This window comes from Martes martes, assembly GCF_963455335.1.
Source record: "Martes martes genome assembly, chromosome: 5".
Classification (NCBI taxonomy): domain Eukaryota; kingdom Metazoa; phylum Chordata; class Mammalia; order Carnivora; family Mustelidae; genus Martes; species Martes martes.
Window position 1 is genome coordinate 127,533,171 of NC_137892.1, and position 246,839 is coordinate 127,780,009.

The 246,839-nt window shown below is 38.5% G+C and overlaps 2 protein-coding genes across 2 annotated transcripts; one reads left to right on the forward strand and one right to left on the reverse strand.

Annotated features, from left to right (window-relative positions):
* Window positions 1-110,598: 110,598 nt before the first annotated feature.
* On the forward strand, window positions 110,599-119,544 carry MOCS2 (molybdenum cofactor synthesis 2). The gene is made up of 7 exons (XM_080803705.1): window positions 110,599-110,661; window positions 111,584-111,705; window positions 112,743-112,887; window positions 115,504-115,631; window positions 116,386-116,536; window positions 117,402-117,525; window positions 119,420-119,544. The coding sequence occupies exons 3-7, from the start codon at window positions 112,790-112,792 to the stop codon at window positions 119,486-119,488; spliced, it is 570 nt and encodes a 189-aa protein (XP_080659831.1). The 5' UTR covers window positions 110,599-110,661; window positions 111,584-111,705; window positions 112,743-112,789; the 3' UTR covers window positions 119,489-119,544.
* A 3,621-nt stretch (window positions 119,545-123,165) lies between these two features.
* On the reverse strand, window positions 123,166-233,984 carry ITGA2 (integrin subunit alpha 2). The gene is made up of 30 exons (XM_080803706.1): window positions 233,773-233,984; window positions 206,606-206,726; window positions 192,061-192,170; window positions 190,188-190,279; window positions 186,970-187,084; window positions 186,679-186,806; window positions 183,667-183,815; window positions 179,085-179,235; window positions 178,637-178,802; window positions 176,573-176,649; window positions 174,521-174,659; window positions 172,716-172,861; window positions 170,316-170,459; window positions 154,127-154,330; window positions 153,275-153,411; window positions 150,687-150,826; window positions 147,167-147,318; window positions 145,328-145,438; window positions 144,683-144,765; window positions 144,147-144,288; window positions 142,949-143,041; window positions 142,259-142,335; window positions 142,088-142,171; window positions 138,208-138,310; window positions 135,986-136,096; window positions 134,399-134,503; window positions 132,116-132,229; window positions 128,994-129,083; window positions 126,354-126,470; window positions 123,166-125,825 (listed from the first exon to the last, which is right to left on the reverse strand). Exons 1-30 carry the CDS (start codon window positions 233,828-233,830, stop codon window positions 125,745-125,747), a joined length of 3,540 nt encoding a protein of 1,179 aa, XP_080659832.1. The 5' UTR covers window positions 233,831-233,984; the 3' UTR covers window positions 123,166-125,744.
* Window positions 233,985-246,839: the final 12,855 nt, after the last annotated feature.

Sequence of the window (246,839 nt, forward strand, 5' to 3'; positions counted from 1 at the left end):
TCCCAGCTAGACTGTTTCTCACAAATGTGACCAAGAAAATATCACTCAAGAAGATTGCAGTGGCAGGCTATCCATTTAGATTGCAGGACTACTCAGCACAGACCCTGTCTTTGGAGCCATCCAGTATGGGTTGGAGATTTGGAACCTGAACAGGATCTGATCTAGGCAAGTGATAAGATGACATCAAAAAATTTGGTGCTCAGGTCTTTGGAAGCACCTGAGATGGATGTTTCTCTAAATCCAGAATACTCTCAAGTCAGCAAATCTGGACTGGAAATCTTAGATGATTTCCTATGAAATTTCTAGTACTTTATTTTCCCCATCAGGTCATAAATGTCACGAGACCAGCTTTTCTTATCATATTTAAGTTTGTCCAATGCCAGTTTATGTCTTGGCCCAAAGTAAAAAACTCAGAATGGGGACATATTAAAAGAAAATAAAAATAATTGACCATTTTGGAAAAGCCTAGAAAGTTCTGTGTGGATTCTGATCTAGAAGATGCTGTGTGGGGTAGGGAGAGAGATGGTTTTTATTTTTGTAAGCTTGTTCTCTCATCCAGGTGGTGGCTTTGATGGGCATCTGGGCTGAAGGTCTCTACCTGAGTCATCCCTTTGCTGAGAAGCAACTGTTTCAAGTGAACAATGTTGTACAATGTTATTCTAATCGAGAATCTCGACTGGTACATCACATAGGTTAGACTTGCAAATCTTAAGTCATGTATACATAACTAGCCAAAAAATTCCAGCTGAAGAGTTAAGTTCTCTTTTGGAATGTGAGAAACCACTGGGCTTATAGTATGGAACATAGAGGAATAAATAGATAGGACAAGAAAGTGAAGGTGGAATATTATACTGTGAAGTGTACATATAGATGGGGCCACAACCTTTGAATGGGAAGGTTGTGGTGATAAGAAGGGGACCAAATGAGGAAAGAAGTACATCCTTGCTCTCAGCCTTCCAATTTCCTAATAACATATCAGAATCTAGTCTCTTGGATATTGGCATCTTGGTTATTGGCAGCCATTGACATCACAGATGTCAATGTCTGGAGGAGACACAGCTGGGTTGGTGGCTGTGACTTTGTTACTTCCATCATCACCATTAGGCAACAAGGACACAGTACATTTTGGGGTGTTGAGCCCCACAAGTGTAATCCAAATATCAACTGCCTAATTATTTCCAACTCTCCCAGATTACTGAGATCACAAGCCCAGCCTCAGTGCCAACTGGGAAATTACCATCCTCAACTGCGTTCCTTATCTCCCCAATCTCTAAGGATTCCTGGGTTGCTATTTATTATTATTCCTAGTCTCTGCTCTGAAATCTTACCTTATGTGACTGCTTCTCTCTTCTTCATAGCTCTTTGGCCCATATTGGACACTGCCCTGCTTATTTCAGTTCTCCAAACTGCCAGTAACACAAGGCTGAGCATGTGGCAGACTTTTACTTTGAGCGTATTTGCTGTGGACTGAGTATTTGTATTCTACCCAGCTTCACATTTTGAAACCTTAACCCCTAATGTTATGTTATGGTGTTTAGAGATGGGACCTTAAGGAGGTAATGAGGGTGGAGCTCTCATAATGAGATTAGTGCCCTTTTAAGAAGAAACAAAAGGGAGTTTGCTTTCTCTTTGCATATGCACACCAAGGGTAAGCCTCTTATAGACATAACCAGGAAGAGGAGCTTCACCAAGAACCCAATTATACTGGCTTCCTGATTTTGGACTTTCAGCCTCCAGAACCATAAAAAATAACTGTTTGTTATTTAAGCCACCCAGTCTATGGTAATTTGTTATAGCATCCCAAACTAGATAGTAATAGAGTGATACATGGTATAACTATGGAGACAAAAAAGAAATGGAATATTAACCATCATTGTTCTAACATTCATTACCAATTTCCTACCTTCACATAATTTTTGCTATACATATGACCTCCTTAAGTTTTGGCTGCCTCCACTTTTTTTGTCTCTGGTCCTCTCTATCTGCTAGCCTCCAGCCCCCCAAATTCCTATTAATTTTTAGGCAATCTGCTTTAGTTTTTGGCCTGCTACTCTAAACTAGACAATGTAATTGACTATGTTTTAACACAAAAGACTTTCTATTGTGGGTAACTACCATTTCACAGCATACATTTAAGAAGCTCTCCTAACCTAAAAGCCTTTCTACCACAGGTGTCTAAAATTTAACGGTAGAGGGAAAAAACCTAGCAGAAGCTCTGTAATTTTTTTATATTAAAATATAATGTGTTATTTGTCCCAGAGGTCCAGGTCTGTGAATCATCAGGCTTACACATTTCACAGCACTCACCATAGCATATATCCTCCCCAATGTCCATAACCCAGTCACCCTATCCCAGCAACCCTTAGTTTGTTTCCTGAGATTAAGAGTCTCTTATGGTATGTCTCCCTCCCGATCCCATTTTGCTTAATTTTTTCCTTCCCTATGCCACACAACCCACAACCCCCTACCCTTCCTCTCAAATTCCTCATATCAGTGAGATAATATGATAAATCTCTTTCTCTGATTGACTTTTTATTTAGCATAATATCCTCCAGTTCCATCCACGTCATTGCAAATGGCAAGATTTCATTTTTTTTGATGGCTGCATAGTATTCTGTTGTGTATATATACACACCACATCTTCATTATCCATTCATTTGTTGATGGACATCTAAGTTCTTTCTGTAATTTGGCTATTGTGGACATTGCTGGTTGCATGTGCCCCTTTGATCCCTGCATTTGTATCTTTAGGGCAAATACCCTGTAGTATGATTGCTGGGTAGTAGGGTAGCACTATTTTTAACTTTTGGAGGAAACTCCATACTGTTTTCCAGAGTGGCTGCGCCAGCATGCATTCCCAGCAACAGGGTAGGAGAATTGCCTTTTCTCTGCATCCTCGCCAACGTCTGTCATTTCCTGACTTGTTAATTTTAGCCATTCTGATGTGTGAGGTGATGTCTCACCGTAGTTTTGATTTGTACTTCCCTGATGGTGAGTGATGCTGAGCACTTTTTCATGTGTCTTTTGGCCATTTGGATGTCTTCTTTGCAGAAATGTCTGTTCATGTCTTCTGCCCTTTTCTTTACTGGATTCTGTGTTCTTTGGATGTTGAGTTTGATAAGTTCTTTATAGATTTTGGATACTAGCCCTTTATCTGATATGTCATTTGCAAATATATTCTCTCATTCTGTGGTTGTCTTTTGGGTTTTTGATTGTTTCCTTTGCTGTGCAAAAGCTTTTGATCTGGATGATGTCTCAAGAGTTCATTTTTGCCCTTGTGTCCCTTGCCTTTGGCAATATTTCTAGGAAGAAGTCAGTGCAGCTGAGGTCGAAGAGGTTGCTGCCTGTGTTCTCCTCAAGGATTTTGGCGGATTCCTGTCTCACATTGAGGTCTTTCATCCGTTTTGAGGCTATTTTTGTGTGTGGTGTAAGGAAATGGTCCAGTTTCATTCTTGTGCATGTGGCTGTCCAATTTTCCCAACACCATTTGTTGAAGAGACTGTCTTTTTTCCATTGCACATTCTTTCCTGCTGTATTGACCATATACTTGAGGATCTATTTCTGGGCTTTCTTATCTGTTCTGTTGATCTACATGTATGTTTTTGTGCTGTATGTTCTGTACTGTCTTGATGATTTCAGCTTTGTAATAGAACTTAAGGTCTGGAATTGTGATTCCACCAACTTTGGCTTTCTTTTTCAACATTCCTCTGGCTATTTGGGGTCTTTTCTGGTTCCATATAAATTTTAGGATTATTTGTTCCATATCTTTGAAAAAAAATTGATGGTATTTTGATAGGGATTGTGTTAAATATGTAGATTGCTTTAGGTAGCATAGACATTTTCACAATATTTGTTGATTTTTGGTATATTCTGGCCTCTTAGAAGAAGCTACCTCCCAAAATTTTAAAGAAAGAAAAACTTATATATATACACAAAAATAAGGGTAAACACAATGAAGGGATGGAATATCAGTAAAGATGAAAATTAAAAAATATTCTAAAAGGAATTGATAAGTTGGTTGGAAAAAGAAAAAAAAAGAGGAAAGAATATAATCAGGCTGGAGACTAGAAAAAGCCATGTGCTAGAATTAGGGTATATTTTGATGTATTAGAAGAAATTGTATCCCAAAATTTAAATTTAAAAAACCGTATAGGTATACAAAAGGTTAAATACAATGAAGGGCTAAAATATGACTGTAACAATGAAAATTTAAAAAGATTTTTTAAAAAAGGTATTGATAAGTTAAAATAGTTAAAAAGCATTAAAATAGGAAAGAGGAAAAATTTTTAAAAATAGAATAAGAAAAAATTTTAAAAAAATTTAACTTTGAAAGACTAAAGGATCATGGGAAAAAAAGCCATGAATTCTATGTTTATTTCCCCTAGTTCTCAGTTCCACAGTTCTCATTTATTAATGAACTAGTTCTTTTTTTTTTTTTTTTTTAATATTTTATTTATTTATTTGACAGAGATCACAGGTAGAGAGGCAGGCAGAGAGAGAGGAGAAAGCAGGCTCCCCGCGGAGCAGAGAGCCCAATGTGGGGCTCGATCCCAGGACCCTGGGATCATGACCCGAGCCGAATGCAGAGGCTTCAACCCACCGAGCCACTCAGGCGCCCCAATGAACTAGTTCTTAGTGGGATGTTCTTGCTGATCTTTTGGGGGAGGGACCTGTTGCATGATTCTCAAATGTCTTTGCTAGAGGCAGAATTGCACCACCCTTGCCAGGGGCCAGGCTAAGTAATCTCCAGTTGGCTCTCTGTAACTTTTGTTCCCTGAACACTTTCCATAGAGCTTTGGAAGAGGGGAGTGAGGATGGTAGCCTCCAAATCTCTGGCCGGTAGGAGCCAAGAGCTGGCGGCCCCATTCCTCAGTGCGACCTCAGAGAAAAGCAGTCAATCCTTCCCATCTCCCTGGTCTCTGGCTGCACTCTCAGCTCACCCAGCCTTTGATCAAGTGTCCCTATCTCTGGTGCATGGTCCCATTTGGAGTCTCCAAATCCAGCAGATTCCTGCTGTGTGCTCCCGTGCCGCTCTTCCCGGAAGAGGAAGGAGGGGTTCTTCCCGGATCTGCCACTTGTGGAGTCCCTGCTCAAAGAGTAGTGGTCTGACTGTTCCTTGGGTCATGGTTTAAGGTAAGCCTGAGCTGAGAGTCCATTTATCGGCTCCGTCTCTGCAGCCAGCTACCCCACTCCACTACCTGGGAGCTCTGCCACAATCAGACAGCCCTGGTCTTTCTGTGACCCCTTGGGTCCTGAGACCACACTGTGCCCATGAGGGCTTCATCCCCTGTTTAACCTCTAGAGCAATGTCCCTCAGTAGAGCAGACTTCTAAAAGTTCTGATTTCATGCTCTGCTGCTCTCTCATTTGCCAGGAGCCAGCCCCTACCCCCATGATCTATCTTCCTGTCACTTCAGATTCACGTCCTACCTTCTGGAAAGTGGTCGCTTTTCTGTTCCTAGAATTGCTGCTCTTCTTCTCTTCTATCTTCTGTTGAGTCTGTAGGTGTTCAGAATGGTTTGATAATTATCTAGCTGAATTCCTGGGACCTGATGATATTTCAGTCTCCTATTACTCCACCATCATGTTTCCTCCCCCTCCGAGGTTCTGTAATTTTTTAACATAATCAGAACTTTAGAGAAGATTTCCTTTCCCTGGTTAGAGCACAACACATGGAGTATTTTTTTTTCTCCTTCCTTTAGAAACACAAATTAAACACAATGATCCTTATATTTTAATGATAACAAACTGAAACAATTCATTGTAAAGGGATAAATAGAAAAATGTATTCATACAAAAAACTTCAAGTGACTTTATGAGTCAGAATTCGTGCTCAAGACTTTTTTAAAAATTTTCATTTATTTATTTGACAGAAAGAGACACAGTGAGAGAGGGAATACAAGCAGGGAGAGTGGGAGAGGGAGAAGCAGGCCTCCCGCAGAGCAGGGAGCCATATGTGAGGCTCGACCCCAGGACCCTGGGACCAATACCTGAGCCAAAGGTAGACACTTAATGACTGAGCCATGCAGGTGCCCCTGTGCTCAAGACTTTCACATACCCAGTCTCTTTAATTTTTATAAGCATCTGATGGGCAGTTTTTAGTCATTTAATTTCACATATTGCTAAGGTATTGAGTGCCATTCAGATAGAGATGTTGACTAATGGGCCACTATATTGCAAGTTGTGTTCTCAGTTTGACATGTTAATAATCTATTCAATTTCACATACTCTGAAATGATCCAGATTTCAGTAACAGATTCACACTATCCTGATCCAAAAAAAGCTGATATATGATCCAGAATGCCAAAATTCTAATTTATAATAGGACACATCCCTCCTCAATAACCATAACTTTTTGTGTACTGTATCCTTGGGGGCTACTTCCTTCCTCCTGAATCAGTGTATTTGGGGGTCAAACTAGTAATCAGATATATATCATTGGAAAATAGGAAGAAGAGTTGCTTAGAGATATTTTACCTAAATTCAGAAAACCGTGATCAACTATGTATATTGCAAAGTCTCCTACAAGGAGACATTTTCAGTGCAGGCTACCCTCTTCCTTGACACATATTTTCTTAAGATCAGTTAATATTACCAGTTTATATATAACCTAGCCATTAATTCACAGAACTAAGAGTCCAATCCTCAAAGTGTTGGATTGGCCCAAATCATAGTTTATATACACTGCAGAGAAAATGGAAGGCTAAGATTAAGTGATTTATTCAGTGTCCCAAGGGGAGCAGGTATTCATGTTTTTTGCTTCTATACCACAGAGGGAAAGCCACTGTTTAAACTGAGAGGCATCAAGAGCTATTCTAGGGGAAAAATGAAATCAATATGAGTGAATAGGCCCTTGATTTTATAACAGAAATAAAATTATTAATGTAATTGGGACACAAAACATTGCTAAATGTATATTTATAGTCTGTTCCCTCCTTTCACTCTCATCAGAGGAAAAGATTCTTGCCCTCTGCGTCAGATTCTGGGCTTTCCTTTGGGGTAGAGAACCTTAGTAATGGGCAAAGGAGAGAAAAAAATTTAAAGAGAAAGCCAAGAGGCTGAGTTGATTTACCTAAGATCTGGGAATGGGGATGGTGGAGAGTAGAGCAAAAGCCCTTATGGCCTTTTTTTTTTTTTTTTTAAGATTTTATATATTTATTTGAGAGAGAGAGTGAGAGAGAGCACAAGCAGGGGGAGAGGCAGAAGAAGAGGGTGAATCAGGACCCTGGGATCATGACCTGACCCGAAGGCAGAAGCTTAACGAACTGAGCCACCCAGGCACCCTGCTTTCTGTGCTTTTTATCAGGGAGAACATATTTTGCTACAAAATGGCAAGTGAGAAGCAAAGAATAAAAGATTCTAGAGCAGGTCTCATAAGGGAGGATCAGAGAATAGGAACCAGGAGTTTAAACATTATAACTTTCATTATGAATTAGATCCTCTTTATTGGTCTTTGCATACTGCAAGCAAAGAGTAGGATTATTCTTAATTACATTTGGCTACTTTATTGGCTTGTGTTTCTTTGAGTGAGATACCCTGGCAAGTCTAGGTCACTTGAAGTCCTGGGATTTATTTGGACAACAGTTGGAGGAAAGACACATTGTCCCTGAAAATTCATTTATTTGAAGTAGGGTTGGGGCTAGCTTCACGGGTATGTGGCCAACGCAGTGGCACAGGCCCCTGTACTCATAGGACCCCATCTTGCCAACTGTAGTCTGAAATTCTTGATAATTCTACCTCAGAATTTGTGTTTTGTAAGTGAGTTCTGATGGGACAGTGGAATATGGGCATAAAGGTGGGCTAGCTGGAGTCAGGCCATGTCTGGCATAGTGGGTCATTGTGGCAGCCATCCTAATGCCAATGATATGGAGCATTAAATGGCATAACAGAGTACAGCTTCCTGCCCACTCTGATGTAGGGGTTTTAAGATCCTTGGAGTCATTCATCTGCCCAGAGTTGGGCTACTGGGAAGGGGGAAATGCTTGGCTGACTTTCTCTAGGGTGGTTGGTGGGAGGAGAAGCCTCATGCTTGGGACCTGATACAGTGCCTGCACATGATCCACTTCCCAAGGCCAGACCTTAGGGCCTGAGGGTATGGAGTGGGAATGGTCTGGGAAGGTCTTCTCTCTCCCGCCACCAGTATTTTTGTGGCCTGGAGTGCTCCTTTGACTGACTTTTCATTTGTGGGCTTTTCTTACTTCCTACCTCCTATGTTTGACTTGTGTTTGTCTCTTTTGGTCAGTTCAGAAGGCCTATGGGAATGAACCACTAAATACAAACTGAGTAATTATGATGATTCCCCACATCAATTAAATATTTAAATGTTTCCATTTAGAACTGGCACTGCATAGTATAAATATGGATGGTAACATTCAAGCTAATAATTTAAAATTTTAGTTTTTCTTTACTTAGGATGATATTAAGTAGCAAATATAAAACAACATGATAAGTAGAGAGAGATTATTGGGAAAATGACAAAACTTTGTATTTTAGTTCATGTAATGGCATTTCCCCCCACCTCTATTTTTGAACATAGGGCTTTTTTGTTTGTTTGTTTGCTTTGTTTTGTTTTGTTTTGTTTTGCACTGGGACTCCCAAATTATGTAGCTAGCTTCCATGAGGGAAATTTGAAAGACATCATTGCTAGAAGAAGGGAGAGGGCTGGCAGAAACTGATTCAAGCTTGAGATGGAAATGCAGTCAAGATGCTTTACCACTGGAAATGATGAAATTACTTTGAGTGGATAACGTGCTGCAGAACACAGGATCCCACTAGGATTCTCTGGTAGAGCACAAGATGAAGGAAACCTCAGTTCCCTAATTGACACATGGAAGAAAGTTACCTGGAATGTGCTTATTGAACTTGGTCATGTGATGACCAGTAAATAAACTTCTCTTGTGCTAAGCCTCTAAATTTGGGAGATTTTGTTATTATATAGCTAGCCTACTCTAACAGCTTTCACCAAAATCTGTAACAGACTGCCTGTGACCTTTAAAAAAATTCAATCTACACTCTGATTTTACAGATGAGGAAATCAAAGTCTTGGTACTTAAATTACTCTTTCATATAAATGTAAATAGCTGCTAGCAGAATCAGAGACAGATACTAGAGCTCCAGTCTTCTAGTCCAGCTCACTTTCCACTTTTTGGTGATCAATTCTAAGCTTAGTAAATATTTACCTATGGTATGATTTTGGAAGCATAATTTGGTAGAGAACTGCAATAGCATTTCTTACTTAAAAATCAAAATAGCACTAAACTAGTCAATATATATTTTTTCATGTTATATTGAGTATTATTCAATTTTGTTAGTCATAAAATCAGTTTTTCCTTTAAACATAATTTTAAATGTTTCATAAATTTTAATCTTTTGCTATGCATGTTTTATTTTAAATGAAAATCGGGAGAGAACTTGATTCATTTATGAACAATTTTCTTTATAGCAAACTTTGTTAGAATGTTCATTAAACTCTTCTAAATGAAAAAAAGAAATGCCAGTTATGAATGCTATGGTTTAAAATTGAATGGCATTTTTGGAGACTGCCAAGAGATTGCTATGAACTCCATCACCATCAAACAAAGGAATCTGATCAAGAAAGAAAAAAAGCACAAGAGAAAGAATGTAGACGTTGTCTCTGTTTGAATATTGAATAGGGAAGGGTGAAAATAGTCTTGTGCTTATGAGTTTTGGGTAAAAATCTTGGTCAAAGAATACTTTTGTAGGAAGAATGTAATGATAGATGCTAGCATAAGTATAAAAAAATATTTGGGTGGAAAATAGTGATATGAAGTGTATGTTGAGAGTGGTTCTCCTGTGGGAGGATTAGGAAATTTTCATCCTCTGTGTGAAGTATTTCTGTAATAATAGAATTTTGAGAATTCATAACTGTTTCTATAAATAACAAGCCTTAATTTAGGCTCAGAGACTTGAATCAGACTATGCACTGTGTCAGTTCTGCAAGATATTGAGCAAAGTGTTCTAAAAATCTGTTATAGTTAAGGAAATAGTTAAGGAAAGTGTCAAAGGTGAAGTTTTAAGACATAAAGTCCATTTGAGAGAATTTAGAAGTGGCAACTGCAGGCTTCTAGATAGATAGATAGATAGATAGAAAGGTAGGATTTTGTTTGTGACGTGGACATATCATTATGCCCTTTACTTGAATCTCCTTTCCTGATCATTCAAACTCTCTCATAACTATTTTCATACTTAACACTGGTTTTCCTACATCCTTGGAATGGAGGTGGAGATGGAGACAGGAAGGAGGAGTATTAACTGAGAGAGAAAGCATTCTTCAAGGCAGGCCATGATCTGCAGAAATATCTCGGAGGTATCTCTCTAAGGCACTTCTGTTCTTAATTTTTGTTGAAACCATGAACACCTCTTTGATGTACTGGGTGTAGTAATACACACCTTCTTCCTTTCCAGTCAGCCATATGAATTTATTTACATCACAAGCTTCTGCCAGAGGCCAGGAAAGAGATCTGTGTAGTAATTCCAAACACAGTAAACAAAGGAAGTGCGCAGGAGTTTTCATGAAAATCAATGACACCTATCAAATGGCATTAGAAATATTTAGGAAGGACTATTCACAATTGCCTCAAACTGACATGATAGTACCTGTCTCAAATAAAATTGCACATCACTGGATGGTCTTTTAAAGATTCATCTAAAGTCGTGCAGTCAGCAAGACAGTTTCAGCTGCCCAGAAAAACAAATGTTAAGTGGTGATTTTGCTTTGAAACAGAAGTGAAGTCAAGGGTCTTCTATTGCTTTTGAGTATCTAAAAAGCAAAACAATTAAAATGAAAACATTCTTTTATATTGCAGTTTTTTATGCATAACTCACCTTGTATTGTCTGTGTGTACAGTTTTATCTATTTTTATAATTAGGAGAAATCTCTAAAAGCAGTTTCTACATAAGAATTGCTAGTAAAATCAGTTATAGACCTCTACTCACCTTACTGTATTAGAAGTAAGCTGTTAATTATAAAAACATCTGTATGCTGGGTAGGCAAGCATTAGATGATCAGCTCTTCAATTTTTAGATTAAATAGCAATAAATGTGCCATAATCCATCATACATTGATAGCTCCATTTTTTAAAAACGAAGTCTTCTTTTTTAATCTAAATTTTTTTTTATTCTCAATGTAACACTCTCCTTTGTAATTTCATCACTAATTCTTATGTACTGAATTCAGACATGCTCAGTAATACCAGGAAGCATTTATTTTTGCTCAGTTGCATTCTTTTAGAAAGTCTTACGGTATAAGCCTTTAAAAAGAAATTTGTTCTCATAATCTGTGCCTCTGCAATATTTCAATCCAGCAACTCGGAGAGTCTTCCAGTCATTCTTTCTTGTGTGAATCACCCTCAGGCCTTCCTAAATGAGAACAGAAGGCTCACTCAGCATTCTTTCCCCACTTTCGGGTAACACTGACCTTTCCTCATTGCTTGAGGGCAGCCTAAACTCATGATTAAGATGAGATGCACTAAGGATGTAGGACTGATGTCTTGTTCAAGCACTGGGTATTCAAGGGAGTTTGGCCAACTCGTGTGTGTATGTGGACGTTTGTATGCATGCATATCATATATATGTATTGTATCTTTAGAAGAGCAATATATATTTATATAACACACTGATTTTAAAGGACCAATTAATCTTTAGATAGTAATGAACATATATCCTTGAGTATACAAATTTCTGAGGTACAATTTAGTCTAGTATTGTTTTGGCATACAAAATGCTGACAGTTAAAATCGTGTTTATCAAATCTTAGGCTGCTGTTCCCATGTTTCAAACAATATTCCATATTTTTAAAAAATGTATGAGGACTATATTAATAAGATTTTCTAAAATTTGAAAACCAAAAATTTAAAATAATCAGCTGAATATATCCAAATACCCATATTTTTTGCATTTGCATTATATATTAAAACACCTTGATATTTTTGTAGAGAACTCTTATCCTAATGTTTGAAGTCCAGTAGTTATGATCTATATCAACTATGAAAATAAGCATTCATCCCCAAATTGTCTTGACTTTGACCAAAACTGCCCAGCATATGCTTAAAGGAATTGGGCAGTGCAATTAATGAAAATCAGGTGTTATGCCTTAAACACATAAAGTAGATTCTTCATTACCTAAGCATGGGATTTTTGTTTGAAAGAGACACAAACTACTATTGTTACCAATAGATACTAGTATTTTCTTGGTCTAAGTTCCATTAAGTGGTAAATATATGATGACTTGTCTTACTTTTTTTCTTTTTTAACAACTCACTCTTTTTATTACACTTGCCTTCCTCCCTTTGTATCTCCCCTTAATCAAGTTTCATTGGATATATCTGCTTTTTTCTATCATCCAGACTTAGAGAACCAATCATGATTTATTTTCTCAGGTCCCAAATCTAGGCTCTTAAAGAACCTAAACTGGTACATACAGATGGCTAACAGACACATGAAAAGATGCTCAGCATCACTCATCATCAGGGAAATACAAATTAAAACTATGAGATATCACTTCACACCAGTCAAAATGGCTAAAATGAACAACAGGAAAAAACAAATGGATGCAGAGAAAGAGGAACCCTCTTACACTGTTTTTGGGATTGCAAACTGGTGAAGAAACTCTAGAAAACAGTATGGAGGTTCCTCAAAAAATTAAAAATAGAGCTACCCTACAATCCAGCAATTATACTACTAGATACTTATCCAAAGGATACAAAAGTACTGATTCAGAGGGTTACATACACACCAGTGTTTATAGCAGCATTATCAACAATAACCAAATTATGAAAAGAGCCCAAATGTCCACTGATTGATTAATGGATAAGGAAGAGGTGGTATATATACAATGGAATATTACTCAGCCATCAAAAAGAATGAAATCTTTCCATTTGCAATGATATGAATGGAACTATAGAGTATTATGCTAAGTGAAATAAGTCAGTCAGAGAAAGACAAATACCCTATGATTTCATTCATAATAGAATTTCAGAAATTTAACAGATGAACATAGGGGAAAAAAAAAGAGAGGCAAACCATAAAACAGACTCTTAACCATGGAGAATGAACTGAGGGTTGTTGGAGGGGAGGTTGGTGGGGGAATGGATTAAATGGGTGATGGGTATTAAGGAGAGCCCTTGTGATGTGCACTAGGTGTTGTATGTAAGTGATGAATCACTCAGTTCTACACCTGAGACTAATACTACACTGTATGTTAACTAACTGTGATTTAAATAAAAACTTGGGGGAAAAAAAAGAACTTAAGCTGATTATGCACATTAATCAACATGAGTATATTGATATGTTACCCTTTCCAGTTAAGCTCTTTGCAAAATTTTATTTTATTTTTAAAGATTTTATTTATTTGTCAGAGAGAGAGAGAGAGAGAGTGCACAAGCAGGGGGAAAGAGAGAGAGTGCACAAGCAGGCAGAGGAAGAAGCAGGCTCCCCGCTGAGCAAGGAGCCTGATGTGGGACTCGATCCCAGGATCCTGGGGTTGTGACCTGAGCCGAAGGCAGGCATTTAACAGACTGAGCCACCCAGGCGTCCCAGCTCTTTGAAAAATTTTAATAGAGAGGATCATCATTTCCAGACTGGTTATGTAATAGAACTGAAAGGAATATAGAATTTGTAGTGAAAATATTTGGGTCAAATTCTGATTTTTCTACTTTAGGCAGTGAACCTTCCAGAACTTTGGTTTTTCTCCTATAAAATAGAAACATGAGAAAATCCTGGAATACGTCACAACATGGATGAGCCTGGAGGGCATTATGTTAGGTGAGATAAACCAGTAACAGGACAAATACCAAATGGTTCCACTTATATGAGGTACCTAAAATATTCAGACTCATAGAGTGGAGAGTGGAGTGATAGTTGCCAGAGGCTAAGAGAGAATGAAATGGGAGGTTGCTAAAAACAGGTATAAAGTTTCACTTATGCAAAATGAATAAGTTCTAGAGATCTGTTTTACAAAATAGTGCCTGTAGATAACAATACTGTATAGTACACTTAAAAACCTGTTAAGAGAATAGATCTCATGGTAAGTGTTCCTAGCACAATAAAATAAAAATTGAATTTTGAAAAAGCCAGTACACTTCTACCTGCCTCAGACATAATGGATATATTTTGGGGTTATCTGTTTAACTTACTGCAAACCAGTTGCTCTGAAATTTCCTATTGCCCACAGGCGGGCCATGGCAGCCATGTTTATAGTACCTGGCCCCAGTCTACTGTCCAAAGAATATTGGACCAAGAAAGGATATCTTTTAAACTAGACTGATTAGAGCTATACTCTCCTGGGAACTTGGAATTGATACTGAGTAATTATAACTCAGCTGGGCTGGTCACTTGATCAGAGGAGGAATAAACTGGGAGTCTTGATGGTCAAGTTGGATATAATGTATAGAGAGAAACAGAGCCAGAGATGTAGACTGCAACTCTCAGGTTCTCCTGGGCTTCCCAGGTCCTGGTTCCAGCCATTTGTGAGGCTGGTTGCCCTTTGGGTTTTGTGAAACAATGATGATAAAGATGATGATGATGATGATGATGACGGTGATTTTTAAATTTTTTTTCTTAATGTTTGACATTTGTTTCTTTTATTTGCTACAAAAAGGCTTGACTAAGCCATCATAGATGTGCTATGAGGATCAAATCATAATATTTGGGAGACTTCGTAAAACCATGTTGATCTATATAAATATATTTTTTAAAGATTATTTATTTATTTAGAAAGCAATCAGGGGGAGGGGCAGAGTCAAAGGGAGAGAGAGAATCTCAAGCAGACTCCATGCTGAGCACAGATCCTAATTCAGGGCTCCATTTCATGACCCTGAGATCATGACCTGAGCCAAAAATCAAGAGTTGGTGGCTCAACCAGCTGAGCCACCCAGGTGCCCTGAACTATATAAATATTATCTATGATTATTATTAGAAAATATCCTAATATTTAGGGTAGTGAATATTAGGACAGTGTGGGAGGTACTCACGGGCAGATAGGATCCTTAGTTAGAACCTTTTCAATGAGTAGATAGCTATTACTCTACTACTTCCTGTCAATTTTGTTTTTAGTCTAGTGATAAAGTGAGATGTAAGAACAAATCTGGGCTAGAATTGGAGAAAAGTAGCCCTGAAAAATTTTGGAATTGCCTAATTTAACATATTTTAAAGATTTTATTTATTTATTTGAGAGAGAGAGAGCATAAGCAGGGTGAGGGACAGAGGGAGAAGTAGACTCCCTGCTGAACAGGGAGCCTTACTTGGGGCTCAGTCCCAGAATTCCAGTCCCAGAATTCCATGACCTGAGCTGAAGGCAGAGCTTAACTTTCTGAGCCACTCAGACACCTCAATTTAACCTTTTCAAGCCAAATAATTTTTGTCATCTAAATATTTTTGAAAGTTATTGGGAAAACTTTAGTAATATAATAATCTGAGAAAATTATTGGAGATTCCAAATTTTCATATATAAAAATAGATAAACCAATGGAACTGAAATTAGTGATTGAGAAATGGAAGCATAATAGCAGTTGTTAACAAATACACTTTTTTCTTATGCTTTTCCTTATTTTTGTTTGTGACTTATAAATATAAATTTTGTGTTTGTTGTTTCCAACCTGAGGGCCAAGGATGCCTGGCCTGAAGACATGGGAGTTCAGAGTAGATTTAGAGAAAATGACCTTTGAATTCTTATATCCACCAGGCATTATCCGTAAATGTGATAAATACTTTACTTTGTATTAAAAATGGCTAACATTTATTAAATAATTACCTAATGATTATATAATTTAATTCTCACAACAACCTAGATTTTAGCCCCATGTTATAAATGAGGTATATGAGACCTAAAGTGATTTGGTCAGTGTCAAACAGTGAGTGGGTAGAACTGATTTGCACCCAGTCAGCATGACTGCTCTTAACTACCATAATCCATTACTTCCAGTATAAACATTATTAGGTTGAACCATATTAAATTGACATTTGTATAGGCTGAGAACATGCAAATATTAGCAATTTCATGATTCAACATTATTATTTTCTACTGGCTTATGTAAAGCACTAATTCATTTGGAAACATAATTGAATCTAATGCAGTTTAGCAACATATATTTTCCCATAATGCAGAAATTGAAAATACAGCTAATGTCTTATGAACATTAATGTCTTTGGTTTAATTGGGAGGTGACTTCTTGGAATAACAAGAGTAAGGGAAAAAAGAGAAGTGAAGCAGGGAAGAAAGGAAAGCAAATACTAGATTGTAATTCTGAGCTGGCTACAGTTTATTAACACATGCACAGATGCATGCGTGTGCACACGCATGTACGCAGAGCTAGTTACTCAGGTACACGGGGCTTCTTTTTGTGCACACTGTACCCAGAAGAGTTTGTGAGGGACATAAAGACAAAGGTGTTCATCTGCTGGTCACTTCTTATTTCCCACCTCTCGCTGAGGTACCCAAAACTCAAAGTTCAACCTTTCCAGGTTAAGTTATCTGGTCTGTTTGGGCAGATCTCTTTCTCATCTCAGTCTGGAAATTGCGAAAAGCCAGAACCCATCAAGAATTTGGTCTGACAGCCCTGTATCTGCTATTGGTTCTGACACAGTAGGTTGACTGAAGGTGGTGCTGACACCCAGTTCTCACTTGGGGGAACCCTGAGACAGCATTAGATTATAAGGCCAGGACAGCAGCTGCTGAGGCACTCCATTTAGCAAGCACTTGAGGCCCAGAGGACTGGGGTGAGCCAAACAATTCTGGGCAAGCTCAAAAACTAGATCTAGTATAAGAGAACCTCAATTTTATTTGAAGCTTTGAAGAATTCCTGGTAATCTAAAAGGCTGAAAATCACAGAAAAATGTAGCATTTTTCCTCTGTTAATAGGCTGATTATTTTCTATTTTTTCCCCTTGGATTGCCCTATAATCAGTTATTCCTAATGAAACCACAAAGTTTTAATATCATGCTTTTAGAAATAATATAAGGTGACCCCTCACCCCCCAAAATGATATCAAACAAACAAATAAACTAGTGTGCAATTTAGGATTGATTAAGACCACTTATCTGGTACAAAAAAAGAATTACATCATTCATAAATATTTAGCTCTCATCTCTATTTGAGAAAAGATGTTTGCAATTAAAGCCCTCCAGTGACCATGACTTTGCCTTTTTTTTTTTCAGTGACTACAAAATAAGTTTTATTGGAATTTAGTCATGCTTATTTGCTTACATGCCATTTTTGCTTTTGTGCCACAAAGAAGAATTAAGTACTTGCAACAGAAACCATATAACCTACAAGGTCTAAAATATTTCCTATCTGTCCCTTTACAAGAAAAGTTTGCCAACTTGTGCTTTAGGTTGCTATCTGTATTCTGAGATTCCCCAAAGGTTCCTCTGGACACAATTTTATATAAATATGGCTTGCCGTCAGTTGCCCAAAATAATTTTAGAGTTTAGCTAAGATGCAAGAACATTACTAATTACCTGTTCTTAAAACTCAGACATATTTGATTTTCTGAAAAGGAACTGGGATATGCAGACAAAATACACACGTGTATTGTTCTATCTGAAACAACTTAAAACTAGTTGGAGAATTTGGACATGTGTTTCTTCCCACAGATAATTTAGAGCAGTTCAGAGTGAATCCTCTCAATTGGACATGAAGTCCTGAACACCCTCAGAATAAAGACAGTGTGTACTATTGGCCAGTTGAGAAGAGTTATTTTTTTTTGCCCTGACAAGTTGTCCCACCTCTGGCTTCGAAGGCTTGTCTGAGTCAGCCACCTTTTCTCTAATTTCTTTTCCTAGACTCTTCCTGCCCCTCAAGACCAAACCTGTTTCTCAGATAATTTCACAAGCTAAGCAACAGTCACTGTACATAAGGGTGGGAAGGAAAGCAAGCAATTAAAACATGACTTTGCCTTTTATTCTCATTGGAAAGACAGCACCCTTCATGACACAGTGCCCCCAAACACTGCTATATGAAATGGATCCTGAGAAGTATTTAATTCCTCCAGACAGTACTTGATCACATTTCTATTGTTGTTGGATAAGTCCCATTTCAGTATTGGCCAGAACTGACCTTTCATACAACTATCCATTCTGAACAGCCCTTAGCTTGAGGAGTTAAGATGTCAGCCAAATTGAAAGAAATATAATCCGAGAATAATGTATATTGATATTTTTTTCTCTTTGGATAGGTTTTCAAGAAGAACCTAGGGAGGGGAAAGTTGAGGGGGAAGGAAGAGACAAGAGAAGAGAGTGAAAGGCATTTTGCATAATCCTGTGTTATGAATGTCGCCATTATAGTAGCAGTTATATGATGGCTGTCACTAGCTTTGTCCCTACTGCCCTGCTCAATGATATTACAGCAATCCTTTCTGGTGAACAAATGACAAGATGATGTGCTTGCCTGCCAGAGTATGGAGCCTTCATGTGAACACAGTAGAGTTTCTCACTTTTACAAAAGTCTTGGTGGTTCTTTTCTTTCATGAACAAAAATGTTTTCCCTACCTAAGACCTGCTACAGAGGACAGATATGATAGAAAATGTTCCCACATGGGGGACTTTGGGTATCTGGAAACCTCATTTACTTGGCATATACTTTTTAAAACTACCATGTTTTCTAGTTTTAAGACTATTTATTAACTTTAATTACAATTCATTGTGAAGCTGGCTAAAATTCAATAGCTAAAAGGCCTAAAATTCAATAACTGAAAGGTCAAAATACAATTACATAAGGAGTGCGCAAACTAGACCAGTTTGGAATTGGCTCAGGTTTTCATCTTATTCTTTCATGGTCTCAGATTTGAGTATTTCTTAAAGTTTAGAGCAGAATATTTAAAAACTATATACATAGGAGGAAAATAAGATTAATTCCCAGTATTGTGTGGTGATATGACAAGTGACGGCATGATTTTTAAAAGTTCATAGTAAGAACTTGAGCAATATATTATTTCATATGCAATTTTTTCCCCATCCCCCAGAATTACACCATTTTTGAGGCTATTTTTGTTCCTCTATATCAATTCGTTTTTGAAATATTAGGATGTGAAAATGGTCACACAGGAAATAATGGAGGCAGGTTGAAAGAAAAGATTGAAATATGAACATCTGGCTATGGTTTATTGATTAGCCTATGACACAAATTAAGTCCTAGAAATAGCTTGGATCAGAGTACTGGAGGTTTAAAATAAAATGCCAAATGCTTGGCATCAGTTAACTCAATTCAACATGATTTTCATTTTTTTAAACACTTAATGCCTGGCCAGTGATTTGGAAGAGAAGAGAAGGTATCCAACTCTGTCATTGCCCTTGAATAAAGTAAGACACAGGAGATAATTAGGGACACTTACAAGGCAAAATGGGATGTTGTACATTTCCAAAGCAGTTCATACTTTTCCAAGACTCTCATTTCACAACAAGTAAGATATAGATGGGTCACGTGTTATTTTTAAAATTTTACAGATAGGAAAACTAAAATTCCAAGGGAATATTTGATTTGCCCAAGATTATGCAAGAATAAGTGGTGTATTGTGAGTTAAATAAAGTAACATATTTTTCAGTGTGGGATTTCAGTGGTAATAGACACAAATATTATGAGTCAAAGGGGAAGACATGACCACTTAGACAAAGCTATGCATAAAAAAAGAGGTTAATGGCAGCTATTTATGAATTATCTTCAGTGAGTTGTTCCCTCTCCTGAAGCTAGAACTACTCAGCTGGTGCTCCAAAGTTCTGTCATGTCTGCTGCTAAAAAGAAGCATGAAAATAGGAACAGATCATTCATGTATTTTGTGTGTGTGTGTATATACACGTGTGTGTGTGTATATATATGTGTATATATATATATATATTTGTATATATTCAATAAACCCATACATACATTTTTGTACCTTATTAATGATCTGCTTTGTGCCAGACATTGTTCTTGGTGCCAGGAGTACAGCACTAAACAGTAATACAATAATAATAATAATAATAATAATAATAACAAACACAATAAAATACATATTAAATTCATAATAGGATACAATTATTTTTTGTTTCTGATTGGCAAAAGAAGTTTGAGGTTATAATTTTTTCAAAGATTTATTTATTTATTTGTCAGAGAGAGAGAGAGAGAAAGAGAAAGTGAGAGAGTGAGAGCAGAAGCAGGGGGAGTAGCAGGCATAGGGAGAAGCAGGCTCTCCACTGAGCAGGGAGTCTGATGTGGTACTCAATCCCAGGACCCAGGATTGTGACCTGAGCTGAAGGCAGATGATTAACTGACTGAGCCACCCAGACAGCCCCATATTATTTACAAAATCATAATAAACACTCATATACCATTCATGAAAACAAAGTACCAATTTTTAGAAAGAATTTTGGTAATATATCTCTAAAGCATTCAAATGATAGCTTTAGAATGGGCAGTTCAATTTCTAGGAATTCATCCTAAGTACATAAGGATGTACCCAAATACTGTATATTTGGAAGTTGGTTTAGGTGAATAGATTTTAAAAGTTATTTTCACAAGAAAAAAAAAATCGGTAACTGTCTGTAGTTTATTAACTAACTTATTGTGTTGGTCATTTCACAATATATATACATATATCAAATCATTATGTTGTACACCTGAAATGAATACAATTATAACTCAGTAAAATTTAAAAAATGTCTGTGGACCAGATCAAGAATTGCATATTGGTGGCCTAAGGGGTACTTGAAGCCCACAGATGTGTTTTGTTTAGACTGCATGTTGGTTTTGGTTTAGTTTTTTGGGGCAGTGGGTTGTATTAAATTTGAATTTCTTTAAGGTGGCCACTTTAGACACTGGCCCAGTGACTCCTTATTGTCTTAAACAAGTCTGAATCACAAAATTATGACCTTGCTTAGTCCCTTGTAGGCTTTTGAGATTGCAAATTGGTGATTAGGTTGTCTCTGAGACCAAAGTCAATTGTGTTTATTTTTTCCTGGAATCTCTGAGGGAAAAAAAAAGTGCTCACAACTTAACTTCTTGGAAGTTTATTATAACATTGGTGTACAAGAGAGATACACTGGGGCACCTGGGTGGCTCAGTGGGTTAAGCCTCTGCCTTCAGCTCGGGTCACGATCTCAGGGTTCTGGGATCAAGCCCCGCATTGGGCTCTCTTCAGCCGGGAACTTGCTTCCTCCTCTTTCTTTGCCTGCCTCTCTGCCTCTCTGCCTACTTGTGATCTCTCTCTCTCTTTGTCAAATAAATAAATAAAATCTTAAAAAAAACAACAACAAGAGAGGAACACTATAAATGTGTATGTCTAACAATAATAGTAATAATAAAGGTAATGAGAATTACCATATCATACTTATGTGTTAACACTGTTTTAAGTACTTTAAATATGTTAATGCACTTAATTCTTACTATTCCAACACCCTCAAATAAAACAATAAAAAGAGGAAAATTTGGGTGCATCCTGAGGGAATTTGAGCAGAGCTGATTTGAGCTATATGCTACTTCCTATACCTAACCACCTGTAAGACTAGATCCTGTGCCAGACAGCTCAAAGCATGGTCATGCCACTCTCCAGTGGTGACATAGAGTGTTACTCTCTGTATCACCAATGGAGAGTGACAATCTTCTATTGTTCTTGAAACCCAAACAGCCAAGTATGACCTTTCCCTGAACTTCTGTATTTGTTGTATTCCCAAACTATTGTTTGGAAGATCACAGCAATGGTCAGTGTGTCAATGCAGAGTTTGATGATTCCCAAGGCAATTGGTGCTTGCTGGAGAACCACTTACTGAGTTTGACAGCTTTGGTTTTGCTTGCACTGGGTTCGTCTGTGCTTAAGCAGAAATATCCTGAGAAGTTTCACTTGGTTTACTGGAATACCAAATATATGGGAATTTTGGCAAAGCTGTAAAACATCTTGATACACTGGCTATTGTTGATAATTTGAGAAGGCTCAATGTTCAACCAAACCTTCAGAAAATTAGTATTGCTCTGGAGTCTGTTAGACAAATGGCAAGTTCCCTGAATTTACTAATTTGGAGGGTCATGACCTTGTTTTCTGAAATCTTTGGGTGTTGGATATACTCAGGCCCATTTTTCCAGAAACATGTGACCTATATTATGTCCAATGAACCCATCGGTGTTAGCAGCAAATGGATGTCCAAAACCAACTTCAGTAAGGAAGATGAATTGAAGGGACTAACAGAAAGCAATTTTTATCCCGCTTAGTTACTGAAAACCACATAAATTAAAGTGACCATTAAATAAGATCATCTCAAAGCTGGTGTGCATATATTAATACCCCAGGGGAGTTCTGTTCTAGCTAAGCACAAATCAGCCTTGGAAATCTGGCACTGGCAGTGTTTCATCTTGCTTTCTATTTCCTTTATCTCTAAATCTGAGATAGTTACTAGTGAAGTGTGAAAGGCTCTAGACAAAGTGCAGTGTTCTTACATAGAGGGACCATTGTAATCTATGTGTCATGCTTGATAAAATTGTGATGATTACTGCTTTGACTATGGTTGTACTTTTCCTGTAGCAGATATTATAATCAAAAGATAAAGGAATATGAGTAGTGGCATTTCCTTCTCAGGATGTAGGGCTCATGAATACCTTTAGTTATTCACTTAAATGCTATTTTGAAAACAGAAAAGCAGAATGGTTGAGAACAAATTACATTAGTTAGGTAAATTGCATTATGCAAGGAGAATTAGGTAAAATGATTAGTCCCAAGATGAGGGAAACTGAAGTATCAACTTGAAATTTAAAAAAAAATTAATTAAACCTAAGAATTTTGCTATAATTCATTCACTTTTGAATTTCAGAGATATAAATGAAGTATTTGCTGTAAAGAGTATTGCAATTGGATACAGGAAATATTTACTTTTAGATAATATATCACAATAATAACAATCTAAGTGTTCACTGAATGAATGAATCCATCCATTCACTGAATGATGAATGGATAAGAAATGTATAATATATAAATATATAGACAGTGAAATATTATTCAGTCATAAAAAGAATAAAATACTGCCTTCTGTGACAATGTGGATGGACCTTGAAAGACTTATGCTAATTGAAATAAATCAGAGAAAAACAAATACTATAATACCTCATTTATATGTGGAATCTAAAAAAAGCCAAACTCATATAAATAGTAGAATGGTGGCTGTCAGGGACTGGAGAGGGTGGGAGAATGGAGAGATGTTGGTCAAAGGGTATAAACATCTAGTTATAAGACAAATAGGTTCTGGGGATCTAATGTACAACATGATAACTATACTGTATTAAATAGTTGAAAGTTACTAAAATGATAGATATTGAATGTTCTTACCACAAAAACGAAAGGTAATTGTGTGAGGTGATGGAAGTATTAATTAACCTTATTGTGGTAGTTATTTTATGATATATACTTGTGTCAGACCATCACATTATACACCTAAACTTACACAGTTATTTGTCAACTATATCTTAATAAAGCCAGAGAAACAATAGCAAATATTGTATCTTAGACAGTTAATAAGAAAACAATCATTAAAATGGAGAGAATTATATCCAAAAGAGGCAGAACTTGATAAATCACATATAAAGCTTTTATATTGAGAAATAGATATTAAAAATTGGAAATTAAAATATGTGTTTTGGATTAATTGACTCAGTTACTTTGAAATGCTCAAAAGTTAGCAAAGCAGAAAATGATACATAAAATGCAAACATTTTATAGACATTGGAAACTACTTTAATGGCAACAAGTATTTTTTAAACTATGAATTTGGCATAAGCATTTATAACTGACATGATCTGAGTCACAAACTCGGGTACCACTAGGTGGTACAATAGTTATTTGTCCTTTGAACAGGAAGCCCAGTCTTTTCTGCTTCCAAATGCCAGGTGAATAAGTTTATGCCTGCCATTGCTGCTTAACTCCATGTGCTGCCACTGTTTCTTCAAAGATTGCCAGAGGCTTGTTATCTTACAATGATGTCTCAAGCATAAAGCACCTTACAACTAGAAGTGTCTCAGCCTAGTGGGAGCATCACTGCAATATGACAAAAAATTTTTTTTTCCTGCTATCCTGGTGGATTGTTAATAGTACTCCTTTCCCATTTAAAAGCATCATGGTTTAAAAAGGAATTACATGGCCTCTTTAGTTTTAAGGTTAGGGTACTATCTGTTACACTGTACCTATTTCTCCTCAAATTATACTCACTTAACTAGAGTTGTTCTTTCCAGAGGGCTGCCAGCATCAACTACATTACTTCTGAAACTTAGACATTTGCTTGATCCTGTATCACAAGCTTAGACTCCTCCCTTCCTAAGGATAATATTATTTCAGAGATCTCCTTGCTCCTCTTGTCTCTTCTGGCCCTGAGGTCTTGATCTACCCCAGTTGGTCTCTTGAGCTTTAAAACCAGGTTTGGAGCCTCACCCTAAAAACCTCTGGACTCACTATGGAAATGGATCTATCACAACCTCTGCAGCTAACTTCTAACACCAGCTCTCCTACATGATGTAACAGGTTTGACAAAGCCCCAAAAAATTTTGTAATAGCTAATCCTGGAGCAGTAAATCTCTTGTTCTCAAGAACAATAAGCAAGAGGGCCATCCACTCATGTGACCCTTCATAGGACAATAAAATATCAGCTTTTTTCATTTAAAATAATACACTACTTAACAATGAAAAGATAAATAACCCAATTTAAAAATTGGCAAAGAATTTGAGTAAACATTTCTCCAAAGATGTATGAATGGCCAATAAGCATTATGAAAAGATGCTCGACATCATTAGTCATTATGTACATAAAATCAAAACCACAGCAAAATACTACTCATACCCATTAGGATGGCAATAATAATAATAATAATAATATCCAGACAAGTGTTGTAAGGATGTGAGGAAATTGGAACCCTTATACATTGATGGTGGGATGTAAAATGGTGTAGCCAGTTTGGAGAAAATTTGACAGTTTCCCAAAAAGTTCAACTTAGAATTACTATATGGCCTAGTAATACCCAAGAAAAATATCAATTCATGCCCACACAAAAACATGTATACAAATGTTCATAGAAGATTATTAGTAATAGCCAAATATAGAAATAACCCAAATAGCCATCATCTTATGAGTGGATAAATAAAATGTAGAATACCTATATAATGGAATATTATCCAGTTATAAATAAGAATGATATACTGATATATGCTACAACATGGATGAACCTTGAAAACATTGTGCTAAGTGAAAGAAGCCAGACAGGAATGGACAAATATTGTTATGATTTCATTTATATGAAATGTGCAGAATAAGCAAATATATAGAGATGGAAAGTAATTTAGTTATTTCCAGGGGCTGGGAGGAGAGGAAATGGGGAGTGACTGCTAATAAGCATGTTTTTTTTTTGGGAAGTGATGAAATGTTCTGGAATTAGATAGTGGTGATGGTTGCACAAGTTTATGAATATACAAAAACCACTGAACTGTACACTTTTACAGGGTGAATTTTATTATATGTGAATTATATCTCAATTTTAAAAAATATGTTGCTTTGAGTCATTGGATAATTTGGTTTTTGATCAAGGCTGATGAGTTACTGTTAATGAGTTCTTAGAGATGACGTTAAACCTAAAACTAGAGAGTGAGAGAAATGTTCTGTATAAGGCAAACTTCATTTGTTAAATATCCCTTTTCTCTCCTCCATATACCTATGCAGATTTTGTATGGTATTTCCATTACATGTAATGTAATTCTTTTCAGATTGGTCTATCCAACTAATCCCATTATAACATAAATACTTTTTCTTTGAAAAAAAAAAGATTGTTAAAATAGGTAAACCTTTACGATTACTTATCGTTATTCATTTTTCACAGGGTTCCCATTAAATAGCGAGATTCTTATACTTTAACATATGATATTCACAAAAATTGACTTGGATATACCTTAAGAGATATATGAGAAAAAGGTCATCACTATATTAAAATCAGTCTTCTGAAAGGAGTTGCAAACTGGCAGCTCCAGATCAACATCTGGCCTACAAAGATGTCATACGTTCATTTCAACTCCCTGATTCTGTAGGCATTCGAGTTTGTTTATTTATTTATTTATTTATTTATTTATTATTGACATATAATAATGTATTATTTGTTTCAGGGGTACAGGTCTATGATTCATCAGTCTTACACAATTCACTGAACTCACATGAGTTCTTTTGAAAATTTGAGTTTATCAGAATTATTGGTACTGTTTTTTTTCCCCTTCCATTTGTCTTTCATTCCTTTATTCCCTCCCTCCTTTTCATTCTTCACTTTTTCTTTCCTTTCATTTTCTTTGTGCTTGCAGACTTGTGTCTGTCACATAATTAGCTCAAATTCAGAAACTGGATTAAAGCTCATTAATCCCTTTATTTTTAGGTCAGCGTAGCCCAACTTGGGTAAGTTCATACATACAGAAATTCCCAGTATAGCTTTCCATACAGATCATGGAGATTCATCCCTTTCTGTATTATATCAAAATACTTAAAACTCTTATTATGGTGGTAGTGACAGAGGTATCTCCATTTCCTCTTCCACTTTAAGTCGATTATGGTAATGACTTTTTCTGTTATATTAGTCAAGCAGAAGCACAAAATAGAGGCATTGGGAGCTTGGAGTGGCTGATGAGTTTAAGAATATTACATAATTTTCATAGAAAAGATGGTCGGTCCTTAAGAGGTACATTTTTCACATTCTCTGGTTGAGTTATACAAAGGGCACTTAAATGTGAATCTAACATGGTCACACATTCAGTTTTTCTGGAAGGAGACTCTGAGACTGAGTTTAGTGTGTGGCATATTTATTGAGGTGTGGCCTGAGGGATGAACACCTGGGGAAGTCAAACTGTGATACAGGCCTAAGGACAGCCATGGCTGACTGCACAGGAGTTCTGCAACTAGAATGGTCCTTCAGAGTTGTTGCCCATTAGGCCAAGATGGCCAATCCTTTATAGTCCCACATCAATAAATGATTAGATGTCAGTTGTCCCAGTTAACCTTGGGTAAGGAGATTTTCTGTAGCTGAGATAGTCCCTGAAGAGACTGACAGCTATAGGCATCTGCTGATGGAACTCCCAGCAGCAGGAGCCATAGGTCCTTCAATGAAAGGCTATCTGGATAGTACATTACAGTCACCATCACAAATCACATGTAGATTATTGCTAGCAGTGTCAGGCAATTAATGAATCAATTAGTAACTGGTTTATGCACAAAATAGATATTTAAAGAAATGAACTTCATTTTGTTTTTAGTCTTTTGATGATTGAATTTTAAATCGTTTTCTCTCTCTACTTTTTGTTTTTAAGCTGGGAAATCAGTGTGAACTGCAATGCTGACAATATACACTTCAACTCTTTAGAAATCGTAATTATCTTGTCCAGGAATCCTCTCACTTAAATATCAATACCCTTTTTAGTAAGAAAAGTAAAATGAAGCCAATAAAAGCTGTTCTGGGAATATTCCTGATCCCAGGAAGTATGAGCTCTTCAGAATGTGTCTCAGTCATGATATATCTTCTTGAGGTGTTCAGTAACTGAGCCCTTCTGAATTTGAGTGAAACTGTGACAGGCAACAGCTCTTCTGGGTCTGGCCTAGACTCACTGATACACAAAAGGCTTGATGAGTTGGCTGGGAGAGGAACACTTTTTTGCTCTTTTTGTCTTTTTCTCTCTCTTCTCATTTTCTTCAGCCTTCCCAACAGTATGTTGTATTTGAAAAACTAAAACAATAACTCACAAATTCTGATTTGTGTCGTCTCCACAATATTTTAAAAAAAAAATCCTTGGGCAGTGCCAAACTAAATACATTTTTTCCCTTTCTGTGCTTCATTTGAAATGATTTATGCAGAATCTCCTTCAATAGTAATCTTTATGTTTCAAAGACTGAAATATTTGCTTTGGTTTTGAAATAGTTTCACAATCTTTGTCTTCAGAACTATACTTAATGTCTTTGTAAATGTCAAATCTTTTATATGACTTTCCCTTATTTTATTAAACATTAAATATGTATGCATGAGTAAAAATTTCATACTACACTTTGAAGTTCTTAGGCTTCCTAAAATTTATTTTAAACATACTCTGGGGGTGCCTGGGTGGCTCATTGGGTTAAGCCTCTGCCTTTGGCTTAGGTCATGATATCTGGGTCATGGGATTGAGACCTGCACCAGGCTCTCTGCTCAGCGGGGAGCCTGCCTCCCCTCTCTCTGTCTGTCTTTGTATTTCTATTACCTCTGCAATCCAGGCTACTTATAAACTTTTATCAACCAGCAGTCTTAAGTTAATATTACGTTAAAATATTCCAAAAGTTAGAAATAATGAATCAGTTTGGAGTATACATTCCTCTCTCTGCTTGGGTTGACAAAGTATACTTAACAGATAGTTATCCTCTATAAACTTAGTTCTGTTCATCTAGTTATAATACATATAGTTGTTATAGTCATTAATCCTTATCAAGACAAAGAGAATGAAAATGTTATATTGATTAAATACAGAACAAAACTGTAGATTAAATGCCAAATCAAAAATCAAAATCTTGGGATGCCTGGGTGGCTCAGTTGGTTAAGCATCTGCCTTCAGGGGCGCCTGGGTGGCTCAGTGGGTTAAGCCTCTGCCTTCGGCTCAGGTCACGGTCTCAGGGTCCTGGGATCAAGCCCCCCATCGGGCTCTCTGCTCAGCAAGGAGTCTGCTTCCCCCTTCTCTCTGCCTGCCTCTCTGCCTACTTGTGATCTCCCTCTGTCTGTCAAATAAATAAATAAAATCTTAAAAAAAAAAAAAAAGCATCTGCCTTCAGCTAAGGTCATGGTCCCAGAGTTCTGAGATCACGCCCCACAACAGGCTTCTTGCTCAGCAGGGAGCCTACTTCTCCCTCTGCCCACTGCTCCCCCCACTTGTCTTCTCTCTCTCTCCCTCACCCTGACAAATAAATAAAATCTTTTTTAAAAATCAAAAGCTTACATGCCATAAGGCATTGGGAGATGACATTTATTTAAGTATTTGACAATACTTAAAGTACTTGACATAAGTATTTAAGTATTTGTCATTAGTTTCAATTGTAATGGGACTATAGGGGGGGCAGGGAAACATTGTTAGAGAATAGTTTCAGAATAGAGAAAATGAATGACAAATAGAAATCACTTGCCTATTAAGTTTTATCAGTTGCAAGGGCAACATTTAAAATCATATAACTTTTTTACATCTGCTAAGTTAGAATAATTTATTTCTTTACGGGATGTTGCAGTACCATATCTGTGTCATTCCCCACTCCCCCACCTTTTTTTTTTGCATGCAGGGAAATGCCAGATAAGTTGGAAGAAGTGAGCCTCCTAACCTTCATAATCAGTGTCTGTTGGGGGAAAGAGGAAAAAAAGATTTACTGATGAGCATAATTTCACTACCAAATCACTAAGAAAATATTTCATTTCCAAGAACACTAGCATAAAAAGAGAGCAAATTCATATATTGTGGATGATTCAGTGTTGGCAAGGAAGACTACAAAGGCTTTTTCTAATAATGAATCATATGGTAATGTCATATCAGGTGGCAATAACTTAATTACCCTTAATAATTTATAATTCTATGGGTCAGGTTTTATGTTGCAGATGTGAGATACATTAAAAACACATTTCATATTATCGCACATTTTGGTTTGCTTTTTCCATAAAACCTGAATACGTTTCTCTGTCTTCTGTGCATTGGAGTTGAGTAAAAATGTCCACTACTTCTCTAATACTCTGTCTTCAGTCCCTGTCTTAGTCTGCTTGGGCTGCTACAGCAAAAATACCACAAACTGGAGGGGCTTAACCAACGAACATTTATTTCTCATAGTTCTGGAGGCTGGGAAGTCCGAGGTCAGGGTGTAGAAGATTCCATGTCTGATGAGTCCTCTTCCTGGTGGTTCCCTTCTTGCTGTGTCCTCACAAGGGAGTTCTCTATGGTCTCTTTTATAAGGTCACTAATCCTACTCATGAGAGCTCCAACCTAATCACCTCCCAATGGTCTTATCTCCAAATAACATCGCGTTGGGGATTAGGTTTCAACATGTGAATTTGGAGGAACACAAATATTTAGTCAATAGTAGTTTCTTTTATTATATCCACTTTTTCTTCACTCTTTACCAGAAAATATTTCAAACAATAAATTAAGATTGGTTTTTTTTTTGAGGCACTCTCTGTAGATACCCTCCTCTTCCAGTTTGTGTTTGCAAATCTGTTAGACACTGAGAAAATATAGTAGAATTAAAACACATGTTTCCTATTGGGTTTGCCTGTAGCTTATAAAGATTCTTTGTGCAAATTTGAAAAAGATGCCCTTTCCCCTGGCAGCAACAGCACTGCACCAGGGCCCAAGGCTGGAGGGCCGAACATAGGCCAGATTGCAGCCCCTGTTCTGCCTTCAGCTGGGTGCCTGTTTGGCATGACCTGAACAGCAATATACAGGGCCTTGTTTCTACTTCCTTTCAGGAGTGTTCACTGAAGTTGGGGAGAGTAATAGGTGGACAATAGGTAGAACACTATGTTACTATGTACATTTAGTAAGTGTGGGATAATGTGATATGAACTTGGGGTTCATATGAACTTGGGGTAGGAATCCAGAGAAGATGAAAAACACAGTAGAGGGGAAGACTGAGTTACTACTCTAAGTAAGAACCTTTGATTTTATTTCAAAACATGTAAGTCCACTTGGGTCTTGCTAAGCATGGTTCAAGATACCCTGCCTACCATTTGTTGAGAAGCAGAGGCTTCTTTCTAAAGTCTAATAGCTCCTGAGTTTCATCTCCAAGAGAGAAGGAGGGGACTTTCCAAATGACTGTTATCAGACTTTCCACCACATGTTGGCAGATGGAGGTTAAGCCAGTTCTAATTAAGTCTGAGAAAATCAAGAAATGCCAGACATTATGCTAAGAATTTAACATGCACTTGCTCAAACGATCCTCAAAACACCCTGTTGAAGGGGGCACCTGGGTGGCTTAGTTGTTAAGCGTCTGCCTTCGGCTCAGGTTATGATCCCAGGGTCTTGGGATCTCCTGGGATCGAGCCCTGCATTGGGCTCTCAGCTCAGCAGGAAGCCTGCTTCTCCCTCTCCCACTCCACCTGCTTGTGTTCCCTCTCTTACTTGTCTCTCTGTGTCAAATAAGTAAATAAATAGCCTTTAAAAACAAACAAACACCCTGTGAGGAAATTGCTTTTCATGTTATCCTCATTTTACAGATGGGGAAACTGAAATTTGAAAGAGCAGTAATATGCTCAAGGTCACCAGCTGGTAAATGGTATAGCCTAAATTTAAACTGAGGCAGTGATCATAGGTATCACCACCTGGCCACACTGCCTGAATTTATCAGGTCTGATTCCACGAGTCTTAGACTTTATAGTAGGCATACAGGCTTGGCAAGCAACTCCATGACCCAGCAGTTCTAGCACAGATCAGAAGGACTTACATTAAAATACGGGTATTATGAACAGAGTAAAAATAGCAATATGTCAATATCAATCATGTGCTTGTTATTTCTTGAGGTGGACAGATACTAAACTGGGTTTATTTATGGTATATGATGCAAGGTAAGCTATGCATACATGGCAGATGTGTAGGATATCATCAACACATCTATAAAAACAGCTCAAATGTTTTTCAAAGCTCTTAAGGGCTTCCCTGATCCTATTTGTTAATTGGTGACCTTTTGAGTTAACATGTATTTTATGCCTTTTTCACAGGTACTTGCCATTCATGCCTAATAGCGACACCTTCCTTCTTCTCTAAGCAGGAAGAAGGCATGGGTGTAGGGGTCTGGGTAAGAATTAGGTATTAAGTTTGAAGCCTAGGCAACCTGCACAAGAGCCAATAGGAGGCGATACTCAGCCTGGTTGAAGTATCTTGCTGGTGTAGGTAGAGAGCATTAGGTGAGAGCTCTTAGACTTAAACCCATGGAGTTCTAGAAGTGTACAGGCAGGGGAAGGAGGCTTCTCAAATGATTGCTATTGGACTCCACACCAATTTCTGACAGATTTAGTTTCAAGTTGGTTTTAATTATATCAGAGAAGGAAAATGAAGGAATGTGAAATACCTCCATCCTGAATATCATAGGAAGGGAGACCACAAAATTTATAATCCAAGCTGAGATCCTTTTGAAGATAAAAGGGCATTCTATTACTATCGGCATGAACTCTATGTGTCCCAAGCAAATTAGGAGTCCCAAGCACATCTGCCATATACATAGTTGTTTATCTTTGTGCAGTATTTTAGAGTTTGGTAGCATATCCATTACCATATATAGAATATAAAACCCACTTCACTATATGCACTTGTAACAATTTATAAAAATAATTCCCTGAACATAACCACCAAAGGGTCATTTGAACAGCCATCTCCTTCTTGCTGGGTCATCGTTAAAAATATTTCTATTTGAAGTTTATCAAGAGTCCCTCAATCTCAGCAATATGTGCACTGTCTGTTTTATAAATTGGGTTATCCAAAAATCTGGGTCAGAAAGTTAAAAATGAAAGGAAAAGCTGATCAGTGAAGTCAAGTATAATACAAAGCTCTCCCAAATGAACTCCTTAAATGCACACTACTCAGCTGGGTCTTCAAAGCCCCTGATAATGTATCCATCTAGCCAGTATTCCTCTTGCTTCTCTGTTCTCTTGACTCCTCTTTATTCAAAGTGATTTATTTGAATTAACATTTTACTGTATCATCCTGAAATCACTGAAAACAGTGGCTTACACAGAACCTAATTAGAATATCCAGAAATTTCTCTACAACTTTGTCCGAGACCCTGAACTTTGCGGCAACACTGGCACCATCTCTACCACCATGCTAAGCACATTCTGTCAGTGCTCAGAATGCAATGCGAATCATTAGCAAAATCAAAAAGAAAAATGTGAAGAACATTATAAATGAACTTCACACTGTAAGGTCTTTGAAATAGTTTTCTTTACACATGGTTTATAAAAGCAGCAAACACTGAAAAAGTGCCATCAGAAGATTGTATTATCTATCGTGCGGTGAAGCAGAGCATTTTCCATGGTGAATGAAGGCTGTAACCAGACTCTTAGCAATGCTTATCACTGCATTCTCTGTTACCGGTTCCGCTGGCTGCAAACTGTGTATCTACCAGAGTAAGACAAGTATTTGGAAAACTTATAAATAAATCTAGGTAATAAATCATCAATGTAGTTTTAACTATGCCTTTACCACATTTACCTTAATCTGCCTACTAACCTCCAAAATATCCTATTCACTTCTACATAGACCTTTGATCAGACTAAGAGGTACTGAATTGCCCTTTACTCCAAACCTCATCTGCCTAATACCTGCCTATCAGAACACTGTAAGTCCCAGTTCAAATAATCAAATTCTTCTAGTAGGATTATCTTCTCCTTCCCCAGTGCCATGTTTCTATGTTCTCCTATACTATTTATCATAGACTATTTTCTCTCTAGTCTATGTCCAGATCAGGATACTTTCGAAAGTGAAATGATGTGCTGAAAAAATTAATGGGTGTTAATTGACGTGTAATAGGCAAGAAACAAGTGAGATGTCTCATCAACAAATTGAAGATTTTTAGATGTGTGCCTATCTGCTCCCACTAGAATGTGAACTCCAAAAGGCAAGTATATTGGTCAGGATTGGTCAAGTTTATACTTCAGTAACAAACAACTCCAAAATTTCAGTGGCTTAATAAAAAAAAAAAAATCAATTAAAAAAAATCACACCTTATGTCCAGCATGAGGCAGTGGGAAGAACTAGTTCATACAGTTACTCAGAATTCCAGCTGGTAGAAGCTCTATCACTGTGGCACTATCGCATCGCAAAATAGCTTTCTTGATTGTCAAGGAAGGAGAAGAGCAACCAGGAAAGTAATGAGTCAACTCTTCCTGTGCTTTGGCCTTTCTTTTACTCACAGATAATTGGTAGAACAAGCCCCATGGTCTTGTCTAATTCCAGGAGGGCTGAGAAATGCAGGAAAGCAGATCAAATGTTTCGTGGGCACCATTACCTCTCTCAAAGAAAAGATCCTAAGGGCTATATTTTTATATATTTATATCCCTATAGTGCCAAGCATAGTGCTCTATATGTAGAAAACACCCAGTAAAGTCTGTCATGTTGACTTTGTTGAGTGTTTTGACTTGACCCATTTTACTTTCCTTTTGTATATTGTTTGCCTACTTTAAGAGGAAACCTGAATTTTTGAAAGTGAGGTTTATGTCTGGAAAACTTACCTCTGTAAGATGAGGAAAGGTTGGGAACTGGTTCTTACCATGAGACATTGCCAATCATAAGCATAAGGAGGCTCTTCTCTTTGCCAAAACATCTGTTTGCTATTTTGTAGGCATGGCCTCCCCAATGTGATCTATATTTAAAAGTATGTTATTACATATTGATCTATGGCTAAAGGTCACATGTAGAATCTTGTGAAATTTACTATGGCTTTATCACTGTGAAGGTGAGGTAGAACATAAAATTCATTGGGGTAACTCTCAAGCTGAATTTTGAGATTGTGTGCAAAGAGCCAGAGACAGAAACACATATTTGTTCTATACACATAGGCAGAAGAATTTCATGTGACCTGCAGGACTTTTGGAGCATCTAACTGTGAGAGGACTTTCTCTATGCCCACTCTGTATGGGACTGACATGGGAAGTGGAAGGGAATTAGGGAAGAAACAATCTTTGATACTGTTGATAGCTCTTAACCCCTTGGTCTTTGAATTTATTACCGTTTTTTCTTCTGTGACTCTCCTCCCCTCTTCTCCTCTTACCTCGCTAACTACTTTTCCTCCTTTTTTTTTTTTTAAGATTTTATTTACATGAGAGAGAGAGAGAGAGCACAAGTTGGGGAGAAGGGTAAAGGGAGAGGGAGAAGTAGCTGGACATCGGGCTTGATCCCAGGACACTGGGACTATGACCAGAGCCAAGGGAAGCCGCTTAATTGACTGAGCCACCCAGGCGCCCCATTTTTCCTCTTTCTTTTCCTAGCTCCTCTTCCTTCAACTTCCCATTTAATATAGTCCCCAAGGGAAGTTTATCAACTTACGTGGTTTTGTGTGTTGCCTTTCTGCAACAGATCAAATATATATTTACAAGTGATAAGTGAAGAATTCCAGTTTCCTAGTGCTCAGTGCTTAGGAGATATCAGCATAAATTTCAGAAGGCATAAGTCTGGTTCTGGCCTTATAATTATCTCCCAACATGGACTTGGGACAAATTATTTATCATCTCCATGTTGTTTCTTTTTATGTAAACTGGAAATAAAATTTTCTATCCTTACTTTTGCAGAACTGTAGTGCATGTAAAACACAAAAATGATGATAAAGTACTTTGTTTAATGTACAGAACTATTAAAAAATCACTCTAAATATTAATAAGAAAAATAAATATAAAACTATAACCCTGACTACTTTCCTAGCACCAACTCTGAATTTGCACCTGTGTGCTGAACATTTATCTCCACATGCTTGTCTTCCAGGCACCTCCAACTCAACATTTTCAGAAACAAATTTTTTATTTTCTTCCCATGGGATTTTCCTTCCCCTTGTTCTCTGCCTCCTGCATTTCCTATTAGTTCGGGCATCACCATCTTCCCATTTTTCTCAACTGCAAGCCTCAAGGACATCTCTAATTCATCTCTCTACTGAACCTTCGTACTTGCTTCTCCAATCACTTTGTATATCTTGTGGATTCCTCCTCTAAAATGCCTCTTGAATACACTCACCATTTCCTTCAGACTACTGCCAGTCTTTCGCCCTATTCAGATTCTGATTTTTCCTTCTGCCTTTGTTCAATCTATCAGCAGTATATTACCTCTAGACCAATTACAGCTTGTTATGGGAGAAGACCAGTGCTTCCTTTTGGTAGTGCCTGTGGAGACAATCTGTGCAATATAAGATAGACCTGCAATTTCAGTTCTTTCTGATGTACCTCAGAGTCTGCAGTCATGATGTATTTCAGCCAACTAAAATATATTCTCTCAAATAATTACAGAGGCATCCTTGATGCCCTGGTCCAGGGAATTTGATGTATGGTGAATCTTCTGAGAGAAGAAAGGGGCTGATACATTCCCTTAGTGCAACTAAAATCTTACCTGCAAACAAGGACAAACAGTTGTGGGATAGCAGAACTCTACTGGTGTCACTTATTTCCAATACTAATGTCCATGAGTTACAATGAGACATTTGGTTACTTAAGTTCAGGCAATGGTCCCTACATCTTATATATCAAGCTGTGCATCTTTGTACCCTGAAATATGTATTCATGACAAAAAAAAATCTTGTGTTTACTTTGTGAGACCAGAAACAGATGAAGATAAAACAAAACCAGCCTCAAAACTTTTACTGTGTTTATTTTTCATCTGTATGTCTCCTAAAGCCCTCATTTTTCACTTAATATATAAAAACTTGTGAATCAATTAAAAACATCAAGTCTCACATGCAAACAGAAGAGTTGCTCTTTCTTCTCCACGTGTTTCAGATTAGTTCGATTTGTTCATCAGCGAGAAATAAAACAGTAGACTGAGTTTGTGGCAGATGTTAATCTAGATATATCAAAGTATTGAAAGATTAACACAACATTAAGACTCAGAATACAACATTAAGACCCAGAGTTCGTAAGTTTCTTTTCCTGGAATTCATTTGAGATCTTCCACAGTGGTGCATCTTATTTCTGAAATGCTGTTTCTTCTACTTTCTGTTCAAGTGAAAGATTATACTGAAGGAAGGCACTGACCTTTCCAGTTTTAAATTACTGAGGATATTGAGCTAAGAATTCATCTCAAAGTTAAATTCATAATCTTGAGATTGGTTTTGTTTTCTACCAAATCACAAAATTATAAAAATTAGTTATAGCTTTAAAAGTTAGACCATTTGTTCATTTACTTTCAAAAAAACTTCCCATTTAAAAGAGTATACTTTAACATAGCTCTGACTCTGTGACAATCATTGTTCTAAGCCCTTTACATATGTTAACTCATTTAATAGTCACACCAACTGTATAAAGTAGACACCATTATTTTACCCAATTAGTTATGAGGAAACTGAGGTAGCATAAAGAAATGGAAAAATGAATCCCTATCTTCCATCTCATCTTGTTCCAACACGAAACTCCAAAGACCCTCAGACTTACTTACTATGCTTATTTACTCCTGTGTTTCCTTAGGAGTTGTGACATCATTCATTCATCCCACAAATATTTTTAAGCACAGACTGTGAGCCAGATGCCAAATAGACCTGGAGAACAAAGGTAATGGCATGGACCCTGCCATAGAATAGCTCAGAGTCCAGTGAGAAGAAAGACAAGGTAAAGGATGACTGCATGAGTGAAACCAGAGTGAAAGTATAATGGGACCCTCAAACCAGGGGTGGGGGTCAGGAAAAACAGTAGAGTGACCTGTGTCCTTGAGATCAAGTATGGGAGGACATCTGGTCCAAGGAGCAGACTGCACACAGCATGGAGATGGGAAAAGGCATTTGAGTAGATCTGTGTGGCTGGAGTATAGGGCATGAGAAAAGACCTTGAGCTTTGGAATTCAACTGAACTTAACTCTTCTACCACTTATTTGACAGCTAACTTAGGAGACTTATTCTGACCCTCAATTTCCTTATCTATAAAATAGGGGTAATTGCTATCTCAAAAAGTCCTGGGGATTTAAAGAGATAACACATGTATACTTATTTCCTATGGCTGTTGTAAAATGTTACCACAAATTTAATGGCGTAGAAAAACAGGTATTTATTCCTTCATGGTTCTTGGAGGCCAGTAGTTGGAAATCAGTATCACTGGACTAAAATCTAGGGGTCATAAGGTCTGTACTTCTTCCAGAGGCTCTAGAACAGAATCCATTCCTTGTCTCTTCTAGCTCTTGGAGCTGCTGACATTTATTGGCCTTTGGCCACGTCACTTTAATCCCTACTTCCATGGCCATATTTTTTTCTCATTGTCTGTATTATTTCCCTCTGCCTCTGTCTTATGAGGACACTTATGATTGCATTTAAGGCTCTTCTGGATCATCCAGGATAATCTCCCCATCTCAAGATCATTAATGTAATTTCATCTGAAAACACTCTTATTTAATGTAAGGTAACATTTACATGTTTCAGGTATTAGAATCTGATATCTTTAGATGGTCATTATTCAGACTACTACAATATGTAAAAGATACTGGCACATCAGAGGCCGTCAATGCATACTAATTCCTACCATCCCTATATTATGCTTTAGCTGGGTCCATGGTGGGTCCTAGCCTATTGTACCTGCTGGCCTTTCTATTTCTAAGCGATGGTTAGGCAACTTTGATATCCCAGACAAGCCTGTCACTATAAAGATAAAAGGAACACAAAGATTAATAGCTTTGTGTTAATGCAGGAAATAATTCTTATTTTGCTAATGCAATCCAAACCATTAAGATTATTATGTTGAGGACCCAGTGGTACATTTCAGAGAGGACTTTTCTTCCATGTTTCATTTGCCAGGCATGGCAATGGGCTTTGTATATGATTAGAGTGGATATATATTGATCTTTTTTTCTCTAAGCATTACTCATTCTTCTTTGCCCATCAGTGTATGGGAAGAATAATCACTGCAGAGGTCAGTTAGCACTTAGGAACAATTTAAGAGTCAAAGTACTAGGCTATGAACTTTGGGTAATGCTCAACTTTACACAGACTCATCAATTCTTACATTTATTTTGACAAAGACAAATATTTTCAGAACTCACCAACCCTAAGTCAGGAGGGCAAACCACAAGGATTTGAGATAAATATTTATTGCCCTGAAAAAGTAGAAGTTTGAATTCACTTACAAAATTACTGATAATGGAATAATGAAGCAATTGGGTATCTGAAACAAAAAATGACTAAAAGGATATATAGTGTCAGGGATGTGACCCACTTATGGTTCCAAAGTTTGACTAACTTGTAATTCTTTTACTTTGACCACTGGACCTAACTTTCCACATTAGCACTTTAAGAGTCGTATCTTTACTCAAAACTGTGCCCTCAAATAAATTTACTGCCAGTATATTTGTTCAATATTGGTAGTCATCTTCATCAGTCTTTTTTTTTTTTTAACTCAGATTATATCAATAAATATGTCTTGGGCAACTTCATGTGTTAGAGACATTAAGCTTGCCTCCAAGGAACTTTTAGTCTTAACCTGAGTTTCCCCTAAAGAGCAGAAGCTAGGGTAAAGACTTGAGAACAACTAGTTTATTTGAACAATTGATCCCAAGGAATAGGAGTGTTGTATTGAGAGGTAGAGTAGGAATTGAGGAAAAGCCAGTCCAAGAATTGTGATCAAGCTAGTTATTGCTGTGGGCAGTTGAGGCTGAATTTCCTTGGGACTCACTGAGAATTCATGTAAAATGTGCCTTGAAAATTTTGGCTCAGGAGACGGCAAAAGGGAATATTTATTCATTGGTTCCTGTCCCCCATTGGTCAAGGGTTCCTTGTACTTCCATGTTTGTTCATGCTTCAGAATGCCCGAGTGGCTCTCTGCAGCAGGGATCCCAAGTGATGGTGGTACAAGGGCACTGGGACAAAAAATGAGAGAGTTAGTCCTTTTAGCTGAGATGGATGAGGTACCTGCATGTTACACTGGCCATAGGTGATGGCTGGACCAGTGTCTGGACTGAAAAGATAGGCCATGAAAATATGAGGCTGGGCATTATGCTCAGTACCTACATAGAAAGCTACGAGTGCAAAGTTTAAACAGTAGTTTATGATAGGTAGGTACACAATATTACAGGCTATACAGAAGTCATTACCAAAGGAGTAATAGAGACAGAAAGTATATTTGGGGGTTTATTGTACAGTTTTTCAGGACTGGATGTTCAAAGAAGTTTAACCGAAAAGGGTGGGTTTCAATCTAGGACTTGAAGGAGGAGTAATGTAGTGGACCTCAGTTGTGTTTTCCACTCAGTGTCCACTTGTCCTTCTTTTGATAACCAAATGAAATTCTCTTTAAAGAATGACTCTTCCTTTTCCCTTAGCCCATGTGCTCTGACTTCCTCCAGCCCAGAGGTAGAAAAGACAGGAGCCTGTGCAAATCAGAGCATGGTGCTCCTTGGCCACTAGGATTGAATATGAGAACAGTTACAATGAAATGAGACTTTCCCTAAAATTTCTGGGCAAAAGATTTGCCCTTATTTGCTGGATTTAAATCCAAGATGATGCAAGGTGTAGATTTGCTATAATTAGCCTATTCCTTTGAGTTTGAAGCTGCCTGAGGAGGTGGATTTGAGAAACAGAAAGGGAAACTAAGACCCAGATACGATGTTTGAGTCCCTCACGTAGTACTTGAAGCCAGAATTTCCTCTGGATTCTTCGTCTATGAACCAGTAATCTCCCTTTTATGTTTAAGTCAGGTTTAGATGGATTTTCAGTTGCCTCCAACCACAAAAACAGCAAAAATCTTATAACTCAGGTAACTTTTAGGCACTTTTTTCTTCTCTGTAATTTATCCAATTTTTTAAACTTTAATTACAGTGAGTCCAGTGTTTTCTTCTTCAACCTTTTCACTTGAGAATGAAAAAAGAGAGGAGAATGACTATTTTCAAAACACAAAGAATCAAAATAGGGTAGAGGTAGGTAAAGTGTGACTGGGAATTTTGTTTATATAATGTGGCAGATAGATCTGTGTGCATGTCATATTTATAAGATATCTTGTAGTTCTGTCATGTGGAAGAAAAGTACACAAAATTTTAGTATCTTTCTCCATATGCCTGCACTGACCCTATAAATTTGTTATTTTGTTATTGGCTTTATAGGAAAACTGTGAAGGTTGCAATATCAATCAAGAGTCTAAACCAGACTTTCTCTGAGTGACCTACAGTTTCAAGCAGGACACAAGAAAAGTGAAGATGAATTTGCAGAAAAAAAAAATTTTACCCTAATGCCTGAAAAATCTCTAGAAAATGAGGTGGTTACTTACTTATTATATTTATTGGATTTTTCCCATCACTTACTAGCTTCTAACACATTTGTGCATTAAAAATCTATAAGGTTGAACGGTAATTTCTGACATTATAACTCAGCCTATAGTAAACATAAAAAGTAAGCTTGAGATGCAAATAGCATTTAAAATAAAACCAAGTAGAAACTCTAGGAAGGAAATTTGCCATGGCCTTGCTGATATAGGATGCTCAGTGGAAGGCAGCCCCATCAAGCTCACTATAATTTCAGATTCTTAATATGAACTGGAAATGCAGCTACCTTTGTATTCAGACATTATTTTTTTCTTCAGGTTGTCTAAACAGCTAGCAAACCATGACCAGTCTACACAATCCTGGCCTTTGTTCTCTATAATAGACTTTACTCTTAATATGTTAGGAATGATTGAAATCACATGAGTAGCCATTTGTGCTGATCACATTTAAAGCTTTATCTTATGGAAAACCCATTCTGGATGGTCATTATTCTTGCCAGAAGTCATCTTAGAAGCAGGACTATTACATTTATATATCTATAGAATGAAATTTAAATTAGAAGGTTGAAGTTATATTATCTTGGACCCACAGCCTTGGAACAATCTGGTTTAAAGTTCTCCACTGTCCAAATCAATCTCTATCCATCTTTAAAAAAAAAAAAACCATATTAGGTCTTTGTACACACTTAGAACTTAATACACATATCTGAGCTAAATTAATGTTACAAAATGTGAACTTTCTTTCAGTAGCAGAATTTGATATTGTGTCTGGGGCTTGAGTAACATACTTAACATTTAATTTCTGTTATGTTTTAAAATTAGATGACAAGCTATTTTAGAGATATTATCTTTAAACCTCAAATCTCATATACAGTCATCTAATAAATCTCCAGTTATACCAATATGAGCAAGAAATGATTCTGAAACAGAGTAGAATTTTATTTTTAAAAAAGGAATGCTATGCAATATTTGGCGTAAAAATGGAAGAAATTCATGTAATCAAATAGCATGCCTCCCTCTAAGAGAACAAAGAATCATTGCTTTGAACTAATGAGGAGGTGGCTTGGTTAAACAAAAATATTTATTTTGGCTTGGTTTAGTTCTCAGAAATACCATATTAACATAGGGAATCATTTTGAAGATGATTTGGGTATTTCAACATTGCTCACTGAATAACTGGAATCTCTTCTGGTGGGACATTTCACTAATCTGAGATAACACTTGATTTTGTTAAACTCCTGAGTCCCATGTTTGGCCACATTAACCTGAGAGCATGATTAGAGTTAGAAAAGCAACTCTGTAAAAGCTGTCACCTTCCTAATGAACCATATCTGCAATTCCCCATGTGTCTCTGGATCACATCTGTTTATTGACAGAGGTCCAACCAATGTCCTCATTCACTCACACGGAACATCAGTGAGGGTTGCGTGTATGTTCTGACAATACATGTTGGCCCCAAAAACAAGATGTACTACTGTTAGCCCTGAAGTCCATACAAAAGGGACCTGAATTTTATCTACTCAACTCTGTACATCAAAATAATTCCAACCAAGTTCCTACCCTTGCAGCTTCATGGTGGTAAAACAAAAAGAAAAACAAAACCAAAAACACCCCAAATACTGTGTTACAATTTGATTTTCAGATCTCAGATAGGGCCGTTTTAAGCTCACTGAAATATTAAAGTTTGTATTTCTAGCAAAGTAAGCTGCTTTGGTAGAGAAGTTAAAATTTACTGGGAAAAATTAAAGTTGCTTTCTCTGAAGTGTATAAAGGTACATTTCTCCATATTTCTCCCCTACCAACCCTTAAGACCACAAATAGAGTTATTTTTTTTTTTAAAGAGTAGCTTATGGAGTTAAAAAAAATAAGTGTGAGATATTGCCTCAGATAATTTCAGGATATTTTATAGGGAAGGAATATAGAGTGCTTGATGATAAATACAGAATCCTACCCTTATTTTCAAACAAAACATTTAATTTAATGTGCTTTTCTTTATGATAGCTAAGAATAAGATTATGCCTTTTCCTTTTAAGACTGGCATAGATTTTCTCTGCTTTGGTAGCTTTTTATAGTTTTAAGAAAGAATATCAACATGTAACTATGTAACTTTACTTTTACCTAAAGCATATTCCTATAGAACAGCAGTGGATACATAATGATCAACATTATGGTGACCTAGTTTGAGCCAAATTCTTTCTGCTTATGAGGAAGAGAGAGGTATGCAAATCACCAGACCCAGGGGGAGGAAATGTAAGTAGAAGTCAAATGACAGCTTGTGATTGCACCCAGGACACCGTCACACACCAGTCTTTGCAAACACATTTATTTATATGGGAAATAAAATAGAAGCATCTATTTTAAACATAGTATTTCTAAGCTAGAAATGATGTGCTACACAACTGGTAAGTAAATGGAAGAGTAAACTCAGGAATTTTGTTAGATGATGGAGCAATTTTACTTTTCTTTGATTATATACTGGTTTCTCAAAGAAAATGTGACTTCTTAAGGCTACATACTATGTTGACTCATCATCTGGTGTGCAGATTGCTATTTAAGAAATTATAACCCATGCATTCATTCGATGTATTTATTGAGAATCTATTATGTACTAGGCAATATGTTAAGTGATGGATATAGGGTAGTGAATGAGGGAGATGAAGAAGAAGAGATCCCTACCCTAGGCAATAAGGTTGTAATCTGTTTTGTAAATTTAGAAGAAAGAATCAGGCATAGCCAACTGAATGCTTCCTTCTATTTGGATTCATCCTCCTGACGGAGAGCACGTTTTATGATCAGCCTTTTGCCATGAGCTAATAGGGGCCTTTACCTGTAGAAGGAGGTCTGAAGTTTCCCACCTAATCACTAGATGAGTAAAATTCCTGATTTTGGAATGACGTATCAGCATGCCTCTTTGATCTTCTGCCCAAGATATTTTTCTCCCAAATATTCTCATCATTCAAAAAGTTAATACTTTTTCTGCCTGACTTCTATCTCTTTCTAACTGGGTTCTGAATTTGAGTGGATAATGGAAGGGTAGTAATATTGACTTCTTAAAACACCAAGATAGACATATCTCTGTCACTAAATAGCAGGATGACCCATATCAAATTACTTAACTTCTGAGTTTCTTTATCTGAAAATAAGACTAGGAAGTGATTTCTAAATTCCATGCCTCCTCACATAATCTGTGATTCTATGATTATTTAGTAAAAATTGTTTTAAAGTGTAATTGATTATAACTGTTTTTTATTATTGAGAGTTTAGAAGATTTTTAGCTTTAAAACTTGTTATTGGTTGTACAGTGCAAGTACTTAAGACTATGGTCAAATTTGAGAAAATACCTGTCACAGTTCCTTTTACATATGAACTGTTCCAAATATACTTGCTTTTTCATTGCTATAAGTTGTGCCTTATAAACATAGGAATTCTGGGAAATTTTATTTTACATGATTTCTGTCAAAAATTTTTTAAGTATGACACATATATCACTGTATCTACTCTATTATTTAATGTATTCCTAAAAAAAAAAGAACTTCCCTTTTGTTAAGGCAGTCATAAGAACCAAATCCTCTTTTTTATATATACAATGATTAGAAAAATTTTCCACAGGCTAGCTTCTTGATCCTTCTCCATTATCCATATATTTCAACTGCTATTGGAAGTATATGAAATTGACCTAGCTGTGAATAGAGGAGGATAAACATGTAAGATGAGAGGCTTAAATTTATTTGTTCAATATAAATATTTTTACCCTAAAAGAATACTCACATGAAAAACTCATATTATCATAGTCTTTGTTGTGGACCTTCCTACTATGATGTCAAGTGGTTGGAATATTCCTGGAAGCCCTTCCTATACTAAAATAAGGAGAAATAATTTAACTACATACAAGTAATTATTTTTTAATTTTTATTTTTTACAAAATCTTTTTACATACTTTGTATTTTTTTTTAATTTAAATTTAACTAATTAACACATAGTATATTACTGGTTTCAGAGATAGAGTTCAGTGATTTATCAGTCTTATTTAATAACCAGTACTCATTACTTCATGTGCCTTCCTTAATGTTCATCACCTAGTTAATCCATCCCGCAGCCCCCCTCCAGCAACTTTAATAGGCAGTAAACCCTAGTTTGTTTCCTATAATTAAGAGTCTTATGGTTTGTCTCCCTCTCTGATTTTGTCTTGTTTTATTTTTCCCTACCTTCCCTTATGATCCTCTCATACAAGTAATTATTAACTACATAAATATATACCACTAAACCCAAACTAAGTATATCTTCAAGTTGGGTTCCCCTTAATTAGATCTCAAGTATGCCCAGAACCACTGCACCTCCATGCAACAGAAGGGCAAGTGTGACAGAAGATGTCATGGACTGAATTGTGTCTCTTCAAAATTTGTATATTGAAGCCATAACCTCCAATGTGATGACTGTACTTGAAGATAAGGTTTATTAAGAGGTAATTAAGATTAAATAAGGCCATAAGGGTAGGGTCCCAATCCATTAGGACTGATGTCCTTTTAAGAAGAGGAAGAGACACCAGGGATACTTGTGTTACATAAAAGAAAGGCCCTGTAGAACATAAGAAAGTCATCATCAACAAGCCAGGGAGAGAGGAGTTAGGAGGAACCAAACCTGCCAACACCTTGATCTTGGATTTCCAGGCTCTAGAATTGGAGAAAATAAATTCCTATCATTTAAGCCACCCAGTCAGTAATATTTTGTTATAGTAGCCCTAGCGGACCAAGACAGAGGGGTAAGTTAAGTGGAAAGAGTCCATGATCTTAATTGATTTTGATTAAAATATCTTAATTCTGAAAGTTTTGCAAAAATATATGACTCAAGTTCTGTTTCCACTCAGGATGTAGCAAGATACAAGAGAACATTGACCCCACCCTAACAACAAGAACAATCTGTACTGTCTGTAAACTCATAACTTTTCTTGAGCCTATCAGAGAGTGAGACTGCAAGGCAACTAGGTGGATTGAATTCCAAAGGATGACAAGCCCCCCTGTGAAAGATGGAGATAGGAAATATTTCACCTTTGACAGAACACTGGAGGAAGAGACAGCCACCATAAAAGAGGGTCAGAAGAAAACAGCTGAAAATTCAACAAATTCCCAATGGCAGACTCCAAGTTAACTTGACAGTTTAGAGCAGGGGTCAACAAACCTTAGCCCATGAGCCAAATCCAGCTTTCTGCTTACTTTCCATATTTTTAAATCACTGGGAAACACTCAAAAGAGTAATGTTTTGTGATACGTGAAAATTTTATGAAATTCAAATTTTAGTATTTATAAATAATTTTTGGGAGCACAGCCACCTCATTGTTTACTTATTGTCTATGTCTTCTCTTTCTACTACAATGACAGAGTTCATTAGTTGCAACTGACTGTATGTTCTGCAAGCCTGACCTCAATGTTTTTTAACTCCTGATTTAGAGCCCTGTGAGCCTAGGACACAAAGTTGCACTTACCTGACAGCTCTTTTCTGTGCCAGGTCTCCACCTTGTTCTTATAAGAAAGACTGGGGCAGGGCAATAGAACAGAAAAGTCCCCTGGTGATACATAGACATAAAACTACTTCCTCCTCCCCAGAACTTTCTCTCATATGAGGCAAAAGCTGCAAGTGCCAGGGGAGTGACAGGAAATCCTTCCACTCTCTAGGCCAGGAAAAGAATGAGTCCTCTGAGGGAAGGGTGGAAGTAAAAGCTTCTGACACCAGGGGAGTTATGGGAAACTCTTCTACTCTCCCAGTCTCTGGTCCTCACTGAGGAAGAGGTAGAGGCAAAAGGCCTCTGTTGCTGTTGGAGAGTAAGGAAACACTCTAATGCCCTGGATTCTGTGTTTAAACAAAATAGAGATCTAGTACCATTGGGTAAAGACTAATAAATTCCTCTTGCATAATACCTCTCAGCTATATAAGAACTGTTAGACTGCAATAGGGGGAAGGGGCAGAAATGCTGAGAAAGTCCCTCTTCTAAGATCCAGATGTACAGAGCCTGCCTAGACTGAGGCTTGACTAGAACAATAGAGAACTATGCCTACCCACCGTAAGCCTTGTACTAAGTAACCATCAGTAGTAATCTACTAGTTGGGGAAAGACAACTACCTACAAAGAAGCACTCTGTGTAATGTAGGTGTATAGGACTTGCTGAAAGGCATTGGTTGATCAGAAACATGGAAAAAGAAAAATCCTCCAACACTGCAGGCCATGAATTAGGTATAATATAGCATTTGACCACTAATGGAGAAATTTGAAGTCTGTGGTACATTGAAAGTAACTCAATTAATGGCAAACCCAAGCTCAGTTCAAGTATTGAGTAAATTAACTTAACTTCCTATACTAATAGTGATTCAGAAGAGATGTGTCCTGTTCCAACTATAAGTACCACTTACCTTTGTCTCTGCTGGTTTTTGTTTTTGTTTTTTGTTTGTTTTTACACAAAATATTCAAAGAACTACAGAAAATTATGAGACATATTTAAATAACAAGAAAAAGGAAACTTGACCACTTGTCAAGAGAAAAAATAGTCATTAGGATCAGATGAACAGATGACTTACATGTTAGAACTACCAAAAACTTTAAAGTAATTGTAATCACATGTTAAAGGCCTTATGGAAAAGATGAATAAAATGAAATACAACATATAAGAAGTTGTAGCAGAGAGATGAAAACTTTAAGAAAATTAAATGGAAGTCCTATTACTAATTCAAATATTAAAGTTGAGTAAGTCCTTTGGCAGGTTAGTTAGCAGACCAGACACAGCAGGAAAAAAAAATCAAGCAGAGCCAATAGAAATTATCCGAATTGAAACATAAAGAGGAAAAAAGAAAAAGTAGAACAGTTCATCAAAGAGCTCTTGCTCACCGTCAAATGGGCTAACTTGTGTAAATGGAATCCCAGAAGAAGATTTGAGAGAGAGTGAGGAGGAAGAAATATTAGAAGAGTTAATGGCAAGAATTTCCTCGGATTAATGAAGACAACAAACCACAGATCCATGAAACTCAAAAAAACCCACAGAGAATACATACAAAGAAAAACACAACCAAGCACATCTTAGTCAAACTGCTGTGAACCAAAAATAAAAGAGAACATCTTAAAGGTAATTCAGTGAATGAAAGAATTCACTGCATATAGACAACAAGATAAGAATAATAGTAAACTTCTTTTCAGTAATTATGCATATCAGAAGACAATAGAGTATTGTCTTTTAAATACTGAAAGGGGGGAATGCTCAAGCTACAGAAGACACAAATTATAAATTATGAAGATGAAGAATGAAAGAGAAGTCATTGGCATAGATATTACACACATTAAAAGGATAATAAGAGACTATTTTTTATCTTCTCCATTTCTACTTCATGTACATAGATTTGAAACTTTTGATGAAAAGGACAAATTCCCAAGCCCTTGCAAGAAAAAATATAGATAATTTGAATAGCCCTGTACCTCTTAAATACATTGAATTCATATTTTAAAAACTTCGTTATTGGTGTATTTTGCTAAACATTTAAGGAAGAAATAACACCAACTTTGTAAAAAATCCTTTAGAACATAAAAGAGGGAACCCTTCCTATCACATTTTGTGAGGTCAGCATTACTCTGACACCAAAACCACAGAGCAATATTCCTCATGCACACAGAAACAAAAATCTTCAAAATATTAGTGAACCAAATTGTACTGTATATATAAAAATGAGATGAGTTTATCCCAGGTTTATAAAGTTGGTTCTAATTAAATGATCAATCAGTGTAATTTACTGTCTCCATATATTCATAAGAAAAACCATATGTTCATCTCCATAGATGCAGGAAAACATTTGACTAAGTTGAACAACCAGCAGTGATAGAGTCACTGGAATATAAGAAAACTTCCATAGCCTGACAAATGGCATCTATAAACACCTGCAGATAACATCATATTAAATCATGAAAAAATGAATGCTTTCCCTCTAAGATAGGAAACAAGGCAAGGATTTCCATAAAGGCATACAGGTAGGAAAGAAAGAAAAAGAGTCTTTATATAAAAATGACTTCATTAACTGTGTGAAAAATCTAAGGAATTTGTGAAAAAAATTAGAACTAATAAGTGACATTAGCAAGGTCAGCACGCAGTTTTGCAAAAGAATGAAGTCCAAGGAACTTTGCTGCCTGATTTTTAAGATTTAATATAAAGCTATAGTAATAAAAACAGTATGATATTAGAGAAAGAATAGACATATAGATCAAATGAACATAATAGAGAATCCAGATTTACTAAGTCAGAATCTGCATCTTAATAAGATTCACAGGTAATTCATATGTACATTCAATTTTGAGAAGCATTAGGCTAGAATAAGAAGAATGAATGTTGTTAATCTACAATAGAAATGATCTCTAATTAGTTCGCATCTCTTAAAATGAAATTACCATTGACTAGGTCCTCAAATCTCTAACTTAGGTGTTTTCCTTGATTTTTTTCCTTTTCTTCACCCCTTCCTCCAAAATCATATCCATCTGCAAGTTGTGTTGGTTCATACCTCCTGATCAGGTCTCAATCCATCAATGTCCCCATTTCATGGCCACCCTATTCCAAGACATCATTTTCTCTTCTATATTACTGTGGCCTCCTGATTTCTTTACTTCTTTTTTCCCCCTACAGAGAAGTTACAAAACAGCCAGAGTGATTTTCATGGAGCTTGTGTTCTAGTGGAGAAGACAAAATAAACACATAAGTAAATAAATGAAAATAATTATTAACTGTAATAAATGCAATGAAAGGCATCAATACAGTGATATGATAGAGAGGATGCTATTTGTCTCCTGTAGATGAAGACTGTTTAACTAAACTTGGGTTGTCCTAATAAAATACCATAGACTGGGTGGCGTGAGCAACAAAAATTTATTTTCTCACTGTTCTGGAGGCTAAAGTCCAAGATCAGGGTAACCTCAGGGTTAGTTCCTGGTGAAACCTCTCTTCTGTCTTGTAGAGAGTTACTTTTTTGCTATATTCTTTCCCACCTTTCTTCTGAGCCCATACAGGGTGTGGGGGTATGGAGCATACTTTTGTGTCTCTTCTTCTTCTTCTTATAAAGACACTAGACCTATCAGATTAGGACCCTTATGACCATTTAACCTTAATTACCTTTCTACAGGTCCTATCACCAACTGTGATATTGGGGTTAAGGCTTCCACGCATGAAATTGCGTGGGTGGAAATACAAGTCAATCCAAAACAGGGAGTTTGGGAAGGCTCCTCTGAAGATGGCATCCAAGGATCTAAGGTTTGAGGTGGAGCCAACCATGTGAAAAAATACGGAAAACAGCATCATGGGTAGAGGGAAGCCAGGGACATAAGACACCTTCAGGTATTGGAGTTTTAGTTATCAGGAGGAAAAGTAAATCCAGCTGTTTCCATCCTGGTCAGAGGTGAGACTTTACAATCAGACCTGACATCTTCATATTTCTATTCAAAAGTCACTTGACCAGCATTTGAGAAGGACATTTGGACGAGGACAGAAAGAATACAAGAAGAAACCGATTACAGACAGGTGGGAATTGCAGCTTTTTTTTTTCTTTAATTGTGAGAACAATTCAATGCAAAACAAATAATAAGGCATGGCAAATGTAGTGAGGGTATTAAAGAACTCAAAAGAAATAATATTATATGTATAGCTATATCTCTGGAAACATAGATGCCACTTATTTTGGGGTTGTTTTTTAAATGGTAGTGAAGCGTGTACAATTTTAAAAAAATAATTATTTTTATTGCTTTCCCTTTCCCTTTCTGTACTTCCCTTTTTCCTTAGTTCAATTTCCCTTTTCTTTTCTTTTTTTTAATTAACATATAATATATTATTTGTTTCATGGGTATAGGTCTGTGAATCATCAGTCTTATACAATTCACAGCACACACCATAGCACATACCCTCACCAGTGTCCATCACCCAGCCATCTCATCCCTCCCACCCCACTCCACTCCAGCAACCCTCCATTTGTTTCCTGAGATCAAGAATCTCTTATGGTTGGTCTCCCTCTCTGGTTTTGTCTTGTTTCATTTTTCCCTCAATTCTGCCATGATCCTGTCTTGTTTCTCAAATTCCTCATATCACTGAGATCATATGATGATTGTCTCCCTCTAATTGGCTTATTTTGCCTAGCACAATACCCTATAGTTCCATCCATGTCGTTGCAAATGGCAAGATTTTGGGGTATTTTTAATGGCTGCCTAATAGTCCATTGTATGTGTATGTATATATATGTATGTATATACCACATCTTCTTTATCCATTCATCTGTTGACAGACTTCTGCACTCCTTCCATAGTTTGGTTATTGTGGACATTGCTGCTATAAACATTGTGGTGCACATGCCCTTTCAGATCACTACATTTGTGTATTTAGGGTAAATACCCAGTATTGCAATTGCTGGGTTGTAGGGTAGTTCTATTTTCAACTTTTTGAAGAACCTTCATACTGTTTCCCAGAGTGGCTGCACCAGCTTGCATTCCCACCAACAGTATAAGAAAGTTCTCCTTTCTCCACATCCTTGCCAACACCTGTCATTTCCTGACTTGTTAACATTTTAGCCATTCTGACTGGTGTGAGGTGGTATCTCATTGTAGTTTTGATTTGTATTTCCCTGATGCCAAGTGTTGTTGAGAACTTTTTCGTGCATCTCTTGGCCATTTGGATGTCTTCTTTATAAAAATGTCTGTTCATGTCTTCTGAGCATTTATTTTTTTTTTAAGATTTTATTTTATTTATTTGACAGAGAGAGACACAGTGAGAGAGAGAATACAAGCAGGGAGAGTGGGAGAGGGAGAAGCAGGCCTCCCGCTGAGCAGGGAGCCCAAGGCAGAGCTCAGTCCCAGGACCCTGGGATCATGACCTAAGCCAAAGGCAGATACTTAACAACTGAGCCATGGAGGCGCCCATTCTGCCCATTTCTTGATTGTATTATTTGTTCTTTGGGTGTTGAGTTTGGTAAGTTCTTTATAGATTTTGGATACTAGCCCTTTATCTGATATGTCATTTGCAAATATCTTCTCCCATTCTGTTGATTGTCTTTTGGTTTTGTTGACTCTTTCCTTTGCTGTGCAGAAGCTTTTGATCTTGATGAAGTCCCAATAGTTCATTTTTGCCCTTGCTTCCCTTGCCTTTGGTGATATTTCTAGGAAGAAGTTGCTGTGGCTGAGGTCAAAGAGGTTGCTGCCTGTGTTCTCCTCAAGGATTTTGATGGATTCCTGTCTCACATTGAGGTCTTTCATCCATTTTGAGGCTATTTTTGTGTGTGGTGTAAGGAAATGGTCCAGTTTCATTCTTCTGCATGTGGCTGTCCAATTTTCCCAACACCATTTGTTGAAGAGACTGTTTTTTTTTTTCCATTGTATGTTCTTTCCTGCTTTGTTGACCATTGATTAGTTGACCATAGAGTTAAAGGTCTATTTCTGGACTCTATTCTGTTCCATTGATCTATGTGTCTGTTTTTGTGCCAGTACCATACTGTCTTGATGATTACAGCTTTGTAATGCAGCTTCATTTCTAATCCAGAACTAACACCTCTCTCCCTGAGACTAGCTCACTTAACAGTCATCTCAATAAAGGATGACTTCTTGGAACATCTCATTAAGTATTCAGTGGCTATATGCTTATTCCACAGATGGTGATTTAAAAGCATTACCATGCAAGGAGATTTGTTTGACAGTTCTAAAGTTCTCATCGGCTGATGTACCTGGAAATTCTTAATCTCAGACTAAGTCAACTGAAAAATATTTGATATCACATGTCAGCAAAAACTTCTTATGGGTGCTGCCTGCAGCTCTTCACTTTTACCCAAGCAGCAGCAGCACCCAGCGGACTGTGGTTGAGGCATACTCCAAGGCAGGAATGGGGAATATGAAACACTGAAATTTTTCCACTTTTCTTCAACCACACCCCATTTTCATTATCTCCATGTAGGGAGGTGGACAGAGAGAACTACTAAGTACCACAATAATCATGATTTATGCTTGATTCATTCTTTTCCCACTCAGTGTGATCGTTTATAACATTGCACTGATACAACTGGGTATTTTGCTGGGTTCATGCCCAAGGAAGGGTTGCTTTCATGGCAGGTCTTTAAGGGATTGAAGTCTTAACTCACTCAGACTCTCCATATGTTTTCCTAGTGTTACTTTTTAGCAATCATCTGAGCAAAAATCATATTTTAAAAAATTATCTTAAACATTATTATAATGCATAGATTCTGTTGTTTGTGAAAAAGGAATATACAAAAATAATACACCTGTACGTTCCATTGCCAATGGATAAGTTGTATTCTTTGATAGATTCTATGTCATACTGCTTTGAGATGTATTATCATTGGTTGGTTTTCTAAAGCAATGGCCAAGAAAAATTAAAATTTAACTTTCTTTACATTGCATTTGGTGCTGAATCTGCTTATATAAATGATAAGTAGAATAGGACTATGTTGCTTATCTAGTTTTTTTGTGGTTTAATTTGTACTTAACTGGACAAAATTGGAAGAGGCTTTTTATCAGATAAAGTGCTAGTATCCAAAATCTATAAAGAACTTATCAAACTCAACACCCAACAACAAACAAACAAACAAACAAAAATCCAGTCAAGACATGGACAGAAGACCTGAACAGACATTTCTCCAAAGGAGACATACAAATGGCTAACAGACACATGAAAAAATGCTCAATATCACTTGACATCGGGGAAATACAAATCAAAACCACAATGAGATACCACCTCACACCAATCAGAATGGCTAAAATTAACAGCTCAGGAAACAACAGATGTTGGTGAGGATGCAGGAAAAGGGGAACCTCCTCACACAGTTGGTGGGAATGCAAACTGGTGCAGCCCCTCTGGAAAACAGTATGGAGCAAAAGCTGAAAATATAACTATCCTATGATCCAGCAGTTGTACTACTGGGTATTTATCCAAAAGATACAAAAATAGTGATTTGAAGGGGCACATGCACACCATTGTCTATGGTAACAATGTCCATAATAGCCAAAATATGGAAAGAACACAAATGTCCATCAACAGATCAATGGATAATGAAGAGTATGGATAAAAAAGATATATATAAAAAGACACATAAATTAATATATATATATATGAATATTGTTCTGGCACAAAAGGAATGGAATGAAATCTTGCCATTTGCAATGAGGTAGATGGAAATGGAATGATTATTATGCTAAGCGAAATAAGGGAAAGAAAAATACCATATGATTTCACTCATATGTGGAATTTAAGAAACAGAACAGATGACCATAGGGTGAAGGGAAGGAAAACTAAAATAAGGTAAAAACAGAGAGGGAGGCAAACCATAAGAGACTCTTAACTATAGGGAATAAACAATTATAGGGTTGTTGGAGGGAGGTGGGTGGGGGGAATGAGGTAATTAGGTGATGAGCATTAAGGAAGTCACTTGATATAATGAGCTTTGGGTGATACATGCAACTGATGAATCACTAAGTCCTACCCCTGAAACTAGTAATACACTACATGTTAACTAAATTGAATTTAAATAAAAAATTTAAAAATAAAGATAATGGGAACAAACCTCTGAAAATCATTTGATTATAACTATTAAAATCAAACAGAATCTTACATTTAAGATTAAGTGATATGAAAAAAACATCTAGTTACCCATGAGCCTGGAGTAACCCAAACTTCAAACTTTTGAATTTGAGTATGTATGTTAAAATAATATACATGTTTATTTCAATTCAGCTTCTTTTTAGTGAATGCAGTTTTTCTGTGTCTATTAAAATCATTAAGAATCATTTAAGCAATTATATAGTGAAACAGATTACCTTAAAACTAATACTGTGGTTTGGTCAATTTTAGAAGACACTTATTTAGTTAAAAAATCCACTTGTTATTTATGTTTTCAACAAAACCTGTATATTCTTCTTGATTTTCTCCAAGGACCAATTTTGGGATCTTTTTCTGTTTTGGGTTTGTATTAATAATATTTTCTTCTTATAAATAATTTGAAGTTTACTTTATTACAGATGGTATTTGTCTATAGCCAAAAATACTTTCCAAGATGCACCCTCGCTCAATAGACTAGTTTAAAAAGCATCTTTAATGAAAACAACCAGTCAAAACAGATTAACAAGAATCAAAACCCCTTAAGAGCATTATAACTGGCTCTTTGCACCTTACTAATCCTAGTTTTTAAAAAAATTAATCTAGATTATAAATGGGTAAGAAATAGAAAATGAATGGTTAAACTACATACATGATTTAATGGGAGATGGTAACTTGAAGGGCTGCCACCTGTGTTGTGTTAAAAACAGGATTTTGCACACCTCTCTAAACACCAGATAACACTGATCACTGAGTTTAATACAGTCTAGATTACCAAGTATGGAGCAGTTTTGACTAAAACCTTGGACAGTTGGTTGAATAGGCAGAAATACTAATTTTTCTACACTCATAATTTTATCTGAGATCTTTATATTAGCATGAAGCCATTTAAAGAAAATATCCTGAGTGTCTACTAGTTATGAGGCACTGAACTAGATATCAGGGAACAAAATACATATGACATAATATGTGTTACATAAATGTATATTACATGTATCATGTGATATTTATTATATATTTTTACAAATATTATCACTGATAATATGTATCAGTGAATAAAATACAGATTATCTACAATCATTAATTAAAATATAAAAGCATCTGAAAGGTAGTTTCATTCTCATCTTTTCTCAATTAAATGGGCAATGAATTGCCTATATGAAAAGATTGTTATTAGAATTTAAGAAAATGAAATAAAAATTCCATTTCAAAAGTAATGTGTTATACTAGCAGTATTAGGCTGTTCTGAACACGTACTGCCACCCAATGGAGATACGCCCCAATGGCACCAGCATGTAGGTTTGGAGACCATATATCCTTTTGTGGAAATAATACAATGTGCAAATCATTCAGTATAGTAGGCTTTTTGGTTTAGAATGCACTAGATTGCCCTTGGGGAGGGAGGGGTGGCAAATTTTAGGTAAAAATATTTTGTTCTGTAAACCCAGAGGGGAAAAAACTTATCCAAATTCTGATCTGAGGTGACTATAGTGAAAGAGTGAAATTGTCTATAAATATTTTCAGTGATATCGAGTGACAGTGACTATCTCATGGAAACATTACCAACATGCTAATAATAACCTTTTCATGTTATGGATCATGATCATAGGATCAACTGGTTCTTATGTATCAAGGATAGCTTGTAAAGAGTTCTGACTGCTCAAGAGGAGGAATATGATTAGAATGTCCCTCAGGGTCTCTTCCACCTTCATGATTACATTTTCAATGCCATTGTTCAAGCCTCTGACAAAAAGTATCTAAAGAGGGAAAAAAAGTAATTCACCCCCAAAGTTCTTAAAATGACCTACGTTAGGTGCTTTTTAAAAGTTGTTGAATAGGCATTTTCACATTTTTATTGACCCAGAACTTGAGATAACAGCATATTGTCCCATGGCAAGTTTTTAAATAAAAAGGTGCGCTGATGCAGAGCCTTGCTTTGTTTAGGAAATCTGTCATTCAGTAAAAGTTAAAGTAATTTCCAGTTCAATGATAATGTTGCTGTGGAGTCTCTTTATGTTCAAAATGCAACTTCCATTTTTCACATACGCCAAAGTAACAGAGGAGTTGGGGTATTGGCTGGGACCCCAGCACACTGGAACCAAAGCTTCTTTTTTTAACTTTAGCTGTTAAAAAGGTCTTGAGCTTAGTAGTATCGTTTTAGGTATGCTGCAACATTCTCTAAGGCAACGACTGCATTACTGAATTTGTCATTTGATTACCTTAACACCGTCGTTGCCAAAGAGAATAATTACCTAATAATGCATATTATGTGACTATTTAAGTTACAGTATGAAATGTGTTAAGAAAGATTAAATTGGTTAAATGAAAAATGTTATGGTAAATTTCTTGTATAGATTTCCTGAACAAGTGATTGAAGCTATGCTTTGCATAGGCTTTGCAGAGTTTTCCTGTTTCTTTAAGTGTCAGAAAGTGACAAACATGGAGGCAAAACTGATGGAACATTACATCAAATGATCATCAAGTGAATTGGCACATTGTTGCTATAATTGAAAATTACTGTTCCATTAAAAAATAACTATTATATTTTTTACAAAAATTATGCCAAGGATAGCATCTTTTAGCCAGAAGAAAGTTTCAATGATCAAATCAGATTACTTTAATAATGATAAGGTACTCTACTAAAAAAGTTATAAATGTTGTATGTATGTAAGATACATAGTGATACTTTAATGACTGACCACATGGGAATGCAGTTGCTCTGCTGGATTCTTATTAATAAAATTTGTATCAAAGGAAGTTGCTGAAGGACCACAGGGCAATCTAGTTGCCCAAGATAAGGGGTCTTGTGTCTCACTTGCAATTCACTGGGGTTGAGAATCACTGGAGATGTGCATGTAAATCTTGATCGTGCTTTTGACTTGCTCAAGTCACAAGAGGATCTGTTTTGCCCCCTATTTATCTTAACTCTTGGCCAGATTCTCCAAATGCAGAAATCGCTTCCATTTTAATTCTTAGGAGTTCCTCAGGGTACCAGTTAAAAAATTGGCTTTTACATTAATAGCTCTCAAATGACCTTGGAGTTGAAAACTTTCTAAAATTGCCCAACTGATTCCCAGAGAGTAATTTATGAACAGAAAGTTGCTGGTTTTGATCTCTGTGGGGTGTACTCTGTAGATCAGAAGGTGAGTGGACTAATAAACATCTTCATAGACTATTCATATTTTGGATGTTCAGGGACTATTCATGTTTACAGAATTGGAGTTAATTCAATTTGCCTGTTTTTTCCTTTTATCTCTAACTTTGACTCCATCATTAATAACATCAATTATACATCCACTGTTTGTAGAACCCTCTGTCTTCCTTCTAGATTTCTAACCCCTTTTAAGGGAGATATTTTGTTTTCTTTTGACAAAATTTATATCTGTTCTTCTCCCTTCCAGTGGACTGAGAAAACAAAGTGTTCTATGGGGGAGAAATATTTAATGTGAAAAGATCTCTATTCTGTGACCCCATCTGGACAGTATATAATAAAATTGATTATTTGGGAGGATAGAAAAGAATGTTTGGATTCTTTTAATGAATCAGTCCTTTATGAATGGGCAAAAGAACACTACTAGTTAATAAAGGAATAGCAGGTATTTAAAAAATTATGTCGTACTTCATATTTACTTTTAGAAACAAAATGAAAACATTTAGAATGTCTTTCTCCAGAGCCACGCTTAACTTCCACTCCCCACAGATGCACTCACAAAAATCACCTAATCTTTTTTTGGATTCTGAGACTTTTTCTGTATCTTTAAGGCCTTGTAATATTTCTTGTTTGTCTGTTCCTTTCCATGGTCATTGCCCAATGACACCAGGTCCAGCCAACTTCCATCCACAAGGATCTGGGTTTGCCCATAGCTTATGTCTTCCAACTGTCCCTGATTTCTCTTCTAAATTCTGTTCTCTGTGTCCTCAGCTGCAGCTTGTCCCTGGAACTATTCCCAGTTTTAGGAAGTAGCCAAGAGAAGCTGACCCACAAGGCGAGAGAAAAAGAAGAGAGATTTCCTCAGGTCTCTCCAATTCTTTGGATATGTGGCTATCATGGTAGGTAGTAGGAGCATGTCAAGTTCTAGCAATGCTTTTCCACTCTCATTATGGGCATTAGTCCCTTGAATCTTCACAATTCCATAAACTAGATAATTCTTTTATACATAAAGAAAATGAGATTTCAGGAGGTTAAATCTCACACTTAAAATGGCTTAACTACTAAGAGAGCCAGGATTTGAACCCAGTTGCACCTTACTCCAGGAATCATACTCTTTATTTTTTTTTTAAGATTTTATTTATTCATTTGACAGACAGAGATCACAAATAGGCAGTGAAGCAGGCAGAGAGAGGAGGAAGCAGAGGAAGCAGGCTCCCTGCTGAGCAGAGAGCCCAACGCAGGGCTTGATCCCAGGACCCTGGGATCATGACCTGAGCCGAAGGCAGAGGCTTTAATCCACTGAGCCACCCAGGCACCCCCCAGGTATCATACTCTTAATCACTATAGGTCACTGCATTCTAGACATCCAGCTGTATAAACAGCACCTATGACATTAATTTTTACTAGCTAAGCAGGTGAGATGCAATACAAATGACCTAATCAATTATATTTTGTTTAATGTATTTGGAGTTTATAGCTTCTTGAATTTAATGTATGAATATATAGTAGCTCATAGTTTTGTGTAGTTATTGTGTGCTAGGCAAGGTATTTTACATAAATTTTCTTCATTTATGTCTCATAACTACCATGTAGAAAGGCAGGTACTATTATTTTTTCCACTGAAAAAATTTGAAAACAAGGGCACGATATGCTTAAATAATTGGCCCCAAATCAGAGAGCTGAGAAGAACTGAGAGTTGAACTAAGTATTTCTTACCCACTGTATTTGCCACTTCAGACAGAATTTTATGGCTTCTATTATAAATGCTTCCTATGAGTAGATATTGTGCAAAATGTTGTTTATGTATTATGCATTGAGTCTTCATATAAACCTAGAGAGGTAGTACTATTATCTACCTTTTATAGCTGAAGAAAACAAGGATAAGAGACTTTTAGTGATGCAATAACAGGAAATAGTAGAACTAGGATTTGAACCTACATCGGATTGATTCAAAATTGATGCTTATGGGAAGTAATCTGGAAAATAAGAGAACAGTCCAAAAGGGTGGCATAGACAGACCCTGAATTCACCTCTTCCCATGGACACATCAAATCTATACCTATATATAAAGCAATTCTTCCTGAAGAAGAGCGGAGGGTTGATTAAACAGCTTGTGCACAATAAACAATAAAGGTATCACATAGAAAAGGATAGGAGAGGTGGAGACATGGTAACAGTGGGAACCCCACCTTTTAAAAAAATTTTAATTTAATTTTTTTCAGTGTTCCAAAATTCATTGTTTATGTACCACATGCAGTGCTCCATGCGATACGTGCCTGTATTGGAACCCCGTCTTTGATATGACACTCTGCAGTAGGGAGGGGTATTGCTAAGGAGCCCATGCACAGACTCACTCACTTTGGGGCACAGTGGAAAAACAGTAGTATGGAAAACAACTAGACTATAAGTGAAGAAAATCCATTTACTAACTCTAACACATCAGCCAAATGGATGGGGAGGTGCTAGAATTCTCTCTGGGGTCAAGTGTGCTGATGAGGGTCACTTTTTAGGCTCTCCTTCTGCCCTGATAGTGCCAATAGGAGTAGCAAAGAGGTGCTCTAACTGGTTGGTTAGGCCATCCCGTTGTGCCCTGGACCATGGGCTCATAGCTCCAGCCATTATGCCAAGGTGGTCCCAGTACAGTTCACCATGAGACCCCTAGGCCCATGCCCAATGTAACTTCAGCCATCTGCCAGGATGGACCCATTCCCAGTGCAGCATGCCTAGAGACCCCCTTGCCTGTACCTGCTTCAGCTCCTGCTGTCCTGTCAGTGTAGCTCTGGTATGGCATGCTCCAGGAGTCCCTGGACCACACCAGCTTCAGTTCCAGGCATGCTGCCAAGCTACCAAGCACGCACAGTTTACACAGGTGACATCCCTACATAAGGCCACTCCTTCAAGACAAAGAGAGGTAGCTCTTTCACCTAACTCATAGAAACATAGAATGTTAAATAAAATGAGGAAATGGGAATATGTATCAGATGAAAGAACAAGATAAAACCCCAGAAAAGTACCCTGGTGAAATGGAGATAAGTAATTCACTTGATAAAAATTTCAAAGTAATAGTCATAGAGATGCTCACTAAACTCAGAAGAGTGGAAAGACCCAGTGAGGACTTCAATCAACAGTTAGAAAATAGATGAAATCAGAGTTGAGGAATACAATAACTGTAATGAAAAATACACTAGAGGGAGTAAATGGCAGATTAGATAATATAGAGAAATGGATCACTGATCTGGAAGATAGAATATGGAAATCACCCAAACAGAATAACAAAAAGAAAAAAATTTTAAAAAGAATAGTTTAAGAAACCTCAGGGACAACATCAAATATAGGAGTCCCAAAAGGAAAAGACAGACACAAAGGGGAAGAAAACTTATTTGAAGAGATAATGGCTAAAAGTTTTCCTAGCGTGGGGAGGAAACAGACATCCAGGTCCAGGAACACAGAGAGTCCCAGAGAAGATGAACCCAAGAGATCCACACCAAAATCTGTTATAATTAAAATAGCAAAAGTTAAAGACAAAGAGAGAATCTTAAAGTTACCAAGAGAAAAACAGATAGTCACATGGAAGGGAAAACCCTAAAACTATCACTGATTTTTCAGCAAAAAGTTTGCAGGTCAGAAGAAAGTGGCAGGATATAAAATGGAAAATGGAAAAATTAGAACCAAGACTATCATTCAGAATTGAAGGACACATGAAGAATTTCCCAGACAAGCATAAACTAAAGTCTTACTAAACCAGTCTTACAAGGAATGTTAAAGGATCTTCTTTAAGAACAAAAGAAAAGGCCATAGCTAGAAATAAAAAAAAAATGTGAAAAAAATCTTACTGATAAAGGTAACTATATAGTAAAGGCCATAGATCGGCCACTTGAAAAGTTAGTATGAAGGTTAAAAGACAAAAAATAGTAAAATCAACTATAACTACAATAAGCAGTTAAGGGATATACAAAATAAAAAGCTGTAAAATATGACATAAAAAGCATAAAATGTGGAGTGGTGGAATAATAATGTATTTTTGGAATGTGTCACAGTTAAGTGACTATCAGGTGTTTTTTTTTTTTTTTACAATTTTTAAATTAACATATAATGTACTATTTGTTTCAGGGGTACAGGTCTGTGAATCATCAGTCTTACACAGTTCACAGCACTCATCATAGCACATACCATCCCCAATGTCCATTACCCAGGTTAAAATAGGCTGAGATATATGATAGATTGATAGATAGATAGATAGAAAGATAGATAATAAATAGGTAGATAGAGACTTCATGTTAACCACGAACCAAAAATCTACAGTAGATAAACAGAAAATAAGGAGAAAGGAACTAAAATGTAAAAGTAAAGGAAAGCATCAAATCACAAGGGAAGAGAGGAAAAGAAAAGAACAAAACTACAGATACAATCAGAAAACAATTAACTAAATGGCAATAAGTACATATGTGTCAATAGTTTCTTTTAATATAATGGCTAAATACTCCAATAAAAAGACAGAGTGGCTCCATGAATTTAAAAAAAAATAAGACCCATCTATATGCTGCCTACAGGAGACTCGCTTCAGATCTAAAGACATACACAGACTGAAAAGTGACGTGATGGGAAAAGGTATTCCGTGCAAATGGAAATTAAACAAAGCTAGAGCAACAATACTCATGTCAAACAAAATAGTCTTTAAAGCAAATACTGTAAGGGGTGCCTGGCTGGCTCAGTGGGTTAAGCCTCTGTTTTCGGCTCAGGTCATGATCTCAGGGTCCTGGGATCGAGCCCCGCATTGGGCTCTCTGCTTGGCAGGAGCCTGCCTCCCCCTCTCTCTCTGCCTGCCTCTCTGCGTACATGTGATCTCTCTCTGTCAAATAAATAAATAAAATCTTTAAAAAATTACTGTAACAAAGGACAATAAAGGGCATTACATAATGATAAAGAAAATCCAACAAAGGGATATAACATTTCTAAATATTTATGCACCCAATATGAGCACCCAAATATATAAAGCAAATAATAACAGACACAAAGGGAAAATTTGTCAGTAATTCCATAATAGCAGGGGACTTTAATACACCACTTATATCAGTGGATAGATCATCCAGTCAGAAAATCAATAAGGGAACATCGGCCTCAAATGGCACATTAGACCAAATGGACTTAATAGATATATACAGAACATTATATCCAAAAATTGCAGAACACACATTCTTTTTAAGTGCACATGGAACATTCTTCAGGATAGGTTACATGTTAGGCCACAAAACAAATCTCAATAAATTCAAGAAGATTGGAAACATATTAGGCATCTTTTTGACCACAATAGTATAAAAGTAGAAATCAGTTACTAAAAGAAACTAAAAAAACACAAACACATGAAGACTAAACAACATGATACTAAACAACCAGTGGGTCAAGGAAGGAATTAAAGAGGAAATAAAAAAATAACTTTGGACAAATAATGAAAACACAACAGTCCCAAATTTTTGGGACACAGCAAAAGCAGTTCTAAGGGGGAAGTTCATAGCAATACAGGCCTACCCCAAGAAACAAAAATTCCAAATAATTTCTTATTTAATTTCAATCTAATGTTACATCTAAAAGAATTAGAAAAAGAAGAGTAAACAAAGCCCAAGGTGAGTAGATGGAAGGCATTAGTAAAGAAAGACCAGAGCAGACATAAATAAAATAGAGGGGAAAAAGGCCTTAGAAAATATTAATAAAACTAAAAGCTGGTTCTTTGAGAAGATAAACAAAATCAATCAACCTCTAGCCAGATCCATGGAGAAAAAAAGTGAAAGCCTCCCCAAATAAAATCAGAAATGAAAGAAGTTACAACTGACACCACAGAAATACAGAGAGGATCAGAAGAGACTACTACTAACAATTATATGCTAACAAATAGGAAAACCTAGAAGAAAGGGGTAAATTCCTAGAAACATACAACCTAGAAAGACTGAATCATGAAGAAATAGAAAACAGAAAGACTGAATCATGAAGAAATAGAAAATCTAAACAGACCAATTACAAGTATGAAATTGAATCAGTAATTTAAACCCTCCAAAATAAAAGTCCAAGACCAGACAGCTTCCCAGGTAAATTCTCCCCAAATTCAAAGAATTAGTACCTATCTTTCTTGAATTATTCCAAAAATTGAAGAGAGAGGAATGCTTCCAAATGCATTTTCTGAGACAAACATTACCCTGATACCAAAATCAGACAGACACTGCAAAATAAGAAAAGTATAGGCTAATACCCCTGATGAACATAGTTGCAAAAATCCTTCACAAAATATCAGCAAACTGAACTCAACAATACATTATAAGGATCATACACTATATTCAAACACTATAATCATACACTATATCATACACTATAATCAAGTGGGACTTATTCTAGGGATGCAACATCTGGCAATCAATCAATGCAATACATCACATAACAAAATGAAGGATAAAAATTATGTGATCACTGGGTGTGGTGCATAAACAATGAATTTTGGAACACTGAAAATAAAATAAAATTCAAAAAAAATTATATGATCACCTGAAAAGAAGCAGAAAGAGCATTTGAGAAAATTAACATCTATTTATGACAAAAACTCTCAACAAAGTACATATAGAAGGAATGTACCTCAACATAATAAAGGCCATATGTGACAAAACTATAGCTAATATTATACTCAGTGGCAAAAAGCTGAGAACTTTTTTCTAAGATCAGAAACAATACAAGATTGCCCACTCTCACCACTTTTATTTAACATAATTTTGAAAGTCCTTCTTGCCATAGCAATTGGGCAAGAAAAAGAAATAAAAGGGATCTAAATTGGAAAGGAAGAAATAAAATTGTCACTATTTGGAGATGACATAATATAGAAAATCCTGAAGACTCCACTAAAAAGATTATTAGAACTAAGACATGAATTCAGTAAAGTCTCAGGACACAAAGTTAATGTACAAAAATTAATTGCATTTTATATAATAATGACAACTTATCAGAAAAAGAAATTAAGAAAACAATCCCACTTATAATTGCATCAAAAAAATTAAACAGCTAAGAATAAATTTAACCAAGGAGGTGAAATACCTATATTCTGAAAACTATAAGATATTGATGAAAGAAATTAAAGATAACACAAATAAATGGAAACATATTTGTGATCATGGATTGGAAAAATTAATATTGTCAAAATGTCCATATTCCCCAAAGTAATCTACAAATTTAGTGCAATCTCTGTCAAATACCAAGAGCGTTCTTCACAGAGTTAGGACAAAGAATCCTAAAATCTCTATGGAATCACAAAAAACCCTGAAATGCTACAGGACTCTTGATAAAGAACAAAGCTGGAATTATCTATCACTCTCTCTGATTTCAAACTATACTACAAAGATGTAGTATAAAAAGCAATATGGTACCAGAATGAAAACAGACATGTACATCAATGAAACAGACTAGAGAACCTAGAAATAAGCCCACACATATATGGCCAATTAATCTAAGACAATGGAGGTGAAAATATACAATGGGGAAAAGGTCTCTTCAATGAATGGCGCTGGGAAAACTGGACAGTTACGTGGAAAAGAATGAAACTGGACCACTGTGTTACGTCATATACAAAAATGATTTCAAAATGGATTAAAGACTTGAATGTAAGACCTGAAACTATAAAACTTCCAGAAGAAAACATAGGCAATAAACTCTTTGACATCAGTCTTGGCCATATATATGTGTGTGTGTGTGTGTGTGTGTGTGTGTGTGTGTATAACCAGTTTCCTCAGGCAAGGGCAACAAAAGATAAAATAAACAAATGGGATTACATCAGACTAAAAAGCCTTTGCATAACAAAGGAAACTATCAAGAAAATGAAAAGCAACCTATTGAATGTGAAAAGACATTTGCAAATCATACATCCAATAAAGGATTAAGATTCAAAATATAAAAGGGACTTACACAATTTGATATAACAAAAAAACCTCAAAAACTCATTTAAAACATGGGCAGAGGGCTTCAGTAGAAATTTTTCTAAAGAAGATATACAGATGGCTAACAGGAACATGAAAGATGCTCAACATCACTCATCATCAGGGAAATGCATATCAAAACCACAATGAGCTATCACCTCACTCCTGTCAGATTGGCTATTGATACAGCCTTGAAAAGGTGGAGTCTCCCTTGCAAAGCATGAAGGAATGGTAGATACACAGAGATAATTGTCTCCCAACACATACAAGCAGTCTTGTAACAAATTAAATCTGTTATTTACAAGGGGAAAAAAAGACAAAAAATAACAAGTGTTGGTGATGTGGAGAAAAGAGAATTGAGCATTGGTAGTAGGATGTAAACTGGTTCAATGACTTTGGAAAACAGTATGGAGGTTGCTCAAAAAATTAAAAATAGAACCACCACATAATCCAGCAATTCTACGTATGAGTATGTATCTGAAGAAAACAAAAACACAAATTTGAGGAGATATATGCACCCTTATGTTCATTGTAGCATTATTTACAATAGCCAAGATATGGAAGCTACCTAAGTGTCCATCAAAAGATAAATGAATAGCAAAGATATGGTATATAACATGATGGACTATTTCCCAGCCATAAAAAAGCATAAAATACTGCCATTGGCAACAGCATGTATAGAATTGGAGGGTATTATATTAAGCTAAATAAGTCAGAGAAAGACAAATACCTTATGATTTTACTTGTATATAGAATCTAAAAACAAAACAAAATAAACAAAAACAAAACTAAGCAGAAACAGTCTCATAGATACAAGAAACAAACTATTGGTTACCAGAGAGGAGAGAGTTTAGGGGGTGGGTGAAAGAGGGTGAAGGGAATTAAAAAGGCACAAACTTCCAATTATAAAATGCATAAGTCATGAGGATGTGATGTATAGCACAGGGAAAATAGTTAATAACATTGTGATAAATTTGTATGCTGACAGATGGTAGATTTATTGTGGGGATCATTTTGTAATGTATAAAAATATTGAATAACTGTGATGTACACCTGAAACTAGTAGATATTGTATGCCAATTATACTTCAATAAAAAGTAATCAGTCATTCCATCCCCCAAAATAACAATTCCTGAAGATTCCAAAAAGATTCCAAAAAGACCTCCTTCATTCTCTGGCAAGTCCATTCATCTTGGGTTTCACTTGAGTTTCACTTGGGTTTCACATCGCTTCTGCTCATGAGCAGTACTATTTGGAAGAAGTAGTGTTTGAATCATAAGAAAATATTTATTGGAATGATTTCTATCTATTGGTCATAGTTTAGCAGTCATGGCATTAGCATTTTATTTTTACCTTCTTTTGAGGGGTTATATTCTTCATTTTAATGCTTTGAGTCTTAATTGCACACAGGTTGACTATCACTGGCAGACCATTAAAATGTGTGTCACCTTCCACCCTCTTAATCTTCCTAGAGTCCAAAAACCTTTCTGCTGTGAGTGGTGTCTAGTCACCTGAAGCCATTTAATAGATCTGTTAATGCAATTCTTCTGGCTTTTCTGGAAGTTCCACTAGCTCATTCCATGGTGCTATTAGAGTGGCCTTACATGATTATTGACCTGATGTGCTCTTCTGTGGCTTCATTACTACCCTCTCAACTACATACTCTGGCTTTATGATATTTGCAAGTAAGTAAAGTTTTAATTTCCACTCTTGGAAGTGACAGATCTTATTTGGGAATGAAAAGCACTGTTGAGTTTTGTTACTTGCTCTTTTTTTCTCTCTCTCTCTCTTCAGGCCAGATTTTGGACCTTTTTCCTGTTTCATATTATAATTCCCAGTTGTACTGACATTCATATTTCCAAGTTGAATTTCATTTCACAATTTTTTGCGATATTTCTAGCCCCTCTTTTTCATGGTGCATTATATTGTCTATCGTTACAATTTTAAACAGCTGCCAACTTAACACATTTATCAAACTAGTGGGAGAATATGGTTTACTCCCTGCCCTTAACCAGACCATGAATAAAGATATTAAAATAACTTGGTTCCACTCCAATACTATAGAGACCTTACTGGACACCTTCCCCTGTCCAGGGATGGCCATTTATCACTGTTTTTGGATGTGGTACTCTGGCTTGTTTTCAGCCCATCTGACAGGGCTTCCATATGAATATATCTACTGCAAGTGAGATTTTTGTGTTGCAATATATTAGCTGTGATATTGCAAATAGGCTCTATTAGGTCTACTGAATTCTTTCCTTCACACTGATCTTGGTAATTCATTTAAAAGATGGATTAAGTGTGCCTGGCATTATGCACACTGCATTTTGTTTAGTGTTCCATTATTCCAGATGTTCAGAATAAGCAGCTCTGTGTACTTTTGATGAGAAAAGTAAAATACTCCCAGGCACCACATTGTGTGTACATAAATGTCAGAAGTGGTTGCTGACTATAAGTATATATGTATTTATGTATATATTCACATATATGAGTTTATATATGTATAATCATATATGTTCTCTGAGACAGCATATGGTGGCATGTGAAGCAGAACTATGAAAGAGGGAAAACATTAACCAGGTTGTCAAGAGATATTTCTTCTACTTTAGGTTCTGACACTATATAGTTATTTGACCCAATTTAAGACAATGATCTTATAAAGTCTCACTTTCTTCATATGTGAAATGTCTAGGTGGGTCATAATTATTTCTTTTTTTTTAAAAAGATTTTATTTATTTATTTATTTGTCAGAGAGAGAGAGAGAGCGAGAGTGGCAGGCAGAGGAGGAGAGAGAAGCAGGCTCCCCGCTGGGCAAGGAGCCCGATGCGGAACTTGATCCCAGAACCCTAGGATCGTGACCTGAGCCGAAGGCAGCGGCTTAACCCACTGAGCCACCCAGGCGTCCCTAGGTGGGTCATAATTATTTCTAATGTCCAATATGGCATCTAAATATATTGTTGCATATCCTCTTTCTTTTTATCTTCAATTTTAGTATCAGGGCAAATAACAGTCCTTTGAGGTAGCCTGGGCAAACTAATGTGTTACATCTGAGTCTGTGTCTTTCCTCCACACCCCCAGAATAGATTAGGGGATTCAGGCTTTCTTGGCATATTAGCAGAAAATATTTGATTCTGGAACTAAACTACAATGGGAAGAAGTGGGGGGAGTTGCCAGTACCATTATTGGTAAAACAGATGAACTGCATTACATACTCCGGGCTGGAAGATTCACTTTTAAGTTTGCTCCTAAGGGTTCCTGAAAATAAAATGAAAACTTCCTTGCTTTGCAGAGCTTCTGCCTTAGAAACTCACAGAATTTACATCTGGGAGCATATTTGTAAGTCAACTATCCAGGCCTTCATTTTAGGAGACCTAACTTCTTACAGCTCCCAGTGTAGGGCTCTTTCCTCTACATGCAAGAGAGGAAGAATCAAGAGTTTATAGCCAAAGGGTGATCCTACCTTAAAATTTCACTTGGAGCAGGAGCTGGGGACCTGCCACCTACTGCTGGTAAGCAAGAGGCACAGGGAGATGCCTCAGACACTCTCTGAGAGGGAGTAGGGAAGAATGACAGGGTCAAACACCTTTCCCCCTGACCCAAAACCAGAGCAGAGGGCTTTGTCCTTAGATTTTCATGAAAGCTTAATTCACAATTTAAAAACAAGTGGCCATGACTTCTCACCCTGGTATTTCTCTCAGAGTTTACAGTTCAGTGGAAACAAAGGTGAAGCAAACACTGAGGAGGCATGCTTACCCTCCATCTCCAACCAAAGTGCAAGAGTTACAAGGTTATTTACTCATAAAAGCACTAAAACCAAAGGAGAGTCTGTACTTTATTTAATCAAATGAATGTTATTTTGAAAGCCAAGTTTCCCAGAGTAAATTATGTCCATTTCTATTACGAGTGAAATTTCTGTATTCTTTAATTAAGTCATCTGCAACACATGAAGTAATGAGATTCTGAATATTTCAGAAATTATACAAATACTTTGCAATCACTGGATCTTAAAAACAGTTTCATAAACTATCGAATATACTAACTAAAAAAAGAGAAATAATCACCCTCTTTTATTAAAAAAATGTATAATTGCATAGGAAGGTTACTGGGAGAATGCTCACCAAAATATAAAGTGTTTATCTCAGATTTTTAAAGTTTTGGATAATTTTTACTTTCTTTTTAAACTTTTCATGTATTGTTTAAAGGGCATAAATAAAAATTATTTTTTTACTCTAAGAAGACAAAGCTCATATCTTTGAGAACTACTAATATAGGGTTAGTTTCCAGGTGCCTACAGAATTTTTACCTTGTGGTTCACGATGGGTACTTCCATTTCCCATCCACTCAATCTCTTCTTAAACCTCCATTATTTTTTCCTCTTCAACCCAACTCTAATGAAACTCTTTTTTGAATGTTACCAATGATTTGCCCTTTTAAAAGACCTGATGTTATTTTTTGTATCCTAATTCCCTGAATTTTCTGTAGTCTAGGAACCAGCTGGCTATGTATTCCTTGAACATTTCTTCCCATAATTTTTAATGATGATGAAATTTTCTCCTCCTTCTTCATCCTATGTGAACATCCCTTCTCTATGCTATCACTGAACTGTAGCTGTATTTTCCCTCCTCTCTTCATTCACATCTTTGGTGAGCTCATCAGCCCCAATGGTTCTAACTCCTTAGGATTCTACCACATGGAGATTGATAGCCACTAGATGCCAGATATTGTGCTATGTGATGAGGAGTCCATCACAGATAAGACACAGTATCCTCAAGGAATTCACAAAAATGGGAGGATATTAGATTATGCAGCTTGCTAATTTTAAAGGTAGTATCAGACAAGGATATCCAAGGAAGGAGTACTTAGCCCAGCCTAGAAAGTGAGGAGAGAAAGCCTTCCTTAAAGAAATGGTCAGTCACTTTAGAAATAGAATGCAGTTCAAGCAAAGAAACAAAGACATGAGATAGCGCAATGTACATGCTGAGCTATAAGCAGCCTGGTGTTGATGAGTCTGCAAGGCAGGGATACCCACAGAGAGCAGACAGTGGAGGCCCTTGTGTGATGTGCTAGTGCTGTGGACTGAATTGTGTTTCCCTAAAATTCATGTGTTGAAGCCCTAACTCCCAATGTGACTGTATTTGAAAATGGGGAGTTTATGGAAGTGATTTTATTTTAGGTGAAGTTATAAGGATAGGGCCCTGATCTGATAGGATTTGTGCCCTTTGAGAAGAAACACCAGAAAAATTGCTGTCTTTTTCTCTGTACCATGTGAGGACACAGTGAGAGGGTAGCCATTTTTAAGCCAGAGGAATATACTCACCAAAACCTGAATATGCTGGCATCCTGATCTCAGACTTCCACCTTCCTGAACTGTGAGAAAATAAATTCCTGTTGCTTAAGTTCCCCCACTCTCTGGTATTTTGTTATAGCAGGCTTAGATAAGACAGCTAGGGAGTTTGGACTTCATCCTGCAGAACAGGGATTCTTCACAGAGAAGTATGGCTGCCAGAGGCATTTTGGGTATTGGAGAGAGAGTGTTATTTTTTGGTTGTCACAATGATTGCCAAATGTTATTGGCATTTACTGGGTAGAAGCCAATGTTGCTAGATATATTTTACCTCATGGAGCATTTCCATGCGATGAAGAAATGTCTCACATCCAAGGAACATTGATGTAGGTGAAAAACCTATTTATCATTATTTGGATCCAGAACCAGTCTTCATTTTACACGGAAGTCCTGAGTGTTTTTATGTAATTTAACACGCACTGAACTTTTCAGGAAAGTCACTACCCTGTAAATTGAGAAAAATACATTTTTAAAATGTGCAGACATTATGTACAATTGCAGAAAAACATGTTGCCACAAGAAAGCCATTCTTGGTATTTGTCTTTCCAGTTTGTATACCTATAGAAGCCAGCATTTGTAATTGTCATGTGTGTGGTGTTTCAACATATAGGTGTAAACATATATCTACTTTATTAGGTCTTTTAGTGGTTTTGTGTCTAGGCATTTATTATTGAAAGATATTTTATTATGTTACTTTTTAAAATTTCTCCTTCATAATACAGCTAGAAAAAAATTATAGTTTTTTGCTTCATTTTGTTCCAAACTTACACAGGAAGATTGTACTTTTATGTAAATTATATATGAGGATAATAAAAAGGACATAGAAAATATTTGTTATAAAATGGGAGGATTAAGATCTGTTGCTCTAGAAGATGGGGTTCTTGTGAAGAATTTTAAGACAAAGATTTATATAAATTATATAATTACATAAATTATATGAATCTCTTCAGAGCCTTTTACTTTTTTTTCTTTTTCCAAGAAAGAGTTCAGAGGTAGGAAGGACACAAAAGTCCTCTTATTACCTACTTCCCACCCCTGAGTACTTCTTTATTACCTGCTTCCCACCCCTAAGTACTGTTGGTATTAAGAAATCTTTTCAAGCTCCCAATTTGAAAGTTAGATTGAGGAAAGAAAGGATTGAGCCTTAGGCTTGACTATTAGTGGCATAGACCAAATGTAGGAGGAAGGTGACACTCACTTCAACATTACTTTAGCCAACCTCATCAAAACCCTGCTGCTGGTTACTGTCAATCTCAGAGGGATCATGATAACCTGAAGAACCTTCTGTCCCTTCTCTTGAAGATGCACTTGTTTCAGGATGTACAAAATTCTGTACTCATAGTAACCTTGGTTTTGTACTCAGCACCTCATAGCATTCTTGATTTTGTGCTCAGCAAGGGTAACAAAGTGATCAGTGTGTCTGAAGCCACACTAAGTCACATGTCAACAGCTATGTGAGTTGGATATCAATACCATGTATGGGTCTTGTGGAGGTCAACTCCCAGTTTTACACTGCATAATTTAGCTTCTTTGCCCAGGCCTAGTTCTATGACTACTGCTCTGGAAAAGTCTTAGGATAGTTTCATGCAATGAGTGAATAATTAAAACCGAAACACTACTTCTACAGGCTGGTGGACTTTGCCTTGATATCAGATATGAAGCTGGCAGAAGGATCACATTTCACTTGTCATCTCTCCCCATTCCTACCGAGAGGAGGAGTGAGTCTTGATACTGGTGATTCTGGCCCACCCTGTCTCTCATTGTTCCTCAATCCTAAAACTGGAGCCAATTCTGTTAGAATTCTAGTGGATTTCCTGAAGGTGGGCATTTGCTCTAGATTGTGACAATAATAGATTCATTAGCATGGACATGGTTAGTAGACCAGAGTCACTATCTACCCCAAGGCTCTAGCATTTGAGATGTACAAGAATATCTTCACTACTTGTTGGGTTAGTGACCTAGAGGAACACATTCACTAAGAGAGATATAGGGAAGATCCTGAGATGCTAGGGCCATTGATCATGGGCTCCCCACATCATACTTCAGTCTTTACCTTATGGCTTGAAGTTCCTAGCTTGCTCTTCTTGTAAATGAGCTATACCTTCTGCTTTACTTCAGAATTCTCCTGTTAGCATTGTCTGTGTTCTCCTACAAAGCCCTATGTAATCCTTGTGCCATAGGTTCTGAGTAAACATGTAAGTAAACTTATAAGGAAGGAAGTAACTTATAAGGAAGCATATCTCCCAATTACGGTCTCCTTGCCCTTATTTTCACATAAGTAAAATTTTATGATTGACCTAGGGTCCATCTTCAAGGCAAGAAGATAACACATCTTTTAATCAACCTCTTATAAGCTTTTGCAATTTTATTGACAGAAATTTAAGATAGAATTTATGGGGCTACAATTGTGAGAGACAGTATCTTCTGTGAAGAAAAAGTTTGTGAAGCTCTTTTCTGGAAATAGACTATGGCTCAAACATGATCATACTCTTTTAACTGGTATCAATTTACCTGATTACTGAGCCCTTGGATCAGATCATCAGATGCCCTCCAGAGATTTTTCAACCTCATCTAATTTTGGAAAGATGATAAATGGAAGGTCTTGCGGACATGCCTTGTCTAGTATGAATATGTTCTAACACTGTGTGTAGCAGAGGCTGCAATGTCCCACCCAGATTCCCCCTCAGGAATGAAGGATTTATTACCCTAGCTGCTGGATGTGCTATCAAATATAGCTTTGGCAGTCAGCCTTCCTCAGGTTTTGCCTCAGTGAAGAGAATAGGCTTACTCAATGTCATAACCCCTTTCTGGGGTGGCCAATATTCCATGTGAGGAAGTTATAAAGACTTTGTCCCTTCTCCCCAACTTGGGACCTCTAAAGGATTATCCATCTTCAGAATAACCAAGAGGATTAGCTGAGGCTACAGTTGAGGCTGTATCCCAAATTGGCTTTTTTCTTTGACTGATCTTGCTTCTTCCTTTCCTTTCCACAGGTCTTGATCCCAAGAGCACTATTAACATCCTTTATGCCAATCTTTGTCTCAGAGTCTGCTTTCCAGGGAGTATGAACTTCAGTAATTGGTTCCAGGAATGCTCTGAGAAAGCAGACACTGTGATTTTGGTACTGGGTCACACACCATTATTCTCAGCTGGGACAGTATGCATTGGACTGGATTCTGAGGGTACTGATCAAGAGAGAAGGAGCATATGTTGAAATATGGAGAAGTTATAAATTTGGTATCACATTCTTAGGATACAGCATTTAACACCCTGGAGATGGTGCACACTAGTTATTAGGAGGACCCCTAAAAGTGTGAGAAAATCATGGCCTACTCTAAGTGAAGTGGAAGTGCCAAAATGGTATGGCTGGTGGGAAAGAAGAGTTTGGAAGCCTCAGAGATGTGGGCATGCTGGAGTGGATATACCATAAGGCAGAAAACCCACTAAGACTGTGTTGCACTGGAGTGTTTGGAGGATATACCACTTACTCAAGCTGTAAAGCATGTACTGGTGAGCAGAGTACTACCACCACTCAGAAGCTCCATTGATGGCAGGGGGATGGTAAGAAATGCTGTTACAGAACTGAGCTCAAAATATTAATGTGCATGACATGTCTGGGAAAGAATAGAGACCAGGTGGCACCACTTTACCAAGACACTCCCAAGTGCATTCAATGACTATAATGAGTGATAAGGAGGTAGGGGGGTGGCTAACCCACAGAGAGTTATGGATAAGGTTAAGAGAACGTGGTGTCCTTAAGGGCAAAAGAAATCAAGGACAGGTTATCAAGAAACTGGACAATTTACCAGTTTTCAGATCTGAGGCATTTCTTAGGGGTAGAATCTAGTCCTTCCCAAAGGGACCTGCAGCCACTTACTCAAGTAAATGTACTCTGGGGTAAGAGAATTACACATATTTTGAGGACTTTTGGACACAGGGTCCGAGTTGACACTGATATCTAGTAACCTGAAGTATCTTCATGGGCCCATGTTAGAGTGAAAGAATATAAGGGTTAAGTGATAAATGGAGTCTTCATATGGCTCCCATTGGGTCTACTGGATCCATGGACTATCCTGTTGCCATTCTCTGGTCTCAAATGGATAACTGAAATAACCTAATTGGTACTTGTGACAACATGTATTGGTTGTCATATAGGTGACCTCCTATCTGGAGTAAAAGCAGTCATAGTGGGAAAGGTCAAGTGGAGCCTCTGAAACTATCTCTACTTAAGTCAAGAGAGTAAATAAAAAACAAAATCATATCTGGGGATTAGACCAAAGCCATCTTTAAAGACCTAAAAGGTGCAGGGTTAGTGGTACCCATCATATTTATGATTAATTCAGGAATCAGTTTCCTGCAGAACTCAGATCAAAAGGATAACAATAGATTACTGTGAAATCTACAAGACAGTAGCCCCTGCAAGATTCTTTGTCAGATATTGTATCTTTTGCTGGATTAGATGAACATAAATCCAAGAATGTGGTAATTTGCCATTCATTTACTGAATGAATCTTTTTTTATCCTTATCAGAAAAGAGATTCAAGATCAGTTTGCCTTATTTGGACCAAGACACAATATATACCTTCAGTCTTGCCTCAGAGCTATATCAATTCTCCTGGCTTTTGTCATCATCAGTCTAAAAAGATCTGAGCTTACTAAACATCCTTCAGAATATTGCATCAATGGTATCATATTAATCAGACCATGTGCATACATAGTTTAAGTACATTTGAAGGCCTGGTAAAATACAAGCACTTCAGAGGGTGAGAGATAAAACTTATAGAAATTCAGGGTCCCACCACCATTTTAGGTACCTGGCTGTCTAGGGCATGCTGGAATATCCCCTTCAAAGTCAAAGCTGCATTTATTGCTTATTGTACCTCCCACACAGTAGTAGCAATTCCACTCCTACTAATATCACTCCAACTAATATGGTGTGTGACACCAACACTGCCAGGTTTGAAAGGGGTCCAGAGCAAGAAAAGACTTGGCATTAGTTCCAACTTGCAGTGCAAACAGATCTACTGCACTGACCATATGATCTGTAAGACACTATGTTATTAGAAGAATAGCTGGTGGGAAAAGACAATGTATGGAGTTTATTGCAAGCTTCAGTGGGGAAATCATAATGTAGACGTCTTCAGTTCAGCCATGCCATCTGTAGTATGAAATTACAGATCTTTCAAAAAATAGCTTCAGGGGGTGCCTGGGTGGTTCAGTGGGTTAAAGCCTCTGCCTTCGGCTCAGGTCATGATCTCAGAGTCCTGGGATCGAGCCCCGCATCGGGCTTTCTGCTCAGCAGGGAGCCTGCTTCCTCTCTCTCTGCCTGCCTTTCTGCCTACTTGTGATCTCTGTCTGTCAAATAAATAAAATCTTTAAAAAAAAATAGTGTGTGCTGTTGGGCCCTGGTGGAGACAGAACACCTCAACATGGGACATCAAGTGACCACAGTGCCAAACTATTCTCATGAGTATTATCAAACCCACGAAACCCAAAATTCAAGTGGGCCCAGTGTCAATAAATCTTAAGATGGAAGTGATACCTTCAAGAAGAAGCACAAGTAGGACCAGTAGAGGAAAAGCAGGTGCATGAGCTGGTAACCCAGACTTCCATGTCATCCACCACTGTTGCACTTGTGCCATCGTCCTCGGCTTGCATGTATGGTGGAATCATTTTTGACCACAGAATGAAGGAAGAAAAAAAAAAGTCCAAACTTGGTTTGCAGATAGGTCATATTAGGAATTTGAATGTAAATCAAAAATGGATGGTGGTTGTGCTACATCCTCACTCAAGCGTGACTTTAAAAGTCAATGGTAAAGGAAAGTCTTCATAATGGACAGAGCTTCAGGCAGCAGTTATTTACCTTATCTAGAAAGAGAAGAAGCCTGAGGTTAGAATATACATAGTAAACACAGACTTGAGTGGCAGTGCCAAATGTTTTGGCTCCATCTTCAGGAACTTGGAAATGAGCAAGTTTCAAGCTGTAGTAAGTGGACCTATGGGAGTGGACATAAAGTATGAATATCTTTATATCTTATGTTATCCACCAAAGAGAACAGAAGAAGCACTAAATATCAGTTAATCAAAATGACTTGACAGTAAATATCAGCTAGACTGTGCCATTGGCTCCCCGATGCTGTCATAATGGACATGTGAATGGAGTAGCAATGTTGACAATGATGAAGGGTATGTGTGGACCCAACAGCATGAGCTTTTGAGGCTGAGCCAACTATTGATAATAATAAAGACCAGTGCTGAATTGCCAATGGATTGTTAGATATATGTGTCTGGAACCTAGGAAAAAAGGGTAGGATGGTGGTATACATTTGGTACTTTACTAATATCGGATTAGTATGTTATAGGCTCTGACCAAGGGGAAGATGGTAAAACTTGGGAAATAACAATAGTTATTTATAGTTATAAATCAGGCAAAGGAAGAAAAATTTTAAAGGGAGGCTGAGAAGGAGCTGTTAGATAGAAGAAAAATAAAGAGCCAGGGGAAGAGAGCTTCATATAGAAAGAAGTACAAACAAATTAACTAAGATGTGGATTAGAAAATATCCATTAGTTTTAGCAACAAAGAGAACATAAAAAATTTTGGCTGGAGCAATTTCAAAGGAAACTACAGAAAATACAGCCACTAGAAATGTAATTGGGAACTGAAGAAAGGAATGTAATGAGGGTTGGTTCAGTTTTCAAAGCAAGGTACTACTGTGGAAGAAGAACAGATGGGTGGTACATAAAGAGGAAAGTAGTGAAAGTTTGAAATAGCTGCTATAGAAAAATGAGTTGGCCAACTATATACACAAATAAAGATAGTCAAGCAACACTAAAGCCAAGCCAAAATTCAAGTCCACAAATCTGCATTGGTACCAATCAATTTGATTTATGTGGTTTTTCACTGGTGCTTGGCTTCTAGAGGTGGGGTCCACAAGGTTGGATTGATCTAGGAATAAAGGTATAAAGGTAAAAGTTTTTTGCAGTGGGTATTGTGGGGGGAAAATGGGCCACAATGTTCAGGACTCTGGCAGGTAAGATTATAGTATGATTCATCATGTTTGGGCAGTGGGGGGAGAAGGGAAACCATAAGGAGGTGATGGTCTAAGAAACAGAGAGAGAGTCCAGATGTTTAAGACCAAGAATTCTGGAAGCTAGGGGGTGAAAGAGATAGAGGAATGAGAGGTTATGGGCAGATGTGATATACTGGGGTTTATGCTTTCATAGGTTATTCTGTTCCAGCTGATGGTAGTGTCTGCCTCGAGACAACAATATACCATAAAGTAGATACTTTGATGGATCACCAGCCTGGGTAGCCAATGGCTAAATTGCAATGAATTTGAAAACTTTGAAGTAAGGAAGTCAACAGAAGTTGAATATGTCTTCAACATAGATTCTGAGGACATCCAGAATAATGACAGTAATTAACTTTGAATATCCCAACAGCTAAGGCATAATAGAGATCCATTATCTTATTTAGTTCTTATGGTCTTAAAGAAACTATCATATTGGTCTGAAGAGGTGTTAAATTCTAGAAAGAATGTATTTGGTGAACAATTTTACCAAACTAGGGTTAGGGTTAGGGTTGAGTGTGACTCAAATGAAGTATGATATTGTTCCAGGAGCAACAACTGAGTTCTGTTAACAGGCTGGGAGAGTACCACTACTGCTCCTACCACGTCCAGCCACTAGAAATGCTCTATATTCTTTTCTAATTAGTCAAACTGTAAAATTGCTGTTTTCTTTCAGTCCCCAAAATATAATAGTAGGGATATGCAGCTAGGATAACAACATGTGGCTAAGGTGTCTTCAAAGAGCCTCTCTGCTGCTTCAACCACAAATTCCATGGTCTGTGGGAATTCAGAGACTTCCCAAGAATGTCTTCTGATTCTGCAGGTGGTTTCTGTTTTCTTAGCTTCTCCTAACTCTTAGATTTATCACTCACCTACATCATTTTGACCCCGAGGTAAAATTCAGTCTTTTCTGCAGTTTTTGCTAGTAAGACAAGCACAAAGAATTTTCTCAAGTCAACTGTTTTTTCTGGTTTAAAACACAATTTACAGCATGCAATAGGTGGAAAACAAAGAGATAGCACATAGAATGCCATCTCAAGAGAGCCAAGCCATAGCCTAAATAAAGTTTTGCTTGTCAACTCTAAAATTTCATGTTTCAGTGAATCATGGAACACTACATCAAACCGAATAATATACTGTATAGTGAATAACATACCATAAAAAATAATAAAAAAAGAAAGAAATCTGTGATCAAAAAACGAAATAAAATTTCGTATTTCTAAACTCTAAACTCTGAGACTTCATCTCAGATGAAGTCACAAAATCAACAGAAGTTGAATGTCTTCAATATGATGCTGAGGACACCAACATAATGGTAGCAATTAACTTTGAGCATCCCAGCAGCTAAGGTACAATATTTAGTTCTTATCTTCTTAGAGAAAGTATCAAATTGGTCACTTCATATTTCTTATTTCAAGGCAAATGATTCCTTCAGTTTTATAACAGGAATGATAACCATTATAGCTCCACTGGAGAGTGTTTGCAGAGTGCACATGTGCTTAGGAATTTTGTACCTATTGCTCGAAGACTTAGATATATATCATTTTGTTACTAACAGAGAAGTTTATAGGTCAGCCTATTTATAGGCCAGACTATTTTCCTATCTGGCCTGAATAAACAGGAGAGGGGCAAACTGAAGATGCTATGTGTTGGAATAATAAAAATTTGCTAGGGGGCAAGAAGAACTTCACTACAGAAAGTAATTATAGCTACAATCCTTAGAGAAACTGGCAGGGAGCAAATGATTCTTCAGTTTTACAACAAGAACAGTTTTCTTAGGGACTACCCATTGTAGCCATACTTGATACTGGTGCAGAATGCACATGTGCTTAGAGAGTGGTGGTATTCCCTCTTAGGTATTAGGATAGATAAGCAACTAATGGATGCTGTGATGAAGAGAAAATCCACCTATTAGCCAAATGCATATTGCTTCCAACTTTTGCCCTAATCAGATTCTCCCCAAACTAATCAGTGGTACTTTTATTAACTTACGTAGGTGGATGCTGTTTGGCAAATTATGAAACAGTTTGTTATACTTTTTAAAAAGTCAATAACACAACATCTGATTCCTGTTAACAAGAAGTTTCTTCCCTTGAATATTTTCATTACTTTTGACCATGGACTTATAACCAGTTGTTATTTCCATTGACTAACCCAACTTTTCTAGTTTCTGGTTCCATGTAACTGGAGCCCAATAGATTTAATCACATTTAAAGATGACTTAAGTAGCTGAACTTTGCCTTAGCTTGAAGCTGTGAGTTCAACTGTGCCTTGATATGCATTAGCTGCCTAATCAATCACTCAGCTGGCTACACATTGTACTGTAGGAGAGTTTGTCTGTGTGTTCATGTGAAAAATAATGGATCTGGTCCAGAAGAATACCCAATGGACTCTCAAATCATTAATTTTTGGATTAGGCCTTTACTTTGGCAACATGTGTACAAATAAACAAGCATGACTGAAATTAATTTATTGCATTCAAGAGACATCTGTAATTCTGCAGTTACTCGGTGAGAAAGAATTAAACAATTTCAGCTTTGACCATTTCCCTTTTTATTCCAGCTAAACAAACCTTGCTTTCCTAAATTACTCAGATCCTCTCTTCCAGCTGATAGGAAAACAAAGGGCCTCAAAAATGAGCCTTTCTTTGTATTTGTAAATTTTAATACACATGAAAACACAAGGATGACATTAAAGTGTCCTGAAAGACCAATTTAGAGACAAATTAAAGACTAATGCTCCTTGCTTCAAGTGGATCTCGGGCATCTGTGCCAAAGTATTGCAGCACATGCTATGTGAGAGAACAGGATCTGAGCTCATCCCTTTACAGTTCTAAAATATGAAGGCTGGTATACACATTACCTCTGAATATCTTGTGGATCTTGGAAAGTTATATTCAACAGGACCTTATTTCAGATCCCCCCCCATTTTAATTTACTTCCTTTAAAAAAAAAGGAGGGGGGGGGAACTTGGAGAAAGGTGAAAGATGCAGTTTGTAAGATTATCATAGTGCCCTCTTATTAGGAACACCCTCACCAAAACTGCCAGCTGGCTAAGCATTGGGTTGGCCTCTTCTGACCCAGGACAAGTAACCTAAGGCTAAAGGGCAATCAGAAATACATCAGGACAAATGACAGTCCTATTCCAATAACTGACAACTTAGTGCTCCAAGGTATTTGAGATTTCTGCCAAGATTAGGAATCTTTTTAATCCCGGGTGGCTAACTGGGACGATGTCCACAGGTACCAGTATGTGTTATTGGAAGGCCTACATGAAGAAGGGAGAAGGAGGGAAAGAAGATAAATCCAGGTGGTAGGATAATGGAAAAGGAGGAGGGGGGAGCCATTTGATAATGATGGAAGAAAGCCCTCAACCTATGAAGAGGCAATCTATAGAATGGGAAAAAATATTTGCAAACCATGTATCTGATACATCCAAAATACATAAAGAACTCATACAACTCAATGGCAAAAACATACATAATCTAATTTTAAAATGAGCAAAGTACCTGACTAAACTTTTCCAAAGAAGACACATGAATGGCAAACAGATGTATGAAAAGGTGCTCAATATCACTAAGCATCAAGGAAATGCAAATAAAAACCACAATGAGATATCACTTCACGCCTGTTAGGCTGACTACTATCACTTATTTACTCGGGTTGGGGTGGGAGGCATTAAGATGGAGAGATACTTAAAATGCATTTTTTTCCTTACTACATAAGAATCTTTTTTTGTCATTTCGTATTGTTTTGAGAGCTTTGTGGAAGTACTTTGAATGGAATAAGTTCCACTCACTGAATACCCACTATGGATTTGCTCTTACAACATCATCATAAGGAGTCTTATCTAGATTTATCTGGGTTTATAAGGAAATTAAACCTCCAAGAAGTTAATAAATTAAGAGATTTGCTGAAGTCGAACATATATTGGAAGGAAAGTTGGGCTTGATTGACCCTGGATCTGGTTTCAGAGTCTGAATACCTTATAGTGCCCCCTCCAAAGTGCCAACTTCCCTGACTGCAAATTAAAATCTCTGCATTAGATATTTAATTGTTCAAGCAGATTATCTTTCTTTAAGTAAGGTATTACTTTCATTGTATGAAAATGTCATATTTTTTTTTTTTGAGGTAAGCTCCATGCCTAGTGTGAGAGACCAATACAGGGCTTGAACTCATGACCCTGAGATCGAGACCTGAGCTAAGATCAAGAGTCGGATGCTCAACTGACAGAGACACCCAGGTGCTCCCCAAAATGTCATCTTCTTAATGTGGGTTCTTGTCTATAGAATATTATTGTGTAGATTCATTTAGGACTTGGGTGACAACAAAGTGTTGTAGAAGGCAGACATAGGGCCAGAAAATCCATTTAGCATTGGCTGGATGATTTCATGGTACATAATTTGTGCTTTTATTTCATTTTAGCTTACAGAGTTAAAAATATGAATGATTATTGACTTACAAAGTTCAAAATAATTGTAACCTACCTTGTTCTAGAAAGGATTTCAGTTGACTTCAATAGTTAGTTAAGTATTTCTTTACTCCTTCATCTCTCCACTAGGTAGTTCCAGTCTTTGGGGCCAGAGAGTATCCTAGCCATCTTTATTTCTCCAGCAGTACCTAGTAGTTCCTGATACGGTAAGTGACCAACGTTTGTTGAATTTATTCTTGCTGAGATGGCTTGACAATGGAGTGTACAAACAAGAAGGACCTCTTTAGAAAAGAACTGTACTGATTGTCTCTCAAAAGAAATAGAATATTTTAGAATCATGGCTAGATGGAATGATTCAAGTTTGATACTCTTTACAGATTAGTAGATGACTCTTTTGAGTCTTCAAAAGCAGTAATTCATATTGAATGAAGAACATTTCTATATTTAAATCTATCATTTTATGAATATTTTCCAGGCCAGCAACAAATTCAATATTCAATATTACATTATATATATTTAATGCTATGTTACCTGTGACATAGTGAAAAATTAATAAGTGATGATAGATTAAGAGTTCACTTGCTGTTAACTTTGGGTGAGTTATATCTCACCACCAGATTTCAATTTTAGCATCTGAAAAATGCAGAGATTAAAGCAACTAATGTACAAGGACCATTGAAACCTTAGCATTCTATGAATGACTACACAGTATAGATTAGTTCATTACCTTTGTTTTTACACTAGGAGAGTCCAGTTACTTGTAGGTTTATGGGGTAGATGAGTTGAGAACACAGCTTTACCATTTCTGCTTTTCTTAACCAGAGACCAACTTCAGGGCAAATTATATTAAGGTATTTTTTGAGTAACATAAATACTCTTCCTTCAACCACTTAGGGTAGGCCTAGAAAGATTCTTTTTGCCATATCATTCCACTAATGGGGTAAAAGCTTTCAGAAATATTACTACTTTTAGTGATATTCAAACTATTCTATTAAAAAAATTTTTTAGCCTCCTAAAACTGCCCAGTAAGGAGAAGAAATAGCCAGAATCAATCTGACTTTAGATGAAATCATATACTAATCCAAATACAAGTTAACTTGGAAGAAATAAAATGTCTTCACAGTGAACTTCTAGACAAAGTCTGTGCAAGTAGTTGCTATTTTTTCATAAGGGTATTGGGTAGGGAGGCTACCTAGCTACAAATTATACTGTAAGAGCTAGTGAGCCTATAAATTATTTCTAAAAGATTATTGGTGATACTCTTTTGTTATGCAGAACAAATTTCCAGAAAGAAAATTATCAGGATTGATAGCTGATATCCAAGCCAGTTTAAAAAAAAAAAAAAGAACAGGAAACTTATTACAAGTGCCAATAAAATACTCACAAATTTCCCCTTCTTTAAATGTGATTTCTTTTACTTTTTTCTTTTATGGTCTTCACTTTTCTGATGCTAGTGATATGTGATCAAAAAATGTAATATGCTCCAAAGATGGAGATGAATTGCAAAAGTCAACCAGGGAATTTATTTTAATACTTTAGACTACCCAGAAGATTAGAAAATATATCTTAGGTTTCTAGGGATTCTGGAATAAATTTGGATTATGCTGCTAGCATTGAGTAACTAATACTTTGTGTACACTACTAATATGTACTGTATTTTTACTGAGATACAGAAATATCTCTAAGTAGACCCTCATATCTGTTTGCTCCAGAACACCCATTATTGTTTTCTTCAATTAACAATAAAAGAGTTGCTAATCATTGGCAGATGGCACTAATCAACTCTGTAAATATGTTCTAAATTCATTTGAATTTTATATGGGAATCAGTATGTTTTGAGTTATGTCCCTTCCATCCCAAATGTAAAAACCCAACTTTGAAATTAATGTTTAAGTATATGCTTATGTATTAATATTTACATTTTTTAAAAGAAAAATCTACAGATAGTTTAAGTAAAAATGTCTCATGAATGGATGAATGAATTGCTGTTTATATTTTATTTTATTTTTTAAGATTTTATTTATTTATTTGACACAGAGAGAGCTCACAAGTAGGGGAAATGGCAGGCAGAGGGAGAGGGAGAAGCAGGCTCCCCACTGAGCAGGGAGCCCAATGCAGGACTCCATCGCAGGCCTCTAGGTTCATTACCTGGGCCGAAGGCAGACACTTAACCAACTGAGCCACCCAGGCGCCCCTGTTTATATCTTATTTTAAAAAGTTGTGCCATAGCCTTATAATATGCTCCAGTATTGTGTGCTACTATCGAAAGAGAACAGTGAGTATTCAGAAATGTCATTGCCTTCCCCAGACAGGCTGACTTTTGGGGATTTTTTGTTCTTGAAGGTTATATACAATTTTGGTAGTTCATCCCATGAGAAGAAGGTCATGGCCTTTGTAGCCTCTCAAAAACAAATAAAATAAAGACCACTTTCTAAACTGTGGTCACAGAAAGATTTGCAACCACTGGAGTCTGAAGGGCAGTTTGAATTAATGTGCCATTGATTAGTAGACTCTTACTACTCTGAATTTAGCAGACAGCCCATGCTGACCTTGACTCAAAGAGCAGAAGGGTGACCGACATTTACAGTGTCATTTGGATGTCAGTGGATCATTTTAGTGTGCAAAACATTGGAACTTGGTAGAGAAAATGGAGAAAGATTGATAGATAGGTAAAGAGACATATAGATGGACAGAGATCACCAGGAATTATTTTTGTGACATTGATTTAATTCACCACAGTGAGAAATACTTATTTTTAAAAATACCTTCTCCAGCCAATCCGTAGTTTCTGGTTTGGGGTAGAAATATTAGGTGCCTGGGACTTTTCTATGCCCTAATGGATGTCAGATGTTAGGAAAATCTTGCACCTGAGTGAATTTGGCAGGAGATCTGCACCAGGAATTCTTGTCTCTACAGAACACTGCCCAGGTTTGGTTGGTACCTGTAGTACTGTCATCAAATTATACTTGACTTTTAAGTGCTAGTTTGATCGAAGGCATGGCTTCTTCTGTTTGTAGTGATCCTTGTGACTACAGAAAAGTCATGATTGAATGTTATGTTGCATGCATCTGCTTTGTATAAATGCTTTATTTCACTTGGAAAAAGTTCAAATTTTTGAGCAACCACAATTTTTGAGTATTATAGGCAGACAAATGAGGCTCTGGAACTTGAAGAGATAATAAGGAAGTGTTTGGTTTTTCAGGGATAACTGAAAAACGTCCCTTTATTTACATAAGATGTGGTTATCTTAGAGGGCACACATTGTTTGCTTTCTCTCTACTTTGAGCCAACATACACATCACTCTGATTTCCTGGAGTTTCTTCACTCCTCCTTCTGCCAAATTACATCCCAGCCTCCTTTCAAAACTATTTGTAAAACACACATCCTTCAGGGAGCTTTCTGGACTAACCCCACCAAGTTCCAGTCACTCTCATAATATTCCTGTTGAGTTTTACTTTTATTTTTAAAGGCTCAATCATTCATTCATTGATTCATGTAACATATGCACCAACTCTATGCTAGGCATAGTTCTAGGCCCTTGAGGTATATTAGTGGACAAAAAAAGATTTCGTTCTTCTAGAAACTTATATTTCACTTAAAGAGAGTGTGGTGGTTAATTTTATCAGTTACTTTGGGTAGGCCACAACACCCAGATATTTGGCTAAACCCAGTCTAGATGTTACTGTGAAGGTATTTTTGTAATGAGATTATTCAGACTTTGAGTAAGGCAAATTAACTTCCCTATTTGGGTGGGACCCATCCAATATTTGTAGACCTTAAGAGAAAAAGACTGAGGTCTCCTGAAGAAGGAAGTCTATCTCCAGACTGTCTTTGGACATCAGCTACAGCATCAACTCTTCCCCGCATCTCTAAACTGTTGGCCTGCAACAGTGCAAAATTCAAACTTGCCAGTCCCCACATTCAGGTAAGCCAATTCTTTAAAATAAGTGTGTCTCTCTTTCTACACACACACACACACACACACACACCCACACCCACCTCTCACACACACATATGCATACGCACTGCACACTCAGTTGGTTTTGCTTCTTTGAAGAACCTTGAATAATTCAGAGATACATACAACAAATAATTAAGTAAATTACATAGTTTACTAGAAGATGGTAAATGTGAAAGAAAAACATGGTAAAAAGTAGAGCAAGATAAGGAGGACTGGGAATGTTGGGGATGGGAATCAGGCTGTTTTATTAAAAAGAGGAGGCCTTATAATGAATATGGGATATGAGAATGTATATGAGAGAATATCTGAAAATAGAGGGAATGCTAGCCAAGGGGGGCTCTCTAGAGAAAGATCAGGCAGAGTGATCAACCGAAGCAAGTTCCTAAGGCAGAAGTGTGTCCAGTATATTCAAGAAATAGCAAGGAAGTCAATATGGCTGGAATGAAAAAACACAAAGGGTTGAGCAGTAGGAGATGTCGGCAGAGCAATAATAGAAAGCAATATGAGTTAGAGCCTTACGGCCCCCTGTAAAATGAGCCATTGTAGAGTATTGAGCAAAAGAATGATACGATTCTGATTTACGTTTTTTAAAAAGTTATTCTTGTCTGCTGTCCTAAGAATAGACATTAGAGGCCAAGAGTAGCAGAAGGGGCATGTGTTAGGAAGCTGTATCCATCAGCTATTGCTCAGTGGAAGCCACCTCATATTTTAATGGCTGAAAACAAGAACCATTATTTAGTTCACAATTATGTGGATTGGCAAATTAGGCTGGGCTGAAGTGGGCAGTTCTACTGGTCTTGCCTGCAGTTGGCTACAGGTCAGCTGGGTGCCTCTGCCTCAGGGAACTGCCTAGCTGTTCGCTTGGCCAATAGGGAACACTGGGTCCCGTGCTTATTCACATGATGGCAGCAGGGTTTCAAGAGAACATGCAGGAGTGTCCAAGATCTCTTGAAGCCTAGGATTAAAACAGGCATGTCATCGCTTGGGGGTTATATTATATTAGTTGAAGCAAACCATGAGGTTTATACAAATTGAAGAATTAGAGGAATAAATTCCACATCTTGATAGAGAAGCTCCAAAGCCAGATTATGAAGGGATATGCTATAGCAAGGGGAATAATTGTGGCTATTTTTTGCCAACAGTCTACGATGGAGGCTATTTTGGATGTCCAGGTGAAAGATGATGGTTGCTTAGGCTAGGATGGTAGCAGTTGAACTAGTGTGAACTAGTCAGTGCCGTATCTGTTTTCAACTTTGAGGCAACATGATTTCCTGATGGGTGGTAGAGAGGAGGAAAGGAGAAGAGTCAAGGGTAAGTCTGAGGTTTTCAGCCTGAATGACTGGAATGATGGAATTGCCTTAAACAGAAATAGAGGAGATTGGATGTGGGACATATTTCTGAGAGAAGATCAGGACTTTCATTCTGGCCATATTATTTAAAATGTCTATTAGACATCTAAGTAGAAATGTGAAACAGACAATTTGATAATAAGACTGACATTTGAGAGATAGGATTAAGCTGGAGTCCTCAGCACATAGCTAATATTTAAAACCTTAGGACTGAACAATATCACTTCAGGAATTACTAAAGACAAAAGGAAAGGCCCACAGACTGAGTCCCAGAACTAATACACTAATTCTAGTACAATACTGATGCTAATGCTAATATGATACTCCTAATATGTTAGGAGTTCTAGAAGAACAGCAAGAACTGATAATGGAGGCTGAGAAGGAACAGACAGTGACACGGAAAAAACATACTAAAAGAGGGAAGTATCCTAGAAATCAAGAGAAGACAGTGAGTGAATTGAGTTTAAAATGATTATGTCAAATGCTGCAGACAGATCACCTGAGATCATTGCCAGCAAGATCATTTGAGGATCTTTGCAAGATCAAGCTTTGGGACTTTTCTGTTATATTTCTATCAAAAAAAAAATTCTACATTGGCTATTACAGGAGTGGCAGTGGTAGTAGTACCAGTAGTACTAGTAATGTAGTACTTGTGGTAGTAGTTAGTTGTGGTAGTAGTTGTAGTAGTAATGTAATTCTGGTAGCAACAGCAGCAGTGGTAGTGTAGTAATAGCAGCAACAGCAGGGCAATAGTTGTAGTATAGTAGCAGTAGTACAAGTAGTAGCAATGGTAGTAGCAGTAGAATAGTGTAGCAGCAGCAGTAGTAGTAGAGTAGAGTAGAGTAGAGTACAGCATAGTGTAAGAGTAGTAGTAATAGCCACAGCGGCAGCAGTGGCATGTTCCAGTCACTGTTTCACATGCTTCATGTGGATTATCATTGAAGCTTCACAATAATCCTTTTCTTTAAAGCTTTTTTTAAAAAGATTTTATTTATTTATTTGACAGACAGAGATCACAAGTAGGCAGAGAGAGAGGAGGAAGCAGGCTCCCTGCTGAGCAGAGAGCCCGATGTGGGGCTCGATCCCAGGACTCTAGGATCATGACCTGAGCCGAAGGCAGAGGCTTTAACCCACTGAGCCACCCAGGCGCCCCAATCCTTTTCTTTATGGATGAGGAGACTAAGTCACAGAAAGGAAACTCACATTTCCAGAGTCACACAACCAGTATGTGATGACTCCAGAAGTCACATGCATAAATTAGGATTCCAGAGCCTTTCCCCTCACCACTCTGCTATACTGACACTTGGGAAGTAGGAGCAGTGGCCTCCTTAGGGCTGGGGTTACAACACATTACATTTTAGGCATCAGATTCAATCATCATTTATTATGAAAGCCAGGCTCCTGGGCCTGTAACCATTCTTCTAGCATATCTTGTTCTTATTTATTTACTTAGTTATTTCCACTTCAACCTAAAACCAATTTGAAGCAGGTTGTACCAAATTATCTAGCATAACTAAAGAATAACTGATGGGCTGGGGCAGGCATCTTGCTTCCATAGGTCATTCTAATACCTGACATACTTCTGATAGGGAAATGATAGCTTTTATTGCCTCAAAATTTGCTTGCCAACCAGATTAAGAAGGTAACATGGAAATTTTGATAAACTCTTCCATAATTGTCAATTTTTCCATAGAATAAATGGTAAATGTCCTATATCATTAATTATAAGCATGTTATTTCTTCCACTTGAAATTCTTTTTTTGTATTCTCCCACCAACTCCTCTCTTCTTTGTCTGTAGTCTTGCTATATAGTCTTAGATGTCCAGCTTATATGTCACCTTTGCTGTGAAAACCATCCTCATCTTTCTGAAGATGATAACTCCTTTCTTTAAATTCCTATGGAAGTTGACTATATATAGCAAAGATCCTATCAAACCCCAGAATATAGTGACATATGTTCATGTCATCTCATCTTCTAAATTATAATCTTTGACTAAAATTTGACCCATATGTCATTATTTCCCCTGGGGTGGGGGGCATTGAACTTCAGTGTTCAATTTTTTTTTCCTAAATGAGTTGATGAATGAATAAAGGAAATGGATTAAAATCTCTAAAATATAAAGTAGTGTGGAGCGACAGAATTCAAAAGTGGTGATGTCGAGAGGACTCCCTAGATAAAGCCAAAGAATAGTCTCTCATTCCAGAGGCCACAAAAAGTTCCATCAATTATGGGACAACCTAAGTGAGGTTTTGGTCAATTGCAAGAAATGAAGCAACTCTTTGGTCTTAAGTCATATTTTGACTATTGGGTGGTTGTACTTTTCTGCATCGTTTTTGTTACATTTAATGAGAATTTGGCACATAATTCTATATGTTCTACAAGGGAAACTGGGCTCATAAAATATTCTAATTAAAAATTGTATTCTTTGTGGTTTTATTCACATGTTTTCTTTGTATTATAACCTAATATGCTTGCTTAGGAAAACACATTTCATTGTTTTTGAGTCATTTCTCCATCTTGAGTTTATTAAGCTTGAATTAAAATTATTCTAAAAACAAAGCTCTGTTTTCTACACTGGAACTTGAAAAACTTTTGAAACTAAATAAAGTTAAAATTCAAAACACTAAGCAAATATAAGTCTTAAAGATGCTAAGGCCTTCCTTGCCCATCTCAAGTATAGGCATTTATTACAGTAACGTGGGAGTCATTTAGTTCCTTAGTCTTTTCCAGTCGAGGCTGATTAATGTGATGTTAAATCCCTAATATTAGATAATGAATTAAGTTACTCATACTGTGCCTAGTCTTCCCACCCACTTGTAGCAGCAAAGGGTGGTTGAAGATAAACAATATGTGAATGGAAATAAATATACTTACACATATGTACAGACAGACATATCCATGGCCTTGAAGAAAGAAAGAGAGAGAAAGAGAAAAGCTTTGAGGGAAAAAAAGTCCTTCAAATATTTTCCTCTCTCTCCCCATCATGTTTCATAAATATGTATTATAGAAGAAACAAAAATGCTTAGCAAATAAGGAAAGCCTGTTAGTACTCCCTAAGGACTGCCGTCACTACTAGATCTTGACGACTGCCAGCATTCTGAAGAAATATATCTAAATCATGGACTTTTATTTTTTAAGTTAAGAAATCCAGAAAAGTCATAGGCCCTGATTACAGATTCCGGCATGAGCTCAGTAAAAGTTTTTAGACATAGTGTCCTCTCAGTTGTAAACCCACATATGGGTACTTTCCTGGCCACTTCAGAACAAGTTTCTTCATGCAGGCCTGGAACTCTGTCTACTCCTTTTGGATCTTCCAGCATTTTTCAAGGAGTCATCTTCCTTCTTTCCAGAAAGAAACCACCCATTCTTTCAACTTCATGTCACTAAAATAACTCATCACAGAGAAGGAATAGACAAGGGTAATCATATATTTTTTAAATTTTGGAAATAGCCCAAAGTTTCCAAATTTCTTTCAAAATGATCTCAGTAGCTCCCCAGTCTGTGGCTGTCAATTTTTCAGAGACTATTGGAAGTTTTTTTTTACTTTGTTCTTTCATTCATTCACTTCTTTATTCACCAAATACTTATCAAGCACCTCCTGTACAGTGGGCACTGTTCTGGACTCTGGGAATACATAAGGGGACAAAATCCTAATGGAGATTGCATTCTAATAGGAAGAGATGATTATAAGCAAATAAACAAAAACCCAATATACTAGGTAATGATAAGAAATACGAGAAAAACAAGCAGAGATATGGAAAAAGAGAAAGCTGGGTGGGGGTACTACTATTTGCATTGTGTGGTCAGGAAAGGATGCTCTGGTAATGTGCACCAAGCTGGAAGTGAGAGGTACGTTATGCAGATATCTGGGAGAAGAACCCTTCTGGCAGGGTGAACAGGAAGTGCAAAGATCCTGAATGTGTTGTTGTGTTCAGGGATGGCTGGAGGCCAGCATGGCTACAGCAGACTGGGCAAGATGTGTGGGGTTGGAGAAAAGGACATTAGATATGACATAGCAGAGGCTAGATCAAGGCCTCGTCATCCATTTTAAGGATTTTGGCATCTGCTCCAAGTAAGATTGGAAGTCATGAAAGAATTTTTAGGAGAGGAGTGATATGATCAGGTTTAAGTCTTAAAAGGATTACTTTGTTGAGAATGGACTGTAGGGATCAAGTTCAGAAACAAGGTGACCAGTTAGAAGACTACTACAATAATTCAAATGCTTGATGAGTTCTTGTCTTAGAAATTTATATATCCAGCCTGTCTGCATTAGATTTTTAACCAAGATGCTCACCTCATAGCCAGCTTATGATTGTAGCATTTCTTCAGAATCATTCATAACCTGCTCTGATCTCATTTCTGTACATGGACCAACATCTTTTTAATGTACCTACATTCAAGTCAGCCCTGTGATACTATCCTAGGAAAGGAAGACATTCAGCTTTTTGGCTCTCAAAATTTCTTCCTCTAGGCCTTAAATGTTTTTGAAGGAACCTTGCATTTATATCTTTCTCCTCTTCCCAAGTATCTCTGATACCTGCAGTTTTGATACCTCTTCCATCCTTTGGTCCATTTTTTAAAAAAATCCTCTTGGGTGTTACCTATAGCACATTCAACTATATGTTATAAAGCAGGTTCTGGCTCTAGTCAATTTCAGTCTCTTTACTTGTTCTCAGTGGCACCTGAAATGAGTCTTTCTGAGCTGATGTGTGTCCTGTGGCAAGTGGCATCATCCTAGGGGCACCAGTGCCTCATTCTTCAGCATTAGCAGAATTTGTCCTGCTTCTTTCACACCTCAGACTTCCTACAAGGTTCCTGTTTCCAGTCTGAAAGATGCCTCTGGTCCAGAACTCATTTTAGGAGCAACAGTGATTGACAGGCCCCTAGCCTTCATTCTACTTTTCAGTTCCGACCACCTTCTCCCATTACCTATGCCAGAGGTTGCTGGCAACCCACCAGCCATATCAGCTCACAGATGTGTTTCATTTGGCCTCTACAGTGCTGTTTAAAAATTTTGAATAATTGCCAACACTTAGAAATGATGAGACTTATATAAAAACCTGAATTTTTCATTTCTCTTGAAAATTGGAAGACTTGGCTAAACTAGATATGCACACTCACATAGCAACAGTAAACTGGGATTGAGTAGCAGCTGTGTCATTTGACGAGGCATGTACTATGCAGTTCTCCTCCACCCCACCCAACTCATTTCACTGGTTACAATCCCTGCCTCTAGATAAATTTGAGTGCAAAGCTTCTCATTCTCCCATACCCCACTAGCCTTTCAAAAATTATTTCTAGAGGTCTCCAATGCCCTAGAAGAATTTTTTAAAAAGATTTTATTTATTTGTTTGACAGAGAGAGAGATCACAAGTAGACAGAGAGTCAGGGGGAAGCAGGCTCCCTGCTGAGCAGAGAGCCTGATGCGGGGCTCCATCCCAGGACCCTGAGATCATGACCTGAGCCGAAGGCAGCAGCTTAATCCACTGAGCCACCCAGGCACCCCGCCCTTGAAGAATTTTTAAGGATGATAGTAATCATTTAAAATTATACCTTAAGGGGCACCTGGGTGGCTTAGTTGGTTAAGTGTCTGACTCTTGATTTTGACTCAGGACATGATCTCAGGGTTGTGAGATCGAGTCCCACTTTGGGTTCCACACTGGACATGGAGCCTGCTTGAGATTCTCTTCCTCTCCCACCTCTCTCCCTCTCCCTCTACCCCGCTAAATAAATAAATAAATAAATAAAGATAAAAAAGTAAAATTATACCTTAAAATAAAATTGACAGCACCTCCCACCATATAGAAAAAATAAGAGCTATAATTTCACATAGGAAAGTGACTAGTTTCTTCTATCTTCTCAAAATAAGAATCTAAATTGATAACTGGCTCATTGTCCAGTTTAATTCAGCCTGTATAACCACTGGACATGCACCTTGACCTTCCCTTCAGCCCAGCCCTTCCCTGCCCCATTCTAGCAAAGTCTCCTGAAATAGAATTTATAGAAACACCAACAGTGCAATGCAACTGTGGACAGACATACTGGTGCTGGATTTGCTATTGTTACTTCTGACCTAATGCCAAAGTTTTTATTGCCCCTTGATCCATTTTCAGGTGTCTGTATGGTGAAGGAGGAGTTCTCCAATATCCCACTAGAGTTACTGAGCAGTCTCAACTCAATGGGGGGTATAAATATATAAAGGTTTTATTTCTTCCAGTCACTGCCTTCAGCCATGCCTCATTCATTTTCCATTTCTTGTCACTTAATACCATCTGGGATAGATCCCATAAATTTCCAGTCACTTTGAGCCATTAAAACTCAGTTATTTTAAAGTATCAATCTCAAATTTGATTTAAATCCCTTCCTTCCTTTGTGAGCTTTCTTGTGTGGTCCATGTATGAGTCCTTCAGAGGGCCCTAGAGGACCCATCCACTCTGTAGTTCCCTAACCAGGAGAGCCAGCTTGAACGGCACCTCTTCCACCTCCCATCTGGTTGTACCATCACCCTATAGCTTTTTGTCACTGGAGTCCCTTTGCCAAAAGAACACCACTGTGGGCATGGCCAGATGCCTAAACCTGCCACTTTCTATAGCATCCATTTGACCCACAGTCAACTCACTCATCACTCATCTTTGCCACCCAATAATAGTAGAGGAAATGGACCCTTCTCTCCCTTCTGTTATTTCTCTTTAGAAGCTTTCTTCCCAGCCAAATAGGCACAAGGACAAATCAGCCAGTTCACTGACTAAGCAGACATGTCATCAGGGCAACCATCCATTTGGCCCCATGTTCTGAGCTGTTTTCTTGGAGACTCCCAGTGACTTACCTTGGTGACAGGAGCACCCTTGTCTTCTCCCTGGTGAAGGAGAAGTGAATCATCTCTCATCTAAACCCTATAGTTTCCCTGAGTGAAAGGAATCCATTGACTCTCACCCTACGCTCTTCCCATCAGACTGGAGGAGAGAGGCAGTCACATGTGGGCGGGTCAGTTCTGCAGACTTTGTAAGCCCTGAGGGAGGTGTCTGGCTGCTCTCTCCAGAATGCAGGGACTTCGTGATTTCACATGTGTTGTTCTCTGTTCTGAGACTTGCTGCCAAGTTAGGGAAAGCCTGCTCAGTATCCTGCTACACTGTTGTATTTGAGCTGGCTGAATCAGCTAGGGTACCTCCAATTAAGGGTGACCAAGAACTTGACACAAAATGGCCTTGCCAGTAGGAAGTATATTGTCTCATGTAACCAAAAATGTCAAGTAGAAAGACCTGGCTCCAGACCCCATTGATTCCTGGCCCCACTGCTCTCCCCAGGGTCCCTATCTCTGCTCTTTTTTCTCTGGATAATAAATGGTGGGAGGAAGAGTCTCAGGGTTTTTATGGAGGCCCACTCAAGGCTTATGCCATCACACATCAGCAGAGGAGAGTCCACGTTCCCAGTCACTCAAATAAAAATCCTGAAATGTGCCTTGGGTCATGTGCTTATCCTCGACCTAATCACAGTCTTCAGAGATGGTTGATGACACTTTGAGAGCCAGTTAAAATTTGGAAATAACTTTCCTTTATCTCTCCCACTTCCTATGATATCCATCAAAGGAGACCATGGATTTCCCAGATCCACCCTTGTCCAAACATAACCTGAGGGTACTAAATACATTCTAGGACCTGATTCCAAAGTGTAAGCCTGGTAATATCATGGAGTTATTGCTGGATTTCAGAGAGTCATGAAGAGTAGTGGTTAATAGTTTGGGGCCTTGGAATAAGATAGACCTGCATCCAAATCCTTGCCCTCAGAGGGCAAGAAACCTTGGGGAAGTACTTAACTTCTCTGCAGCTCAGTTTTCTCAACTATAAAATGGGAGTATTGGTAATACCTAAGTTATTGCATGTTAAGAGGAGAAAATAAAATGTGCATGGTACAATTATTATTGTATAACGCCTGGGACAATTAGGTGCTCAATAAATACAATTTTTATTGCTAAACATTTCCTCCTTTGTGTATAGAGACCAACACTATGGAAAAACATGCTAAATTATGAAAGTCTTCTACAGTTCCTATACAGGACCAAGTTGATACTGTTATCCCAGGGGGTAAACAAATTTTCCACCAATTCTTCTATTATTCTTTGCACATAGCAAGTGGAAGACTCAGTGTGAAAGATGAAGGGTGGAGGAGACCTAAGTACGTAAAATGTCTTAAGTATTGGGAGTGTATGTCTGTGTGTGCATGTGAATGTGTTGTGTGTGTGTAGGAAGCTCATGCTAGGATTAAACTAGCAGAGATTCACTGATCATTTCCAAAGAGCAACATGGGATACATTGGAGCATCTGCCAAACTTAATCCACCTATGAATTTAGCAACACCCTCAGGACACTGCTGAGGCCTTCTACTCTCAGATTTATCCCCATAAAGAGGGGGAGATTGAGGCATTTTTCTTTTGTCATTTAAAGCCAAGAAATCTTGCCAGATTTTACATTTGAAGTAAATATGTAAAACACTGATAGCATGAATTCATTTTTCTGAAATGCATTTTAGTATTTATTTTAAAAAGTTGAACAACTCGACTTCAACGTGAAAGATTTCTTTTCTCTATGGACTAGGAATGACCTTCCTAAAATCTAAAATGTTATTTTCTTGAGAGATAGTAACAATGAAGGTGATCTTCCCAAATATACTATGTGAATTATGTTGAAATATTTAGTGTAATTATAGAAGTATAAAATGTAACAACAGCTCATTATTTCAAAGTGGCCTTCCATTTATTGAGAATAAGATATCAGTTGGTGCCCTCTTGTGGAAATGATTATGTTAGGCGTTAGAAAGGAAAATCTATAGAATATTGTGTTATACCTGTCCTAGATGTGTTTTTCCCCCCCCCAGCACTTTTGATGACTTCAAATTAATATGTAGTTTTGTTTACATGTGAAGTCCAGGAGAAGATTTTAGCATGTAGCATAATTATGGTCTTCACAGATTTACACTGTAAGACTTTTTTTCTTGAGTAGATCTTGACCTGTCATCTGATTCAACTGTTCTAAGAACTTTAATCAGAGCTCATTTATGTACATTTACATTTTACTCAAAAAGTTGAACCAAATAAGGATATTAAAATACAAATAAATATACTTTTCACAAGTTTTAACTCCGTCGTGCCTCCATCAGAATTTTTTCCTCTAGCAGTGCCAAAGCTTCTCTTGATGGTTTTCCTCCAGGGAGAGCTGGAATAGCTGACCCAGCTCCTGAACAACTTCTGATCAAGTGGGAAAGCGTCTACCAACTTCATAGCCATGGCCACTTCCATCTCCTTAGTGGCTGGTCATCCTTGCTATGTGTCATGCAAAGAAGAACAGTTAGGCTGGTCCAAAACTGAAAGTGATTCCTGAGCTATAGAATTCTCTGGTATTGAAGGAGTAGCTGGCTAGCTGCTGAGTAGACATATGGCAGAATGCATTCAAGCTTGGTTATTTGGACTCAGTGATCTTCATGGTCTCTTTCAACTCTGAAATTCTAAAGCTCTTTTTAATGGTTAGCCCCATCAAATAAACTAACCACTTCAGTGACTCCTCTTCAGTTCCAGGATGGCTACGTAGACTTGAACCTGCCCCTCACAGCATTGGTCTGTACATTCCTTTGGAATTGCTCTATCAGGTAAACCTTCAGAAACTTTAAAGGGCCAATCAGAGTGTATGTTAATCAGGACAGTGGATCATAATAGAGATATGAAGCCCTTTCACCATTATTTTTAAACAGTTATAAATAATCAAGGAATGTATAAATTATCTCTAGCAGGCAATTGTCAGGCATAATTATAGGTGGGATGCTGACTCATATAGGAAAACAGGCAACATAGAAAGTGTAGGTATACATACTCAAAGGGGTGAGGCTGATGTGATGCACAAAGGACCCAGATACAAACCCTAGCTCTGTTACTTATTAGATGAATGATACAAGGTAAATGTCCGAGTTTCATTAATCTGTAAAATAATGAGTATACTTACCTTGAAGGCTTGTGGTAAGAATTAAATGACATAAAAATGCAAAACACAGAGCATGGTATTTAGCACTTAGAAGGCTCTTGAAAAATGCTAGCTTTTCTTATTAAGGGGAAAAAATAATATAGAAAGTGAAGTCATGGGCAGAAAGAGTCTGTTAAGGCCTTCATAGGCACGGAGAAATAACACTAAGTAAATGTTTCTTGTATGTAATTAAATTATGCTCACTTAAGATCTCTAATAGGCTTACCTTGTGAATCAGCGGACTATCTCTCCATCTTCCCAAATATTTTATCTCTGATTATTGACTGGGGCACATTTTAATCTCTCAGCATTTGGATTCACACAGTGAATTCTCAGCTGACTCAGAACCATACATCTGTACAAACAGCACACTGTGATTTGTACCTTACTTGGGTTTTCATTAGAGCATCTCTGAAACCTGACAACAAAACGTTTAGGAAACTCCCTACAGTGAGAGATACATATTTAGAACCTTGATGATGAGTCCTGACTATTTTTTAGTTCAAAATCCAAACTATAAGATTGGTCAGGTCTATAAATTGGTGATTACATTTTATTCAATAGAGGATAATTTCTCTATACTTAGTAGCATTCAAAGGATACAGAACTGGAGAAAAATTCAGAGGATGATATTTGTAATTATTAGCTAAAATAGTGCCATCATGTGGCAAGAGCAAAAATAGCATGCACTCAGCCAATTCTGAAAATAGCAATTCTTGATTGGTTTTTAATTAATTGATTTTGATAATTAGATTAATTGATTTTAACTAATATTAATTTAAAATAATTTATTTCTGGGGTGCCTGGATGGCTCAGTGGGTCGAGCGTCTGACTCTCCGTGTTGGTTCAGGTCATGATCTCAGGGTGGAGTGTCCAGATCCATGCTCAGCAGGGAGTCTGCTTCTCTCCCTCTTTCTGCCCCTCCCCCTGCTCATGCTCTCTCTCTCTCTCTCTCTCTGTCTCTCAAATAAGTAAGTAAATCTTTAAAAAATAAAATAAGATAATGTATTTCAAATACTATACAAAATGAAACTTTATTATTGTTTTTTGGGGGGATGACTTTAAATACACACAATTCAAATGTGCATAAAATGGAAAAGCTTTTTAATTTAGTTTCTGTGATCTAAACCTAATGTAGACAATGAATGATAAATTTGACTCGAAGCTAAGTGAAGCATGAATTCTGGACTTGAATAATGTTAAAAAAATATTCGATTGCTTTGCTTTGCTTAAAACTCTATGAAATAGTTTGATTGATTCCCTGAGCAAAAATTAATATATAGCATGCTAAGAGAATTGACTGGCATTAAAAATATAAAGACCAGGTTTCAGTGTGGCAGGAGGAGTGCTAAAATTGATGAAATTTCAACAGGATATATCCTCAATGAGAAAGAGAGAGACAGAGAGAGAGAGAATGAATGAGGTATCAGTGAATACCTGGAAGAAAAAGTACAGTTGGAGGACTTGTAACTAATGAGGACAGAGCGAGTTGTAACCATCTGGCATGTTTAAGGAGGAGGATAACCATCTAGAATGTCTAAGGAGAAGGATACAACTGAGAACGTTTAAATTAGACCTCAGAAACCTGGAGCTGGAAAAAAAGCCCAGTGGTTTGTGGAAATGAGAATACATAGCAAAACCAAGATTTTTAAATTAAAATCTGTATTTTGAAAAGTTGACCCCTAAATTCCCAGGCACCACCCTCTCTGTATGTACAGAACTCCAGGAAGCCAGACATTTATACCCCCAGAAACAAATTAGAATGTATCTTTCTGGCTTCTATTTCAAAATGCTATGGAAAAAGCCTCTTCTGGCTATGATGGACAACATTTACCCTTTCAATTGAAACAACTAAAAAAATGGACAAAATATATGAAACAAGTTTTTAGGATATTGAGAAAACTTTTAAAAAATGACAGAGTTGGGGGGGGGGAAGCCACAGTAGGTGTAGAGAAACAAAGATAAAGTAACAGAAGAGAAAATAAAAACTAGAATGTCATGGAGAAAAAGTTTCAAAGTACCAAAAGAAAAAAACTCAACCTAGAATTATGCAGTTGTTGGATATAGTGTTCTATATGTCAGTGAAATCAAGTTAAGTAATTGTTGTATCCAAACCTTCTCTATTCCTACTGACTTTTGTCTGCTCGTTTGTCTTTCAGTTGATAGATGTGTATTGATAGACATGTGTTAAAATCCCCAACTGATTGTGGCTTTATCTACCTTTGCTTTTAGTTCTGTCAATATTAGCTTTATATATTTAAAGGCATGTTATATGGCATATACTAATTAGGAATGTTATACCTTCCTCTTGAATTAAATTTGTTTTTTTAGGGGGGGAGGGGCAAAAGGAGAGAGAGAGAGAGGGAGAATCTTAAACAGACTTCTCACTCAGAGCGGAGTCTGACTTGGGGCTTAATCTCATGATCCTGAGATCATGACCTGAGCTGATATCAGAGCCACCCAGATGCCCCTTGAATTGACCTTTTAATTATGACATGATATCCTTCTTTAACTCTCACATTTCGTACTTTAAAATCTATTTTGTTCTTTGTGAATATAGTCATACCAGCTTTTTTTTTTTTGGTTAGTGTTTGCACAGTATATCTTGTCTTCACTCTTTTCTTTACAGTCCTGCCTTCTCTCTGCTTGGGATCTATATCCCTATGCCAAATTTTGGAAAGTACCCTAAAGGAGAAGGCTGGAATGGAGGTGAGTCTTACCACTTGTGCTTTCCTTCCCTCAATGACCCTAGCTCTTGCAATCCAGTGTGTATAGACAGTTGTTTAATAAATCTTTCCAGACGTTAATTTTTGTGAGAAGGTAAGCCTCAATCCAGCTACTCAATCATGACCATAACTGGAAATGTTCCATGTACTATCTAGCTTCCAACACTTTTCTTTTGCTGTCTTTCCTAGTCTCCTCATCCTTGTGGGTTTATGCCTTTTTTCCCCCTCCTTTTACCATACTTTTTTAGAGGGAGAATAAGTAAATATACATGTTCAAACTGCCAGGTTTCATAAGACACTCTCATCTATGTTATGCTGAAGTTTTGTCTGAAATTGGTTCCTTGCACACTTGCTTGCTTGCTTCCCCATCCTTATTTTCCACCACTTCCTAATCAATAGTTTCCTAGGATCATTTCATTAATAAATATATGTGTATTTAAATTCTCATTTCAGCTTGTGCTTCTGGGGAACCAGGCCTAAGGTATCCTATTATATGGTAGTATTTACCTCTTAAAATGTATTTATATTTTCTGACCATAGTTCCCATGATTATTCAGGTTTGATTAAATATTTCCACGGATTTAAAGTTTGCCACCAATCTTTTTTCACAATGGCTTTTGTTTTAGTTCTTCTTTGGTCAGATTTTGAGGAAGATTTATAATATGGCACAATGTGTAATATATTTCTCAAATTCTTTCATTTTTATCTGTTTTCTTTGTGGTTGAATAACAATATGTCTGAATGTGAAACATTCAGTTTCTTTCCTTCACAGTGGTCCATGTCTTCTGATACTACTAAATGCTAAGTGTTAGTGGGAAGAAATCAAAAGATAGCTCAATTTTCTTCCACTTCTAAATAACTTAAAAAAAATCTTGAACAAGAAAGTTCTCAAATACACAACCTAACCCTACACCTAAAGGTGCTGGAGAAAGAACAACAAAGAAAGCCTAAACCCAGCAGGAGAAAAGAAAAAATAAAGATCAGAGCAGAAATCAATGAAATAGAAACAAACAAACAAACAAAAACCCCCAAACAAACAAAAACCAAAAAAACAATAGAACAAATCAATGAAACTAGGAGCTGGTTCTTTGAAAGAATTAATAAGATTGATAAACCCCTGGCCAGACTTATCAAAAAGAAGAGAGAAAGGACCCAAATAAATAAAATCATGAATGAAAGAGGAGAGATCACAACCAACACCAAAGAAATACAAAAAACTATAAGAACATACTATGAGCAACTCTATGCCAACAAATTTGACAATCTGGAAGAAATGGATGCATTCCTAGAGACATATAAACTACCACAACTGAACCAGGAAGAAATAGAAAACCTGAACAGACCCATAACCAGTAAGGAGATTGAAACAGTCATCAAAAATCTCCAAACAAACAAAAGCCCAGGGCCAGACGGCTTCCCAGGGGAATTCTACCAAACATTTAAAGAAGAATTAATTCCTATTCTCCTGAAACTGTTCCAAAAAAATAGAAATGGAAGGAAAACTTCTAAACTCATTTTATGAGGCCAGCATCACCTTGATCCCAAAACCAGACAAGGATCCCATCAAAAAAGAGAATTACAGACCACTATCCTTGATGAAAACAGACGCAAAAATTCTCACCAAAACACAAGCCAATAGGATCCAACAGTACATTAAAAGGATTATTCACCACGACCAAGTGGGATTTATTCCAGGGCTGCAGGGTTGGTTCAACATCCACAAATCAATCAATGTGATACAATACATTAATAAAAGAAAGAAGAAGAACCATATGATACTCTCAATAGATGCTGAAAAAGCATTTGGCAAAGTACAGCATCCCTTCCTGATTAAAACTCTTCAAAGTGTAGGGATAGAGGGCACATACCTCAATATTATCAAAGCCATCTATGAAAAACCCACCACAAATATCATTCTCAATGGAGAAAAACTGAAAGCTTTTCCGCTAAGGTCAGGAACATGGCAGGGATGTCCATTATCACCACTGCTATTCAACATAGTACTAGAAGTCCTAGCCTCAGCAATCAGACAACAAAAAGAAATTAAAGGCATCCAAATCAGCAAAGAAGAAGTCAAACTACCACTCTTTGCAGATGATATGATACTATATGTGGGAAACCCAAAAGACTCCACTCCAAAACTGCTAGAACTTGTACAGGAATTCAGTAAAGTGTCAGGATATAAAATCAATGCACAGAAATCAGTTGCATTTCTTTACACCAACAATAAGACAGAAGAAAGAGAAATTAAGGAGTCAATCCCATTTACAATTGCACCCAAAACCATAAGATACCTAGGAATAAACCTAACCAAAGAGGCAAAGAATCTATACTCAGAAAACTATAAAGTACTCATGAAAGAAATTGAGGAAGACACAAAGAAAAGGAAAAATGTTCCATGCTCCTGGATTGGAAGAACAAATATTGTGAAAATGTCTATGCTACAATATGCTATAAAGCAATAAATAAATGCTATAAAGCAATCTACCCATTTAATGCAATCCCTATCAAAATCCCATCCATTTTTTTTCAAAGAAATGGAACAAATAATCCTAAAAATTATATGGAGTCAGAAAAGACCTCGAATAGCCAAAGGAATATTGAAAAAGAAAGCCAAAGTTGGTGGCATCACAATTCTGGACTTCAAGCTCTATTACAAAGCTGTCATCATGAAGACAGTATGATACTGGCGCAAAGACAGACACATAGATCAATGGAACAGAATAGAGAGCCCAGAAATGGACCCTCAACTCTCTGGTCAACTAATCTTCGACAAAGCAGGAAAGAATATCCAATGGAAAAGACAGCCTCTTCAACAAATGGTGTTGGGAAAATTGGACAGCCCCATGCAGAAAAATGAAATTGGACCATTTCCTTACACCACACATGAAAATAGACTCAAAATGGATGAAGGACCTCAATGTGAGAAAGGAATCTATCAAAATCCTTGAGGAGAACACAGGCAGCAACCTCTTTGACTTCAGCCACAGCAACATCTTCCTAGGAACATTGCCAAAGGCAAGGGAAGCAAGGGCAAAAATGAACTATTGGGACTTCATCAAGATCAAAAGCTTTTGCACAGCAAAGGAAACAGTTAAGAAAACCAAAAGACAACTGACAGAATGGGAGAAGATATTTGCAAACGACATATCAGATAAAGGGCTAGTATCCAAAATCTATAAAGAGCTTAGCAAACTCAACACCCAAAGAACAAATAATCCAATCAAGAAATGGGCAGAGGACATGAAGAGACATTTCTGCAAAGAAGACATCCACATGACCAACAGATACATGAAAAAATGCTTCCACATCACTTGGCATCAGAGAAATACAAATCAAAACCACAATGAGATCCACCTCACACCAGTCAGAATGGCTAAAATTAAATCAGGGAATGACAGATGCTGGCGAGGATGTGGAGAAAGGGGAACCCTCCTACACTGTTGGTGGGAATGCAAGCTGGTGCAACCACTCTGGAAAACAGCATGGAGGTTCCTCAGAAAGTTGAAAATAGAGCTACCCTATGACCCAGCAATTGCACTACTGGGTATTTACCCTAAAGATACAAACGTAATGATCCGAAGGGGCATGTGCACCCGAATGTTTATAGCAGCAATGTCCACAATAGTCAAACTATAGAAAGAATCCATTCATCAACAGATGAATGGATAAAGAAGATGTGGTATATATATACAATGGAATACTATACAGCCATCAAAAGAAATGAAATCTTGCCATTTGCGATGACGTGGATGGAACTAGAGGGTATTATGCTTAGCGAAATAAGTCAATGAGAGAAAGACAACTATCATATGATCTCCCTGATATGAGGAAGTGGAGATGCAACATGGGGGGTTGGGGGTAGGAAAAGAATAAATGAAACAAGATGGGATCAGGAGGGAGACAAACCATAAGAGACTCTTAATCTCACAAAACAAACTGAGGGTTGCTGGGGGGAGGGGGGTCGGGAAAGGGTGGTGGGGTTACAGACATTGGGGAGGGTATGTGCTATAGTGAGTGCTGTGAAGTGTGTAAACCTGGTGATTCACAGACCTGTACCCTTGGGGCTAATAATACATTATATGTTTATAAAAAAAATAAAAAAATTAATAAAAAAATCTTCTTGAATACCTGAAGAAATTTTATCCTGAAAATTTAGTAAAGACTAGGAAATCTTTTAATGTCTACTGTGATGTTTCAGAATTTTATTAAAATTTTATTAATATACACTGTGCCCTCCTGCATTTGGGAAAATTATCTTCTATTATGATTTAAAATTCATGTCATGTGCCATTTGCTTAGACTTTTCATTCAGCTACATAGCTTGTCTCTATGTTCTGTGGTCCCTATACCTACTTTATGTTTATTGTGTTTGCTGTAACCATTTAATTTCTTTTTCCTCTGTGTTCATTGTAAAATTCTCCAGAGTTTCCTCTAGACCTATACTTCCAAAAATAGCTAGTGGCCATATGTGGCCATTAAATCAAAATTAATTAAAAACTTTTAATGTAAACTTTAATTCCTTGATTGCAGTAACTACATTTTAAATATTCAGTAGTCATTGTGGCTACTCTATTGGCTAACACAGTTATAGATCATTCCAATTATTGCAGAAAGTTCTACTGGGCAGTGCTACTCTATACTAATAATTGAGTCTCTGCTGCTTATTGTATTTATCTTCTTATATATTTATTCTTTATTCTGTGCTGGTCATAAGTTAGTCATAGGTTAGTCCATAGTTAGTGATATTTCCATATAACCTTTATTTCTATTTTGTATTTTTAACTTATCCTTTAAGTCTTATACAAATTTGTGTCCTTATAAATTCTTTCATAAAGTATTCTGGGGGAAGGTGCAGGGGGCTTGCTTTCTACTATAAGATATTTTTTCATCTATCATTTGCATACTATATTTTTTCATGTTAGTTTTAATTAATTTTTGCTGAAATATATTTTCCCTTGTTTTTTAAATTCTTTTTTAAAAAATATTTATTTATTTGACAGAGAGAGAGAGATCACAAGTAGGCAGAGAGGCAGGCAGAGGGGGAGGGGAAAGCAGGCTCCCTTTCTGAGCAGAGAGCCTGATGCGGGGCTCGATCCCAGGACCCTGAGATCATGACCTGAGCCGAAGGCAGAGGCTTAACCCACTGAGCTACCCAGGCACCCCTTCCCTTGTTTTTTATACTTTGTTTTCTGCTTCTCAAGTTACTGATACTGAACATGGAAAAATTTGTCTAAACGTATTTATGCTGATTACAATGTGGCTAAATCCCCTTTCTTCCACTTCCATTCTTTTCCCTCATTTTATGAGTGACACTGCAAAGGTCAGCAAATATGGTGTGTACTACAAATTGGCCCATCTCTTAGTTTTGTAAATAATTTTGTTGAAACAGAGCCACACTTCTTCATGTACATAGTGTCACTGGCTGCTTTCACTGTACCATAGCAGAGCTGGGTAGCTATGACAGAGATCACATGACTTGGGATGTTTAAATATTTACTGTCTGGCGCTTTACAGAAGAGGTTTGCTGACCCCTGAGGTACAGAGAAGGAAGCATCTATAGCCTGAGGGCATGGGGTGGGCTGAGTAAAGGATTGGAAGAGATTTTTCTCAGCTAGGCCTGTGTGCAGCTTCTGTTGGCCAAAGTAGGCTCTGTTCTCTCTTGCCCTTTTATTAAATGTCTTCATCTGGTTTAACTTCATAATGTCTGGGATATCTCTTTACATCCAGGGATAAACTTGGGCTTCAGATCCTCCTCAATTTCTAGTTGGATTTGGGCATCTTGAACTTTTGCCATTTCTAAAGAGAGGAAGTAATACAAGAGGTTTCACCTTGTATTCAGGCATCAGTTGTTTCTACTTTAGAATTGCTGACAGGTATGTGATAGGTGGGGTTGACTCCCTTCTTGAGCACCGTTAGGACAAGGAGAACTTTTCCTGGGCTGTCCCTAAGGATACCGGGCTCAGCTTCACTCTGCTCCTGCAACTGCCTCAAATGAGGTTTTTATGTCTGAAGGGATGGGTGTCCTATTTTTATAAAGATTTCTGTGTCACCAACTCTCCTTTGGTAAGATTTTTCAGGTTTTTGTTTTCCCTCTTCAAGAGTATTAAGAAAGTCAGTAACAGGCGCTTTCTAGAGCCCGCAGCATGCTCCTTGAAAGAGCCTTTGTATTTTTCATTGGCTAACAACCCCTGTGTGGTGTATTTTTTTGGATTTTTTTTTCTTTAACTTATTTGTTGTGCATATATTAGATTATGAAATCTGGTTTTCCTCTGCCATCTAAAACTGGAAGATTGTATATTGGCTTTAGAATGCCATCAGTGAAAAGCTGACCATTTGCAAAAAACTCTTTTGTATTTGCTTTCCACTTAACAAGGTGAAGGATTTGCAAGTGGAATAGCTAAGCACAAGGGGGCATGTTTCTTTTGACTTTCATTTCTTTGAATAAACTAATGTATATAGTGTATACTGGTTTTTATGTTTTCATTGAAGATGACCAATCAATAAAATTACACAAGAAGAATCTGTTTTTTTTTTTAAACTTTTTTTGTTAAATAACTTCATTCAATTGCAAAACTGCTTCAACAATAGTTTGTAGATTCCCCACTGAGCAGGGAGCCTCATTCAGGACTCAATGTCAGGACCCCAAAATCACTAGATGACTGGAAGGCAGATGCTCAACCCACTGAGCCACCCAGGCACCCCTCTTCCTTCTATTTTTTAACATAGTACATGAGTATACTCTTCAACTTGTCTGAAGTCACTGAAGTAAGTAGCATTTCATGAAGAGTTCCTGATAATGAGGTAAAATATATGACCAGATACCTAGGACTAGATACTATTTAATAGCTGAAAATTATGGCAGAAAATATTTAGGAAAAATAAGAAATTTATTATCTCACATAATTAAAAAATCCATGGATAAGTCTTCATTGGCTTTCTTTTTAGACTTATTTGTTCTCAGGCTCCTCAAAATGGCTCAGAACTGATACAGGATCATATCTTTAAAAGTGTGTGTGTGTGTGTGTGTGTGTGTGTGTGTGTGTGTGTGTGTCTTTGTATGTGGCTTTCCACTGAAAGTAAAAAGCCACACTGGCTTTCAGGACCCCCCAGAATCTATACATCCAAGTTCCCTTTATTCTCTTCAAAATCATCTTACCAGCCTTGCTCTATTTCTCTCTCTCTCTCTCCTTTTTTATTTATTTATTTATTTATTTATTTATTTACATTTCAGCCACACTGGCCTCTTTTATCCTTCAAACATACGGAGTCTTTCCTACCCAGGTTTGCCTCTTCCCCGCAGCACTGCACAAGGGTGGCTTCTCTCTCATCCTTCAGATGTCATCTCAGGTCAGGCAATGTTCATTCCCACCCCTCCCCCCATCCTAACAAACCTGCATCCTGCTCCTTCCCTACTCATTTCCTTCTAAGCATTCATCACAAACTGTCCTTATTTTTAATTTTAATTTTTTTTTTTTTTTTTTTTTTTACATATAGTGTCTTCCTAACTAGAATGTAAGCCCTATGAGGCAAGAACCTTACTTTTAAGTTCACAGATGTGTCCCTGGTGCTTAAATAACAATGAGCACTCAATAAATATTTATAGAATAAGCAAATTACTTCCAAAATCAAGCAACACAGAAACTTTCAAAGAAGAAAGGAAAAGTATTTTTTAAACCATCCATAATTCCATTACCCAGATACAGTAACTGTTATCCTTTGGTGAATGTTATTCAGTCCCTTTTCTCTGGCCATTAAAATTACATAGATAAAAATTTTAAATGCAAGTATACTTTGTACTATTTTTCTCTTTTAGATTTTTATTTTACTTGAATTTAACAACAAAGTAGGGAATTACAAATGAGCAGGTTATTATTTACTCACAAGACATAGCTGCCCCTAAAGGATCCTTCTAAAATTAAGAAACAAGATTATGAAAAATAAGAGGCTTGAATTGTATTTTGTAAATACATGTTCCAATTTGGGTCAGTTTCTATAACTTTTTAATTATTTCAATGTTATTTACATTTTATTCCATAACCATAATCCTAAATTTATATATTTTTAAAGAATTTATTTAATTATTTGAGAGAGAGCAGAGCGGGGAAGAGAGGGAGGAAATAGGCGCCCTATATGAGACTCGGTCCCATGACTCTGGGATCATGACCTAAGTCAAAGGCAGATGCTTAATTTACTGAGACACCCAGGCGCTCTGATATCTTTGTTTTATAAAAATTTAAGTGGATTAAAATCTTATGTTCAATTGCTTTGTTTTTGCCATTAACTTCTTTATTACTGTTTTTTAAAATTTGTTATTTGTTTATTTAAATTCTATTAGCCCAGTTATAGTAGTTTTTTTTTAAATTTTTTATAAAATTAACATATAATGTATTATTAGCCCCAAGGGTACAGGTCTGTGAATCGTCAGGCTTACACACTTCTCAGCACTCACCATAGCACATAACCTCCCCAATGTCCATAACCCAATCACCCTCTCTCTACCACCCTTCCTCCAGCAACCCTCAGTTTGTTTTCTGAGATTAAGAGTCTCTTATAGTTTGTCTCCCTCCCAATCTCATCTTGTTTCATTTTTTCCTTCCCTACGCCCCAAGCCCCCCACTTTGCCTCTCAAATTCCTCATATCAGGGAGATCATATGATAATTGTCTTTCTCTGACTTATTTCGCTCAGCATAATACCCTCTAGTTCTATCCATGTCATTGCAAATGGCAAGATTTCATTTCTTTTGATGGCTGCATAGTATTCCATTGTATATACATACACCACATCTTCTTTATTCATTCATCTGTTGATAGACATCTAGGTATTTTCCATAGTTTGGCTATTGTGGACATTGCTGCTTTTATTGGTTTTTAATTGCTCTCTTGATTGGATTTTTGTCAGAGGAGAATTTATAAGAAGGGCTCTTGGATATTTTCTTTCTTGAGGTTTTGCAGATTTAGGAGTATTGGGCTATGCCCTTTAGCAACACCCATTCGGCTGTACATAACATTTTGGGTCATGCTTTTGTTCTTAGCCTCTTTTAGATATTGGCACCATCTTCTGGCATTAGATCTCAGGGAGAAATCTAAGGTATTGTCATCATTCCCCTGTTTTCCTATTTTTGTGAATGTAATTCTTTATCCTTGATGTTTAACAACTTTATAGGCATATATGTTGATGTTAGTCAGTTCTTGTCAATTTTTCCTCCCATGGGCTACCACCTGGTATCTAGCCTCATTTCCAATACTTCTTGGAGGGTCATGTGCACCTTGCCAACTATTTGCCCTTCTGTGACCTCATAATGCTGCTTTATATCCCTCTGGCTTGGCACACCTTAGCGAAATTCCCTCATCCCTACCCTCACTCTAACATTGCTGCTACTTATTCTAGCAGATTTAGCTCAGGCCTCTGTGAAGACTTCCTGTACTCCTCAGGTGACCAGCCACTATCCCCTTACCACCCCCATGAAGTGTAACATGTACCTCTAGTATTGCATTTGGTACACTGACTTACCATTAATGGTTTATGGCTGTCTCACATCCAGCACTGTGAATTCCATGGGGACGGGCGCCTAGCTTATATCCACAAGACTGTAAGCAATTTAAAACAGAGTTCTTGCTGATGAAAAGTTGGAAATGTTGGATGGATAGATAGCAACTGGACTCATTACTGAGCAGCTACTAAACCGGGAAAGTGTAAATCTGACACAATTCGAATACTTTGATAAATTGAATGCTCTGCCTTTAAGGGACATTAATCACAAGCCGGATGTCGGGGTAATAAGAAATGTCAAAGACAAGCCTACAGGTGGGAAAGCCGAACTTCCGTGAAGCAGGTGACAAGTGTCCAGTAGAGAACGGTGCCTGCTCTCCCGCACCTCGGCTTCTCATCTAAGAAGACAGGTATGAACGGCCAGCCCTTCCCGCATTTCGTGATACCTGTAGCTGAAGCTCAGCACCGCTACCCAGCAGCGAGTGAAAACCGAGCTTTTCACGGAGTCGTCTGCAGCTGGAAGTCGGCGGGGAGAGCGGCGGGGCGGAGCTAGTTTTGCGCAGGCCCCGTGTGGGCGGAAAGAGGCGTAAGACTGCGCCTGCGCTCTCAGTCGACCTTGCTCCGCTTCCTCGGCGGGGATACCAGATCCGGGATCTGGACGGGATGGTGGTGCAATGTCAGGTAAGGGTGCGGCGCCGTCACAGGTGCATCTGACCCCTTTCCTTCCTCCCTCCACGGACCCGGCCCTGCTAAGCCGGATCCTCACCGATGCCACCTTAGTGGCACCGAGTCTTACGCCCGGTGCCGCGCCCGCTACCACTAGTGTTGCCCCTCCGGACTGCGGAGGCTTTCACTTCTGCGGCCCGAACCAAGATCAGGTCCTCTCCGCTAACTCCTGGTCTCCGGGGTGACGGCGTCAAAGGTTTCTAAAGGCACCCGCGACGTCGCCCCCTTGCTTCTATGATTATTCGCTTTGGCAAAGACAGTTTTCAAGTTCATGCATTTAACTGAGAGTTCTTGTGAAAAAAGGTGCCTCATATATGCATTTGCAAACCCTCGATTATTTGCAAACCTCTGATTATTTCGTAGAGAATAATTTGCACACTGGGACAGGTGGGTTATTTAATTGGCCAGATTTCTTAGATACTAGGCTGACGGTATAGGTTTGTCCTAGGAAATACCAGTTTAACCTGTGTGTCAAACCCACCAGCCTTTACAAATGTGAGGGTATGTTGCATAACTTAATCCTTGGCAGCTGGGTTCGATGTAATGTGGACTGGAATCAAGGGTCATATGACAACCGTGAGAGACGTGTCTCATTTTTTTATTTATTTTATTTGTGTAATTTATCTCTTGACTGAGACATCAGTTCACTGCTTAAGTGTTTATAAAGGTGCTGTAATTTATGCCAAATAAAGAACGACTTAACCTCATGGTTAACTTGTAATTAACTTGTAATTATACTAACTTTTTTGGGGGTGATTTAATTATCTCTAACTCATAAAATTTGTCTTTGGCTAAAATAATTGGAAAGAAAGCAAGCCCACCGAGACAGAAAAGGTCTATTACTGTTACTGTTAAAGGCATTTCTTCTCCTTTACAGGTTGAAGTGTTGTATTTTGCCAAAAGTGCTGAGATAACAGGAATTCGCTCAGAGACCATTTCTGTGCCACAAGAAATAAGAGCGTTGCAGCTGTGGAATGAGATAGAAGCCCGACATCCTGGGTAGTTAAGCCTTTGTAGAATACATATGATTAATACTTTTTAACATTGAAAAATGTGTAAATAATTAGAGAAAAAAGCTAATTTTTATCCATGCTTAATGTCAAAAAAGTCAGTAGGTGTATTTTTTTGCAATTACTAATAAATTCTAGTACCTAAAAATGCACGATTTCTTAAAGCTAAAGATATTTTACTAAAAAAAATTATACTGAACTGGAATACTGCCAAAGGGCCATGAATATATTTGCTTTTATAATCTATAAAATACTGAAAATGTGGGTTCTTCTGCATTTAATAACATTAAATAGAATTGTTACAAATTAAGTCAAAAACTTGTGTTTTAAATTTTTTCTTTCCCCTTCTTTAGAGAACTCAAAGTAGAAATTTCTAAGATTAAAACAAAAGTGAAAGCTCAGAAACCTTAGCTGCTGCTGAATCGAGTTTTCATAATATTTGATTTTTTTTTTTTTTTTGGTTCTTGAAAATCTTATTCCCACCTCAAGTCCTTTCTGCAACAAAGTATGATTATGGCTTATTTGAAGGAGTTCCAAGCTTGATCTCATGACCCCAAGATCAGGACCTGAGTGGAAATCAAGAGTTGGGTGCTTAACTGACTGAGCCACCCAGGTGCCCCTTTAAGCTGCTCTTAAAGTGCCCTGATAATCAATGAAATGAGGTGGAGACTCTGTCATGCTTTCTCTTTAGCCTTATACTTGTTGGGAGACACCTGGTCTTAACTGTTGTGTAGTCTTCTTTTTTTTTTCTTTTTTTTTGAGGGGTGGAGGTTGTTGTTTAAATCCCTGAGACAACACTCATTAAAGAGTTGTTAGCAAGTTGTTAGCAGTTTACTGTGTTCATTGTGGTGAATAAGTATGTTTTTCAAGGGATATGTTTTCTCTGCAGAATATGAATTGGTTTAATTAGTAACTGCAGGTAGTGCTTCATGAGGTAATATTTAATGTGGTATTTTTAGTTGCAGCTGAGGAGATTTGAGGTCTACTACAACATTGATACTTCTAATTATACTTTTTTCCCTTCAGATTGGCTGATGTCAAGAATCAGGTGATATTTGCTGTCCGTCAAGAATATGTCGAGCTTGGAGATCAACTCCTCCAGCTTCAATCAGGAGACGAAATTGCCATTATCCCCCCCATTAGTGGAGGGTAGTGCTCGTGAGCCACTTGGGTGTGTGAGACATGTTTTTCTTAACCAATTTTGTGGAAGAGGATTACATAGATGATAACTTGTATAAGATTTGCTTTAAGTATATACTCTTTGTAAGTCTGTCTGCACCAGTAAAGAGTTGCTGCTGTAATAGTTGATGTAGACGGACTTATATGTATCTTTGTATCATCTCTACATCTGTTCTCTTGTAAGCAGTTTAATTTTATGTCAGTTTGACATGTTCATTCTCTCCACTTAAAATGGTTTATTGAAATTTTATTATGTGTCAGGCATAGTGCTGGATGCTGGAGTATTAATATTCCTATTGTGCGGGAAGGAAAACTGAAATTCAGAGAAGTTAAAAACTTGTCTATGATCACATAGTTAGTAAGTAGCAGAGCCAACATTTGAATTCAGATTATTGGATTCTCTGTATTTTTTTACAAATACGTTTATTAATACGGGGTAATAGCTCTCCTCGATACAGAGAAATGTCAAGAAATTGCATAGTCAGGAAGTAAAAAGATCACTGTGCCTAACAAGAAAGCTTACCATTTTCCAGGTGTAAAGAAACAGCTTTATTACGATAGCTGTGTTGCAGGTGGTCCTAGGACCCAATGCATCTTCCCCCAAAACATAGTCTTTATCTAAGTAGGATGATGCATAAGAATATCTCTTAGTATAGTCTGGAGAGACAGAATGAGGCTTAATTTATTGTCAGCTGAAGAGCAAATAATGAAATGAATAGAAATAGAAATGAATGATTATCCCTACTTAAAAATTTTTCGTAAGTTAGGAGTGAAGGAAAACTTTCTTACTATGATATGGGCTTTTCTCCAAAGTCAAGAGTAAATACAACATTCAATGGTAAAACCTTGGTTTCGTTAAGGAAAGGAACATACTCAGGATGCCAGTTTATTTTTTTCACCTATTTTTTTTCTCTACTCTGCTGGAGGGCAATGCCCCCAAAAGTGAAGAATATATATTGCAAAGCAAATTGCCCATCATACTAATAAAGACTGGATCTTTCTTAGTTCTACTATTTGGAAATAATAGAATTTTTTGTTAGATATGTGTCTCAGTTTCACTGGGAAACTGGTTGCCATATCAACACCATGATTTTAGAAAAATGCCGTTTTTTTGAGTTTGGAATTTATTCAGAAAATAGTGTGCTGCCATTAAAGGTGTTTCTTTGTGTGTGTGTGTGTGTGAGAGAGAGAGAGAGAGAGAAGATAAAGTTGTTCTTTGGAAAGATTAGGCAGATTACTCAAACAGCATTATGTATTGCTTGAAGGTGTTTGACCGGGTTTGTATCATGTGGTTTTAGAAGCCATGTCCTTATAGAATCAAGTTGTAGGAATTTGGTATGGTTCCAAGTTCATAGAGCATAGAACATGTTTGGGTTACCTATAAGTTCTTCTAACAATCTCAGGTGGCATGTACGGAAGGTTGAAACATCTTAGAATCCAGTGGAATGTGATTATTTGTGCTTTTCTTTTCAGCAGCTGGAAGAATAGGGAAAAGAATGTTGGATTTAGTGAGATTCCCTGATTGGAATCACCTTGAATGAGTCCTTAACTCCTCTGAGCCTTCTTTCCCAATGTGAATAAAATCCTTCAGGATTTATGATTATATCCAGATGACTCCTCCTGCAAAGTCCAACTTGCATGCCCATTCTCAGCCCCTCTGTTCCCTCCTTTGAACCCTGGGTTCCGGCCTCCCCTTAGGTACTGGAGAACACCCTGGTCTTTCTTGTTCTAGAAGCTTTGCATTTGCCATTCCTTCTGTCTCTGCCTGGAGGCCTGTTCCCTTGTTTCTTTCCAGGACTGCTTGCTTATCTTTCAGGTTTCACTTCTAAATACTGCCTCTTGAGAAAGGCTTTCCCTGATGCTCTTACAACAGCCACACTTCCCCAGCACCCATGGTCTGTCTCAGAACCCTGTTTATTTTTGCGTTACCCCCATATATAATTTTTCTTTATTGCTTTGTTTCTCCATTCCTGTGTAGGTGCCTTGAGGGCAGGAGCCAGGTTTTTTGTTCCCTGGTCCTTGTCTAGTGCATGAGGTTGGTCTCTTAGTGAGTATGTGATAGATGCTTGATGAATGAAATGAGAAATGCATGGCAGAGGGCTTTGTACGACATCTGGTGATAGGCATGCAGTTCATTTCCTTATTTCCTCAGTTACTTAACTGGATTATTTCTGGTTATGAAATGAGCCCAGTTCCTGTGGAGTCAGCATTGCTTCTGTTCTTCTTGTCTTCTTTTTGGATGAAGAAAAAGGCAGCTTAGGTGTGGTGCATGGACATATAGTGGATAGAGGTAACATGCGTGTGGATGGAGGTGTCGATGTCTGACCCATACCATGATGGAAGATAAGAGCAGCAATTCCAGAATTTGGAATAGAGCGGCATATGAGAGGGATTACATTTTAAGTGATCATGTTCGTGGTAAATTCCTTTTTATATCCTGCTTGATTGATTAGGGATATTTATAAACATGCTGAGTTTTGCTAAAATTTTACACCTGCTTATTTTTATCATTCTATCACATCTAACATATGAAAAACATTAGTTGAAAAACTGTAGGTTGGGTGTTTTGCCTCTCGTACCAGTGTTAAGGTTTGTTAATATCTTCTAGGGAAGATCTGAATGGAGTTGAAGAGAACTCTAAAGATATCATAAAATTCACTGCTGAGAAGCTGTCCGTAGATGAAGTCTCAGAGTTGGTGATTTCTCCACTCTGTGGTGCAGTATCCCTCTTTGTAGGTGAGTTGTCATTTTCACAGTGTCTGTAGGCTGCGTAAGATGAGAAATTAGCAAGTGTTTCCCATGTTCAGGGTTAATAGAGGATTTTAAGATACTGAAAGCAGTAAGCCAAGATGACCCATGGTGGTGGGTAGAAATTTTTTTGGTTCTTCTTTTGTTTTAGTAATCTTCAGATTAACCTATGTTAAAGTCATTAAAGGAGTAGGATAAAAGTCATCATTAATAGGGAGAATTCTGTATTTTCCAAATATTGAGGGGGGAAAAATGGTGATGATACTACCTTAATGATAATCCTTGGAGCATGTTTCTCATCTTGGTTTGTCCTATAAGTGTTTTTAGTTATGCTTGCCTAATCAGTGTCATTTTATTTCTTTATCTTTGTGATAATTATTTTTTCTTTTTTTTTTTTTTTAAGATTTTATTTATTTATTTGACAGAGCGCACAAGCAAGGGGAGTGGCAGGCAGAGTGGGGAGGGAGAAGCAGGCTCCCCACTGAGCAGAGAGCCCAGTGTGGGACTCAGTCTCAGGACCCAAGGATCATGATCTGAGCTGAAGGCAGACTTAACATCCAGACGTCTCTATTTTTTATTTTTCTAACCAAGTTTTTGTTTTTAGAAAATTTGAAAGCATTTTTTAGACAAATTCGTATATGCTTCCTGTCTACTAAAAGATAATCCTCTTTTCTATTAATGTGTTATTTCTATTGTAAGGAAAAACCTTATTTTAATATTATTCTTTTTTTTTCTTTTTTAGGGACTACAAGAAATAACTTTGAAGGGAAAAAAGTCATTAGCTTAGAATATGAAGCATATCTCCCAATGGCAGAAAATGAGATCCGAAAGATCTGTAGCGACATTAGGCAGAAATGGCCAGTCAAACACATAGCAGTGTTTCATAGACTTGGGTATGATTTCCTTTAGCAATTTAAAAGTTAATTGCAGTTGTTTTCCATCTTTGTACCAATTCTGATTCTGGAATCTTCCATAGGAATCCTGTATTATTGTGAGAGGAAGGTTTGTGTATGATTCTGGCAGACAGAGTGGAGACACTCTGGGTGTTACATTGTAACATTTGGAGAGTGGCTGATGCTGTAACAAAGTCCAAATGTGCCAAAACTGGAAGGCCCAGCACAGATGGCCTGTGCTAATGTGCTAAAGTCCTTAAGGCCTTTTAAGAATTGTTTCATAGTTTGCACTCAGTTTGTATGACAAGTCTGTTAATAGATTTTTTTTTTATGTAAATGCCTTTAAGGTCACTAAATTAGTTTGCCTTTTCGTACCACTAAGAAGAGTGGAGTTCCATGCTTTGAATAGAACCCAGCAATAGGGACTTCATTCTGTGATATTCCATTAGTTGTTATTTTATTATTAACAATTATAATTTTATTAATAATTTTATCCATTCTATATTTATTTCTGTTTAATATTTTAAACTCTACATTATACTCATGCAATAAGTTTGTGTCTCTAGGCATTACCTGGCACTGTACCTTATCCAAACCAGAATCAGTGAAAGGTCTTTTTCTCAGTGCCCTTCAGACAGGTTTAATGGATCGATGCTAACAAATTAGCCACAATCTCAGCATCCCCTCTGCTGAATGCAGTTGGGATCAATTACTGTTTTTTAACTAATGTGGAAGTTTATGCAAAACAGAACTGGATGTTTAGTTGTAAGAATGCTTTACTGGATTTTTTTTTTTTCATCTGTTTAGTAGATTCTTTAACTAGATTCAGAAGAAATGGCATTTTTTTTCTTTCATTTTGTCAAAGCTCAGTTCCAGTGTCAGAAGCGAGCATTATCATCGCTGTGTCCTCAGCCCATAGGGCTGAGTCCCTCCAAGCTGTGAGCTATGCCATCGATACTTTAAAAGCCAAGGTGCCCATATGGAAGAAGGTAAGAAAATATCTATTTTTGCCATTTGGACATGATTTTTCTTACAGATTTTTAAAAAGATAATAAGATGACATAAAGAGCTTCTATTCATGGGTCTTCCCTGACTCTTTAGAGTCATGTGTTCTTTATCTGTGAACTGGGGTGTTTATGTAGTGTTTCCTTCCAAAGGTTTGTTAAACATGAAAAGGACATGCCCCGAAGAATGCATGGCTCGGATTAGGCCTCAGTAGATGGTAACAGCTAGAATTCCTAGTTGGGACTGCTCCATTGGCTCATATATGAATTCATTTTCTTTGGATTAGAATTCCCTTGAATTTCTTTTGGAGAGTGGGAATAATGCATGGCTATTTAGGCAATAGCTAAAACAGATTTCTGAAGGCAAAAGAGAAAAGAACTCTAGAATTTCTTTTTAGGAAAAGGAAAGGGTGGGGTATTGCCTCTTTGGAGAAAATGCATAGTGAGTAGATTTTTGAAATAGAAATAGGAAATTCTAGCTCATTTTATGTCAGCATATCAAACCAATCAAGAAGAGCAAACCTCTGGTCAAAAAAGACATTCTGAAGGGATGAAAAGCCCCAACTCCCTAATTTCTTCCCTGGTGTAGTAACAACAGTGGGATTATTCTGAATTCTCAAACTTGTAATTGCACTTAAGAGTCTAGAATTGCCTGCAGCATTTTGGCTGGCAGCAAAGCTGAGGAATGAATTAGCTGTTCAGATCAGAAGGCCAGACCAGAGGACCAGAGGGTGAGTCTTTCCTAGGAGCCTACCAGCTCAGTTAGTTGTGGAGATGAGCAAATGGGACTCTGACACAGGGCCTATGAAATTCAGTACCGTATTTTCTGAATAAAAACTGAAACCCATTCTTATAAGGGGATGCTAGTAAAGCTCAGATAGATGGTGGCTTTGCTATGAACAAAGCTGCCACAATTTTGGCGGACTACATGAGCTCATTTCCTGAATAGAGTGAGGTAGGAGGAGCATTCTACATTGAGTTGTGAGCCTGGGTGGCAGAGAGAGTTTTCTTTACAAGGGAGGAGGAGGGGGCAGCCGGCTGATAGAAGGTAAATGAGAGGGTAGGCCTCCAGAATAAGAGACTGGGCAGGAGTTGGGGCATCCTCTCCTTTTATACCTTGAGGACTAGCTGAGCTTTCTGTTTGCTTTTCTGTCTGTGGAGGGTGAGAAGGGTATACAGGTGTTCAGAGGAAAGTCAGATTCAGATTTCTGTCCCTTAGGAATAGAGTTTGGCAGGAGAGTGAGAATAGTGATACATTCTTGTTCCACTCCCTTCCAAGAAGTATCTAAACTCTTGTGGGGTTCTAGTCCCACCTGTGCTTTGATGTCATCAGTGATCTAGGCAATGGGTAGGCAGGTAGGTGGGGCACACACTCACAGTTGTCAATACAGTGCAGCCCAATCTACTTAGAAACTTCCGTGGGTGGTCACTTAATTTCACACCTAATGTGAATACCCCTTCTGCCTACAGAAAAACATTTAGAAATGTTGAAGTAGTAGATATGTTTGGAAAGGAAAAAAAAAGTTTAAAACCAAACATCTTTCATTTTCCCTGCATGACCTTGCTCAGGCGGTCTCCTGACGTGGCCCCAAATGGAATTGTTTATTCCATTTTGTGGTTGCACCTTGTCTTGTCAGGTTTTCTTGTGTATTGTTGTGTAAAGACTGTGTAAGGACACCCACTGGATTGGGAGTCCTTAAATGTAGGGAGCATGTTTATTCATTTTTCTACCCTTAGTGCCTTATGCAAATGTTTGTTGGATTGTTAGAAGAGTAGCAGATTTAAATAGATGTGATATTAATTTGCCTGAATTATTCAGATGTAGTTGAATTTATTAAGCCACTCTGTTTTGTATACCTGTTGTGGTTCTTTTTTTCAGGAAATGTATGAAGAATCATCATCATCCTGGAAAAAAAACAAAGAGTGCTTTTGGGCAACTGGTGATTAAGTCACACATTTTTTTAAGAGTACTAAAATTAAATTTGATAAACCTCTGTCTTTAAACATATTTTGATTTTTCTTCTCCAGAAGTTAAGACGGTTTAATGAAGTACAGTCTCTTATGTTACACTAGTAACATGTGACAAAAGGGAGACAAAAAATAAGTGGGTGTTCAGGATGAGGGCTGAGGGGGGAACAGAGATAGAGGAAAGGCTTTAGAGAAAAGGTGGGAGAGTCATTGAAAGGTGAGGAAAGATGCCTGTGGTAGACATACTCTTCTATGAAGTAGGAATTTCAGATTACTTATGTTTTAGTACTTTTCAATGAGAACTAAAATGAAAGGATTTTGTTTTCTTTGGCAGTAATAGTAGATGGTCAGTGAGTGAAGTATTTTGTGACTTTGTGGATGGTTTTGTCCTTTGGATATGATATTAGAGTCACAATATATTTCAGTTTGTTTTGAGAAATAGTGGTCAAGAAGCCAGCACTTTGAGTCTTGATCTTCAATCCCTGAATGAACCTACTGGAGAGTTTGACAAAGGGTTCCTGAGTGTCTGACTCCAGCTGTTCCTGTGTTTTCCACTGCTACATCTGTCAACCATGCCAGCTCTCCGTTTCTCTTGGACTGCTGCTGTGGCCTGCTGACAGTCCCCTGACAGTCCTCTGCTGCCGTTCTTCTGCCTCCCACTGAGTCAGTCCCTCAGAACCTCCTGAGATACAATCCCGTTCTAGAACCCCACAGTCCTCACTGTGGCCTATAGTCTGTGATTGGGCTCCTGCCTGCCCCTCCTTCGCCCCCCCCCCGCCCCGCCCCCACTTTTGCCGTGGCTTATTTTGTCACAGGGCCCTTACTTGTTCCTTTTTCTAGAATGCTCTTCCTCCAGGTATATTCCCACAGTCTGCTTCCTCACTTTATTTCAATCCCTGGTTTCATGTTACCTCCTCAGAGAGCCTTCTTTTGACTATCCTATTTCAAACTGGAGTCCTGTTCCTTTACTCTCCCTTCTATCTTGTGGCCCTTAATGCTACCTGATGGACTATATCTCTTAATTTTCTCCATCACTAGACCCTAGACTTGTTGAGGTCAGGGAGTCCTGTCAAATTCCTGACCCCTACCATGCACTGAGAAGTGCTGTTGGTGTTAAGTATTATGCCCCAGATTAAACACACTGGACATACGTGTAGTTGTAGCACTTAGACTTGTGTGAGGGTGTCTGGCTGAATGCATGAGTGGGTGTGTTTCCCCTCCTCCCCCGCTCCCATACTGTGACATCCAGCATAGTCCCTTCATGCTCTGCACGGAGGTTGAGAGAGGTCTCTGAAGGTGGGAGTGGTCTGTGATGCAGTTAGTAGCTGACCCGCCAGAGGGCAGTAGAGCCAGCGCTGCAATAAGAGCAGCTTGAGTCAGATGTTTAGTCTGTTCCTTTTTTTTGCATAGAACAGCAATTTCAACTTAGCCTTTTTAAGTTAGGGTTGCAGTGGTTCTTAGATGACAACTTTTAATAGGTACCTGATGACTGACTTTTAATAGGTACCTGAGTTTAAAATATTGAGGGGTTATGATAGGGTGAGGATGGAATTTTTAAAAATGCTGTTTATAGTTTTTAAAAAATGACATAGAATAAGTACAAGGAATTACTTTAACAAAATGAGTAAATATACAATTTTCCAATTTGGGACAAATTGGTAGCCTTAATATTTAGATCTGTTCTGTGATAAAACTAATGTTCTTTTTCTTCATAGTTATATTTTAATGTATGATGCATACCCACTCACTGGTGGTGGTTTCCCGGTAAGCGGCCACAACAGCTTGGTTCACCAGAGCTGAGATGGGCAGAGTTAAAGAAGGCGTTTGACAGATCACCTGATCTGGGATGGGAGACATTTGTGCATCGATGTAGATGGAAGCATGTGCCACCCAAGCTTTGCATTAATGTGCCATTTGTGCAGTGAGGGCCAGTCGGTAAGCTTGCTCTGTATCTTTCCTAACACGTCATAACTTCAGCATATTTAATCCTTAAAATATTTAAACCCTCCTGCTTACTCAAACTTAAACAAAACAACAAACAAAAGAAACCTTCACATGACTCCTTTGGCAAGTTGCAACAGTTTGCCCAACCTTTTTTTTTTTTTCTCTCTATTCCAAGCACACATTTTATTTCAAGAGAGAAGTTGTACTTTAGAGCAGGGCTTCTCAAACTTTAGTGTGTAATGTAATAGGAATCATCTGGGGATCTTGTTAAACTTCCCACTGGCATTCGGTAGTTCTGGATGGCACTAGAGATACGCATTTTGTAACAGGCTCTGGTGATGCAACGCTGCTTATCTGTGGACACACGTTTAGAGGCAAAGTTTTACACCTAGTCCCTAAACCATGAAGGTAGTTTAAAGGTTCTTACAGAACATCCTGTGGTCACTGCTAGTAACTTAAGAGATTAGATAACAGCCTCGCTCTTTGCTTACTTTGCTTCAGAACTGGTTCAAGACTCCATGGGGGTGTGCAAGATAAATACAGTGAAATATACAAGCCGCAAAATTAAAAGTCCAAAGTAAGATAACTTAATTTTCAGAACGATTTTAATTATAATTCAGTAAGGTGGTATGAAGAGTGGTTTACAGTTAAATAACATTTTGCTTGATTCTCATACTTAAGAGTTTTTCTCATACTAATGTTGATCTTTCAATTTGATTTCTCAGAAATGAATTATACAATTTGATGAACATGCATACATTTTTATATTTTTGGTGGAGAGAAAAAAGGCAAAACCAGTTAATAAAAAAAATCAACTGTACTTATCACATCTTAAAGATTCATACTTTACAGGGAGGAATATATCAAAGACAATTTCTCTTTAAAAAATACACAATTCTAACATAGCTGTGCAGTATATACATTTTTATTTTGACTTTATCTGCCAAAATCCAGTACAGATGAAACCATCTTTTTATATTTACATATGGCTATATTTTCATTACTTAAGGTTCAAACATGGAGTTAACATTTTTATTTCAAACTTTACCCTCATGTTTATCTTCTACCTCTGGATATTTAGTCTTTCAAATTGTTTAAAATGTGTATGGTTAACGTACATGAAGGGCATAATCCTGAAAAGTTATGAATGCGGATATTTTCTGTGAGCAAACTGAAATAGCAAAGATGGGCCAGGGTGCTCAGTTTGAGGGATCCCCTTTCTGTTTAATGTCTTAATTGATGAGATTTTTAATATATTAACTTATAGCTGTATATCAGAATAGATAAATACATTATGAAATTACACTTTTTATAATAGCTTTTAGTATAATCACTTGTGTGATTATGATAAATTGGTTTTAGTTTTCTTTTCACAGTTAATAACTTCTGTTTTATAAGAAGAACTCTGCCAGCTAGGAAAAATTTCTTTCCAGTTGAGAGTTCTCCTTTTGCTGCTAAAATGAATGATGCACAATTTCAAGTCTCAAGGCAGCTTCCTCACAAACTACTATTTTATAAATGGCTTGTGTGGCAGCTGTGCATGAAGCAACTGTTTTTAATCACATTCTATAGATCTTAATCTATATACCATTTATGAAATGGAAACTTTAAGATGGTGTCTTATAAGCCCCATATTATACTTTTAAAACAAAAGTAGGGCTGAATAGGAATACATAACTTTTTTCATGCAATGGGCTTTTTCTTTAATTTCTTGGATAAATACTCGCCTTTGCTTAAAAGTGCTTGAGAAATACTCAGTAGAGCCACCACCTCAAATTTTGATCTGATAACAGAAATTGTGTATTTAGGCCACTTGCTCTTAGTGTAGTGGGGTTCTCAGTGGGGGTGATTCTGCTTCCTAGAAGGTGTGATACAATGTCTGGAGGTATTTTTTGATTGTCACAACACCTGGTGGATGCCAGGGTTGCTGAAGGTCCTGCAACACCCAGGACCGTCCCCTGCAAGAATGAATTACCCAGCCCCTCTCATCAGTAGCACCCAGGCTGAGAAACCTTGCCCTAAGGTAATAAATGGTACAGAGACAAGTGGCTAAGTTTTTAGTTTGGAGTAACCCAGCTACTTCATGGAGACAATGCTGACAAGGTAGATTACCTAAGCCATGGCTTGGCCAAAGCTCTCAAACTCGCCATGGATATGTGACCTCAGTTTAGTGCTTCTGGGAGAAAAGTGGGGCAGAGTAAAATGAAAGGAATGACCTGCTAGAAGTCTTTGGGTAGCACCCTGAAGAACTAGCGTGTATGTGCACAGTAGTTACATGGCTTATTAAATACTCTATCAAGTTAGTGATGTTTTTCCTCTGCTCTTTTAAAGAAGTTTTGGACTCCAAGTCCACATGGCTGTTAATGAGAACTGGGCCCTAGCACATCTGGAGAATACCATGTTTTTGCTATAAACCCCTGACATTTTGTGGCTAATTTTGCCCCCTAGTTTTGCTTTGTCAAATACAAAAATAAATCACTGAACATAAATCACTGAAGACAGCTTTAGGTAGCTCACCGGAGTTGGGCCAGGAGGGTGGTCGGGACCGGGTGCACTGAGGCGTATACCTGTTTTCAAAGTCTGGTTTTTGGAGGATTGTAATTACAAGAAATTGAGGTCATAGACTTTGAAAGCTAAAAGCATTGCTGCTGAATTACAACCCGGGCTTCCCATTTTCTAATGAGGACACTGCAGTGTAAAGAGGCAGAGTGACTTGTCTAAAGCTTTAGGTTTTTATGTCATTTTCTGTCTCTCTGCCTTTCTCCAAGTCCCTCCTGGAGAATGTGTGGGCTCAGAAATGGAAAAGGAAGTGCAAAAGGAGAAATGGGTGGTGTATCCCCAAGACAGTTTATTTACATCAGTGACTGGGATGCTTGTTAAAAAACAGAGTAGTGGCATTCATCCTTGTCGAACCAAATAAATGTCTCAGGAGTTGGGACCTAATAAGCTAGCGAGGGAGCAAACTTGCCCAGGTGGCAGTCATTCTTCTGGAAGTTTAAGTCCTCTAGCAACACACAAACACAGAGGATGCACCTGCTAATTTGGTGGTTTCCAATATCTCCTTGTAGTTTCTTGCAAATTCTTGAGTTTTTTTTTTTTAACTACCTTCTTTACACTGCTTGAAATTCCAACAATTAGAAATTCACTCTGGCTTATTTTTCTTACCTGTTTACCAATAAGTGAAAATAGCTTACTGGAGTTAAGGGGATTATTCATGCAAGTATGTGAGATGAGTTTTCTTCCTCATACCTGGTGCAGAGCAGCTGCCCCCAATGAATGGGATATCTGGTCAAGGGCCAAGGGAAGGTGGTTAGCTCCGGATTACTGGAGAGGAAGGCATGCCTCGAGGGACTTCTGGAAGATGGGGACACCCGGAGTGGGAAAAGTGGTTTAGTATGGAAGGTGGAAGGATGCCAAAGGCAAAGAAATTACTCCTCTTCCAAAAATTCAAACTAGGTCCCTTCCAGCCAGTCAAGTTAGCCAGCCGGGCATCCTGAAGGAGAAAGAAAACTTCCTACTTCCTGTAGCATAGGCTGGGCCTCTAGCAGATAGGATTATACCGTAAATGTTGTGATATTACAGATTTTAGACACAGTTTTATGCTTTGGCCTCTATACTACTACTACCCTTCTCCACACTTAAATGGAAGTTTTTTCTCCAGAAAGCATACTCTCGGCTCCTACCCGGTATCCAAGCATGTTTTGGTAAGTACGTCCTAGCAAACAAGGGACTGAGAAGGCAGCTTCAGGCCAATAGCAAATTTTACCCTACTTTCTTAAGAAAATTATCACTTAAAATACCCTCTGTGGCAGCTTTGGATGAGCAGCATGAGTTGAAAACCTGTGTTGTTTTTCCCCCATCGACATCAGTATCCAATCTAATTCTGTATCTGTGCCAACCAAGTCCTTCCACTTTGGTCATTACTGTTTAGAAACCATTTTTAATGGTTGGGGTACCCCCCCCCACCAAATCAGAGAAAGGTTATATTTTTCTTTAAGTCTTCTCATGATGGTAAGCATTTCATTTTTCCGACACAACACATGTTATAATGTAAACTCTGGACCAGCCAGTGGAAAGATCACTTTTTCCCCATATAAAATAAGTCTTACCTTTATACTCCTAGCCACCCCCCCCCATTTCTTCTTTCCAAACTGACCTGCAGTTTTCGTAAAATATCAGGCTAGTTTACCTATTACACATAAAACACTGGGATTTAAAAAAAGAATCCATTCATGCAAATTGCAAACCCAGAGTGCGACACTGTCCATAGACTGCGGGGTCCGGGGGGGAGCTCAGCTGTTGAGTTCTGTGGTCTCGTCAATCTCATCTGCATTTTTGGACATTTTTTCGTATTTTCTTTTGAAGAAACCAAGCTGTAAGATGATTATATAAAAATTTTACCACCTATGGGCTATTTTGTTTTGACATCTCCCCCTCCCCCGGTTGGCTGCCCATTGGAGCACGTCTGGGAATCTCTGGGCTCTGGAGAGAACTTTTCAGTGAGGAAATCATACCCAGGGAGTTGGACTGAATTCTGAATTGCATAAAGTTAAAATTTTCCAGGGTCTACTTATTTGCAGCTGAACAAAACATTCAGGCATCAGGACGTAAGGCAGGCTTAAAAAAAAAAAAAGTACATATATATGTGTATATACATATATATGTGTGTGTGTGTTATACACACACACACACATACGTATATACATGGACCAAGACCGGAGATATAAAATCCTTACTGATTGTTTTCAAGGACAGAAGGGAGAATTTGCAAATAAATTTGCATTTTCTTTTCTCTTATGATGGAGGAGTACTATATAAAACTTAAGGCTACCGTTTGATAAGGAAATTCAAGACCGATGTCTTTAGGAGCCCAATGTTTTTAAATATGAAAATTTTCTTACCTTCCATAAGACTGCAACCAGAGCTAATAGCAAAAGGATTCCAGCAATTACACTCCCTACTATAACTCCAGTTGGAACTTCAGCTTTCTCATGGGGTTTCATTATCATGATGGGAATCTGCAAATGTATATATGCAATAGTTAAGTAATTGTAGCACCCAGAAAAAGTGAGATGGTCTAGTCAATTTCTCTAATTCTATAAATGGTGGTCCAGAAAGGTGACATGAGTCACGCATGATCTCACTCTTCAGCTAAACGTGCAGTATAATTTCTAGAGAAAATGCTTCTTCACAGTACAGGCAACAAATACAAATTTTCTAGTTTCCTCTCTTTTTAATTGTGTCTGTATTTAGTGGATATGTCACCTCTGACAACCTCAGATGCTTTATTTATGAAATAGGAACTTCGGTTTCTGGCATAGTCTCATCGTCAAGTGACAGCATTTGGAGTGCAGTCTTGGAGAGAGGAGTTGAAGACCAAACAAATTAACAACCCCAGATCCCTTGTGACTAAGCAACAGCAGCTTTGTACTAGAATCCTAAGTATTCCTTTCACTTAACTCACGTTATTTGATATGGATTGTTAAAAAGTGGAAGTAATAGCTCAGGCTGACCTTTTTCGGTGATAAACTGTCCTTGAGGCTACTTGTGATTCTTCATGTCTGCTTTCTGGGAATCTTTGTGACTTTGTAATAGAATGGTTGCCCTAAGAGTTCTAATGGTAAAACTGTATCATCCATATCTCTCTCTCTCTCTCTCTCTCTCACACACACACACATATATATAAAAAATATATTTTATGTATTTTTTTTAATTGCAGAAAGAATCACTGCCATTTCCTCCACAATGTGTATTAAGAATATTGAGTTGTATTTTGGGGAAAACAAGTTGACAAAACCCAATTTATTGATTGATTTAACACTCCATTACAGTGGCAGATGTGCTGCTTCTTGTCACAGAATTTATGAGTTGGCTGAACTTTGTCTTGCCTTTTGGTAATTATTTTTCTTTTCATTTATATTTTCAAGAGCTAAAATAAGGTTTTACAATTTAGGAATAAAGTAAGTGAATTTGTACTTTACTGCTTAATGGCAGTCATACCTTTACTGTCCATTCCAGAATTTCCCAGGGTGGGGTCCATGGATTCAAAGGGATCCACAAGTATAAAAATTTTTGTTTCAGATTTTTAAATGGACTGGGACTCAAATAAATTTAAGAATCACTCATCCATCTATAGGGATATGCCAGTTTATTATCTGGATTCCAAGTATTAAAAAAAAAATTACCCAGATTATTTGGATTCAAAATATATTTTCATAGACAGGTGATAGTTGGCCTTTGGTATTTATCAGTATTGATAAGAGAAAACCAAGAAAAATATCCAAAGCGTTCACTTTGTTAGATAAATTAACTGAAAATTGAAATTAATAGTATTTTCTAAAAAAAATAAAGACCTCAGCAGATGTTCAGAGAGTCTGAACACTACATTTTTCTAAAATGAACTTTTAAAATATCTATAGTACTGCTAAGTTCATAGTACTTTGAATTTGAAGTCCACATTTCCTTTGGCTCCATTTCTAATTTTTCCATGCCCTAGCCTCTGAAGAGAGGGTGCGGCCCTTTCCTGAGGGTGGTATGCCGGGAGCTGAACAGGATCCTTTCTTGGAATCCTTTCCCCTGGGACCGGGGTGGGGTGGGACACCAGTGCTGAGAGTCCTACTCTCAAGGATTGAGAGAGGTCCAGAGTTCAGAGGCCATTGGCTTTTTAATGGCTGCAACAGTGGACTGAGGCCAGCTACCAGGCTGGTCTTGGGGCAGATTCTTAAACTGGGGCTTCCAACTGTTAACAAAAGCATTGGGAGGAAAATGCTCAGGGCTCTGCCAGCAGATTAGCTGAGCTTGGAAATCCCACTATATCTAAATATGGCCTATTCCAACCAGAGTTTCAGTGCAAAGGAAAGTTGCCCTGTGCCAGCCCTTGTAACAGTGAGCCTTTGTTTTCTCTGAAAGTACATTTCTTTGCAAGACTTTCTTTCTTTTTCTTTTTTTAATCAAGGGGAACATTTATAGTTTTCTAGACTATAAGAACTAATGAATGGATACTTCACACAGTGCCAGTATCTAGCTATAGGGAATACTAAAAAAAAAAAAAAAAAAAATCCCCAAACCCTCTAATAAATGCCTTATTTATTACGCATACTTAAGCACTTCTACTTAAACAATAAAATGTATGATTCAAATAAGCATGACTTGAATGTCATGGCCTAAGATGTAGACTGTGCCATGAGAGTAAGAAGAGAGAGGAAGAACTGGCAGGCTCGTTGAAGCCTGGATTAGGGAGCCACAAACAGTAGGAACCCCCTTTGTTGTGCCTTGCAGTGGACTGTCCCTTCTGATCCAGCTTCCCTGGGGCGGGGCAGTGGGGACGGGAGGGGGAGTGTGGAGGGCAAATACATCACTGAACTTTTTTGAGTAGCAAACAACTTTGCCATCTAAGCCTAATGTAATAAACCTCAGGTTTTTAGAGTTTCACTAAGAAACTCACACAGATGCATAGGTGAGAAGAACCACTACTCTTAAAGTTTCCAGAAATAAATGCCTGTCAGAGACTAGTGCCTGCTGGGGTGACAGGAGGTGCTTACCGTGACTGTATTTTCTTCGATCACGTATATCTGAGGGTTATAGGTGTCGATTTCTGCAGATGCTGTCAGCTGTACGGTCTGGAAAGTTGACTGGAACATACGAATAGATTTTATCCTCACAGAAGTTAACACACGAAACTTTGGCATATTCATTATTTATTTCCCTTTGGAAAATGACAAGAGCAAATGGCACCTATGAAGAAGCCTCAAGAATCTTTGTGTTCCTAAATCGGTGATATATGTGGGAAGCAGCTGGGGAACTGAAAACATGTGGATCCTTGGGCCATTAATAGCAGATTAAACCAAATCTTGGGTGGGTGAAGTTAAGGCATCAGCAGATAAAAAATCACTCTCCAGGTGATTCTAACTTGAAAATGGCTGAAAAACAGGATTTAGAAATGAAGTTTAATTGGAAAAGATCATGGTTCAGATTTTTAAAAACTTTGTGAAGTTTGCATTATGAGGGAAAATTGCAAGCTTGAGGTCTTATATATTTACCTGAATAAGTCAAATAATGGAAACTTAGATTAAAAACAGTAAAAGTACACTTAAACTTGACCATGCATGTTAGCCATGCATGACACCCTGCACCTTTTGTCAAGGTACATAATGAGTAATAATTTCAGGTTTCCTAATCTAAGTGTTTCCATAAAATACTGGATTTGGGGCCAGCATATAGGAAGGTCACATTTCATGCTGTTACTGGTAACCATGTAATATGAAATAGCTTTACATGTATTCCTGGATCTAGTTACAGAAAAGGGATTTTTCAGTGGATACATTATTGATGTATATTTTGTTTTTTCTGTAATGCAAATGTTGGGACTGATGTTTACTTTGAAATAGCATACAATGGCCAGGTTTGAGAACTGCCTTCCTATGCTCTGGCTACTAGGATTCAGTTTTTCTGGTTACTAAGGCACATGTTTCAACATACTTCATGAGGTAATCTGCTAAATTATATCTGGGAGGCAGAAAGAGAATGCATATCCAAAAAGTGAGCAATTTATTTCCTTTCCCCCTGCTCAGTGTGAGAAGTTTTAATTTTCTCAAGATGGAAGATTGCATCAGAAGTTAAGCCTGAACCCTTGTGTCTTAAGCACATATTGTTGGGGAAACATTCACAGTATTGATAATGGTTTCCTTTAAAAAGAAAAGTAGCAGTTAAGTGATGCTGGTGTCACGGTCCCAGTAGACTAAAAAGAATTTCTGCACAACACGGATCTATCTGCCCTCCCAAGCCTGCCCCTTTGCACAGCTGTGCACACGGTATCCTGCAGGTGAACAGTGGTAGTGACACCACGCGGACCTGGGAGAGTGGAGTAACACACCTGCTCGCACTCTCGAGGCTTTGCCTTACAAACGGCGGCCAACCATGCCGTTTATGTGGAGGCCTGAGCAATCACTTTATGACAAAATTATGGAAATGTTCACTTGCAGTGTGTCAGGAAACGGGTGAAAGGCACAATGTTCATGGACTCTAATACAGGAAATGAGACTTGTATTTCAGACTGGATCTCCTGGGTGGCCTAAGAACATCCATTTGACTGTTGAAATAGTTGAAAACAAGGTGGGAATAAACATTTGACCTTTCTTGGAGGAGGAAGATGTGTGGGACTCAATAGACATGGACTCTCATGGGAGTTTTTCAGCTCATCCATAACCACTGAAAAAGCATAAATACACTTCTTCAGAAATCTGCTCCTAGAAATGAAACTTTTGCTCCTGACAACTTTTGGGAAGGTACTTTTAAAAGTCAGTTAAAATAGTGTAGTTTTAAACTCAAGAAAACCCAAATGCTTTTTACAGAGCCAGCATGATTGCATTTTGATTTGCAACAGTCAGTTTTCCTTCCCAACTGGCAGAGGTTGCTAGGAAAACATTTGTTCCTCAAATCCAAGGAGACAAGAACCAATTGGTGAAGTCTGGCACCAAACTACATCAGCTGGGACAGTGGTATAACTCGCTGCATGCTTCCCATCTAACGGGATTTAGAGGGGTCCGAAAGGCTTGCAAGCAAGTATACCCAACAACAAAATAAAAGCAAGCAAGAGGAAAACCCAGTTCCTCTCTGCTACACTCCCCCACTTCTCTGTTCCTCTTCCTGCCTTTCACTGTTCCTCTCTCTATTAGGTCTTTATCCAAGAATATTGCTCATATTTTGGTTCCAGGGACAAGTTCAGAGGGAACTTAGTTCTCTAATCCTAAAATTCCATAGCAGGGAGAATGGGGTTGTTGGAGAGCTCATGAAATGGTTAGAAAATAGGGACCAGAGTATGGTTAGTAAACATTGAAGATTCATTATTTTAAAAAATCCACAAGAACTAAGAGGACCCCTGGAGTTTTCAGACTTTTTTTTTTTTTTTCCTGCCTCGATCAGAGCCAGTGTTGAGAAAATGAATAGCTAGCTACTTACGCAGTCAGCTTTAGGGAGCCCTGTCTATCCTATTTTTCATGCCAGACTGAGATTCTGGCTACTAAAATCTCAGCTAAAAGCAGATATGACTCCCGCAGAGTCACACCTGCCAAATGGAAAAAACACTGACATTGTTTTGACACTTTCTTCAAACTTTTCATGAGATGGGAATGACTTAAAAAAAGATGTATGTACACTGGACCTTCACCAGAGAAAGGGTAAAACAGGAGAGCAGAGAGTCCCCATGGCAAGATTCATCTACGTGGTGGGCTGGTACCAGTCAGCCGCAAGCTCAAGGAAGGAGACAGACAGGAGTACTTTGATTTGCGCATGTTAGAAGTGACTAGGAAGGCAGAAATGTCAAGGGCACGAGGACGAAGACAAACGAGGTGGCCCATTGTGCCCCAGGACAGCACAGGGGATCCTGATGACATCTCAGACATTCTGATGTAGTAGGGTGGCATGGAGTCTATGAAGCTGATGCTTTACAAGCCACCCCAGGTGATGCCGAGGCACAACGAGGTTGGGCAAGCTTTGGAAAGGGAGCAGAAGCCTATTGCCTTCCAGAGTAAAATTGCTCTGAGTCATCTGGGCATTGCTGATACCAGCCAGAATACTGCTTTTGTCAAAGGGTATGAACTTACTGAGAATGAAACTTTATGCATCCTTGCTATTGATAAGCCCAACAAATAAAGCTTATACTTACTGCTGCAAAAGTCCCGTTCCAAATTCTGGTCGATACATTAAGGAAGTACTCTCCTTTGACCTGAAGGTCTTTCAGCCAGCAGGTAACATTACTGCATGAAGCCGCTCTGCAGTTCTTTCAGGGTGGAGTCAATGGTGAAAGGAAAGAGTTAGTACGGGCTTGACAAAGTAAATGCTAAAATTTTACAGAGGTAGATAAAACCCAGTGCTGAGAAGGATCTAGGAAAACAGACGGTCTCCCGAACCTTCTAACCCTTCTTCAGGAAGTTGTGACCCTAGGCTCCAAAGGTAAAAAGGGCACACTCTTTGGCCCAGCCATTTTCCGTCTGTATGGATGTTGATCAGAAATGTGTGGAGGAGCGCCCGGGTGGCTCAGTGGGTTAAGCCTCTGCCTTCAGCTCAGGTCGTGATCTCAGGGTCCTCGAATCGAGCCTCGCATCGGGCTCTCTGCTTGGCAGGGAGCCTGCTTCCTCCTCTCTCTCTCTCTCTCTCTCTCTCTCTCTCTGCCTGCCTCTCTGCCTACTTGGGATCTCTGTCAAATGAATAAATAAATAAAATCTTAAAAAAAAAAAAAAGAAATGTGTGGAGAAGAGTACGTCAAGCCTACTTGTTGCATTGCTATTTCTGAGAGTAAAAGCACCCCACCCCCCCATGAAATAATTTGTGTTTATCCGTAAGGTACTAGTTAGGTAAATTACTGAATATACATGCACAAAATGCAGTGCAATTTAGTCATTAAACATAATTGATAGAGATGTATTCCTTAGATGAAAAAAGAAGTTGACAGTAAAGAATTATGGTTGCCAAGGGTTAGGGAGGAGGGAAGGATGAACAGATGAAGTGCAGAGTTGTTTTAAGGCAGTGAAACGATTCTCTATTATACTCTAATTGTGGATACATGTTATACACCTGTGAAAACCCATAGAACATCTGACCTCCAAGAGTGAATGCTATTGTAAACTATGGGCTTGGGGTGATGATGATGCATCAGTGCAGATTCATCAGCTATACCACTCTGATGTGGGAGGGGATTTTGAGAGTGGGGGAGGCTATCCACATGGCAGGGCAAAAGGTAGTTGGGAAATTTCTGTCCCTTCCACTCAGTTTTGCTGTGAACCTAAGACTGCTCTAAAAAATTAAGTCTATTAAAAAAAAAGGTAGCAGGGTTCATTTATGTAACAGGATAGGTTTATCTAGATATGGGTTAATACTTAGAAGTATAGAGATGGATGTTCATTGAATACTGAGTGGTCGGCGATTAGATTTCTTAGAGGACTTTAGTTTCTTTGTTGTTTTGTGTTTTGTGTTGTTCACAGCAGCTGCCATCTTTACAAAATCAAAACATTTTCATAAAAGTAAGGAAAATGCTCAGAAGTATATTTTGGCATACGCTGACACGAGTTTCTCCTGGGCATTTTTACATACTACTGTTTAGATTTAAGCCATATTTACACCGTAATTACACTATAAAAAAGAAACAATTTCATTCTATTTTCCCATACCCCTACCCGCCTCTGTCACAAAATAAAGCAATTTCAATAAGTGAAAACCAGAGTTTCAATGTCGTTCTTGGAGGAGAACTACAGTTTGCTTAAGGTTGCTGTTTGCTAAAGGTTTACTACTGGAGTTCTTTTTTTTTTTCTTTTTCCCAAATATTTATTTATTTATTTTTAAGATTTTATTTATTTATTTGACAGAGAGAAAGCTCACAAGTAGGCAGAGAGGCAGGCAGAGAGAGAGGAGGAAGCAGGCTCCCTGCTGAGCAGAGAGCCCAATGCGGGGCTCGATTGGAATTCTTAATACGTGCCAAGCACATACCAGATGCTAGACTAGCCTCTTTCTCAAGGAAAGGCACATCGCTCTGGAGCAGGAGATAGTAAAATATTGGAAAACTGAGAAGGATGGCCAGAGAGGCATTCTGGCGGCAAAATAACCCCAGTGATCGGGTGGAAGGGAGATGTAAGGAGCTTCACCCTCCAAGCACGTGCGCAGTTCCCTCACAGCCCCTCGAAATGCTTACGGAGTGCCTGCTCCCATAGTTTCACATGGAACTCTTGATCTCATGAAATCTGGCACTTGGATTTTATATTCCCGGCAAAAGGAATAATCCCAGTAATCTAGACTTGAGAGTGTATTTTCTAAATCTTGATTCATACAGACCGTCAAAGCCCAAACGAGAACATTCTGTAGCATGAAGTGATAGGAGAAAAGAAGTGCATTGATTTCCAGTTAAACAAACAGTGAGTCACCCAGAGAAACAGTCACCCCGTCAACCCGGCCTCACCAGCTCTTTTATGTTCCGGAAATTTTCATTCTTGAAAGACACGGAAGGAGATGTGAGTCCTATTTTCAGTGGATTTATTTCGGCATTACAACTGATGTCACCAGCCTACACGGAAGGACATCAAATCAGTATGAAGAACCAAAATCATTTCTGATGTTCCTTTTGACATGTTAGGAAGTCCTGTGGTCGCATGTTGGGGCGGGGGAGGGACTGTGGGCTTCTCTCTCATCACCAGCCCTGCCACACTTCCTGTAATCATTCACGGAAACCTGGAAGCATTCACATCCTCCTAGTGCGACTTGATGGGTGGCGCTGGTTCTTACACGATAGGTATGATATGTAATAAGACCACCTGCAATAATAGTAGGCAGACTGACTGAATCCAGGGCTCTCTGTGGACCATTTTAAGACTTTGATTTCCTGTCGTCACCCGTGCACACCACAGGAAGAACACTTCTGGAGAGCTAGCTCTGAGTCCCAGACTAGGCTGAGCCGATGGCAAGGGGTTTGGCTTCACAGTGCTTCTCAGCCTGGGCCGTGTGTGAGAACTACCTGGGAGTAGGGCCTTTTGAGGAATCTTTGATGCCAGAGCCTTAGCCCTGAAGATTCTGATTTAATTGACTGGGGGTGGACCTGAGGTTGGGCAGGAAACCCAGCCGATAAAAACAAGAAGCCAGAAACTGTGGAAAGAGCCTAGATGTCCATCAGCAGATGAATGGATAAAGAAGATGTGGTATATATACACAATGGAATACTATGCAGCCATCAAAAGACATGAAATCTTGCCATTTGCGACGACATGGATGGAACTAGAGGGTATCATGCTTAGCGAAATAAGTCAATCGGAGAAAGACAACTATCATATGATCTCTTTGATATGAGGAAGTGGAGATGCAAGGCGGAGGGGGGGGTTGGGGGGAGGTAGGAAAAGAAAAAATGAAAAGATGGGATTGGGAGGGAGACAAACCATAAAAGACTCAATCTCAAGAAACAGACTGAGGGTTGCTGGGGGGAGGGGGTACGGGAGAGGGTGGTGGGGAAATGGACATTGGGGAGGGTATGTGCTATGATGAGTGCTGTGAAATGTGTAAACCTGGCGATTCACAGACCTGTACCCCTGGGGATAAAAATACATTATATGTTTATTAAAATAAAAAAATTAAAAATAAATAAATAAATAAATACATACATACATACCAACAAAAAACCCCCAAGAAGCCAGGGTTGATCACCACCAGGTCAAAGTCCAGGCTGGCATCTTAAAGACCAGCTAGTCTCCCATGGTGGCAGGCCACCAACTTCTTATAGATAGGATGCTGACAATGTCAGATCTTCACCTGGCCAAAACCGAGCTTTGGGAATAATTTCTGCCATCTGTAACTGTTTCCTTATAACAATAACCTGCTTCTAATAAGAAACTGAGAAGATAAATTCCATGCAATTAACTTGCTAGTTAATTGGCACTCAGGATGCATGGAATTTATCTTCTCAGTTTTCCATCCAAATATCAGGCATGATCACCCTAACCTCAGGGTGTATTTCTGTATTGAAAATTCACACTTTTATAGGCAATTCCGTTGCCCTTACCTGATCTGTGTGCACCCCGGTCAGGTACATTAGCGGGTTCTGTCCTTTGGTGTCCTGAGGGATGTGGATGGTTACAGATGCCATGCTCACGGGAACACTCCCGGTCGTTACCTGCATAGAGCGAAGAAAGCATCTGGTTATTGCTACGTCACGCACATGCTACAGAGAAAACGATCAGTGACCTCTGTGTGGGCGGAGGGCAACTCTTAAGTGGTACCATTGAGTCCACTTGAAAGTAAACCTTGTTACTTCAGAGTCATGCTCGGGTGTCTGTGTCTCACCTCTTCGTGGAGAATCTCAGACTCTCTACTGTGAACTGCTAAGTAATTTGTGACTTCGGAGTTGGTTAAAAACATTCCCTGTCATGTTGGGCTCCCAGGGCTTAAGTCTCACTCTGGCCCTGATGAGCAGCGTGGATTGGGCGAGACACCTGACCTCTGTTTGCCTCAGTTTTCCTCGTTCATAAAATAAAAAGAATAAGCAATTTAATGGGTATGTGCAGATACAGGATTTGTTCTTATTGCTGGGAAGTCTGTTCTACTATGCCAGTTCTCATGTCTCATTTAACTGGTTGTTAAATATTTTTCAAGATTTTATTTATTTGTCAGAGACAGAGAGAGAGTGTGCTCATGAGCACAAGTGAGGAGTGACAGGCAGAGGGAGAAGCAGGCTTCCCCCTGGGCAGGGAGCCGGTGTGGAACTCAGTCCCAGGACGCTGGGATCATGACCTGAGCTGAAGGCAGATGCTTCACCTACTGAGCTACCCAAGTATCCCTATTAAACATTTTGTTTAAAAAAATTTTGATGTTATGTTAGCCACCACACAGTACATCATTATTTTTTGTTTGTTTTTAAAGATTTTTTTTATTTATTTGGAAGAGAGAGAATGAGAGAGACAACATGAGATGGGGGAGGGTCAGAGGGAGAAGCAGACTTCCTGCTGAGCAGGGAGCCCGACGTGGGACTCGATCCCAGGACCCCAGGATCATGACTGAGCCGAAGGCAGTTTCTTAACCAACTGAGCCACCCAGGCGCCCCATCATTAGTTTTTGTTGCAGTGTTCCATGATTTATTGTTTGCATATAACACTCAGTGCTCCAATACATGCTCTCCTTAAATAAACCCTATTAAACATTTTAAATAACAACCCTAGGGGGTACCTGGCTGGCTCAGGACAGCATGCAACTCTGGATCTTGGGGTTGTGCGGTTGAGTCCCACACTGGGTATAGAAATTACTCAAAAATAAAAATCTTAAAAAGAAAATAACCATAGGAATAATAATCCTACCAATCTTATAACTAACCTGGAAATTAAATGGGGTTAATATACATAACGTATTTGATACAAAGTGCTGATACTTATTACACCCTATGAATAATGTTACTTTATTGTTACTAATAATTGATTAAATATCTTGTTAAATAATTGCCAAATACTAGTCACATGTTATAAATCCCAGTATCTGGATCACAGATCAGGACTTTTAAAAGATTTCTTTTTTTTTTTAAATTACCAAATCACAGGGTTATAGCCATGTAACTGACTAGTAGGAAACATAAAACAATAAAATGGTATTGGATGGTAGTGGATGGATTTTTTTTACTTTTCAAATTTTCTATAATTTATTATAAAATAGCAATTTTCCACAAATTTCTCTTTCCATAATTGGTAACAACCTTTAGATTATAATGGCTTATAAATGCCAATGAAAATTGACTGAAGATATTTGTATGTAAAGGGTTAGCTTCTCAAGTAGAAGTGGTCTCCAAGGATAAACTGGCATTTTAATTATATTCCAGAGATGTTTGCCCACAGTAATACCATTATATTAATACTTAGTTGATTAATATTGAATATTTGCTTTCAAAATATATCTATTTTTTACCCAGAACACATAGCTATGCACAAAGCCCAGCTGTTTACTTATTCAGAGTCCTAGTTCTCAAAGTTCTCAAAGTACAGCAGTGGGATCAGCCGCAGCAGCAGCAACACCTCGGAACTTGTTAGAAATGCACATTTTTAGGCTCGCCATAGACCTACTGAATCAGAAACTTGGAGGACGGATCCTATGACATGTGTCTTAACTTTTCTCTGGGTGATTCTAACGCATGCTCAAGTTTGAGAACCACTGGTATGTTTCAACTTTTTACTTCTCGTCCCGGTCTCATTTCCCCCCCTTCCCTTCCTCCTGATTTAGTATTCTTATGACAAGCTTACCAACCTTAATGGAGAAGATGAATTTTGGACCAATATCTTCAAAGCTGTGCACGATAGAAGGAACATTCCCATCTGAGGAGACTTCATAAAAATTTATGTTGGTGGATCTGTTGAATAATGTTTGTAAAAGTCAAATATTTTAGTTTTGTTTTTGTTCTCGCAGCTTAATACCTCTTTTATTTAAATATCTTCTAGCTTATATTACAAGTAAAGGTTTATATTTAGGTAGAAAGACCTAATGAAAACAAATGCTACTTATAGGCTGAGGTTTCCAAGGCTAAAACAAATTCCTTTAAAAACCTATCCCTTCATGATCTCTCCATAAGATTCTTTGCGTTCTATGTTTACCAGTTGTACAGTTTCTAAAAGCCATACAAATGTATTACTTTAGAACTGCTAGAACTCAAGATCGCTATTGCACTGACTGGTGTGCTAATGCAGTGCACACTTAGTCCTGGTTTATTGGATGGACTGACAAAACCAGACGATTTTCCACTTGGGTGGCTGAAATGCAATGATAGGGTACTGGGTTTTAGCTCCTGCAGTATTTTGTACTGGATGCCTGTAAAATAGGGCGTACATTTGCCTTGTTATCCCTTCTCCCTATCCGCTTCTAGTTCCAAACCAACTCTAATGCTTTTGGTCTGAATTGAGGTTGGTCAGTCTGTTTCCACGACCAGTGTAGAGACCATGTTTATGAAGGCTGACCCAGAGGTTTTATCAGACTAAACTTAGAGGTATCAGATGACCTAATCTCTCTGCTTGGTGGTGGTGGTGCGGGGTGGGGGTGGGGGGTTGCCAAGTAAGGTTTGCAGGTGAAGTGGGGACCAGGTTAGAGGAACTCCCGTAGGACACTCAGACTGGAACATAACTGGATACGCTTCCCTTTCCTCCTCACTCATTTCTGGGTCTAAGGCTGGATTTCAACCAGGACAACTTCATTGGGAGTCCCAACTTCATTGGGACTGTGGGTGGGGGAGAGGGGAGAAGGTAGCAGGCATAGGAGTCTAAAAAGCAGTATTTCTTCCCCCTGGACAATGTATCATAATTCTAGGATGCTGACTATTTCCTTAAAAAAACTGAACTGGACATTTTCTGAGATACTTTTTGGGCTTCTTTATAGAACTCCTATCTTTTTTTAATGCTTAAAAAGAAAAAAAAAAAAGAACTTTTCCAAATTCTCAAAAGGAAAATATGCCCTAGGAGACTCAAATAGATGTAGCATTTGTCAAGGTTATGTAGATGAGAGGAAACAATGATCTGTCAGCCTTACATGGAAAATGGGAATACTGACTAGAATTTGAAACAGAAAGCCTGGCTGTATTTGCATAAATTATTCCCTTTACCTTCTAGAAGACCTTTGTGTAAGCCCCTAAGAAGAGTTAGTTTCTAAATTAGTATGTTCTGATTTTACATTTTAAAGTGATCTGACATTTTTTCCATTTGTTACTTAAGTTTTCCTTAAGTTACTTAAGTGTGGAGGATCAATTATTTATAAGCAGTTAGCTATGCTTGGGGGGCTCCTGCTTAGAAATAATTCTATCATGATTTCCACCCATAATGTTTGCATAATATAACTGCACATTTATCAAAGTGGTTGCTAAGGGATACATTCCATGACTGGAGAGGACTTTTTCAAAAAGTTTTCAAGAAAAATTATTTTTTATACTACTTGCGATGGTTAAAATAAATCTACAATATCTTATTAAATATCTTATTAGTTGTGAACTGGTTACATAAATTATGATCTAGTCAGGAATAGGATAAGTTAGTTCTGTATGTCCTTTTATAAAAGCTTCTCTAAGATTACATAAAAAGCAAGGTTGGAGAAGGATTTTACCATTCCATTCAGTTAAGAGTGTGTGTGTGTGTGTGTGTGCGCGTGTGCGTGCACGCGCATGCGCACGCATGCACACACTCACATGAGCGCGTAGTGTGTGTGTGTCACGTGTATATCTTGGTAGACAGACAAATCTCGCATCTGGAAGGTATTCTGAAAAATAGCTGAGTCATCTATGCAATGGCCAGAGAGGGTGGGAGAGATAACTTCACTTTTCATTTTTTTTTCTGTAGTGTTTAGAGTTTTGGTTTCTTTAAAAAAAAAAAAAAACATCAAGAGGAATTATCTGGGTGGTGAGATTAGGAGCCATTTTATTGTTTACACATCATAATTCTCCATATTAACTTTTTAAAAAACTTTTTGGTATATTTTAAAGAATATCCGAGGGCCTTAAAGTCCAGTTTACCATCACAAAAACTACAGAGCTAAGAGGTTACTGAAAGTGAAGTCCCCCTTCAATCTTATATTTATTTCATGTTAAACTATCTGGAAAAATTGGCTGAGGTGCGAGAGTAGAATCCTATTAAGGCTGTGTTAAGAAAAAGGATTTAGGGGGTGCATGAGTGGCTCAGTGGGTTAAAGCCTGAGCCTGCCTTTGGCTCAGGTCATGATCTCAGGGTCCTGGGATCGAGCTCCGCATTGGGCTCTCTGCTCAGCAGGGAGCCTGCTTCTCCCTCTCTCTCTGCCTGCCTCTCTGCCTACTTGTGATCTCTATGTCTGTCAAATGGATAAATAAAATCTTAAAAAAAAAAAAAAGGCATTTAGGGTAAGAATCAATGTAGGTAGAAAGAAAAAAAATCAGGTAATGTGGTAATAAGAATCTCTCTGGATGCCCTGGTCTTCAATTCTTTTAGCACTGTGGGTCCTTCTGGAATCCGCAGTTGCTGATTAATTTTTCAGGGATGGATGACTTGGGCCGTACTTTGTTCTGCTTTTGCTGTTTGCAGCTCACTCAATATAGAAGCATTCTTTCATCTTTGCTCATGTGTCTCATGCTCTAGACAAAATGACACATTTTCCTTTTTCTTTTGCTCAGTGACCTACTGCACAATCTATGTGTTTCATGCTTTTAGGGGTTAGGGCGATGTGGCATGTCAGAGAAAGCCACTGTCCCTAAACACTGCTGGGCTCCTTGGCAATACAGTGCAGTGCACTGATGCGTGCTAGGAAGCTGCCCTCGTGCCTCCCCAGGTGGAGAGCCCTGGTTCCCAAGCTGGGAGGTAGGCATCACCTTCATCCTGTGTTCCTGCATAGCTGTTGTTCGGTGTGTCTGCACCCATGAACCTGCTTCCCTTCTTGGTGGGAGGCACGGTGATACGTCACCCTGTTCATGCTTTGGTGTTCCACATGTTTGCCACTTCTCAAGACACCTGTCCCTCTGAGCAATTCGAGGTAGCTGGTACCAACCAGCATCATTTTGCTTGCTTGGGTCAGGCAGGAAGGGGAATACAGCATTTATTCATAGATGGCCTCCTTTGGAAAATGCCTTGTTTCCTCTTGGTTGGAAGAAACCCTTAATATATTACGTCAGGAATTTTCCACCCAGAAACTAATTTTCCATGACGAGATTTCCTATTTGTGGTGGACCTACTATGTGCAAAGCATATGCGTGGGGCTTCAGTGTTTAGGGATGGGGCTACTGCTTGTGAGCTCATAGGGATGATAGGAAGCAGGTGTGGAGAAGGGGGTGGTGGCAGTTTCTCGGGGCCCAGAGAGTTCTGTGACCCCTTGGGAAAGTGTGAAGCTCATCTGAGGGCCCACGGAGGTCTTTCCCTGCAGTACATGGCAGAGGGGCTGCTCCTCTGGCTTTTTTGGTAGCTCTCAGTCCATAAACTCACTCAAGGTTTTCCTAAGGACTGACCTGTCTGGGACTTCCATTTTAGTTGACAAGGGGGACATATTTACTTCAAATTTTCCAGTTAAGAATGAACCTCCTTAATGAATAAAAAAAAAAAAAAAAAGAATGAACCTCCTTACTCATGAGCCAAATGTGTTATACACTGAGTGATATCAGTGGCCAGAGGCTACTCAGTGTTTCACCTACCTCGTTATGTGAATATCAGCATCATACCGCAGAGGAATTTTGAAGTTGACCAAATTATCTGCTTTGCTTTCTTCCTGGCTTTCGCTATTGAAACAAACATTAGGAAACTACTTAAAGAGAAATATTACTAAAGCCCATCTATCGTCAATTCATGACTTCATTATGTTTTACCTTAAGGCTTGGAAACTGACAGATGCCTGATTCTGAAGGTTTTGAAGATTGAAGTCAAAGTTAATAGTGAAAGTCACCTATGCACAAAATTAAAACTCATTAATCTGGGATGGTTCGTACTCAGGGACTAATTAAAAAAAAAAGTTCCCCCAAAAAGCAAACTCCCCCCGATTTCATTCTGAATTGTATATGCCTTGAGTTTTCAAACTTGTAGACTATCTGTTTGTCCACCTTTCTGTAGTTAGCATGCCTCGCTTTCAGAATTAGAGGGCTTATCTTTCAAGTCACATGTACAGATCATCACATCACAGGCATATCTACTTGTCAGAATTTGAAAGCTCTGTACCGATGTGAAAATCTGCTTACCGGGGTTAACATGGGATAGCTGTGACTCTCCACAGCACTCTGATCAGTGTTGGTCAATGGAGTCAGGGAAGAAAAAAAAAAAGAAAAAAAGAACTCTCCCTCTTCTATGTGTTTTTGAAATGAATTGCATGGAGGAAGACCCCACTTTTATGAATAACTTGAAACACTCAGATATTTTCAAAACTCCCTCGCAATATGCAGCTGGTTAGTTTGTGACACCTGTCAAATCATGTTACCTAACAACAACGAAGACGGAATGGTGGCGAGTGACACTAGTGCTGAGGAGGGGCCAGTGTGGACTTGAGGAAGAAGTGCAAGTTGTACCTGTTGCTCCCTCTTTAAAGCCGGGTAGCCAACATCACAGGTAACAGTCTTCTGAGATGAAGCAATCTGGCATGTTACTTCTGTCCCATCAACCTGGAGACCAAAGAAACAGTGATCAATTAATATGTAGAGTGTGTGTGCACATACGTGCTGAAGGATGTACGAACCACGTGGGCATTTTAGCAGTAACGCTGGTTCACAATGAATTTATTGTCCCTGATATTAAAAATCTTATATTGTCCAGGTAGCTAGTATATGATTTTTACTGCTAAGCAGGACACCCAATAAGCCAAAAGTGAGGTCAAATACTGGAATTTTCCTCTAGAAGTAAATCATAGTTCTTATATTTCAGAAGCACAAAATAACTTTAATCCAATATTTAAAAATGTTGTCTTTAATACATACCTTTCTCTCAATAATATTCGAAATTTGTACTTTCAAGAGAAGAAAACAAATCATACGTTGGTGCTTGTATTTTAAATACTTTAAAGGATCTTTTTTAGTTCTTTTTATTTTAATTTTTTCTCTTTAAAATAAGAAGTTCCCATTTGGCACAGGAAAGTGAAACATCAAAGTCAGAATAGATTTAGAACACTAAATCTGTTAAGTTCGTGCTGACTTTAACTTGGATGAAGCCATTTGTAATCCTTTTATCAAGTAGTGAATTTGGGAAATCTCAGCTTGTCGCTCCTCTCCCTTTCATTGCTTGGTGGCAGCGGAGGGGCCAGAGGGCCCTCATGGCCAAGTGTGTTCCTGGTATAGTGATCAAGTCAACATGATTAACTGACCTCGCTGGAATGCAGCATCTTGGCAGTAGTAAGACTTGTGGTTACAAAGCTTGGCTTGGGCTATAGGACTCTAACTTCTCCGAGCAAGTGCAGCTCGGAGCATCTGTGCAGCAGCACGGCAGCCTCATCCCACAGATGGCTGCAGAAGAGTCATGGTTGTGTCTGGCCAAGTCTTAGGGCAGAGGAAAAACTGACCAAGCTGTGAAGCAGAACTGGTCTAGATACAGAGCCAGGCTATGCTCACGTGTGGTTTAACTAGTTGGGAGCCCCAGAGTTAGGACTGATCACACCTAGGAGTAAGGCGCTTCCTCAGACAGCATACAGGACATGGGGATGTGAGTGTGAGCTAGATGGTTATTAATATCAGGCAGGAAACACAAGAGTAGTGAGCCCGGAGTATCATCACCTACCGGCATGGACCAGGAAGCAAAAAACAAGTTTTCTGAAAAATCAACAACAATTCTAGTGTTGTATGCACTTTCCCTTTTGTTTTTCAGTGTTACTGAAAATGTTAACCTTCTGTTTTGGTTGCTGACGATAAAGAGTTGATCTCTGTTAAAAGAAAAAAGGGAAAAAATTAAGGTTAAAAAGGCTGGTGTTCAAATACTTCACTCATTTTAAAAATACAAAACTCTTTAGATTTGGAGGACTGAGAAAGTTGTTTAATAAACCATCTTCTTAGTAAAATGACTCAGACATTTGCTCCTTCATTGATTTTAATTTGAACACTGCAGGGAGAGGAACCATCCAAATACAAATGGTTTGAGATTTCTTACCGTTTTACTCCTTTATGGATGGTAGAAATTGAAATTCAGATTTTAAAGGTCTTTATTAGTTATTGTTTTGTGTGTGTGTGTGTAGGAAAAAAATCTCCATAAACATTCATCTGAATAAAGTGATCTAATGTCTTATTTCTACATTTTACTCTGAACTCAAACAGACTTACTGAGCAGCTGACAGTTGTTGGACATCTAGAACTAGATCCGAGATACAAACTCCATCATCCCCACATTCCTTGTAGAAAGGGATCTACAAAAAAGGAAAAACAATCCCACACATTTGCTCAAGTTAAAAACCAGATTGTGGAAGAGTACATGTAGAATTATTCTATTTATATAAAGCTCAAAACCATAAAAAGCCAAACAACATTTTAGGAATATGTATATGTTTAGCAACATAGGAAGAAAAGCAACAATAAAGGCCAAATTCAAGGTGATGATTTGCTTGGGGGAGCAAGATGAACGTGGATGTGATGGAGGAAGAGAGGGACACAGAGAACATAGGTACTGGTGACATTTTTTAAGTGGGTGGTGAGCACAAGGTGTTTGACTTATGGTTAGTTATTTCTTCAACAAATACTTATTGAACACCTATGGTGGGCCAGGCACTGCTCAAAGGGCTGAGAATAGTGCCGTGAAGAAGACAAAAGTCCCTGTCCTTCACGGATCTTGCATGCTGATGAGCTTTGAACATAAAAATATTTCACGTAGAAGACAAGTAGTTGGAAAGTTATGTGCTTTCGAACATGACTGCAGCAACCATGAAGTTTTCTTAGCCAGTGTGAATTCCAGGAAGGGCAAACCGCACTTACACTGAAGACCTTGGCCTTCTCAGAGTAGGCTTCAAGGGCGGGGCTGGTGCCAGGATTCTCCAGACTGATGTTCACACACAGATTCAAAGAGCTGACAACGTCAGAGGGCTTCTAAACACACAAACAGTGAGGCACTTTACTAGGGCACGGCCGCTTCAGAACAAGAAAATGACCATCAGTGTGTTCACAATTAAGGACACAGTCCTCTTTCTATGATGGCGAATATCCTTGTTTTGGATTTTCCAGACTCTTGCTTCTCTTCTGTCTTAATTCTGCCCTTAGTCTCTCCACTACCAAAAAACTTAGACTTGGATTCAGTAAAAATCTGAAGCAGCAATTCTTAGTTAACTCACCAGCAATCTTGTTATTCATACATAATCTATAAATATTCACAGGATATGCCCAGTTTAAATACTTAGAAGTTGAAAAAATACACAGCTCTTGGGTTGTTGGCTATGGTCTTTCCAGTCCCTACTGCCAAGACTTAGAAGTCCTTCGGTATCCTCACCAAATCTCTGGTATGCTCGACACGGGAAGGTGCTCGGGGCTGGCTATCAGGCAGTGACAAGAGAACCCCCTGCCTTAGTCAGAACTTAACTCTGCTCTACAAAAGCGGATAAAGGGGGGCCTCAGCTGGCTGTAAGACTAGCCCACAGGATGCGCTTGGGATTGATATCCAGTATGGTGTGTTAACTGAAACAAAATCTCTTCGCTGACCCAAATCACACACATCTTCTTAAAAACTTCACAAGTACACATCAGCATGAACAAGATACATGTGTGAACAACAGCTTGGCTGACTTCATTCCCCCAGAATGGACTACAGGTTTCATTTGATCTACGACTTAGCACAAAAATAAGAGAGAATGAGAGCTGGCTTTTAGCCCTTCAAAGAATGTGTGTAATTGGCATCTTAAGAAAAAAAGGTCTGGGCCTTCATAAACAAGACTCCTTTAACATGAACAAGAAATTAAACAATGCAATTGATTTTAATTCCTCTATTAACTGTTTTTCCAACTCATATTTCATAGTTTTCAATATGTGAGCTCTGTATCATTCATCCAAAACAGAAATATCTGGGAGTACTCCGTCAATCTGTATATACCTTGGACCTTCAAACCCAAATTTCTGGTGATGAGAACCCAGAACATGTATTTTATAAGTTCTCTTGGAAATTCTTATGCATCTTGAACTCTGAGAAGCATGTTCTATGAAAGTTCGTAAGCAGCTCTTTTAAAAATGGTTTCCCGAGGAAATCGCACTTTCAAACACCATTTCCTGGTTCTGGAGGGAATTAGTCATATAATTTATAAAATCAGTTTTCTGTTGGAAATCCTCAGAAGCATTTTTCCTACTTGTGAGATTTTCAAAATTCATGTCAACTCTCGTAACTATGGGATATGATTGGAGCAAATAATTTTTACCTCATCCTTCCCCTATATTAATTTAAATCCAATAGTGGAAATCACAATTGGAATTGTCCTTTTCAGCAGCTTAAAAATAAAAATTTTCCCTGATAGGAAAATGCTAGAATAAAATTTGCAGTCTACTAAAAGTTTTACCTGTTAAACGTTAAAGAAAACACTACGTTTGATTTCTTTAAGAACCTTATTTTTAGCCTTTCGGTTGCAATCCCAAATAAAATTTCACGCTAGTAACATATTAATAGAAGGCAACCATGTACTAGCATAAAGAATAGGATTTCCTGCTCATGAAATTAGACAAGAAGAGCATTAATTAGAAGGGCAGGCATTTTCTAACTCCTAAGCTTCCTTTTTAGACGTTGACCATTCATTAGTCATTCAGAGGAAAAGATGAGAGCGAGGACGGAGGCCTCACCTGTATGTGGATGGTGTACTCAGTGCAACTCTGTGCTTGGCTCACGAGCATATTCTTCTGCAAGCACCTTTCATTATTTTCTTTAAATAAACCCCTGGAGGTTACTCTGGATGAGTACAGGTCTGCATCAATTGTGATGTTGTATACAATAGCTATGACAAAAATCACAAGTGTTATTGCAAATAAACCTTTACCAAAAAACCATCCCTACCTTACTGTGTTTTACTGGGTGAAGTCAAGGACTTCAAGAAAATACAAAAAGTCTTTCCGCGGATGGACTGTGAGCCACGGACAGCCACGACATTTGCAATTCAGGCTCTGGTGTGAGGTAGGGACTGTGGTTCCAGAGAGAGGGGATTCAAAGAAGCATGGCTTGAAGAGTGGAGAGCAAAATGGACTTGCCCCCAGGAAATCTGAGGGAATTTGGTCAAATTACTTCCTCAAGCATCAATTTCATCATCCCTAATATGGCGATACGAAAAAGAAGCAGTTACTGAGTGCCTGCAATTGAATATGTTCTCATATTGTACAAGTTTTACTGTCAGTCAACCTGGAAAGTGAATAGATCTCATATTTCACATAACAAACAGAATAAAAGAGGTAAAATGAACCAGCTCCATTCACACAACAAGGACACGCTCAGAAATAAAACCGGGGTAATTTTGAAATCAGGGCTCATGTTCTTTTAGCTTCCAGGCAGTTGTGAGGATTAATTGTTATTTGAGATAAACTCTGAGGGAACACTCTAGATGCTTATTTGGGGGTGGGGGGAGGCATGCAACTCCTCAGTAATAAGTTTGGAGTCAGACAGACTTGGTTTGAATTCTAATTCCATTGTTTATGAGCTCTAGGACTTTAGGCAGTTGGTGTAACATCTTCCAACCTCCATTTCCTCATCTACAAAACAGAAATATTACTACTAAACCAGGGAAATGAAAATGAAAAAAAAATGCAATAAAAACAGAGGTCAGGAGATGCCTGGGTGGCTCAGTTGGTTAAGTGGCTGCCTTCGGCTCAGGTCATGATCCTAGGCTCTTGGGATAGATCCCTGCATCGGGCTCCTCACTCGGTGGGGAGCCTGCTTCTTCCTCTGCCTGCTCTGCCTGCTGTTCCCCCTGCTTGTGTGCACTCTCTCTCTCTCTGTTAAATAGATAAATAAAATCTTTAGGAGAGGGGGAAACAGAGGTCAGTAGCCAATATACAAAGTATCAGAGACTTCAACCAGAGTCTGCTGTCCAAAACTGAGAAAGAAGATCTGATGATATTCAAAGCATCAGCTGACTTCTCTGGGGTTACTCCATTTTATTTTACTATTTTCAATATTTTAAAGGTTGAATAGACTTCCAAAATACATTAATTCTACAGGTTACCTTTAAAGTATCTATTAGAGATGTTGGATAATTTTTCTTACTCCACTGACTTAATGAAGTTAACAAAGATAGATAAAACATAAGTGAATCAAATGAACTAAAAACAAGCAGTGAAAATAATACAAAGGAAAAACAACGCCAGGGAGGTGAACGTAGCCAGGACAGAGTTAGTACATGTGGTAATACTGGCTCATTTTTCTCAAGTAGCCTGGTGAAAAGGATAGCTTCATAGGCAATATATCCATTTTTTTTTTTTAGGTTATTAACTTTAAACTGGAGTGAGCACCTGATATAATAAAGACCATATGCTTTAAAAATTTACTTTTCAAAGTTGTGAAGATGGGATTCTGGTCTTACATACTATTATTGCCAGACAGTTAAGTGATAAATGATCATGACTGGCTTGTCCGAGTGGACCTGAAGACATTAAGGAAAAGGTGCCCAATGGGAAGAAAGCCCAGGGAAGGACATTCTCGGAAGGCAGAAAGCTGCTTTCGAGTTACAGCAACAGAAGGGGGGAAGCCCCATCAAAAAGAGGAAGATTTAGGAGACAAATCCGTGCTTTCAGGCCAGGAAAGCTAACCAGCCAGCCATTTCTGCCAACTAATAGATTTCCCAAATTAATGTTATAGGCAGACTAGCCACTTAATGTTCCTCCCACCCCCAGCTTTGTTGAGATGTCATGGAGATACAATACTGTATCAATTTCAGGTATACAATGTAGTTGTTTTGTATATGTAAATACTGGAAAATGATTACAATAAGATTCATTAACAGATCATCACCTCACACAGTTGCAATTTTGAGTGTGTGTGTGGTGAGAACTTTTAAAATCTCTCTTAGCAACTTCCAAATACACAACACAGAGTTGCTGGCTCTAGTCACCATGCTGTGCGTTGCATCTAGCCACTTAGTGTTTATATAGGAATGGTTTTTGACTGAACTGTCCTGGCTACTCACAGGGCAGGCCTGTGAGATGTGCTATTCAGAGTTGGGTCAGTGTTTGAATGCCTGAAAGGCAAAATGCCAGACACATATGAGAAGTAGGAAAATACAAAAAGCATGGCAAGGTTTGAATCTAACTTCTGCTTTATGTTTTTAACCTATGTATTTCTTGGTTATGAATCATGACAAAGACTGAAAATAGAGTGGTTTGTTAACCACTTAATAGAACACTTGTAGGAACTACAGGTGGCTGAAGGTTAGAGCCAAAATCTGAAGGAAGGGGGATGAGAACCTGTGAAAAAGCAGCAAGAGAAAGAAGGCAGAGTTTAATCAAGTTCAAACTCCACTGCCATGCTCTGCGAGTGCTGGAGCAGGACAGATGATAGTAAGGGGCAGTGGGTATGAGGGATTCGGCCAGTCCAAGAGAAATGACATTTCCTGGTGACATTTGTCCAGTTTCCTCACTCCTGCTGACAGGACACAGATTTTTATCCACTTCTCCAGATTATTTAGAGCATTTAAAACACTGGGCACAGGGGTGCCTGGGTGGCTCAGTGGGTTAAGCCTCTGCTTTCGGCTCAGGTTATGATCTCAGGGTCCTGGGATTGAGCCCCGCATCGGGCTCTCTGCTCAGCAGGGAGCCTGCTTACCCCTCTCTCTCTGCCTGCCTCTCTGCCTACTTAGGATCTCTGTCAAATAAATAAATAAAATCTTAAAAAAAAAAAAAAAACACTGGGCACAAACTGCATACTTTTTATATTTTCTCATTATTTTATGCCTACTGTTTCCTCAAGAATAGGAATATTTGGTACTCGCACTGAACATGCTATGTCTAGATCACGTCTCAGCTGAAATATGGCAAAAAATATGGGCGGAACATCAGTGTCATCTTTGTGCGCCCAAGGTTTAAGGTAAGGAACCGCTGGGTAAAAGACACTTCGATGAAGTTGGGAGAGCCCAGGACTAGGTCACAGAGAGAGTAAATTTCTGTGGCAGAGTGTTACCTTCCGGAGACAACAGAGGAAGATCTAACTGCATCTTCCATACCTAATTAACCATTCTCAGGCACTTCAAATGTGCGGCAATGTAATTATCTGCAGGACCCGTATTGCCTGTGGTCCATAAATACAAAGTATAGGTTATATTCAGGACTAAAACTCTACAGGCAAACCTATCTCCACACAGATTATTTCAGGTCAACCCACCCACTTGATCGTTTTGCTTAGGAGGTCTAAACTTGGCACTGAAACAGAGTGTGAGTTTTATGTCAGCATTCTTGTTGAACAAAGTAATTTTTTCCGGTGTGAACGAGGCATCCACAGACACATCAGCAATACTTTGGGACCTGAAAGACATAAATGGAAACAGGTAGGTTACTGCCAAGTGCACGTTATAACCTTTACCTAGAGGGCCCGGGGCCAGCATTATCAAATTATTCTCAGCACAGTCTAAGCACTGGAGCACTATTTCATGTTTGAAAGCTCTAAAATGGCACGTAGGAACAATATTTTTTGTGTTTGTGATTGACTGTATTGCCAGCCCAAACCACATTTAGTATTTTTTGTTTGTTTGATACATGCGTAAGTGTGGGATATGAGTCTGCAAACTCTTGGCAAATGAAGTACAAAGTCATGATCACTGTTGTGTTTCGTCAGCTACAAACAGTGATGTTTGCTCTTCCCACAAAGGGAGGGGAGAGAGCAGTGACAAGGTGAGAGTGGCGTGGCCAAAGAGCGTGGCCGTGGCCCTGTTGCCTCCCTAAATGGCTGGAAGCACTTCTTTGATGTGTGGCATAGGACCATGATGGTGGCAACTAGCCTGGTACCAGAAAATGGCTGGGGAGTCTCTCAGGCAGGGTGCAAAAGACTTCTGACTCTGGCACAGGCCTTTAGATATCTAGAAAGCTTTCACATACACGTGGGCTCATTTGATCCTCTAACACTCCTGTAAAATAGAACAAATATTGTCTCCTTTTTATTAATGAGAAAGTCTGAAACAAAAAACTTATGAGTTTACTGAGTAATAGTTAGCAAGTGAGGAGTTGGAGCTCATGATCTAGTTCCTCTGCCAGTAAAATTTTGTACTTCATCATAACAACCCTTTGTGCACACACTCCATGATTTACAGAGCAGCAAATAGTAATTAGTAATTTCATTGTTTTGAGAAGTACCGTAAGAAAATGCATAAACATTTTATCTTTAATTTCAGGTACCATCTGAAGGACTTACGTCAAGTGAAAAACTGTTTCATCAGTTGATCATGTACCTATAAGGCCCCCTAATAAGCAGCCATAAAACATCTAATAACAAGTACAACATGTCCTCAAACCTACAAGATCTAGAATGTCTAAGTGAGTGTTTTCTGTAAGTTAATCTCTTTAAGAGAATCTTTTATCCCATTGATTGAAAGGATTTTGTTAACTTGTTTTTTAAAAAATTATTCTCAGGAAGTTACCTAGAAAATCTAGTCTCAACACCTTATAGGAATAGGACCGCAAAATGGCAAGAACTTAGGTTGACTGATCACCTCAATCAATTGATCTGACTCCACGTGTCTTGACTTTTTGAAGAATCAAGTCCACCTTTAAAGAAAAAAGTCTGGCCATCATTGATGATATTAAAAGGGAGTATCGGGGTGCCTGGCTGGCTCAGTTAGCAGAACATGTGACTCTTAAACTCAGGGTTGTGGGTTCAAAACCCCTAATAGGTGTAGAGATTACTTAAAATCTTTTATAAAATGGGAGTGTCATAGTACAGTAATTATATAGGCTATGAAGGATGAAGCCTACCAGATAGCTGGAGGGTGATGGTCACTGAAAGGTGTCTTTAAAAATTTATAAGAAATTATAAATCCTGTGACAATATTATCACATCTCATATTTTTCTAATGGCATGCTACTCTTAACTGATTTTATTTAGAAAATATATTTTTTAATGTGTCAGTCTTAAGTATGACCTGTGTATTTTCCCCCTACGTGAAGTTTTCTTCTTAAAACTTTTTCAAAACAATGCATTCTCAAAACTTTTCAAAACATTCTCAAAACAATGCATTTCATTTTTTAAAAGCACATGTGAAATATTGTGAATAGTTTAATGAAATTCAGAAACAACACATCAACATGTGATGTTTTCTGTTCTTGAAGTATTTGGACATTTAAAGCAAATGAATGAAATATATTTTGCGGGGAAGGAGACTCTTGATCGAATTCTCAATTTCTTTATGATTTCAATCCCTGGCCAACCCACTGTATTTATTTTTGTCCTTGTATCACACAGCCCTTGAATCCCGTATTGCTGCTCCCTGCTCTTCAACTCCTACTGAGGTCAGTGAGAGGTCAGCTAAACCTAAATAATAGCTTCTTGTTTATGACTAATAATTTCAAAAGTTACTTCATAACCACATGAGACGTTATACTTCATTTGTGTGGTCTGAGTGTTCAGTATTTTTAGAGCATTCTCATGAGGCTTCCTTTCTGTGAGCCGAGGTAAGGTTGTTTGGAAGATAATATTCAGAAATATCCTGGATACCATTTAAAAGTCTCTGTCTTTTCTGTGTCCTTTATCTGCTCAACATATAGAGAAGAGGAACTTGACGGCTATGTTAAGCAAATATTTTTCTTCTCCCTTTAAGGAAAAATACATTTCTTCCTTTGACACATAAACTATGACACATAATTGTCCTGGAGTCTTCTAGAATGCATGTGGCATTTCTACAATTTCAGCACAGCTATCTGTTCCACTTAGGAGGTTATTTTTTAGTTAGCTAGTTTGTGTCTGGTTCTCAACTGACTCACCAGAGCTGAACCACTTGCCCAAAGGCTCCAATGGACACATCGGTGATGGAATCACCATTTAAATCACTGTAACCATCCAGAGATCTCCCAAAATACTGGAGCTGGCTCCTAAAGGCTCCATCGGATCCCAAGATTTTCTGAAAGAGCAAGTTTGACATGAAATTATTATGTGGAACAACTGAAATAGAAAAAAAGGGAGCTTCTACACTGCTCTGTTAGATTTTCTAAATAGCCACTTCTCAGGTTGTTTCATTTGCCACAAAATTCCATTGATTTTCTTCAATCACAGTGTTTCTCATCTATTGATCATGCTTGCAGCCACAGAGAAACAGCATGAATCTTTTCACATAAAAATCACAAAGAAAAAAAAATATCACAAAGCAGCAGATCTGCGGACTGAGCAGGATTTGTAACAAGCTCAAGTATGGTTGTCTCCTAGTCCACATCTTTTAGGACTTCCCTGGAAAGTTGCCTGATCAATGAGGCCCCTTTGGGCACCCTTTAAATTACCTAATAACTCCCATCCTTGAACATTTTAAAAAGTTTTTTAATGTCTTATCATTTATTATGATCTGGAATACTTTATCTCACTTACCTTATTTTCCCTCTGTCTCCTCCGCAAAAAATGCAAGAGCCGCAAAGAGCAGAGTTTTATCTGTCCCGTTCTTTACAGTATCTCCAGTACCCAGGACAGTGCCTGACACACAGTAGGAGGTTCACTAAATGTTTGCTTAATGAACAAATAAAGTTCTAAAAATAAGTGGGATGGGTCAGATTATCTGCACGGCACTCGGCAGCTCTAACCTAAGGATACTCACACGTGAATACATCACCATGGAACTCACGGATTACCTGGGAATACCTTGTGCGAATGGTGCCCTCGTGACCGTTGTAGATGTACACAGCTCCAGAGTTCTGATTTTCCAAAGGTGACCCAACTATTACATCGTTAAAGCCATCCATGTTGATATCTGAAAGAGCTGCAATCGCTGAACCAAACCGAGCATTTTCAACACCCTCGGGGCCTTCAAGAAACCGGTGCCAATTCAAAACACCCTGGCAGAGAGGGAAAGAGGGATGAATAAAGCAAACCTTCCAACTTTTATCATTACAATTCACAGCAAATGATGTCCGAACCAATTTGTAAACTGTTAAAAGCAGACAGGATTTTGAAAACTAGATTTCAAAATTTTCTACAATAACAATTATAAAATGAGAATCTTAGCAAGTCAGCTCATAGGATATGTGCTCATGAACCGAGGTGAAAGGAGTGAATTCTCTTTACTGTGGTTGCACAACCTGCATAACACTACCCATGTCCTTCCCTCCTTTCCCCCCATAATACTAAAATCTTTACCTGTTTCCAAACTTCCCACTTAAGATTTGCTGATGAAAATCTACTAACATCTTGAATAAAATTAAGATGGAGACACACAAAAAACAATGTTTTATTTTAGACCTTTTCTTCAAAATTATAATGGTACAGGTAGTAGAAAATGAGACCGTTAGTTTCCAGTTCAAGACAGCAACCCTGAACTCACCCCTTCCCTGGAACCCATCAAATTATACCTATTCATAGAACAATTCTTCTGGGAAAAAAAAACCAAACCGAGGGCTGACTGAACAGCTACTGGACAACCGAAGATAGACAAAATGGCAAGAGAACACAATGAGACGGAGACACAGTATTTAAGGGAAACTGAAGCAGTGGGGATGCAGAGTACTGAGAGGGCAGGGACAGATTTCTCTGATCGTGGGCACAGAAAATAAGTCACAGTTTAAAAGGAAAATTAATATCTAAAAGAGACAACACTAGAACTCCCCCCGCACGGTGGAGGAGTCGCAGGCTAAGCTCTCAAGTCAGAGGGGCTGGAAAATGATGGTTTACATTATTACCTTAAAATCTCAGTCAGAGCGCGGTCTGCCCAGCAGATGGACAGGTCTGGTGGTCTCCGAGCTCTCAACCTCACCAACCTCAACAAGCCTAAGGTCCTCAAGCCCACACCAGTCTCAGTGGTGCTGGGACAGAAAAAAAAGCTACAGTTTAAAAGGGCCAAGGACTGGTGGGAACACTCCCCCTCCGCATTTAAAGCCCAGACTGGTGGGTTTAAGTGTCAGAAAATGCAGGTCTCAAGCCTGTAAACGGTAGGGCTCAGTCATCAGAGAGGGCTCACAACATGGGTAAGCCCAGGGTCCGTAAGCCCATACCAGCCTCTGTGGGAGCCAGGGCACGGAAAATAAGCTGGAGAATTTTAATTTTTTAAAAAGTTTTGTTTAAAAGTTTTTAATCAAAACCGGTTTTTATTTTTAAATTTAAAGATATATCTTTTGTTTTATTTCCTCCTGATTTTTTTTCTTTCAAATTTTATTATTTTCTTCTTTCTGCAAAAATCCACAGTTTAAACAAGTAGCTGACAATACGGGCACAGCTCCAGCCAGCAGAAGAGTCACCAAGCACACACAGTCTGCAAAGGGACACCATCCTCCAAGTTTAGGAGCAGTAGCTGTTCTGCCTAATCCACAGAAACAAACACAGAAAGTCAAGCAAAATGCAGAGACAGAGGAATATGCTCCAAAAGAAAGGAAAAAAACCTCACAGAAATAATTAAATGAAACAGAGATAAGCAACATGCCTGAGACAGAATTTAACAATTGTGGGTAGTGGGAGGAGCAAGATGGTGGAGGAATAGGAGACCTAAATATCGTCAGGTCCCAAGAATTCAGCTAGATAGTTATCAAACCAATCTGAACACCTACAAACTCAACAGGAGATCAAAGAGAAGAAGAACAATTCTAGGAATAGATAAGCGACCACTTTCCAAAAAGGTAGGATGTGCAGAGAAGTGAATCTGAGGCAATATATGGGAAGATAGACCTTGAGGGGAGGGGCCGGCTCCCGGCAAGTGACACAGCAGCAGAGCACAAAACTGGAACATTTAGAAGTCTGCTGCACTGAGGGAGGCCAAGTTGAGGGGGAGTGTGGAGCCCTTGCAGGGACAGTGGGCTCTCAGGACCCACAGGGTCACATAAAGACTAGGGGTATCTGAGGGTGGCAGAGCTCCCAGGTATTGATCGGAGCATGGAAGCTGGCTGCAGGGACAGAGCCAAGGGGTGGGCTCTCAGCTTCGGGGTTACCTTAAACCATGATCCATGGCACAGTCGGGCCACTGCACTTCGAGCAGGGATGCCACAAGTGACAGATCTGTGGAGACCCGCTCATTCCTTCTCTGGGAGGAATGGCACGGGAGCATGCTGCAGGAATCATTTAGAGACTTCAAACGGGGCCATGAGCCGAGACAGAAATGCTCGGTCACAGGCTGGGTGAGCAAGGAGTGCGGCTGGAGACCAGGGAGACAGAAGGGATTGACTTCTTTTCTCTGGGGGCACACTGAGGAGTGGGGCTCAAACTCTCAGGTCCTATGGGGCCAGAGATTGGGAAGCCACCATTTTCACTCTCATCCTCCAAAGCTATACAGAAAGCATTCAGGGATCAAAAGCTACGAGAGCCAACCCAAGCAGATGGCATAGCCTGGCCCCTGGCAAGAGTGGTGCAACTCCGCCTCGGGCAAAGACATTTGAGAATCACTGCAACAGGCCCCTCCCCCAGAAGATCAGCAAGAACATCAAGCCAAGACCAAGTTCACTGATCAATGAGAACTGTAAAACTTCAGAGCTATGGAATACAGCACATAGAATTCATGGCTTTTATCACCATGATTCTTTAGTCTTTCAAAGGTAAATTTTCTAGATTTTATTTTTTTCTTACTCTATTTTTTAAAATTTTTCCATATTTATGTTTTTAAACTATTTTCTCTTATCAATACCTTTTTTAAAATCTTTAATTTTCATTGTTATAGTCCTATTCCATCCCTTTATTGTATTTAACCTTTTTTTTAAATATACATATAGGTTTTTCTTACTTAAAATGTTGGGATACAGTTTCTTCAAACAGATCAAAATATGCCCTAAATTTAGCACATGGCTTTGTTCTGGCCTCCAGCCTGATCACATTCTTTCCTCTTTTTTTTTTTTTTTTTGTTTCTTTTTTCAACCAACTTCTTATCAATTCCTTTTTTAGAATCTTTTTAAATTTTCATCTTTACACTCATATTCCATCCTTCATCATCTTTACCCTTATGTATGTGTGTGTGTGTGTGTGTGTGTGTATAGTTTTTCTTTCATTAAAATTTTGGGTGGCAGATTCTCCTAACAGACCAAAATACACCCAAAATCAAGTGTGCAGCTGTGTTCTATTCACCAGTCTAATATATATATATATATATATATATATATATATATATATAAAATACATATACATATTTTTTTCTTTCTCCTTTCTTCTCCTCCCAGTTTTAGGTCTCTTTCAATTTGGTTAGTGTATATTTTTCTGGGGTTGTTGCTACCCTTTTAGTATTTTGTTCTTTCATTCATCTAGTCTTATCTGGATAAAATGACAAGGCGGAAAAACTCTCCTAAAACAAAAAAAAAACCAAAAGAACAAGAAGCAGTAATGATGCCTAGGGGCTAAATCAATATGGACATTAGTAAGATATTAAAACTAGAGTTCAGAATGATGATTATCAAGGTGCTAGCTAGGGTCAAAAAAAGCATGGAAGATACTAGAGAATCCCTTTCTGGAGAAATAAAATCCCTTTCTGGAGAAATAAAAGAACTAAAATCTAACCAAGCTGAAATTAGAAAAGCTAAACTGAAGTGCAATAAAAAATGGAGGCTCTTACTGCTAGAATAAATAAGGTAGAAGGAAGAATTAGTAATATAGAAGGCCAAATGATGGAGCATAAAGAAGCTGAAAAAAGAGAGAAAAAACTACTGTACCACAAGGGGAGAATTCAAGAGATAAGCGATACCATAAGACAAAACAATATTAGAATAATTGGGATTCCAGAAGAAGAAGAAGAGAGGATGGCAGAAGGCATTTAGAGAAAATTATAGCAGAGAATTTCCCTAATTTGGCAAAGGGAACAAGCATCAAAATCCAGGAGGCACAGAGAACCCCCCTCAAAAACAGTAAAAATAGGTCCATACCCTGTCATCTAGTAGTAAAACATACAAGTCTCAGTGACAAAGAGAAAATCCTGAAAGTACCTTGGGACGAGAGCTCTGTAACATACAATGGTAGAAATATTAGATTGGCAGAAGACTTATCCACAGAGACCTGGCAGGCCAGAAAGGAATGGCATGATATATTCAGAGCACTGAACGAGAAAAACATGCAGCCAAGAATACTATATCCAGCTGGGCTGTCATTGAAAATAGAAGGAGAGATAAAAAGCTTCCAGGACAAACAAAAATTAAAAGAACTTGCAAACACCCAACCAGCCTTAGGGAAAATATTGAAAGGGTTCCTCTCAGCAAAGAGGCAGCCTAAAAGTAATAAGACCAGAAAGAAACAGAGACAATATACAGCAACAGGCACCTTACAGACAATATAATGGCACTAAATTCATATCTTTCAGTAGTTGCCCTAAATGTAAATGGGCTAAATGCCCCAATCAAAAGACATAGGTATCAGAATGGATAAAGAAAACAAGACCCATTGATATGCTGTGTACAAGAAACTCATTTTAGATGTAAAGACATCTCCAGATTTAAAGTGAGGGGGTGAAAAAGAATTTACCATGCTAATGGACATCAACAGAAAGCTGGGGTGGCAATCCTTATATCAGACTAATTAGATTTTAAACCAAAGACTACAATAAGAGATAAGGAAGGACACTATATCATACTTAAAGGGTCTATCCAACAAGAAGATCTAACAGTTTTAAATATCTATGCCCCTGACATGGGAGCAGTCAATTATATAAACCAATTAATAACAAAATGAAAGAAACACATCGACAATAATACAATAATAGTAGGGGAATTTAACAGCCCCCCCTCACTGAAATGGACAGATCATCTAAGCAAAAGATCAATAAGGAAATAAAGGCTTTAAATGACACAATGGACAAGATGGACATTACAGATATATTCAGAACATTCCATCCCAAAGCAACAGAATACACATTCTTCTCTAGTGCACATGGAATCTTCTCCAGAATAGATTATCCTGGGTCACAAATCAGGTCTCAACTGATACCAAAAGATTGGGATCATTCCCTGCATATTTTCAGACCACAGTGCTCTGAAACTAGAAATCAACCACAGGAGGAAAGTTGGAAAGAACTCAAATACATGGAGACTAAACAGCATCCTATTAAAGAATGAATGGGTCAACCTGGAAATTAAAGAAGAATTTAAAAATTCATGGAAACAAATGAAAACACAACTGTTCAAAATCTTTGGGACACAGCAAAGGCAGTCCTGAGAGGAAAGTATACAGCAATACAAGTCTTTCTCAAGAAACAAGAAACTCTCAAGTACACAACCTAACCCTACACCTAAAGGAGCTGGAGAAAGAACAGCAAAGAAAGCCTAAACCCAGCAGGAGAAGAGAAATAATAAAGATCAGAGCACAAATCAATGAAATAGAAACCAAAAATACCAGTAGAACAAATCTACAAAACTAGAAGCTTGTTCTTTGAAAGAATTAGTAAGATTGATAAGCACTGGACAGATGTATCAAAAACAAAAGAGAAAAGACCCAAATTAATAAAATCATGAATGAAAGAGGAGAGATCACAACCAACACTAAAGAAATACAATTATAAGAACATATTATGAGCAACTATAGATCAGCAAATTTGACAATCTGGATGAAATGGATGCATTCCTAGAGATGTATAAACTACCAAACTGAACCAGGAAGAAATAGAAAACCAGGACAAACCCATAACCAGGAAGGAAATTGAAGCAGTAATCAAAAATCTCCCAAGAAACAAGGTCACAGGACCAGATGAATTCCCAAGGGAATTCTACCAGCCATTTAAAGAAGAATTAATACCTATTCTCCTGAAACTGTTCCAAAAAATAGAAATGGAAGGAAAATTTTCAAACTCATTTTATGAGGCCAGCATTACCTTGATACCAAACCAAAGACACCATCAAAAAGGAGAATTATAGACCAATAGATCCCTGATGAACATGAATGCAAAAATTCTCACCGAAATACTAGCCAATAGGATCCAACAGTACATTAAAAGTATTATTCACCATGACCAAGTGGAATTTATTCCTGGGCGGCAAGGGTGTTTCAACATCTCAAGTCAATCAATGTGATACAATACATCAATAAAAGAAAGAACAAGAAGCATATGATACTCTCAATAGATGCAGAAAAAGCATTTCACAAAGTACAGCATCTTTCTTGATCAAAACTCTTCACACTGTAGGGATAGAGAGTACATACCTCAATATTATAAAAGCCATCTATGAAAAATCCATAGCAAATATCATTCTCAATGGGAAAAACTGAGAGCTTTTCCCCTAAAATCAGGAACATGGCAGGGATGTCCACTTTTACCACTGCTCTTCAACGTAGTACTAGAGTCTTAGTCTCAGACAACAAAAATAAATAGAAGGCATCCAAATTGGCAAAGAAGTCAAACTCTCACTCCTTGCTGAAGACATGATACTTTATGTGGAAAACCCAAAAAACTCCACTCCAAAACTGCTAGAACTCATAAAGGAATTCAGTAAAGTGTCAGGATATAAAATCAATGCACAGAAAGCAGTTGCATTTCTAGATACCAACAGCAAGACAGAAGAAAGAGAAATTAAGGAGTCAATCCCATTTACAATTGCACCCAAAACCATAAGATACCTAGGAATAAACCTAAACAAAGAGGTAAAGAATCTGTACTCAGAAAACGATAAACTACTCATGAAAGAAACTGAGGAAGACACAAAGGAAAAATGTTCCATGCTCATGGATTATAAGAACAAATATTATGAAAATGTCTATGCTACCTAAAGCAATCTACCCATTTAATGCAATCCCTATCAAAATACCATCAATTTTTTCAAAGAAATGGAACAAATAATCCTAAAATTTATATGGAACCAGAAAAGACCCCAAATAGCTAGAGGAATGTTGAAAACGAAAACCAAAGTTGGCGGCCTCACAATTCCGGACTTCAAGCTCTATTACAAAGCTGTCATCATCAAGACAGTATGATATTGACGCAAAAACAGACGCATAGATCAATCAAACAGAATAGAGAGCCCAGAAATGGACCCTCAACTCAATGGCCAACTAATCTTCGACAAAGCAGGAAAGAATGTACAATGGAAAAAAAGACAGTCTCTTCCACAAATGGGAAAATTGGACAGCCACATGCAGAAGAATGAAACTGGACCATTTCCTTATACCTACACACAAAAATAGACTAAAAAATGGATGAAAGACCTCAATGTGAGATAGGAATCCCTCAAAATTCTTGAGGAGAACAACTTCTTCAACCTCAGCTGCACTGACTTCATCCTAGAAACATCGCCAAAGGCAAGGGAAGCAAGGGCCAAAAATGAACTATTGGGACTTCATCAAGATCAAAAGCTTTTGCACAACAAAGGAAACAGTTGACAAAACCAAAAGACAACTGACAGCAGGGCAGAAGATATCTGCAAAGGACATATCAGATAAAGTGCTACTATCTAAATCTATAAAGAACTTATCAAACTCAACCCCCAAAGAACAAATAATCCAATCAAGAAATGGACAGAGGACATGAACAGACATTTCTGCAAAGAAGACATCCAGATGGCCAACAGACACATGAAAAAGTACTCAACGTCACTCGCCATCAGGGAAATACAAATCAAAACCATAGTGAGATACCACCTTAATTCAGTCAGACTGGCTAAAATTAACAAGTCAGGAAGCAACCGGTGTTGGCAGGGATGTGGAGAAAGGGGAACCCTCCTACACTGTTTGTGGGAATGCAAGCTGGTGCAGCCACTCTGGAAAACAGTATGGAGGTTCCTCCAAAAGTTGAAAATAGAGCTACCCTATGACCCGGCAATTGTAGTACTGGGTATTTACCCCAAAGATACAAATGTAGTGGTCCAACGGGGCACGTGCACCCAAATGTTTATAGCAGCAATATCCACAATAGCCAAACCATGGCTAGAACCTAGATGTCCATCAGCAGATGAATGGATAAAGAAGATGTGGTATATATACAATGGAATACTATGCAGCCATCAAAAGCAATGAAATCTTGCCATTTGCAATGACGTGGATAGAACTAGAGAGTATTATGCTGAGCGAAATAAGTCAGAGAAAGACAATTATCATATGATCTCTCTGATAAGAGGAATTTGAGAGGCAGAGCTGGGGACTTGGGGGGGTAGGGAAGGAAAAAATGGAAGAAGATGAGATCATGAGGGAGATAAACCATAAGAGACTCTTAACCTCATGAGACAAACTTAGGGTTGCTAGGGGGTCAGGGAGGAGGGATATGATGACTGGGTTAAGGACACTGGGGAGGGTATGTGCTATGGTGAGTGCTGTGAATTATAAGACTGATGATTCACAGACCTATACCCCTGAAGCAAAAAATACATTATATGTTAATTTAAAAAATAATAATTGTGAAGATACTGGGCTGGAGAAAAAAAGTGGAAGATTTCAGTGAGACTTTCAATAAAGACATAGAAAATATTAAAAAGAACCAATCAGGGTTAAAGAATACAGTAACTGAAATGACGGAATCAACAGTAGCTTAGAGGATGCAGAAGAACATACCAGCAACCTGGATGACAGGGTAATGGAGAGCAACACAAGCTGAACAGCAAAGAGAGAAAAGAATTAAAAAAAAAAAAAAGATAGATTAAGAGATCTCATGGGCAATATAAACAAATATCTGCATTACAGGGGTCCCAGAAAAAGAGATAGAAAACTTATTTGGAGAAATAATAACTGAAAACTTCCCTGATCTTGGGAAAGAAATAGACATCTAAGTCCAGTAAGCATAGAGAGTTGCAAGCAAGATGAACCAAGGAGGTCCACACCATGGCACATAATAATTAAAATATCAAAGTTTAAAGATAAAGAGAATCCTAAAAGCAGCAAGAAAGGAACAAAAGGTTACTTAGAAGGGAAAATCTATAAGGCTATCAGCTAATTTTTCAGCAGAAACTTTTGAGTATCTCCTGCCACTTTCTTCTGGCTTGCAAAGTGCTGAAAGGAAAAAAGCCTACAGCCAAGAATACTCTGCCAGACAAGATTATCATTCAGAGTTGATGGAGAGATAAAGTGTTTCCCAGACAAATGAAAGATAAAGGAGTTCATTACCACTAAACCAGACTTACAAGAAATGTTAAAGGGACTTCTTTAAGTGGAAAAGAAATGACCATAATTAGACATAAGAAAATTACGAATCAAAGATGTGAAATATGACAACACAGATAAAAAATGTGGAGAAGGGGAGTAAAAAAAAAGGAAGAGAAGGGGGGAAAGACCCCTTCTTCTGAACTTAAATGACCACCAAATTAATAGACTAATATTTACTTGGAATGTTGTATGTAAACTTTGTGATAACCACAAGCCCAAAACATAGGATAGAAATACAAAGAAAGAAAAAGAAAGCTAAACATAACACTATAGAAACTCACCAATCACAAAGAATGATAAGATAGGGGTGACCGGGCAGCTCAGTGAGTTAAGCCTCTGCCTTAGGCTCAGGTCATGATCTCAGGGTCCTGGGATTGAGCCCTGCATTGGGCTCTCTGCTCAGTGGGGAGCCTGATTCCACTCCCGTCTGCCTCTATGCCTATTTGTGATCTCTCTCTGTCAAATAAATGAATTAAAAAAAAAAAAAACACAAAAAAGCCCCCACAAAGAATGAGAAGAAAAAGGAACAATAAAACAACAAGAAAACAAATTTTTGAAATGGCAAAAAGTGTATATCTATCAATAATCACTTTAAATGTGAATGGCCTAAATGCTCCAACCAAAAGACACAGGGTGACAGAGAAGATAAATAAGACCCATCTATACGCTGCCTATAAGAAGCTCACACCTCGGGCCTAAAGACATATACAGACTGATAGTGAAGGGACTGAGAAACATTCACTATGCAAATGGAAGTGAAAAAAAGCTGGGGTAGCAATACTTAGACAAAATAGACTTTAAAACAAAGACTAACAACAATTATTACATAATGATAAAAGGATCAGTCCTACAAGAGGATATAACCATTATAAATATCTATATACCCAACACTGGTCTACCTAAATACATAAAGCAAACGTAAGTGGACATAAAGAGAGAAATCTGTGGGGGCGCCTGGGTGGCTCAGTGGGTTAAGCCTCTGCTTTCGGCTCAGGTCATGATCCCAGGGTCCTGGGATTGAGCCCCGCATTGGGCTCTCTGCTCAGCAGGGAGCCTGCTTCCCCTCTCTCTCTGCCTGCCCCTCTGCCTACTTGTGATCTCTGTCTGTCAAATAAATAAATAAAGTATTAAAAAAAAAAGAGAGAGAAATCTGTGGTAATACAGTAGTAGTAGGGGACATTACACTCCACTTACAATGAATGGATTATCCAGACAAAAAAAAATCAATAAGGAAACAATGTCTTTGAGCATCTCTGGACCAGACAGACATAAAATATATATATGGAATACTCCATCTGAAAACAGAATAGTGATTCTTTTTTTTTTTTTTAGTTAAGATTTTATTTATTTATTTATTTGACACAGAGAGACACAGTGAGAGAGGGAACACAAGCAGGGGGCATGGGAGAAGGAGAAGCAGGCTTCCCACCAAGCAGGGAGTCCGATGTGGGGCTTGATCCCAGGACTCTGGGATCATGACCCCAGACAAAGACAGATGCCTAATGACCGAACCACCCACGCAACCCCAGAATACGCATTCTTTTCAAGTGCACATGAAACATTCTCCAGAACAGAGCATATACCAGGCCATGAAACAAACCTCAATAAATTTAAGAAGATTGAAATCATGCCATGCATCTTTTCTGATCACAACAGTATGAAGCTAAAAATCACAAGAAAAAAAGGAAAAAACACCAACACACAGAGACTACACTCCATGATATCAAACAACCAGTAGGTCAATGAAGCCATCAAAGAAAAAATAAAATACACGGAGATGAATGAAAATGAAAATTCAATGGTCCAAAGTCGTTGGGATGCAGCAAAAGCAGTTCTAAGAGAGAAGTATACAGTACAGAGTGATACAGGCCTACCTTAAGAAATAAGAAAAAGCTCAAAGAAACAATCCAAACTTATATCTAAAGGAACTAGAGAAAGAACAAACAAAACCAACGGAAACAAAGACCAGAGCAGAAATAAATGACCTAGGAACCCCACCACCACCTGCAAAAGAAAGAATCAATGAAACTGAGTTGGTTCTTTGAAAAGATAAACAGGGGCACCTGGGTGGCTCAGTGGGTCAAGCCTCTGCCTTCGGCTCAGGTCATGATCTTGGGGTCCTGGGATCAAGCCCTGCATTGGCTCTCTGCTCAGCAGGGAGCCTGCTTCCCCCTCTCTCTCTGCCTGCCTCTCTGCCTACTTGTGAACTCTCTCTCTCTTTCTTGCTGTCAAATAAGTAAATAAAATCCTTAAAAAAAAAAAGAAGGTAATTAAAGTTGACAAACCCTCAGCCACATTCATCAAGGAGAAAAAAAAAAAGAAAGAAAAAGGACCCAAATAAAAAAAAATCAGAAAGGAGAAGTAACAGCTGATACCACAGAAATACAATGAATTAGAAGTGAATACTATAAAAAATTATATTTTTTATATAATGGTTAAACTTTTAGAAACATACCATCTTTGAAAACTGAACCGGGGGAAGTGAAACATATGAATAGGCAAAATTGACAAATGACAAAATTGAATGGCAATAAAAAAGTACCAAAAAAATTTAAAAAAGGAAAAGTCCAGGACCAGATGGATTCACAGGGGAATTCTGTCAGACACTTAAAGAGTCAATATCTATACTCCTCAAACTATTCCAAACAACAGAAGAGGAAGGGAAGCTTCCAAATACATTAAATACATTCTACAAGACCAGTATTACCCTGATACCAAAAGCAGACAAAGACACCACAAGAATAAAACTATAGGCCAATCTCCTTGATGAACAGAGTTACAAAAATCCTCCACAAAATATTAGGAAATTGCATACAATAGTATGTTAAAATGATCATTCCCCATAGTCAGGTAGGATTTATTCCAGGGATGCAAGGATGCTTCAGTATTTGCAAATCAGTCAATGTCATACACCACACCAACAAAATGAAGGGTAAAAATTATAATCATCTTAACAGATGCAGAAAAAGCATGTGACAAGATTCCCAAATTAGGATAAAAAGTCTCTACAAAGCAGGATTAGAGGGAATATATCTCAACATGATAAAGCCCACATATAAAAAACCCACAGCTGACATCATACTCAATGGTGAAAAACTAAGAGCTTTCCCTCGGAGGTTAGGAATAGGATAAGGATGTTCACTCATCATTTTTATTCAACATAATACTGGGAGTCCTGGCCACAGTGATCACACACAAAGAAGAAATAAGAGGCATCTACATTAGTAAAGAAGAAATTAAACTGTCACTATTTGCAGACAACATGATACTATATATAGAAAAATCCTAATGACTACACTAAAAAACTACTGGAAGTAATAATCAAATTTAGTAAAGTGGCAGGATACAAAATTAATACCCAGCAATCAGTAACATTTCTGTACTCTAACAATGAATTTGCAGCAAGAGAAATTAAAAAAAAAAATCCAACACCATTTGCAACTGCGCCAAAAATAAAATATCTAGGAATAAACTTAACAAAACAGGTGAAAGGCCTGTACTGTGAACAGTATAAAACACTGACAAAAGAAATTGAAGAGGACACAAACAAACGGAAAGACACTGCATGCTCGTGGATTAGAATATTGTTAAAATGTCCATATTGCCCAAAGCAACCTACAGATTCAATGTAATCTTTGTCAAAATACCAAGAGTGTTTTTCAGAAAACCAGAACAAATACTAAAACTTGCACAAAACTACAGAAGACCATGAAGAGCCAAAGCAATCTTACGAAGAATGAAGCGAGATATATCACAGCTCCAGGTTTTAAGATATACTACAAAGCTGTAGTAACCAAAACATATGGGACTGGCACAAAAACAGACACAGGGATCAAAGGAAGAAAGACTCCAGAAATAAACCCATGGTTATATGGTCAAGCAATCTATGACAAAGGAGGCAGGAATATACAATGGGGAGGAGAAAGTGTTTTATTTTTCTTTAAGATTTTACTTATTTATTTATTTGACAGACAGATCACAAGTAGGCAGAGAGGCAGGCAGAGAGAGAGGGGGAAGCAGGCTCCCTGCTGAGCAGAGAGCCTGATGCGGGGCATCCATCCCAGGACCCTGAGATCATGACCTGAGCTGAAGGCAGAGGCTTTAACCCACTGAGCCACCCAGGCACCCTGAAGACAGTCTTTTAAATTAATAGTGCTGGGAAAACTGGACAGCTACATGCTAAAGAATGAAACTAGACCGCTTTCTAACACTGAACACAAAAATAAACTCAAAATGGATTAAAGGCATATATGTAAGACCTTAAACCATAAAAATCCCTAGAAGAGGACATAGGCAGTAATTTCTTTGACATCAACAATAGCAACATTATTCTAGATAGGTCTCCTGAGGCAAGAAAAACAAAAGCAAAACTAAACTATTGAGACTACACCAAAATAAAAGGCTTCTGCACAGGGCACCTGGGTGGCTCAGTCAGTCAAGTATCTGCCTTTGGCTCAGGTCATGATTCCGGTGTCTGGGGATTGAGCCTTGCTTTGAGCTCCCCGCTCAGTGGGGAGCCTGCTGCTCCCTCTGCCTGCTGCTCCCCTACTCTCTCTCTCAAATAAATAAATAAATAAATAAATAAATAAATAAATAAAATCTTAAAAAATAATAAAAATAAAAGGCTTCTGCTCAGCAAAGGAACCACTGACAAAACAAAAAGACAACCCACCGAATGGGAGAAGATATTTACAAATAATAGATCCATTAAATGGTTACTATTCAAAATACATGAAGACCTTATACGACACCAAAAAACCAAACAATCCAATTAAAAAATGGACAGTGGACCTATACAGACATTTTTCCAAAGAAAACACACAGATAGCCAACATATGAAAAGAAGCTCAATGTCACTCAGAGAAATACAAACCAAAACCACAATGAGGTATTACTTGACAGTAGTTAGAATGGCTAAAATCAAAATGACAAGAAATAGCATGTGTTGGCAAGGATGTGGAGAAAAAGGAATCCTTGTGCACTGTTGGTAGGAATGGGTATACACTGTGGACAAGAGTGTGTAGGTTCCTCCAAAAATTAAAAATAGAAATACCATATGATCCAATAATTTCACTATTGGGTATTTACCCAAAGAAAGAAAAAACACTAATTTGAAAAGATATATGCACCCCTGTGTTTACTGCAGCATTACTTACAATAGCCAAGATATGGGGACAACCTAAGTGGCCATCAGTAGACAAATGGAGAAGGAAAATGTGTATGCACACACACAAATATTAAACAACCATAAAAGAGGAGGAGATTGTGCCATTTGAGATAACATGGATGGAACCAGAAGGTATTATGCAAAGTGAAATAGGTCAGAGAAAAAAATACCGCACAATTCCACTCATAAGATGTTAGCTACATTTGTAATGAACATAGCATGATGTATAAACTTGTCAAATCACCTTGTTGTGTACCTTGTACACCTTTTTGTAAACTAACATAGTGTGTATCTACTATTCTAAAAAAAAAAAATAAAGGGAGACTGTTAATGTCACATTATAAAAAATAAGTAATTCTGTCCAAAGAAAAAACATTTTCTTGTTCTTTTTTTTTCCTTCCAGATTTTGAAATCAGGAATGGAAATATTTCATGACTTCACAAGAAAGCGATGCTCCTCAAATATGAAACTAGGTCAGTGTTGATTCTTCTCTATAATAATCTTAAGGAAATCACTTTGTAACTGAGACTGACAAAGTATCAGGAGATCTTCTCATCTTCAACAATTGATGGTAATTCAGAATACTTGAGAAGTAACAAACATTTAAGAAACTAGGCATTTGTTAAATTTTAAAATAGGCATTTATGCTCCTCCCTTACTGAACACTCAATTATACACTCTTTATATGCTTTAGAATTTTTTAAGGGGGAGGAGAGAGAAAGGGCGTGAGCATGCTGAGTAGGGGGTGGGAGGGGGAGAGGGAGAGAGAGAATCTTAAGTAGGCTCCATACTCAGGAAGGGTCCCAACTCAAGGGTCAATCTAATGACCCTGAGATCATGACTTGAGCCCAAAATCCAGAGAATCATTTAAATAAATAGGGTAGGACAAACTACTACAATAGCAAAATATAATATTTACTATATTAATATCAGCTACCTTTTTTCCCCCCCTTCTTTTTTCCAGTTTTCTATGTCAACTTGTGCCTTTATTTCTGGTTTTCTTTTCAGCTCCAAGTTCCTTATACTATGGACATGGACTTAGAGAGCTCGGTCTAGTTAGAGTCTGCTAAGTTTTATGTGCGAGGACTAAAATTTCATATACACATATCTAATATATATTCCTATATATTTCATATACACATATCTAACTGTTATACTAAGCAACAGAATTTCTTGACGCACTAATATAGAAAGCATCCAGGATTAAACCAAAATTTGCAAAATGCCAGGTACAATTTGTCTTTTTCACTGTAAAATGTTAATAAGATAGTTTGTTCTGTTATCATGATCTCTTTACAGTGAAGAAGAATAATTGAAGGAGGTACTTGCGAACTACACTGATGTTCGCATGCGCACACATTTCAAAAATGACAGTATTTTTGTAATATATATTACATATTCGAAGACCTTTCATGGAAAACAGCAGTGCACTATACATTAAGCTCTTTCTCTAAGGGTGATGCTTTTTAATGTGATTTTTAAAGTTATAAATTAATGGTTACATCCTTAAAATGATGCAATATAGACCAAACTACATATGAAAATCATTCAATAATTCTTCATTCTGCAAAAATGCAGATTAACTTTGTTTACCAATACTGAAGCAAATTAAACTAAGTTGGCTTAATGCTTTTTCTTACCCTTGTGATGGTAAACAGGTAAACTCTTCCTTCTTCTTTCTTTAGGTCATTCATGTACATCGGTGCACCCACCAAGAGCACGTCTGTAATGGTGTCTTTATTCACATCGACCGAACATAGCACGCTGCCAAAATAGGAGCCGATCTGGAATGAGAAAGCATATTAACCTCAGGATTTGTAGGACGCATATACTTTAGTTTTGTTTTTTTTTTTAAGATTTTATTTATTTGACAGAAATAGAGATCCCAAGTAGGCAGAGCAGCAGGCAGAGAGAGAGGAGGAAGCAGGCTCCCTGCTGAGCAGAGAGCCTGATGCGGGGCTCGATCCCAGGATGTTGGGATCATGACCTGAGCCGAAGGCAGAGGCTTTAACCCACTGAGGCACCCAGGTGTCCCAAGGATGCATATACTCCTGATGGTACACTGAACTTTCATTTACTCATTGAATAAACAAAACTCGAGTGCTTACTACCTATAAAGTGCCAGAAACATGAAGATGGACAACCGAGTCCCCTTTCTCAGGTTGTATCATGATAGAGCACTTGGTGGCTAAACCTTAGTGTGCACACAAATCACCAAGAACAGGTATTTATTTATTTATTTAGATTTTTAAAAGATTTTATTTATTTATTTGACATAGAAGAGCACAAGCAGGAGTAGCAGGCAGAGGGAGAGGGGGAAGCAGACTCCCCAAGGAGTAGGAAGCCCGACACGGGACTCCATCCCAGGACTCTGGGATCATGACCTGAGCCGAAGGCAGTTGCTTAACCCACTGAGCCACCCAGGTGCCCCAAGAATGGGTCTTTAAAATACAGATTCCGGAGACTATTTCCAGAAACTCTGACTGCATGCAATCCAGAAAACAGTATTTTAATTAAGCACTCCAGGTGTCCTGAGGCTGGGGGGAGTCAAAGACCACATTTAAAAGAGAAACACTTGGAAGGTCTGTGAGGTGTGCTGTACAGAAAGGCAGGAAGGAAGAGGGAAGTGGGACAAGTGCCCATGCTGTGTGGTGAGGTACGTTCTCCAGAGGCAAGGGCCAGCTGCTGTGTGAGCAGAGTGCGGAGTAGCCAGGAGGGCTCAGAAAGATTAAATGTCCTTTAAATGGCATCTTAAAAATCAAGGAGTTTTCTAGGTGGAGAAGAGCAGGCAAGCACGTGTAATGGAACTGTCCGTGGCGTGATCTTGGACAGGAGGGAAGTTCTCAGATGAGTGGAACACGAGACCCGGAGGAGAGCCAGTGAAAGAAGAGAGGCCAGCCACCTGAATGCTTGGTGCACGCCTACGTGAATACCTCTGTGGGATTCAGAAACAAGTAAGAAAGGATTCGTTCTAGAATACGATCATCCTTTTTCTCAAAATAAAAGCACCCTTCCTTAAAATAGTAAAGAGGAGAGAAAAATATGTGACCGTAGCTGGCTTATAGTCAGGGAAGTCAAAGACTTCATTACAAAGTCTTCTTACTCCTGGAAAATCCATAGAGACTGTAGCATCACACTTAATCCCCGAGAAGGGAAATCTAAATGGCTGGTTTCTCGGACTCAAGGAAGGAAAATTTCTGTTGGTTGTCGGAGATCGGGGCTGCCCATTTCAAATATGCACCAAGCCCCTGGGTCAAAACTGCTTGGTTAGGAAATAGGAATCTGTCGGCTGGCCTCTGCTCTAGCGGGCCGCCACTGGGAGTCATCACTGGTTCTGACTACTGAATGGTCATGCTGAGAAGGAAGTGGCAGAAAAGTGAGTTGCTTTAATTTTAGAAACCTCAAAGCCACAGGACCCCTGTGCAGGCCCAGATGTAGCAGCTCAGTCTTAACAATGCTGTACTTCTGCCTTCGAATTTGTCTTCTAGATCACTGGCTCCTAGGAGGAGCTCAACAATAAAGCCATGGCCAGGTGCCTGTCATTCGGATTAAATAACACCTACGTTCTATTAATCTGGGGAGTCAAAAACTCCCAGTTGGATATAACCAAACAGCACAAGCTTTGAGGTTACACGGGACTAGGTTTTTAATGACAACTCAACCCCATGAAATCTATTTGACCTTAGGAAGGTAAACTCTCAGTAACCCGTTAGAAGAAGACAGCAGATCTCAGTATTGTGAGGATTTAAGGAATATTTTTCAAGTTTTATAGAGGATCAATTAATAAATAGTGTATTATTATTTTCAGAGGTAGAGTTCAGTGGTTCATCAGTTGTATACAACACCTGGTGCTCATCACATGTCCTCCTTAATGCCTATCACCCAGATGATTTAAGGAATATTCAAGTAAATACAGATCACAGAACCAGCCACAGGGTCGGCACTCAATAAATGCTGGTTTCCATTTCTACCAACTCCCACTCCTCATCTGCCCCAGTTGTCACTATGATTAATTCCACCTGCTACACAGTGGCATTTACCTGGTCACCTCGGTGAGCCTGAATAACTGTGACATTGCCATTCTCATCAACACTGTAGAGCACTATCTGGCCAGTATAATTTGCCCGAGGAGCACCGGCAACAAAGTGGATGTCTTTTCCAGTAGAAATCGCAGCCACAGAGTAACCTAGGAGAGAAGTTACAGAGTAGGTACTATTGAAGAGCTCAGCCAGAAAAGCTTGTAAAGTTAGCAGAGATGACCAGAGATCTGTGTGTGTGTGTGTGTGTGTGTGTGTGTGTGTGAAGGGGTATTAGAAGGTGTTAGAAGGATGGTCAGTAATGTATCCTCCAGACTGAGGAGGTATTTTAATGCTGAAACACAAAGCAGGCCACTCCCTATTGTTTGCAGAGTTTTTTCGGGGTAACTTACTGACAAGGGCAATCTGGCAGGCAGGCAGGCAGGCACAGACCAGCGAACAGATGATCCAAAACGCTATGCAACTACTCTCCACTCCTACTCAGGACTTCCTCTCAGCCTCCAGCTTTTATGGAGCAATGGGCACAGTGGTGAGGTCGCAGGGTAGTCATCTAAAGTGGCACCCCCTGTGCCAGAGGGCTCTCTATTGTTTATCTAAAGTGGTGGCATCTGTGCGCTAGAGAGGAGATCGACACAGAAGGCCAACGATGGGGTCAGTGTTGTCAGCTCTCCTTCACGGGGATGCACAGTTCCTCGTGGGCCCGGGCATATCACTGCGGGCACATCTTCCTTTTTTTTTTTTTTTTTTTTTTTAAGATTTTACTTATTTATTTGACAGCCAGAGATCACAAGTAGGCAGAGAGGCAGGCAGAGAGAGAGGAGGAAGCAGGCTCCCCACTGAGCAGAGAGCCCGACGTGGGGCTCAATCCCAGGACCCTGAGATCATGACCTGAGCCGAAGGCAGAGGCTTTAACCCACTGAGCCACCCAGGTGCCCCCATCTTCCTTTTTTCTAAGATGAACTGCTCCTCCCCTTTGACGGGCAGCACTGCCCTGCAGAGGGGGAAACCTACCTATAAAACATCCCTAGTTTTGGAGTTGTCCCATCCGCCGCTCATGAACCTGGCACTGAACAAGTATTTCTTGAAATGAGTAATTACATGAATTTAAAAGGTAATTGTCATGCAGCGACAATTTGAAGTCAGATGGTCCCAAGTTCAAATTGTGGATTTGCCACTAAGTTGTTTATTTTTGGGAAAGTTATTAACCTTGCTGGCTCTCAAAGGTAAAATGGGGATATTACTTTCTTCAAAGGGTTTTAGGAGGATTTTTTTTTTTTTTTAAGTAGGCTCCATGCCCAGTGTGGGGCCCAACACGGGGCTTGAGCTCATGACCCTGAGATCAAGACCTGAACTGAGATCGAGGCAGACACTCAGCCAACTGATGAGGCATCCAGGCATCCCTGGAAGGATTAAAATGTTTATGTAGATAGAATTGCCAGCTCAGGAACTGTCCCATAGTCAGTGCTCAAAATCAGTGGCTGCTTATTATAGGAACAAAAAGACTAGGAACTCTAAAGTAATATAAGACTACCACTTACTATACTGGCTTTTAGGAACTATTTCCATTTTAGGGAAGCACAATCACAGCCGCTTGAGCAGCCAAAAGAGATCGACAAGTGAAACACAGTGTGTCATTTAAGAGTTTTAGGATAAGAACCCATTTGCAAAGAGGCAACGTAAACATGTGCAATAATTATAATAATTAGATGACACTTTAGGGCTTTGCTGAACGGATCCTGAAATTCAGCAAGGGGCTTGCTTAAAAAAGGGAACTTAAATTTGTTGAGTCAAATGCTGCTATGTCTTACCTAGATACGAACTGTGGTTTTTATCTTGCAGAATTTGGTCAAAGGCTTGGTTAGGAAAGATCAAATGTCCATGAGATGTCTGCTGGACAACCGTCCCACTCCAGGCATAAGCTCCTACTGCACCGAGCATCAGAACATCCTAAAATAATTGAAAAATGAAGACCATGAGAACAAACTACCTTTAAAGCCCAAGAATGTAGCATGGGCAAAGCCCTGAAATAAACGACCTAGATTTAAAGAGAAAATGATGAAGTAAAATGTATATCAATGTATGTTGATATAAGTCCATATTGTTTTAATGTATTTAGTGCTGGAAAACAAGCCTTCCCCCAGACCATGTTACTTTGATACATTCTATAGATAAATCTCTACTACACTATAGGAAGAGCAAATAGCCATCTTCCAACTTCCATTCAAAGTTACACACATGCAAATGACAAACATTTGTGAGCCTCCTGTCCCACACATCCATGAGAAAAGCTCAGGGTGGGATTTGAGGTATGCTTGAGGAGGAGGGGGGGGGCCCTGGGGGGAGGCCCTCTTCTGACCTCTTCTCAGGCCCTCTTCTATTCTATTTTCAATGCTCTTCTTCTTTCCTTCTGACTCCTTCTCAAAGGTTCCTCCATCATCTATAACCTAGTCGATCTATTGGAAGATGGCACACCTACAAAAGGTAACTACAGACATTCCATCTACTTGGAGGAAAATAGCCATTGGTCCCCACCAGGACAGAGTTCTCTGGACTGACTCAAAATCCAACCTGAATTGTCAAAGCTGTAAGTCATGGTAGGAGGCAGGGGTTGTCAGGATGGGATTTATTACTTTTAAGTTTTTGATTTTAGATCTCAGAAAACATCAAAGATACGGATTTTGGATTAAAAAATATAAGCCACTAAAAATAAAGCAAATAGGAAAATGTGTCCCATCTTGAGGACAAGAGACCACGAAATCGTGTGAATGACTGTCATAAATTTGGGATTCCACATCAAGGGTACAAGGAGGGACTTCAGGAAGTGTACAAAAACCTCAGGAAGTTGTGTGCAAAATTCTCTGAGTGTGGTTTCATTTACACTCTTTCTGAGGGAAAAATCCATAATTTTTGTAAGCACTCCAAATGATTGGTGATTCAGACAAAGTTAGCTCCTTTACTTCTAGAGAAAAAACAAGCCATTCCTGGTCCTTCAATCAAGTCCCTTGAGTTCATACTCTTCCCTAAGCTTTTCCAGTGCCATCTCTGTGCCCCTCTGCTACTCCACTGGGACCCTGAGCAGAGTTGGAACCAGAGCCCGGGGAGGCAGATGTTTATGAGAAGGAAGAATGGATTTTCTGAGCTAAGAAAACTTCCCATCTCACATGTTTCCTAACTCCTCACTTTTTTCACCTGTCTTCTGTCTCTGCTCTTAGAAAAGAGATACTCTGGCACCTCAGAATTCAACAGTGGCAGTGATGGCAAGAGTTTGTGTTTTGTTTTGTTTTTTAAACATTTATTTATTTATTTATTTATTTATTTATTTATTTATTTGAGAGAGAGAGAGAGCGCCCATATGTGCACAAGCTGGGAAAGGGGGAGAGGGAGAGAGAGAATCTCAAGCAGATGCCCTGCTTAGCAAGAGGCGGGCTCAACCCTAAGACCCTGAGATCATGACCTCAGCCAAAATCAAGAGTCAGACCCTTAAACGACTAAGCCACCCAGGTACCCCAAGAGTTTGTGTTTTTAATAAACTTTTCCAGTAGTTAATTGATTTAAAGGAAATTCCTGCAATGATAATCCCTTGAATTAATATAGTGCCTGGCCCTTGAAGCACTCATACACTTTCTTGCATATTAACATTTTTTTCCATAAAAAATTCCTGTGAAAGAGGGAAGGGAAGGCATAATTATCCTTCATTTTAGATGACAAATCAGCAACACAAAGAAACTGAATGACTATGACTAGGAATCAGAACTGTTGATCACTAGATGGCTGTTTTTTCTATTCTATATATAAAGCTACCGTGCCCTGAAGTGTTCAGCCAAATGACAGCATGGCCAGAATTTATCTGATATACACACATTTTGAGGAGAGTAATCAGCGCTGAATCCCACTTGTGACATTTCCATCTGGAAGTTGTCTCCTCCTTGAACAGTACCTGGGAGATGGTAATTTCAAGAATCATATCACTGCCAATTTTTAAATCAAGTTTTCAAGCAAATGTGCATTCACTTACACACATGAAAACATGTGCACATGTACGTATACGGACATACACACACTCACACACCCACAATGTTCTGATGTTCACTCAAAAATACAGAGCTGGAAAATTCTGGGAGGGAGAAATCACTAAGGAAGTGTTCTAACAACACCCACAAGACTTCCAAGGTAGTGTTTGAAGTTGGGGTTAATCTTGATTATGCATTAATGTATTTATTGGTATGCATATGATGTTCCTGATATAAAAACACTCAACATGTGGGATGAAGTAAAATAAAAACTGAAGGGATGGCCTTTTAAAAAAATTATTACTAGCTAAGAAACTAAAAAACTAACTGAATTTTTGCTTTTAAATATTGGTACTAATAAGTACACACACATATCTCAGTGTAGTTGGAAGATGTGCAGTGAAAACCAAACAGAGATATTTGCGTTAGTCTTCAGGATCCGGGATTCAAGACTGAGTAGGAATTTTATCAATTGGAAAGTTTGTCCTATCTCTACATATGTACTTGCCTCTGACACTGAAACTGTAGGATTCGATTAGTATTCACTTTCCATACTGTGTGGTCAAAATGGTTACATTTCATTATTTTTCACAAAAAGGAATAAATTCCTGGACTGCCACTTGGACATAGAGAGTGATACAGATAATGTATACCATAGAACATAGTCACTTTTTAGAAGATATAATAGTCTACACAGGATGAGTAGAGATAATTTTTTTAAAGATTTTATTTTTAAGTAATCTCTACATCCAATATGGGGCTCGAACTCAACCCCAAGATCAAGAGTTGCACGCTCCACTGATCAAGCCAGCCAGGTGCCCCAAGATAATTTTTAATAAAGTAGACCAGTGTTTCCCCAAAATCCAAAATAGCAAATAAGGCACAAAATCATTTCTAATTAGCATTTAGGTTGCATTGTGATTACTCATGTTCATGCCACTACAAGCAAGCATAAGTCATACCAAAGGTAGCCAAATAATTTTATATTATCTCAGGGCACATTAGATTTTGATAATGATTTCAACAACTTAGAGGTATCAGCAGATGTTTAAAGAAGAAGTAATATTTTTTTGGGTAGAAGTTGCCAGTAGATAATCAGGAGGTGAAGATAAGACTAAGGTATGAATGCTTAATTTATGCAATGTCCTTGGACCCAGCTTCTGAAAGAGCACCTGACCTATAGTGGGTACTCAATAAGTCAGGCTCTTTATTACTGAGAGTTATTTCAGTTAACCACCAGGAACCAGAATTTGGGTCATGTGGGACTTTTTACCAACTGGAAAGTGTGTTCCATATAGTGAGTTCTTGAACATGTGGTTTTTCTACACTTCCAAGACCATTAAAGTAAATTATTGTAGATCTGGTAAATGACATGTTTCCTTGAAATCCAAACTATTAAAAATCCTAACTATGTTTTTCTAATTTTAAAAGTATACATGTTTGTTGTAAATGAATTCAAGATTTTCAGAAATTCTATAACAGTATAAAAAGGTAAAACTTTTATGATTATAAAGACTATATGGGGTAAAAATGTAAAACTGTATATTTATAATAGATATTACTAACTTGCCTTCCCCCCAAAGCTATATAATTTATAATCTTATCAATAGTGTATGAACTTCTTTGCTTCCCCATAATATCTACAAGATTATATATTACTAATCTTCCCTATCTTTTAGGCACAAATTAACTTATAATTTAAAATGATTACTGAAATAGGGAATATTTTCTTATGTTTATTAGCCATTTGTATCTTATCTTTTATGAACAACTCATTCATGTTCTCTATTTTTCTTACTGATTCATAGGAGTTCTTTTCATATAAGGTATACAAGTTAACATTAAAAGAGCAAGAATACAGCAGTAAAATCAAGAATTCTTGAAAAAGGTTTTTGAAAGATGGAGTTCTTTTACCTTCAATGCTAAAAATTTGTTCTCCTAGTGTCCCAGCCTTTTCTAGTAGAGCTGCTTCATCAGACACGTTGAAAAAATACCTTTCTGTTGGAATACTGGCAATTGCTTTAATTTCTTTTATTAAATTTTTAGTATCAAGTGCATTTCTGTTTAAGTACCCAAGAACCTTAAAAATAGAGGAGGAGAGGAAAAAAGTCATTACAGCTACACTCCAGTATTCCTACTAGCACTTTCTAATATTTATTTCTGAACACAATGGTACCTCTGGAGGAGTAAATCCAAACCCCTTTAGTCAACAGGACTGAAAATCAGCAAGAAGTGAGACATGGTGAAAATCTTTTCTATAAAGCTGTGAGCACCAAATGAGAAAGTGCAGTCTTGGGAAGTGATGTTATAAAGGAGCACGTACCCATGAACTGAAAGACAACTAAAAAGAAAAGCTACTTACTGCTATGCCAAACCTCAGTATATTGTCTTTGTTGCATTGATCAATCACAGCTTTCAACATTGAACCATCATGTGATTCGCCATCAGTTACAACCACCATGACTTTGGTAGCACCTGGTCGTCCTCCCGCAGCGGCCGCATAAGCAGAATCTCTGTGGCAGATGAGATTAAAGACTCACTATCAAAAGATGAAGCTAATATGTGGGCCTCTGGTTAGAAATATAAATGTGAAACTAACTTCTTTGAGCATGACCTACTGGGACTTAGAATTTCTCTCTATGTCAGGTCTGGTGACATATTTACCTACATTCTCTTTGCAGCTTATAAGGAAATATATGTAAATTTTGCTTAGCATTAACAATAATTTCTGTAGTTTGTATGGGGTGTGTGTGTGTGTGTGTGTGTGTGTGTGTGTGTGTGTACTGACATCAAGAATCCTTAGAATTATCTTCTGATAACAAAATTTGATTCATTAATACTAGTCAACAGAGCAAAGATAGTCCTGTCACCAGTTTTATCACTGGATCTTCATTTACTTTCTCAATATGAAACTGTTTTTATTTTTTAAAGTAATAAATATATTTGGTCAAAGAATTTCAAAGCATTTGGAAAGGCCAAGTCACTGTTCCAAAGGTAACTACCTTTATCTGTTTATGTTTCCTTATAGAAAACATTTTATTGAGATGTATATGCATAATCTACTCCTCAAATATTCATGCAAATGGGGCCATAGTCTGTACAGTTATTTTTCATTTTTTTATAGACTTTATTCATCTGAGAGAGAGAGAGAGAGAGAGAGAGAGCACAAGCAGGGGGAGAAGCAGAGGGAGAGGGAGAAGTGGGGTTCCTGCTGAGCAAGGAGCCTGATGCAGGACTGGATTCCAGGACCCTGGGATCATGACCTGAGCCGAAGGCAGACGTTTAAACGACAGAGCCACCCAGGTGCCCTTATAGAGTTATTTCTCATTTTGATGGAGATCTTTCCACATAGGCATATACAAAGTGCTCTTTCTCTCTCTCTTTAAAGGTTTTTATTTATTTATTTGAGAGAAAGAGCAAGAGAGAGTGTACAAATAGGGAGGTGGGAAGGGGCAGAGGGAAAAGGAGAAGCAGACACCCCAGTAAGCAGGGAGCCTGATGTAGGGCTCGATCCCAGGGCCTTGAGATCCTGACCTGACTGAGCCACCCAGGTGCCCCCAAAGCTCTCCTTTTTAATGGCTGCATAATATTTCATCATATGGGGATAGCCGTAGTTTAACCAATTCTCCTTTATTGCGCATTTAGGCCATTTTGAGTTTTACAAGTAATGCTGTAATAAATGTCCTTGTACATATATCTTGGCATACTTTTCCAAATGTATCAGTAGGATAAAATCTTAGTAGTGAAATTACTGGGACAAAAAATTTACACATTTCAAACTTTGAAAGATATTATAAAATTGGACTCTAAATATTTGTATTTCCATAATGTAAAAGAATGCAAGTTTCTCCATCTCCTTTCCTTAACAATGAGGATTACTAAACTTTTAAATTGGAGACATTCTGATAAGTGAGAATATATAACTATCTTAATATGCATTTTTTTCATTATTAAGAAATAACGAACATTTTATGTTTATTAGCCACTTGTATTTTTCTCTAAGAACTCTTGATTTTTCTTTATCTTTGCCCATTTTTCTTTGTATTGTTCATTATTTTCTAATTAATAACAGATCTTTGTTAATTAAGAAAATGATTTTTTGTCATATATGTCACAAATATTTTCCTCAGTTCATTAATCTTTTAAATTTTAGTGGTATTACCTCTGTATATAAATTGTATATTTTGACATCAATTTCATTAGTTTTTTACGTGTGTCTTTTATCTTTGACACGGTATTTTAAAAGGACTTCTTATCTCTAGACTTGTTTCTTTAATCACCCAAGTTTCTCAGAGTCCCTTAATAATTCTATTTTCTTAGATTTACATTTTTGGTACAGTTGAAATTTGTTTTGATTCAAGGAGTGAGTCAGGAGTTCAGCTTTATTTTGTTTCTAGATGGGTACCCAGTTGTCCAACAACTTTTTTCCTGTCCATGGGATTCTCCTGTTGCACATTCTTTCTGGGGAATGCCCTCCACTCCTTTGGACTACCTACCACTAATATGATGACACCTTAAAGTCTACATCTATTTCCATTCATCTCTCCCATTTCAAATTTATACATTCAATGCCTGCTGAATATTTTCACCAGAATGTGTAAGGGACACTTTAATTTCAACATGTTTAAAACTGAGAATATAATTTTATTCCCTAAAACTTTCCTACATAGCAGAATGCAGAAGTGTAGAAAAATATTTCATATTTGTCACCCAGACAAATTAGAATACAGTACTCACATGAAATACTCGTTGAGTGAATTATACTCTTTATGACACATGGTAGAATTCATGTATGATTATAAGATTTCTGAGGATAGAAACTGCCTCATTTGTTCTGATTACCTTCAGGTCTTAGAATAATGAATCACAACCATAGGCAGTCAATGAAATAAGGTAAATGGAAAATGGTAATATTTACTAAAATAGTAAATTCTATTTGATATTGTAAAGAAACAGACCAAAAAAAGAAAAGAAAAGAAAAGAAAAGAAAAGAAAAAAGGTAATTAACTTCTGGAAGGTGTGAGTAAGAAGTTAGGTGATTCTCTTAACAACAGAAAGGCTTCTATTAGCTTGGGAAATAGTGGTAAGAGTGAGATGATGGCACAGGAGAGAAAACCAAAGTTCTGAAAAGATGATAAAAGCCAAAAAAGTCCCATCATAACAGACAGTGGCTCTTCTTCTTGAGAGGAGATCTTACCAGGCCCCTGAGCTCCCTCCAGGGAAAAATATCACATCCATACTTCCTGCTGAAAACACAGGCCCTCTACCATTTGTAACTCCTTCTAGGCTATTTTCTATGTCAACCTACTCTTCCTCTGAGTTTAATTTACTAGGCCATAAAGGGCACTTTGCCAGATGGCAACTGACCTATTGACTGGCCACAGCCTGTGAGAGGGTGTGGCCCAAAAAAACATCTCAATAGGGACAATAAAGATTAACCAAACCAATCCACTTGTGGGAAATCCACTTTTGAAACATATAGGGAAAGTCACCAATTGATAGACACAGAAACTAGAATATACACCCGGATAAAAGGAGGACCAGATACAATAGGAAACACAGAAATAGAAAAGACAGGATGTGGTGACTGACCAGATGTGTGCTACTAAGGAAGAACAAAAAGAATAAAGAAAACCATCAAGTGCTTACTTTGAATGACTGGGGGAAAAGGGCGGTAGCAAGAATCAAAATGGAAAAGTTGTGAGCTTGGGTAGGGAAAAGACTCAGGCTGTTTTAGGATGTATTGAATTTGATAAGTGAGCCAACACTCCAAATTAAAAATATCCAGCATCAGCTGGATGCCTGTGTGAATTTTGGTTCGAGTTCAGAGCTGGTCACATAGTAATGCGGTGACCCACACAGGGCTAATGGAGATGCCATGAGAGTGGAGAAAATGCCCAAGAGTAAAGGGAGATTTAAAAAAAAAAAAAAAAGAAGGCTCTGTTTAGTGAAGAAAAAATAGGGAAAGGAGCCAATGAACAGGCAAAATTGTTGACAAAAAGTTGGCAGGGATTCCAAAAGTCTGTGATCTCATAGCAACCGGGGTTGAAATAGCAGTGTGTGCTCATCAGCAGTAAATGGTAGGGGAAGCTTAAGAGGATGAGGTCTGAGGCAGGACCACTGGGTTGCTGGCTGATGAAGAGGCCCGCATTTACTTGGTGGCAAGCCAAGGTCTCAAGGAAGTAGAGGGAGGGAGTAAAGACAATTTTTCAAGGAGTATGGTAGTGGAAGGAAGAAATGCACAACACGATGACAAAGGCAGAAAGTAGGTTTAAGGGAAGGTGAAGTTTCTGTTCTCATTTATTTTTTAAGAATAGGAGAATCTTTAGCATTTTTTGTAAAAAGCATGTGATTAAAACAGAGTAAAGATGAATGCAGGAGCACTGAGAAAATAGAGAAGCTGAGCTAAAAATTAAGAGTGTTATATAGTTGTAACATTCATGTTGCCCCAGATGGTAATAAGCATAGTGAACCCATTCCATTCAACGCAGACTCCTAGGTCATTAACATTTAAGATTCTATGACCCTTCTCCACTTGATCTTAGCCAAAAGGCCGAGAAGCGATCTATGACCCTTCTCAATATGCATGAAGTGCTCCATTAGTTCAAGTCATCTGTGGCCTTGGTAAATATTAACAAACAATTGCAGATTGCTTCATTTCCTACTTAACCTAAGGTCTTTTAATGTCATTTCATCTACTTCATATAAAATCTTTTAAAAAAATCATGGAATATCTTATAAAAGTCCTAGAAATCAAAGATTTTAAAATTTCATTTCCTATTGCCTTCTCAAAGTGTTCAAGTGAGAGAATGTTTGAACTTTTCTTATTACTTCTGACTTAAGTATAAGTACCAGGTACATTATTTTTGTCTTTTTTTTCTTCTTTCTCACTTACAAGCACTTCTATTTTATCAAAATATTGGGCTCTTAGGATCATAACTTACTTCGCATATCGAATTGCTTTGAATGTATTTGTGAGGTCTCCACCATATTGGTATGTCTGGGATGTTGCTTCAATCATTTCAGCTTTGGTTTTGAAAGTGTTCAGGTTAAATACAACTCTTGGTTCATTGGCATACTGAATTAACCCCACCTTCAAGAAAGCAGAAGTTCATTAAAGGTTTGTCATTAGGTTCTAGGTAATTTCTAATTAACCAATATAATCAAAATCAAAAGTGCATCTGGATATGGATAGTATAAGGGAATCATTTCCAATTTTGTTCCTAAGAAGAGTTATTTTTCTTCCAATGGAATGACTTCTTTGTTAGAGGCTGTCAGTATAGAGCAGTAGTACTTGTTGATAAGCAAGATGATGTCCTATCTGGCATAATTTGGTTCTCAAGAGTAATAATTACAGATTTTCAACTATACATCTATCTATATCTTATAGATTATCTAGTAACAGATTTTAAAGCACTGTCTTATATTTTAATATGGATAAATATTCAAGTTCATAAGTTTAAAATGATATAACCTTTCTACTTAACAATGGATATAAGCATGTAAACAAGTATAAGCAGTCACAGATGGAAGATAACGATCATCAACTGAAAATACTTGCATATCAAACACAGAATTAGACTTGAATACAAAAAGAAAAAAGAAAAATGAGTGAGCTAATCAACACAGTCTATTTGGATGTATTTATTGTTCTGGATTTCCTCTAATCACAGACTTCAGCAACTTTGGAAGCAAACATGAAAGTTTCTGGCCTTCAGAGAAAATGCCATTAGAGAGAATCTTATTTGAGAGATCTGACAGACAGAACAACTTCTGAACAAGATGCTGAGGCACATTTCCTAATCCTTTAAATCAAGAAGGCCAAACACTTCCATTAGCATCCTTGTTCTCAGCACTGAAATCATTCTCTACGCCTAGGAGTTGGGGGCTTTCAGAACAGGAAGTGGCTATAGGAGATCAGTGGTAAAAGGTCTCTAAAACAGAGGTCAGTACGTAAGGAAGGGGCAAGGCCTGGATTTCTGAGTTCAATCAGCTACTTTTGTTAGGAAGCGATCAAATAGGCACTGGGAAGCTGTGAAAAATATGACATTGCTGAAGTCCTCTCTTTAGGACAGGATGTAAGACTTGGGAGACAGGATGGATCAAAAATAATTTTAAGGACTTAAAAGCCTAAAATGAGAAGAAGATGTTAGTAACTGCCATAACAGCCCCAGAACTTCTGTGTGAGAAAGGGGAATGATGACCAGAAGACTTAAAGGAATGTAGTATTTTAGGACTTACAGAAAGGCCAAATTTAGAATAGAAGAAAAAGAGACTTTGTAAAGTGCCTCTAGAGATTAAGACGATGCATTGGGGGGAGAAAGATGAGAAGAGGGAGACCATAAATTCTGTTCAAGAGACCATTAAATACAGTAAATTTAGTTATGGGGGTAATCCATTTAGAAACAGATATTTATGAAAACTTCTCTTCTTATGGGCCTTAACATGATGCTATACAGAAATCAGTGCTATACACAGTCTTTTTTTTTTTTTTTAAGATTTTATTTATTTCCGCACACTCACGCGTGAGAGAGAGAGACCATGAGCTGGGGGAGGGGCAAAGGGAGAGGGATAAGGAGACTCCCTGCTGAGCATGGAGCTTGCTATGGGGCTTGATGGGGGTGGGGCTCGATCCCAGGACCATAAGATCATGACCTGAGCTGAAGTCAGACACTTAACTGAGTCACCCAGGTGCCCCCAAACCTAGTCTTATTTACAGAATTTTCTGGTAAAAGCCCACAGTGAAACCTCCAAAGTTTCAGTGGACATTAGTGTCCTTTTGGTACTGAGAAGCAATGTCAATGGGGAAAACATATAAAAATATTTTGTAATACTGTACAGGAAGGCAGAAAATCAAATTTCAATATAGTTAACTGCAAAGCATTGAGGGGAAAATGTTCCAACAATTGTTACTAGATGTTGGGCACTAAGGCATCAGATGACAGGAACAACCCAAGAACTTACACAGGTTACTGTGAACTGGTCCTTGCTGATATTGGTTCAATGTGCTTCTACAACCAGAATGAGCCATGAAATGGCAAATCCAATAAAAAAGAAAGAGAAAAGACCCAGAACTTTAACAATAAATGCTATTCAGTTTTATTAAAGCAGGAAGCTTCTGTTCCTGTGGATGCCCATCTCAAGAAGATAGAAAAGCAAATTAAAGACTCGTTAAAACACAGATAGCTACACAAAACTATTGAAAAGACTTGTCCTGCATAAAAAAAGGAAGGCAGACTAAAATATGATAAAAGACTAAAAAATAATGAAAGGTAGGATTATACTATCTATGGACTTCTTTATAAAAAAATCCCAGAATTCAAGAACAATTGTTTTCCAGCAAACAATACACAAAAGAAATTAATAATTAGCCTAAGAGGCTGCCAAGAAAAAAATACATAAATGGATTTCAAAATCTATTAATATATTCATGAGTTATAGGAGGGAAAAATAAGCAACTAAAGAGGATTAAAATGCTATATCCCAGGGGCACCTGGGTGTCTCAGTCAGTTAAGCATCTGACTCTTGATTTCAGCTCAGGTCATGATCTCAGGGTCGTGAGATCTAGCCCTACGTCAGGCTTTGTGCTGGGTGTGGAGCCTGCTTGAGATTCTCTCTCTCCCCCTGTTCCTCCCCTCCACTACTCTCTCTCTCCCACCTCTCTCTCTCTCTCTCTCTCTCTCTCACACACACACACACAGCTATATCCTGAATCCAATGCTTGCGTTAGAAAAAGAAATCTAAAATCTCAAAGACCAGCATGGCGCAAAGTCATAGACAGAACAACTCAACGTTTCAACTGAGAACAACAAGTTTCAATTAACAGTCAAGATGAGCATTAAATGCATTTAATATAGGGATCTGACAGATGCAAAAATGAAGATCTCAAATCTAATCATATTTTCTCAGAAAGAAGGCTGTGGGTTAGTGTATGTATGTATTATTCAAATCCATACCTGTGTTTTTTTGGGGCCTATATCCAGGCCTTGGACAAATTTTTCCAAAAAATTCTTTACTGCTTCCCAGGGATAAATACTGTTTGATTCATCACATACAACCACAACATCTATGAGGGAAGGGCAGGCTACAGAGGAAAAGAGGAAAGAAACAGATTTCCATAGGTAATTCGGTCTTCACACTCATATGCAAATGGAACAAAGTAAAATGGACTCGAGGATACTTGATAAATCCCACCTTCCCCCTTCACGTAAGGCATTTCTCAGACCCACTGCACATTCATCACTTACTCTGAACTGCAGGTGCAAAGCTGGTCAAGAGCTGAAAATCGGGACTGACGTCAGAACAAACTCCTGTTGTGTAATATTGACTTCCACACTGCTGTGCCCACAGGGGACCACACGTCTTCAAAGAAATGAGAGCAACGACAAAACATAGGGAAAACATGAGTCCTCTACGTCTCCATCTGTGAAACTCGGAGATCATTTCTATGGCTTTACAGGACACAAGGAATCGTCAACTCTTGTAACTAACAAGTCAAAAAAAGCCTCTCAGAGAAAGTGTCTCAGAAAGAAAGAACAACCAGAAGTAAGAGAGAAAGAAGGTGGAAGGTGGGCTGGGAGGCAGGTGTTGGCGGTGCAGGGAGAAGACCCTCAGGTCACCCCCAACCCCCAAGCTAGGGAAAGAGCTTTGGTCTCTCATCTTTGGTCTCTTGGTTACGTGGGGCTTGGGGGCTGAATCTGTAAATGAGGATAATCATACCTATTATCTTTTTAGGTTGCTGTAAAGATTAAGTGGGTCTGTAGATATAAAACATGTAGGACAGCATGGGGTAAATAGCAAATGGTCATAAATGTGAGCCAGCATCATTGCTATTGTTATTCTTGAACAAATATTATACTATTCATCTATACTACTACACTCTCGATATACTACCCCTTACACTATTCAGCAGAAGCCATAAGCCCACAAACTCCAGGGCCAGGCAGGAACCTAGGAGTGTTTCGGGCCGGTATAGACACCGTGATGAATGAAGAACCCAGGCCTCAAACACAGCGGCAGGCCACCATGGCACCTGCCCATCACCAGCCTTGCCAGATCTTTCCAATTTTCAAGGAGAGCCCAAGAGGACATATTTTTGTGAAAATCCAGTTTAATCTATGGGCTAAACAAACACAGTGAGGTTCCTGAACTGCCAGTTTTTAACTTTGTTCTGAAGTATTTCTTTGAGGACTTCTGATCCCTCTACTTCTACTATCTAAACCTTCAGTCATCCAAACTGCCACTTGTCTCCCTGCCCACACCAGACATACTACAATTCTTCATATTCCCATCAACCCAGCCCTAAATCTCTTTTTCAGCAGCCTTCGAATGCCAAGAACTCCTGCTTCAATTGTGATTAAACCACATGGGAAACATTATATTAAATAATATTAAAATTTCTAGATGTAAAAGGACAAAAATGGGAATGAGAAATCTAGTCAAGATCTTAAAGAACACCTACAAAGTTTAACTTTACTTAAAGCTGTGGATCAATTATTAAAACTTAACAAAAAAGGGTGAACTTGCGAAAAGCAGTTGAAGGAATAAAAGGGATTTATTTGACCCAGTTTAATGGTTGGTTGCTCAAAGGAAAAACAGCTGTGGTCATCTTTCACGTTCAAGGAAGAAGCCATAGTTGCTCCTCCTATAAAACTGATTCATTTTATCCCAGAACACGACATCAAAAACTAATGACGTACTGTATGGTGACTAACATAACATAAAAAAAAAATTAAAAACTGATTCATTTTGCCAATCAGTTAGGAGACAATCACAATTGATGCCTGTGGTTAGTTTACCAAGTAACAGATACCAATTATTGATTCCTATATTCCCCATCCCCAATTGTTTTTTTAAAATCACATTGAAAAACAAGAACTCATGAAGTATTCAAGATTTTTTTTTTTGTTTTAAAAGCAATGGAAAACAGCATTTAGAAGCTGAAATTAGAATATGCCAACTGTTAATGCCAGAACTACATTCCTACTTTAAGCCCAGAACTTTGGAAGTTTCAAAAAAATGTGATGATTGTTAGTCTTTTCCACATAATTCTTAAGAGTATCTTAAGATTTTGACCTTTTAGGTATGTAAAGGAAGCTTTGGCTTTTTTTTTTTTTTCCCCCTCTCTCTCCCTCCTTTGCTCCCTCTTCTATCCTTCCCTGCTTGCTACATTGGTTGTTAATCTCTTAAATTTTCTAGCAATTTTAATTTACTTTACCTGAAGTTACACATTAAAAATTTTGAAGCACATCCTATAATTTTTATATTTTAATTTTTAATATTAAATTTTATTATATTTTAATATTTTCCTCTTCCTGAATTTATTCAACCTTAAAAACAAATAAGCAAACAAAAAAAAAGAGGAAGGCAACCTTATAAACACATTGGAATATCGTAAACCATGAAGATCATTGCAATATCCACTTATGCTTTGAATTACACAAATTATAAACAATACCTGATGTCTGAATACCAATGTCAGAATACTAGTGTCTATTAATAAAAGTAGAATGACATTGTTAACAATTGATTATATTTTTAGAATAATTTGGTTATACACATAGGCTTTTAGGTAAGCATGTCAATGACATAGAAATAACTAATGTAAAGTTAAACTATTAAGCATTCTAGGGCTATTTTAACAGGGTAATATAACTAGTATCATCTATGAGCTGATGAAAATGCCTAATAAGTTTGGGTTTTTATTTGCCTTCAAAATTTTTCTTGGTATGTGATGGTTTTAATTTTTTAATATAGTCAAATATTTTCAGCAATTTCCTATATTATTTCTTCTGTTAGTTCTAAGATCAGAAATTCCTCCCTCTTTCAGGAAATTTCCATTTTCTTCCAGTTTTTAGTATTAACTCTTTAATTCACTTGAAAGTATATTTGGATATACAAGTTAGTAACCAATTAATTGTCCCCAGACCACTTGTTAAAGAAGGTAATTTATTGCACTGATTTGTGATGTCTTTTCACAGCATTCTAGAAAACAAATGAGAGTAAACACTAACAGGAAATAGGAAGAGACCCAGCCATGACTTAGCTGATACCAGATTCGCCAACCGTTATAGCAAAGGGTCAAAGGCAGACATACTCTTCAGGTTGGAAATGCACTCTCTGACTTAGCAGTACCTATCTTGAATGTTCCTATGGGAAGGAGAAATGAAACCTGGAATTCTGCTATTATCAACAAATGCTAAGCATACTCTCCAAGGGCAAAGAATTGGTGTTCCTTGTGCTGCTTTTTTCTAAAATGTTTTGTGGCATTGGTTTTGCTGAATATCTTAAGAAGTCTACACATCAACAGAAGGGCATTTCATCTTGGATATCCACATTGCATGATTTATCCAAAAGCAAACTCGAACATTTACATATCAAGATTTGATTTGGTAGGTGGGATGGTGAGAAGACCCTAACTTCATACTTTCTTGAAATAATGAGAATTTGAAAGGTAAACACTCACGAGAAATCCTCCGGTTCCCATGTTCCTTGTGAGTGTCAAGCCAAGGCTCATGTTGGTTTTCATTTCGGTAACATTGGGAATGCTTGTGGAAGCTTTCAAAGGGAAAAAGATTTTAAAAAGTGAATAAATCTTCATCTATTTAAACTTGTTAAAAAAAAAAAACACATGCTGATGTTTATGGGTAGCATGTATGAATTGAGTGTCCCATATCCAGGTACTGTGAGTACATACATGTATGAATTGAGTGTCCCATATCCAGGTACTGTGAATACATACATGCTACATATAAACATCAGCATGTGTCCCATATCCAGGTACTCACCCCCTTCTATTCTTCCTATACACAAGATCATCTCCTTTCTATTAGGAAAATTTTCACTCAACCTGCTACTCCATGGAAATATTTTTTCCCAAGTCTTCACTCCGTAACTTGTAGAAATAAAGGTCTACCTTTAGTTGTAGAACTTGCTCATACCTCACAGGCTCCTAAATTCACTGTGACCTATTTCTCCCCTCAACACTACTAGATTCACACTCTAGGCAAGAAAGTTGCAAAGTGTGATCTGCTGGAGTGCAGAAAGAAAATAATGAAACTGCTATGTGTATGTTTTTATTCTTTTAAATTTATTTTTTAAACCTTATTTATTTGTTTGTTTGTTTCAAGAGTAGAATTTAGTGATTTATTGCTTACATATAATGCCTAGTGCTTATTCTTATAAATTCTTTTATAATATTAAAAAATAGAAAATATATACATTGGGATGTGTTCAAAAGTTAGAGGTGATATGATACATTGGGGTGATATAATAAAATGTTTGAACTATGTAATAAACCTTTGAGCATTCCCCATTAATGTGTATATTTTTATTATTTTTAGAAACATTATATATATGCATATGTATTTATAATACGTATTACTTATGTTTTATATAGATGAGTGTTCAAAATGTTTGGAGATCATTGATCTAGTTCACTCATTATCTCCTTGTATAAGCTGATGATTGTATTCAGTCTTCACACCCTTCAACCCCTATAGCATTTGACAGCACTGATATTCCTTCCATCCCATGTTTATTAAGCTCCTATTATATGCCAGAAATGATGCTAGTAATTAGGTATACGTAGATGTGCAAGAAACATGCCCTTACTTCTAAGTCTTAATCACTGTTTTTGAATCTCTACTTTCCCTTGATTCCTTTACACTGTATTTTCCTAATCCAGGCTTTAGTTCTTTAGAACTCTAAGCCGCCTCAATGCTGTTTTGTTGTTGTTGTTGTTTTGTTTTGTTTTTATATGATGATGATGATGATTTAATTGAGTAATTTTTTAGATGCACCAGGAAATACTGCATGGAAACATGACTTGTTTAGCTTTTTAGTCTTGCACCTTTAATAACTTTTGCATTAATAGAAAGCATCTGAGATATGGATAATTAAAACAGCAGTTCTAAACAATTCCAAAGTATTCCAAATAGTGACCAGAAACAAGTGTTTCTCAGCATCTCTAAATGCAATACTAGTATTGACAGGTCTATATCTAATGATAGTTTTGAGGTGGGAGAGAGCTATGGAAAGACTTAGATATCTGTAAATAATCAGCAAAATAATCCTAAACATTGATGGAAACTGGTCCATAGTCTGGGGGTAGATGGTCCAAGAGCAGCACATTTCTCATGCGTCTTATTAAATCAGGTCTTAGTAAGCTATGTTGGAAATTTGGATACAACTAAAGATATAAAGGCAAAAAAGCTGTCTGTATTTCTTTAAGACAGACTATGATTGATTTTGTTTGTTTGTTTGTTTTTTGCTAGAGTTATAACAAATGAGATCTTGTCATCTCTAAAAAAAAAAAAAAATTGCTAATTCCCACTTACTTTCCAAATTCAGTTTTTCGCATGTAGCAGTGGACAAATCAACAGGACATTTATACACATCTCCCATTCGGTTCTCGGGAAAGCCACTCCAAGGTGAACCAACCAGTAACCTAAAAATAGGAATTTTTTTTCATTAGGTGTAAAATGTTAGTATAGTTTCTTAAAGGCTAAAACTGGCCACAAAACAATGAAAAAACCCTCCCACATTTAGCTCCGATTTTTAATAAGAAAGTAGTTTATATTTGTTCAGCTATAATTTGTTCTTTTTCCTTTTCTCTTAGCTGATCAAGTTTCTTAATGAATATCTGCAATACAATATAGAAACATAATGCAGGCCATAAATGTGACCTGCATACATAATTGAAAATTTTCTAGTAGTCACACTAATACAATAAAAAGCAAAGGTAAAATTCACTTAAATAATACATTTTATCTAACTTGATATATCCAAACTAGTATGCAATCATTATAAATAAAAATTATTAATGAGATATATGACATTCTTTTTTCCATACTAAGTTTTTGAAATTTAGTATTTTATACTCAAAGCATAAAGCAGTACAGAGAGCACAAATCAATATTGAAAAGTAACATTTCAAGTGCTCAGTAGCCACGTGTGGCTAGTGGCTGCCATACTGGTCAGCACAACTTAAAAGAATGAAACAATATTAAAACCAAAAGCAAAAACTAACATTTTTTGAGTGTTTTTCTTGTCCTAAGTATTTTCATATGTTACTTTACTTAGGGAGTAGATGCATTATCTAAGTGGTTTTACTATTTCTTGTCTATATAAGAGGATTCTTAGCAAAAACACAGAGCAAACATATGATGGGGCTTTCCTTATGTGTATCGTGTTTGTAACCAGGACACAGGATGCAGCGGTTGGAGACTGGAGTTCACATCTTCCTTTTGGTTAGTTTAATTTCCTACAGAGCTTCTCCAACTAAAGACTAAGTGTTTCCCCATGGAGCCACTCACCTAACATTTCTGTTCACAGAAGAATAGACAGAAAGAGTCCATCTAAACAGTCTGATCTTCAGAATCTATAGTAGGTTAATTACTCAGTAGTATTCAGTTACTAAGGAAGATATTTGATTCAATGTATTTTTTCCTTGTCAGGGTTGGAAGACTAGATGAAACTTAAATTCTTTCATGAGCCTTCTGCATAAATATTTAATCATTGGGGCGCCTGGGTGGCTCAGTGGGTTAGGCCTCTGCCTTTGGCTCAGGTCATGATCCCAGGGTCCTGGGATCGAGCCCCGCGTCGGGCTCTCTGCTCAGCGGGGAGCCTGCTACCCCCTATTTCTCTGCCTGCCTCTCTGCCTACTTGTGATCTCTCTCTCTGTGTCAAATAAATAAATAAAATCTTTTAAAATAAATAAAAAAATATTTAATCATTGTTGATTAAACATGTGCCTCACACTGAGGTTACAAAAAGTCTAAGGTGCACACCTGTCTACCAAATCTAGTAAAATTGTTTAAGATGCATGGCAAGTAAAACAATAACAATACAAATGAACAGAAATATATAAAATAAGTTCATCTCTGGAACAAACATTAAAATGGTCAGAGGATGCAAAAATGGATACTGAAGGATGTGGGTGGCAGTCATCATTCTCAGCAGAAGGAAGAGTGAATAATTACAGAAAGAGGAAAATACAGTTTACTTTGAATGACAGTTAATGATTCACACAGTTAGTGAGAGCTAAGTGTAACTGATTCTGAAGCCCAACCTCTTAACCCTTAACTTATTCTCCCTCCTGTTATCTGCACAAAGGCCTGCCATAGGGCCCAGATTGGGAAAACTATCTGGACTAATGGGCTGGGTTCCAGAATAATCAAGGAGTAGATCTGGAATCTGATGGTCAGGCCATGCCTACTGTGAGGGTGTGGCTGTGTGGTGTGTTAGGAGGCTGTGGTCTAGGAGGACACCAGCCAACGTGATCTTATAGGAGCACATCCATACTGTGGGCCCAGGCTGTACTGTTCATAATGTAGGTAAGGGCAGATTATGTTCAGATAGTACTAAATGTGGCAATTTGGGCGACTTTTATTATACACATATTCCATCCATCCTCACCAGCCCAAGGGCAGGAAAGAGTAAAAGTTAAGTGTTTCTCACTAAAATTTAACCATCTTGTTCTTCAGAGCCTTCAGCAGTAAAGCACCATCAGTTACCTACTTCTCACTGAGAAAGCTTAAAAGGCTCTTGGTGTTTCCTCTTGACTAAGTGTTCCCTGGACACCCCTTCCTGCCTCACCTCCTTCAACATCACCAAAGAATTTGGGATTTGATCATCTCACAAGCAGGAGGGGGTATGACATCTCCACTACTGCTGTGAGAGCTATGGCCTCCTACATGAATCACACGGGAAGAAGAGAGGAAAAGAAGCAGCTGCATAACTGTGTGCCTCTTAACTAAAAGGATGTGAAAATACTTGTAAATCTCTCAAAGAATACATGTAAATCTCTGACAGTACGATGCCACATTAACCTCATAACACAATAGATAATAGCGGAACACCAGATCATTTTGGTGACTGGTAAAGAACCAGGGTGTCCTCATCACATAGGACTCATTCTTTCAACATGGAGAACCACATTAGTAAGTAGCCTCCAGGTCATGCTAGTAACTATAGAGAATGTTTCAAAGACCATTGTCAACTCCTTTGTTGGCAACATTTCCAGTAGACTCTCCTCGTTTCTACCCACAGGCCTCAGTGAAATCCTGGTTCCTGACAATTCTTCCTTCTAAGGAAAGGTTATGACATCACCAGTGGCTACTCCAAGGAAATTGTGACATTCCTGCATTACTCAGACAGGAAGATGAGGGAGGCTGGTATACTTATCTATAAAGTTTTATGTAATCAGCCATAACAGGAAGCAACATGCCAGGAGAAAATGTTACCAAGGTAGAGCATAGGGTAGGTGAGTGAGTAAACCCTGCTGAAATATGGCAAAACATCTTTGAAGGAGTGGATCTAACGTTTCAACCAGACAAAAGAGCTATATGGACAGTCATGTGTGCTGATTCTCAAAACAAAACAAAATTCCAAGATATAAACTCTCTTTCCTACAGTGAAACTGGGAATTCTTCCAAGATGACTTAAAATAACACTTACTGTTCAATTATCTTGTGGGGAAATAGTGATTATGTAGAGTTCCAAAACACAGCCAATTTGCCCACCTCCAGTGAAATTCAAAATACTTTGTTTAGTTAGTAAACAGTATTTATGGAGGTGTAGGTAGTTTTAAACCCACAATCCAGGGGCTGTTATAAATATCTTCCTTTGGTCTGTGAGTCTATAAACTCTCCAAGTGTTCCTTTAATACTAGAGATTATTGACAGAGGTGTACTTAAAATAGTAGGACAAAACATGTATTCTTTGATTCAACAAAGATTTTTTAAAAATCCTGTGGGGCTGAAATTTTGCACAACTCCAAGTGATACCATTTCCATATAAATAGTGTGCTCTGGCCTTGTTAAGTATGCAACCTGTGCAGCTATACATGGTGGCCAAACCTACTATGTGCCAGACCTGATTCTAGGCACTGGGGATGCATCGGTGAATAAATCAAACATTTCTGATCTCTTGGAGCTTACATTCTAGTGGGAAAAGACAGACAATAAATTTAATAAGTATATAAAACATATCATGATGGTCATCAGTGCTTTGTGGGAAAAAGGAACAGGATAGTTAGAAGTGTGGCATGGAGGGTGGTATAATCTTTATTAGAATAGTCACGGAAGGCCTCACTGAGAAGGTGCCATTTAAGCGAAGACTTGAAGGAAGTGAAGGAGTAAACCATAAGACTCTAGTGGAAGATTACTAGGCTCTGGGAACAGCAAGTGCAAAAGCCCTGTGGTTGGACCACAGTGTATGAGGAAGAATGTGGGAGGAGATGTGGTTGGATTGGTAATGGGGCCAGGTCCCATAACATTGGTATGAAATTCTAAGAACATGGCTTTGCCTCTGAGTAACATGAGAAAGTCATTGGAGGGTTTTTAGCACAGTGGTGTTGTGATCTGACATTTTTAGAAGGATTGTGAAGACTGCCTTGTTGAGAATTACTGCACTAGGCAAAGGTGAAGCGGGTGAAGCACTTCAGAGGCAAATGCAAAATTCAGACAAGAGGTGATGAGGGTCTCCTACAGGGCTGGTGAGAAGTGATCTTATTTTAGATATATTCTGAAGGTAGGGCTAGCAGAATTTCTTGAGAGATTACTTTTTAAATACACACACCCTCCCCCCCCCACACACACATACACACACAGTCAAGGATGACTCCAAGTTTTCTCTGCTGAGAAACTAAAAGGAACCAAGTGGTCACGATCAGATAAGGGGGATACCTTAGAGCAAGATTTTGAGATAGGGTGAGCTCAAGAGCTCAGTATGAGGTATTTTAATTTGAGATACCTACAGACATCCAAAGGGATATTTTACTTAGGATTATAAAGCTATGGTATATAGTACATTATTACAAGAAATTTCTAAGCCTATAGTATATTAAGTGTAAATATTATTCCTTACATTGTTTAGTTCCAAGCCACTGATGACACAAGGGGTCTGGTGAGTTCTATACAGCTACTTGCTTCCTGCTTGTATGTAAAAGGAGTTTACGATGCAAAGAAAGCACCTGTGAAGACTTCAAGTCTCCAGGAAGGAGGAAGACAGGTAAAGAGAATGCATTTTTAGCTCCTGGTTGGGAAATACTGTTGTTATAAATTTAATAGTTAAACCCTTTGGCATGTGTTGAAAGGCAATTTTAGTTTCTAAGCTTCATTATGCTACCTCAGACTCCTTTGGCTGCCAGACTACTTCCTTAAATAGGAGATGGCTAAACCCTCAATGTCTTTCGGTTCCCTGATGTGGAGTCTACCAACCTCATTACTGCTAAAACATCTTAAGCCTATTGTTCTGTTTCATAAAAAGCCTGGAAATTAGTTTTTGCACTGGAAGCAAATGAATCAAATAAAAGCTGATTCTGTTATGCTGACTCATCTAACATGCGGTTTTCCTAAAGTTAAAATCAAAAGCTGATACATTCAATTTAAAGCCTTGTGATGACATAAATTCCACATTCATCGAAGGGCAGGAAGGATTTTTAAGACCACCACATTTTTGTAAATCAAAACCCATGAGTTAGTACTTTCATCAACATACTTTGGCAGATGGTTGTTCTATCAATGATAGAATTTGGAAAAGCAACATTTATATACTGCTTTATAGTTTATAAAGTACTTTTTATGTATATTGTTTTCTTTAATCCTTATAAATAGAGGTCAGGTGTTTTAATTATTCCTGTTTTCCTATTAAAAAAAACCAACTCTAAGTGTCTAGTTGGCAACAAAGTCTAGATCTGCACCTGTGTCCTTTGGTTTCAAACCCCTGATTCTTTCTATCACAGTTAAGTTCTTCTTAGAACTCTTCCAGAGGACTAGTACTCATTGTTTGCCCATCCTATTGGCCATAAACAAATTAACAAACAGTTTCCACCTGTGCCACTTTGTATTCCCCAAATCCCTCTTTGGATGGAACTAGACTAATGGAAAAGTTTCATACAACTGGTCACCAGGAAGGTGTGCATGTGTAAACCCCAGTCATTTTTTGTAAACGAACTTTGTTCCAGGAACAGACATTCAGGCATTAACACAGTAGAAAGCTTTAAATTATAAGATAAGCTAGAGAGGCATGGAGAATTTTTACAGATCACTGAAGGTCTCCAGACATTAGGGAGTAGAGGATCTATCCCCTATGCAAGTCACAAAAGATGTGTGTGTGTGTGTGTTTGTAGGTATACACACAAATTTGTGTCCAGAGTGGGGGAAGGGAGAAACAAGTCAGAGCAGGGATATTTAAAGTGCTTTTCTACTATAGATTTTTTACTTATGATAAATAACAGAAAACATGGAAAAAATGTAGCCATAAAGATTATTTAAACTCTATGGTAAAACAAATGTAGGTGCATCAACACCAGAGCGGTCCATGGGGTTCTAAAAGGTCCTTGGTTCACTATTCTGCCCCTCCTGCCTGCCTAGAGAAGATCTTTGTTGAGAGGAGACATGCCATTTTGCACATCTGTATTAACAGTGTTGAGTGATGGTCTAATTATAAGGCAATAACATAATAATTATTTATAACATATTAAGTTTTTAAGCTTAAAAGTGTAAGACTATTATAGTCAGACTTCTAATGCCTTTCCAGAATCAAAAATTGGACTAATTACAAGTTAGTAAAAATAAAATATCATGAAAGGACAAAAAGGAATACATATATATGTCATGTGTTTAAAATAAAAGCAAACTCTGAGAATAAACCAAGTAAGCACAGTAAATGGCACTGCCAGGACACCCTAATGGCAAGAGAATTTTATCTTTGGAGAAAGACATAAAGGATGATATTGGCTAATATTTAAAGGCCATAGACATGATTATTTTGGAAAAGGGATCAGAATAGCATTCTTGGCCAAGAAGAAGAAGAAATGGACTGAAGCTAATCCAATATGCATGGAAGCTAATCGATGACAGATGAGAAATGGTTGAGAAACAGGCAGTGGAGAGAGGTAGGGAGGAACTGATTTTCTTCCTATGTATTTTTACACAGTGCTAAGGAGAGTACTTCACATATGCACAGTGACTTAGTTTTTTTTTTTTTTAACAGTGAATATAATTTATTTCTTTTTTTTAAACAGTGGATATCATTTATTTCTGTTTTTTTTTAAAGTTTTTATTTTAATTCCAGTTAGTTAACACACAGTGTAATATTAGTGTCAGGTGTACCATATAGTGATTCAACACTTCCGTATGTATCCCTGTGCTCATCACAAGTGCCCTCCTTCATCCCCATCACATATTTCACCCATCCTCCCACCCCCACGTCTCCTCTAGTAACCATCAATTTGTTCTCCATAATTAAGAGTCTGGTTTTGGATTTTTTTTTCCTCTCTCTCTCTTTTTCCTTTTGTTTATTTGTTTTGTTTCTTAAATTCCACATAATTCTGAAATCATATAGTATTTGTCTTTCTCCGAGTTAGTTCACCTAGCATTATACTCTCTACATCCATCCATGCTACTGCAAATGGTAAGATTCCATTATTTTTTATGGCTGAATAATATTTCCACATTCTATATCCATTCATCAATAGATGGACACTTGGGCTGCTTCCATATCTTGGCTCTTGTAAATAACGCTGCTATAAACACAGGAGTGCATATATCCCTTTGAATTAGTGTTTTTGTATTCTTTGGGTAAATACCCAGTAGTACAAATACTGGATTGTGGAACAGTTCTATTTTTAACTTTTTGAGGAAACTCTACACTGTTTTCCACAGTGGCTGCACCAGCATGCATTCCCACCAACAGTGCAAGAGGGTTTCCCTTTTTCCACATTCTTGCCAACATCTGTTGTTTCTTGTGTTTTGATTTTACTTATTTGGACAGGTGTGAAGTGATATCTCAAAATAGATTTGATTTGCATTTCCCTGATGATAAGTGATTACGAACATCTTTTCATGTGCTTGCTGGCCATCTGTATGCCTTTTCTGGAGAGACGTCTATTCATGTCTTTTGCCCATTTTTTAAAGAATAGGATTTTTTTTTTCTTTTTTTCAGGCTCCATGCCTAGCATGGAGCCCAGTGTGGGGCTTGAACTCATAACCCTGAGATCAAGACCTGAGCTGAAATCAAGAGTCAGATGCTTAACTGACTGAGCCACCAGGTGCCACAAGTCCCATAAGTTCTTTATATATTTTGCATACTAACCCTTTATCAGATATGTCATTTGCAAATGTCTTTTCCCATTCGGTAAGTTGCCTTTTAGTTTTTTTGATTGTTTCCTTCACTATGCAGAAGATTTTTATTTTGATGTAGTCCCAACAGTTTTGTTTTCCTTGCCTCAGGAGACATCTCAAAAAAAAAAAAAAAAATGCTATGGCTGATGTCATAGAGTTCTACTGCTTGTGTTCTCTTCTAGGATTTTGATGGTTTCTTGTCTCTTCAGGTTTTTAGGCTTCTTTAGGTCTTCAATGGTTTCTTTAGGTCTTTAAACCCATTTTGAATTTATTTTTGTGTATGGTATAAGAAAGTTTCTTTCTCTTGCATGTAGCTGTCCAGTTTCTCCAACATCATTTGTTGAAGAGGCTGTCTTTTTCCTGCTTGACTGAAGATTAACTGACTGTACAGTTGTGGGCTTATTTCTGGTTTCCTCTTCTGTTCCACTATTTTTGTACCAGTACCATACTGTTTTGATCACTACAGCATTATAACTAGAAGTCTAGAATTGTAATGCCTCCAGCTTTTCTCTTCTTTTTCAAGATTGCTCTGGCAATTCAGAGCCTTTTGGGGTTCCATACAAATTTTAGGATTGTGTATTCTAGCTCGAAGAATGCTGTAGGTATTTTGATAGGGATTCCACTAAATGTGTAGACTGCTTTGGGTAGTATAGAAATTTTAACAATATTTGTTCTTCTAACCCATGAGCATGGAATATCTTCCCATTTCTTTGAGTCATCTTTAATTTCTTTCATTAGTGTTTTACAGTTTTCTGTACCACTTTAGGAATAAATCTAACCAAAGAGTACAGTTTTCTGTACCCAGAAAATAAATCTAACCAAAGAGTACAGTTTTCTGTACCCAGAAAACTGTACTCTTTGGTTAGATTTATTCCTAAAGTACCCAGAAAACTGCACTCTTTGGTTAGATTTATTCCTAAAGTGGTTTAGTTTTTGAAGTGCTTTACTTTCTTCTTCTTCTTTTTTTTTTTTTTTAAACTAAACTACAGATTTTATTTGGATTTCACCGGTGAAGTTCTTTACTTTTATACTCTCACAAGGTGCTCAAAACATTCCAGTTTGGTAGGAATGGCCCTCTCTTTGTGCTCCAGAGAGGTTGTGTGACTTTTTCAAAGTCACCCAGCTAGGGGTGGGGAAACTAAGGGTAAAACCCTTGTGCTCTGGCTCCTGACTTATGTGACAAATCCCTGTCTATGAGAGAATGAAAAGACAGATGGGAACTGTCATCTCTATCCAGGCAACGCTGTTTTGTAACAGAAATTTTAACTCAAAATACTGAATGAAGTTGATCTTACTTTATGAAGTTTATATGACAATAGAATTAAATATTTTTTATAAATGCTGATTACCTTCCACCACTCTCTTCCTTGGATACTGAAAGAAATATGTACACTTGGAAAATCTTACCTCTGTTTTGCATTAATCTACCATATGCACATTACTTCTTAGCTCTGTAATCTTAGGCAAACTACTTAACCTTTCTAAGTTCCAGTCCCCTCATTTGTAAAAGGGGTAATAATAGAGCCATTGTGAGTATTACATGTTCAGCAAAGAAAGAGTACTCAGTACTTTTAAATATTACAAATATCAGTAAATAACAAGTGCTGTTATTACCAACCTACATATGGCATAATCTTTGGTATGTGTTATAGAACTGAATATTTCTTATTCATCTAAAATTCTCTTCCATATCTCCTATAGACAAGCTGTTATAACACACATAGAGCTTTATTCATATTTTTCTTAGTTAAAAAGTTAGAACTATAATATAAGCTCATACATAATGGAATTTTTTATTGGCCGTAACACATGTTCATTATATTTCTCTTCTTTTCTTTAGGAACAAGTATGCACCAGTCCTTGCTGACACAAGAAACTACATCTCTCCCACTGGAAATACCCCTTGTTTCCAGACAGTTTCTGTTACACAAGTGACTGTTCTAAGGTTTTTGAGTCATATAATGAGCTCAGATTGTTCATGCGGCAGGCCTTTGGATTAGACAAACAGAGACAGTGCATATCACCACAAGCTTCCAGGAAATGACTTTAAACATATCTCAATCCTTTGTATAATTGCTTCTGATAAGAATTGCCTCATCTACATTTGTACATCCTGTGTGCACAATGGGGGCTTCAAAGTGACATAGAAGGGGAAGCAGACCACAGCTTTACTGACAGGCAGAGGGGTGCTCTGTTGCACTGCTTGGGAGGTAATCTTGCATTTAAAATTATGCAGCTTGTTTGAGACTGTTAAAAAAGCACTAGAATTCTCAAAGCCAATCAGCATTATTTCTAGAGGAAAAGTCCACAGTGTAATAAAAGTATAGTAAATAAAACAAGCAAAAGCATCAAGATCATTTTGTGAAAATCTTGTCCATCCCCATGTAAACCATGCCTATGAATTCTTAGAAACATGGGACATATGAGACAGCCGAAGTTGTACTTGAAAAATAAGGAGCGCGGTTTAAGAAAACTCAGGTAGAGGGGCGCCTGGGTGGCTCAGTGGATTGGGCCTCTGCCTTTGGCTCAGATCATGATCTCAGAGCCCAGGGATTGAGCCCCGCATCGGGCTCTCTGCTGGGTGGGGAGCCTGCTTCCCCCTCTCTCTCTGCCTGCCTCTCTTGTGATCCCTTTCTCTCTGTCAAATAAATAAAATCTTTAAAAAGAGAAAACTCAGGTAGAGCCATAGGCGAGATGTTAGAAGGGAGGAAAGGGCTGAGAGAGAGAGTTGGGGCTCAACAATACAGACTGTAAAGAAAGTCAAAGAGAGCAGCGGAAAAGCTATCCAAACAGCAGCTTCAGGACAAGCAGTAAGAGAGTAAGAAAATAAAAGGGTGTGTATATGTGTGTGTGTGAGTGTGTTATTTAAGTCCAAGAGAAAAAGACTCACAGTTATTAAAGGAATTCACAGTAATCCCACTTTCTGTGCCCAAAGTTAACTTGATTAGTATCAGGAGGAAAGTTAATGTTTAAACAGTCCTTCCCACATCTGCTACTTCCATAATGTCTGTGCAGTTGTCATAAATTAGGAGTGGAGAAGGGCACGGTGCCAATCGTCAAAACAAATAGGCAATTCTGGATTCCAAGTTTCATATTATTTTCCTTGAGCCTGAGAGCTGTGAGGGCTGCCTGTCCTCGCTGCGGCCCACTCCGGCCCTGCAGTGGGACACGCCACCGCGGGATCCCGCCACAGCCCTGTCCTCCGAGGCAAGGCACCTTGGCAGGGCCAGGCTGTTAAGAGAGGGACCAGGAGGAAATCTTGTCCCTCGAGTGTCCCACGCGTTGGGAGGAGAGAATGAGCTCCTCATAGTAAGATAATACAGTTATGACCCTGAAAGGACAGCAACGCGATTCACCACGTGGGGTTGGCCTTTACTATATCTCTGGTATTACTCATGGCTGCCGGCTCTGCATATCAATCTTCCTCTTTGACTCTACTCCACACTCCTTAAAAGGCAAGTCGATGTTTTCTACTTTGCACCTCACACAGGGTCCAGCCTGTAGTGGACCATGTCCATGACGCAGCCTCCTCTGCTTCTTTGCTTTAAGAAAGCCAGCACAGTGAAAGGACAGACCGGCATGCCACGCCAGCTTGGGCTATCGTTCCTTCCAGCTCTGCACTGCCACAGGACTCAGCCTCTCCGGTAACCCAGGTACTCTCCCTTCTCCTCTTCTTGTGTGCTGGGGTGTGCTCTTATAAACAGGCTTGAGGGAAGTAAGGCTAACATTATACCTTACCAGAAAGCTCTACACTGGAGTTAAAAGCACCAGCCCAGCCAATAATAGAGTGGTGCCTTGTTCCCCACAAGTCGGTGTCCTGTGTTTATACATCTTTCTGGAATGTCATGAGAAGGCCACGGTAGGACTTAGGAATGTCTACTTTCCTTGGTCTGGACATAACCTGATCAGCACCAGAATCTCATCATCAAGTTGCCGATACACTCATCTTTTAAGAATGTTTTGCATCTTCAGAGAGAATCATGGAGACAGAAAGGATGGAGGGCTGCCTCTCACATTCCCGGGATGCCGCCTGCTAGATTCCTGTCAACATTTTGTCCCTGTTGGTCTTGCTCAACTTCAACCTGCAGAGTGACCAGTAGTTGAGCTGCCTTCAATCCTGGGTAGGCTTGCTGTCTCTAACAGCGTCTCCTCCTGATGGTGGCTCTTTCTCTCAGATTGACCTTGCCCCAGAAAGAACAACATTTACCTTGTCACTTGAAAAGCTTGATGGCAGGTTGTCCTCAGCAAGGTCACACTTAGGAAGCAGGCCATCAAAGTCCTTCCAAAGGTCTTGTTCAGGTCACACTTAAGTCAACTACTATAATTCACTTTTTAGAGTACCTCAGGTGATTCATTTGGAAATAGGACTTTCATTCACTCATTCAGTAAATAATCACTGATCCCCTACTTGCTGCCAGATAGCACTCTGTTTCTGAGTACACACCACTGGGAAAAAACAATGTGCCTCTATTCAGAGACAGGACAGAAGACAGACAATGAGCATATAAACAAGTGAAGGTGACTTCAGATACTAATAACTACTATGCAAAAAACAAGTCTACACGGAAGGTAGGAGAGTGGCTGGGAGGTGTGCTGCAGTTCTCAATTTGGCAGACACGCTCTGAAAGCTTTCTATGAAGAGAAGACATTTGAGCTGAGACTGAAAAATGGGAATCCAGCAGCCAAGTGAAGATTCTGGGAAGACTGCTCCTTATAGGAGAAAAGCATGTGCAGAAGCTTTGATGTGGTAATGAGCTTCGTATGTTCAAGGGACAGACAGAAGACACAATTCATGGAGCACAGGGGTGAGGGGATAAATCATGAGATGGGACAGGCAGACTGATACCGTTCATGGAAGACCCTTTATGGAATTAAAATGTATTCTAATAGCAGTAGGAAGCCACAGAGGGTTTTAGTCTAGGCAATGACATTATTTGAATCATGTATTTAAGAGTTCACAAGACTGCCCTGAGGGTAAGAAGGGAAGCGGACTGAGCAGTGGCTGCAGCAGTACCCCCAAGGGCTCATGCTGGCTTTGAGCAGGGGCTGCAGGGAAGACAGGGGAAACCCAGCGACTGTTATCACATGTATTTTGGTGGTGGTGCCAAATGGACTGGCTAATGGATGAGATATGGGGGAGGTGACAGAAGGAGAGGAGTCGAGGACTTCTGGTGCAGAAAATCAGATATTTGTTTAAGTTTGATATGTTAACCTTGTTATGTCTAGTAGGCATTAACATAGTGATGGTTCTTATGGGTGTCTACAGTTCAGGAAAGAATTGGGGCTGGACATATAAAATTGTGGGTCATCTGCTAGATTCCAAGGTCAAACTATACCAACCATAACATCTTTCTAGCTTTCTGACTACAGTTTATAGTTATCAAAGCCTAATAAGATAATAGTTAGAGACGTCCTCTCATTACCCAAATGATGTCAATAATTGCTACTCTTTGGATTTTCAACCAGATCTTCTTATCCTTACAGATGACTGACAAACTCCAGCATACCTTACTTTCCAAGTCTCCTCATTTTAGTTAATGCTTTTCTCCTGCCTATTCGTCTCTTCCCCTTAAGACCCACCTCATGATTCACCTCCTTCAAGATGCCTTCTTAGACCCAGTACCGTATCTCTTGAGTGATAATTTCATTTTGTTTCTTTATCACACAGATAGGCATCCTCTAAAATGTGAATAACTTGGATTTTAAATGTGTCTTTGAATTTCATTTTTTGAGCATCAGACATAAGGTCTCACAGAAAAAAGAGTATTAATTATAGCTCTTACTTGATAAGCCAACAATAGCCCATTCAATCTTTGGAAGGAGCTCTGAAGGATCCAATTGGAAGCTCCAGAGTAAGTCTGGAACCTTCTGCTGCAATGGGGAGTAAGTTTCCAATGGCAGGACTCCTGTGACCAGTGCACATCAACACTAACAAGAGAGGAGTTACAGTTCTACCTAAAGACAACTTTCAGAATCATCTGAACTCCCTTGCATTGATTTTCATTATTTTTGTGGAAAACGTAAGCCAGCAATGGGAGTATATATCTCCATATCCTGGTCGGTAGTATATATAAAGGTAACCATGGTTTAAATGTAACCACTAGACAGCATTAAAAAACTGGGAGCACTTTCATGCAAAAGCAAATGATGCAAAGGCACTAGAGAAAGGTAACTGTAAATTCTGCTCCAACACTCGTGAGTCAACCACAAGACTGTGGGAGGGATGGTTGACTTAGAATGAAGCCAGCAGATAAAGACTTGCTGAAGGAACAAATTTAGGGAAAAATTCTATCATCTAGAATGGCCAATAGCCAGCATTATCTAGCTGACCATTTACAAAGCTCAATGGTGGGTACAGTTTACAGAGTAAGAAATGAAGACAACTGTATGTATGTATGTATGTATGTATGTATGTATCTATCCACCCACCTACCTATCTATCCGTTTCTTCCTCCTTTCCTCCCTCTTTCCCTCCCTCCCTGACCATTAATTAAATGGTCAAAACTGCTACTGTGAATTTACTATGGAATATTTAGGGAAAATTTTCTATCTAGGTTTTTAAAAAATACCATTATACCATCTCATTAATTATCAATCTGAAAGTTACCTACTCTCAAGGACAGATCCTTCATTTAAGGATATTTGAGGGCTATCTATTAATAATACATTCATGTACCAACTTGAACAAGCTATTAGAGTTAAATATTAAATTCATTCAGTATTTTTATTGAAATCATAAAAAGAATATTCTTACCAGTTGCCATTTGGATTTACAAACTGCTGCACTGCATAGCCAAACTGTTCGCTTGAAGGACCGGAAAATATCTTTGCTCCTAGGAGACCAACATTGTACGCCATACAACAATTCAAAATGCCTATTAAGAAAAATGAAAACATAGTCCATATTTACAATTTGTGAATAAATGTTGTAATATAATTCTCAAAGGCCACTTAAAAAAACTTGTTTTATATAATAATTATTCTCCTTTTTAGAGTTTGCCAAGAAATAACAGCTACTGCTTTTTAAGTACTTATTTGCAGCTCTGGTACCATAGTAAATACTTTATATGCAGATTCATTGCCTCATTCATCCTCATAGCATCTCTAGGAGATGATTGTTAATATTATATTTGTTTTGCAGATATTTCTAAGGTTCCTGGAGATAAGTTTGTCTCATAGATGAAAGTAATAAGGGTAAGGGCAGGATCTGAACACATGGCTGTCTGAGTCTATAGCTTGGATTCTTTTTCTTTTTTTTTTAAAGATTTTATTTATTTATCTGACAGAGATCACAAGTAGGCAGAGAGAGAGGAAGGGAAGCAGGCTCCCCGCTGAGCAGAGAGCCCGATGTGGGGCTCAATTCCAGGACTCTGGGATCATGACCTGAGCCGGCTCCCCGCTGAGCAGAGAGCCCGATGTGGGGCTCAATTCCAGGACTCTGGGATCATGACCTGAGCCGAAGGCAGAGACTTTAACCCATTGAGCCACCCAGGTGCCCCAATAGCTTGGATTCTTAAGCCACATATTATCTTTAGGGACTCAATCCTGTTTGCCCTTCTTAACACAGTAAGACTCCAAGCTGCCCAAGGGCAGAAGATAAAGGCTATCGACTTCTCCCCCTAACTTCCTCTGAAGATTTTGACACGGAATCTCCATGAAATATCTGTTGGAAAAGCATGAGTAACTAGATCAAAGGAGGAAGAAAAATCACAGCTCCTTGAAAACTATATCATTTTCCTTCAGAAGAGATCATTTTTGAGGATGAAAATCTAGGGGATGGTGTCCCATCACTTTTATTCCACTGAGAACTGTCAAAAGTAGTTTTGGTTTTTGATGCTTCTTTCTGAATGCTCAAGAAATTGAAAAACAACAAAGACTTTGATAGGATAAGGTCCTAATAGACTTATTTGAAAAACCTTATTTGTGATGGAAAGGGAATAAGGGAAAGAGTATGGCTGATGGCTGTCAGTCCTTCATTCTGGAGAAAGAAACCTGTGTGGCTCTAAGTGCCATCTGTGGGGACCGGGGTACACTTCATGCTGAGATCAGTGTTTATTTTTACAGAGACTGAAGATAAAGTGGGTTCTTTTTTTTTTTTTTAACATTTACTTACTTGAGAGAGAGTGAGAGAGAGTGCATGAGATGGGAGAGGGTCAGAGGGAGAAGCAGACCCCTGCTGAGCAGGGAGCCCAATGTGGGACTTGATGCCGGGACTCCAGGATCATGATGACCTGAGCCAAAGGCAGTGGGTTAACCAACTGAGCCACCCAGGTGCCCCTAGAGTGGGTTCTTTAAAACTGATATCCAAGTTCTATTAATACATGTTTTCATGAGAGAATATCCCACTTTCTGGGCAGCAATGAAAGTACAGAGTATTTCATAAATCTATTGTTTCCTGTACAGAAAGGCTGGAGGAAAAGGGCCTGTTCCTCCACAGGGCCTGCCTACTTCTGGGAGCTGATTCCGCGCAGTGCACTAAAGGAATTATGAAGTTGGTGATAAAGTTTTGGGGACTTAAAGTAGATAACGTGCTTCTCCACGTGCCAAAGTCCTTCCGCCACGATCTGTTCATTCAAGACAGCTCAGCTCATTATTTCTTAGAAATGTGGTCAGACAAGAGGACAAGGACAAACAGTAATTTTGAAATACTCTGTGACAAAATCTACACAGCTCTACATTTGCAAATTTTCTCCTTAACATCTAACATCTAACATGCCATTTCTATTTTTCAGGAAAGAAAACGCAGAAGAAAATAACATGGCAAATTAATCATGGAACCAGAACTGACATTCAGTATACTGGTGTTTTCAACCAACAGTTTAACTTCATCCCACTGTGCATAACACAATAAATGCTATTTAATTATGACACCAATTATCTAACATACTAGTAAAAGCTTGGGGAGCTGATGTCAAATGCTCCTGTTTTTCTAATATCTAATGCTGGAAAGGCCACCTAGGACTGTAATGACATCATTTAATTAATTATACCTATTAATTAGACCTCAGCAGGTCATGTAATGACATAAAATCAAGTTGGAATTCATTTTACCATCTAGTAGTTATATTTCAATTTATATATATTATATACATGTATTTATGTATTATATTAATGTATAAATATACATATATGTACATATATAGAATGTGTATGTGTATATACTTACATATATACATACATATAAAGGTATTATTCAAAATATAAATCAGATCATTTCATTTCTCTGCTGAAAATATCCCAGTGTTTTATTTATTTATTTTTCTCAAGTATAATTAACATATAGTGTTATATTAGTTTCAGGCATGCAATATATTTAACAATTGTATGCATTACTCAGTGCTGCTCTCCAGAAGTGTGTTCGTAGTCCTCTGTATCTCTTTCGCCCATCCCCTAGTTCACTCTGCCCAACTCCCCTTTGGCAACTACCAGTTTGTGCTTTGTGTTTAAGAGTCTGTTTTTCTGTTTGTCTCTCTTTTTTTTCTTTGTTCATTTGTTACTTACATTCCACTTATTAGCAAAATAATATGATATTTGTCTCTCTCAGACTGATTTATTTCACTTAGCCTTATATCCTCTAGCTCCATCCAAGTTGTTGCAAATGGCAAGAGTTCATTCTTTTTTTTAATGTCTGAGTAATATTCCAAAGGAGTATTTATATATATGAGTGGGCTCACAATGTTTGATCTCGACTGGTTTTTCCTAAGTTATTTTTTATATTTTTTAGCAGTGAAACCAAACTAGGTCTCCAGCTTTACCCCTGTTTCTTGCAAGGGAAGAGCCTTTATAATAGTGGACATTTTTGGTTTTTCCTCGTTGAGAATTTTAAAAATTTTGTATTCTTTCTACAATAATTTGTAAACATATTTACTTTTACTTTTTTAATTTTTCAGGTCAAATATTTTATGTTGCACTTATTTGTCAAAATAGAGTCTCTCATGTATATATAAAAATGTGTGTGTATATATATATGTACATATATATATGTACATACATATATACAAATATACATATACCACATCTTCTTTATCCATTCTTCTATTGAAGGACACTTGGGTTGCTTCCATATCTTGGCTATTGTAAGTAATGCTGCAATAAACATTAGGGTACATGTATCTTTTCCAATTTGTGTTTCTGTATTCTTTGGGTAAACACCAGTAGTGGAATTACTGGATCAATGGTAATTCTATTTTTAATTTTTTGAGGAATCTCCGTACTGTTTTCCACAGTGGCTGCACAAAATTACATTCCCACAACAGTGCATGAAGGTTCCTTTTTCTCCACATCCTAGCCAACCCTTGTTGTTTCTTGTGTTTTTGATTTTAGCCATTCTGACAGGTGTGAGGTGGTATCTCATTGTGGTTTTGATTTGCCTTTCCTTGATGATGAGTGATGTTGGGCATGTTTTCATATGTTTGTTGGCCATCTGTATGTCATCTTTGGAGAAATGCCTGTTCATGTCTTCTGTCCATTTTTAATTGGTATTTGTGTGTGTGTGTGTGTGTGTGTGTGTGTGTGTGTGTGGACATTGGATATATCACTTCCAAATATTTTCTCCTATTCAGTGAGCTGTCTTTTTTGTTGTTGTTGTTGATGGTTTCTTTCATTGTGCAGAAACATTTTATTCTGGTGTAGTCCCAACAGTTTAATTTTGCTTTTATTTCCTTTCCCAGATGAAACATACCTGGAAAAATGTTTCTACAGTGATGTCGAACAAACTATTGCCTATATTTTCTTCTAGGAATTTTATTATTTCAGGATTCACATTTAGGTCTTTGATCCACCTGAAGTTTATTTTTGTGTACTGTGTAAGAAAACGGTCCAGTTTCCTTCTTGTGCATGTAGCTGTTTAGTTTTTTCAACATTATTTATTGAAGAGACTGTTCTTTTTCCTATTATATGTTCTTGCCTCCTTTGTCATAGAAATATCCCAATGTCTATCAGTACACTGAGAATAAAATCCTATTTTCTTACCATGGTTTCAAAAATCATTCATGATGTGACCTTGTGTATCTGGTGACTTCACTTTCACTACCCTCCTTCCTCACTATGTTCCAGCCACGCTGGCTTGCTTCTGTTCTTTGAGCACAAGTAGCTTATTCTGCTTATGGCCTTTGCAGCTGCTTGACCCACTGCCTACAACATTTTCTTCCCAGCTCAGCATCCATGTCTTGGCATCCATTCATTATTTAGGTCTGTACTATCCTCACAGAGACTTCCCCTGATTCCTCTATCTAGCAGCAACACTCTACTCCATCAATACACCACATCACAGCACTAATCATCTGAAATTATTTTATGTATCTGCATTACTTTGTGTCTGTCTCTGCCTACTTAAACCTAAATTCCTTGCGAGCTCAGATTTTATTCCTTTTATTCACTCTTATTTTCTTAGCATCTAGTATAGTTCATTTGTTGAATGAAATGAATTTTTAATTAATATATGTTCTTCAAAGATAATCTGGAATATAGAGAATTTAGGGGAAGAAAGATCACTCATAGTCATGTCATTTTAATGCAAGTGCAGTGAATTTGGATGTATTTCCCTCCAACATTTTTTCCTCTTATTTAAACGATAAACTTTTATCATACTATTTCTTAGTGTTCATGCCCACCTACCTATTTCAGAATCATTCTGACTCATTTGATCCTCCATGAAACCTTGTGAAAAAGCAAAATGTAGCTATTATTACCAGTGTGTATCTAAGGGCATTAGATACCATTCTTGTTGTTCTGTGTCACACAACTGGTGGCTAAGCTCTGAGTCTGGGTCTGGCTCATTTCCTCAACCTTACTGTCCAGAACTTCCTTCATAAATGATCTGTTCATTTCCTCACAAAATATGTCATTTTCCCTTGTCATTCCTCATTCCATGGATCCTAAATACCTTCTTTCCTGCTAATTTAATCCTCCCGTCAAGACCATGCCTCTTTTGATAAACCTAGATAATCTCAGTTCACTACATTTATTTCTCTTCAAATATATATTTACACCTCACTATGTCATCATTTCACACTTAGCCTATGATAGCTAAATTGCTTATGTAAAGTTTATATATATATATATATATATATATATATTTTTTTTTTTTTTTTAAGATTTTATTCATTCACTGAGAGGGAGAGAGACAGAGGGAGCACAAGCAGGGGGAAAGGCAGAGGGAGAGGGAGAAACAGACTCCCCACTGAGCTGGGAATCCAACGTAGGGCTCTATCCCAGGCCCTGGAGATCATGACCTGAGCTGAAGGCAGATGCTTCACCATCTGAGCCACCCAGGTGCCCCTAGCTTATGTAAATTTAATGTAAGTATTCTATCTAATTCACTGTCTATTCTTCTTTAAAGTCCCATTGTGTATGAAAATACGTTTCTATATCTGTTCTTCTAACTTAATTGGATAGTATGGATAATAACGGCCATTTTTGGTTCATTGTGTTCCCTTCCACCAGGCCCATATGTCTGTACCCACTAAAAAATGGCTCATTGGAAACATATTCATCTAGTTCTTTTGTGCCAGACATTTTCTAGTTCCTGGGGATGTAGCAATGAATAAAACAGACAAGATCCCTGCTGTCTTTGAGCTTCTTTCTGATAATTTGAGTAAAAAACAAATAATTATTCATAATGGGATGAGTATTAAATTTCAGAGAACTACATTCTATCTAAGTTTGAAGGCTTCACAGGAGAGGTGGCAATTAATCTGGACCTTGGAGGATGAGCTGAAATTCACGACATAAAGAGGAAGGCAGAGGTCATTCCAGGCACAAGGAACATCCTGCTCAGCAGTACAGCGATGTGAAAGAGAAGAGTATGGGATAAAAAAAATCGGCACAGAAAGTCATAGTTGTTTCCTTAATTTATACATTTCCAGTTCTTTGTTAGATGCAGTGAGTTTCAAGGTGACTTGAGCTTTGCCCTGCCAGGGACTATCATTACCCAAAGTGTAAATCTTCCCTCCTTGTCCTTATGTGAATGCCTATGAACGCAATAATAGTGCAGCAAACTCAAAGTATTTATCAAAGGTGACTTCGCTGTGCATTTATCAACAGTAATGAAGTCCCAGTATTCCAGTGACTCTCACTAAAACTTACTGCAAATATAAATACTATATCCCTTGAAAATCTAGCTTATTTCCTCTATGTCCACAGTCCTCGTTGATTATAACCTGGCTTATTGCCATTTTAATATTCATAGGCAAACCAAATAGAGAAGCACACCTTGACTACTGTAGAATTCATTTTTCTTCTATTCATTTAAAAAAATGTTTAAGAACTACCTGCCCTGAGAATTCCTGCCCATCTTTGAAATAAGTGTTTGGGGAGCCTTAGTAATTTGAGAACTAGTTTCAGAAAACATGAAATTCATTCTCCCACTTCATCCTGGAACCCAATTTTAAGTTATAAGATAATTAAAAAGAGAAACACATGTTTGGGGATTAATTAGTTAACCCAGTTTTGTTCTCAAAATGCAGTGAAGCTTAGATAAGGAAAAACATCTTTTGAAAACCAGAGCAGAAATAAATGTATAAAGCAAAATAGGTCATTCTATATTCAACAACAAACGTTTGGCAGGGGAAGTCTATTGACTTCCAAAATATTATTGTAAGAGATTAATGGCACATATTTTTAGTAAGAGATAGCAGAAGGAGGGTCTAACTTGCGCAGTCGATGCAAAATTTGAACATGTCTACATATACTGAAGGGCTGGTGGGCAGGCTTTTCATGGAAGGCTTCATTTGCAAAAAGATCCAGGGAAACATAAGGGAAGAAATTCACGTGAAGAGAAGAGACTCAAGGTCAAAAGCAAGAGGTAGATTAGGGAAGAGTGTGGTGTTTTTAACTAGGGTACTCAGGTTGCACTCTGGCCCATTCCTGCAGATGAATGCTGGCATTTTACAGGGGAAATATCTCTGTTAACAAGTAAACAAAAACAAACGAACTCTTCCAGTGATAAATAAGTAAGTCTGGAGATGTGATGTACAGCATGGTGAGTACAGTTAAAAACACCGTATTGTATATTTGACAGCTGCTAAGAAAGTAAATCTTGAAAATTCTCATCCTAAGAAAAAACTTTGTAATTATCTGTGGTGATGGATATGAACTAGACTCATAGTGGAGATCATTTCACAATACATATACACAGAACCATTATGTTGTATACCTGAAATAATATATATGTCAATTACATCTCAATAAAAGATAAAATCTAAATTAATCACATACAGAGAGATATAGATCTATTAACTTGTCCTCCTCAGAAGCTGCAGAGGGTTGGCAGGAGCAGGGGCAGCGAGCCAGGCACTACAGGGGCAGCAGGAATGTCTAGAAGTCACCAAGCCACAGGGGAACACTCTTAGGGGACAGCAATGGTTCCCAGGAAAACTGTGCTTAGGAGTCCAGGAGAAACACTCTCATCTAAATTGGGGACAGGTGAGACTCCAGGTGTGGTCTGTCCTGGGGCAAAATTTCTCTCCATCTGTGGGTCTATGAGCCTTGAAAACAAGTTGTCTGCTTCTAAAATACAGTGGTGTGACAGGTGTGTGACAGACATTTCCATTTCAAAAGGGAGAAACGAGAAGGAATGAAGGGTCACAGGTACCAAGAAAGTTTAACCCAGCAGGTCAGATTTCATTAGGTTTCAAGACCTGAAAATAATGCCCTGCTACTCAAGGCTTTGTCGCCTGGGCCCACAATAGCTCTACTGGCCTCTGCTTCTCTGTCCTCTTCAGTCCCAGGTGGCAGCATTTCTGCTGAAACAACATTCCTAAAAGCTTGGAGGTCTCCTGTGTGCATCACGGGTTCTAAGCCATTATACAAGAGAGCTCTCCACAGACCTTTCTTGGATAACTCCATCTCTATCCCTGGCCTCTGCCAAGATGGTTGAGAGGATCCATGGATCACATGCCTAATCTGTTCTGCAAAACGTTTCAACCACACCCTTGGCCTTTTCTTCAGAGCAACACTTTCTTAACAACGAGTCTCCTAATATTAGCTTTTGTTTCTGTAGTCTGGATAGACTGAGAGTTTCTCATATCATTAAGTATTATTCTGTTTCGTTGAACAGTTTCTTTCTCAATTTTCTCTCTTTCATCTTGCACTTTACTACATTCAGCAAGGAAAAAGTGGGCTGCACCTTCAACATTTTGGTGGGAAGACTCCTCGGCCAAGCTTCTATGTTCACTGCTTGAAAGCTCTGCTTTCCACATAACTGCAGGGCACAATTACCCCAAATTTCCTGCCATGATATAACAAGGATTACCTTCCCTCCAGCTCCCTATAGCGTGTGCCTCATTTCCCTCTTGAGAACTTCACCAGAAGCAGCTTCAACCTTCCTGCTTCTACCAATGGTCTCCACAAGGGAATCTTCAAAGACCCACTATCCAAATAAGGTAGTATACACAGATTTGGGGGGCAAGGATGTAGACGTATCTTTTGGTGGGCACCATTCAACTTCATAAAATGAGTCTGCCAAGAATGTTAAGATCCTGACTGCTGTTTACCTCGGCCATTTCTCAGGGTGATGTTTACAGTGGGCAGCCTGGATGGATGAGGTAAGATTTCCCTCCAGGACAAAGAACAGGCTTGCTGACTTCTTGCTGTAAAACAGCAGGTTCCTATCTTGTAATGCAGCCTAGTGTGGGTGCAGGAGTCTATCTGAACCACTTTACATAGACCCCAGGAGACTTCATGGAGAAGCAATAGGGTTTCTGATATAAACATGCTCATGTGCATGCTGCTTGTTGTGTGGTTATAAAGTCCTTTGTCTCTGACACAGAAATCTCGTGTCATCTGTCAGCATCAATGAAACAGTAACAGGCTAATGTATTAACTTGTACATACGACACAATCAAAAAGTAGACCTGACAGAGTGGAGAACAAAAACTCCACAGTCAGAAGTTGGAGATTTAATGACAATGAAAATGGGTAACTCCTGGGAGTTCAGAGCGCTCTTGGGAGAGCACTGTATTTTCCTATAGGGTGGAATAGGAATTTGAAGGAGTCTTATCTCAACTTTAAGAAGCGGAGAGACTCTGGTTGACATCTGGGTAGTAACCCCCTGCTTCATGGTTCATGTCTACCTTTAGAGAAAAACCCAATGTAGGCATGTATCATTTATTTAACAATTACTCTGTGTTCATATTAAAGAAATATGTGCATCACTTCCATGGTCAGAGATAAACCCATTAATAAATTATTAATATCATTAATATATTGCTAATATATTTAATTAATATTAATATACATTATTAATATATTATTAAGATAACATTATTATTAATATATTATTAAGGCTACAGAGGTGTTATGGATAAACTGTATCCCTCCAAATTCCTCTGTTGAAACCCTAAGTCCTAATGGGACTGCATTTAAAGCTATGGCCTTTAAGGAGGTAATTAAGATAAAAAGAGGCCATAAGGGTAGGACCCTAATCTGATAGGTCTGGTATCCATATAAGAAGAGGAAAAGTACCAGAGAGTTCTCTCCCCATGTGATCACTCAGGTAAGGCCGTGTGAGGACACAATAAGAAGACAGCAGTCCACAAGAAAGACAGGTCTCACCACAAACCAACCCTGATGGCCCCTTGGTCTTGGATGACCAATCTCCAGAACTATATACAACAGAAAATAAATTTCTGTTGTTAAAGCCACCCAGTCTATGATATTTTGTTAAGGGTAGCCCCAGCAGATTAAGACAGGGGAAAATCAGGTTATATCAGAAAATTTTAATTTACTATTCTGAGTTTCAAAGATAATTCTGCCAATCCATATATGTGCATATATAAATACAGTAAAGTTATATATAATTCCACTTATGTCATTTAAAGTTCATATTTTGTGTGGAAAAAAGATCCAAGTTTTTTCTTGACAGAGTAACTGCATCAAGTCTTGGGCTGCTGTGACACGTAGTTGGATGATTTTGAGGTTCTTTCACATTTTTTGATCTTGCAGGCAATGAGCATCTCCAAATTCTCCTTAAACTCATGTATGACTTAGTAACTCCTGATAACTCAATAGATTCTACTTTTTTTTTTTTTTTCCATAAAGATGCCATCTGGCAGACTCACAGTCTCCTAGTGGCCAAGAGGATTGGGAATACCCACTCATCAATTCACTTCCTATTTTCACACTTTATTCCTAAATTCCTTCTGCGTGAAAGGAGAAATCCTCCCTCCCTCCCTCTCTCTCTCTCTCTCTCTCATTCTCTCTCTCACAGAACAGCATTTTTGTGCATTTAGCAAGTCAATGCCTGCTAAATAACTTGCTCAGTAACAAGATATGCCTCATATCCTGAGGCAACGTATGGAAGGAACAGGCATAACTGAAGTGAATATTTCCTCTATTAAATCTCTGTTCGCAGGCTGCTTCTCCATGAACTTTGGCTCTGGTCTTCCCCTACCGTTCAACCTGCACACACCCTTCTTCTAACTCCCCTGACACTCGCCATTCGCATCTCTCACTGTGGCGTACTGACGTGAAACGTCACTCCACTGTTCTTCATGTGAGTTCTTCCTGGAGAGCTATGCCCTCACTCCCTCCCCTGCTTGTCTGATCTCACCTCCTGCCCTATCCCCTTATCCCACTCAGCTGGACTCAGACTCTTCCTTAAATACACTCTGACCTCCGGCCTTCTGCATTCGGGCCCTCAGCATGGACTATTCTTTTCCCAGAAAGTGTCACCTTCACTCTTGTTGCCCTTCTGTTTGCATCAAACATCAGTCCATCAGGGCTGTCTTTCCTCACGACCTGTGGTGGTCAGGGGGCTCCCAATGAACCCCATCTCCTGTTATTCTTGCCTTTGTGTGATCCTCTCCCCTGTGACTTCAAACCAATAGACCTGAAGATTCAAAACATAGAATCGAAGTCTAGAATAGATCACTTCTGTGATTATCTTACATAAGACTGTAATTTCTGTCAGATGCCCTCTCTCTCTTTGTCTTTGAGGAAGCAAGGAGGTCCACAGGGCAAGGAACTTGCCTTCAGTGGGAGCCAGAGAGGAACTAAGGCCCTCTGTCCAACAGCCCTGGAGAAAATCAATCCCGTCAACAATCAAAGTGAGCAGAAGTCAGCAGAAGAGCTGAGCCCCAGATGAGGCCCCAGCTCTGGCCCATACCTTGAGTGCAGCCTTAAGAGATACCCTGGCACAGAGGACTCTAGTGAAGCCAGGCCCAAATTCCCGACCCACAGAAATTGTAAGATAATAAGGGAATATTATTTTAAGTCATTGCCTGTGTGTTAATTTGTTATGTAGTCACAGATAACTAATACATAAACTCATGTAAGATGATACCTGCCCATTTCCCGCCCACTGTCTAGCATTCTCTATCTCCCTTATTCTGCTGTGTTTTGAATAATGCATCACTACCTCACAAGTTATACATCTATCTCTTATCTGTCTGCCTCCCTCATTAGAATCTCTACAGGGAGATCTAAGTTTTGTCGGAATTGAACCTTCTACAATTTGGGGCAGAGTGACCCTTTAAGGCAAGAAAATTATAAAACTGTGAAATAAAGTTCAGGTATTAAATAATTAGGATGAGAAAAGCAACCCTAGCAAATTACATATTTTTAAAAGCTAAAAAATCTGAAAAACAATATACATATTATTGATCGCCTAATACACTTCTGCAATATTCTTTTCCTACAGTTTTTTGCCTCTATATCTTTTAATCACCTCTTCACTTGACAATTTATAAAATCATATTTTCTAAAAGGTATTCAATATTTTTTGGCATGGTAAGTTGAACCTTAAGAAATGTTTATTATTTATAGTTAAGAGAAGTTCCTTTCATTTTCATAACTCCTATTTGTAATGTCATGTGAATGTTTAGGACTGTTTTCCAACATCATACATGAGCTATAATATTTTAAGTTCCCTCAAGTTTTCTTTACAGGGATTAATCCAGAAAATCTTTCAGTTGGTGGCATTTCTCAACCAGTTTGTTGTTGACATCTTTGTTGAATATGTTAGGGTGCAAAAGAGACAGTGACCTCAACTTTTGCATGTCAGGTTGTACAAACACTTGGGAAGTGGCGTGAAGAGTGAGGGTCCTTGAAACGTAAGCTTCTCTTGTTTTATGGTTAATCTGTCTTTGTCCCTAAGAGTAGGGAATCGGCCTATTGTATTTACTGCTGTCCCCAGCATTCAGAAGACTGCCCGGCTCATGGTTGTGGATCAATAATCATCAGCTGAATTGACAAGGTGCTGACTGTTTCACCTTCCTATCTTGCTCACTTCCTATCTAGGATATCTTCTTATCCTAGAAATCAGTATCTAACAATAACATATAATGTGAGGTCAGTAAAGACCTGTTTAGTTAATAAACATGAGTTCTGGACTGGTTCGAAGGAAAATGCTTGACTGCAGACTACTGAGAAGATACAGACAGACGGAGGCAAAGTTAGATTAGTAAACATGGATACATACATAGACATATGGATGTACAGACATATGTACAGACAAAAACAGACACATTTTATTTTCTGTTTAGAATTTTAGATAACATTTAACTTTGTTTTTTATCTAGCTATAGGTGAACCTCCCAAAGATGGACTATTTGTGGGGGAAGTATGCCAGTGTTAGAAGCATAAGGATTTTTTTTTTTTCTTAACTGAAAAATCTACATACTGGGCAAGACCAGCAGTATCTCACAGTGCCTAAGAGCTTAGAGTTTGAATAGCTCTGTGACCTTGGGCAAGTTCCTCATCCTTTGCCACCACTTTCTCACCTGTGAAATAGATATAACACACAAATCTGCCTCATTGTGATCAGACAATGCATTTAAAACTCCCAACCAGTGCCTAGCAAATGATGAGCACTTAGTAAAGACACCTGGTTTTGTTTGTTTTGTTTTGTTCGCTATTAATATCATTGTACGTTACGTAGGCTAGCACGGTTTTTGTGACGTTTACAAAGCATACCAGTTTTGACCCCACCTTCACCTCTACCATGAAAAGCATATTCTAAATGATTTCCTATATAAGTTTCTGAGAACTGGTGTACAATGAGTAGGAGGATGACACATTGCTGCATTTCGCTGAGGCATACCCTAAGTATACCACGAAAGCCAAGAAAACATTATCAGTTGGTGGATCCTTCAGGAAGTCACACAATCAGGAAGTGGGGTTACTCAGATCCTGACTTTAAACTCTGAACACAGACTTCAAACTCTAAAGTGTAGCTAATCATTACTTAGAATATTTATGACAATGACAAATGGTCATAGGTCACATAAGATCATTTGAACACATACACAACCACAGGAAATCATTTCAATGGCATTGTCTTCATGCTAAAAGGACAAAAATGCAGGAATAATGTAGAAAGCCCTCTCCTGCTCTTAAAAAAAACACAAAGCAAGTAAATTTAGAAATTATAGGCCCTCTAGAAATGACCATTATTGTATACAGACTTAAGCTCTATGATGGCTGTCTTATAGCTATAGTGCTTTTAAAACAAAAAAGGTAGTGCAAAATCCAAAAGCATAAGATGACCTTTACAACGGCTTTTGGACTATAGTGGCATAATGTTTTCCTGCTTTCATTAAGAAAAATACAATTTTTCTTTAAATGACTTAGTTTTCAGTGTTTAATTTTATATTCAGTAAGGATCTAGGTGCTACCCTTTTCCTCCAGAGGTGATGTTAGAAATGAAAAGCAGAGCTCCTGAGGGTCTACCCTGAATCTTCCTATTCCCCCGGGTCTGACACAGCTGCCGTTGGATAGGACTACATAAAGGTTCCTTCAACAGATCTCTTCAATAAATTAATGATGATAAAAATAGATGAAAACCAAGTATATGGATTTTTATTTTTTAAAAAATATTTTAATTATTTATTTGACACAGAGAGAGACACAGCGAGAGAGGGAACACAGGCAGGGGGAGTGGGAGAGGAAGAAGCAGGCTTCCTGTTGAGCAGAGATCCCAATGTGGAGCTCCACTCCTGGATCCCGGGATCATGACCTGAGCTGAAGGCAGAGGCTTAATGACTGAGCCACCCAGGCACAAGTATATGGATTTTAAAAAAATAACATCATATATGATTTTCAAGTTTGCAAAATACTTTGCTATTCATAATCCCCTTTGGTGTTCCCATTGACCCAGAAAGGTAGGGAACAGCTCTCCTGTGACACGCAAAGTCACGGGGAAAAGTGGTATTTCGTTTACTCCCCGGGGCTAGAGCTCTTTCCACAGGGCCACGAACAATACAGGTGCCTAATACTGGCATACTTTGTCGTATTGTACTTCACTTTACTGAGCTTTATTTGTCTTTTTTACCAACTGAAGGACTGTGGCAACCCTGTGTCTGGCAAGTCTATTGGTCACATTTTTTTCCAACAGCATTTGCTCACTTCATGTCTGTGTGTCATATTTTGGTAATTCTTGCCCTATTTCAAACTTTTCCATTATTATTATATTTGTTATGGTGATCTGTGATCAGTGATTATGACTTGCTGAAAGCTCAGAGGATGATGAGGACTTTTCAGCCATAAAGTATTTTAAAATTAAGGCATGTACTGTTGGGGGACATAATGCTATCATACACTTAACAGATGACAGTATAGCCTCATAACTTTTGTACACACTGGGAAACCAAAAATTACTTAACTCACTTTACTGCAGTATTTGCTTTATTGTGGTGGTCTAGAACTGAAGTCCCATTATCTCTGAGGTACATCTGTACATGTTTGTTTAGTGTAGCGGTTCTCAGTTAGGAGAATTTTGTTCCTCGGGGGCATTTCGCAATGTCTGGACATATTTTCGGTTGCCGCACTTGGGGGGGTGGGTGGTTACTAGCATTTAGTGGGTGAAGGCCAGTGATGCTCTTCAACATCTTACAGCACAGAGGACAGCCCCTCCACCCGCCCCCACCTGCCCCATAGGAATTATCTAGCCCTAATGTCAATAATGGCCATCTTGAGCAACTCTGATGTAAACAACAAACTGTCTTGTAAGCACCCTTAAGTTGATTAAATTACTGTAGTGGTTTTAAAATCTGTCTGGGAATTACTTGACACTCTTCCCATCAAGACAGTAAGTCTCCTCCCTCAGAATCTAGGCAAGACTTTATGACTTCTTTGATGAACAGAGGCAGTTGCATGATTTCTGAGTCTATATTAGAAACGGTCATGCAGTTTCTGCCAGTTTGGGGGAGTGGGGAGGAAACACACTCCTTTGGATCCCTGAGTCATCCCGGAGGAAGTCAGGCTATCAGAGGGTGCCATGATGGTAAGGCCACCTGATAGGGCCACACAAAGAGAGCTGCCCACCCTCTGACAGTAACCACATGAGAAACCTCAGGCTAGAACTGCCCAGTCAAGCTATTCCCAAAGTCCTACTCAAGAAACCATGAGAAATAACAAAGGACAGTTGTCGTTTTAAGCCACTAAGTTTTAGGGTGAGGGCTAACGGGGCAAAAGCTCCACAGAACAATCTCCAAATTTGGTTACTTGAAGTCAAGTGCTCTGGCAGACAGAATGTCCCCTCTCTCCCCCTAAACAGGTCTGACCCATGGAAGCATGGAAATCTTAACTAGAGGCCTGCCACTCCCCAAGTGAAATGGATCATAATGAGTCTATGGGAAATAGGTCACCAAAGGGAGTCCGTCAAAGAAATTCTGAAGAGCATTTTGAAATGATGGACAGCACACTGCAGGTTGGAGCTTCGGGCTTTAGTCATTTCAAAAACTGATTATTATAAAACTGAGGCATTTACTAGATGATCTCTTGATGTTCTTCTAGGACTAAATTCTAGAATATCCTAATCTCCACATATTTTTCTAAAGATAGACAGTTTTAAATTAAAACTTAAAAAGTGCACCCTAATGAATATAAAGAATGAGGATTTAAAATAAATAAGAAGGATCACTTCATATCTACCAAACTACAAAAAGTTAGAAAAGAAAAACTACAAAAGGTAAACTAAAACCTCATGTGGGTGAAATTTGCAAATTCACACATTATCGAGGCCTACATTGTTCAATATGCAACAAGAGCTACAAAATACACAGAATCTTTGACCCAGTAATGCCTCTGCTGGAGACTGTCCAAAAGGAAAAAGAAAGAAAAAGCTTCTTGCACAATGGTATTTATAGACACATTATTTACAGTAGGGGAAAAAGCCCACAGGAAACAACCTAAATATCCAACAATGAAACAATAGTTAGCCATGATATGGCAGGATACATTAACGCAAATCTGCAGAGACGAAGCCCATATAGAAAAGTATGCGTGAAAGATACCAAGTGAAAATAAAGTATATATTTTTTTACCATTTTCATATTTATGGTAAGTATATCTATAAAAAGTTACTTTCACACTTATAAATATCAAGAGAGAAATACAAACGCTTTTTCTGTTAAGATGACTATTTTAGTATGTGCATTTTTCTATAAGGATATTAAATATTCTGCTTTAATGTTCCAAAACTACTAATCAAGTTAGTATTTCAATAGACATAAGCACCTTAAGTTATCTGAATTCTTGTTTTTTTAAAAATTTTTTATGAAGATTTTATTTATTTATTAGTCAGAGAGAGAGAGAGACAGAGCACAGGGAGCGGCAGACAGAGGGAGAAGCAGGCTGTTCACTGAGCTGGGAGGCCAATGCGGGACTTGATCGCAGGACCCCGGGATCATGACCTGAGCTGAAGGCAGACAATTAACTGACTAAGCCACCCAGGAGTCCTTAGCTTCAAGTTTATTTAAAAAAATTTTTTTATCAATCATTTTTTTGAGCACTTACTATATGCCAGGGCCTGTGAATACCATAATAACTAGGATTGAAGATGATTTTAGAGAATGTATTCAGTGAGAGAGAGAGTCCAGCTGAAGCCGAATTATGGGTGCTGCTTTATGAGAACAGAATAGGGATATGGGACAGCACTTTGGGGACAAAAGGATGTCTGCACCGGGCTCATGCTTTGCTTCATCTTGTTACTTGTTGATAGAGCTAGTCTAGTTGGACATTTCAAGGCAAAGAAGAGACATTCTAAAAGCTCTGCCAAAGAAGTGAAGAAAAAAAGACTGATGAAAGAAATATTTTAGCCAATTCAGATAAATCTGCACATAGAGGCTTTTTTTGCATATTCTAATTGGAAAAAACAATGAAGTTTTCAGCTCGGCCTTCATTCAGAAAGTGTGTCCTCCCTCCGTGCTACAGGAGCTGTCATACTGTCATCACTCAGTCACCAGAATTCAACTGGGCCCCTGTGAAAAGAACATAGGCCCTATCTTCTCAGGGTTTGCAGCCGATGGGGGTGAGAGCTAAGTAAATGGATTTTTGAAATAGAACGTGACAAGGGCTAGGAACATGTGGAGAACACCTAAATTGGATTGGGGTTAAGCAAGTTTTCTGGGGTGCATGAGCTTCAATGAAATTGACACATAAATGATTGCAGAAGATGGACTGGGGGATGGAGAGTATTTCAGAAAGAGAGAACATGGACAAAGGTAAGAGACTGTGGAACTGTACTCTCTCTCTCTCTCTTTTTTAAGATTTTATTTATTTATTTGAGAGAGAGAGAGAGATCACAAGTAGGCAGAGCAGCAGGCAGAGAGAGAGGGGGGGAAGCAGACTCCCTGCTAAGCAGAGAGCCTGATGCGGGGCTCGATCCCAGGACCCTGAGATTATGACCTGGGCCGAGGCAGAGGCTTAACCCCTGAGCCACCCAGGAGCCCGGGACTATACTCTTAATAGGGGTTAAGGTCATATCTCACTTAGACCATAACAAAAAAGTAATGATAAAATGATGCCCAATAATTTTGGGACAAAAATTAAATACTGTATTAATAAAGGGGTTTCTTAATTACCATGTGCTATGGTCTGAATGCTTGTGTTCCCCTTCCCCACCCCAACTTCCTATATTGAAATCCTAACATCCAAAGATGATGGTGATAGGGAGTGGGCTTTTGAGAGGTAAGCTTAGGCTTCACCCTCGTGAATGGGATTGGTGCCTTATAAAAAAGGCTGCAGAGAGACTCCAGTCCCTTCCACCAGCTATGAACCAGGAGGAGGCCTCTTGCCAGAACGTGACCATGCTGGCGCCTCGATCTTGGATTTCCAGCCTCTAGAATCATGAGCAATAAATCTCTGTTGTTTATAAGTCACCCAGTCTGTGGTATTTCATTACAGCAATCCAGATGGACTAAGACACTATGACATTTACATAAATTATTTATTTAATCATCTCTCAATTTTTCATTAAGGCCCTTTTATTCAGGGTATCTATTACATTTTTTATGCTGAAAAGTAAATAAAGATCACATATAAGTATCCCAGTGTCCAAGGTTAAGTTATTCTTTTTTTCCCCTCAACAATGTTAATAAGTACATAGAAAAACTAAGTCAATTGTTCTGAAAGATCTATTTACATGCCAGCATTTGGAATATGGCTTTGGAAAGGTTATAAAATCCAAAAGATTCAGTGTCCGTATTCTAACAAGCGCCCATGAAGCTATTTGGTTAAGGACCTGAAGGTAACTGGTAAACAATTTGGAATAGAGTTATCTGACTGAGCTGACCAGAAGCCAGCTTGCATTCAGTCTGCATTTTTACACAGTATCCATGGGAATGAGATCAGGCGTGCACAAAGACAAACAAAGGCCACCTTCAAATGAATGAGAGGGAATGACAACTGCCAATGTTCAAGGCATCCATGGGCGCTAGAGCTTTGCTCATGCTTTTCAAAACACAATGAAATCATCTCTTACGCTGACAATACAGTGTCCATCACTGCTTTATTTCCATGGCTCTGTTTAAACATTAACCTCATTTTTATACAGAAAGCCTTTCAGTGATCAGGAGTTATGTATGGCTTCTGTAGTAAAAACTGTCTCTAGTCACTTTAAACTACTAAAAGGAAGAACTGCACTTAATCTTTCAGAATGCAGAATAATATTACGGGAACCTTCACCAATAAAATTGCACAGCTGCCGTGAAATGTTTGGACAACACAACGGACAACTCTTTCAAAGGAAGAACAATATATTTGAAAACTATTAACAGTCCCAGTACCTGAAAACATTACCAAAATATGCAGTTCAAGTTTATACTGGTTAGTAAACGTAATTTATAGGTACAAGTGTCAGCAGGCACAGACTGGGAAAAAATACTTGAATGTAAGCACTTTGAACTAATTATAATGTTAACAAAATTAAGAATTGATGTTGATTTCTTTTCTAATTCTTATGATTAAATGAAAATATTTTAAAGCACTTTGAAAACACCACCGAGTCACACAGAATAAAAGGCTTTAACATTTCACTAACAGAACCTTTCAAAGCCAACTATAATTCTCTGGGTTCTATGGGACTATGATTTCTGAAAAGATGACTTTGAGAATTTTATTAAACAGGATAGAATTAAAGAACTAAAAGCTTAACCGGAGAAACTTACCTATAACTCTAAAAAAAAACTTTGTTTTTTAGGAAATCTGACTAAAGCACAGATATTAATTCTGCAATCAGAATTTGAACCCTGTTATATATTATGCACCCCAAAAACAATGCAAAGTTTATTAACTGCAGCTATTTTAGCGTGGCAAGTCTGTTCTGAAACAGAAATATTTACAAGGGCTCCCTCATCAATCTAAGCAGCCACACTGGAGGGTGGGGGGTGCCCACTCCCACGGCGGGGCTATCTCCATCTGCACACCTCAAAGTCATCAACTTTTTCTTTGTCTCTTCAGCTCATGTCTTCTCCATGTCAGACCTCAGAACCCACTCTGCCTTCCTTCATATGGTCATCCGTGGCTTCAAAGCTGTTGTCAGAGCTGCTACTCTGGAAGCCCTATGATTCTTGCCCTCCCCCCCACCACGTTCTCTATGACGACCCCTTTGCCATGGACATCAGCACTTCTCCTGTGCTGCCGTCTCTACCCCATTAGGGACTCCTGCCATATATACAGATGCCTCAGTGCAGTTCTCAAAAATCTCAAGTAGACCAGGTAATAACATAAGTAATAGAGGTAAAAAAAAAAAATCTCATTACAATAATTTTTATGCATGTTTGTAGGTTTGTTTATACAAGTCTCTCCCATCCTGTCCCTCCGCCACTCCCTCTCCTCTTTTACTACCTAACTTCCGGATTCTGCCTGCATTTCCTCACAGTGACGGACTCCTCAGCCCACTCCACTCTGGCTTCTTCTGCTTTTCATGGAGAAAAAGAGAGGCCATGGAGAATGCCCTCGTCAACGCTGTCCGACATGTTTGACTTCCATGAAGAAGCTGATCCTACTGACCAACTCTTCCCTCTCAAAGTATTTGTGTGGCGCCCTACTTCCTGCCATTTTCTTTCCGCTTACTACTCCCACTGCTCCTGTCACCCTGGCGTCTCCCCTTCCTCACCTGACTCTCTGAGGTAATCCCTCGTGGGGTGGCCAAAGCTGTCTTCCGGTCTCTGCCTGACTCTTCAATGGCACATCTTCAATGACTCTAGTTGCCTCTGACTCCTAAATCTCTATCTCCTGTTGTTCTCTCTCCTACTTCTAATCCTGCTCTGTATATAACTATCTACCTACTAGACATGTGCACCTGGATGTCTCAAACAACCCATCAAGGTGAACTGATTATCTTTTTCATCTAAGTTGCCTTTTTTCTTTGCCTCCCCCTGTCTCAGTCAGTAGCAGCTGAGTTGTCTACAGCCAAAACCTAGGCCTCAGTCTTGTCTTCTCCCTCACTTGCTGCCACCGTAGTAAATCCTTCACCAAATCCTGTCCATTCTCCCTAACTACTTTTCAAATCTGTCCTCTGTGATCGTTCTCTGCTGCTACTGAGTTTTAGCACCATCATCTCCCGATTGTGTACTAACCTACAACCAAGACCAGAACCAGTTTTCCTAAGTGCTTTTGGTGCCTGCAGTCCGGCCTCCATTCAGTCTAGCATCCTTCCTGCCTCCAGAGTGATCTACCTAAGAAGCCAATCTGATATGTCACTCCCCTTCTTAAGACTCTTCAAAACCTTCCCATTGTCCTAAAAATCCATGCTTTCCACAGTTTACAAGGCCATTTAGGGTCAGGTGCCCACTAACTCTCACCTTCTCAACCTTTCACCCTCTGTGAAAACCTTGAACAGTGTGTTCTGGATATAACGACATTCTCCTTCCCTATGCAAGCGTCTAAAACATCTGATCCGGGAACTAGAGACTTGGGTCCCATTCCTGGTTATGTTACACTTTGTCTTATATTATTATCACTGACAGCCATTTTAAAGGGCGAGAACTGGGGTTCTCTGACCTCTGAGGTCCTTCACAGTAGATGTGAATTGTAAAGATTCTTTCCTGTCCCCATAAAGACTTGCCAGGAGGCTGGACACTTAAATGCATCACAGTGACATTTCTGAACCATCCTCTGAACTCAACATTAAGTTCTGTACCACCCATTTAGCAATTAATTATATGTAACCAAATGATATCTATTATGTTACAGAACTTTATGTTACATATCACTATTATAAGCATAGACAACAAGACAATATGGCGAAAACAACATAACCAAGTTTTAAATTACATGGACATTTTTTTAGGCACAAAGAGATGGCTCTGAACTTCAATAATTCAGAAACTCAAAGACAGTACCAAGAACCTGCTTTCTGTCTTTCCCCTGGGCCAGTACTGGCTTTACCCTCAAGCTAGCCAACGCCATGGCTGTTAGATGGCTACAGCTGTCCCAAGCTTCACTAGACCTGACACTATGTTTCTTAACCAGTGTCTCTCCTAAGAACGAAAAATTCTTTCCCAAAAGTCTCCAAGCATATCTGCCTCCATATCTCATTGCAATCACCTGCCCATGTCTAAATCAGACACTGGAGAGAAGCATGAGACCCAGGAACGGCCCAGTGCAAGCCCCTTGAAGTTCCCCGCTCTCCCAGCTGCACTAGGTAGAAGACAGTCTCGTAACTGCACTTCCGTCAGGAAGGAGGATGGCAGGGCCTGAAATGAGTTAGGTCCCTCCCAGGGGCTGAGACAGTGTCCTTCTCTCAGGTTTGGACTTGTTTCCAAATAGACTGTAAACTCTCTGGACCATGTTTCAAGTTTCCTATGGCTGGTCCGAGCACATTGCCTGCCATGAAACAGTCACGCATAAAAATATGTTCAAATGCTAGTTTTATGGAATTCACCACAGCCAGATGAACAAAGCACCTATGGGTCATCCGAAGGGCATCTTGGGAATCACGTCCTCGTTCAGAATCTCTTGTTATTTCAGGGTTCATGGTATTAAGAGTCTTCTCTTTAGAGAGACATTCTTCTGTGTGTTCAAGTAAATCATTAGTCACCAAACAAATGAAAAAAAAAAAAAACACCAAAAACCAAAAAAAAAAACCACCTACAAAACCCCTCCTATCTTTGACTTGCCATTTACAATGACAGCCTTCTGTGGTTCTTTCTCTTCTATGCTGTGCTGAATCGGTCAGTTACATCCCAAGCTAAGCAAGGGTGATGGTCCAGACCAAAGCTTTTGACCTAAGTGGGAACATTCACATGACATCAGGATGGTATTTTTTGGTCCCCAACGTTTTCCCATTCTTCCTGAAATACTTTATTTTTGACATACTGCCTTGAATGTGTATCTTTATTTTGCTGAATGTCTAAAATTCCACGATCAGAAGCTCATCTCTTTACACTCACAGGCTCCTCCCTTTTACTAGGCCCACGGCTATTAGCACATTGAGACAGGAACAGTCATCACCCACTGCAGAGGGGAATTCATTTGAACTGACACGTTCACTGACTCTGGGTGTTGAAACCTACCTGTCTTGGTGGTCGTCTCACAACAAGGTGGTCCAGGCAATACTGGAATTTTAATTTGTTAGGAAAGATGAGGTACAGCCCTAATATTTAAGCAATTACTTTGATATCTGGCTGTATGTCAGAGACGTATGAATAATTATTCTTAAATACTGATCCTGAGCCCCCGTGCATGAATTTAAACCAAACAGAGGCACATGAACCAGGGCTTAAGAGAGCAAAGCATAGTCGTAGCTGGGCCGGGATAACTGGAGAACCCTGGGGTGGGGAGTTACTTTGTAAGATGGTGATTTTCGGCTATGGGGTGCTAAGGATAACAGGGTGGAGGCACTGTAGGATCAGTACCAGAAATGAGAGATGACCTCGAACTTCCCTTTTAGTCATAAAAGAAAAACTTCCCTACTTTATAATTCTGCTTGGGTTGTCTTGGGACAATGGTGAGTTGCAAAGGGATAAAAGGAAAACGGAAAAAGCATCAAGGCAGTGAAGGCAAATGGAATAGTCTGGAAAATAACATAAAATATGGTCTAATCAGGTGCAGTCAGAACACAGGTGTGTATAGGTGTGTCCATAAGGCTCTGGGGCATGGGTGTCCTGTCCGTGCCTGTGCACAGTGTGTACTAGCATTACGTGTGTGCATGAGGAGTGCAGCAGAGAAAAGCTGGAACTGGCAGGCCAGACTGCAGCCAGAGGGCAAAGGACTTTTTTAGGCCAGACCAAGGAATCTGGACTTCACTCTGACAGGGGAGCCACCACACGTTTGAACAAGGGGTTGACTGGATACAAGTAAGTGTTTAGAAAGATAACGCTGGTGACCACGAGAAGAATGGGTCAGAGGGATAAGAGATGAAAACAGGAAAACCAGTTTACATTTGTCCAGACACAATGAAAGAAAGGGTCTGAACTGGGTGGTGGCAGAAGTTGTATAAGGTGGAGAGGGCGGACAGAACTTGGAGCCGGGCTTGAGGTTGAAGCAAGGGAGAAGATTCCCGGGTTTCGTTCGCATGCGAATGCTGCTGCCGGTTAACAATAGCAGACAATACGGGAGAGAATTCTGGAGGGCAGGTGTTGACTTGGGTCGAGGACGCATTGAGTCCAAGCTTGTTTGACATCTGGGTGGAGATGCTGGCAGATGGAAAGACTGATCTGGAACCAGAAGAGGAGTCTGGCTGTGGATGCCGACTCGAGTGGGGAACTGGCCCAGAGAGAACTGGGAGAGTGAAGACAAGGCTCCAGAATGGACGTCTAAACACCAAGGACTGGGCTAAACAGATGAGCCCGTGAAAGAGAGGAAGGAAGAGCTTCCCGGAAAACAGGAGAAAAGCAGGGAGAAGAGAAGACAGAGGTAGGGTGTGTTTCAGGAGGACAGAGCTCCCAAATTACATATTAAAAGAAGGATTTACTTATTCTGAGAGAAATTAGAATACTTACAGCTCAGCTCAAGGGGGATGAGGGAGAGGATCTGAAGGTATTTGGTAAAGAGGAGGTGACTCTGGGATAGGGTCCCCCAGACAGGGTGAGAAGATGAGGATTATTTGTGGTCTGGCAGCACACTGGAGAAAGTGTCACTGTGCACTTTAAAATTACATTTTCCTGGGCACCTGGGTGGCTCAGTGGGTTAAGCCTTGGCTTAACCTTAACCTGACCTTCCGCTCAGGTCATGATCTCAGGGTCCTGGGATGGAGTCCCCCCCCCCCTCCCCGCATTGGGCTCTCTGCTCAGCACGGGGACTGCTTCTCCCTCCCCCTTTGCCTGCCTCTCTGCCTCCTTGTGATCTCTCTGTCAAATAAATACATAAAATCTTTAAAAAAAATAAAATAAAATTACATTTTCCGTTCCCCTATGGACCTATTATGATCTAGGCCCCTTGTGGCCTTTCTCTTCCATCCTTCATCTGCCAGTTACCATTTCAATGACTGCAAGCACTTAAACCAGGGAGTGATCAATGCAAGGTGATGAACAGGAAACTAAACATTGAGCACTGCTTTTTCTTAAATACCCATGAGAAGGCTTACAGAAAGCAAATTTGACTCTAAGGGTTAAAATGAGATTTGCGGGTTTTAAGTTTCTACAGTGGTTGGCATGTTTGCTGGAGAGGATGTAAGATATATAAACACACATTCATACACATATGCTTTTTACATTCTCATTTTTGGTATGTATTTACATTACACAGTTGCACATGAATATAGTTTACAAACACCTATAAAAGCACGTGTATAGTAATGATGAATACTCAAAAGCTTTACATACCTAGGGTAATATCAAAAAATGTCAGCTATTGGGGCGCCTGGGTGGCTCAGTGGTTTAAGCCTCTGCCTTCGGCTCGGGTCATGATCTCAGGGTCCTGGGATCGAGCCCCGCATCGGGCTCTCTGCTCAGCGGGAGCCTGCTTCCCCCTCTCTCTGTCTGCCTCTCTGCCTAGCTCTGATTTCTCGCTGTCAAATAAATAAAATCTTTAAAAAAAAAAAAAAATGTCAGCTATCACTGACCTAGAGATTTAATTATTCATGTTCATTTGGGATATTCACGGTATCAAAAAATGATGTTGCTTCCCTAGGAACCTGGATTGATCTCACAAATGACCAAGCCTGCTTATGATCATCTTGAATTAAGAGAAAACCTGTTTCTTGAGTATGCAAATAACTGGAACAGAAGAAAGGAATAAATGTTAAAAAATCATCTGTACAGATGTCATTTTTAATCACCTCTGCCTGCTTTGTCCTTATTAACTACCTCCAGGTTAGAAATCTCTATCCCTGACTTCATGCCTTGCAGGAACACATTCCACTGAAGTATTTCTCACTGCTCTTTAAAAAACAAGCCTCAAAGATAAGAAAATGATGTTATGTTTCCATAGCTTCTGTTAATAATGGGTAATTAAAGAGAGATGGAAAGCTTGGATTTAAACATCTATTAGTTCTTGGGAAGGTTGTGGTGTTCCAGGGACTGCTTTTCAATGTGAATCCAACTGGATCTGAAACCACTAGAATAGGGTTGATGGTCCCTCAGAACACTCTTTGGGTACCAGCACACAATATCCACAAAGCACCAGACAGAGTTGGACAGAAAACCTAAGGATGCCTGGTTTCTGCTGCGGGTGGGGGATAGTGGTACTCTGTGTCTGTTATCTCTGACTGGAAGAAAATGCTACAGGGTTATCTGGAGTAGGTTTTTTCCATAATAAAGAATACCCTGGCTAAATGCCTCAAAGGAGGATAAGAAATATTTGTATGTATTAGGAAATATTCATATTCTTTGTAAAAACACTTGAAAATCAGAGACCATTCTTTTGTTTTGATAGTTTTTCAAACTACAAAATACAAGTGACCCGCCTCCTCCGAGTAAACTACAGTCCTTACAGTAAGCACACACTAGGCTCTGGAAAGGTCTGGAGAAGGTACACTAGATGGATGGGGTCGCCCAGCTTGGTGCAAAAGGCGGTGGGTGGGCTCACTCTCACCGCCCTGCCCTTGGCGCTCCGGATTTAGTTAATTCTCTTGTTGGCAGCAGCTAAGATCAAGAAAGTAAAAAGAACTTTTCCTGGCCTAAGTTTATATTAAGTTGAACAGAAACGTTGCAACAATTAGAGGAAGGCAGAAGGGAAGGAAGAATTCCCCTCTGCCAAGTACTTAAGAAGCGCTGGGTTAGAAACATCCGTGCTGCAGCCTGAAGACATGGGAGCATAATTCACACCCTCGGTTTGAAAAACAAGCATTTCGGGCTCCCAGTCTCCTGCAAAGCCACCAAGCATCGCGCGGAGCTGGTGCATGCTGCCTCCCAGAACCGCTTTCCCGGGACCCAAGAACCCTGCGGGGCGCGTCCCCGGCGGCACCTGCTGTCTAAGCCGGTCTGCAGGACTCTCCATCTTCAGGACACCCCTTAGTCTCCACTCCCTCTGTGCACGTAAGTGCGTGTGTCTAAAACCAAAGCGCGCAGTGAGCTGACTTTGAAGGGTGCTTCACAGACAGGGTGAGACATGCCTTATGGGGACACCAGGCGGGGGAGAGAGGGAATGGGGAGTCTCTCTCTATCCGGCTCTGGGTGGCTGGGAGCCTGGGTCCACGTGGAATCCGAGCCGAGAGGCGCGCTGCCTGGCCCCTCGTCCCGCAAAACTCCTCCCTCTTCCCCTGGGGAGCCGGGCAGGTCCCCCCGGCCGCTGATGGAGAGCGAACTCCTCGCTTACCTTGACTGAGCACTAACACCAGCCGCAACCGCGCGCCCCCTGTCCGTCCTGGCCGCATTCTGAGCCTGCCGGGGGGCAGTAGCTGCTCTCGGTTTGCAGAGGGGCTCCGGAACGCGCACTCCAGAAGCCTTCCCGAGAGCTTCTTTCGCCCTCCGGGCTGAGGGCAGGGAAAAGTTGCCTGGCAGCTTTTGGGACTCCAAGACCCGCCCCAGCCCGCCCCTCGGCGGCGGCGGCCGCGGCAAACACCGGATCTGCCCGGCCCGGCCCCGCCCCACCTAGCCCTGTCCCTGCGGCCCCGCGGGCACCTGCGCTCCACCACACCCCTGCAAGCCGCACCCTAACTTCCCCGCGCGGTCCCGCCCTGGCCCCGGGGATCCAGGAGGCAGCGGCGCTGGAGTCCGCGCGCTTGGCCCTTTTCCTAACCCCGCACCGGACTGGCCCCACACATCCGACGGGCGGGAGCCGGCCTGCCACTACCCCGCCCCTGACGGCCTGCCACCCGCGCGCAGCCCCCGGACCCCCGAAAAACCTTGGCCCTTGTGCAGCCCTTTGTGGCTCCAGGCTCCAGGCAGAGGTGGGAGGCAAGGGGGCGGGGGGTGGGGGGCAGCGAGCCCAAAGCCACGCTTTTATGGGTGGCGCGGTGCGTGGCTTTCTCTGCTTTTCTCAAGTGGGTGGAGAAACGGACAAAAATAAGTGCAGAATGACCAGGTTAGGAACTAACGCGACAGGAAAGAAGATCTGCTCACAAGTTATGATTATCCGAGTTATATTTAAGCAAGACCTGTTGCAAGAGCGCTGTGTGTGTGTGTGTGTGTGTGTGATAAATCCTCATTCATTCCTTTCCTCCAAGATAATAAGCAGCTGATTTGATTACTAAGTTTAAGCGATTTACTTCAAGACACACAGAGCAGTGAGAACACATATATGAACTTGTGACTCTTCCTCTTCGTCTGTATTACACCATGACCATTTTATTCCATTATTTTAGTCTCAGATCTGGAAAAAGGACATTCTGCAACCATATCTGAGGTTTTTCTTAGGATATTAACTTTTCTTTAAATCTGATTTTTCCTCCAAAAGCTCACCCACAAATTCCCAGCACATTGTTGAAATGAGAATTCTTCCAGTGACCACTTTTGTGAAATGATCAAATGTCTTAATAAATTAAACTTAAGGAACTATTAGACCAATCATTATTATTACGACCATCCCAAATCCTCATGGAGCAGCTAGTATGACCACTATGGAGTATATGGGATATTGCCACTCTGAAGTGAAGTGGTTCAGGGCAGAAGGGCTTATTAGTTGGTAAAGATCAAAGGCTCTCCTTTACCATAGCCGGGGCTGGAATCTTAAAGCACTAAATTGGTATTCATCAGGTGTTACTGCTTTTCATCATGACTATAAACTCCATACATTTGAATTCAAAATGTATCGCTCCTGGTTCCTTCCTGTTTTCTTATCTGTCACTTACTAATTCTACTTACTAATCCTGACAAACACTTGACGGCATTTCTTTTCTGACCTGTTCATGGTTCTCACCTGCTTACTAAGACTCCAGACATTACCTGAGAGCTCTTAGGTGGCTGTTCACTAACCCTGACACCAACCTTGCCTCTCCTCACAGACTTCTTGCAGGAGGAAGTCAGCCAGGTTTCAGGGAGATGAATATCTGTCTGTTTCCTTCTGACTCACTGAAATGTGAGTAAGTGTTTGGAACCTACCCTTGTTTGGGAGGCAGCATAGTTCCCTTCATGTGAGACAGGAATCTGTGCTTTGTCTCTGGGTGCTGGAGAGGAAAATGCACCCTTTTTTTGCTTTTGTGCTCAGAACTGGACAAATTAACATTATGCTGGCATGAGGTATAGAATAAATCAGGGGCTGTCTTTTTCCAGAGCAGGCAAAAATTTTAAAGTTCAAGAAAAAGAGTCAACTCCTGCCCCACGTTAATTTTATAAGTATAAACGGTTCTTGAAGCAAAATAGTTTGAGAACTCATTCCTTACTCTTCCTAGGAACTATTCTGTCTAGGTGTAACTGTGCTGGACACCACATTCTGAGGAAATAAGATTAAGGCAGGGCTTTTAAAACTCTTTGGTTTCAAGGGGCCCTTTACACTTAAAATTATTGAGAATCTCTCAGATGAATAGATAAAAAGAATGGTGAAATATTGTATATATTTTCTAACGTTTCTGAAGCCCTTTGTTGGGCCAGCAAGGCTGGGAGCTGTCCCAGTCTGCAGTCTCCAGGTCTATGGTGCCTCTGCCTCTGTTTGTAACTGGGGCAGGTGGCCTCCTCCGTTGGTTTGCCCCTTCAGGTATCCCCAGCTCTCCTTGAAGTACTCCTGGGTCTTGGAGGGGGCCACTGAGAGAAAAAACATCAGCACAATGATGCCTGAATTCCAGGACTTGCGGATGTGAGAGATAAACTTTGGAGAGACTGGGAGCCAGGGTATCTTCAGGCTGGTCTGCTCACACATGTAGTGGCTGAAGTGGTCCATGGCTGGGGGAGGGGGAGTGGACTATCCCCTCAGACTTCTAAAGGGCATTCTGGCTCTTGTCACTAGGCCCTAGCAGCTCCCGGTCATAACACCAGTTAGATGGTGCCCCCAGCCACACTGCCCTTGATGAGGAACTTCCTCAGTGACCATGCTCAGGGCACCATGGTCACTCAGCTCTGTGTGCAAGGACCAAGATGATGGAATATTATTCAGTCATAAAAAAGAAGGAAGTCTCGCCATTTGCAATGACATGGATGAACCTGGAAGACATGATGCTAAGTGAAATAAGCCAGGCAGAGACAGACAAATACTGTATGATCTCACTTACATGTGGGATCTAAAAAAGCCAACTCATAGTACAGACACTAGAATGGTGGTTAGCAGGTGCTGGAGGTGAGGAAAATGGGGAGATGTTGGTCAAAGGGCCCAAACATTTAGTTATAAGATGAATAAATCCTGGATATTTAGTGTACAGCATGGTGACTATAGTTAATAATGTTGTATTGTATATTTGACATTTGCTAAGAGAGGTGTTAAGTGTTCTCACAACAAAAGCAAAAAATGATAACTGTATGAAGTGATGGATATGTTAATTATCTTGATTTTGAGAATCAGATCACAATGTATATGTATATCAAAACCTAATGATGTATACCTTATATATATGCAAATTGTAATTGTCAATTATACCTTATTAAAGCAGAAAAAATATGGAGGATCCCAAAGAACTTTTGTTTATGTGGATTATTTCTACCCCTGTTTATCATGTAAGAAACTAAAATAGAGGGTGCCTGGGTGGCTCAGTGGGTTAAAGCCTCTGCCTTCGGCTCAGGTCATGATCTCAGGGTCCTGGGATCGAGCCCCGCATCAGGCTCTCTGCTAAACAGGGAGCCTACTTCCTCCTCTATCTCTGCCTGCCTCTCTGCCTACTTGTGATCTCTGTCTCTGTCAAACAAATAAATAAAATATTAAAAAAAAAGAAACTAAAATAGATACATTTTCTAATATTTATATATTAATTCAACAATAAGGCTTTTATGAATTAACATAAATAACGTATTTTACAAAGAATAGCTATATTTCCCTAAATAAAGAAAATTATGAGAAGAATGGCATTGTCTTACAATTTTGCCAATCTTTTTAATGTCTGGCTTAAAAAAACCTTGATTTCTCATATCTGCTCCTGCATCTAATCTGTTGTGATAGGTAGTTTCAGTGAAATATTAATTTGGAATTAATTTGGCATCACACAGATGTAGTTAAAAACAGGACATAATTGTGGATATTCCTGATACTGTCCCCAAACTCAAAAAGTGGTAGTTTCTTAAAGACTAGTTCCAATGTGGAATCTGAAACCACATCAATAAACTTTCCTACCCTAGTGTTGATTGTAACCTCAGGAGTTCATGGGGTTGAAATCTGAAACTGGCCTCCATACATGGAAGGCAAGGAGAGACAAGAGAAAGAGGCAGACCTCTTTCAATTAGGGGGTTGCAGTTTTAGTAAGCAAGGGAACTTACATGCTAGGTTTGTCTGGTGTGGCTACAAGATGAGTGAATTTCCCCCCAGCTGTCAGAATCTCAAGTTTATGTAGAGCCCTTAGCAGGCAGGGTTCAGTCGTATGTACAGTTCAGATGGTCTCAGTAACACGGTACTTTCTCCAAGCTGTGTCCCTGAAGCGGCTCCTAGTGTGGGAACAGTGGGCAGAGCCTGTATTTCAAGGACAGGGGAGGGGATAAGGAGCCTCCAATTATCTGGGTCCAACTTGCAGGTCAACCAGCAGTCACATCCTCCTGATGACCTTCAACAAGTTGTGCATTAAAATTCATTGGTCAGTTGAGCACTTTGAGTAGATATTTTACCCATGCAAAGTTTTGTCCCATCATATATTGGTCATTTGGAAAACATTGGTTCACTGAGTTAAGCAGATTTTCTAATTATTGACACATTTCAGTACACAATACCAAAAAAATCGTATTGTCAACTCTCATCAGAAAAGTCTTTACATATTGGGAAACTGTCAAACTCATGCTGGCACATACACATTTTCCAAAATTTAATTTTCATTTGAAAGCTTGAATTTTATCATTGGCAGCACATACTATCAGTTGTTCCATGAGAAATGAAAGGCCCACTTCGTTCATTTTTAATAACTGTCTATCGAATATCCAAGTCTGAATAATAATAGTTTGTCTATCAATTGTTCTTTCAAGTAAAACTGGTGTTTCATGAAAAACGTGGCTAGGTCATTTTACAGGTCCTTCAGACAACCATCTTCTTTCAGTGTGCCACACAAGTGCTCTATGTGTATTACCAGGTTTACTCACGCAAAATCGTTAAAAGACATGTAGTCAAGAGTTGAGATTTAATGGAGGTAGCTAATTTTTACTGCTTTGTCTAGGACATTCTTTCTTCTTCTTCTTTTTTTTTTTTAAAGAGATTTTTACAGAGAGAGAGAGCATGAGAGCATAAGCAGGAGAGGGCGGGGTCAGGGCAGAGGGAGAAGGAGAGCCAGAACCCCAAGCAGGCTCCGAGCACACATGGACCCCAATGAGGGGCTCGATCTCACAACCCTGAGATCATGATCATGCTTAATTGACTGAGCCACCCAGGTGCCATGTCAGGGACATTCTTAGATGAAACTAGCTCTCTCTATCCTTCCTTTCTCCCTCCCTCCTTCTCTCTCTCTTTCTTTCCTCCTTCCTGGTTTCTTCTGTCCCTTGCCCCCCCACCCCGTCCTCTTCTCCCATACTTCCTCTTTCCTTTCTCTCCATTGCTCCCCTCTTCCCCTCTCTTTCATTTTTCCTCTGTGAGTGTCCAGTGTGAAGAATGCAATGATTACTTACTGACCATCGCACCATAAGGCAGAGGTGAACACAATGAAAATGCAAATAATGGCTCAGTATTAGTATGAAAATATTTTTGACCGACCTACCATCAAAAGCGTCTTGAGACACCCAGGGGCCACGTTCTGAGAATTGCCAAGGCATGGAGCGAGGCCTCTCTACTCTTTTCTTTCCAACTCTAGGCTGGAGTGTTTCAGGGAGGAGGCTCAGATGCATTTTTCCTGGAGTTCCCCCTGACCTCTCTGTAGCTTCTAATTTGGCTCCTTGTTTATCTCATTCCCCCATGGACAATCACCTAAACTAGAAGCCTCTGCTTCCCATCCTCAGGGCTACCACAGGCCTCCCTGCCACCACACTTCAGCAATCCTGTCCTTATCCTTAATGTGCTTTCTGTGTGCATTGCTCCTCTCTTTAGTTACAAGCTCTTTTGGTCTTTCCTCACGATGTCTCCTATGCAAGCTCTCTGGGCTTCCTCCTCTCCTGTCTCTGACCCACTCTATACTATCGTCACATTTCTCTTTCCAAAATGCAGAATTGATTTGCTGAAAATCTTTGGAAATTTAAATGATGAAATTCAAACCCTTCAGTGTTTAAGCTTCCAGGTGACCTCCAACCTGCCTCTGCTATCTTTCTTATAAAATGCTTTCTTTTGTATGTATCATGATATGGCTTAAATTTAGTGACGCGTGTATACGTCACCTTCTTACTTAAATACTGCATCTCCGAAATCTTACATGTTTACATCACAAGTGTCTAGTCCTGTACCTGGCAAATAGTTCCTAAAAATAGTTACTAAATTGAATTTCTGAAGAGTTTCACATTCTTCACCCTAGACCTGAGAAAGGGTGGGGAATGTGAAATTCTATGTTACTCCTGGAAAATTTGCAATGCAATAACCAATGACTCCTCAAATGTCACCCAGTAAATCTATGACAAGACTGAGTAAAGTTCAGAATCCATTGCATTTAACTTACCTACGTGTCTCCCGGCACCTGTTGAGTCGCATGATGTCTAGACATTTCCAACTTAAAAAAAAACAAGTAAACAAAACTAGAATAATTCAGTGTTCCTCAGGTCCCTGGAACCATCCATTCATCTATGCATTTTATTCATACTTCTGTTCTAGGTCTACTAGGATTAACTGTCCTTATTTGTTCTCATGTGTGGCGGACATGCAGAGTAATCGGTTGTTCTTGGATTTTGCTATGGAGTTGGCTTGGAGCTGACTTCCCTCCGGGAGTCACCCCGCCTCCTAGTATATGGAGAGACACCTGACCCTAACTGGATTGATTAGATTTTCTCCTCGAGAGCTGTATTCAGGGTACAGAGATTCTAGAAGGTCTTTGATGAGCGCATGGACTAGGAATTCAAGTTCACTTGGGGCAGCAATTTTTTAAATGAGCGTAGAAAAAGCCGATTAACAGCTATTCCTAGAAAACAGAAAGGAGAGACCAAGACACGGAGGCATGAATAAATTAGAGAGAGAGAGAAGGTAATAGAGAGATTGCTTTAGTTCATTTTCTCTTTCTGTTTTCTGTTTCGAGTCATTTGAGAGATCTGAGTGCCCATTCCATGAAATTCCCTGGTGTCCTCCTAATATTTTCTATTTTTATTTTTCCTGTTGGACATCCTTGAGGACAGTGACCATGTCTCATTTACTTTACTCACAGTCCCCAAAACAGGGCCTGATACATAGCTGGTAGTCAGTAAATGTTTCTTCCATTAATGAATAAACACAATTATTCAACTAACATCTAATTATTAAGATGAGCCAGAGAAAAGGAGAAGTTAGGAAGTTTATCTCTTAGAGCATGGAAAAGCTCGACAAAGGGAAAACATTGTTCACATATACTTCAGGATTTTTTTGAACTTTGTTTTTTGTTGCTGTTGCTTTCTTTTTTTTTCTTTTTTTTTTTAAAGAAATGTGTTATATGATGGATCAAGCCAGGTATTTGTTATTTGTGACTCTGCTGTCTCTGGAAAACTTTGATGTTCCAGTTAGAGATAATAGATAGAAATCACTGTATTTTTCAAGGAGGAAAAAGCAATCCTACATAAACTAGCCTAAGTCAAAGAACTGAAAGAATATGAGGAAATTTCAAAGAACCCAAGGGTGTGAATTAATTACAGCCTGGTTTCAGGGATCTAAAGTGGAGACTGGAAAAAGCAAAAGCACAGATCATTTTATACAACTTAGAGCAATGGTATGAGTTGGCTTTGCCTCCCTGCTTGTACCTGTTCCATGCTCTAACTGGGGACTTATTTCCTCTTTAACTTCTCATCACTTCCATGGCCCTCCATCTTCAAACAGCAAGTGTCTTTAGTTTCCATGGCACGTCTCTAGCCTTGATTCTATGAGACCTAATTTTTAACTCAGTACATGATCTTCAGTTTGACACACTCATAAGACCACTCACAATGACAATTTTTTTTCTTAAGTCCTCTGCCAAGAATACACAATCTTTGATTCTGCAGGTAGCTTTTACTCTTTTCTGAAACCAAGACCCCTCCTTTCTGAACCATTTGCAATTTAACTTTTTGTGCTTCCTATGAATCGCAGTAATTCTTATTTGAAGTAATTTTGACTGTGCCAGTTAGATTGGAGTCTGTCCTTTTAGATGGAAACACATTTCAACTGTATAAAACCAAAGTCAAACAGAGCCAATTTTGCCATTAGGATTTATTTGACTGGCAGGTCAATGAGCTTTGTTTATACATCAAAAGAATGAAATCAGTGAAGATGGGAGAGGCTCAAAAGATTAGGAACTTAGGTTTTGGCAGGAATCTCAGTCTTAACCGTTAAATCTTTTCGGCTTCTATGTCCTCTATTATGCTATATGAGAAAGCAAAACTTGTATTCCTGGCTCACAAAATTTGATCCAGCTTATGGTCTAGTATTTGTCTTTAAGTTTTCCACATAATTCTCCTCCAGACTTCTTAGCTCTTTTGCCCGATTACATTTTTATAATTAACATGATCCTTCACTTAAATTAAGAATCTTGCAAAAGGATCACTTTTTTTCATTTATTTATCTATTTAACACATACCTACCATGTGTAAAATAATAGCCCCAGCCCTGTGGTGGGAGCTCTATCCCTGTGGTGGGAACCAACATGTTACCTGGCTGTCCTCTATGATCTCGAAATCTCATTATCAGATACTATCTCCAGAGTCTTGCTATAGATGAAATAGTACGAGATATGTAAGCAGAGAATATGGAAGTTTGGTCTGGTTTATGCCATTTAGTGGAATGAAAGAACATTTAGGCACAGTTTCTTTAAATTTGGTATGAACCTTTTTAAAAGTACAGTTATGGGGAAAGTGGTTTCTTCTATCAAAAACCTCTTGATCTAAAGGTAAATGAAGATGTTTCAAGGCTTAAATGCATGGAGGCCTAACATTTTTAAAGTCTATAAAATCATACATTTTCACGTGGTATAGTATGGTAACATAGTTCATTTTCTTCTTAGACTTTTGGCCCATGACATATACCCAGAGGTAGTGGCTTTCACACAGTTATAAACTGAAACTCATAAGCCTTGCCAGTCTCTGAGTGCAGATAAGATCCTGTTCATGCAAATGCCCAAGTGTCCTCCTTTCACTGTTCCCACTTGGAAGTAGGGCCTCAACCCATGAACTATTTCTTATGTCTGTGGGTTATGGCTTCCACACACGCACTGGGAGATCAACGCTAGTTGCTGTTGGCCCCTGCTGCTTGAGGCCCATGTTCTCCCTCACCACTAAATGGGCATCGATCCTTTTCCATTTCAACAACTTATGATGACTTCAGACTTCATGTTGCCAGGTTTGCTTGGGACTCTGCCTTAAAATGAGGAGGCTGCTACATCGCCTCCCCTGAGACTACAGTTCTCCTAGAGGGAATTCCCAGAAGGTTTGCTCATGCCCCAGTGCATTACAAGATCCAGTCAGATTCACCTGTGGCCATTCTTCCCTTCCCAGTCCCCCCAGGATGCATAGTTAGGTCCAGAGTAGCTGGGTCACCGTGTGTTCAAACAAGTTACCACATTTATCCAGAAACACTATTTCCCCTTGACCTTTGGCTCTGTTTTTGAGTCTGACTCAGAAATTTTTTCCACCGTATTTCCTTGCAATTTGGCTTCTGTTCTTTTCCATTCTCTGCTTTCTCCTTCCCCAACTACATAATTCCACATGACATATATGACTAAAACTCAGCTCCAGCCCTAGCACAAACTCCTTCAATATGTTTATGTATGTGTGTATGTGTGTATATATATATATATATATATATGTATGTGTATATATATATATATATAAATATATTTATTTGATAGATAGAGATCGCAAGTAGGCAGAGAGGCAGGCAGAGAGAGAGAGGGGAAGCAGGCTTCCCACTGAGCAGAGAGCCCGATGCGGGGCTCGATCCCAGGACCCTGGGATCATGACCTGAGCGGAAGGCAGAGGTGTTGACCCACTGAGCCACCCAGGAGCCCCTATGTATATATTTTTAAGTATAAGATTGTAATAGTGATTATATTTGTATTTTCTTTAATAGGTGCATTGAGGTATAACTGACATACAATAACTGCACATGTTTAAGTTGTTCCGTTGGATAAATCTTAACATTACATATTTATATCTTAGTACATTTTAAAAATAATATTAAAAGATTTTTTTAATAACATGCAGTTGTGTAGGGGTGTGTGTGTGTACTCATGTATGCATGCATATTTATGTGTCCTTCAACTAGAGGGCACAGAGGAGGCACTCATAGAAGGCAAGGTAACTTGAGGACCCAGACAGAAATTGGAGGGTTAGTCTGGCAGAACCATATATCCATTTGAGTTACGAGACTTCCAGGGAAGGAACTACCCCTAGGAGAGAGGAAGACATAAAACATTGATCCAAGAAACAAGAGGTTTCCAAGGGGCAAGATTAATTTGAGTAAAACAAAATGTCAGTTCTAAATCCTGGAGTGTGTGTGTGTGTGTGTGTGTTGGGGGGGAGGGGGTGGATAGTAAAAGGATTACAAAGCAAAATGGTACTCATGTTCCAGTGATAGAGTAAAAGATAGTGATACATTTTGGGCTAAGTTGTAACACAAATGGAGTGTAAATATTCTCATTTCAATAGAAACATTACTGGATCATGAACCAGAGGAGGAATGACCATAAGTTAGAAGCCACTGAAAGGATTCAGAGTGCACCACCCCACTTTGACATAAGGATTATTTTGAGCTGAAGGCATAGAGAATAAGCAGACGCAAGAAAATCTCTCTGCCTTTTCCTTTCTACCAGGAAGGGCAGGACAATACTTAGTCACCAGGGACAACTCTAAACTCTTACCAGCCTGGAGAGAGCACCAGAAATAACTGCATAAGAACCTTTATGCATGCACTAGCTCTTAACTTTCACGAGTTTCTCCATATATTTATCTTTCCATTATTTGCTGTCCCTAAAAGCCTAAACCACTTATCCATTGCCTCGTCATCTGTCTACAAAATTGTTGTTCTTTAAGATGCTATATAATCTCCAAGTTCTAACCACCCCTTTGAGTTACCATCACTGAGTTTCCCATGTATATGCTTGATAAACATGCTAATAAACTTGTTTTGTTTTTCCTGTTAATCTGTTCTTTGTCTATCTAATTCACAGGGCCCTAGCTATAACACCTAGAAGAGTAGAGGGAACAGTCTTTTCCTTCCTCAAACCACCAAGCACGTACAAGTGAGCAACACCAAGAGCTGGAGAAGACCATAATGACCAGGGCACCATGCCATGCAGTCCAAGTTGAATGTTGGGACCATCATGGTAGTTAGAGGAGCCAAGGAAAAGGATGACAGGAGAACAGTGTTGCTGCTAATTGGTATGTGTGAGCTATATGTTCTATTAACCCACAGAAGATCAGAAGGAAAGATTTAGGCCTGAGGTTCCTACACATCTGTAAGTAGGACTTGAGTCAGAGAAATGTTATTGTAATGCTATAGGCTAACCACTGCATGCCTCAGGGTGAGAATCCAAGATATACACACATCTGCTTAGTACATTGTATCACTGTGTATAAGTTGCCATTTATTTTTTATTATAGTCGATTTTCCATCCCACCTCTCAAATTAGGGTTACCTTATATGCTCCTCTTATTGGCTCTATGTATCTGTAGCAAAGCAGCAGAACTTCCTGTATTTATCATCTTTGGGTTGTAGGTTACAGAGATGAATATGTGGATGAAGAAGATAAGTAACAAACATCAAGGCTGATCAGAAAAGATTAGGTCAACCAGTTCCGGAGTCAGTTTCTGTACATTAATATATAACTTAACTTGAAACAAAACAAACTCCAGCTGTTTCCAGGGAGAATTACAACAAACCATTTAAAATAGTTTAAATAAGTTATTTAGAATTTAAAAGAAAACCCTTACATTGTTGCCCTAAATTATTACAGAAATTAAAAATCCATATATACCAAAGTGACTACTCAGGATAGGTTGCTGAGAAGAGGAGAGTGAGATAACTACTTATTGTCTACCAAGTGCTGAGAATGCCACGTGTATTATTATTCCAATTTTTTTTTTATTCTGGCTTTTCATCACAACTTATGGGCTGGTGTTTTGTTCTCCACTGTGTGAGTGAAGAAGCTCATTCTTAGAAAGCCAAGGTCAGGACACTTATCCAAGCAAGTACAGCTAGCAGTGTCAGAGTGTGCCTATGGACCCAAGTCTCCCTGATTCCAAAGTTCATTTTCTTTCCACTCTATTAGGTGGCCAAATTATACTTTGGATACAATATTTCAAAACTGCTTTATAAGGAAAGGAATCACATATATTTATCAGGTTGTTCATGCAGCATATAAAATCCGAGTAGAGTTCAGCTCAGGCAATACAAGGCATGTAATTATGTTGAGTACTAAGCATGGTTGCCTTTCAAGGCCATATTGTCTCATAGGAAAAACAAAAAAAAATAGCCAACTCTAATATAATCACAATCCCCCCCACCCCGTCACCACCCCATAAGTTTTAAAGACAATAAAAACTAACTAATAAATATATCATAATCATAAAATACATCCATACAATGGAATACTTTTTAGCAGTAAAAAGGAACACACTGATACAGAAGCAACATGGCTACATCACAAACAAGTTATGCTGAATGAGAAAAGGCACATATAAAAGGCAAATACTTTATAAATCCTCTGATATGACCTTCTGGAAAAAGCAAAACTAAATGGATAGGAATCAGCTCCATTGAGAAGGTTGGGGATGAGGAGAGGAAGTGACTAAAAAGAAGCTTGTGGAAACTTTTAGGGCAACAGAAGCCTTATACATGTTGATTATGGTGATGGTTACATGCTTTTGTACATTTTTTGCAACCTGCAGAGCTACTGGTTTGAAAAGGATAAACTACTGTGTGTAAATATCTGAATCATCATGATTTAAAAACTTTGAAAATCCAAAATAAAAACAGAATATGTTTATAGAAAGGGAGATAGGTGGGGTAAAGTCTGAGCTACAGAAACACCATATGGGGAAAGAGCTCTGGGGGAAGCAAACTTAGGATATGAGTTAAGAAACAAAATGTGAATGTTTATGCCACAATGTCTAGGAGAGGAAAGAAAAGAGACTAATTCTTCATATTTAATTACATCTTTAAAAGGCATTTTCAGTGTAAGCACATTTGTCTGACTTGACTAAAAATTGATTGAAGAGAATGGATATTTCCTTTTATAGTCAGTGGAAGTAAAGGAA

What these genes read in the sequence shown, in the direction of transcription:
- MOCS2 (XM_080803705.1), top strand. Translation starts at nt 112,790, where the DNA reads ATGTCGAGCTTGGAGATCAACTCCTCCAGCTTCAATCAGGAGACGAAA. An exon ending in AGTGCTCGTGAGCCACTTGG is followed by an intron (nt 112,888 to 115,503) that starts GTGTGTGAGACA and finishes AATATCTTCTAG; the next exon opens with GGAAGATCTGAATGGAGTTG. An exon ending in GCAGTGTTTCATAGACTTGG is followed by an intron (nt 116,537 to 117,401) that starts GTATGATTTCCT and finishes ATTTTGTCAAAG; the next exon opens with CTCAGTTCCAGTGTCAGAAG.
- ITGA2 (XM_080803706.1), bottom strand. Translation starts at nt 233,830, where the DNA reads ATGCGGCCAGGACGGACAGGGGGCGCGCGGTTGCGGCTGGTGTTAGTG. An exon ending in ACAAATTTTTAGCATTGAAG is followed by an intron (nt 176,650 to 178,636) that starts GTAAAAGAACTC and finishes ACCATCTCCCAG; the next exon opens with GTACTGTTCAAGGAGGAGAC. An exon ending in AAACCACAGTTCGTATCTAG is followed by an intron (nt 172,862 to 174,520) that starts GTAAGACATAGC and finishes CTTCTCTCCTAG; the next exon opens with GTTACTCTGTGGCTGCGATT.